The 265,000-nt window shown below is 41.8% G+C and overlaps 3 protein-coding genes and 1 pseudogene across 4 annotated transcripts; 2 read left to right on the top strand and 2 right to left on the bottom strand.

Annotated features, from left to right (window-relative positions):
• Positions 1 to 43,402: 43,402 nt before the first annotated feature.
• DUSP4 (dual specificity phosphatase 4) lies at positions 43,403 to 56,857 on the top strand. The gene is made up of 4 exons (XM_080928498.1): positions 43,403 to 44,092; positions 51,790 to 51,935; positions 52,427 to 52,646; positions 53,342 to 56,857. Exons 1-4 carry the CDS (start codon positions 43,660 to 43,662, stop codon positions 53,725 to 53,727), a joined length of 1,185 nt encoding a protein of 394 aa, XP_080784624.1. The 5' UTR covers positions 43,403 to 43,659; the 3' UTR covers positions 53,728 to 56,857.
• Positions 56,858 to 65,576: 8,719 nt separating this feature from the next.
• Positions 65,577 to 191,725, bottom strand: TNKS (tankyrase; the record flags this gene model as incomplete). The annotated part of the gene is made up of 27 exons (XM_080928761.1): positions 65,577 to 67,104; positions 70,401 to 70,557; positions 74,136 to 74,322; positions 74,622 to 74,727; positions 75,818 to 75,892; positions 77,256 to 77,353; positions 78,379 to 78,499; positions 84,182 to 84,264; positions 85,167 to 85,404; positions 85,766 to 85,954; positions 88,107 to 88,216; positions 88,597 to 88,816; positions 90,090 to 90,255; positions 91,841 to 91,986; positions 93,153 to 93,232; positions 97,074 to 97,245; positions 101,167 to 101,245; positions 101,556 to 101,647; positions 103,038 to 103,159; positions 106,259 to 106,445; positions 106,608 to 106,674; positions 108,115 to 108,209; positions 123,612 to 123,687; positions 124,428 to 124,464; positions 149,765 to 149,860; positions 170,325 to 170,549; positions 191,083 to 191,725. 27 exons carry the CDS (start codon positions 191,723 to 191,725, stop codon positions 67,018 to 67,020), a joined length of 3,954 nt encoding a protein of 1,317 aa, XP_080784887.1. The 3' UTR covers positions 65,577 to 67,017.
• On the bottom strand, positions 116,225 to 116,629 carry LOC308429821 (small ribosomal subunit protein eS17-like; the record flags this gene model as incomplete). Its single annotated transcript, XM_080928818.1, has 1 exon — positions 116,225 to 116,629. One exon carries the CDS (start codon positions 116,627 to 116,629, stop codon positions 116,225 to 116,227), a length of 405 nt encoding a protein of 134 aa, XP_080784944.1.
• Positions 191,726 to 201,604: 9,879 nt separating the features above from the next.
• On the top strand, positions 201,605 to 202,500 carry LOC308430026 (ADP/ATP translocase 2-like; annotated as a pseudogene). Its single transcript has one exon. The product of its transcript is annotated as an ADP/ATP translocase 2-like (transcript).
• Positions 202,501 to 265,000: the final 62,500 nt, after the last annotated feature.

Genomic DNA, 265,000 nt, shown 5'->3' with positions numbered 1-265,000 from the left:
CCATCTGTATAAGAGACCTCCAGCTGTTTATCTAGAATATTCCACCCACCATAAGGATGATCACCAGAGGGGGAGAAAAAAATCCAAGCTGGGTTTGTCCAGGTGCTACCTTTAATCACCCTAACACCCAAGGTTGTTAAGGTGTTTTGTTTTCTTTGGTTTGGTTTGGTTTTGGCTGATTACTTCATGACAGCCCATTTCCAGCAGGGAGAGAAAGAATGAAAAGTTTTGTCCATCTTCCATGATTCTGTGCCTCATTCGAGAGCTGGGACATCAGCAAAGGACCTTGTCATGGAGCAAAACAAATAGAAGCCAAAAGAAAGCACAGAAATAGCAAACCTAGGCTGTCTCGGAGGCTGTGTCATTAAGTGTAATCAGCCCTGGGCTCCAAGGGCGTGATATACACAAGTCAGTCAGCCTCCCTCATGGTGGGAAACTCATTTTTAATAAATGATAGCAAGGAGGTGCATTCAGACTTGTGACTCTGAGTCACCGTATTTGAAGCTGTATGACAAACACCACCAGAAACCAACAGATGACCTTGGCCATGGGACTTTTTTTTTCTTTCAGGAAAAACCATATTTCCTGACCATGATACTGAGGCCTGAAAGTCTGTGTCAGATTGGTGAGAGATGTGTGGGCCCATACATTGAGAGGACCAGCGTGAACCATCCTGGCCCTCCCTCCTCAACAAGCCTGTGATTCTGTGCCCAGGGAAATCAGGGAGTAGGAAGTATATTTGATTCAGACTAAAACTGAACATCAGTGGGAGAAGAGAGCAAATTACTTGTTGAAAAAAAAAAAAAAAAAAACCTAAAACCTGAAAACGTCATAGCTCTGTGATTCTTACTGCTGATAAAACTACTACAAATTAACAGGGTGAAAACTCCACAATGGATCTCCCATTCTGAGACCTTCACACCATGACAAAGCACCTTTTCCAACAGGGAAATGAGAATCCACAACGGCACAGGAAACACACTGAACCATAGACCAGAGAAATGACAGACTGAGTCTGCGCGTCTGGCTGAAGGTAGGAATGACCAGAATGTCATACCTTGTGAGGTCAAAAGTCACCCTCCTGAAGGGATATTCGCCTTCCATAGCCTGTGATCTTGGGAGGAGCTCAGGGTGTGTTTCTCAAGGTGGCGTCTGATTTCTGCCTCCTCCTTGGCTCTTGCAGACTGCTCTCCTCTCAGCTTCTTGCTGGAAAGCTCTGCCCTCCCTACCATCCAGTAGTAAATCAGGAGAGCAATCAGTGTTTGGGGAGCAGGAAATAAAAAAGGAATATCTGTTTCTGAACTGGAAGAGAAGAAAAAGAGCTCAGACTCTTAAATGACCAAGTAGAAATCTCAGCTTCGCTCCCAGCCCCCAACACACACCCACAACGGACATAAGAAAATCCATTTTAAGGATTTTCTTAGTTTATTCCTGGTCTTTGCTTTTGTTTTTAGTTTTAGTACCAAGTCAAATTGTGCCCCCTTTCTTTTGTCTCTCTCTCTCTCTCTCTCTTTCTCTCTCTCTCTCTCTCTCTCTCTCTCTCTGTGTGTGTGTGTGTGTGTGTGTGTGTGTGTGTGTAAACATGTACGCTTGGTTATTTATATACGTAAGAGAAACTCTGGGGGAAAGTCAGAGAGGCGGATAACTGCTTTTCAGGGAGAGGGCTTCTTGTGTTGAATGGTAGAGGTATTTATCACCTCCTGATCTATATTAAGCCTATATGTAATAAAATGTGTAGAAACGGAATGCATCTTAACTGATGTGTAAATGAACTGTCTTATAAATAGCATTGAATGTAATGTGACAGTAATTCCAGTTACCAGTGAGGGAATGTATGCGGTTTAGAAGGAAGTCACAGTGTACTGACTCATAACCAGCCCCCAACCCCATTTCCAATATGTGGTAAAAGGGCTAATTTGTTGTTTAGTCATGAGCCCAGCCCTTAAAAGCTGAACCATCTCTCCAACCCTAAAAGGGCTAATTTTGAGGCTCAGAACATACGCATCTTCCATACTATTCCCATGGTAATAGCAATGGTGTTGCGGATATTTCTGTTCTCTGAGTTCCTGTCTCTTGTGCTGGAGGAGAAATGAACCTTGGCGACACAGGAGAGTGAATGACCTAGTAAGGATTTGGCTAAGGGAAACATGGAAGAGTAAAAGGTTCCTACTGACTAGGAGAAGTCTCAAATGGGTGCTTTCCAGACCTGGGGGTAAAGTTTCAGAGATTAGATAGGTTTTGAAGTTAAAAAAAAAAAAAGATGTTCGGGGATGGGCTTGATTATATATGTTAATGAGGCAAAATTTTGGCAGTCTTGGAGGTTATTCATGGGATAAGAAAATCTGGCCAGTGTGCTAAGCCACTGAGAAGTCAGGCTATGTGAAGCCTGTTCTACATAGAGATAGAGATGTTCCACCTTAGGAAGTGGGTGTAGCATCATCTAACTTGGTCCATAATTCAATCCCTCTCTGTGATCAAATGGTGTATTTCAACAAGAGACATATTCACTCTCTCTAGCTGCCTATTTTTGAGATTCTAGCTGCCTATTATACTTTTTTTTTTTTTTTTACTTTGCTTTTGTTTTTTGAGGAAGGTATCTTTGGAACTCACTATGTAAACCAGATAGGCCTTGAACTCACAGAGATCTGCCTGCCTCTGCCCACTGAATGCTGGGATTAAAGAAGTACTTTCCCCACCACCCAATAGACTCTACATCTCAACTGTAGACAATACTTTAAAACATCTCCTACTCCCAAGGACGAAATGACCTGGGGTTCTATCAGAGTGAACCACTTGAAGACAGTCTTCCTCCAACTGAGTGAATATCACAGACAATATCTTAGTCACACATGACTAAGTCTCACAGATGAGTTCCTCTTGTGTCACAGTGACAGAATATGTGACAGAAATAATTCATGGGAAGAAAGACTTTATTGTTGCTTATAGTTTGAGAAAGTCTCAGTCTGACATTATAGAGAAGAGATGGTGGGGTTCACGGGGGTGCTGGTGTGTGGAAAATCTGTTCCCACAGGAGCAAGTCAGGAAGCATAGAGAACTAGATCAGAGTGGGAGCTGCTCTATAATCTCTTCGGCTTGTAGGCTCTGTCAACTAAAGGCTTCAAAACTTTTAAATCAGTGTCATCCCTGGGAAACAAGCACTGGAAACATGAATCTCTGAGCAACCAGAACATCTTAGTATAGAATTAGCTTAAAGAGAGAGAATCCTCTTCAAAACCCAGCCTGAATCCATCATCACCTGATGCTTATTTTCCACTTAAAGCCTTTCAACAAAAACAGTGCTGGAAATAAAAATAATTACACATTGGACAGACTACTGAAAGCGAAGCAGTTTTACAATGCCATTTCTGCAGAAAGGGACATCAGTATAGAGAAAAGACAAGTATGTCTGGCATGCTGATTTGGCCCAAGGCAATGGTGGTTTTTTTACATCCCTGATAACCAGAGATTCCTGTCTTCTCTCACAGGCTGGGAATCTCACATGTTTAGGGCACAGAGCCTCATCAAAGAAATCATTTGGATCTTGAGGATGCCCTCTTTTTTCTGATCGTGAGCTCAGTCATGTAGCTAACTACCTGTGACTTTCCTGCTTTTAGAGTTCTAAGAGGAGCAAGCACCAGCCACCAGCTAAGGAAGAGATACCACTCTGCTGACCCATGGCCCTGATAACTCTACTCATGTGTATTAAAGATGGGCCACGATAATTTTACATATAACAAATTTTGGGTTTATTGGGGTAATGAAAATGTGAATTCATGCAGAATGAGGAGTTCTCCAGGATTTCTTGAGAAAGTACACTTATTATTTCTAATCTAGACAGACTAGAGTTTCAATTTCCCAGAAAAGAGGAAGTGGTCACCGTTAACCACATCAATAAACTACATCAGTCATGAGATTCTTCACGTCCACTGCTGATGGAGAAGTTCTAGCCATGAACAATATCTTCTGTGCTCCTCTAAAATGGAAGTAGCATCCACACAATTTCTTTCAAAGAAATAACACTTCAGCAGAGTTGACTGAATTGTGTTTGTGACGGTGACCTCCTTCTGGAGAGTTGACGTCAAAACACACCCAAAACACACCAGATGTGCAAATAAGTCAAAGGTTTACCGTTCAGCTTGTGCTGTGGTCCCCCAGTGTGTCACACAAAATATTTACAGTGAAAAGGAGATGCGACCCTTTTCCTCATCGCCTGTAAGTCTGCAGTTGCCACCAGCTCTTGTAACAGAAGACATTGGTCAAAGCAAAGTTATTGAACAATGCACTCTTTTCTAAAAATGAATTAATTTATTTATTCACTTTATGTTCCAATCGTGCCCCCCACCCCATCCCTCCTCTCTTCCCAGGCCCACTCTTACAAATCCCTACCCCGTTAGCACCTCCCCTTCTCCTCACAGAAAGGGAAGTCCCACCCCCTTGAGTACCACCCGACCCTGGGTCATCCAGTCTAAGTAGGATTATGCACATATCCTCTCCAACTGTGGCCCAACCAGGGAGTCCAGCTAGGGAAAGGGGAATTTAATGTTAACAGAGTCAGAGACAGTCTCTGCTCCAACTGTCAGGGGACCCACAGGAAGACCTACCTGCACATCTGCTCCAAACTCACACACTACTCCTCACTCAGAAGGAACCTCAGTCCAGAATTAACTCTAAGCAGTGACTTAAGAGTCCAGTTCCTACGCCACCTTCACCAAGAAGAGATGAGATGAGAGAGACGCTGGCCTTGTCTTCTGAACGTGGGGACGCTGACAGAAGGCTAAAATCTCTGGGTTTTCATCTGTGAAACTAACTTCCTGTGGAGTTTTTGTGAAGTTTCAGAGAGAAGATATTAAAAAATATGAACCCGACCTAAGGACGTAGCTCCTGCCTAGCACTCACAAAACCCTGGCTCTGTGCCCCAACACAGTGAAAACTGAGAGCCCGAAATCCCAGAAATCAGGAGGTGGAGGCATCAGGGTCAGAACGTTATCCTTCCTTAGCTACATAGCAAGCTTGAGCCAGTCTGGGATCCATGAGACTATGGCTCGAAAATAAATATAATATAAAATAATTAACCCAACTCATACTACTTAGTACACACGTGTTCTGGCTCGTTTCATATTGGTTTGACACACGATAGAGTTGTCTGAAAGAAGGGAGCCTCAGCTGAGAAAAGGCCTCCATAGGATCCTGCTGTAGGGCATTTCCTCAATTTATGACCAATGGGGGAAGGCCCAGCCCTTTGTGGGTGGTGCCATTCCTAGGCTGGGTTCTATAAGAAAGCAGGCTGAGTGAGCCATGAGGAGAAGCCAGTAAGTAACACCCCTCCATGGTCTCTGCGTCAGCTCTTCCCCTGTTTGAGTTCCTGTCCTGACTCCCTTCAATGACCAACAGTGATAGGGAAATGTAAACCAAATCCACCCTTTCCTCCCTAAGCTGCTTTTGGCCGTGGTGTTTATCACAGCAATAGTAACCCTGACTACGGCACCACTAAACGCATCTTATCTATTAGCACATTTGTCCCTGCAATGTGGAAAGGTGAATGTCTAGGCTGTGGATAAGAAAAACCATTGTCCGGTCTCCTGTTTTCTATGCCCTTGGGCTCTGGAGTCCTTGTCTGTTTGACAGCCAGAAGAAAACATGCTATTCTCGCAGGCAAAGCACCGTCCAGAGTATACACCACCATAAAGGAGTGGATTTTTCCACTTAGGATTTGACTAAATTATTGATAAGCTGTCCCTAACTTGAGAAAACACAAAGTTACAGGGTTTAATTCCCCTCGCTAAAACTCCAGTTTGGGAAGCTTCGCAAAGAGAAGGCAATGATTTTAAAATCTCCGTGGTCAAGCCAGGTGTTGCTACCGCGCATGCCCGCGTTCACGGCCACTCAGAAGGCTGACTTGAGAAGGCTCTATACTAAGTCCATTAGTCAAAAACAAATCGGCGCAGCACAGTAAGACCATGCCTTTAAATTAAAAAGCAAAAAATCTATATAGACCCCAAACACAAGCCTCCAGCTTTCCCAGAAACAGAGCAAACATTCCAGTCACTGAAAAATGGAGCAAGGGACTGCAGGAGGCTTGAGAGTTCCCAGCCCTTCTACTTAAGGTCATTAAGGTCTCATGGTCAGAGAAACTCAGAGCTTTCTGAAATGACAGGCACAGCACATTTCCTATATCCCAGGGCAGTGGGAATGTCAGCATGTAAAGAGCTTGTGTTCAGAATGAGTACTTTCCCACCGATGGAGGGACAGAGCCGTGCGTTTGGCAATGTTCCAACCCGATCTCTTCTCCGAGCCCTTCCACTGTGCTCCTAGAGGGGACCTATGAGAATGTGCACCAGACTCCCACGCTTCTTCCCCTTTCCCCTACCCTCCTTCCCTTACCAAATAGTAACTGGAAAAAAACCAAAAAAACAACCTTAGATGCCTTGGATTGGACTGGCAAGATTTCCTAAAAGAAGGCTTTGTCCTGTTTATTTTATGAGAGAGAAATTAGAAGGAAGTGACTTGGGTCATTGATACATAGCTTTCTTTTACTGAACAAAACAAGAACTATATTTTATATAGACTACAAACACAAGAGCCTTGCTCCTCTTGCAGAGGACCCGAGTCCAGTCCCCAATGCTCAGATCCTTCACAACCACTTGTAACTCCAGCTTCAGGGGCTCCTATGCCCTCCTTTGGCCTCTGCATGTCCTGTGTACACATGTGCATACAGACACACAAGTATACACACATAAATCATGTTTAAATGTGCATACATATGCACAGACACACAGACACACACATACATAATTTTTAAAAAGTCTAAAACAAAGACTATATAGGTCCAAAGCTAATTTCTATCTTCAACATTTTTTCAAAAAAAAAAAAAAAAATGCCTTAAAAACAAAAAAAGAAGACCCAGTAACTGATGTTGACGAACTAACATCCACTCATAAACTCTAAGCAGCCACTTGCAGAAAACAGATTCAAAAGGCCAAGCAAACACACAGAAGGAGAGATGTGTTGGGTGAGTAAGGTCACTGTCCATCAGAGCCAGTGATATTGCCATTGATAATGGAGTCAGACATCCTCCTGGAAGAAGGGAGGACCCATAGCCTGGCATGTTGCCAGTCTCTCTGTCCTTGTAATAAAGACTTCGGAACAGCCTAGAAAGAGCAATTAAGTGTTCCAGCTAACATAACATGGCCTAGTTTTCCAGGGGTTCTCCTTGATTGATGGGGAAAGCACTCATTCAGGAAAGTAGGAGAGCTGGCCACCTTAGCGACAGCCAAGATATGACACAGAGCATCTCTGCTCACTCAGATTAGACTCTAAAGCCCACCTTGCTATTCTTTCTCACCAAAAGGGAAGCGGGAAAGTATAAACTGAAAATGTATCCCAAAGTGAAAAGATCCAGAAATATTTGGCCAGCAGTCCGAGCATTATTCCAACCACAGTTTGGCATCTAGTTGATAAGTCACTTTCTCATGTTTTCTCTCGTTGCTTTGTTGCTTTTGATTTGGGGTAAGTATCTCGGTTTGTTTGGGCCGCTGGAACAGAAACCACTAGATTATTGTTATGGTTTGAATGTGAGATATTTCTTACAGTCTCATTGCATTTGAGCACATGGGTCCCAGGTGATGGAATTGTTTTTGGAGGATATAGAACCCTCACAGACATGTGCATCCTGTTGACTGCAGAATGCTTGCATCCCAGGATAACTATGAATGTGGCCCGACACTTTGATAGAAGACAATAGCATTTCACAATATCAAAAGGTTGGACTACCTAAGCTAGAGGTGGGCCAGCTTGGTCAATTGTAAGCCTCCCTGGTTCCAGCCCAGTGAGATGACAAGAGCCTCAATGCCCCTGCTTTAGTGACCTGTGTCATGCCTTATCAGGTCAAGATGGACTATACCTTCAAACCCAAAGCTGAAACACATCCTTCCTCTTGAAGGTTGTCCCTACCAGGCATCTTGTCACAGTGATGAGAACATGAAGTGATGCAGCAATCTACACAGAACAGAGTATTGTTTAACAAATGGTTCTAGAGGCAGAGCTCAATGGTCATGGCGTCAGCACAGGCCTTCATGATACGTCACTCCACAGAAGACAGAAGAGCAGTGAGGACAAGACAGAGGTCTCCAAAGGAGACTAAACTTACTTGTATAACAAACCCACATCCACCATTATGACATTAACTGATTCGAGAGGGTAGAGCCCTCTTGAGCGAACTGCCTTGCATTTGACCCTACCTCCCCACAGAACTGCAAAGGGGACTTTGGAAGCCAAACCATAGCACTGAGGAGATTCAGAAAGAAGACCAGTGTGCTGAATTCTCATGCCTTTGTTGAATTCTGCAGGAGTTATAGGAACAAGCAGTTCTCACCCCCTCCTTCAAAGCACTTAAGAATAATAGGGGATATAAGATACTAACCTTTTACGGTAAAAGCAAAATACCTAAAAGGGGCCAAGAAATTATCACACTAACCTGAAAAGTCACTCGAGAGAGTAAACCCAGTGAGGTTAGCACTGCAGCATTTAGACAGGACCCCACCTCACTCACCCTTGCCAAATATCTGGAGCTAGAGAGACGACGGTTCAGCAGTTAGGAGCACTGGCTGCTCTTCCAGAGGTTCTGAGTTCAATTCCCAGCATCCACAAGGCTGTTCGCAACCATCTGTAACTCAAGTTCCAGGGGGATCCAACACCCTTTTCTAAATTCCTCCAGCATCAGGCACATATGGGGTTCACAGACATATGTAGGCTGTAGGCAAAACACTCATACACATAAAATAAAAGCAAACTTCTAAATGTAAAGGAAAAAAAAAACCTGTAATATTAGACATCCCAAAACAAGCTGTTCCAGGGATTAAACTATCAAGTGACCCTAGATCTATACAAAGGCCAGTCTCATCATATAAATGTCACTTTTCTAGACTTCTTGTTTTTCAAGCTTTTTTTGTAAAATAGAATATATTTTTCACATTTTGAGTAGTGAATTGTTACGCGATGCTATATTGTCTTTCTGGTGCTGCAGTCTCAATATTTTTAGAAAACCTTATGACATTCTAAATGTCTTAACTCCCTATAAAGGAAAATGACCAGTGCTGTTACCATGTGGGGATGTTCTGTCCTCCAAAAACAATTCTTTTCTTCTAAATACATTTTTTTTTAAGATTTATCTATTTTATGTATATGAGTGTCAGACACTCCAGAAGAGGGCATCAGATTCCATTACAGATGGTTGTAAGCAATCATGTGGTTCCTGGGAATTGAACTCAGGACCTCTGGAACAACAGTCAGTGCACTTAACCACTGAGCCATCTCTCCAGCCCCCCCAAAGCAATTCTTAATTAAAAGCGACCTGCCTCTGCCCAACTTACGTGCAATTAGCAGGGCAGACATCATGTGTGTTCTTGCAATTAGCCAACCAGACAGTCAGAAACTGACTTGAAGGAAGATGGCTGTGAAGAGGCATGGTTTTCCTGCACTCTCCACTGACCGTTTTACCAAGCCCTTTCCCAGCCAGATTTGGGGAAGCAGCCATAGGAACTGGTACCTGTGGTGGGATACGGCTGCCGTTCCTTTCTGTGGTTTGCCCCAGGTTGCTGCTGGAAGAAGTTAGTAGAGCTTCCTGAGCTCCCAGGCTGCAAACAGCTGTGGCCTGGGAATCTAATGCAGATGATGGGGGAACTGCCCAAGGTAGCCAGGTAAAGGGATGCATGTGTTCCTGATACCTTGGGTCCCTCAACAATTGGACAGCTGGTGCCACCTACTCCATTTTGTCGCTGTCTTTGGGTCTTATCTCTAGTGATCTGTCTCTGTCTCTCTGTCTGTCTGTCTGTCTCTCTGTGTCTGTCTGTCTCTGTCTCTCTCTTTCTCTCAGCATGTCTCTGCTCTGAAACCTGCTGCAGAGCTTCTCCCACTTTGCTCTGACCACCCACCTGTGCTTGATCAACACTTTGATACATGACTTTCTTTGTCCTCTAACAGACGCTCATGTAATCTTCCACGGTGGACCGCAGAGTTTGAGGAAACTTGAATCTATGTTTCTGGGCCACCCCAAGTTCTAGCTCCACAGATGCAAACAAGCTCAGCCTTCAGAAGCCCACCTTTCTTTAGATGTCAAAACTGATCCATGTGCTTCCTGAACTGAGCTCAGATGACCACACAAGACCGGAAGCTACAGTTTGAGTCCCTTTGCATGAAGGACACGTTGGGAGCTAATATTCTTTGTTACCTACTCCCTTACCTGTGTTCTAGAAGCTGCCTGGCTGATATCCTCTTTGTCATATCTGCCTTTCCTTTCTAGCTGGGACAGATGTTCCAGGAAAGCCTTCCCTCCATTCCTCTGGAATTCTTTCTTTCATTTCTTTCTTGCAAACACAAGGCAATGATGAGATCATGAAAGTTTGATCCCCTCCAGAATAGAATTCCCTCAAATTCAGGGTCAGCATATACAAATCTATTTTACTCAAAACTTTTTTTAGGGGTGGGGGGCATCTATTCACAAGTTTCTGTCCCTGCTAGGAAGCAGACATTTTGCTAAATCTGAGGTGCAAAATTAAGCCTTATTTACTTTTTCTCTTTAGACGTCCTTCCGGCTTGTAGCTTAGATAGGAAAGCAAAGCTAGATCATTGTGGAAAGGGATACCCAAGAGAGGAAAGGAATGCTGGGAAAACAAGGTAGCGTTTGAGCCTAGTCATGATAGTCAGAAGAGGAGCTGATATGGTCTTAACTCAGCATGTGTCATGCACATGTCTGAGGGTGACTGGTTTTTGTGTTTGGTTTTTTGTCTTGTGTTTGTTTGTTTGTTTTGAGATAGTGTCTCACTATGTAGTCCTGGCTGGTTAGGAGCTCACTGTTTAGACCAGGCTGGTCTTAAACTCTCAGAGACCCACCACCCTCCATCTTTCAAGTGCCACCATTCAAGGCAGGTACGCTGAGATAGACAGTATGCCGGTTTGGCATCACTGGTGATGGGGCGGGATGTACAAAGAAAAGAAAAGGCGTGCTCACTCACCCAGCTAACATCCATGAATGTGGGGAAGGACTTTCTGTTTGGACTTGGCGAAAACAATCCAGATAAGACTCAGGCGTTCCCAAGTTTACCTTCTAGCTCAGTGATTCTCACTCTTCCTGATGCTGCAGCCCTTTAATACGATTTCTCATATTGTGGTGACTCTCAACCATAACATTATTTTCGTTGCTACTTCATAACTGTAATTTTCCTACTGCTATGAATCACAGCATAAATATCTGATAGGCGGGTTATCTCCTATGTGACTCCTGTGAAGCGATCATTTGACCCACAAAATTGAGAAGCACTGTTTCAGATGAAAGACATCGGCAGGAAATGAGCAAACAGAATTCATGGAGATCAGGACTAAAGAGAGGGCAACACGGTATAATGTGATGTGGGGGGGGGGGCATCTTTAGATAAATGTGCACAGGCGTGAGCTAGAAGCCAATAACAACGAAGGTAGATGCAGAAGTGGCCAAGTGGAGGACAGAGCGAGCCCAGAGGTGAGGATATGAAATGAGTGATCCCTGAACAAAGGAACTAAGAAACTCAAGGCGAATCCTCAGTTGCTTCCCTATTAACCAGAGTGATCATTTTGTAGGTCTCCTCAGTTGGTGACTTTTATTTTACACACCTGAAATGTACACAAGCAATCTCAGACAGGAATTTACATCAATCTTCCACATGCATGTGCTTCTATGACATTTTTAAAAATGCCTTAGCGCTGGAGAGATGGCTCAGTGACTAAGTTCATTGGCTGTTCTTCCAGAGGTTCTGAGTTCAATTCCCAGCAACCACATGGTGGGTCACAACCTGTCTTTAATGAGATCGATGTCCTCTTCTGGTGTGTCTCAAGAGATCAACAGTGTACTCACATACATCAAATAAATAAATCATTAGAAAATGAGCTAAAAATGCCATAGCTATCCAGCCTCATTCAAAGGAAATCAGGGCTCATCAGATAAAGTCGAAAGAGGAGAATAAGAATTTTGCATCCAGAGGAGTCTTAACAGCTGTGTATAGTCTACACCCATTTCACAGCTGGACAAAGCAAGAATCACAGTGCTCGTGTGATAATCTAAATCCACGTCACAAGTGGGGCCGGAAAGAGCCCAGGTGCGCTGGCTTCCTGTCTCCATGCTCTTGGTGACAACCATTCCATTTGGAAAGACTGAGCCAAGCATGTGGACAGTATTTGTCTCCTCAACTGAACAATGCATCTCACAGAATCACAGATAATGAGATGCTTGACTCTCTGTGAACACAACCTTAGAACCTGCTGGATACCTGGTCTTTCCCCTGTTCCCAGTAGCCCAGGTTGACACAGAGACATCACTGGCTATCAGGAGTCTTGGTGAGTGAGCTTCAGTGGATGTAAAGTGTCAGACAAGAACAAACTAAGCATCAAACAATCGTTCTGTGGTTGAGCCATAGATGCTCCTATAGAAATACTTCTGACTTCTGGGGAAAAGAGTCTGTCCTTCCAGCAGATGGTGGTAGCCCATTGTAGTTGACAAAACTATTGGCCATCCCTCGAACTTTTCCACATGGGAAAAATATAGAACATGTTTGGCCTTGAGAAACTTTTGGCATTTTCCTGTTCCTCCTGAGATGCATGTAGCCTGAGAAAGTCAGTGCTGTATGAACTATTTTTGATCATCTAATCCCAAATGCTGAAGGGGGAGGGAACAACTGTACCAAGCAAGAAGAGTCAGACATAACTTATGCTCACATTGAGTTCATTTGGTCCCATCTCCTGTATCTCCTGTCTCTGGAACACACAAGCATCCTCCTCTCACCCTGGAAGACTCTGCTGCGTGATTCAAGTCACTGAGAAGTTTTCTAATTGAAAACTCCTGTTTGCTCGGGATTTATTTAGCTATTCCTTTGACATACTCCCTCTAACTCGGTAGCTCCTATGGGAATTGTACAGGGACATTTACTCATAAGCCTCCAAAGCACACTAAAATAACAAGTGAAGAAGAGCCATCTGGCAAAGTGTTGGTAAAGAACACTTTCCCTAGATTTGATTTCCTTGTAAGCCCCTTCACAGGGAGCCTAGGACACACAAGTTTCCAAAGCAAGCCCCACTCCCAGTGTGCGGGCGTGCGCTCGCGCGCGCGCACACACACACACACACACACACACACACACACACACACACACACACACACGTACGCACGCACGCACGCATGCAAGCTTCCTTGTTGAATTTTTGGGGAAGGCGAACATGCAAACGCCTTCTTCCAGGTTAAAAAAAAAAAAAGAAGGCTCAAGAAAACAGGCAGATTCCCCCCAGTGTTAGAGCAGAACCAGGGCTTCTGAAGAGGCTTCTGATGGGTTACCCTCAAAACAATCAGAGCAGAACTGAACCAATGGGAACATCTCTCCTGACAGTTATCACGGTACTTAGGATAGTCGTCTGAGGAAGGAGTCTGATGCCTTTGTCCCTCAGCACCCTGAATAGAGTTTCAGACCCTAACTGTCATCATGAATGGAGGTTTCCAGCTTAGTTCCAATTTCTGTGTGTTGCATCCCAAGGTGCGGTGCCTTCGGGACTAAGGCATTCTTGTGGCTGATGGCAAAAGCCTCTGCCGCTTTGGGAACCTCTTGCGGGCTCCCTGGCCAAACAGCTCATTAGGAGGCGTCTCAAAACCTGGCACTGGGGTTTTTGGTTAAAGAAGTATGACTTCTGGGACCAGTTATTATCCACCCATGCAGGATACTTCTGCACATTTAAAAAAATCAATTGAATCTCTTAGTCACTAATAACTATATGGGCCTTTCCTTAGTCCTAAGCTTTGACTCACCCTCCCCCACCCCCGCCCTTGCCCTCATCTGCTCTACTTTCACCTCATGTGAGTTTTACTATCCCTGCCCTCCCTCCCATCACTCCCAAAAAGCATGTCTCCTGTCTTTCTTTCTTTCTTTCTTTCTTTCTTTCTTTCTTTCTTTCTTTCTTTCTTTCTTTCTTTCTTTCTGTCTCTCTCTCTCTCTCTCTTTCTTCCTTCCTTCCTTTCTTTCTTTCTTTCTTTCTTCTTTTTTCTTTTGTTTTATTTTATTTTGTTTTGTTGTTGTTGTGTTTCTTTTGTTTTTCAAGACAGGGTTTCTCTGTGTAGCCTTGACTCTTCTGGAACTAGCTCTATAGACCGGGCTGGACTCAAACTCACGGAGCTCTACATGTTTCTGCTCCCCAAGCACTGCCCGGCTCATGGTTCCTTTCTTGCTTCTGGACCCTACAGACGCTCGTTCCAACCCAGAAATCTAAAAGTCCAAAGTTCCACTCCATATATGAGAGAGCATAAGAACTTCTTTCTGAGCAAGCCTGGGTTACTTCATGTAGTATCATTTTTTCCCGTCCATCCATTTTCCTGTGTGGTCTATAGTTCTTTATGGTGCTGAATAGAATCCTCTTATGTAAATGTTCTACATTTGCATCATCCATTCATCAGTGGATGGACATCTTAGGCTGTTTTGTGTTGCTAGGTATTAGGAACAGAGCAGCAATAAAGCATGGTGTGCAGATCAGTTGGGGTTCATCTTGTGTGTGTGCATTCAGAAGCTGAATACTGTGCCCCAGATCAGACTATAGCCTGATATTGAGATGCTGTATTAACCAATGCCCTATTAAAAATGTCCTTTATTAATTCCTAGTTGGCCAATAGACGGCTAGGGCTTATGACTGGGCAGAAAGGATAGGGGGCAGGACTTAGAATTTAGTGACGGGTCTCAAGGAAGACCACAGGGAGAAGGAAAGAGAAGGCAGAGAGAGGAAGTCACCATCAGATGGGATGGACCATTAGGAGCAGGTGGTTAAGAGCAGCTCAGCCTAAGGACAGGCTGTTGGAGCAGAAGTAGTCTGGGGAGATGCCAGATTGTCAAGTGACTAGCATTTGTGTGGATTTTAGCAGGTGGAAGGATTAGAATAACTCAGAATGTACCCAGCATAGTGCCTACATCTTACTAATAAATTACGGTGTCATTTACTCAGGAACTATACGAGGAAAAAGTGGGGTAGAAACCCCCTATGGTTATGAAGAATTAAAGGGGGTGTAGCAACCCTCCAGAAAAATACTTCCACTCAGTCCAGGTCTCTCTGGTATAGGATATGGAGTTGTTTTAGGTATGCCCTTGGAATGGTAAAGCTGGGTCATGTGTAATTCTATTTTTAGCATTTTAGAAAATCTTCATAGTGGTTGCATCAGGTTGCCTGATTTCCGACAGTGAACGAGGGTTCTCCTTCCCCACATTTTCTCTTGCGTTTCTGTCATGTATTGTGGGGAGCCGAATGCTGACGCCATTACAAGATGGCGCTGGCTCCCTCACGGCTTGAGGTAAACAACTCCATATATAGTAATGTTCTTGTCAGCTAAGGCGCTGCACCCTGTGCATACGCAGTACATAACCTATCTCCGGCCAATCCTGAGGCCTCTGGTGTCAGCAGACTGGTGACAACCAATCATGGCAAGCCCGTATGCGCTTCTCCCTATGTAAGCGGACAGCTAGGGTAGTTCGGGGCCCCTCGCTTCCTGCTCTCCCCTTCAATCAAGAGGCTCCCACAATAAAGCGTGATCTGAGAAGAATCCTCTGGTGGTGGTCGTCTTTCCTCGCTGGTCGAGGAGCGTGCCACAATGTATTCATCGATAGTAGTAGTAGTCATTCTGACCAAGAGAGGTAGCATCTTAGAGTAGCTTCGACTTGTACTTCACTCCTAGCTGTAGAAGTCGAACACGCATGAAGAGGCTTACTAGCTCTTGTTCTCTGTTCAGGTCCTTGGACAAGTTCTAGATTAGGTTGTTTCTTTTCTTGACGATTAGTTGTTTTAGTTTCCTTTTTTAAGTATTTCGTGTATTCTAGATATCATTGCTCTGCCTGATGGTCAATACGCTGGACTTTGTAACTTGTATAGCAGCTGTGGCTATGTGTCGGAGAGCTGCACAAGGAAATAAGGAATAGAAGTTGGGAGAAAGGTGGAAAAGAAGACAGCTTATAGGGGCTGCCGAGGATTAAAAGAGGGTATTGAACCAAGACTGGGCCAGCTAACCTAATGTGGCTTCTTTTCAGTTCATATATAAAAGACCCTCGACTACTTAACTGGGAGGCAGGGGTAGGGTAGGGGTGAGCATGCTCAGTGCCTTCCTGAAGTCGCACCACAGAGAGTAGGAGAGACATAGTTGGTTAGCTAGTCCCCATCTCCACATCACACCCTTTCCCTGGGAGAGATGATCACCACACTGTCTTCCATTACCCTCTCACGAACCTGCTTCTAAGTGGATGTAAAGATGGGGAAAAGGAACCAGGACCTTCACCCAGGCAACAGGAACCTGAGCACTGGTTGGATTGACCAAGGGTCAGGGAATGAAGCTGCTCTCCTCTGAATAATGACGGTTACTACACTGGTCTTCCATCCCTTTGCTCAAAGGAGGCTTAAATAACAAACAAATAAACAGAAGCAACATGCTCATGATACACTGCATTTATGTGTGAAATTGTAAAAGGTAATGAAAAGTAACTATTAAAAACAAAAGGAAGTTTCAGGGAGCCTCCAGAAACAGCCCTCAGTAGGTTTTAAGCCTGGTTCTGCTGCCTGTAGACTTCTCAGCAGACTCTGAGGAAGGGGACAGAGAAGAACATATGTATTCCATTGCTGCAGCTGTCAAAGGTGGTGAGCTCTCTAAGGAAACCAGACCAGACCTCACGGTTCAACCCTGGAGAAGACTGTGAACGCAAACAGCCTCCGGCTTCCAAGCCAGCAGATGCTGGGCAGGGAGCAGAAACCATCAGGTAAATCTAATCAAGCCCAGAGAGGCCTTTAATAAAGTGCCAAACACACTTCATTTTGAGGTAAAATGGCTTACTGTGTATCTCTCTAACTATGCCATTTGGCCCTGGAGCTATGAAATGTTAAAAAGCAAATTTCAGTATATCTTAGATTATTTTAGTAGCCAGCAATTGATGCTTTGCTTTACAATCTGTTAAAGCTGTGTGTGTCTGTGTGTTTGTGTGTGTGTGTCTGTCCGTGTGTGTGCCCTGCCAACTGCACATGTCCTGAAAGGACAACTTTCAGGAGTCAATTCTTTTCTTCCAGTATCTGAGCTCAAGTTTTAGGTTTAACCATCTGCCAGGGTACCTGCTGAGCCATCTTACCAGTTTTGGAGAGCACTGCTGACGGAATGTCCCACAAGATTTGTCTTTCTCTTATTGCTCTGTTTACACACTCAAACCTTAGAATATCATGCTAATGTCAAAGTTAAACAGACATCTCCTGAAGCAGGGATCAGTTGTTTGGGCAGAAATGCTGCTTCAGGGTTCCACTTGGGGATCTTCTCCATTGAGCACACTTTGGAAACTTGCTGGCTTGACCCATGTCATTCGTGAAATTCCATCAGCTGTGGCAGGCTGGGAGAATGTCATTGGTGGAGGTTCAGGAGGTCCAGGAGAGTGCAGGCCAACAGGTAGTACTGCTGTGCTTTTAGTGAGGATGCCACACAGAGTCTCACTCAAGTCCTCTCTCCAAAGGACATCAACACAGTGGTTAGGGAAGCCTAGAGAATGCAGCAGTGAGATCATAAAGACCATTCCCAAAGTTCCAGTTTTCACATAATCTCATAATTACTGTTACACTTGCTAGGCAGGGCATCTTGGATTATATTAGTGAAGACAGAGATCTGAGTATGTGTACTCATTGCTCTCTTCTTGTGACTGTGGACACCATATGATGGTCCTAAGCTCCAGCCACCCTGCTTCCCCCGGAACCATAGATTGTAAGCTGGAAGTATGAGCCAGATAAACCTTTTCTTCTTCAAGGTGCTTTCGTTGCAGTGTTTTATAACAGCAATAGGGAAAGAAGCAAAGACAAAGAATTTTCCCCTAACTTTCCCGCAGCAGATACTATTCTCCTAGAAATGCAGCAGACAGCCAAGCCTGGCCAGAATGTGGCAGACCCAGCTCGCCTGAGTGTGCATGCCATGGCATCAAGATTTTGGAATCAGTGAGGTGCTATTTAACACTTCGTGTCTCAGAGACATCCCAACAGGCTTCCAAGAGTGATGAATGGTGGCCTCACACATGGAATCCCAGAAGACAAGAGTATGAGCCATGAGGATTTCCAGAAGTTCAGGGGCAAACCTGGGCTACATAGTGACTTCTAAACCAGACTCACCTCAGACCTGTCTCAGAAAGAAAGGAAGGAAGGAAGGAAGGAAGGAAGGAAGGAAGGAAGGAAGGAATTTAAAAGGAAGAAGGAAGGAAGGAAAACCACAAGTAAACAAAGCACACAAGTCTTTATCTCTTCATGTCACTGGGAACAGAGGAAAGGGAAGCTGGCTCTGGAAGGAAATTCCCAGCTGCTGTTTGCTCCCAGTTTCCTTCCCTGCCACATCCACTTCCTGTTTCCTACACCATATTTTTTTTTAAAAAAATCACTACTTTCTTTTTAAGCAACTGAGACTAAGACCTGAGAATTTTTCCAGAGTTCAGTGCAGTGTGTGTCTACGTGTGGGTGTGTGTCTCTGTGTGTCTCCGTGTGTGTGTCTCTGTGTGTGTCTATGTCCATGTGCCTGTGTGTTTATGATATAATCTCAATCTTTTCCGATCAAACGTAAAACTGAAAATCAGTTTTAAAGGCTCTTTAACAAACATTGACTAATGGTTTTTGAGTGGCGTCATGTGCTACAAACAAGCGCAGAGGATTAGTTTTATCAACCTCTGTTTTTACAGGAAGCATCAGAGGCTGTCAGAATGGAAGCCTTTCACCCAAGCTCACAGTCTAGTGAGCCAAGGCTGAGCTGTGAACCCAAGTTTGTGTGCAATGTCCTCCCAAGCTTTCATGTCCTTGATGACAATCAGGGATATAAGAGCAGCTGTTCTTCATGTCCCCAATGAGGGGGACTTTGTACTCTGAGTGAAGAAGTGACCTAACACCTGGGCTCAACTGGTTGGGCAGAGCAGAGTCAACAATGGGTCATTCATAACCTAATAGAGATCTAGCCCTCTGAGGCTTTCCGGGGAGTGGCTACAGCCTGAGGTTTTTTAGTTTTTGAGTCTTCCTATGAATGTGGCTCACCAATAAAACATGTACATAGCAAATGATGCCCTGAGTTTAGTACACACACACACACACACACACACACACACTGCAGTGGAGAGGTAGCACTGAGGAAAATATTTTAAAAATATTCAGTGTAGTAGGGAGAAGCCCCAGTCAGTACCATGCTTGTTACAGAAACTTAAGGATCTGAATTCAGCCCCCCAGCATCCATTTAAAAGCCAGGGTTAGCACACATCTCTGGTGTCAGCACAGAGGGTATGGGGCGGGGGACGGGGGCGGGATAACAAACCGATCTCCAGAGCTCACTGGCCAGACTGTGGCATGGGTCCAGTTGAATTTGTTCACTCCAAAGTTGTTTGAGGGACCCTGACTCATTAAGTTAGATGGCAAACACATTATCAGACATTGGTTCCTGCCTCCTCAACACACACTCACACACACTCATTTTTAAAATGTTCCAGGTCTTTTCTTTTGCTGATTTTCCTTTTATTGTTTTTCTGCTAAGTTCTACAAGGGACCCCCTTCTAGAAGGTGTGACTCTTAGCTACCTTAGACTTCAGACCTTTCCTGGTTCCCAACAGCCTCCTTCATCCCATGGAGCAGCTTTCCTCAGCTGTGCCATTGTGTCACTCATCCTAAGAGAACAGTGCTCAGGGTCCAGTGTGTAAAGGTGTGTGTGCATGTGCGTGTCTGTCTGTCTGTCTGTATGCATGTATTTTCTCCTTAAATCTTCACAACAGACCTTTATGGAGTAATAGCACCATTTTACAGAAGAGAAACCAGAGCTGAAGTAATTTACCCTTTGTCACTGCTGCACAATTTCAGCAGTAATTTACTTTCACAATACTTCCTTAAAAGCATCGTGGGACAACATCACTCTAATCTATCTGCTGGGGGTGGTCAGGAGAAGTTGATTAGGGGATGAATCAGGATGCCACCCCTGGGGCAGTCAGGAGCACACCATTTAGCATTTAGATTATAGCGTGCAAATCCACCCTAAAGAGTTTATTCATTAGCAGAGAGATGCTAGAAATACTTCTTTCTGCTAGAGAAATGAATTGGTTAGAAATATGCAGTCTCTACTACCCTTCCACATACTAGGTTTTTAAACTGTCCACATCCAGTTGAATTTGTTCATCCCAAGGATACCACCAGGAGCCTCATGTCAAAGACTATCACCATTGCTCAGTCCTCGCCCCATCTCCCAGTGGGCCTTACATAAGGTATGCCATGTACATCCATGGAAACATTCTTTGCAAGGTACCTATCATACAAAACAGTCTGGCAAACAAGTGCCATGGCTGTTATATACCCCTTCCTTGCAGGTAAGAAGGAACTATTGGCAGAATCTAACAGATGCCTTGGTTATAGAATCACCAACTCTGGAAGCTGAGCTTTGGGGAAAAGAACCCCAGCATACTACTGTCACTGGATCCCCCTCCCCCCCATCCCCTCATGCCCCACCCCACCCCTGTCCACCCATCTACTCCGGAGAGACTGGATTAGGTTTATCAGCAAAGTCCCAGCTCCTGAATGTAAAGGCAGAATTTGGGGTCAGCTCCCCTCCTCTACTCAGTCCACAGCCCAATGGCCCCTTGAGAGAAGAGATTAAGCAAATCGAGAGGGGTGGGGGGGAGACACCAGGCCCCCTGTGGTGTCAGTCAACAAGAAGAAACCTTAATCTTAACAGTCTTCCAGGAAGTGAGTCCTTAAGAAGCTTCCTCCAGCCCTAAGCTCGGTAAAGGTCACGCTAAGTACATAACAGGAAAGAAACAGTGTTTGACTTGATGTGTGTACTTAGACATATGAAATTCGGCATAGGGCCATAGATGAAGGGAGGGGAGACCACAAACTTAGCTTTCTCAGTGTGTTGTGCTGGAAAAGGCCAGCTGTTCTTTGTGAGGGTGTCCTGGGCCTGGGAGCCCTTTCTTCCCTGTGCTGAGACTCTTAGCCGTATCTTTCTCAAGCCCCTGACCTGATAGGAGGCAAATACCCCATCTCCACTATCCTCGGAGGGCAACAGACCTTCCCTGGAGACATCATTAACCGGGAAATAGAACAAAAGGTTTCAAGAGTTTTTCCTATCCATCATGACAAGCTAACTACGAGAAGCATTTCTGAATTGGACCCGAAAGGAGAAACAGAAAATGCCTCAACAGAGAAGAACTTTGAGTTGTAGTCTTTAAAAACATGTCTGCATGTTTGAGACACAGGAGCCTAGAGTGAAGTCTTTACAGTGAGAACTGTGAGCTCTAGACAGTCATGCTTAGAACCGGCCAGCTTTAGAACATTAGTCACAGAGAACACTGGGTCCCGCCTTCTCCTTACAGAAACAGGGAAACAAGTTCACTGAGGCCCAATAAACACCAGGCAAGTGGAGGGGTTTGGGGTCTTAGTCTCCTTTCCCAGAGACCCGCTTCTTCTGAAACTGGCACTGCCTGGGAGCTCCAACCCCAGCTGGGGAACATATCTGGATACTACTCTGGGCACCCTTTGATCTGCAACTCACTGAGCTTTAAATACCCGGTCAGATGCTTCAGCTCTTACTCCTCTTGAATCTGTTGGTTCTTATCTAGAAGGACGGGGGTTTTTCAAACTTGTCATATAACGAAACATACCAGTTTTAGCATTGGAACAAACTTCGAAACAAAGCCACGTTTCCTTTCTCCCTCTCCCTTCCTCCCTCCCTTCCCTTCTTTCCTCCCCTTTCTTTCTTCCCTCCCTCCCTCCTTTTCTTCCTTCCTCCATCCTTTCTCACTTCCTTCCAGCCCACCCCCCATGCTGGAGACTTAATTCCACAGCCTTGCATATGCTAAGTACGTACTCAGCCAGTTGTAACACAAACTTCCTATCTGAAGCCCTAAACAGCTCAGAGACTAGAGCCCCCAGCTGCATTTAGCCTCTTTGCCTTGGTGTCTAAGATGCCTCTTGTCTCTCTCTTTGACTTTCCAGGAAGCAAGGCTGAGTCGGATGCAAGAGTCTCCAAAGATTTCAGTTCTGGGCAGCCTGCTGGCATCTTTACATTCATTCATTCACACAAATGTTGATGCTTACCATGTTCAGGACCATGGACTTACTGATGGGAGCTATGGACTGAACAAGTGCCTGCATTCTCCTTACCCACACCTTTCCTTATTCTTAGCCCTTTGACTAGAGTAGATTCCCACCGCCATCCCTTAAACTAGGCTTGAGGAATGCAGGATCCCCCTCCTTCTGACCTTCATCTGTTCAAAATGCGGATGACCTAGAAACATGGTAAAAGTATACCAGCCAGTCAAGCGGGCCTTAGGCCTCAGGGTTAGCAGAGAATGTGTTCCATAGAGTACTGTGCTGGCTAGTTTTTGTTAACTTGACGCAGGGAAGTGTCAATCTGAAAGGAGAAAACCCCAATGGTGAAACTATCATCATAAGATCCAGTTAATAGATTGTAGGGAATTCTCTTAATTAGTGATAAGTGGAGGAGGGCCCAGCCCATTGTGATTGGTGCCATCCCTGGTCTGGTGATCCTGGGTTTTGTAAGAAAGCAGGCTGAGCCAGCCATGGGGAGCAAGCCAGTAAGCAGCACTCTTCTGTGGCTCCTGCATCAGCTCCTGCCTCCAGGTTTTTGCCCTGGTTGAGTTCCTGCCCTGGTTGAGTTTCTGCCCTCTCTGCTTTTAATGATGAACTGTTCTATGGAGCTGAGAATGAAATAAACCATTTCCTCCCAAATTGCCTTTTTCATGGTATTTCAGTAACCCTGGCTGTGACTGTTTGAGCTGGGAACTACAATGAAAAGAACTGCTATTACTATGGTACTTTTTGTGAGCACATGATATCTTTTATCTTGGTAAAGTCCATTACCCAGAGACCAGGTGCTGGGTGAATAGATAACTTGTGGTATGTTCACTCAATGGAATACAATTCTGACATAAAGAAGAATGAATTACCATGATTTATAATGAAATTAGTCCATTCTATGTGGTTCTATATATGTGACGAACTAGAACAGGAAAAGCTAAACTTTAGTGTGAGGAGTCAGGGCAGTGGCTCTCTCTGGAGCAGTGTGAGGTATAGTTGCACAGATCCTGTGTTTTGTCAGGGATCCTAATTGCGTGGATGCAAACAGTTATCAAGCCTTATTACACTGTGTGCTTGAACTCTGCTGTAGTGGGAAGTCGAGCTGTACCACTTGGTGCTTCTTGTGGTCATTCTCCCAACCACCTGCCAGAGCCCTCTGGATTCACTAATGAAAGGTACACACACACACACACACACACACACACACACACACACACACACACAGGCCAGTTAATTTTAAATGTCTTGACTAGCTCAAAGGTTGGGCAGTTTCAATCTTCCCCAGGGCTAGCACGCATTTTCCTCCTATGATATTTGCTTAACACCCTCAGATTCTATATTTTATCTTTGTTCTTCTGGATCCTTCTGGGTGGCTCCTTAGTCTTTGCTGCCCAAGATGCTTCTGGGCAGCATGTCTGGGGGACTGCATTCTCCCTCACCTACCTTTCAGATGACTTTCCTTCTACAGCTCTAAATCTGATCCATCTCCCTCTGAATCACTGCGATACTTTCTTCCTTTCCCCAAGTTCCTAGTCCTCTCAAATCTAAAGGTTGTGATCTATCTGGCCAGCCATTGGCCCTTTATTGATCAATCAAAAACCAACTGGGGACAAGGACCTACAGTGTTTGGACAAGCAGACTCCTGATTTGGGGGGGCCAGATTAGTTCAAAGCATTAGAACCAACCCCCAACAATCTGTACTTTTTATTATATGTAAATTACACCTAAATGAATAATTTGAAACACAGATTTGTTCAGATTTCCATTTCCATTTGGAACTCAGGAAAAAACTAAGTACTGACAGTTTGGGGTATTTATTATTTCTGTACTTTTAAGTATCCTTTGAAATATTTCATATTCAAACCAAATTTCAAAAGTCGGGACTGGTGAAACCGAAGTAGAATGATGAAATCCTACATTCATGGGAAGTCAGAGGTCATGACCTCTGTCTCCACGTGAGCCCAGTGTGCTGGTTAGTTTTCATTAATTCGATACAAACCTCAACATATCTAGGTCAAGAGAAGCATGGCTGAGAAAATCCCTTCTTTGGATTGGTCTGGGGGCAAGTCTATTGGGCATTTTCTTGATAAATAGTTGGTTGGGGGAGAACCCAGCTCACCAGGATTTGTGCTCTCTGTGAGGAGGTGATCCTGGGTTCTAAGGAAGCATGCTGAAGGAGCCTGGAGGAGTAAGTCAGTAAGCAACATCCACCATGATTTCTGCTTCATTTCCTGCCTCCAGGTTTCTGCACTGACTTTCCTCAGTGATGGAGAGAGTGACCTGAGGCTTCTAAGATGAAGTAAATCCTTTCCTCGCCAAGTTGCTTTTGGTCTTGGGCTTTTTTTTTTTTTTAAATAGCAACAGAAACCCTAACTAAGATGCTAATGTTCCTTTAAGACATATGTGCTCCATGGTTGTTTTGACCAGACTTGAACCTATGGAAGGGAAATGCTTCCCCCCCCCCTGCAAATAATGACTACTGTAGCCAAAGAGGTAAAGCTAAAAGCAGATGAGGCAGGCAGGCCTCCTAGACTGTCTGCTGTCTTTGAGGAAGGATGTATCCCAGACCCAACTTGAGCGGCCATTAGAGAGATAAAAGGTAACTCCTTCCTTAAAGTGGCAGCTTCATTATGGAGGTCGGTTTGACTTAAAGGTCTGTTTTTCCCTCTGCTTCCTGACTCTTCTCTTGTCCTCCAGTGCTGCCTCCTTCTTGAAACTTCCATGGTCTCTAAAGAAGGGACACAATTGCACAGGTTGTCCTCATGCCCATAAAACGATTTTGGTAGTCTGGCCTGAGAGTTGCGTCTACTGAAGCCAGGTACCTTGATTGGCAATCCTACCAAGCCTGGGGGATTCCCTTGCTAGGGAACCACAGTACTATGGCCAGGCAGGTAAAAGTCTGATGAAGTTCAAGTGCCCACTAGCCCTTGTTTGTGTGACAGGTACCTATTCAGGTTGAAAAGACCCACAGACCTGGATCTGCTCTTGGCTGTCTCTGTAATCCATTGCTGCATCCCACAGGGATGAAGGGTCAGAGGCAGGTGAAGTAACATAGGCAGGAAAGGGTCTGGGAGGAAGCAGAGGGATATTCACAGAACACTGGGTAATTTATACCCCATCTTCCCATGACACAGAACTCTAACAATCTGGCTAAGATCATACATCCATCTGTTAGAACTTCCCCAGCCCAGGGCTTCTTGGTTCTTTTGTTTACAGTTATGCTTCCATTGCCCAAAGCAGTGCCTGACCCACTTGGGAGTCACAGAGATTGTGTGGCATGAATGGATAATACCACTGCTTTGTATTTTGTTGTTAAAAAAGAAAAAGAAAAAAAAAAAAAAAACAGCTTAGGATTCTCTCGGTGTTGTGTCTGGGCCTGTGTGTGCAAAGGGGCAGAAAGTCAGCTACTCTGCTGTGCTCAAGGCTGATGATGAATCAGGCACCCTCTACATGGATCTGATGAGGCTGGGGCATGACCGGTGGCCCCTCTAGGCAGCTGTTTGCAGCAGATACACGTGAGCCCTGGCTGAGGAGGGCTGGAGGAACTTATATAACAGACAGCGGTGGAGTAACGGTGGGGGGGGGGGCAGGGCAGCATGGGACTGACTGACTGGGATGTCTAAGACCTGAGGCTGCACAGCATCTTCTCCCACACCCGTTGCCAGCAGACCTCTTTTCTTCTTTTGACTCCAGAGAATATGATCAGAGGAGAGAGGTTATGGAAAGAAGTCTTCGTTGAGCTGAGGAAAACAAATTTCATTGTAACTCAGTGGTGGACAGGAACCTCACTTCTCCAGCCAGGCTAACCTCAGTCTGGAGTTGCTCTAATCCCCTCCCCTAGGAGTCTTATTCCACTGCCCCCCCAGGCCTCATTTCCCCCCCAGGCTTCCTTTGAAGGGTCTCCTTGGCTAAGTCCTATCACCTCCCTACAATCCTTATGGAGGCTGTGGAAGTTGCAGCCTAGCAACTTCCTTCCCCTTGGTTGCTCCCCACCCCAGGGCTTGTGTGGTTGGGAAGGAGTTTCCCTCAATAACAGCTTGTCTATTCATATAAATGGAGAAATGGCTATTAAGGTGGACCTTCCCACAGCTTGTCAAAGTTCACCTTCTGCTCTGTCCTGCACAACTTCTCCAGGCTGGTCATGGCAACTCACCATACCCAAGCATCAACCCATTGCGCCCGATATCTCAAGGTACCCTTGGCCTCTCACGCATGTCAGTGAGTTCCATGGGGGCTGGGGAGAGTCCCCAGAGCCGGTCCCCCCAAGTCACAATCCTTACCCTGCTACCAGTTCATACCAGGGAATCTGGAGAGGTGACTTAAGCTCAGGATACGTGCAAGAGCCGTGAGTGCTTTTAACCCGCGTCAGCTCCCCGGTTCTTACCATCATTCCCATCTGAAGCACACCTGGGGTCACTTGCTTCCGTGGTGGTTCTCTGCCCCTCGGTGTTGACTCTGGTTATGTTCGCTCCAGAGCAGTGTGGTCCAGCTCTATGTGAGTCCTCCCACATTGCCAGCCACACTGGTGAGACACCAGCTCTCAACCCCTGTCAACGTTTTCTATTTAAGTGCAACCAAGAGGCTTGTTGCATGTCAAGTGCTCTAGGGGTGAGAAGGTTTATCAACCCAACTCTTCTGTCCCAGTCGGAAACTTGAAGTCCTCCTTGCTTGCTTCTTCCTGGTCTTTGCACCAAGCAGAGTCCTGTGACACACTCACCCCAAACCTTTTCTCACCAGCCTCCCCTGCCCTATCTGTGTTCCTCTGTTTCTTGCTTACACAGTGGCAAGCTGCCTCCTATCCCTATGCCCCAAATCTTGGAAACAATTTCTGAAACACAATTAAATCTGCTGTTTCACAGTTAAAGACTGTTTCACAAAACTCATATGTGCAATGGAAAACTGTGGGTCCTCTGGAAGCAGAGAGCAGGTGTTGCCAGAGGCCAGGAGGGAGACGCAGCGAGGTTAGAGTAGAAGATCAAAGGGATTAATAATAATATAATATTAGTATATAAAATATGTGCATGTCACTAGAGTTGATGATGATGATGCATCCTTGGAATATTTTCTTTATTCACACATATGTGGCTGTGTAAGTATGTGGTGCATATGCGTGGGTACCCTCAGAGGTCGGAAATGGAGTGGGGGGGTCCCTGGAGTCGAAGGTATAGGACCTACTCATTACGGATGTTAGGAACCAAGCTTGGGTCCTTTGGAAGAGCAATACATCTTCTCTTAATTGTTGAGCCAGTCTCTCCACCCCTGAAACTGTCGAGCATAGATTTGAAAAGTTCTCACCACATATTAGAAATTGATGAGCTTTAAAGGTATTATGAACATTAATAGGATTTTTATAGCCATTTCATAATATATGTGTATTTCTAAGCACATTATACATTATAATTTATGGTATAATATGTATTATTGTATTTATATATTAGTGTATATAATGTCACATATAAATGTGTATATATACATACATTTTTTTACTTGATAGCTTTTGTTTTAGCACTGGATATTAAACTCGGGGTTTTGTGCTTATTAGGCATCTCTCTATTTATCAGTCTTAATAATAACTAATTATATATTCTAAAGATACCTAGTCTTTCTCATTTAACAATAAAAGTTAAATTCTGGGGCTGGAGAGATACCTCAGAGATTATGAGCACTGGCTGCTATTCCTGAGGTCCTGAGTTCAATTCCCAGCAGCCACATGGTGGCTCATACCATGTATAATGAGATTTGGCCTCCTTTTCTGGCGTGCAGGCATATATGCAGACAGAACACTGTATAAAAAGCTAAATTACACACAAAGCTATTACTACTGCCATCAGCATTGACAGACTCCGTCCTGACCATCCCTACACAGCCCTGGCATCCTACATCTGGTACATTGGCACTCTTGTCTGTCTGGAAAAACCTCCCTGACCACCAGGCTTCCACCCCCAGTCTTTCTCACAAACAAGTCATTGGCCGGCTTTCCTGGACTCCTTCAGATTCTGCCTCTGCCTCTTCATGCTCCCATAGAGCTTGGTCTTGTTCTTCCTTACAATGCTTGTAGCTTAGGATTGTTGTTTGTAGGAGGTTTTGTTTGTTTGCAACCCTTCGTGGGAGGAGTCGTGGCTCCAGCTTTGTCTCTGTGACACCCGTCCAGCACATTATTAGATTGCCACACAGTGATCTAATATAGTACAGTACCATATGATATAGTATAGATAGGGTGTGGGTGTAGAGACTAGAGTATATATAGTAAGTATATATAAGATTATATACAAATATACATATATAGTACAATGTGAAGTATAGTATAGTGAGTATAGTTCAATAATATAGACTTCACTTACTAAAATTGGTCACTCAAACTCAGAGACTCCCCCCCCCACCCTCTCTTGTTTCTTTCTTGCTCTTTCAGCAATACTGAGCTGAGTAGCTTATAATCCTTTATTAGCAATCTTGAACTCACTCCAACCTACATCCCACCACGGGCACCAGGACTTGGTATTAAACCCAGTAATCAGGCCTTTGCGCTGGCTGCGAGTCCTTGGGTCTCTCCTGGGCTTGTTCTTCCTCACCTCCCTGACCTTTGAAAGGCAGTCTGGGAACCAGACCTGGGCCTCTTCTTTCTCATGCACTCTGCTATCCTTGATTCCTCTTGCAGATGCAAGGCTCTTAGTACTTTCTTTCCTTTCTCAAGCTAAAGGCTCTGTGTGCAGCCGTAGGCTCCTCATTCCACTTCTCATGCCTGCTGAATGGATGCTCCTCACCCTCCACTTCTGCATCTGATGAGCAGTAATCAGCACTTGGAACTCAAGTCTCCCGGTTGCTTAGCCCAGACCTACTGGAACAACTCTCAGTTCTTCCTTTCTCTTGCTCCCTACCCAACCCACCATCCTGTTTCATTAAACCTGTGTGTCTACAGAATCCGGCCAACTTCACCTGAAATACTTTGATGGGTTTCTACATCCATCTACTGTGATGCTCAGCTTGACTGACTGTAAGGGGAGCCATTTCATATCCCTCTTCTTTGTAAAACTCTCTAATTGACTATTTCCTTTCTGCCACCTTATGTCACTATTGTCTTCCCCGGCTCTGACTGGTCTCTGCCCATGCCAGCTTCCTTGCTGTTTCTTTCAGTCAGGCCAGGCACACTCCCGCAGCCCTAACTGTGGCTCATAAAAGCTTCCTGCCCCTCTATAGCCAGCAAGTCTTTACAAGTGTGCTCCTTCCCAGCCACCTGCTACACTACTTGGTACCTTACTTAAAATGCCAGCACATACTGGCCCTGCTCATTTAAAGTTTCCTTTTAGAGATGGTCAGCCAGCAGGAAGACAGGAATGTGAAGGCCAGCTAGCATTTCACCAGAAGGGCCGCCCTCCAGAGGCTGCAGATCTGAAATTCTGTCATTCACATTTTAGGCAGCAATTGACAGTCTGCTAATTAACATGTGAAATAAAAGAGACCCACCTGGATTAGTAAAGCTAGCAACGTGCTAAAGGGAGGGGTAAAAAGTTGGCTCAGACATATGGCTTCGATCATTTAGGGACATGTCACAATCTCACATAAACAAAGAATAAGAGTTCAGCAAAGCTTATTAATGCACCCATTATGGAGGAATTGGCTCCTCATCTGTTTTATGTCCCACCAGTACTTTGGAAAGATTTGAGGCTACATGATCCTCAAAAGACATAGAATTTCAGAAACACAGTAAGGTTACCTGGAATTCAGAACAGGATGTACAATTTGGGAGCTTGGTTTATCATAATTACTTGGTTGAAAACCACCATCTGTAGAATGAAGCTTGGTGTGCAACACAAGTATTCTCTCCGTTTCTGTGATGTTTTATACATGCTCCTCCCAGAGAGTAGCATTATTAGAGGGTGTGGCCTTGTTGGAGTAGGCGTGACACTGAGGGTGTGGGCTTTAAGACCCTCATCCGAGCTGCCTAGAAGTCAGTCTTCCACTAGCAGCCTTCAGATGAAGATGTAGAACTCTCAGCTCCTCCTGCACCATGCCTGCCTGGATGCTGCCATGCTCCTGCCTTGATGATAGTGGACTGAACCTCTGAACCTGTAAGCCAGCCCCAATTAAATGTTGTTCTTATAAAAGTTGTTTTGGTCATGGTGTTTGTTCACAGCAGTAAAATCCTACCCAAGACAGTGACATTATGGGGAAGTGACTCTCTACCTCACTGACTTTATACTCTTTAGAGACTTCCTTTTTTTTTAAACCAAAAAAGCACATCCCAATGAGAGCTCAGTGAGGAAAGTGCTTGAGTGTATGTAGTGGACCTGAGCTCAGATCTCCAGGACCCACACAAAGCTGAGTGCAGAAGCAAGTGTTTGTAAACTATTGTAAGACCAAGAGGAGAGACAGGATCTCTGCAATCTCATAGGCCAGCTAGTCTAGTGTCATAAGTCATAAGTCACAAGAGACCCTCTCTCAAACAGGGTGGAGGGCAAAGATTAACTAACACCAGAGGGTGTCCTCTGACCATCACAAGGGCTATCTCTCTCTCTCTCTCTCTCTCTCTCTCTCTCTCTCTCTCTCTCTCTCACACACACACACACAGAGAGACACACACACATACACACACACATACACATGCACACACATGCACACACACACATGCACACACACATACACATGCACACACACATGCACATGCATACACACATGCACATACACATGCACACACACATGCACATGCACACACACACACATGCACATGCATACACACACATGTACATGCTCACTTGAAAAATAAAATCTCAAAATGATAATATTCAAACTGGCTTAGGTTGCCTTTACAAGACCTTCTCATCCCCATTCTTGTTTTAGATCCCTCCATAGCCTATCAATATCTGACACAGCAAGTGCATTGCTTTGTAGTAGGTTTCAGTTGTTCACTCTCTTTCTGGCTCTGCATGACATCATCTCCACGAGGTTAGGGGCCTTGTCCACACTTGTCAGTTCATTCACTATCATAACCAATCCGAATACAGTATCTGCACTAATAGCAAGGCCTACAAATAAACACCCCACAGAATCTGATCTGTTCACACAACAAAGATAATCAGTATTAGCTGTTATTATTAGTTATGGACGTGCTTGTGTCAATGGCCCAAGAAATGATTTTAAGAAAAGTCAGCAAGTCTCCTTGAACCAAGAGGGGAAGGATCTCAGACAGCACTGAGAAGTCTTCTGTACAATTCTAGTTAATTAAAAAGTGAAGTTGTTCTTCAGAGGGGTTGAGAGTCTGGTTCTGCATCACCAAGGCCTGGAGCATTTCTCAAACAGATCCCTGGATTTGCACAAGGCTGATTCAAGAGCTGGCTGGGAGTAACACAGAGGACAAGAAATAAAGAACACATTCAAGAAGACGCATGGCTCAAGGGAGCAGACCAAAGGGTGAGTCCAGGTCAGAGTAAGAGATGTCAGGAAGGCAAGGGTCAAAATGGTCGACCCTAGGGATGTCACAGCTATGGAGACATAGAATACTTGGACATTTAACAAGAGAATGTGTCTAGAGTTGTGACTGGGAGCATAGGCCCAGTGAGGAAGCTCATGTAGTATTTCAGCTACAACCTTAGACTTGGAGACAGTGAGGCAAGCAAGACAGTTGCTATGGTGGTGGTCAAAGAGCAGAGACCAAGTTGTCCCAAGCAAAGGCCACAGTCTGAAGTCAAAGACAGAGCTTCCATGTGTCATGAGGCTGGCAGGCTCAACCCTGAAGCTTGACAGCAGTAAGTCGGTGACCATGAAGATGAACTCTTAGAGTTAGCTAGCCACAGAGTGAAAGCTGGGGAGAAGGGTAGACGGGAAATGCAAATCTTAATGGTTGGGATACAGAGTACCTAGGTTCACCATGCCCTAGGGTGACTTAAAGCATTATTGTAGAGGCTTAGGAACTGAGGGTCCAGAGAGACCTACTCACTACATTCCCCATGTAGTGAATAGGGAGGAGTTCAAGGTATCACTCCATCCCCAATGGCAATGGAGGTGTTCAGGCTCCTCCTAGGACATAATGCTCATCAATATGCCCTTCGGAACCCCAGCACATCAGAGTGTGTTAGTTAACTGAGATCATTAGACTGGGTCCTGATCCCATTTGATTAGCATACTCATAGCAACAGGGAGGTGACCTTACAGCGACACTGGGTAAAACTGGTGGCTGGTCCTGTTGTGTCTTGAATTCGAATTTCTAGCTTGCTGACCCCGGTGCCAATCACTTTTGCTTATTGGTGTACTTTGGAAGAGCAAGCCAAGCAGATTCAAGCAAGCTCCCCTTCTTGTCATCCTAACCCTGTTCAGAGTGCGTACATGGAGTTATCTTCCAGAGTGTACCAGGTGGCATAAGAAGGGACACTGGCAATGGCAGGTGTGCAAAAGCCCTCTGTACTGGCTGGTTTTGTCTGTCAACTTGACACAAGCTTGAGTTATCACAGAGAAAGGAACCTCTCTTGAGGAAATGCCTCCATGAGATCCAGCTGTAAGGCATTTTCTCAACTAGTAATCAAGAGGGGAGGGCCCAGCCCATTGTGAGTGGTGCCGTCCCTGGGCTGGTAGACCTGGGTTCTATAAGAAAGAAAGCTGAGCAAGCCAGTAAGTAACATCCCTCCATGACCTCTGCATCAGCTCCTGCTTCCTGACCTGCTTGAGTTCCAGTCCTGACTTCCGTTGGTGATGAACAGCAATGTGGAAGTGTAAGCTGAATAAACCCTTTCCTCCCCAACTTGCTTCTTGTTCATGACGTTTGTGCAGAAATAGAAACCCTGACTAAGAGCTGAAGAGATAGCTCAGAGGTTAAGAGCACTGACTGCTGCTCTTCCAGAGGTCCTGAGTTCAATTACCAGCAACCACATGGTAGCTCACAACCATCTGTAATGAAATCTGATTACTTATATATAATAAATAAACAAATCTTAAAAAAAAAGAAACCCTGACTAAGACATTCCCCGAGTACTACTGTTATTCTTACAGAGTTCCTTTCCACTGCCCTTCCATTTTAACTCTTTTGGCAACAAGTACCCTCACACTCCTTCCAAGACAAGAATTGAAGAAAACCCAGGCCTGGGGATTCAGACGGTCACTGATCTTTTGTGACTACAGGTGCCACTGACCTTAAGAGCAGAGATAGGGGACATGCCAGGTCCTTCTCCTTGTGGGCTAATCATAGTCGCAGACATCAAGCCTAAATCACACCCATCAATCCCCACCCAGGGACTGCCAGTGACCCTCTGTCCGAATGGCGACTGAAAATACATGGGCAAGTGAGAGGCAAGCCTGAGTGTGAGAGGAGACCAGTCCCTGAGTTTTGTGAGCATTTAATTTGAGCACATCCTGTCATGAGTTGACGCCCACAGAAAGGGTGAAGAAGAAAGTCCCTTTGAATTGTAAGGGGTGGAGAAGGAACCAGGGCTTTTATAAGAATGAATCCACAGACAGAGAGGAGGGTCAGAAAGGAGTGTTTCCTGAAGGAAAAGTAGCCCTGTGGCTTGCTGTGTTCTCTGTGTGCACAGGGCCGGAATTCAGTTTCCAGCACACAGAAGAATGGGTGGGCAATAAGAGGAGGGTGTGGAAGAGGAGGAGGAGAAGGAGGAAGAGGACGAGGAAGAAGAAATCTATACACAAATTGCTTGTTTAGTAACACAAAATCCCAGGAAAAACCCCAGAACTGCCCTGTAGAGAAGGTTAGCTCATCTCTAACACTTTTCTTGACTCTTCTGTCAATTGTGCAAAAAGTACCGGTACAGGAATGATCACACACACACACACACACACCCCTTATACACACAGACACATACACATGTATACACACATACATGTGTCCATGCACGTACACCTATGTACACATAAACATATACACACACAAAATCACAGACATACACATACACATATATACATACATATACACACATACAGAGAAATATACACACATACACATACACACACTTAAAAATACACACAAATACTCATATACATACAAACACATATACCCACACATGCACACACACACACACACACACATATACACCATTATTCTTAACATTCTGCAGTTTGGCTTTTTTTTAAAAGACATTGCAACTTTCAGGATATCTCTATTCTCCTCAAATCTGTATTTTTCCTGATCCAAAGCTTGTGGAAACACCGCAGAAGGCTCAGGGGTTCTTCTTCTTTCACCTGAAACTGACAGGGAAGTTATATTGATACAATGTGAAACATTTACTATTATATTTAGTTTCTTTCATTTTTAGTCACATGTATAAGACAAAAAGGGGGGGGGGATCTCTCCCTGATCTTAGATTCTGGGGGAGAATGTGTTCTAACCATACTTTATGACAGGCAGCAGGGTATTATTCCCTTTTAAAGAGCCGGAAGAGGGGGATGGGGGAGGGTTAAGTCTTAGACCCGGAAGAGGACCCTTTGGTCAAGTAGGGCCACAGGCTTCCACTGAGGGTGCTATACGCAGTGTGCTAACTTGCTGGCTCCCAAGTCATGCTGATTTTTTTTTTTCAAATTGAAAAGAGAATACTTTGTTTTAAATTATGTGTATATGTGTATGTGGGAAGTGTGTGTGTGTAAGTTGCAGATGACTATGGAGTCCAGAAGAGGGTGTCTAATGAGCTAGCTGCTTGAGATGGATGCTGAGAACTCCCTATAAGAGTAGTATAGTAGCTCTTCAGTAGGAAGCCATCTCTCCAGCCCCTGGGTCATGTTATGTTTCAAAGTAAAAGCCAAGGTTACACAGAAGATGGGGTCTCCTAGAGAAAAGAGAATCACTCTGTGGAGGAGCTATGGCGTTCAGAATGCTAAGGCAGCCTTAGTGGATGGAAGTGGGGGCTCTACAGATTCATTTGAGGTTGGTCTGCCAGGAACAAGCTCGTGGTAATGTGGTAATGTGGGGTCCTTTTATATCTCCCCACCTCAATGTCTCCATTCAGCCTTTCCTATGCTGTTCATTGGAGTGTCCTATCCAGCTGCAGAAGGCTGTTGGTGATATGAGTTCAAAAGAACCACTATTTGGCCTCTGGTGATGTTAGACATCTTTAATCCCAGCTCTAGGGAGGCAGAGGCAGGCAGATCTCAGAGACTTCAATGCCAGCTTGGTTTACAGATTGAGTTCCAGAATAGCTAGGGCTACACAGAGAGGCCCTGACTTGAACAACCTAAAAACAACAACAAAGAAACTCACATACAAACAAAACACCACCACCAAACAAAAAAAAAAAAAAAAAAAAAAAAAAACAACAAACAAACAAAGCGGAATGATCTACTATTTGAAAGGGAAATGACAGCTCTCTTCAGCATTTACATCGACTAAGAGAGTTCACTCGAGGTAGATATTTTTCATTAGAAACTGTTTATTCTTAGCCTTTCATCTTTTGGTCTACCCGGAATTTCTGACAGGAGTACTATATTGCATTTGTGAAGGACTATGTGGCGTTTGAAAGCCACTGGTTGATGGGACCCTCTTATTACCGCAAGCTCTAACTCCTCTCCTGCAGTGTCCCAGGTCTCCTCAAAAAGTGATGTGCCCACAGTGAGCACCCATTGATCAGCACATAAATAAAAACTCTCCACAAGGCCATGATGTGCAAGCAGAGAGTAGCCAACACAGGAGAGTGGCTGGGAACACACTCCAATGGGCTGTGTCTAGCATCCTTTGTCCTGTGGATATCACAGATAATGCAATTTGGGGCTATAGAGTAAACAGTGTCAGGGGGCTTCTCTAGCCCCCTGCCCCCGTCCCCGCTTTACCATTGATGCCTTACAGTTGCACATTTTCTCAAGACCCTCCTTGGGATGGAGCACAGGGTCTTGTGTATGATAGACCTGTACTGTATGCTGACCTCCACCCCAGCTTTCCTGATTTCGAATCTCTTTATTGTTTTTAATAAAAAGAAGATCGAGAAAATAATACCTTAATTTGATTTTATGCATATTTCTTAGTAATAATCTTTAGACTTTTTTTTTTTTTTTTGAGAGAGAGGAGCTCACTGTGTAACTATGTAGCCCTGGCTAACCTGGAACTTGCTATGTCTCCAGGGAAGCCTCAGACCCTGTGCCTGCTTCCTGAGTATTGGGGTTAAAAGTGTTAACTAGCAAACTAGGACTTAGTAGGACTTTTCACATGAATTTCACAAGGCCCAAAGAAATTCTGTCTGTGCACTGCAGTATTTGGCCGGACACACCGGAGCTTTGCCAAATCCTTGGCAAAATAATTTAGATCCTTTTCTATCTTAAAAGAAAATGCGAAGAATAATTCCATTACTCTCTTGGGTTTTATAAAAACCAAGGTAGTAAAGCGACAGACTCCATCAGTATGGTAATGGAAGTAGAGTGAGACACAGGCCTGGGTCATCAGCATCTAACTTGGCACGCGGAGAGTGGGTTGATTTTCACACAGCTTTTGTACCGTCTTGCTTCCTTGTAGTTTCAGACAATTGCTTGTCTATTTTTAGCGGGCCAAATCCACTGGGGGAAGAGAGACACTAACAAATAAAAGGAAAAGAATACAAGACACAAGGGCAGAATGAATGTCAGAGGTGAGGTAGCAGGTTTTATTTTTATTTCTGGTAGACTCCCTGAAGTCAAGGGCAACATTCCAGGGGTAACATTTGAGTAGCCAAAGATATCTTATTTGGGTACTTTTCTTCCATATTCCTAATTTGGTAATACAGTTCAATTCCTTTCTCTTCTGACCCTCCCTGGAATTTTTATCTGCTCTTCTATAAGGATGTTTACTGGTTCCTGCTATAAAATAGCACATATTGGCAGATACACTAGTTTAACCTAATATATTGAAGATCTTTGGTGGTGGGAAGTGGCACTATTAGGCCATGTGGCCTTGTTGGAGGAAGTATGTCACCCTGTAGTGGGCTTTGAGGACTCGTGGTGCTTCCAGTGAGGAAGAGAATCTCTTCTGGCTGCTTTCAGATCAAGGGGTAGGACTCTTAGCTCTACTTTCTGGACAATGCCATATTTCTGCCATGATGATAATGGACTGGACCTCTGAAACTGTAAGCCAGCCCTAATTAAATGTCCCTATAGGAGTTGCTGAAGTGAAAATTTCTGGTTTCTTTGGAGACTCAGTTGTTTCATGTCTTTGTGGAAACTGTCTTATGAGAGGATGAGACGCTAAAGCAGACACATGCTGTTTTTCTGGAAGCTGCCTGGAAAAGAGGCATGTGATATTTTTGCTAGAATCGATGCTTGACAGGATTGTGGTATTGGTTTGCCTTGCCATTCTTTGATGGTCACTGTTTGTCATGACTTCATAGAAAGAGAGAAGCCCACCAAAGAACTTCTGATGGTGTTCCGATGGCTTCTTACTGCCTCCGCAAACTCGGGCCTATTGGCAGAGCCTCTCGGTTTTGTTTTGTTTTGATCAAACATCCATTGCTGATTCCTGGATGGTGCCTATGAGTGGATCAAGATATCACTGTTGAGTTGTGTGAACTAAACTGCTGATATGCTGACAATGCAGTTGGACTCACTCCAACAAACAAACAAAGAAAACGATTTCTAAACAGGTCCTCATCGTCCTCTGCCCTATTAACCTTTCCTTTCCACTACCTCTGGTGGGTGGTGGAGTAGAAGGGCTAGACAGATACCTTATTAAAAGTAGGTTTTGAAAAATCTAAGCTTACAAGTTGCCTTGGTCATGGTGTCTTTTCACAGCAATGGAACCCAAACTAAGGCAGTATCATAAGTGACTCGGACACATTTATTTTCAGGCAGAGTTTAGCATGCTTGTTGAGTGAATGAGTAACTGAAGAAAACATGCACAGTAGAATGACAGAGAAAAGACCAAGACCATCTATTTGTTTTCAAAACCTGATTCCCTGTCCCTTGAGACATGGTCTTCTATGTAGCCCAGGCTAGCTCCCCGACTCTCCAATCCTTCTGCATCTTGTGTTCAGTTATGACTGATTATGCACCATCCCACCTGGCAAAACAACCCTCCCTGAAGTTTTATAAGGATGTTTGGGATATTCTTGCCTCAAAGAAAATCTGTGAACTTCATTCTCAAAGAGTATGTTTTCTAAAGAGGGGACAGAGAAGAGCTAGAGATTGTCCTTCATGTGTGGCACTGTAGTGTGCTGGGCTTTGGGGGGGGGGATATGAAGGCAACAGTGGGTGAGTTTGGGATGGATAAGGGTTCACCTGCTCAGAATCACATCGTATAGCTTGCAACCACACTGACAGGAAACTCCTGCGCAAGCCTCTTTTTCAAGGTGAGGAAATTCTGGCTAAGGGAGAGCATCTTGCCCAAGGCCACTAAGCTGCACATGGATGGAGCAACATCTTGATGGAATAATTATCAAATAAAATAGTAAGTGAAGCAACAATGCACTGAAACTCTTGCTCAGTGTACCTGGCTGGGAACCTAGCGTTTTAAATTAGTATGTGGGACAGGGCCACCCATAGATAATGGAGGATGGGGGGGGCACGTGGAGGCCCACGCCTTTGATTCCAACACTGTTCCAAGACAGCTACCCCTACACAGAGGGACCCCATTTTATAAACAAACAAACAAAACCAACAAAATGGTAAACTATAAATGGATCTGGTAAAGTCATCACCAAAAAGACACTTCAGATGGCAGATGTTTGCAATCCCAGAACTTTGGAAACAGAGGTAATGTTATTGATTGAAAGGAAAAGATGACGGGGCACCAATGAAAGAAAAAGTCACTGAAAGGAAAAGTCACGAGGCACCAATGTTGTGAAAAGATGACGTCCTGGGGTTTCGGCTCCAATGTTAGGGGAAGGATAAAGAGAGTGGGGGGCATATGGCCCATGGAGGTGCGGTGAGGCCTGGGGGCAAGGGAGATGCCTCTGGGGGGGGCCCTGTTGGGAATCCCTCCCCTGAGGGACCAGCCACACAACGGTATAGTACGGAATAGAGTTTATTCAGGTCATGGGAGAGTTAAGAGTTAAGAGGGTGGTAGAGGCAGAGGGAGGGAGAGAGAGAAAGAGAGAGAGACAGACAGAGAGGAGTAGAGGCCATGGAGGGAGGGGGGAAGGAAAGGGAAGAGGAGGGGTAGAGGTGGGAGAGCAAGGCTGCAAGAGGCCAAGAGAGGCAAGAGAGACAAGAGAGAGGAGGGGGCAAGCAGCCCCTTTCATAGTGTCAGGTCATTGGGGCAGAGCATACCTGGCTACTGCTGGGTAATTGAGGGGTGGGGTTTAAAGAATCCCAACATTTATGTTTTCAGGCGCAAAGATTGGACCCTGGCAGGCTCTGATGCTAGGTCTCAAGCCCAAGACAAATGGCCAATGTGCCTATAGGCCCAGTTGCCCCACCCCTAATATACAAAGAAAGGGACCAGTAACAGGGAACAGCAGGGATAAATTTATTCACTGTGTCCCATTGGGAAGAACAAATAAAGATGCTAGTCTTCCAGGAACCAGCATACGGTTTATGGTTAAATAGAGAGCAAGGGGTATGCATAATTAATAGTCTCTATCACAGTCTCCGCTGTAAGTCTGTCCTAAAACCCGGTCTGATAAACCGGGAAATCTCTCCCACAGAGTCAGTTCTTCTGGAAGTAGGACTTCAGCTTTCCCCTCTCACCAGCATGTGATTCCCGGGGAAATTTTAATTCTTCGGAATCCAGTATTTCAATATAGTCTTTTAACACAGCGGTGGGATTAAGAGTTCAAGGCCAGCCTCATCTACAGGGCAAGTTTCAGGCCAGCCTGGGTTACAGGAAACTATCTCATAAACTCCACCCGAGCTCTGTTTAGATTGTGCTAATTCTTTCGTTGGTTTCCAGGTGTTGAAGATTTCCACTGCCTCCAAACCTTAGCTTGAGGGTCAGAGGTGGGCAGGAAGGAGAGATATGCTAAGAGCACATTGTGGAGATCTTTCCAGCTTGGAGGAGGAGTTGGCCTCCAAAGTCTTCCCAGTATTTACCATTGGAGCACAAATGGGTGCGGGTAAAAAGAATGTTTCTAGCACAGTTCAGAGTAAGAAGTAAGGCTCTGGAAACCAGGGAGCCTACCCAGTCTTTCTATGGCCACTTTGATTATTCACTTATCAATGACTTTTTTTTTCTAAGGTACCTTTTATTCAGTTACTTTGGGACAGGGCTATGAGTCAGAGGCTGGCATCAAAACCAGAATAGAAGCCACGGTTTTCTCTGGGGACTCTACTCTGGGCTTTGAATTCCCAGATCACAAAACTTTCTAATTGGAAAGAAAAGTTCTTAAACAAGCGCAGGGATTTGTTGGAGCCTGACAGTGAATAACAAGGTTGGTCTAAGGTCTGACTGTCTGATGAAAGAGAAGTTGAATTCACGTGCCACAGTGAAAATTTAAAAGCATTTCCACCTCGAGCTTAACTGCCGAGTGTAAATTAAGCATTCCCACCCCAATCCCTGCAGATAGTCCAAAGCTAAATAACTCTGAGACGAAATTCAAGCTTAGGCTTCCCTCAAATGCCTTTGTTTACTGCAGGATTTTATTGACAAATTGACTCACGGAGTTCCTGTGTAAATTGAGTGTTTCTCACCTTTCAGCCCGTGGACCAATGGAAGGAGGATTTTATATCTTCCCTATAGCCGGTGTTGGGTAGACCTTAAATCGTATTCACCTAACTGTGGACCAAATGGCTCACACGCTGCTATTAAGAAAATTATCTAGGGTGCTCTCCCAGTATCCGGGTAAACACAATGCTGTCATTTAAAGCTCATTGCTGACATTCACACTGCTGAAGGCAGTTCCTGAAGGGGGCGGGAGGGGTGTTGTTTTATTCAACATCATCTTCTCAACAAAAGCCGCTCTTGGCTTAAATGTACTAAGTCCGAAGTGGCTGTCCCTCTCCAGGAACAAGCGCGCAGGCGCGGGCACTCACACGTGGACACACACACTGACACGCGTCTGCCCACACCCCCTGCGCATGACTCGCCTATGGGATTTACGGGCTTCTCGGGCAAGGATTACTGTCAGGTGCAGAAAGCAGCCCTTTGTTCAGTGGGCACCCCCCCCCCCATTTGACTGTTACTTACAGGCCACGTGAGCCTTGGGCCGGGGCTTGACCGGCGGGGGGCAGGGGAGGCACCCCTGACGCAGAGAGGACAAAGGCTAGTGAGGACAGTGCTGCCCGGGGACAACCCCACCCTCACCCCCCTCTGTGACTCTGGTGAAATCGGCTGAGACTCGCATCCGGAGCTGAGGCCTGCTGGCCGCTGGGTTTGTAAGAGAGGCCCCGCGAGAGTGAATCTGAGGCTGTCGAGGCTCCGGGGAAGTCTAGCACCTATAGTGGGCCAGCGAGAGGACACAGCTCCCTCCGAGCCAAGAGAAACCACTTTGCCGTCCTCACTGGTGCAGGGCGCCCTTGCCGCTCTCCCAGCCAGAATGCCCGGTGCTCGAGACCTTACCCCAGGTCGCCGATGCCACTCCGCTGTTGTGGCTCCTTCCATAACCCGGATTAGAGTGATCGCGCACCCTGGGCACCAAGATACAAGGTGTGTTAGGGGGTCGCTTATATGTCAGCAACAAACGAATACGCATGCAATAGCTTATCTTTTTAATTGAAAAAAATCCATAAACAAACAAAAAAAAAAAAAAACAAAAAACGCAGTGCTATCTGGAACCCGAGGCAAAAAGGAAAGCTCTCCATAGATGACTCCCCCCCACCCCCTGCACAGCCCACTGGACCCAGAAAGGGGTACCGGGGACTTCAGAGTGCAGAGAGCCGGTAGAAGGCCGTGAAAATGGGAGCTGGAGGTGATCTCGGGAGAGCAGCTCCGCAGAGAACAAAGGGTAACAGCGGAGAGGGCTGAACAGGACCGGAAAGACCCTGAGGCTTCGGCTGCTCTCGCTGCCTTAGTCAGGCTCCATTCGCAACGTGAAATGGAATATTCGACCTGGCCGCCACCAAGGCCGGGAGCGAACCCCGTAATTCCCTAGTTCGGTGATTAATTCTTGCTAACAAGACTTGGCAAGATCTCGGCCGAATAATTTTTTGGCTTCTGTAAGGCCCCCACCACATGCGCGCATAACCTCCTTTCTTGCCAAAATCAAGCCCTTGGGAAATTAAATGCCCCCCCCGGGAAAGTAAAACCGGGGTGCAGATGCTACGTGACCTGAAAAGAGGGATGCAGAAACTCGAATTGTCTCGGAGCTTATTACATTTGCCTTTTAAAAGGTCATTCTTCACATGGATACTTTTCAACAGCTCCCTTCGCACCAAATGTAGACCTCAACAGTCATTTCCTTAGTGGACATCGCGTGTGAGCAAGAGGGAGGCGAGGGCTTCCACCAAAACGGAAAACCTCCGGGTAACCCCCCCCCCCCCATAGTTAAATAATCCGGTTTTAGGAAGCTTGGGCCGGAGTGCAGCACACCATTCGGCCAATTAACGCCCCCCCTCCCCGGTTGTAAAGTAACAAAACCCTACACCTCTCTTTTGTTACTGGGCTTTGGCGCGAGGGCCTTCCCTTTCATCTAAGTCGGGGTTTGCCCAGGTTCCACGGGAAGCTATAAAACCGATCTAATAGCTCGGGATGGAAATCGATCACACTAAGGTATAAACTAAGTGCGGGGAATCTCACTTAAAAAAAAAAAAAAAAAAAAAAAAAACACAACCGGCCGGACCCGAAGAACAAGCTTCAGTCTGGCCAGAAGAGGTCCCAAGCCCTGCGGGGTGGCAGCCGTACAGTGTCAGGTTCCACCGAGCTGCGGGAGCGTGACCTCGGGGACTTGGGGGGGGGAGAGGGCGGAGCGCAGGGGTGAAGACCTCCAAGCTGAGAGCCCAGGCCTTGGTTGGCCAGGCCCGTGTCGCCACCCGGTACTGCCGCCACGCCGAACGCCGCGCTCCTGGGGCTGAGGAAGGACAGGGAGCGGCGCCGCGGCTCCATTCACAAAGTCCGGGAGCTGCCGGCTCGCGGGCGGGTCGGAGGCTGCCTCCTTTTTCCTCTAGGTCTCAGTTTTATGAATGGGCCTGGCAGCGAGCACCGAGCACCCTGTTTACTCCTCTCTTTGTGACGTCGGGCTCCCGTGACTGGGTGCGAGGGGGCCGGCGCTCCATTCACGAGCCGGGGTGGGGGCGGGGCGGGGAAGCTTGCGTGGGGGGCGGGGCCTGGCGAGGTAGTAATGACTCTTCCCTCCCCCGGGAGAGCCGGCGAGCATTAATAAATCTCTAAGCCGGAGGAGGAAACTCTGGCTGGGGCAGTGCGTGCAGCTCCGGCGGAGGGTTGGGGGAACGGGGGCGCCCACGGCTGGAGCAGCCTAGCTAGCAAAACACAGCAGAGGCCACAAACGGAGAGGAGTCCTCTCTCGTAAACACACTCCCCTCCTCGGTCACTTGCCCCGGGTGCCGCGCGCCCGCCTGCTCTGGCGCCAGGGAAGGCTCGGACTGCTATGTAACGTCGAGGCTGCGGGAGGAGGAAGGGGTGTGGGGAAGAAGAGCTTGGGGCCAAGTTTGCGGGTCACTTCGGCAGGCGCCCTTTTAGCCCTCGCCTGTTCCTTCTTGTAGCCTAGCTGGCTTGGGTGCCCTTGGCCTTCTCCGGCTCCCCAGCTGCTGCGTTCTGCCGGCGACATGGTGACGATGGATGAACTGCGGGAGATGGACTGCAGCGTGCTCAAAAGGCTGATGAACCGAGAGGAGAACGGCGGCGGCGCGGGCAGCGGCGGCAGCCACGGCGCCCTGGGGCTGCTGAGCGGCGGCAAGTGCCTGCTGCTAGACTGCAGGCCGTTTCTGGCTCACAGCGCGGGCTACATCCGAGGCTCGGTAAACGTGCGCTGCAATACCATCGTGCGGCGGAGGGCCAAGGGCTCCGTGAGCCTGGAGCAGATTCTGCCCGCCGAGGAAGAGGTGCGCGCCCGCCTGCGCTCTGGCCTCTACTCGGCTGTCATCGTCTACGACGAGCGCAGCCCGCGCGCCGAGAGTCTCCGGGAGGACAGCACGGTGTCGCTGGTCGTGCAGGCGTTGCGCCGGAACGCGGAGCGCACAGACATCTGCCTGCTTAAAGGTAAAGGTGGGCGCTCGGGAGCGAGGTGGAGGGTAGATGGAAGGGACTTGGTGGCCTGAGCCCTGCTGGGCATCGGGAGGAAAGTACCCGAGTGACTTCGGGCTGCTTGGAGCCCCCTTCCTTGCGTATCTTTGTGCTTGCTAGTGTGCACGGTTTTGCTGTGATTTTTGAGCCTAAATCCTGGGGGTGGGGGGTGCTGGCGCGTTTTCCCCAGTCACCTGCAACCCGCACGCGCCCAAGAGTTTCCGTGTTTATTGACACGAGCGGTTCTGGCCTGGATGCTGGCAGCGATTCCTCTGCGCAGCCCAGCTTCAAGTGCTGAGAACGCGCTCTTAAGTCCCACAGGGACAAGAGAGGCCTGTTTCCGTATAACCCAGGGAACTAGAGAGGGGGTGAAGGAAGGTGGGATCTGTCTCGGGAGTTCGTACACAGTCGGTAAATGAAGGAAGGAAGAATTGGATTGCAGATCTGGGGAGCGATCTGTATCTTCTCCCGCTGCCTCAACTCAGAGCTTTCTTGGAAGTCGGCCAACTTCCCTTGCCCCGGTCTAAGTGCTCTGTTGGGGGGACAGGGACACCGGGCAGCACCGCGCCTGCTCCTGATAATCCCGGGAGCAGAGAATTACCACCTTTTGTTCACACCTCGTTCTCGACTCTGCTAGCGGCGCGTGCCTGGTTGAAGCGAACCCTGGCCTATGAAATAGGTGGCCGGAGAGAGGGTGGCTTGTTGTCAGATTTCAAAGTCAGACCCCCGCACCCCCAAAGGATCGCGTAGTATCCCAGACGCGGGAGAAAGGGACCGACCGCTCACCGCACCTGCCAGCTCTGCCGGTGTGCGGGCCTCCGGCTGGGCAGCACCGGAGGGGGGGGGTGTCGGGCGCCCCCTGCTGCGCTGCGCCCCTACCTCCGGCCACCGCATTCCGCGCATTCTTTCGCGCGGGTCGGGTCTCTGCTTCCTAAGCCGGGAGGATTGTTCGATCTCGGCTTTCTAAGAGCCGCCTATTTCCCTGCAGAGGCTCTCCGCCTCCTTCTAGACTTTTCCTCTTGGTATCTTGTCTACCTTAAGGAAGGGAGGCCGGGAACGAAACCCTTTCTCCTGTCCCCTCCGAACTGGGAAGCAGCCGGGTGCGGGCGAGCCGGGCTGGCCCTGCGGAACAGCGGGGGGCTTTGTTCTCCGCAGTTGTTTCCTGACCATTTGACCCGTCAGCTGCTGGGGAAACGCTGCTGTTGACCTGAGGCTGAACTGCCAGGGCCATTTTGCTGACTTTTCTTTCTTTTTCCGTGAGGGCCGCCTTTGGCTCTTCCAGCCGAGCCCCAGTCTCTCAGCCGGCCCCCCTAAAACGCTTTAGGAGCGACGGGCAGGAAGACAGGTTCCAGATCTCGCGACCACCCAGCGGTCGGAACCGGGCCCCACGTTGTACCCGGAGCCCTCGATCAGGCACAGGTCCCCGGTCCTCCCTTGGCCGGGTCCCGCTTGGGCTCCAGGGCGCGCGTCTGTGCTATTGTTCCAGCCCGCCCGCTCTCCCTGAATGGAGATCGCGCGGGTGGGAAAGGTGAAATTGTTTCGGGGTGAAAGCCCCAGTTGTCCTGGCTTGCCCCAGCCGTTGGATTGAGAGAGTCGGGGCCCATGCCTTCCAACCCTGGCTTCTGGAGTACTTCAGCCCCACGTGGAGTCAGGGATTGTTTTGTTTTCCTTCCTGGAAGAATTTCCGAATGGGACCGCCCTGGAGCGGCAGCTGCCTTGATCCTGAGCCCTTAGGCTTCCTTCCGGGGCGCAGGCTCCCGAGCCGGCCAGGCGCCTAGGGAGGGAGGCATATTTTTAAGGTTAAACCTTATGGCTCGCGGCGCTCTACCGGTCCTGATTCGGATCAGGAGACTGAGGCCAGACCAGTTCTGAGAAATGCTTCAGGGCGGACACTGACGTAAAACTGAACAGGACAGGTGGCCTCTGTCCGTAATGGGTGCCTGGCCCACAGGAAGGCAGCATTTCCGTCAAACCAAGCATTTCGCCTCGTCTTAATGGGCCTGGAGGATCAATTACCCCATACCCCTGCAAAGCCAAAAGCTTTCTTTCTTCCCAGTCCTCTGAGGTGACGCTCATCCTCTGAGGTGACTCTCATCTAGGCCTGGTCAGAGGCCTGGACTGTTTAATTTCATCTGTTCAGGAACAGCTGCTACTCACCCTCTTCTAGTTAGAGGTTCAGTAGCTCTTGGAAGCAAGAGCCTAAAGTGGTTGTGTGTGTGTGTGTGTGTGTGTGTGTGTGTGTTGGGGATGTTGCCCCTTTTCCTGTGGTGATATCAACGTTTGTCAGCCTTAGTTTCTGTGGATGTGCGGTGCGGGCTGAGGCACAACCTAGCCCTTCCTTCTTTCTCTCAGTCAGCTATTAAGAAGCCTTGGTAGAGAGGGCAGCAAAGAAATGTCTGATCTAGAAAGGAGGCAGTCATGGGAACTAAGCACCCCCACCCCCATCGCTGCTTGGGAACTGTGGCTTGGTGTGAGCGAATCAGTCCCAGGTCTTCTGCTGGTGGAATTGAGGGGTCAGACAGTAGGCAAGTGGAGGGAGACATAGTGGGTATCTGCGATCCCTGGAATGGGGGAGACAGAATTACCCCTTTTAGAAGTGATGTCCAGGCCACAGCGTGTGCGTCCCCCTCAAGCGTCCCCCACCCACGCGCCTTTAAAAGAATTTTTTTTTTTTTTGGTCTTAAAAGGATGATTGATTTTCTTTTTTATTTCACAAGCAAGGGTTTAAAAGCAGGAATTAAACTTAGCTAAACCATTGTTAATCTTATACATTGATCAAGTTTTGGTAAATTAACTAAAAGTCTTACATTTCCTTAAGAGTAAGTTACTTTGTGAGCAAAAATCATGGGAGTATTTAACTTAAAATCCTGTAAGGCATTTTAGGGATAGTTCTAAACATTGGTTTTTATTTAGTTTCTCAGGCCTTACCTTACTTTAGAGTTTTAGATTCTTAACCTCCACAGATGTTCGGGTTGGAATTTTAAATTTTTTGTGCCTTCTAAGAGGAAAAAAAATCTTATCCTAATGGAAATAACCCCGATCACAAGTTAATCTGTCACACACAAGTAATTTCAACCTTGTGTGGTGGATGCCTGTGATCTCCAGACCTCAGAGGCTGAGGCAACTGGATTACAAGTTCCTGACTGGCCTGCTCCACACACAGGACCTTCTTTGTACAATTATTATCTTCCCTTCTGTGCGGAATTTACCTTATGACCTAAGTTCTTATTCAAACCCGATTGCAGAATTATGCATGGGGCTGTTTTGAGCGTGTGGATATAGTCATCTAGACAGTCTACTTCCTCCTTGGGGAAAACCTGTCCAGGTCTTTGTCCTGTCCGTGAGTTGAGTGGAGGACTGGTCCTGCTCAGCCCAGACCTCTGCTGAAGCCTGCTTGTCCTGGCTTTCTCTCCAGCGTTTCCGCTGCATAGCTGGGGCTTCTCTAGGGCAACCTTTTATACCCAGATATAAAAGGATGACTTCTGGCCGTGACTTTCTATGTGTGAATAGAACCGAGTGCTCCAGAGAGGAAGAGTTGGGGTGTTAGAATTAAGCAAGAGGATCAAGCCTAATAGCATTAGCCACACAGTGGAGAAAGTATAGCATTGGCATTGAGTGGGTGTTTCCAGTCAATAGAGGTAACTGTAGACAGGGCCAGTGGTCTATGGCCTTTCCCCTTTATCTTTGAAGACCGGCAGTGCTTCTTGTAGGAAAAGGTGGGCATTAAAGAGCCAAGAAATCCCTTTAAATCCTCCAACCTGTAAAATGGATAGCTAATCTCCTTCCTGAGAGGCAGTTCCTGGCAGAGATAGGGAACAGGGCTGGAAGTCAAGTGACTCAGTGACAGAAGCCAGTCTAGGAGTTAGGGTAGGGGGCCTGGGAGGGAGTGCAAGAAAGATCTAGTCCCCAAACGAAGCCTTAGGGTAGTGGTCCCCAACTTTCTCATGTTGCTGCCCTTTAATACAGTGCTTCGTGTTGTGGTGACTTCCAAGTATAAAGTTGTTTCATTGCTACTTCATAACTAATTTTCTTGATTATGAATCATGATGTAAATATCTGATATACGGGATATCTGATATGCTACCCTGTGAAAGGGTCCTTCAACACCTCGGGACCCCACCCCAGCCCACCATCACCTCAAGGGTTAAAAACCCCCAGGTTGAGAATGGATTTCTTAGGAGGTTCAGCTGCTAGCTTGGAAGAATAGGCTCTTTGATTTGGAAATCCCAATGTCAGAAGTCCACTTAGGTCGGTCGCCCGAAGACTGTTTAAAGTGACTTCCAGAAGACAGCTATGACCTTCAGAAAACCTAGACTTCCTTTCTGGGCCAGAGCAAGGCTGAGGCTCAGCGGTGTTCTCAATACTGACTGATCGGGTATAGGAAACATGGTGCTTCATTAAGATCCATCACCACCCCAGCAACTCCCCTCTAGGAACCCTAGTTTGGTGGTTATCACCAGCACCAATCAGCGGGCTCCGAGGGTTTGGCAGCCAACTAGAGAAGAGGATTTATGGCTAGGAGGCCCTTCTGTCATGGTTTATACTCCCAGAGGAGAGCCACGGAGCCAACCAGAAATATAGTTCTTCAAGGCCTGTGAAAGCCATGCCTAAGTTTCCATTTCTGACTTACAAGTTGAATGAAAGGTAACAAGCATGGGAATTCAGTTCTTTATGTTTTGATTTTTAAAAAAATTATTTATTTTTAATTTTAATTTTCAAGACAGTGTTTCTTTGTGTAACAGCCCTGGCTGTCCTGGAACTCCATTTGTAGATCAGGTTGGCCTCAATCACAAAAGAGATTTGCCTGCCTCTGACTTCTGAATGCCTGGGATTAAAGAGTGCAGTAGCATACCCTCTGATTTTATTTTATCTTTTGTGCTAGGAATCAACCTGTTGTTTTACACGTGCTTAATAAAGCACTCTACCCCTGAGACACAGCACTAGCCTTAGGAAGTATACTTATTCCTTTTCTAAAGATTTATTTCATGCACGTGAGTACACTATCTCTGTCTTCAGACACACCAGAAGAGGGCATCAGATCCCATTACAGATGGTTGTGAGCCACCATGTGGCTGCTGGGAATTGAACTGAGGACCCCTGGAAGAACAGTCAGTGCTCTTAACCGCTGAGCTATCTCTCCAGCCTAGGAAGTGTATTCTTAAATAATACCTTTAAGGAATCTGATATGAAAATTCTTAACATCCAACAGGATTTAGGAAAAACAGGATGACATTCATTGGCCTAGGTTACAGAATTTTATTCAGGAGATGCCCAATGTCTTCGACTGAGCAGATGCAGGGGTCCTGTTCCAATTCCACTTTTGGACCGATCCAGGAGGTTCAAGGAAAGCCTGGCCCTTTCTTTTGTGTATGGTGGAGTAAGTTTTGGGAAACGGCAGCTCTTGGCTGGGGGTGGTGGTGGCGGTGGTTCATGGCCTCTAATGCTCACTGGAAGACCCAAGTCTGAACAGGAGCATCACTGCCTGCATAGTCTTTGGGAACCCACGGGCATGCGGCTGCCAGCAGTGTTCCCAAGTGTGGGTGGGCACCGGCTTCAACCTGCCTGGAGACCCCAGGTAGCTTCTGTGTATGCCGCATGCGTAACTCTGGTGCTCTTCGCTCTTTGTACAGAGCTGCTTGGCACATAGGAAGCGAGTACCCTCTGTTTGGGGTATCTGGTGTTGAGTAACTCGGGATTCATCCAGAAGGCTTAACAGTTGCATGGCCGCGTGAGACAAGGACTTCAGTTTCTGCCTCTGCGTGGGCGACAACTCACCTGTGTGTGTCCTTTCCTGCACAGCCCCCATAATAGAAACCAGCCCCAGCTTCCCAAAGCTAGCACGTTCAGATCTCTCCCAAGGTGCCTGTAAGGAGAACTCGCGCCAGGGGAGATTAATCACTTACTGAGTAGGAGCTGGGGGCTGTGAGAGGTCAGAGGAGGGCGGAAGTAGGGTGGGCACTCAGCTGATGACTCAGAAAGCTGGGATGGAAATCTGTCCGCGGAGTCTTTTCTGGACCTTCAGGCCAGCGGCTCCTTTTATTCTTTCCGTGATGGGAAAGGTGGGAACATTTCCTCCTGCCCGGAGTCTGTCTGGAGAGTCCGGCTTTGTCTTGAGAGACCTTGGGATCTGGGCTGCGGTGCCCCCTCCCCCCTTTATTTTTAAGTGAGGCAGGTTGTGCCTGTCAGGAACTATTGTTCATTTTTAAAAAAATGTTTTGATTGCTTAAATAGATGTTAATAGGCAAATGGATCGCTAAAAAATTGAAGTCTTACAGAAATACATAGAGGGGCAAATGACCTTTTTTAATGGAGGCGTTCAGCCAGTCTGCTAGCCCTAATGGGGGCCATGGACCGTAGGTGACAGACCGTTATTGTTCATTCATTCCCCAGATTCTCATCCCTACCTCTGGTCCTCTTTAAGAAGGATTTAGACTGGGAGGGAGAGGGTGTCCTGCCCCTCCGGTGCAATGGCCACCGAGACCACGAGTATCAATGCTCACAGCACCAGGTCTGCAGGCTTTTCCACCTCTGGGGACTGGTCACTGTGACTCAGCAGGAAGAACTTTGACCACAGAGATATCCTTTTGTATCCGGAGGGAGTGTGCCGAGGGCAAGCAAAACCTCCGGTCAGAGAGGAAAACATGGGTTCCCTGCTTCTGAAAGCCCTGTGATGTGGCTGAGAGTTCTCCTTTATCTCCAAAGCAGCAGGAAGCTGTTTTCTCGGCTTAGGATTTAGGGGCCCAGCACTTGACTAAACTGGTCACATGTCACCCTTTTGGTAGCTGAGGAGCTGGAAGGCACAGTGCCAGCCAGAGGTGCCTGCTTAGCAGGGCCGGGCACAGGGAAGGAACTAGCCACCTGCATAGGCACCTATGGGTCTCACCCATGTGAGAGTGCCTCTGTGACGGGCATGTAGGTTGTTTCGAATTGGTATTAGTTTTCTGGTCCCTGGGGTCACCAGAAAATGAGAACCACAGTTCCTACTCTTAACACACCTAGCCTCAGGTCCTTGTGGGATAGTGCCCAGCTGTACCCGATACCTGGCTCTATCTTTGTCATAAAATCTTTTCTTCCACAGAAGACACACTGATAGCCTTTGTAGGGCTCCTCACCCACACTCAGTCAGAAAAATCCCTCCTAGCCCCAACCTGTGTGGCACGGTTGGTTTGTGTGATGGAAGCCTGTTTCTTCTTGTTGGTTATCATGTTGGTAGACACAGTGCGCATGCTATCTGCTCTAGAGACAGAAGGCACAGGGCTCCTGCCAGGGTATTCCTAGTCCCCACCTCAGAAGAGGTGGCAAAAATCCTCACTAGGCCAATGGAGGGCACAACTGGTTAGCTAGCTGCCTAAGTGTTCGTGGGTCCTCATTGCACGTGGTACTCCAGAAAAAAACCCTCAGGCACATCCGTGTACATCTTTCGTGTATTTTCATCTTAAATTGAAGACTGTCCATAAAGCTTTCCCAGAGTCCCTAGCATTCACTCTTCCTTCCTAGGGTCCTTTGACCAAACAAACCTCTGAGAAAAATGCTCCGCCGCCATTATCTCTAGACCCACAGCGCCACCTAGTGGCGCAGAAGGAGCCAACAGCTCCCCTTAGCCTGGTGGGATTGGTCTTCCTCTTTCCTACTGGCTGTGTCTCCACTAACCTGACCACTTTTCTCCTTTACAGGTGGCTATGAGAGGTTCTCTTCTGAGTACCCAGAATTCTGCTCTAAAACCAAGGCCCTGGCCGCCATCCCACCCCCCGTACCCCCTAGCACCAATGACTCCTTGGACCTGGGCTGCAGCTCCTGTGGGACCCCACTGCACGACCAGGTATGGAGAACTCGAAAGACCTCTTGGGCCACTGTACCTTAAGACATGCTCACCCACCCTTCCCGTCAGATGGACCGGGGATGAAGTTAAGACTCCACCATCCCTATCCACAATCTTATGAATTTAAAGTAGCCCATCACGCCACCATCTCTCCCTGTCTGAGACATCTTCTCTCAGATGTGTTCATTACTCAACCATCATCAGTGTAAACTCCCAGCATGGCTGAGTGTGCCGCATGGTCAGTGTGCTGCCTCGGTTGCCACAGGAATATGGCCGGCGGCGCTCACAAGACCTGACCATGCCTTGGCTCTGCCCACTGGATTCCCGCTGAACTCAAGCCCGGAAGAGCCAGAAAAGCTCTGCCTGTCGCCCCACCCCCCGCCCTAGAAAGCCACCTTGGATTGTCTGACTTACCGTCCCCGGCTCCCGCACTTCAGCCCTGCGTGTCCTGGTTGCTGACACTCATGTTTTGCTGTTTCTTTTTGCTGCAGGGGGGTCCCGTGGAGATCCTTCCTTTCCTCTACCTCGGCAGTGCCTACCATGCTGCCCGCAGAGACATGCTCGATGCCCTGGGAATCACAGCTCTACTGAACGTCTCCTCAGACTGCCCCAACCACTTTGAGGGACATTACCAGTATAAATGCATCCCGGTGGAAGACAACCACAAGGCTGACATCAGCTCCTGGTTCATGGAAGCCATCGAGTATATCGGTAGGCTGCCCTCCGACTTGAGGGGGGGGGGGGGGACGGGACACACCCAGGGACTGCTGTAGGGATTCTAGGCCTTATGCACAAGGCTCTGACGCTCCCCAGGTATTTTGTCGTTGCTTTCACTAAATATATGGTAAAAAGCAGCCAAAGGGAGGGATTGACTCAGGCTTGCAGTTTCAAGAAGGATGTAGTCTGTCACGGTGGGGAAGCCCTGGTGACAGGTGCATCAAGAAGCCAGGGGTGGGGGGAGTAAAGGGGTGGGGGTGGGGGCTTGGGGGATGACGTGTGTGGTGGGAATTGGAAGTCATTATCCAGACCTAGCTGCAGAGCCAGTCCACTTCCTCGCATGGCTCCACGGCTCCACGTGTGTACAAAGTAAGGCTTTTTGTATGGAGAGGAAGTCAGGAAATTGGAGTCACTTTTCTCTTTGATCTGATGGCTCGGCTCTGCCATGTGACTTCCCTGGGTGGTGTGTGCTTTAAACATCTTTTTGTTTAAAAAAAAAATACACTGGGGTGAGCGGGATTCCACGTCTTCGTCCTCGGTCTAGGATGGCTGACCTTCCCCTAGGAGGGTCCCTCATCCCACTGTACGTCTCCCTCACTGACACGGCTTGGCTTTTGTCACATGCACCTGCTAGTGGTGATTCCCAAAGTCCACCAAGGTCCCTCATCATGTCGTACTTTCTGCCCCAGACGCGGTGAAGGACTGCCGAGGGCGAGTGCTGGTCCACTGCCAGGCGGGCATCTCTAGATCAGCCACCATCTGCCTGGCGTACCTGATGATGAAGAAGCGGGTGAGGCTGGAGGAAGCTTTCGAATTCGTCAAGCAGCGCCGGAGCATCATCTCGCCCAACTTCAGTTTTATGGGCCAGCTGCTGCAGTTCGAGTCCCAGGTGCTCACCACGTCCTGCGCGGCGGAGGCTGCCAGCCCTTCCGGGCCCCTGCGGGAGAGGGGAAAGGCCACGCCCACCCCCACCTCGCAGTTCGTCTTCAGCTTCCCGGTGTCCGTGGGTGTGCACGCGGCTCCCAGTAACCTGCCGTACCTGCACAGCCCCATCACCACCTCCCCCAGCTGTTAGGACTAGTCTCCGGACGCCGGCCCCCAGCCAGTGTGCAAAGCCACACGTGAGCAGCCAATAGGGACTGACCATGCTCCGTCCCTATCCATTTCTCCTTGGCTAGCCACAGGGCCAGCTAGAATGGCAATAACGACTTTGAATACGCATTTAAAACAAACACAACTAAACACTCCAACATAGAGCAATAATGGCAGCCCCCCCTGCTGCCAGAGAAGACTTGGTTTATGCGTCAGTTTTTACTTTGCAGGTAGAAATTTACCTCACTTTTTTTTTTTTTTTTTTTTTAAAGCAATCAGGCTTGAAAGTTATGAAACCCACAGATCCTGGCAAATGTGCCCAAGCAATTTTATGAAGTGGAGAGGGAAAGGAAAGAGGAGAAAACGAGTTTGCCAGAAAAGTGCCTGGTTCTGTGTGCTTGTTCTTCGGTTGCTGACGTCACGGGGATTTTGTTCTAGATCTTCTAGGCCACAGTATTCTGATTAGTCAACTGGATAATTAAGGAGTATTGAGAACCTTAGCGTGTGTGTTTGGGAGTCCGGTGACTTTGGGATATATTTCTGTTGAGGTCACCCAGTAGAGCATAGGAACACACTGGTGTGCTGTCAATGAGGCGATGGGAGGGTGGGTGGTCACCATGGTCACCATCTCACATTGTTGCCACTGAGAAGCAGGCAGGGCGGCGTGCAAAGAGAAAGGTCTATGGCTGGTCACTTTCGAAGCTGGCTCCGACCCAGCCATTGCAAGCTTTCCTCTCCAGTGGTTCGTTTGGCTGTGGCTAGAGCATTTTGCTTCAGATCTGGATATTGCCCGTGGCCCGTGCCATCTTTTCTAAGGTGCTCCTGGAAAAAAAAAAGAACTGGGTGCAATTCAGATTTTCCTACAGTGAATCATTTGGTAAGGCCAGGTCAGAACCAGGTCACTGAAGATGAACTAAAAATGAAAGTCCACCTACCATCTTCTCTCTCTCTCTCTCTCTCTCTCTCTCTCTCTCTCTCTCAGAGAAATTGGGTGTTTCAGTTTTAGGAGTTTACTTGAAGTATACATACCAAGAAATTCTTGTTACGAAATCCCTGTCAAGTGAATACTTTGAAAAGTCCTCTCTCCTTTGAATAAAAAGATAAGCCTATACCTGACTTGGCTCCGTAAAGTCTGAAAGGGTGTGGGAGGGGCTGCATGTCAGCTCCTATTTTACTGATACTGAGCGACTTTGGAGCCATGTTGGGTTCTGACTGGGCTGACACCCTTGAAAAGGAGCCTTTCCAAGTAGAGGGATAGATAGCTTTGGATAGTGTGTTCTAGGGGAAGGTGCAGGGCAGGGAGAGAGCCTGTCTTGTCTGTAGTATTGGGGGACAGTTTTGTGATGGCGGGCCAGATTAGAGGTCACTGCAGACTAGGCAGAAATGAACATGGTCCCATCCCCCCTCCCCCACCTTGAGCCTCCATGTCACAACGTGATGGGGTCACATAGTGATGGGATGCTCTCTCCTCCAGAATCCCACATAGCCCAGGGTTCACGGTTTGTTTGTTCATGAAATGTGAACCTGTGTTGGTATAACTTGTATTGGGTGGCCTGTGTCAAACCCTGCCTTTGGGTGAGAAGTGAGGGGTGCCCTGCTTTCCTGACACCACGTGGCTGAAGGCAGAAGAGAGGCCGAGCCCCTCAAGGGTGGACTGCCCACGCCTAGCTGGACGGCCCTTTGTCCCCTGCTTCCTGGCAGCTGTGTCATGTTTGAAGAATTAGATTAAATGAGTTTTTGTAACAAGTACTGGGTTCCAAGAATGCAAAGGGCATCTGGAGAGGAGATAGCCTCTAGACTACATTCACTTTCTAGCTGAGCATTTGCCAAATGTGTCCTAGTTCCCAGACTGGATCCCAAGTACACAGGCAGTGGGAGCTCCGAACATTCCTCTCCTGCTTCCTAAATTCAGACCTCCTATGACGGTGTCAGGGGGCTATTTATAAAGTCATTCTCTTTGTACTTGATAACAGCATGAGACCCAAAAACTCTTAGAAAGGAAATAGGACACTGGTTTGATTGAAAGGGGGGGCACACCTTAAAAATATTCTCCAGAAGCTTCTCTGATGGCTTGGAATAGCCCTAATGAAGACCCTGTCCCAGGGTCATTTCAAATGGTTAGTTTTAAAAGACTACCTGTCCGTGAGCAGATTTCTGGTGATGGGAAGTTTTGGAAAGTCAGAAAGCCATTGAATATTTGCCAGAGAATGAGAAACACTCAGGCCCCCCCCCCCAATCTTGGCTCCATTCAGTGCCTGTGGGACCCTAGGCTAAAGCACAGGTGAGCCAGTGACTAGCAGCTCTCCGCCCTGTGCTCCCTGAGACCCTGTGCTCTGGTTCTTGGCTTTCAGTAAGGTTGGGGAAGCCAAGGGAAGGGATTGAGGGTCCTTGGGAAAGAGGCAGGAAGAAGGAAGATGGATAGTTACTCCCAAGGGGAACGGACTGGTGATGGCCATGGAAGCCTGTGGTAGTGATAACAGTAGTTCATATGGGTTCATCATAATCACCTGGGCAGCCTTTAAAATCCTCATATCTAGGTGACCCTTGACCAAATAAACCAGGACTTGTGTGGGTGGGACCTAGACACCAGTATGTTACAGTGTTCCTACTCACTTTCACTGGTAGAGCCAAGTCCTGGAGACACCATTGCTTCGGGATGGTGAAAGCCAGGTCTTGTTAGCACACAGCTCACTTGTGAAACAGACTTTGCAGCAGAGCTTTGTAACAGGGTCAGTGTGGTCCCACTCTCCACAGCTGGCTGAGGGAGGGGTGAGGTGGTTTCTTTGCAGGGAGCCCCTGAATGGGAACCAATATGTGGAACATTGTGAGTGGGCTCAATATAGTGTCTGGGTGTTGATGTATTTCCTTAAACTTTGTCTGCAAGATAGAGAAAGTATGTGTCTGTTTTGAAGTCCTTCTAGTACCCCACCCTTAGAGCCCACGAATCATTCAAGGGACTTCAGAAAGATAACAATGCAATACTTGTAACTTGTGTAAATAGCCCCATCTTTCTGAGTGGTGTCATTTCTACATTTGATATGCTTGTATTTCTGTAGGATGTACATTGTTTTTTTAGAAGAGTCAAACATGTCTGTTTTTATTTATTGCTTGAAAAAGATCATTTGAAGAAAAATAAATACATTTTCAACCATTTCTGCTTTTGTGGATTCTCCCTGGCAGGCATCTTGCTGTTAGAACTGGGGAGGGGAGGAAGGACTGGGCTCTCAAGTAATCCTACCCACTTAGCACCTGCAGTGGAGACCAGCTGATGGAAGACAGGCGAGAAGGGCCTGGTACCTTTCAGAGTCAGAGTGAGCAATGGGCATCTTTCCCCGGAAAGGACCTTCTGTAAGAAGTATAGGAGATGAAGATGAGAAATCCAGAGGAAGAGGCCAGCATTTGCCAGTGTGAAAACACAAGCAAAGAGAGCTATAGAAGAGTGTGTATGGAATTACTCCACAGGATCTGAGGCTCAAAGAATCAGAAGCAACTACTGGTTTCCTAGTCAGTTAAGACTGGAAAATATCGATTATACTCCTAGGCTAGATAGAGAAAAGGAATGAATGCTTATGCACAACCTGGTTGTGGAAGACAGGTGGAACCACAGTTTTATCTGACTATTGGGATGGCTCTCCTAGACTAGTTAATACTACATCATAAATATCCTGGAGACACCAGTCTAATAAAATCCAGTAATTACAAAATTGTAAAAAGTAATGTCCCTTTCCTATACAGAAATGCCAGAAAACAAAATACTTTATGTGAGTACTCTTATGTACATCAGAAGTGAATCAGATTCCATTACAGGTGGCTGTGAGCCACTGCATGGTTGTAGGGAATTGAACTCAAAACCTCCGGAAGAGCAGCTGGTGTATTTAACTGCTGAGTCATCTCTCCAGCCCCAACAAAAATCTATTTTGAAATGAAAATTCAAAGATAAAATGCCTACAATAATCTTGTAGGGACAGGTAAGACGTATGGACAAGAGAGAACATACTGTGGGAAAACAGCATATTGTCTGTTTGTGGATAAGATTGACTAGTTATAAAGTAACATAACTCAGAAGATCTGGAGAACATTTCAGTCAGGAATAAATGTGGAGGGAAGAGATGGGGAGGAAATCAAGGTTAAGACTGTCTTTAAGTCTTTTGCTCCTCTAACAACAGAGCATTGGACAGCACATGCCTCTACCTCCCCGTTACAGGAACTGGTTGGATTACCCAACCTAGGCCTTTTAACAGTCTCCTGAACTCTCATAGTAGCAGGGTGCTGGGGAGAGATACCAACTTTGAGGTAGAAGAACAAGAGAAACATTTTAGTTTTTGAGGCAGAGGGACTTTTCAGAATGAAAGAAAATCTAATGGCTGTCCGGGAGCCGTCCGGTTGGAAAAGGGAGCTTGTGGGGAGATACGGTTGGTAGGAGGGGACAATCTGTTGAATAGATGGCTAGGTGGAGGCGCAGGCAGAGGGGGTATAGACAAGCACAGGGTCGGTGCACCGTACTGCCAGGAAGACAGCCTTCAGGGGCAGGCAAGCTATCACACCAAGGGCCTGATGACCCAAGTTAGGAGAAGGCAAGAGCCAACCCCACAGTTTTCTCTGAACTCCACTGGGGGAACACACACACACACACACACACACACACACGTTCACCTCTACACTGATAATTTCTAGAAACGAACTTCAGTGAGAAGCTGACTCAACCTTGAGTGGTCACATGGTGTCCCCACTAGTTCCAGAAACAGCACTCCAGTTTGATTCAAGGAGATACCCATTCCTGTTTCAAAGCAAGCTGATTTTACTTCGGCCATGGGCTCAGGCCTCCACATCTTAACCACCCAGCTGCACAGAGTCTGAGAGTATTGGAGAAGCTGGACCACACGAGCTGCTGAGATTTCTTTGGTGTCACTAAATTCCTAGAACTTACTACCTTACTGTATCCCTAAGGAGCCATCAGAATTTGAGGGGTGATTTCCTGTTGAGTCTGTTGTACCTTGGCAGCGCATGGGCTCCGGTCTGTGAGAACAGAGTGTGCTCTTGGGCAGTTATATGGATTTGCTTTCTTCTAGCCCCCTTTCTAGTTAACTGTGCGTTTTCTTGGAGACTAAGGATGGGAGCAAAGCCAGTTTTCAGATTAAATTAAAAAGGCCATTTAGTTGTGTCATAAACTCTGAGATAGTAAGAACACTGATTTTAAAGGTAAGAAATTGAGGCAACTCGGCAGAGGCAGATCCTCTGGTTGCCAAGCTGCAGAACCAGGCTGCAAATGCCAATGTATACATAAAATGAACAAAAGCTAAGACTACAAAAACAGCTAACTCGGCACACTTAGGGTAGACAAGTCTTCCATTTTCCTGACCTGAGAAACTTCACTAGCACTATTTGTTCGTCCATAAAACCGAAACACACCTCTTAAAAAACCTTATATTCTCATTTACAAAGGGCAATTCTTTCTTTAAGTGAAGTGCCTTGTTTTGAGCTTTTTTCTCACGTGAGTGCACCATTTGCATGTAGACCAGCATGCCAGAAGAGGGCATCAGATCCCTTTACGGTTGTGAGCCGTGGAAGATCAGCCAGCGCTCTTAACTGCAGAGCCTTCTCACGAGCCCCTTGAGCTTTTCTTAATTTTTATTCAGCTTGGGACGAAGACAACATCCTTGGAACGGTGTGCTTCAAAGCCACGATGGTCATCTGAGAGCTCACTAGACTTCAGTGTGCATCTTTTAATGCCTGCTCCCAGCCGTTTCTCTCTCTACCCTTTCCTGTCCTCCTATTCCCCCCTGGGAACTGCTGGGCCTACCAACGAGGAGCCGCTCGGATGCTGGCACTCCAACAGTATCCAGTTTGTACCACTGTATCCTACCATACAGCCTCTGGATAAGACTATGAAATACCTTTTGAAGACAAGTCTTCCCACTCAACAGAGAAATAGAGGCAAATGGTTCTCATATAACTAGTTTTGGAATCCTTAGTTTAGTGGTGCGTGGCACACCCTGCTTTTCTTCATGCCGTCCTCTCCACGATTCCCACTCCTCTTCCTGTACCCTCATATTTGATACTTCATTTATACACAGAATTGTGAAGCTGTTCGGCCCTACTGATAAACCAATTGTGCCAGGAAAAGGATGTCAAGAATCTTAATAAATCTAACTGAAATAAATTCATCATGTTCTAATACTAACTTAACTGGTTGTACCAGTTTTTAACTTTTGCTATGTCTAATAGGTTCGTGTGCTCCTTTGACATTCTGATTATAAAACTAAAGTGAACAAGGGTAATGTAAAGGATTATAAACATACTAAGGAGAACATGCTGGCGCTAACGTGACACATTGGGTCAAAATCACCAAAGCACTATAAGCAAGAGAAGTTTAAAAAGTTCACAAACGAATTTACTCTCAGCACTCAGGAGGCAGAGGCAGGCAGATCTCTGAGTTCAAGGCTAGCCTGGTTCATAAAGGGATCCAGGACTGCCAGGGTTACACAGAAACTGTCTTGGGAAACCAAAAATTGTTCACACTGGGAACAAAGTGTCTTTCTAGAATATAAGGTCAAGCCACAGTCTGCTGCTACCCCTTTTCAAAATCGGTGCCAAAGAAAATGTTTCTTCTCTTCTTTAGATCCATGGGATTTGTTTTGGTTGGATTTTCCTTTAAAAAAAAACAAAACACAAACAAACAAACAAACCAAATCCAGTTTAGCAAGTGACTTAGAAAACCGTGTGTACATACATATGCATGTGTACATTCATGTGTGTGAATGCCAGCATGTTATATGTGAAGATCAGGAGCCAACCTTAAGTGTTAGTGCTCCCCTTCTACCTTGAGGCAGGGTCTCTCGTTTTCTCCCACACAGCTGCCCTGTGTGCTTCTGGGGGATTTATGTGTCTCCGTTTTCTCTCCCCTCTTGGGAGCACCAGTATTACATACATTACTGCTTTTACATGGGTTCTGGGTGTTAAGAAACCAGGTTCAACCCATAGCCAGACAAGTGTTTCCCTCAGAGTTACCTCCTCAGGCCTAGGAAGTGTTTTATACTTTCTTTCCTTCTGTCAAGTCAGCACACACACACACACACACACACACACACACACACACACACACACACACACACACACACACACACACACAGAAGCTCAAGTTGTCAGCGCTTACATACTGAGCTGCTGAAATTCCAACTTGTTCACTTCATGGTGTACTTGCTGTTTGGTGCACAGGTCTGACCAACCCACTCACTATGTTCTAACAGAACCAAAAGAAAAGGTTCTTGGGGTGTTGTGAACACCCGTGCCTCACACAAGACAGTGATGACCTACGACAACGACAACTCAGCAGTACCAGGACACAGCAGCTGGTACTTTGTCTCTACAGTGGAAGGTAATCTGATATACAAATTATTTCGCCATTTTACCTTCACGAGATACAAAAACACCCCAACCAACCAACCAAAACCAAACAAACAACAAAAAACAAAAGCAAAATTTCTAGACATTAGGCCCTGACCATGGTTACATATGCAGTTTTCTGAAATTTCTCCTGAAGTTTCCACAGCTCCCATATAAGCCTACAAATGGTAAGGAACTTCAAGCTGGGAGCTCAGCAGGCCTTGACTACTCAGAGTCTGACCCCTAGTGGCCACGTAACATTACACAAATGGCCAGTCTCAAGAGAAAACAACTTCTTTAAAATTTACCACCCACTAAGATGTTCCCTTGTCTGCCTACCTGGACATGGGCCCCACAAAAATGGCCCAAAGACCTGGTTCACTTTCCTATTATAAAAACACCTCCATATTCCTGCGCCTTACAATTCCCTACTGCTTCTTTCTCACTGTCCGTCCAAGCCCTGGTACACTCTACCTACCTACCTACCAGCTACCTTTCATAAACCCAGTCTGCACATCTTATGGCTTCACAGAAACGGACAATCTTGGTACAGACGTTATAGATACACACTCAGCTTCAAGATCACTACATATGGAGAAAGCACTGGAGATACGGGAAAGTCCTTCGTTCTTGGGGACAAGGTGGTAGGTCTTACTATGTAAACCAGACTGGCGGAAACTCTTGATCCCTCTGCCTCAACATCCTAAGTGCTGGGACTGCAGGTTAATAAGCTGCACGTACAGAATCTTTCTCCTCCAACCATCCTGGCTGGCAGGGCCTATGAGCTAGTCTCAGGGAGTCTCTGAAGTTCCCCCTGCTATCCTGTGCTCCCAATGGGCTTACAGGTGGTAAGGAACTTCAAGCTGGGATCTCACTGGAAGAGGAAAGGACATCTGTTCCAGGGCTGACAGGAGAGGTCTGTGATGCAGATGCAGAGGGTCAATGTGACAGGAACAAAGCAGGACAGAAGCAGGAAACACTTAAGCAGAATGTTACACACACAGAGTGTACTTTAAAATGTCTTTATTGAGTATTAATCCGTTACAAGGATTGTAGACAGTAAGCCAAAGCACAATTACAGGTTAAATATAACCACAGACGTGTTTTAAATAGAAACCCACCAAGTAGGCTGGTTAAGTTCCTTGATGCCCTCTTTTAGAAATAAGTAGAAGGCAAGGGGAGAAAAAAAAAAGTCTTCCATTCCATTCTAGGTGAAAGTTTATAAAGACCAGAAAATTTACATGCTGTGAGCCTCCTTGTGATCAAACTGCTAAGACTATCAGGTTTAGAAAAACTACACAGGAAACAAAAACCTAGGAGATTCAGTCAAAATCTGAATTTCAGATAAGTTAATGAACATTTTAAAAATTGCACAGATATGTCAAATATGAAATATACTTGAGCTAGAAAACTGCCTGAAATTCAAATCTAACTGGGCATCTTGTATTTTGTCTGACAAGCCTACATGAACAAATGCAAATTAAAAATTAAAAAAAGGGTGGAGTTGGAACCCCTGCCACTGGTGGGTCACACAGTGATTGGAAACAAAAACACTAACAACAAACCAAAGGTCCACTACACTGGTTATTTACACACACTGACGTTACAGTAAGAAAGGTACAATTACAACTGCAAATTGTTGCCAGGAACAGTCTAGATTTTCTCAAAGCTGGTTTTGTAAGTTATTGAGAAACCTTGTCAATCAAAGTACCTTTTTAGTTTTGTAGGTATTAAGGACAAATATTACTACTACAAAGATGAGCTTAGAACACGGAGGGGGCAGAAGCAGGCATCACACACATGAGTTTCAGGGTTCTGTGTATGAATAGTTTACTATGCTGCATGGTCACCTTCTCAGTCTATGCTACTAACTTGAAAAACTTCAGTTTCTTCCTCTCTTTTACTGTGGTGTTTTCAGTTTTTCTTCCTGCATACTGGAAGAGTCAGGGGTGCTCCATCACCAAAGTGAGCTAACAAAAGACATTCAGGGCCACCTGAGGATAGCAAGAGAACTCTGAAAAATGAGGAAAAACTGAAAGAACAGTGGAGAGAAGACTGGAAGTGTGTGTGTGTTGGGGGGGTGAAGGGGGATAGCTGTCTCTGTGGAGCAAGTGTCTCTATGGGGTGAGTGTCACCTCAATTTTGCAGTACTCTGGCAGAAGTGTAAAACTGGCCACGCCCCTGAACATACTGGATTTTACAGAGGATATAAAATCTTCAGCTTGTTGTAGTATTATACTTTAAAATGATTAGAAAACAACTTCTACACAGTATCACATACTATGAATCCCACACACAAGATCACAGATTTGAAATTCCCACTAGTGTTACTCCAAATCAGATGATTTGGAGGCTGAAGAACTTTTTGTGAGAGAATGTCTACATCAACTCCACTAAATGGGCCAATATTACTTATAAAATATACCTCATAAAACACAATTACCAGGTATGAGATAAACAGACATGCCCACTCACCGATAAGTTTCAAATATTAAGTGGATTCAAGTTTCACTGCTAGAATAGAAAAGTTAAAAAGTTCCTGCCACAGATAAGGCTTTTCAAACAGGAGAAACATAATTGTCTATTAACTGCAGAATGCTTAAGTTGGCTGAAGAAGCTTCATATTTTTAGGGCTGTATTTTTTAAGTAATTTTTTCGTGTTTAGATGTAGCCAGCAATTGTTTGAATATCACTTTCACAACTACCCTATTTCTATGTCACTGCCTTAGCATCGAAGACCATGAAAACATCCACTTTAGTGCCTTTCTTGAATATTTGCTCGTAGCTCTATGCAAGGTGATCATCAGCCCAACATAAACACAGTGAGAAGGCTGGCACACGAGAGTCTGGTGCATGGGTACAGGGACAGGACAGAGAGATGTGCTTAAAATACACTTGTTTCCAAGGCCATGGATAAGAATTCAAAGAGCGAATGTTTAAAGGGGAGAGGGAACAATGGAAATCCACTGTAGAAGAGAGAAACCGAGACAATTTCCTGCATTCAAATGCGGTTTTCTAGCCTCAGCCAAATGCTAACCATATAGGACAGTAGGAAGTAGTGTGCACTCATTTGCTTGCCACACTCAAGTACTTCTCTATACTCCAAATGCCCTTCACTATCCCAACAGCAAAGAGCGTGGAGCCCAGAGGAGCCCAGGCTGTATCAGTGTTGTTACTTCACCTAGGCTGCTCAGAGTTCTAACGCTAGGACGGGAAAGCAGGGCTCGAGTCCAGAGCGTCCTGCCACGATGTGTTTGCACAGCACTGAAGCACTGGATTCCATGCTAGCATTTGTTAGCCAATTGGCAGAATCTTTTGAGCAGAAAGGACTAAATCCAGTTCCATTTGATATAAAATAAGGACCCCTGAATTCCTATATAAGACTTGGGATGGAGAGGAAAACGGTGACTGGGGCAAGCACAGGTCTTCTAAGATTAGGTTAGCAATTTGGGGAGAAGCAAAGGTATAGGCAGATGTGCCCAGAGTACTTAATTTATGCCTGAGTTAAGTATTCAATCTGGCCAAACCTGGTAAACTGGCACTGTCGGGTCCCTGGGAAAGAAGGGCAAGGAGGCACCTGCCTTCTCTCTGCAGCTCTGCCGGGAAGCCGAGGAGTCCCAAACCCGCCAGTACTTCTAGATACCGCACATACAAGAAATTAAAGATTCCAGCTGAGTTCAAGCTTTTCTATTCGATCTTGCTGTACAATCACCTTTCTGTCAACTCGAATACACTCACGATGCCTTTGGCTTTCAAGTTCTGAAAATATTTATTAGCTCTGTGGACCATTAAATTTTTTTTTTCTTCCAGGACTGATTCTTTTTAAACAGCTCATTTATGTGCATTTTGTCATAGGTGAGTCACTATGAGGCCACTAGCACTGCAGACGGCTTCCTTACACAGTGTCTTTACTCAGCTCACAACATGAGATACAAGCTCTGATGGTGTCTCCTCAAGGTAAGGTTTGTTTGTTTGATGGAGGTGATGAGAGGCTCCTGCTTTAGTCAGGTCTAAAGCTCTCCACATCTACACTACAGTAACTCCTTACTAAATCAAAGCCACAGCTCTGTTCAGCATTTTAAACTAATTCAGGTCAGGCCAAATCACATATACATTACAGCTACTGAAACTACACAGATGCCAATTTCTTCAACCCTTTGTTAACAGAAGGAAAAAAGAAGGAAGGAGAAGAGCTCCTGAGCCAACATCAAACGGAAGCTTTACATGGTTCTCTAGTTGCTATTAATACGCAGCCAAAACCACAAGCACCTAGCTCAGGTCACTGAAACTAACAGAAATAAAAACGGAGGCTAACTCTTGACTTCATATTGAAGAACCCATTCAAGATATAACTAAATTATTCACACTAGACCAAATGCCTAGTCATAGCACTGGGCTCGAGCTAACGAAAATTTAATAAATAAAAAAGAGAAATGTGTATTTCAAGAACCAGGGAAACGAAGGTGGTCACAGTTTAATATGCTTGTGTTAAAAAAAAAAAAAGAAAGTAAAAAATCGTTCTCAGCCTTCCAATTGAAATGGTTGTGTCATATCGTTCCCCTCTGTTTAAATGACTTCTGCTTCAGAGCTGAGAAGAACCTAAATAAAGTAATGCACTCAGTTCCGTACTCAGTTAAGGTCCACAGGGAGTGCTGTTGAACGCACTTGGTGAAGGCATCACAAGCAGCGCCTTTCACAACCGTTCCTCTCTCAGCGGCATCTACAAAATCGGTCAAACTGCCTTTGGTTTTAACTTTTGTTCTCTTTGTCTAACTATATTAACAACTTTGAAGAAATGGTTCAAAATTGAGAAAAGGGATCTTTCTAAACTATTGACACATACTACTCAAAATAAAGGCCAGATCAGGAGTAAACAGAACATCCTTGCATGTGTGCACATTTATTGTGTAGGGTTTGAATCCTGGCTTTCTAACCTAAGAGAGAGGAGAGAGAAATCTGGAACCCTGGCAAAGTGAACCAGTTCCCCGACTTTGGAAATAAAGGTAACATCAGGGAGACTCTGGTGGTCCAGAGAGTGAAGCGTTTGTTGACACATCCCTGGGTCCACGGCTGCCCCTCCCAGCTCTCTAGCCATTCTGCCACAGAAGCAAAGCTCTAACTGCCTCCATTAAAACTTTCCCAGATGCTCTTTTGACATCTGTAGCTTGGTCCTGAGAACCCTGCAGACTGCAAAGAGCAAATGGTCCACCAGGCTATGACTTTTAAGGTCAACGAAATATTTGTGCCCTTCCTTTTAAGATGGGGCAGTTTATAAAAGGAAACTACATAATGCTGCTTTTCCTTTATGTTCAGAAGAAGCAGAGAAACGGAATCTAACAGGGACATGGGAACAGTGTCTTGCTTGGCCAGAAGCTTCAGCTGCATCTCTAATGATTTTAGTCAGTGTGACTCTGTGCAAATATCCCAGGAAGACTCTGGCTCATTTTCAAAGTAACAATAATGACAACAAGAAGCATCAACAAATATGTTTGGCAACAATAAAAAATGAGCCCATCACATGTGTCTGTAATACATGTGCTAAACACAATGAAGAAAATGTAGTGTATGAACCAAGGACATGTAAGCCAGCATATTCTCTTTTCCCATCTCTACATCTTGAGCAAAGCATCTTGCTTCAGAAATGGGTAACTGCAATGAAAGCGGCCTGAGACATGTTCAAGGCCGCCTGGTAGCCATTTCCTCAAAGGGACAGGGACAGGCGAGTGTGCTCGGGACTCACTCGGCACCGTCACTCCAGCGATGCTTTATAAAAGACAAACAGCTTATTTCTTGGCTGTTGGGACTTAGAGAATATTGAGTTTTTGTCGGAAGCAATCCACTGTAGTCCAGTTGCAGGTCTGAATCACTCTGGCCTTTCCTGGGGCAATCACTAGGTCTTCTGCTCTGCCGCTGTTGCAGTCTGGGAAGGGGCTTCCGGCTTCATGATCTGGTAGGTGATGAGATATTCTGGATATGCCTGGAACAATCAAAAAAGCAAGCAACTCATTCCCTTGAAGGTGCAGGACTTAAGTCTTACTCAGGGTTCAGGCTAGACAGAGATAACATGTGGAAGCCCACCAGCTATAAAGCCATCTCTATAGTACTTCTGCTTTTGCTTACCTTCTGCTCTGTGGGGAAGGAAGCTAGCACCCTGCTCTCACGAACCACTGTCTACCAGCAGCACGACACAGCCTGAGCCTCAGCTCTGTCAATGCTCTCTGCTCCTTCTTTGCTAGAGAGCCATGAACCATTAAGAGGAAAACATCAGCCTCTTTCCTCTTCACCTTACATAGTAGTCAAGAAGCTTATCAACTCAAGTAATAGTTCTGCTGTGGAGAGCTCAAACTGAATCACAGGAAATGCTGTAACCCCACACTCTAGTGTCTAGAACAAAGTAGGATGTTTGTTTCTTTGCGACAGGATCTCATGTAGGCTAATTTGCTCTCAAACTTGCTCCATAGCTAAGGTTTGTCTTCCGGCTCCGCCTCCCAAGTGCTGAAAGCCACCACACCTGGCTAGAGGTGATCTTGCCAACCAACAACCACCTCTACTGAGAGATAATGGTGCAGATTTAGGCTTGCATTCGATGTCAGTCTTCATCACTGTCTCCACTCTCCTGCTGATGGTGAGACAGATTGGTTCTGGCATCATTACACTTCTTGATGGGGAGTGGCAAAGGGAAGTTGCTACCAGAGGAAGCTGACACAGAACTTAAAAGCAGGGTGTGAAAAAAGCCTTAAGTTTGTGGACTACACATGAATTCTTCAACCCCAAAGAATGACAAAGTAGACCCAGCATTTCAGAATGGGCATGGCTGAAGAATAATATTCCTTAATTGGGCAAAGGGTTTGGAGCCCCAAAGAATTTATGCACTATTCACAACAGATACAGAGATTATTAAAGGTATTATTAATAATAATAAAGGTGTTTGACATTTAAAGTGAATAAAAATGCAAGTGTTGGGTTTATCAATTTTTTTCTTTGTAAATTAGCACACCTCTATTATGTCATGGGTTTCCTCAGTTATAAATGGGAACAGCAATACTGGCAGTTGTTTTTGTTTTTCTTTCTTTGGTGAGAACTAAGTACGAAGGTTTTGGAATAGGACTGGTATAGTAAGAATAGTGTTGGGTACTATAACATTATTGTCATTATTGTTCATTAGACTAGTGCCTCTTAATAGGTATCAGGGCTTGAAAACCAAAATATATAAATATGCTTTAAAAAGTTCTGTCTACAGACATGTAAGCAGCATCACCATTCACCATAAACTTTTCATAGTCCAGCGCCCTCTGGTCTGAATCTAAAGCACCAGTGGTTTCCATCAGTAATCGACCAAACTGAAATGATCAGGGCCAACAATCTCTCTGGACTCCGTAATCTGAAGGCACAGTCAGCTGCTCTGTTAGCTCTCTGTAAATCACACTACTTAGCTAAATGGCTTGAAGGCAGCACTTTAATTCTTAATATTAAAATAAGCTGTTGCAGATACTTCTTTATTAGTGGAGAAATAAATACTGCTTAGATGGTTTAATTGTTGGGGAAGTTATTTATTCAGCAGTATAGGTTTACGGCCTCTACCATGTGTAAGATACTACGGTGTGAAGCAGAGCCCTTGTTATCAGGTTGCAGACCATCTGTCTGGGATCTGCACAAGACAAGAGACATTTAAGACTGTCCGGTGGCACATGCTACACATTAAAGCTGAGAGGGTTAGCTGCTGCTGCTGCCCCACTGAAGCTGCCGACCTCCATACTTAGTGTGACAGCTTGCTTTACTTACAAAGGGGTACCAGGAACCTGGATTTTTGGTAGCATGTTTATAAGGCTCCTGACACATGTCTATTTTAGTCACACAGATTCTCCTGACAGTTTAAAGCTAATCAGGTCACAATCAAAGCCAATTTTCCTCAGAAGATATCAGTTTCAGGGCATCTTTCAATCCTACGGTCTCTTGTATGCCTCCCGGAGTCTGCTCTCCAGCCTGTGATGCTCCTAGTGAGTGATGTAAACTGGGATTAGCTGGTCAAGGCATGCCCTTCTTCCCTCACTGCCTCTTGTCCTTGTAGCTTTGCAACAAGCCTGCAATTATTCCTATGGAAACTACCCTCTAAACTCACGGTGTATCTTCTCCAGCTAACCTTTACCATGATAGTTTGCAGGAGTTTTTCCAGCTGTAGCACCACCCCACTTCTATTTATGATATTCTACCAGGAAGTTCTCTTTGCCACTCATTCACCAGTAAAGAGTACCCACACTCCTCCCCTCCCCAAACTTAGTACTGCATTTATTTTGGTATGCAACTTTCTCAGACTGGCTAGAGAAGCTCCCTCAATGGCTCTTAGGTCTTCATGCTATATTTTCCTTCTTGAGCACACCATTATTTTCTGGTATAGCAAGCTATTTTCTTTTTCCTTCTTTCTTTTTTTAACCTCTTCTGTTCCAACGCTGGTTCCTTCTAGCCAGTAATGGTTTGAGGGATTGGTCTCTAGCTTTTCATTGCTACTGGGATGTTTTTGCTTTTAGCAGAATAACCTAACAAAACACATATATGTACATATAGGCATCTATATATCTATTGATATATTTGTTAGAAACTATGAATTCCTATGAATACAACTTCAGTACATTCACAGATTTAAAAAAAAAAAAAAAAACCTTTCTGCCATTCCATATGATATGCCCTTCCTCTATAGTAAGAACAATAGTTCCCAAGAGTTAATATATTTATGCATTTACATATCTGCTCAACTCCGTAATAAACTTAATGGAGCTTTGTTGCTTCACCCGCACTACCACAACATACAAACTACTGAAGAGGAGTTCAAGTTATCTGCACTTCTTTGCAACTATATATTCTTACTTTGCCCATGACAGTACACACACAAAAATTATTTTTATACATTATCTATTTGTAGTTACTTTCTCATTTTTCTTCTACTTCAGGTTAGCTATGACTTTCAGGTAAGGTTAGAAAATTAACTTTTGCATTCAGATAAAATGGGTGACATTTAGTGTTGGAGTTGTCTCTCTATATACACATTTCCATTACTATCCCCCCAATTTCATTTTGAATTCCCAAGAAGATGACAGAATTAAATAAGCTGTTGCCTTCTGACTCTCAAGGATGTAGAGCTATGATCAGAATAATAAGGATTCCACAGGTCCAGAGGCATGTTGTGCCTGCAACTGTAGATATTGTCTTAAAAATGGCTTTTGCTTTCCTATGAATGTGTTTAGTGACTTGTTCATGCTGATTTGATGAACAACATACCTGTTCCCCTCTGTAGATGACATACTCAGCATACGCCAGTCCATTGACGCTTGGTCTACCGATAACTGAGTGATGTCCTGGAGGTGCATGGGCCATTTTCATGGTGCTGAATTGCAGAAAAGACTTTCCAAGAGTCACTCTACAGAAAAGCATTTGTCTAAAGGGAGAATAAAGACAAGTAAGTTCAAAACATTTTAAATCATATTTTTTTTTTAAATTAATATTTATTTATTTACTTCCCAAATGCAGACCCTCTCCAGTTTCCCCTCACAGAATTCATCCCAACACTTTAAATTTTAAAATGTAACTGTTAGGTTTATTAGCTTTATAGAAAATTTCATAGAATGCAAGCTAATGAATATGCTACTTTCAAGTCTGTGTGTAGTAATGGGATAAAATATGATTACTATTTAGCAAGTATCAGGCTCAATATCAAGTCAGATCAACAGTTTAAGGCAGCTTTGGAGTAGCATAGGACTCTGGCATAGAAAATGCCTGCTGTGAACTGTGCCAAGCGCAAAAAGACACACTGCTGAAAACTGAGCTTTCCCAATGGACTCGGAAGGAAGGAAGGAAGGAAGGAAGGAAGGAAGGAAGGAAGGAAGGAAGGAAGGAAGGAATTAGATGGAACAGTATTTGAGATCAACACTGTGACTGTGTGTTTGTGTGAGTGTGGCATGCTCAGAGGGAAGAGCACAGCCTCACATGTTGGCTTTGCCTTCTACCTTGTTAGAGACATTTCTTTATGACTCTGCCCGTGTGTAACAGACTGGCTGGCCTGAGCGCTCCCAGGGACTCTGGGAGAGGTTTTGGCTCACAAACCACTCCCACTCATGCTATGCACCTGCTTTTACACTGATTAAGGGGATTCAAACTTAGGTCATCATGCTTGTGTGGCAAATGTGATTACCCTAAGCCATCTCTCCACATTACACTTGACTCATCATGGGTGAACAGTAAAAACTGGGTTGACAGTAATAAGAAAAGTGGACCAGAAAAAAAATATTTAAATATATGACTGAAAATCAAATACCTAGCTGAAACTGAGGCAGACATGCCTCTTTTGGTTTTGTTTTAGTTTTGATTTTCTGTGTGACCCTGGCTGTCCTGGAACTCACTCTGTAGATCACCCTGGCCTCAAAGTCACAGAGATTCACCTGCCTCTGCCTTCTGAGTGTTAGAATTAAAGGTGTGTGCCATCAAGTCTAGCTGACAGCTGGCTTTCTAAATATAATTTTACTAGATTAAAGCCACATATTCATTTACACAGCTGCTTCTGCACTCCAAGGGCAGAAGTCTCTAACAAGGATACATGGTTACAGAGCCCAAGGTAATTATTATCCAATCCTTTAAAAATGGCAACCCTTAAACACTACACATTTTAGCTATTTAGTACAATTAGTCATGGTGTTAAGTACAATTAGTCACATTGTTAAATATAAACAGTTTGTAGTAATGGAGTATGATCTTTGTGTTACTACTGAGTCCTGCCTAGCTGGCTTTTTTATTGGGACATCACTGGTGATCTTTTGGAATGAAGGCTTGTTACCTATTGTGTTTTCTTGGAGGTCTTATAGGAAAAAAAGGTGTCACTCTACATTATGAAGACACTTTATTTATTTTAAAGCTTTAATTTTATATTGTATGACTGTTCTGCCTACATGTATGTATGTGCCTGGTACCCAGAAAGGCCAGGAGGAAGAGTTAGATCCTGAATATGTACCTGAAGTTACAGATGGATGTATCCCACCATGGGAATGCTGGAACTAAACCCAGGCTGCTTGCAAGAGCAACAAGTGCTCTTACCTGCAGAGCCATCTCTGCAGCCCCCAAAGACCAGTAAGTAGATTTTGTCACTGTTCATCTGTTATACGATACTTGACCTGACAGGCCTGGGCCTCCTGTTTTCTGCTTTCAGGAGCAAACCTGGTCTGCAGGACTTACTGAATCAGCCCATGAGGAAGCAAGTGAGCAGGTGCTGATGCTGGCTGCTTCCTACTTTTGGTATTTTGCAGATGCAACAGCTAAGAAACACAGGGCTGAGTGCATGGGGAGCAAATGCTGGCAAATGCAGGTCGGAGCCAACAGAAATTCACTCCTTTCCTCCACTGGAACACCCCTGCTCTAACTCAGCATTTTCTACAGTTCCTCTGAAGGCACGTCATGCACCTGTTAATGGAGCCGTGGCCAGCTTGCTCCCCGTGCTCATCTCTGAGTGCTTTGCCTCCTTCCTCTTCCCAGGGACAACCCTTGCCAATGGCATGCCAGCTGCATGCTTTTGCTCAGGCTCCATTTTCTAGGAGATTCTGGCTAGGACATAAACTTGTGTTTAATTTTACTGAGCACCCATTAATCCTCAGTAGGTTCACTTTATTGTTCATCTTAGGTTTACTCTGTCTCCATGGGAGGCATGCTGATCCTTAGGAATTTCTCTGTTTGTAACCACAGAGCTCTAAGTGGAGAACAGTTTCCTTCTGAGCATATGGCATCCATCTTAGAATTATGGATGAGCAGTCTAAAGAATAATGCACCTGCAGATAAATTCACAGGCATTAGTTTTAAGAAATTTCAAGATTATGTTTTAAGGTATTACGGAACCGTCAGATACCTTACTCACATAACTTATGAAAGCACTTTAAGCTTGGTCAACGCCCATGGCTGGTGAGGGCTGCCCCCACCCCCACCCTGTGGAGGAGGTGTACTAATATTGCTTTGATAAATGGACATGGCAGTACTGCTCTCAATCTTAGAGAAGCTTTGTGTAGGAGGCAGCAATCAAGGCAGCATTAAGCTGGTCAGAGTCCTAAGAGTAAGCAACTGCGTGTGCTCCATCCTAAATGGACATTGCCATCAACCTTTCCCAAGGCTCAGGGAACACTATGGAGGATGGGATGGAAAGAACAAAAGAGCAGAAGGATGGGGGAGAGATGTGACATGCTGCCTGAGGGCAACATGGTCACTGCAGACATACAGTCACAGCAGTGATGGTGGCCTGCACTGGGTCAAGCCCATCTACCCAGCAAAGATGGGATCATGAGGCTGCACCTCAAGCGGAGGAGCTCCTAGCAACTGAGGGCTGTTGGGAGAGAAAGTTTATTCTTCTTTGGGGGTGCAGGTATGGAAAGTCAGCCACTTTCAGTTGGAACCCCACACTCATGCACATTCGAGTATCTCAAATGAGAGAATCACCAAAACTCACCAGGACATGAAGGGGGTGCACAGCACTGGCAGGGTTAGGGGTAAGCATGTAGGTTGGATGTGGGTTGGATACAGCGTGTACATGTATGACTGCCAAAGACTCAGTGCAAAGAACTGTACTACATCCCAATCTCCCCGTTCTCCAGTGGGGAAGGAGAAAAACACCACCTTCTTACTCGCTGCCATGTTATCTTCTCCAGCTCCTCAGTTACAAAGTCCTACTTTAAAAAGCTGTTATCAGTTTGCTACTAATTCCCAAGCTGATATTCTAAAGCTGGGCTTTCCAAGGGGAATGATTACACTTACAAAAACAAGGCACACCACTAGCTGCATCTGCAGTGAGACTTGAGCCTAGTCTCCTATCTTGACCTTGTACGCTCCGGAGTGATGGTGGCTGGAAGGGTTCTGTTCTCCAGTGAGCACTCAGAAGGGCACACATGTGCTGGTCTGGACCACTGGGACCAGCACCATAGTCACTGTTGTAGGGCAACAGTTAGTTGAGGGTGGCAACCATTCCAGTCAAGGCAGGACGCTCACCTGTGACATATATAACAAGAGCGGTCTTTGTGGGTGGGACAGCCTGTTCCTCCTCCAATTCCATAAACATACTGATTGCTTTTTGAAGAGTTTTCGGCAAAGTAAATTCCAGCTCCAAACATCCCTCCGATGTATGCATGTCGCTCATCAAACCCTTTATGAATAATTGCATTAATAAAAGGAGAACCTAAAAATATAAAGGTGGAAATGTTAGCTTTTCAACACTTAGCCATTTACTATTTTCACTAAATACAGTTATGTTCACAAAGAAAAACAAAAACCAAAAAAACCACAGGTGGCTCAACTTGAAACTTGAGTTCACAAGCAAGTTTAGAAAGTCATTTGCGTGGAGCATGCTCTGGGGAAGCCTGTGCTAACATGCAATGCATCAGGAAACTAAGCATTATTTCAAGTCATTCGAACACAACGTTACGAGCGGGTCCCACTGTTTTCCCCACTTGGAGCTGCCCACGAACACGCACTCACCATGGAACAGCATGCGCTCATTGTGATGGTTGTGGTTTTCCTCAGACACCTCCTTCTGTCTGTGACAGAATCGCTCCCTCAGCTTCTTGTTCACAACCTTCTGAATCTTCATAAAGGATGAAAAAATACTGTTATTAATTAAATGTACATTTCAATTTAAAATGACAAGCATTTTTTCCCTTTGGTGGTATCAATTTTGTTTGTTTTTTTTTTTTTTTTTTTTGATTGACACAGTATCTGAAGTCACCATATCAGAAGAATTTAGTTAATATACTAGTGATTGACTTATTTAGTATCTCCTTGCTGTTTTCTGTGTGCCCATTAATGTGAAGCCAGAACCAACACTGAGAATCTTGCTGTTATTCTCCACCTTGTGTGAGACCGGTTCCAGTTCCTCATGGAGCCCAGGTTTACCGCTGGCTAGCCTAACTGATGATCAGTGAGGCTTTAGGATCCCCCTACCTTCACGTCTCAGCGTTGAGATAATGGTGCACACCACTCCTGCCTGGGCTTTACATGAATGCTGGGGACTCTAACTCAGCTCCCTAGAGTTTGTGTAGCATGCACTTTATCCACTAAGCCCAACCAATCAACCAACCAACCAACCAACCAACCGTTCATAGCTTATTTTGATATACCAGTGTATGTGCTCACTTCAGCAGCACATATACGAAAAATTGTATAATTTTTATTATAATTCCTGTAAGGATTAAACCAGTTTTCAGCAGATGTAGTCAATCTTCATGATAACCTCTGAAAAATCAGGGAATGGCAACATAACTTTTTCCTGTGAGTTAAGAGATAAATGAATTCTGATCTCATCAATGACTAGTAGAATGACAATCTAGGCCTTTAATAAATGCTACTTTCAAATGATTTAAAATGAAGTTATTCCTGTTGAGGGTCCAAATCTGAGGATGCAATGTGTGGGACAACCGTGACGCCCACCCCAGCTGCCTTTATAAAGCAGCCTTCTGCTTGGGGCTTTGCTGTTTTCACAGTGTTGTAGTTTCTGGCCCAGGATGGTCTTGAGGGTTAGAGGTTGTAGTGAAGAGAACAGCATTTGATTTTAGAACAAGTATCGGCCACAATTTAATTTTTTTTCTTCCAAAATTCCTACAGTTCATTTAATTATCTAGATTATTTTTGTGTTAGCTTTGCAATCTGACTTTCACCAAAAAAATGTGCAAACTTACTCGAATGACATTGTATCTGTTGAAGATGCCACCAGCATTCCCACCATCTCTGTGCTCTCGAATAGTACTCTGCATCTGCAGAACAAAGGGAGACAGTTAACTCCATGAGAGTCAGCACCGAGTATTCCTTCTGCTATCTCTAGATAATAGTTCTCCCATCTGTCTCCCTGGTGAGTTTGAATCTCAATCAGGAGTTCACTACAAAATGATCAACAAATTTAATGAGTATTTGTGGTGAAAAAATAGTCATAAATATTAATGAAAGCACTTTCTGATACAAATTTTGGAGGATATTTTTTGTAAGCACAACAGGAAATCTGAAAAAAAATTAGTGTTTTAAAAATGTATAATTACTATTTTGTTATTAAGAATAAAAATAAATTGAACAAGTCAAACTAAAATGATATTCAACTGATACCACATTAGATAAATGCTAAAAATAAACATTTTAAAAATATCTTTGTTACATTTTATCTTAATAGTCTTTGGGATCTTGATACAACCAAACAGTAAGGTCCTGGAAGTCATGATAACCTAATACAAACTGAAACATCACTCCTCGGTCACAATCCCTAATGTGACTTCCTAGCATTGAACAGAGATAAGGGCACTAGTTTAAAAAACAAAAAACCAGAAAATCCTTTACAGTAAGCAAAGGGTACTTACAATAATAGAGTTAGGCATTGTATTAGTGGCAATAAATATAAGCCATCAGCCCAAGGGAAATTTCTTCCTTTCTAAGTTGTTGGTTTATTTATGTGAATGCACTGTCATTGTCTTCAGACACACCAAAAGAGGGGATTAGATTCCATTACAGATGGTTGTGAGCCACCATGTGGTTGCTGGGAATTGAACTCAGGACCTCTGGAAGAGTAGTCAGTGCTCCTAACTACTGACCTATTCCTCCAGCCTGCCCTCACAGGAGGAATTTCTATGCCATCTTTCTACAAGGAGGTTCAAAGTAGTCTTCTTATATTATGTTTGGAATGATTGTGTTTATGGAAATTAACTGATTCTTCTTTAATTGTGTCATCAACATCAGAAAAATGTGACAATCAGGCACATTACTAAAGAAACAATTACATAAACAAACAAACACCCCCAAAGCCTAAGAAAATGTATTCTATGAGACAAGATTCTTGCCCCATATAAATCTTAGGTGCATTTTACTGTATAAAGATGTTTTTTATAAGATTCTTACTTACATGATTTAAAACTGACAACATCTCTAGATAGAGCGAATGGACTCACAGGCTTGTGCTGTGAATGAAATGTGTATCACTCTAGTGTACAGTCACATTTAAATGTTAGCTGCTGACTGAGACTGAGTAACAGGCCACTTGACACCGTAACAAAGTAATATGAGTTCTTTCTTGCCCCTAGAAAAAAATGGTCTTAACACAACTTGGGCAAAGAAAAATGTTCTGATGTCTGTTACCTCTTCTTCTACGGATTGATATTCTTTATCTTCTGGAGCAAGATCTAGCAAAATAGTTCCTTGATTCACACAGTGAAAAGTCAAGTATGGGTTGGCTCCTGTAGATGAGAAAAGCAGAAACATAAAGCACATGTCTGCATCACTCAGGTTCCACTAAACCATCTTCAATGTCCACCTCTACATACAGTCTGTAAGCACATAGACCAGAGGCACAGAAGAAGGGAAGTGGTAAGGGACTTAGCCCCTCCCACAAACCCTTTTTACAAAGCAGGGCTCAATACCTGCTGAACTAAACTCCATCATGAACACAGCTGATGTCTACACAAAGGAGAAACATGTGCTGAATTACAATGGAAGAGTTCTACAATACAACAACTGTCCTCTAAAACTCTTTCAGGCTTGGAATGGTCACCAACATAACTTATCTCTGTTAATTTTATAGGGTTGACTAAAATACATGTTTTAAAAAAAGAGACAAATTCAAAACCTTTTAAAGTTTTGGTTGCCTATAATTTTATTACACAGATATATGTTCCTTCTCTTCTCTCCTCTATCAAAAGTGCATCTAACAAAGACATATACAAAAGACACAAAAGCAAGGGAAGAAGCATTGCGGCAGCGAAGAACAATAGGAATGGCTGAACCATGGTCCTGAGGGCAGGAGGAGAGCCCAAGATAAGACAAGACAGGCCAGGCTGTGAAAAATCATGGGGTAAGTGTCTGATTTTATCCAGAAAGCACTTAACCTGTTGAAGGGTTAAGGGCAGGATGAGAGGGTAACAGGCTTGTGCCCAAGTCCTCTGGTGGCTATGGAGAAGGCAGTGAAGAAGGTGAAGGTCCAGGCTGGAGATCAGATGCATAGTGACTCTGAAGCCCAGGAGAGGGAGGGACTGGTGGCTTGAGTTAGGTGAAAGCAGGGGACAGGACAAAGGACAAAGATTTGAGAAGTGTGGAGAAAGGGAAGATCGTGGACTTGTCCATCTAGTAAAAGTGATTAGCTGACCTGAGGAAGGCAGAGGCTGTACCAGTTACCTGTATATGCTCTGGGGTCAGACTACCCGAGCTCAAAACCAGCCTGATAGTTCTCCACATTCTCCACATAATTCTCCCCCAAACAGCTTACCTTGTTGTCCACCTAAAAGTCTTTCAACGCCCTTGATTAACTTGTGGCGGTGACCATATGCATTGATGCCTATTTCTTTCAATTCTTCATGACCCATATCAGCCAACACATCAAGCGTAATCTGAAAATGAAAGCAATTACATGCTGAATCTGTAACAGCTCTTTGGAGGATGAAAGCTCTTGCACCATCTACAGTGCTGCGATTACCACACATGTTTAAAGAACATGTTTCCTTTTAGAAACATGACCTTCAAGCTGCCTAAGAAGGCCAGCAGCCTCCTAGCTCAGTAGAAAGGCTCGGCATTTGCTTCGAGCAGATGGGATAGAGACATGAGACCTACTGTGATGGGAAGTCAGGTGATCGCTGCCACCCATGTCTTTCTGACTGTTACTCTGCTCTCTGTCTCCAGATACACAGAAAACCCTAAATTCTGTATTTTGTGGGTAGGAAAAAGGAATAGCAGCCGGGGGGAAGGATGGAGGGGAGGAGGGAGCATTTTAATTAGTCACAGTGTGGCAAAAATAAGCCAGCTTTAGATGAGAAAGTTCCCAGTGCCAGGAAATGAGTAAGCCAGGAGTCAGAGGCCTTAGGAGGTAGGCCAACTTAAGGTCTAAGTATCCGTTTAGGTCATAGGTCATTCTATAAGAGACATCAGAAATCCCAACTTGAATAAAAGGAGATGGATGGTCTTTAAGTTCATAAATTATCATGTTATCAATGCTTGCTAACTAACAGACATTTGATGTCTGCACAGAATGGAAGCCTTTGAGTCTTGGCGACTCATCTCAGCTTGCTGACTCCCTCACGCCTTGTGGACCACAGTAATTGTGACTCTGCCTCCACCCAGTGGCGGAGCTCTGAAATCGCCTGTGGCCACATGTCCAGAGGATGGCACTTCCCTAGGGAAGAAAATGGTCCTGGGATAAACACTTGTCTATTGCCACTGGTTATTTTCTTTCTTTGGAGAACTGAAATATCCTTTTACAGACATTCTTTTTCTAACTCATTCAAGATTTAAAAAAAAATCACTTTTTTAATCCTTACACTGAAAGTGACAATTTAGAGCAAGCTTTGATTTTTACTGTCAAAGTGGAACACTGCAGAGAGTGGGGCTCGTCCGTGCAGTGGACAGCGTTCTCATTCTCTGACGGAACTCAGCATGTTTAAGTGGCCACTGAAGAAATAATTGGGTCATGGTACAAAATCTGCAATTCACTTCCAATCACCTGAAGGAAGTTTTCAACAGAGCTTTCAAAAGACAGCAACAGGGAATAAGCATCTCCAATAGAACAGTTTACAAAACAGAAGTCTTTACATTCTAAGTCAGACCTGACTTCAATGTAATTGTGAGCCATGTTACCGATAACACCTTCTTCTAGATATTTTATATTTCAGTTTAAATATGGTTGACAATAAAAACACGGTCTCGTGCATATGCAGTAACTAGGTTATATACATCAAAAGGTTTTTAATTGCTATCCAATAATACATAGCTGGAGAGTGTCAAAGTCAGGCTAGAAGACAAAACAAAACAAAAAAACCCAAGGAATATCTCTAATCATGTCTAGAGAAAAAATAAAGCAAGTTTAATATATAGACTTCCAATCACAAGGTGAATGTAAAAACCCTTTCCTAAGCCCCCTGCAGCAGCAGAGGAACCCTGGAGTCTCTACACTTCAGGTAACAGAGCAGGCTAAGGGAGCCAGGCTCCTCCCTGGTGTGGAGAGCAGCCTCTAAAATGGCTGCAGGAGATCGTCACTCTCTAGCAGTTGTGTTCTCAAGTGGAATCTCTTCCCCTTGGGTGTGGGATACACTTAGTGAGTAGTTCCTAATACCATATAGTGGGGGTGACAGAATAGTACTTCCCCCTTATACTTAATTAAGTTATTTATTACTTCTAAGCCTCCACTGACTTATCTGGTGGGAACAGGTAGAGAATATGTTTGGTATTTAGAGGAAACCACAAGTTCGTTCTCCTAGTGCTTTTCTTTTGGATAAGGGAGTTACTCATATCTAACATATATCAATATAAAATTCTTATAATAAAGTCTATTCACCTATAAGCTAAAAATGGTCCTGCATATAAGGTAAATGCTATGTCTACAGGGTTACTTACTGCTCCTAAGATTTGCTCATTTTACCTGGGATGTGAAGAGAATAACTATTTTAAGTGAAAAGGCCTTTTCCCCTTGGGGTGGTAGTAACTTTACAGCCATATGTACAAGGATTCTGTTGTGTCCAAGCCTTTATTTTATTACAACTTGAAATAAAATGTATATGGTCACTTTCTGTGAAAATCCAAGCCATAGCAGTTGAGCTCCAGAAATTATAACATAAACCAAATTTTTCTTTTCCATAAACAAAGCCATTTTAGGTAGAAAGCTATGTTGTAAGCATGAGGAGATGTTATGCAATACTATAGTTAATTAGAAGGGATTTTGATGTTTCTTTATAAAGTATCTATGGAATCAGAGAACTCAGAGACTTCTGAGAAAGAATCGTGAAGGTGGAGCTGAGGATCTGAGGCACTCAAGTACTTCTAGAAGAAGAAATAAAGGAAGTCCTTCCCACCTCACTGGGGGAGAAGTATCCACAGGTAAGAAGAGAGGCAGCAGACTATAGTACAGCAGGAGCCAGCACAGCCACAGCAGGAATGAAGGAAACTCAGTGATGCATCATATGCTTGTTAATACACACTACCTGACTGCTTCAGAATATTCATGACAAAGAGAAAATTCTAAAGGCATGCAGTGGAAGAACTAAGCAGACAATATTTTATACCTAAAGACTAGACAGATGACATCTGTACTTGAAATAATAAATACAAAATTAATTGTCTGCCCAATGGTTCAAAAGACAGTTAAAATAGTTCAATACATAGAAAGGCACACCACTGTCTAGAGGAGAGGGAGAGGGGCTACACCAAGTAATACATGTTAAGTGCAAAAGTTAACATCTTGATTATAAAAAGAATACAGACATTATTTTTGGACAAAAAAAGTCAATGGGACATTAATTTACTCGGAAGAAAACTACAGTAAAAAGAAACAATAAAACTGGTGAAAAGGACAAGCTGACTGAAGGCTGAACCATGAAACTACTAAGTCAATAACATGAGAGCCCACCACAGGACCTCAGTGCCTGACCACGAGAACACAAGGCAGGAAGTAAGAACAAAGTAAGGACAAAGTAAGTTCAGAAACAGCAATTCTCAACAAGAGGTGGGTCCCTAGTTTGAAATAGAGGTTTTGGCCTATTAGAAATAAGCCAAAGGTGTGTGAAATTTCACAATTCCTGCGGACATGAAGGGGCACATATGTATTCAAACAACTACAAAGCCTCAGTTTACAGTCTTCTCACAGATGAGCAGATAACAGGCAGAGTTCTGATAGAGGTGTGTAACATATTTTCTACCAACGAAGATCCATGTGATGCCTTAACAAGGTAGAACTTAAAAACTGACAGAAACATGACAATTTGGCCAGACATTTTACTTAGCAGGCATGACTGGTGAGACAGTGACAGGCGAGGCCTCCTAATCCATCTCTACAGTCAGAGGAAAACAAGATCACAGCACTTCTTTAGGTCAATTCTATTTCAACTGCTTGACTGATTAAAAATATAAATGTGTAGGTTTATGTTAAGGCAATACATGATTGGGCAGTGGCAGTAGGCAGGAAAAGAGGCTGAAGGAGCAGAAGAGGAGGCAGTAGGTAGAGATTGAGGCAGATGTGCATGTTTCTCTCGGCGCATCTCTAGCTTGATGAGGTTTCTAAGGGTTTCTATAGGTCTAATTTATTTCATATAGATGGGCAGTTTATATCTTTGTCCACTGGTTGTAAGTTTATTGTGTAGAGGGTTTATGAATTGAGAACTTAACATATAAAGCTGTTTGATAAGTTGATGGTTGTGAGTCATGTTTTTACTGGGAAGAAAGTGATTAAAAACAACATGCTGAAGTGGCCGTATCTACCCAGGACCGAAACAACAGGGGCTGTGGAGTGAACCACACCTGAGTTTTAGAGGTGGCATAAAGCCACCAAGTTAGAGATCCCTGCAGTGTCAGATGGTCCTGTGGGAGCCGGCACTAGCACGGGATAAAAGGTTTACACTTTTTAATATTTACCACAACATAAATGTAAAGAATTTATTTAGCTAAAGAAATAAAAGCTTAAAAACACTAATAATATAAGTCATTTAAGAATGTAAAAACCCAGTGCTTTGCAGCTGTATTTCTGGAGTTCAGGTTTCACTGGAGCCCACATTGTGCTCTAGCTTGTTACTCAGCTCGGCCCAGCACCACAGCCGCGCTCCTGCGTCAGCCTCCCAGCTGCTTGCTGTGGAGTATGCCACCTACCTGGACTGACCCAAGACTGACTACTAACTTACAGAGTAAACAGGGCAAAGACCCGCAGAAAAAAATTATAGCTCTGCCAAGGGGGAAAAAAGGGCTGGAGAGATGGCTCACTGGTTGAGAGCACTAGCTGCTCTTTCAAAGGTCCTGAGTTCAATTCCCAGCAACCACAAGGTGGCTCATAATCATCTCTAATGGGATCCGATGCCCTCTTCTGATGTGTCTGAAGACAGCTACAGTGTGCTCATAAATAAAGTAAGTCTGGGGGTTGGGGGGTTATACATGCACGCTGCTGTGGACTGAACAAAGTCTAGCCCTCAAAGAGATAGGCGAGCATCCCTAGAAGAGCTATGTTCCAAAAATGTTAACATTTTTAACTTGCTTAAGGTAAGAATCTTGAAACCAGCAATCACCTAGGAGTACCCAAGTTTAAAGAAAGTGTCCCAGTAAGAAACACGTCAGAAGGCAGACAAGGGCAGCAGAGACTGCAGTAAGGTGGCCTGTGTATGACCTAAGTCAGGGAAGCTGGAGGGACAAGGAGAGGACTATTCTAGAACTGCTGCAGGGAGTGCACCCTCACAATCTGATTTCAGTCTTTCGAGGGAAAAATTTAGTTAGGCTGCCAAGTCTCTGGTCATTTGCTATGCAGCTCTAAACTCAGTGCATACACTGACTAATAATAACTATTATAATAATAACTGACTTTTGTGCAAAACAAGGTAAAAACAAACCTGGAACAACAGGTTGAGGATAGGGCAGACTGTGGAACATAAGTCACAAAATAAAGATCTGAAGAGGGCCATAAAGCTGACTAGACTTTAAAGAGACATCAACAGCTATCTTCATTACACAAGCTATCTTCCCTGCCAGAAAGACTGACAGGGCTATCGGGAGGGACCCCCACCTGGGGAATGGTGCACTGGATCCAAGTTCCACATCGACCAAGAATACTAAAGTCAGTTTCATTTTAGTGTTTATCATGGAGCATGGGAGTAAGAACTCACAACCCTTGACAACAGTCTGGCTAACAGAAGAGCTCGCACAGTCAACGCAAGTAGATGAGCTCATAAATGCCAATTTCTTTCAGAAACACAAAAACCGAAAACAAAGCATTCTTGAGATAGTTTCTTGATCTAAGTTCACTAAGTGCTCTCCCAGCAAGCTGTACCCCTCCCCCCCCCTTCATACATCTAAACTGACAGACTGCACTGAGAAGCACTGGTCACACGGAGGAAGGCCAGCTCTCAGAACTGTCAGACTTGTGGAGATGAGTATCAGGTGCTGGGCTCCCTGGCTTCTCCACAAGTATTTCAGGTAGCTAACAAACAAGATAAAAGCATACTCAATAAAGAGTATACACAATACAGAAAATAAACAGCTGCAAAGTTTAAAAAAAATGTGTGAATAACTCAGTAATTAAACAGCTGAAAAAGTACATGAGCGTTTACCTGCTCTGTTTCAAAGATATCCCGAAGGTGCTCAAGGCCAAGGCTTTTAAGGAATTGGCTGATATTCATGTCAAGGCCTGCAACTAAAACAAAAACATTAAAATCTTTTAGAATTTCCTAATTCTGTAGAAGGTCAGTACTTATGCATAACCCTATTTTTTGATTTTGACACTTGCCTGTATGGATGATTTCAATGACATAAACTAATACCAGATATATCAATTCCAAGTCATTCTGAACGTTATCTCTGGCATAGCTACAGTACTTACATTAATTCTAATATACATAGAATAAAGAGTTAAAATACAGATGTACATAATATACAGTAAATACAACTTCCAACACATTATTTTATATAATTTAAAACATTTTTTTTAGTTTTGTGTATGTTTTTATGCATGAGTATATGCATGTCGAGTGCTTCTCTGGAAGAAGAGTATATTGGGTTGTCTGAAGCTGGAGTGAAGTGGGTTGTGAGCTAACCTGTGTGGGTGCTGAGAACTAAGCCAGGTCCTCCGCAAGAGCAGCACCTAGGCTCCAGACCATATTTTAGAATTAGTACTTTTAATGAATCAAAAGAAAAGAGAAAAAAGGGCACCAGTTATTGTTTTGATTTATTCTAAGAACTATTTTTATTTCTGTGTGTACAGTGTAGGTGAAGGCCAGAGGTCAATTTCGAGTATCTTCCTCATTATCCATCTATCTGTCTGTCCATCTATCTATCCATCCATTCATCTACCCACTTATCTTTGAGAGAGAGCATCTTGTGAACTTGGAGCTCACTTAGCAAGTCCTAGAAATCCTTCTTCTTCCCCTTTGCCTTCACATCCCCCAGCCCTGTCTTTGACAGGGCCTCACCATACAGTCATAGATGTCTTTGGACTCAAAAGTTTAGAGAAGAGACTGTCTCTAGCTTCCAATTATAAAAAGAAAAAAGTAATTGGTCCACTAAAGTAAGTCTAAACATTCACAGGGATACACCTACCTTCTCCTTCCTTCCTCTCGGCACCGGCAGCACCATCCCCTGCATTGGAGGCTCCTCCCACAGCCAGCTCAGCCAATGGGCCAGTGAGGTTATCTATGCTGCTGGCAGCAGAGAGGCAGGAGGGGGTGGATGCTGGTGAGATCAGAGAGGCACTAACTACAGTTGCCTGAGGTTTAAAACAGGTAGGTAAGGCCTCAGGGGGCATGGCATCTATCAGCAATGCTCGGATGTCGTCAGCCTAAAAACAATGATCAAAGAAAACACAAAGAACATTATTAATGAAGGTTTTCACTAAGTACTAAATGTTTTGTACATTTTTTCCCTAATGGACTACCAGGCATAGACAATGACAGTGATTTTGGGATCCTATGTTGAGTGATGGCTGTAAGAGTCAGACAACAGTAGTGAAAGCTAAAGGAAGCTGGTTACACATGGGATACCATGGAGGTACAAAGGGAACTGAGACTATGTGGTTTTGGCTAACAAGGTTTCCAGGAAGAATGTCAACTCAGTCAAACAAACTGCCTGTTGAGCCCTGGAAGGTGACGTCCTGCCTGAATAAGTAATAAGTAATATCTACCCCTGCAACAAGAACTTACCGTTGCCAGATCTAAAGGTGTCTGACCTTCCTGGTTCTTCATGGTTGGGTCTGCGCCATGTGCTAGCAGTAGGGCACATAACTGTGTCCTTCCTTTCTGGGCTGCTTCATGGAGGGGAGTAAAGGCCCACTTATCCGTTGCGTTTACACATGTGTTGTATTTTATCAGTAACGCTGCTATATCAACATGCTGAGAAAATCAAGAGAACACAGACACTTAAGAAGAAAGCCACCCAGCAGAATTTAACCAACTATTATTTCTACTATTTAACTTTTCTAGGGCCATGTTCTCATCCTTAATCAAACACAACCCCTCTACTGTGTTTTGGACTTGTCTCCTCCACAATTATTCTTTTGCCCCTCTAGGTTGGGTCTCGTATAGCTCATTGAACTGGCCTCAAACTACTTATTTCCAAAGTAAAGATCATTCATTCCTAAGACAGGCTTCCACCCCCGAGAACATGATGACAAAGATGGGAGGAAGGCTGCACAGTACAACCAAGATTCTTCTGAGAACAGGCTGTTTATTGTGTTTGAAGAGTCTTTGGGATTATGAGAATATTATAAAACTAATTTTGCAGTTTCTATTTAACTTCTAACATGAAAGTTATCTATACGATTACATTAAAATTGCTTCCAAAACCAATCAACCAACCAACAAACAAAAAAACCAATTAGTCTTCTTTATTCAAAGGATGTTTCAGAAAAAGCAACTTCTGTTCAGTCAGTCCAAAAGCATGGGATAATTTCAAACTATTTCTCAGATGGTATTACAAGTTAACTTAAACTGTGTCTCCTGCATTTTATTAAGAAGAACACAATTTGGTAGACTAATTTGCATAGACTTCCAAAATTAGTCCAAAAAAGTTAGTTTGTATCTATGTAGGTGCATGGATGAGCTGTGTGTTCAGTATACATTGTTAAACTTTCTTTATATTGAATTTACAGTATCTTTAGTGAAACCCATCACATGCTTGCTAAATTGGCTGGCCAATGTCTAAAGGACAATGAAGAGGAAAGAGTATTACTGAAACAGAGGCAAACACAGTTCTTAAGCTTTCCATTTTTTTAAGTAGCTACAGCTCTGGAGCGAACAGCAGTGACTGAGATGCACCAGTGAGCTGCAGCGTAGCTCTCGTCACCAGAACCAGAGACCAAGTGAGAAGGCTGCAACCAGGAGCTGACAGTCTTGGAGAAAGGCACTAAACGCTCCACTGTGACAAACCCTTGAATAAAAAGGTGAGCAAGGGAATGTGGGCCACAGCTAACACCATCTAATGGTATGTGCTGTCTATTACAGCAATGGTGTGAAACCTTCAGATACAATCTATATTTTAGGGAAAACGCTACATAATGAGAAAGTGAAGAAAGAATACCAACCTGCCAAATGATGTATTCTTATAAAATCACATGCTTTGGTAAGGAATAAATATCAATACTTTTTTATGTATTAAAATCACAGAAATTAACTGTCCTTTGTATGCATAGATTAAGAAATAATACCTAAACATACTACAATACAAAGGATACTAAACAGAATAAGTTACTTTAATCATAAAGAAAATTTCTCATGAAACTTGTAACTTTTATTTAAGCTTTTTAAATAGCCTAATTGTTTCTCCATTTGAAAAAAAAAAAAGGTGGCTTTTAATTGTTTTTAAAGTTACTGATCTAAAGAGCAGGCTAAGTCAAACTTGTGGTTGGATAACAGTATAACCACAGAAGACAGTAGGAAAATGCTCTCTGCAGTCTGGGGATTTTATGTACAAAAGCAGAAGGCAGAGACACCCTTCATGTCTGACTCATTTCTATTGTGAAGCATCGGGCCTGAGGACCTCATTCCTGCCAGTTCTGACAAATGGCATCAAGGCACTGCAGTGCACTACTGTTGAACACAGTTTAGTGCCTGGAAAGACTTTGCACTTTTACTTGGCAGTTTACTCCCTCAGCTGAATGCTATTAAATTGTGTGCAAACTGCTTAACCACTTGACCTGACACTTTTAAGATTCTAGAGATAAATGTAAGCAGCTATAATTCCATACTTACTTAGGAACCTCCTGCTTTAACAGTTTCTAAAATCTATCCAATGCAGAGGTAAGATTTATATATGACCCCTACACACTGATTATTGTATTAGATAATATGCAAAGACACAGAAAGCTTTTAAAAGCTCACCAAAAGGAACTATAAGGCAAAGTATGACAAAGCTTGTACAGATAATTACGTTGTACTCAATCAACCATGCTGCAGGTTAGCAATCTGTTCCCTAACATATAGTCCATGATTAGTAAAGTACTAAATGTCAGAAAAGGCTTCTAGATGTTCATTGTGACATGCTTACCCCATAAGATGCTGCATTGTGAAGTGGAATCAAACCACCTTTGTCCTGGGCATTAACATCAGCTCCATGCTCTAGAAGGTACTCAGCTACTTCCAGGTTATTGTAGCCCGCTGTTAAAGTAAAAAGGGACACATCAGGTCAGGAGAAATAAATACAACTCACACATATACAAGTAAAGAAAAATTAAGGCTTTAATTCTTTTCTTCAAAAGCGAACACTAACTTCACATAATTCTGTCTCTATGTAACATGCCAGTTTCTTGCACAGGCAGTGCAGGCACCAAGTGTGAGTTTGGAGGTCTTGGACAATCTGGAGGGGCTGATCCTCTTGGCTGACCATGTGAGTTCTGGAACTTGTTGGCAAGCACTGTTCCCTGTTGGGCTAACTCACCAACCTCTTTCACCTTTCAAGCCAAGTGGCTAAGCAGCTGGTGCACAGTTTACTGGTGTCTAACTGAAGGGACAGCGGGAGGTGACGCAGTAACACTAACCTGCCAGGTGGAGAGGAGTTGAATTTCTGCCCTGGGTATCTCGGCAGTTGATATTCTCTGGAGTACAAAGCTTCTGCACTCTGGCCAAGCAGCCCTTCTTGGCAGCATCCAACAGAGCAGCATCCCCCCTCAGTAGGTCCTGAATATCTGTGTCTCCTTCTTTGACCAGATCTAGGGGTGTATTTCCATCTCTGTTCTTCTTAGTTGGATCTGCTCCATGCTGTAAAGACAAAAATGAATGGTGCACGTGTGCTTGCAAATGGGTGAGTAGTACATCCAAAATTCACTTTATTCACTTTCCATGTCTTCATTCAGCTGGAAAGAAATCTATTCTATATCCACTTTGAAAACAGGAATCTAAATTCTTCTGTATTTTGCAATTGGAAGGATATTGAGCATCTTTTGCTTTTATGTGACAACGTTTCCCAATACATGAAGTTGTCTCTGAAACTCTTATTTCTTATAATCATCTACATGTTAATTTGGCCAGACTTTAGTTGTACTATACACTCACACCCCCCAGATCCCCCATGCCCTCCCACACACACAGAAAAGGGGAGGGGGAAGGAAGTTTTAATGATAAAACTAGGACCTCACATTTGGTAGCTAATCACTCCACCACTGAATTATGGTTCCAAATCAAATTGACCAAAGATTTTTACTTAAGCAGCATCATGAGAAGGAAAAAAAATACTGAATTCTAAATGGCATCAGTTAAAAAGTCTGAAAGTTTAAAAGTGTATTTATTTCATGGTGTGTAAATGTACTTTTAAAAACTACCTTGGTTTAAAATTAGCTACACCTATAAACCGAGAAGTTTTACTACAGACCTGATACAGAAAGCTGTTGACCTACTATGGAAATTAGGAGTAATCTAAACTGGCCAGGTGTGGTGGTGCACACCTTTAATCCCAGCATTTCTGGAGGCAGAGTCAGGCAGATCTCTGTGAGCTTCAGGACAGCCAGGGCTACACAGTGAGACTTTCTTAAAAGATGAATGAAGACACAGATAAACAAAGCACAATATTCAAATTAGACGATGGATTCATAATGACCTACAAAAGAAAACTTATCTAGTGGTAATACTGGCTATATGTATTTATGGTATTAATAACATATAAACTGGACTTACGTATAACAATACTTTTGCTCTGGTTAAGAAAAGATGAGAATCCATACATATGTCTTAAGAAGTGAGTTAGAAGTACTGTTAGTTATCACAGCAGCACTATCACTGTACATCAAAGAGCAACCTGATGGAAAAGTTCCTGTGGCCATTTTCTCTACTACTACTGTTACATTAGATAAACCCTGCAAATTAAACCAAGTCTCCCCAAACCCTTCTTTGGGGAAATGACCTCACTGAGTCAATTCTGAAGGACCTGTCAGGAACTAAGCAGACAGCCATCTTAACACTTGTTTCCAATAGACTACAATAGATTAGCTTTCAAAAGCAGCAACTAAACCCAGGAAGCTGCTGCATATCCACATACTTTTAGAAGGAGTTTGCAGATTTCATATTTCCCCTTGGCTGCTGCTTCATGGAGAGGAGTAAATTTCCACAGGTCGGCCACATTGACAGAAGCCCCATGCCTCACCAAGAGCTCAGCTACCTCGTAGTGTCCATAGGAGCAGGCGTTATGAAGGGGAACCAAGCCACTAAACAAAAGAAAAATAGTCACAAAACAAGTATTTCAGCTAAAGTAATTTTTATAATGGTGGTACGTGCTTACAGTCTTAGTACTTGGGAGGTAAAGGCAGGAGCTCAAGATCCTCCTCAGCTAGAAAGGGAATTTCAACCCATCACAGGCTATGTGAGACTGCCTCAAACCTTCCTCCTATTCACACGCTTCTATGGCTCTGAGGATACTGAGCATTCACTCACAAAGAAATACTTCCTCTAATAAAATCCATAAAATATAGAATACATTCTATTTATTCAAGTGGCATCTGTCACCATTTGTTTTGGTTATTTTTAAGTTCATAATGATTCAACAGTTTCTCTGTATAACTTAAATACTGAGGTACAAAGTGATTTCAGAAGAGACTTCTCTAAGTTTGTAGTCATTCTGGTCTACACAGAAAGTTTCAGGCCAGCCAGAGGTACAGAGGGAGACCTGTCTCAAGCCACATTCCATCCCTGTTCCTCCTAAAAAAGAAAAGAATCATCAAGAAAAATACAATTATAAATTCTACACAGCTAAGAAAATCTAGATCCCTCATCTTCTGAGCAAACTCTTTCAGGTGACTCGTTTTTAAAGACAGCAGGTGATATTCTAAAAGGGAGCACAAAAAGACACCCTCTCAAGAGCCATGCACTGAAGGGTCAGTGTAGGCTGACTTAGGACACGTAAAAACAATCAGATGTGCATTTGTTATTTAGAGATTAGTGTCCTCTCAATCAGAGGCTTTTTGATGAAAGCTGCTGGCACTAAGCTAGGTCACTGGCTGCTCTCCAGTGACTTACAGTGCTGGGTAAGAGCACAGAATGGAGAGCCGCCTTATCTGAGCAGGCGTTAAACTGACTCAGGATATAGACACTGATTCTGGTTAAAATACTCTTCTTAGATATGTAAGTAGCTGCTTTAAAAGTTTTACCTGGTTTGTCAAGTAATCCATCTAATATAAAAATACAGAGAATTTAAACTATTAGCAGAAACAAAATTATATTTCTGTTGATATTGATTGTGATTCTGGAATGGACTGATTTTCTTCTTGGAAGAATTTTTTTAATTGCAAAAAATGTAGCGAGAGGATGAACAGTAAATCACAAATTACATGAAAATATTCATAAATGAAATAAAATTCTAGACACAGGCATGAAAAGGATGCACCAAACTGGAAGACATACTGCGAGAACAGGTGAAATCCACAGCAGAGGGGAATGGCACCCTCACCTAGGCACAGTGCAGTGCAAATTCAGAGGTGCCAAGTGACTGACAGTTGCTATACACAACCCAAGATAGAGCTGGATAATTATAGTTCATGTTGCATCTTTAGGGGGTGGGATGAGAGAATCTTTAATTCCAGTATGTATGTTTATTTAAGTTACAACTTAAATGAATTATGTATATTATTTTAAAGAGAAAAGCATCTACAACACTAATGTTTAAAAAAGCAGTATATCATTTATAAATTCTTTGTTCTAAAGAAGTTATATTCTGTAACTAGAAATTATGTAATTTTATGTCAAAAATCAGTAGATTTAAGTACATATTTGAACACATATGATTTGAACACATACCCTTTGTCTTTGGCATGGACATCAGCTCCATGATGTAGCAGGTACTCCACAACAGACACGCGGTTATAGCCAGCAGCAAAGTGTAAAGGTGTAGAGTGCCGGCCCTCCAGATCTCTGCAGTTCACATTCTGCGGGCTGCAGAGTTGCTTTTGTAGTGTACACACAGACACAGAGACAAAGACAACACCATTAACAATCATTCACAGACACAGAGTACTAGAATGATATAGTAAATACTCTCCACAGATGAGATGTATAAAAATCGGCACCATAGCCAGACACGGTGAGGCACACCTAAAATCCCTGAGCTGGAGAAGGAGAGGGAGGACGGCTTCCATTTGGGGGCTGCTGTGGGTTATACAGTGGGTCTGATGACAGTCGGGGCCATGTGATGTTTCAGGAGCACCCACATCATGTTTGACATTACTGTGACAACATGAGTGCGCAGAGGAACTTAGTCTTTGTTGGACACCCTAGTCCAGTCCCTCATCTAGCCGAAATCCAAGGGCAGCAAAAGGAGCCTCCCATCTCTTCTGTGTCTACCTCCCTCCCTAAAACTCCTCACAGACGCATCTTGTGGTACACTTAGCTTGTCTTTGCTCAAATCAGACCAACTTGAGTTGACTATAAGAAACTAAAGAACCTAAAAAGAGAGTTCCTGTCTCCTGGAATGTGGGTCAAGAGACAGTTGCTCTCTGGGTCTCACAATTTCCTGATTCTATTCATTCCTTGCTGAATGTCAGAAGTTTTATATCCTGTCTTTCAAATTTTAAAATACTGTATATAGAGAAGGGGAGGAAGTGAGAGGAGGAGGAGAAAGAGGAGGAGGAGAGTTTCACTCTCATACTACAGGATACCCCAGAACTCACAGCAATCCTCATGCCTCAGCTTTCCACACCCAGCTAACTTCTAATTCTTAGCCTTTGAGAAAAAATATACCAGACCTAATTCTTAATTTGTATGTCTTCTTTGGATACTTAACACTCCACTGTCAAAAATAAAATTTTCTTTTATTTTGAATGCACTGTTTAGCAACTTGAAAGCACATTTGCATACTTGCATACAAACAGATGAAATTGAAATTTGCATTCTGGCCAGTAACATGGCTCACAGGAGTAAAGGCACTTGCTGCCAAGCCCGACAGCTTGATTTCAATCCCCAGGTTCCACATAGTGGAAGGAGAAAATTAATTCCAGAGTTGTCCTCTGACTTTACATACACCACAGCACATGTGCACACATGCACAAACACACATGCACAGAGCATATTTCATTACATTCTATGTAATATAACGGTAAAGGCACTAACTTACCTTCACAGTTTCCAAGTCACCAGCCTTCGATGCCTCTAAGAGTCGATAGTCCACGTCAGAAGTACGCATAGGAGTACTCTCTGTATCAAGGGAAGGAAAGATCACAGTTGGCCTCAGGATATAGAAGGGGGTTATGGAAGAAGAACTGCTTAATGAGGGAAAGGAAATGAAGAAGTCAGACATTACCATGATATACGGTTATTTCCTCCATTTTCCTCAGCTAAGAAGTACTTTTTATTTCAATTTACATTTGATCTAAGTTAATTTAAATGTATTATAACACAGAGGAACCTTTTATACCCCACCACTCTAGGTACCACATGCTTGGGTTAAAGACCACTTCAGAGGAGAGCTAGGAAACGGAAACCAGGACACCGAAAATAGCTCCAGACCTTCCAATGCCTGTAAGTGGGAGAAATGCTAACAAGCTATACATTTGATCACTCAGCACTGATCTTTTAAGGAAAAAGATCCAATGTGCTCGTGTTAAGTGTGGCTGACAGAAGGCACGGAGCAGTACAAGAGTGCGGCAGGACATCAGGACCACAGGCATGGGCTCCGAGTGGACTTGGGAGGACTCTGGATATTTTTATTTACTATTAGTGGCCTGGATACATGTGCCAGGACATGCTGATGGAGACCAGAGAACAGCTCTCGGGAGTCAGGCCTCTCCTTCCATCATGGCGCTGGAGACTGAACTCAGGTTGTCAGGCTTGCTCAGCAAGTGCCTTAACCATGGAGCCATCTTACCAGCCAGGTTTAAGATGACATTACTTTATGATCAGAGACACTGAGTTCACAGTCTAAGCGAGAATGATCAAGTGATCCATAAAAGGCTTTCGATTTTAAAAGAAATACTTTATTTTTCTACAGTGCTTTATTCAGTAAGGTTGACTTTTATAGATAGGTTTAAGAATTCTTCTGTAGAAGACAAACTATTTGATCTTATTAATAATTCTTAGCAGATAAAACATTAAGATTAAATCAGATAAAATACTAAGACTAAAGAGGAAAAGAGATTATCTCAAACAATGAAGTCTATTTTAAAATCCTTCCTCTTTAAACAAAGTGTTATACTGCATTTATTAGTCTGTGGAGTTGCTGAGGACTGAAATCCTTTCTCCTCTTTAGACTGCCTTTTCACAAAAACAACATCAAAGTATTTGCCAAGTTGATTTTTGGGCTACTTAGCATGACAGTCAATGTGTTGAGCCCTAATTCTTCTGATGCCTGTACTGACTGGTTTCCATCTAACTGCACATGCACACTACTGTCCTTATAGGTGAGGCTGTTTTGTAACACACTCTACATGTCTCTATGAGAGACCCAGCAACGGAGAAAACTCAGGAAGCATCCTTTGTGTCTCTAGGTTATCATCACACCATGCTGATGGGGAATGACTAGGAAAGTGTCATTTTCTAGTTAAGCAAATATATCTAGTGTTCATACAAAGTATGTAAATAATAAAACATGCTGATTTATTATGACAGCAACTGTGGAGTTCTGCATCTGTATAAATATAAAACAGGTTCAGAACAAAGTTATTTTTAGAAATAATATAGCAGGACTTGGTAGGCAACTCCCAGGTACCAAAGTAGATGAGGCAGGAATATTACAAATCCAAGGCCTGTCTAGGTTACAGAGTGTATTCAAGACTAGCATAGGCAACTTAGTCAGACTGTCTCAAGATTAAAAAGTAAAAAGAGAATGTAAAAACATCTATCAAAGAATACTCCGTATCCTCTTTCAAGCATGGAGTAATTCCAATAAAAATACTTTTTCATGTTTTTTTGTTAAAAGGCCCTATATCTCAGATAGCTCTATTATTTGTATTCTCTTTCTAGATCAACAATGAATATGGAAAACTGATTCCTAACATTTGCTAAATTAAGCATATATAATTAACTATATGCATCACAAAATCAATTTTAGAGTATAAAAGTAATTTTTTAGTTATGATTCAGTATTCAACCCCATTCCCAGAAATCATGGTTTTGAGATGCGTTTACTTAGAAGGCATCTTAAAAGTATTAAATGGATCCAATTTATTGAATTTGATACTTCATCTCCATTTTGTTAACCACTGTTAAAATTATGAATAGTACTGTGAGTAACGAATACAGTAGCTGTATGTTTATTTATGGCTATAACTCACAGAAGTAAAATTCAGTAGTGAATTATTTCCAGTAAAAAAGTATGAAAGAATATTTCATAAAAATCCCAATTTACAAAATGATTGCAATGTCTGAAAGAGCTACTCCATAGTGGGGAGCAGTATCTTATCTTCTGCAGCAGATACCCCATGGCTCTGTTCAAGGCAGGGCCTTAACAGTCAAGCTTAAAACCCTGGCCACATTCTGGCAGTGAAGACTAGAGGAAAAGCCAGGGGTGAGAAAGAAGAGAAATTTTTGAAATTATTGGAGGAAGTTGCCTCTAGAGAAGAAGAAGGTACAGGAGAGGAGGAAGGAGAAGCTGCCATGGGTTAAGGTCAATAGAGATTGTCCCTGAGCTGTCCAATTGGAGCTAAGAGCAGCCCAGATGATGTAAATAGTAATACCTTGGGCTTATTGATAGCAAAGTAGATTTTAACAGCATGGAGGGTGGGCAGCTGCCCACCTATTGTGGTGATTAGGGCTTATTGTAAACATAAAGGCTGTGAGATTGTCTTTCATCTGGGAACTCAATAACCAAAGGCGGGCTGGGATTACTATACTCATTTCTGTAAGTAACCTCACTGCAATTCTTTCACATCTGGTTCCTGAGGTTTCAGTAGGTTGCTACTTCTAATTTGGGAGTCAGGGAGTCGGGGCCTGTTTTCTATCAGTTTCCATTCTCATCTCTGTCAACAAGCCCACAGCCTGAAGCAGAGTGGCTGGCATGCAGGAGTGAGCTGAGGTGGGAAGCATCCTCACAGTGCTCAGGGCACGGCATGATTTCCTGAGACTGGCTTCCCTCGCAGTGCTAGCACACCTCTAACTACCACAAACCTGGAGAGATGCTGCGCATCTAAACGAGGGCGTGTTGAGCGCCTCCCAAAATTTGTAGGGTCAACTGTGGTTTTCTAGCTTTGTCATCTCCAAGCCATCACACAACAACTCTTAAGATCATTGCAATACACTGTCACTTAGATATTTGAATATGGATGTTTAGGACCTTCGGATGTAGATTTCTGAACAGTTATATCATGTATCAGATAATCTTAAGAATTTTATTTCTGGGAAGAAGAAATCGTAAGATATCTGCTATAAAAGGGGGCACTGCGCCTACAGAACTTGGGCATACGGTTTACAGGCAGCAAAGAGGAGCTAGGATTCTGACTGCTGTCTATAGGTGTCTTTATGTTGCTCTTTCAGTTCCTTCTGGCTACAGTGATGGAACCCAAACAAAGGGTGAGGGGAGGGAAAGAACAGTAATTATATGGAAATTCTTTCATGTCTAATTCCACAGTTTTCAGAGGCTGTTACTTCTTCCTTGGGAGTTAGGAAGTCAGTGTCTGTTCTATCAGACTCTGTTGACAGACTCTTTGTCAACAAAGTAAGCATCTTACACTAGAGTGGGCAGCATTCACTGTGACACTCATCCAAAGTTGATAAATACATTTAAATCAGAAAACTCTAAGATACTTTCAGAATAGTTAAGAACAACAAGTAGGTCAGACATGTAAGAACAATTATAGGTCATTACTATAGAAATTTAACTTTTTCTCCATTGGACAGACTGTATAGCTACCATAATTCTGGCTTGTGTTCAATTCCAACCAACCAACTAACTTAAAAAAGGTATAGATCTCCTCCTGAGAGCTCCTCATCCTACAACAAATCAGAGATGGGGTGACTATGTAGGAAAGGTGTGAAAAAGAAACATTCAGGGTCTGTTCTCTGGGAGGGGCACGAGCAAAGGAAGACAGGCCGTGTGACTCACCGCTCAGAATCTGCTGCACGGCTTCATTCCCCATCTGCGCTGCTGTGAAGCCTTGCAGGGAGATGATGGAAGGATCAGAGCCATAACTCAGCAGGAGGCGGCAGGTCTGCAGGTGGCCAGCTAAGGCAGCTCTATGCAAAGCGGTCTGACCAAGACTATCCAGTGCATTCATCTGAAAAAGCATTGGATGTCCATGTGAAACTGGGCATTCTTTCACATTGTAGCAAGTAGGCTCCCAGGAGAACAGTCAACTGTGAAACTTTTTTGAAAACCAACATTGATTAACTTTTGCTCACTAGTGCTATAGTATTAGAAGAATAGACTGAAAACATCCTAATTATTCACACTTTCTGGAAATTAGATGAGACATACTCAATTATATAGCTGTAAAAACGAATGGTAATGATGTATTCCAATTTAGTTTATTAAATCATGTAAGTATAGTTTGAGCGTTATTCTTCTAAAATACTGATCTTACTAACTTAAGATTTCAAATGGATGACTCTAGTGTTTTAAATATAGCTCAGTCCTTGAGCAAACAAATGTACTAAGCAGAAGAAGAATTATAAAGGTTTTCTGTTTATTGAGGACTAGTTAGCCAGCTTCACCTCCAGTGTTGCAGCAGATCTGCAGAACACTGTGGTGGTCTCAATAGGAACGGCCCCCATAGATTCATGTTTGGCTGCTTGGTGGGGAGTGGCACTATTAGAAAGTGTGGCCTTGCTGGAGGAAGTGTATCACTGTGGAGGCAGGCTTTGAGATCTCCTATGTTCAAGTCACACCAGTACAGCACACCATCTCCTGCTGCTTCACATCAGCACACAGACCTCCTGGCTCCTTCTGTAGCACCATGTCATCCTGAGTGTAACCGTGTTTGCTGCCTGCTATGATGATAATGAATTAAACCTCTGAACCTGTAAGCCAGTCCCAATTAAATGTTGTCCTTTCTAAGAGTTGCACTGGCTATGGTGTCTGTTCATAGCAGTAAACCCCTAAGACAAACACACTTAACCTTCTGTAAGTAAGTATGGTAGAACTGAGTGCTGTGGAAAATGGTCCATTCACATTCCCATCACTTACTCTGGGGAATTTTGTATTTTAACAAGGAATAAAAATTTATAATGTATCAATGGTTCTTGGAATAAGTTTGTAAAAAGAATTAAGATTTAGTTTTAAAAGTTCCATTTGATGAGGATTGACTTATAACGGAAACTGGTAAGTTGGTTATATAATGATGTTATACATTCTATGCATATGAGATATTTACTCATTCCTTTAAGTTGGTCTTTTAGTATCTTAAAAACTTTCATATCCATAAAGTATAAGACATTAATGCAATGCAAGATCATTTCTTTTAACAAGTATATATTTTTAAATCATGAATGAAGATTATAATTCTTCCCTCAAAGTCTAAGTATTATCTACTAAAGACTATAGAGTACTTTATCCAGCAACCAAGTTGAAGTAAATAAAGTTACCAATGAGTAAAGCACTCAGTGGAGATAAATAGAAGAGCTTCTAATGATTTATTGACAGTCTATCTCTATAGCTCACTTAGAGCACTAAATGTGTAACAGGGGAATAGTAAACAGGCTTTCTGCAGGGACTGGTGAGGAAGAGATTACACTTTACTAGAAGGCAACATCACAAATCTCTCAGGAAGGCTTGCACAGAAGAACCCCACCAGTCTGAAGTCCGCCTTGCGGCACAGTGGTTTCTACGCTTACTAGGACTACATAGTAGACTCTTCCCCACAAACAAATGAAAAACAAAACTCCAACCAAACAAGTCAGCAAATCTGCCACCACCTTCTGTCTTTCCCTGAAGCCACTGGTCTTACCCCCCAGACCCTTTAAAATGGTTTGAGACCAAGCCTTAAGTCTGAATCCCCTGATCCACTACAAATACTTAAGATTCAGTGCTAAACAGATTATTTTTATTAAAATGTGAAACTACCACCAAAAAAAAAAAAAAAAAAAAAAAAAAAAAAGAAGAAGAAGAAAAAAAGAAGAGGCTTGATTTAATGTTACATACTCAATAGTGCTAACAATAGTTAAGACATTCATAAGCCATACATTTAGAGGTCATGCTAGACAATTTTGATTATGAACTTGATTGGACCAAGAAAGTGACTAAGGAATTAATAATTAGTAAAGCAAATGTGTGGATATGTCTGCGAGGGCTTTCTAGAGATGACTAGACTCTCAGGGTTCAGATTAAATGAATGTGCTAATCCCCTGACAGATTTAGAATCTGGAGGTTAGCAGGAGATTGAACTGTGGATGGCCATAGTAACTCGGAGCAGGTCACTACGGTTGTGTCCTCTGTGCTTGAATCTTCCTGTTAGTACTCCACTCTGATTCCTGTCTGCTATGATGTGGTTACTTCAGCACACTCTTCCACTACAGACTATACCTCTGAACCATGTGCAAAATACACTTTTCCTCCCTTTTTGTGGCTGTTAGGTATTTGATCATGTGAACATGTTCAGAAAGTGCTGTTAGATTCAAATGGAAACTGTGGGCCACTTAAGTCAAATAGAAATCACATAAAGAAAATACTATGCAAGGAAAACATGGCCCAACAGTAGCCAAGAAAAATTTGTACTAATGTATGATTGAATCAATGCAGCAACCCTGTGGGACTGGCAGCCTGCCTTGGAATCCAGGAATGAGTAGTAGGGAGTTGATACAGTGGCCACTGCTGCCACTGCCTTTTCTTCTTTCCTTCCTTCCTCTCCTCTGGATTTAGCTCACCTACAGATTACTGTGTAGACCAGGTTGGACGCAAACAGCAGAGATCTACCTGCCTCTGCCTCACAAGTGCTAGGACTGAAGGCAGTTATCACTACATCCATCATGATGTTGCATTTGAGATCTATTGATGGCAGCTTATTAATGAAAATTCATTATGCACATGAACAGCCAGTAAGGACTGAGAACCTTGCATCTACCCAATGCTACTGGGAGAGACTATCAAAAAATTTATTTTTCATTTAACTTTTCTGGGAAAAAAATGCCTTGTACGTGATAACAAGTAAATATTTTTAAGAACTAAGAGCATTATTCATGGTTTATATGAGTATTATTAGTTTAATTGTCAAAAATTACTTGTAAAGTCAGACCTAGGGCAAAAGTAATTCACATGAGTGTAACAGAAAGCCCCCTTAACTTACTATTTCTGACTTAACATGTTGTTTATATAACAATGCCATGGTTGTAGCTACAAAGTAGGTGATAAACCTGTAAAACTGTTCTTTTTAACTTATCATGATTTCAATTAAGAATGCTAAATGTCCTCTTAAAGCAGAATTGTAGATCACATGCACTGTGAATGAAAACATTTAATATACATAACGTTGTTCATTTGTAAAGTATAATCAAGTAGTGCAATACTTTATAAAACAATACACACAAATCTGAAGCTTATGTAAGGGGAAATGCAAGAGTCAGGAAGAAAAGAAAGACTCAACATGGGTGCTAAGAATGAACTCGGATGCTTTGCAAAAGATAAGCCATCTCTCCAGCCTCCCAAACCTTTTAATCTTACAAAGAATTATCATGTAAGGATCTGGGATCACTGCTTGGTTATAAAACTTAGTTCAACAGCTATTATCAGTTACAGAGATTTCATGTAGAGCTTATCAAATAAATATATTATTAACCATGCTTAGCAAACAGTAATATGTTTACTTTTAATGTGGTTATAATGTTAAAATTTTCACTGAAAAATCTGGTATTCAAATTTCATCTTTCCTATGTTCTTGCAGAGACTACACAAAACAGGAGTTGTGTAAGTAGGTCAGAAGATTGTATTTTAGTATTTAGTATTTAGCTGATGGGTGGGCATGCTGATTAGTCTTTTTTGTTTGTTTGTTTGTTAACCTAAAAGTTAAATGTTTAGGAAGAAGGAACCTTATTTAAGAAAAAAGGACAGAGACAATTTATTAAAAAAACAATTAAATCAACTTCAAAGGACAACCTATGACTTGAAACACAAAAGCCCATGCCAACTGCCTTTCCTGAAAAGGATGAGTGTACTGGGACTCAAGCCCTGGAAGCTGCTTGCTGCCTGGTGCTGACTTAAGGCTTACCTTTGCTCCGTGCTTATGCAGAACTTCCATGACGTCATTATGAGCTCTTTCAGCTGCAACATGCAAAGGAGTCATGAAACTATGGAGAGAAGAAAAAGGAAAGGGAATGTTGTGACTTTTACTGTAAGAACTCTTGGCAGCTGCCGGCTGCTGACAGAAGGCTCCTTTCCTTCAGTGCTGTGGTGTGGTTATGCACCACTGTGTATGTTCATCACACCACCTTAACTAACTTAGCAACTCAAAGACCACCAAGAAGAAGCAAATATGGCAACAAGAAGACGTAAAACCAGGACGGGCTTGTTGAGAGAAAGGAATGAACGTGTGGGGGAGGGTAGGCAATGATGGGGTTGTATGACCAAGTTATGTCACTCTTCTGTAACTGTACTTACTCCTTGTTTTTCTCATTGACATTGGCTCCCTTCCTAAGTAACAGCTCCGCCACCTGCTTTCGTTTGGGATGCAAGGAGGCCACAGCACAGTGCTGTAAATCAAACAAAATTCAGTTTAAGACAAACTTCTACGTAAACATTAACTCCCGAATGAGACAGCACTGGAGTTATTTGGCACACTGCAATCTCAGAGAACATCAGGACATAATGATGCATTTTACTCTGTGGTCAGTATTCCTTTTACACACATGGGAGTGCACAGCAAGTGAAATTATCTTCTCAATTAGGCGTTAAGAGACTTCATTTTTTTCCGTCAGTAAATACTACTAAGCAAATATTCCACGGAAGGCACTGGAACACTAGTTTTTCAAAGCCACGAAATCTATATACACTCAAGCTTTCATTGGTTTGTCAGCCAGAGGCCAGTGTTTCTTGATTACGTCACTGACAGATGCACATAACTCGAGGGTAAGCAGGTTTGCTTAGGCACTGGTGAGAACATATGCCCTTGAAGCAATGTAAGGGAACCAATACTCTTAGAAATATTTACCCTACTGATGTAACATTTATATTCTGCTCCATTTCACATCAATGATTGGATTAACAGTTGAAAAACAAAACTACTCACAACTGAATAAAGCAAATGCCCCAAAGCAGAGGGTCAAGTTTCTTTAGTGCTGGGGATTATACTGACTGTGGACTCCCGGCATAGCACTGTGTAGATAGACTGAAGCTATCTGTCTTGGTGGTTTTAAATTTAACTTGGCCCTTTTCAATTTGGTTCATCTTTTAATAGTGTTTTCAGCAAAATGGACTAAATGACCTTTCCAAGCCATGACGGTTTAAGAAAGTTAAATGAAGCGTATTTAACAGTCTGTAACAGAAGAAACACATATGCTTAGGTTCTAAAGTTAGGGGCAGACACTAGCCAGCCCAACATTTGTGCCTTAATGTGCTTAATGACAAAATTCGGCAATCTTCCTGAGTACTAGGAGGAAAGATAGCTTTAAAGGTGATGGATACAGTCAGGAACAGAAAGCCCGGTTTTAACATTTCCTCACTTGAACATAATCTATTACTTGAATGCAATTACTCCAAAGGATGATGCAAATACCTATGAAACCCTATTTTCTACAGAAAACAAATACAATATTTATCTGGTAAGCACACCCCAAAGAGAAAATTCTATCAGATCACACTTTGCATTATAATGAAAGCACTGAGCACAAAAATAATTTGTCAATAAGCTTGGGTGAATACAGAGATAAAACAAGTCTAAATCACAGCTGAGCAAATATCCAGTCCCTCACTCACAAAGAACCATGACCAAACCCAACTAACAACCAGTGCAGCCAACATTAAAATGCAAATTGCGGGCATTTCAGAGAGCAATGTGACTTCAAGGCTTCTGAAATGAAAAGAATGATTTAATCTTGCACCACTATTACAGACCCAAGGGACCTATGGGTATCATCATCTTACCAATGCAGTTTCATGAGACTGTGGCTGCTTGAAGTTAATGATTTCCAAAGCAAGCGTTTTTTTAACCTTGGCCAGGTCTGCTTCTCTGGCAGCTTGTAGCAAAGAATGGCCTTTAAATTCATCTGCCAAAGAAACAATAGTTGACATGTAGTTTTGAAGTTATAACCTACTCTGGAAGGTACTGTATGCAATCCTGTAGTCCCAGCACCGGGAAGACTGAGGCAGGATGATTCCAGAGTAGAGGCTAGACTGACCTGCAAAGTGAGCCTGAGACCAGCTCAAAAACACCCAATACACACACAAATACAGAAAAAGGTAAGCAGAAAGATTAATTTTACATACAGACAGATAGATAGAGGTCAGAGGGCAACTCTTAAAAAACTTTTTTGGTTTTCTGTCTACAGTAGCTTCTGAGGAAGCAAACTCAGTCCATCAGGTTTCTGTGGTGAATGCTTTTACTGGCTGAGCCATCTTGTAGCCAAATCTCTGTTTATTCTTTTAACAGTTACATTTAAAATGTGAGATTTTAAAACTTGTGGAACAAGACACAGGGGTAACTGAGATACTAAGGTAAGCAGGAAATAGCAATGACAACATTTGATACTTTGATTTAATGTTGCACATAGGAGCTAATGAGGTCAGATTTATAGGCAGGCACATACACAGCAGGATCCTGACATCTACAAAAGGGCAGGTGTATTCACAAGTAGGAGTAAGCAGACTGTAGAGTTTTGCTGGAGTGAGAGAGCAGTTGAGAGACATTTAAGGTGAAGACAAACAAACCCCACAGTTGTGAACAGTAGCACATGGGTGTTGGGAACCAGGTCGTCTGTATGAGCCAGAAGCATTCTAAATTGCTAGACCACCTCCCAGTCCTATGACTTTGTTTTTAGAAACTCAAAGACACTGGGCAGTTTAAAAGATGTTAAAAGTACAAATGACACTAACCCTAAAACCTAATAATTTCATATTTATGAAATGTCTAAAAGTTTGCTTTTCTAATGTATCTTAAAATAAGAATAAAATTTAGATAACCTCATTATTTAGCTTTATACAGAGAATAAATGAAATGAAGAAAGGGGATAAGTGTGCAGAATATTGTAGTTGTTAATAATGGCACAGTGTATTATTTTTGTTTCTTGTATGTGTCTGTACCTATGCATGTATGGAGGCCAGATGAAGTGTCATGACCCTCTGGGGTAGGATCCTCTCTTAACTCTGAGCTGGGGCTCAGAACAGCCCTTTGCGCAACTAGGCTGGCAGCCAGTAAACTGCAGAGACTGCGCTGTCTCCTTCTCTCCCAGCCTGGGCATTACAAGCACATGAAGAACATGCCTAGCTGGTCACATGAGGGCTGGGACCAAAATTCAGTTCCTTGTGAATATACAACAAGCACTCTTAACCACTGATCCATTTCTCAAGCCTCCTATATAATTTTCTTCAAAAATCTTCTGAGATTGAACAGCAGCTACAAAGAGGTATCGTGACAGTGAACGCTGCAGTTGGATTAGAGCTGGAAGTCCTCCCTTCCTTGGAACTCTTGGCAGATCTGATTTTTAAAGAAGCCCCACTGAGAAGGTTAACAACATTAGGAACTGCTCCCCTGTGTAAAGCTACACACATTTATGTGAACATTAAGGTCTACAAGAGACTAAGACAACCTAATAAAACAGAATGCTAAGACTTCTGGTAAGACACTAATTTGTAAAACCGTTGAGAGCAGAGTTAGGGATAAATATGAGTGGGCCATTACATAAACTGAAGAGGACGTGAGAAAACAGTACTGTACCCCTGAGGAGAGTCACATTCAGCTGGCTGAAGCTGCTGGGCACACAGCTTACGTAAGCACAACACTAGGTTGGGGTTAGATGGAGACATGATGCAGAGACCTCACAGATCTCAGGATAGCAACAGGCCTCCCTACAAACGTGCATGTCTCTAAGAGGCTTGAATCCATAGAAAATAAACTACATAATCCAATACAGCATGTCAAGATACACGGGAGGTTCTCCAAAGACAGTAGTACAAAGGATGTCCCCAGTTACAACTGCACTGACACTTGACGAAGATCTAATTTAATCCCACTACCTGACTACAATAAACGTCAGTCTCCAAATGTGACTACAAGTTTTAGGAAATTGCTCTTTTCATAAAAATTAGCTTAAAAGGTGTTACAATATAAATGCTGTGAGCATCATTTTGAGCATTCTTTTCCTTGAGGAATTATAAAGATTTTCTCATTCTTAAGACTCTCATATTAGGTTGAATGCAGAGCGCAGGTAAGGAAAAGCTGCAATGACCACATGGAGAGCTGTATGCACATACTGTGATAACCCAAGTGAGACCCAAACAAAAAAAAGGGACTTCTGGTCCAAACTAAGGAAACCTAGTTAGTGTGCCTTCCATCAACAATGTGCCGATCGATCCTGGGTTAACTGTGATACGTGTGCAGCACTAGTGTAAAATGTCAGTAACACAGAAACTAAGACACACTGTGGATGAGACTTCTCTATATAAGCTTTCTGTATATCTAAGCCTATGTGCAGTTTCCTTAAATATATGTATAGACACACATATATACATATAATATTAATAGTTAAGAAGTTATGCCCATCAAACCTCACTTAAATTTGAGAAATAAGACTCACAATGTCAATATGACTGTCAACTTTTTGGAGACAGACAGTTAATGCTCAGCATCAATGTTTATTACCAGTGGTACAAGAACAGAAGTTCTATAAGTCGAGAGACTTTTGTTTTGATCTGCACACTGCTGTATTTCTATTGTTTGTCACACGGGAAAATACTCCGTAAATGGTTGTTCATGGACCTTGTCCTTAGCTGTCACAAAAACAAAACACAATATAGGAAAAGAAACCAAACCACACAAAAACAAAACCAGAAACAAACAAACAAACAAACAAAAAAAATCAAGAAACCAAGTAGCTTTGATAAATTAGAATTGGACTTAAAAAATGTGTGTGTGTGTGTGTGTGTGTGTGTGTGTGTGTGTGTGTATGCATGCACGTATGTATGTGTGTATGTATGTATGTATTAAAGGCTCTTGTAAAACACATGAAGCAAGCATGTGATTAGAATATGATAAATTGGCATGCATGTAAGAGAATATGATCTAGTTAGAAAACAGCCTAAGTAACAAAGCAGAACCGAGATGCTCTCCCTGATGGCTAGCTACACTCGGTTCTGGATACAATACTTACATGTCAGTCTTTCCCGGAGCTCAGGAGTTGGAGCCATATCGACGGCACTTTTGCCATGACAATTGACCAAGGTGGGATCGGCACCATGACTAAGTAACAAAGAACAGACTTCTACACGGTTCTTGGAAGCAGCTTCATGCAGTGGTGTGAACTGCCACAGATCCATAGCGTTAACACAAGCTCCATGCTGAATTAGGGAAAATCTGACATTAGCCATTGTTTCCATGAGGGAAAAGCAAACTCAGAAAACGTAGTCTTCAGCTATAATTTTTGGAATTGTTTTAAACTCAGCTTAAAAAAAAACAGTTTAAGCTGAATGTTACTATTCAGTATTTTAGATTTCTCTTACCTTTAACAGCAGTTCTGTGACCTCATAGTGTCCGTATGAGCATGCATTATGAAGAGGTACAAGTCCACTGGACAAAGAGAGAAAAATTAAAACACTGAAATTTCAAACACAGCCATCTGGCTGTGCATTGCTTTAAAAAATTTCATTAAGTCCTAGTTTTTAAAGGCATTTTAAGAATTTATGGAAAGAAATCAAAGTGCAGCTTATATTCACACATTTAGCACTCATCTTGTGGTCTTTAAATAGGATCCATAAAGATAATAAGATACTATCAGGCAACACACTAATAATCAAGTTATCCATATGTAGCAAGTGCACTAGCTGGCAGGGAACGGAAACAGTGATATTTTAATCCACTTTCACCATACTCAGAGTGAATATTAAATGCCCAAGATTATTGTAACCACCCGATCAGAGTGCCCTAAGTGAAGTTAAAAGCCGCCCTTTTCTGCTGTGCGTGTCTTGATAAGGACGAGGACACTGGGCACCTGCGCTCTATGCCATCAGGACACAGCATTCACAGGAGGCACAACACATGACACACAAGACAGGCAGCATGGAAAAGAGCAGATCTGAAATGGATGGATTCTCTTTCTTGTAATTGTCAAGTAGAGTTCATTTCTGTGCTTCCTGACATGAATGTGAGCTGAATGAAAAATCTCCCTCTGGGGCGTTGCTCCTTTATGCTGTCAATCACAGAAGTCCAAGATAATCTGCTTCACCTGGGCAGGGTCAATTATTCTTGAGATCTTAAGGCAGATAACGAGCAACGTTAGCCTTTCAGATGGACCGAGAACAAATGTCCATAGATCACTGGAAACTAGAGAAAAACTGGCAAGTTTCCAATATTTATTAATTCATAACGACTCACTTTTTTGTTTCCTACTCATTCTTTTCTGTATTAATGTTTATAAAGATGATCTATATTGAATTAGCTTAAGTGAATTAAGCTAATAACTAAATTTAAAAATTGTTTACTCATTACTAGTTTATAAATGAGGTTCTCTTAATAGCCACTATACTAGATTATCACATTTCTATTTTTAAATCTTTCTAAAATGTAATTTAAGAGATGGAAATTATTATAATTTAGAAAATAATTTCAAATAGAATTGCAATAAAATTAAATCGGTGCAATAGATGATTGTGAGACGTCTATAGTAGGTATATGAAATAAGACCTGAGATCAAACCTGAGAACGTCTTAGATTACTATTACTATTTTATGTGTATGGGTGTTATGCTTACATGTATGTCTGTACTGCACGTTTCTGTACCTGGTGCCCACAAGGCCAGAAGAGGGCACTGAATTCTGGGAAATGAGAGCTGCCATGCGTGCTGCTTGGAATCAAACCCAGCCTTCTGGACTCTTGACTACTAGGGCCTTTCTCCAGCCTATGTGAACATTCTTAATGAATGGGTAATAAGACTTCAGGCTATCAAATGATGAAAACTGCACAATTATCTTGCCATGAGACCTCTAAAAAGGAACAAATAGCTGCACCTACCCTTTGTCTTTTGCGTGGACATCAGCACCATGCTGTAGAAGCAGCTGAACTATCCGAACTCTGTTGTAGCCTGCTGCCAGGTGTAATGGAGTAGACTGAAAAGACAAGGAAAACTCAGCATCAGTTCAGGTTTGTTTTTTTTTGTTTTTTTTTTTAGGTTTCTGGGGGACAAGGACAATTTTTTTTTCCTGGAGAGAGAAGTCTATCTCCAGCGTCATTGCAATGGCTTAATTCTGGCTTGTCCACATCAAACAAAACTCATGACACCTATGTAACAATGTCCAGGTATTAGGGCTTGCTTTTCTCCAAGAAGAGTTAGGGGTCTAGAAACCCTGGTTGGACATCATAAGAAGGAGCTTTGTAAAGCAAGTCTGCTTTCACCCACTCTCCTGCTTCTCTCCCTGGGTGATCCTTCCTCCTGGCCTTCTCTCAGCTGTGATGTAGCAAGAGGCCCTTGCCAGATGCTGGCCTCAAGCCATTTGGACTTTCCGGTCACAGAATTATAAACCAAGCACATTTTTCTTTATTCTTTCCTCAGCATCAGTTTATAGCACCATAGAATAGACTAAGAAACCTCTTCTGTGTCCCTTATTGGTCTTCAAGGCCTTCAGTAATCAAGACTTGAGCTGTTTTCCTCTTCCTTTCCGCATGAGCCATTCTTATTATGCATACTTAAAATCATGTCAGAGCCACCCATACTCAATAACAGGAAACATAATAATCTAACATTCAAACTTTAATGGAAAAGACTGACAAGCATCCCTGAAGAACTATGTGAAGATGCTTTAGTGAAAACCAAAAGAACAATGCACTTTATCCATTCCCTAAGGCGAAACCAGATCACTCTACTGGACGCCCTACCATACACAGCTTCTGAGTGGGGAAGCTCCCAAGACACAGCACTGCCATACATCATAAGCCACTAAGCTGTTACCTGGCAACCCTGACATTTACTATTTTGTGGTGAAGGTGATAATTTAATTGACTATGAGTAAAAAAGATTTTCCTTTTTTATAATGCCCAACTTTATGAACTATGTTCACAGTTGATTCAGTTTTTTCCATTTCCAAAAATGAACAAATCTCGAAATGAATACAATAATGTAAGAAGTCAAATGTAAGAAAGACCAACTTCCTGGTTTTCAGATTTTAAGAATTCTTAGAAAAACTATTTATAATGCCTCAGCATGGTAATATGCTGAGTTTATGAACTGCTGAAATACTTATATACCTCAGATAAATACTGCTGTTCTGTGATTGCCTGTGAGAAAAGATGGCATTAAGGACTTTGAAAGCTTCCGAGAATTGGTGGCACTGGTAAGGTGACTGGCCGACAGTGAAGGATACACCAGTGTCAGGTTGGAAAGCACAATGACAGCAGGAAGCAGAGCCATGGTGGTGACTGGGGGCCGAGAGAGGCAGTGTACAGGACGCACACATGCCCTTGAATACAGATGGCATCACGTCATCAGCCAGGACCTGGACTGATGGAATGCAAAGAGCAGGCGAGCACTGGCATGCATTCATTCTGTCGGAGCTGAGGAAGGGACCAGCTGCTCCACTCTGTCGCCAGCCTGACTTCAGAACGATGAACTGTACCTTAAACCGTGAGCTAAATTAAGTCCTTGCTCACCTCTGTTGTATCTGTCTTACCAGTGCAATGAGAAATGAAACTAAGATGGTGACTCTGCCTGTAGTTTTGTGTAAAAGATTTAAACTGACATTTCAGTATGAGTATAAAACCACAACTGCAAAGCTATAATGTAACTCATCAGAGAACTGGCTATAATACACATATACTGCTTTCATTTTCTTTAAGATGAAGACTCTGTACAGCCTATATCAAATCCTCTGGAATTTTCAAAGCATTGGTGACCAACTTCTTGAGCTCTGTCTAGAACTTTCCTGACTCCAGGAAACTCAGTGGTATACGGGTGCCAGGCAGACTTAACACTGGAGGTGGATGGGTGGAAGTGTCAAATGACTTTCTCAGGGGTCACATATACTATATAACAGATGTTTACATTACACTTCATAGCAACAGCAAAATTATAGTTATGAAATAGTAACAAAAATAATTTTATAGTTGGAGGCCACAGCATGAAAACTGTATTAAATGGCGGCAGGATTAAGGTTGAAAACCCAAAGCCACAATGTGTGTGTGTGTGTGTGTGTGTGTGTGTGTGTGCGCGCGCTCGTGAACATGCTTGCGTATATCCTTAAATGCACTTGTGTTCCACATAAGATCTATTACTTTAGTACATTAAGGACACTACTTAAGTTATTTTAAAAAAATGAAGGCTGCCTATTTTGTCATCTACTGTGTTATTTCTTCCAAAGACTCAAGCATGGTCTTTCTTACCTCCATACATTCCACAATATGAGCTATTGCTTGAATTCTTACTCTAGATTCTTTCTCTATAGTTTCAACTACAAAATGATTTTGCAAAATAAAAGTTTCATAATTTTTCAACATATACTTTGTTTTTTTTGAACATTTTGCTTCACTAAAAACAAGTTTAAAGAAATATAAAGTAACCATGCATTTGTTTTCCACTTTTTAATAATCATCTGAGACATTGTTCAACGAGTTTCTGTCATCTCTTTTGACCCCTTCAACCCTGAATATTCTCCAGCAAATTCAAGACACTGACAGTTTACCTCCACAATTCGACAGACACCTCTAACCTTACAGCATCTTTTCTTTCAGACTTCCAAGTTATTATGAAACCTAACAAAAAGGATCTTATCATCTAATGTTGATAGCAATCAGTATTTTATAGTTGTTTATGTAAAACTGGCTTGCAAGAATCAAGATTTATATAATTGGTTACTGTGTCTTGTAAATTTCTCAAATGAAAAACAGTTTTCATGCACTCTGGTTTCTGCTGCTGTTAAAACACTGTCCCATTGAAGAAGACGCCTTTTGTCTGTCTCCTTCCTGAAGTAGCTTGTGGCTACATCAGTGTTGCTCATAAACTAGAACTTTCCTCCTTCAAACAAACTTTTTCACACCATCTCTCACCTATTCCTACACAGTTTACAGAAGCCCAAGCAGTTTTTTTTCTTAAGGCTTAGTATTTGCTATCAGTTTGCAAAATACTTCTTTCAATCTATGAGTGAATACAAATATTATCTTACCTTTAAACTCTGTCTTAGAAAATCTATAAATACATGTAAACAAATACAAAGCCTAAAAACCCAACTTTTTTGACCTATAAATAAAATCCAGCCTTTAAGGTGTACCTTCAAAAAATTCACAAACATATTTCCTCAATTTTAGCTGGCCTCAAAATATCAATTTCTTTGTACCGATCATTTTCTCCAGAATAGAATCCCTTTTAAATGTGTAAATTAATATGTTCTGTCCAAAAATTCAAGCAGTACAGAAACAAAGCACAGTTGTGCTGTTCTGCCACCAAGCCCCTTCCCAGAGGCAGTCACAACGCAGCTGCTCAAAGATCCTTGGAAAGTGTGTGTCTGTGAGAGTGTGTCTGCTTTTCCTCAAGTCTGTGTTGTAACCCCAATAGGACTGGGTCATATTCTTCTGTGACTTACTGGTTTTCTTCCTTCCTCTGTTATTACACAGGAGCCTGTCTTACTCTTTGAACTGGCTGTACAGCATGTCTAGTGTGTAGATGTCCCGTAATTATTTACTCACTGCCTGTGAACGAGTGTTCAAATATTTCAGTTCTTGCTCTATTTTATTGAAGCATATCTCATTTGGATCTATTATTTGGTTAAAACAGATCAGTGTTTTTTTCTGATACAAATAAAAGATTACATCAGCCATTAAATCAAAATTCCTAGGCAAACACAACAAACAGAATCAGACCTTTATTAAATTTCTATCAACAGAGACGTTTAATCTGCTATGATGGAAAGCTCTAAGAAGCTCTTTGAGACACTGATATTTAGATGAGAATACAAACAAATTAAAAGCCAGAAAATCAATATGGGCACGCATCCCTGGAAATAAGTATCTCTCTTTGCCGAGCCCTGTCTTTTAGGTAGCATAATAATGAAGATCAGCATCTTTGAAGTTGCTTAATGCTTACAGACAACCACAAAGAATATTACAAAGCATGTGTGTATTAACAGGCTAGCACAGGAAGTATCTGGGTTTGAAACTATGATTAGCATCACAGGACAGAAGCAGCCAGGAAATAGGAAGGGCGACATTACTCTCTGCATTCCTTTCCTTCCACAGTCTAGCAGCTCGGATTCATAAAGGATCTTCAGAAATGGACAGGTATGACTAGTGGCTAGTCAGTCAGTATTTGGAGCTCATTGGTTCTACGCATGTCAGCACTGTCAGGTCTCTGCAATGAACTACAGCTACAGTGAGGCCATACCATTGCAATGAGCACTTCAGAACTGATGGTCTTCTTACTAATAGAAGCTGCCTGGAGGTACGTGACAAGGAGGAAAAATGAAACTACTCATGGAGAGCAACTTTTACTCTACTTCCTTCCCTTCAGAGGATTTTCTCCAGAATCCTCAGAAAGACGGACAGTTGCTTTCTTCTTGCTTTCTCCTCCAATTGTGTCAACTATTTACAGACCGTCATGGTGGATACTCCTTAGCTGGTCAGTATCTCTTCTTAGATACCCCAAACAGATGCTAAATCCAGATCAAACAGTTTTCAGCCAGGAACAGCTCTTTTCAAAGAATTCACTTAAGCGCAACCTGTTGGTTTCATTCCTTGAGATGGTCCCAACTACACTGAGAGATCAGCTGTCACTAAAGGCCTCTTCTAGTAAGCATCTGTGAATTCTGATGGGTTTCATGACAGGGTGACTGATAGTTTACAACCTCAGAGAGCACATTCTTCCAAAGTAACACAGACTCATCTTTAGGAAAGAATTCGAATATCTGAATTCAAAGTCATAGGACTATGCGACACTTTATTTTTTTTTTATTTTAAAAAACAAAGATAAATGTACAGATTTTAAGCATTTTTGCATAAAAGTATACGAATACATTTTTGTCAATACTTGAGTTTTTTAAAGGTTTAATAGTGTGCATTAAAATCGTACTAGTTACAATGAGCATAAAGTACATGTAAAACAAGATGTAACCTGGAATTAGTCAAAATTTTCTTGGTGTGTAAAGATTAAGCATAATGGTTTTCCATTTTCTTTTTTTTTGGCCTTTGTTATTTTCTTGAACTTCATATCATCTGTGAGTTGTTTCTGGGGTGTTCAGAGTTTTCTGGGGTTAGTATCCAATTATCAGTGACTGCATATTATGTCTGTTCTTTTGTGACTGGGTTATCTCACTTAGGATGATATTCTCTAGATGCATCCATTTTCTTAAGAATTTCATAAAGTCATTGTTTCTGCTAGCTGAGCAGTACTCCATTGTGTAAATATACCACAATGTTTGTATCTATTCATCTACTGAAGGACATCTGGGTTCTTTCCAGCTTCTGGCTATTATAAATAGGGCTGCTATGAACATTGTGGTGCATGTGTCTTTGTTGTATATTGGAGCTTCTCTGGGACATATGCCCAGAAGTGGAATAACTGGGTCTTCAGGTAGTACTATGTCCAATTTTCTGAGGAATTATGCGACACTTTATAAAACATGTATTCTACATTTCAACTACCTTAGATTCAGAGTGTGTTCTGGAAGTATGAGGCCTGTAAGTTCAAGGCCAGCCTAAGTAACTTAGCAGGACTCCCATCTCAAATTAAAGAGAGGGCTGCAGCTATGTCTCTGAGCTGAAGCACCTGCATGAGGAAGGCACTAGACTCAAACTCCAGTAATGCTGGAAAGGTAATTTTAAACGTATTTTTTAAATGAAGATATAAAAACTATTTTACATGTATGAATTATGAAGATGAAGACAAAAGAGTAAAGAAGAACAAGAATTTGCAGGGTAACTTGTGGGACAACGGAGCTCTAAATGCCAACTTAATGCTACCTTAACTTAAAACATCATTCCAAGGAGACTAATCAGCAATCAGTTTGAGTTTCTCTTTTTAACCTTAGAGCCCAGAGTCAGCCATAGAGGTCAAATATTAGAATGAAAATGTTGTTTCTAGCACCCTCATTAATGGGGGAGAGATCAGAAACGCTCAAGTCTTCTCAAGGTACAGTTCTAGTTTCTCGGTGTTAGTGAGAGACAGCTGGGAAAGGAGGCTTACCACTCTGAGGGTACACTGACACTGTGTATTAAGGAGAAAATCATCACAGCCCCGAACTCACATGACTCCCTTTCTACTCATGTTCTTAATGGATGGCTATTGTGTTAGGCTGATCTTTCCCCTTCCCATGTGGTGCTAGAAACTCAACTCTCGGTGTTACACATGCTAGACAAGTGCTGCCCCAGTGAGCTACAGACTCGGCCGTGCATTTTTGAGTAATATTTGCAATCTTAGGTATCCATACCTAAGCATTAAAGTTCTGAGAGAGAGACACACACACAGAGACAGGGAGAGACAGAGAGACAGAGAGCACGCACACATGTGCACATTCAGCAGTGAAGAGTGCTTGCTTTTCTTCCAGAACTCCAGCTCAGTTCCTAGCACATCAGATGGCTCAGAGCCTCCTCTAACTCCAGCCCCTGGGAATCCATTGCCCTCTTCTGGTCTCCAAGGTACCTCACACACATGGCAAAAGTATATACATACATAAGACTAAAAATAAATCTTACAAAAAGTTCAAAATCATTTACACTAGACAGGTAACTTGGTTTTTCAAAGACAATTTTAAATTGCAATGGTGGTTGGTGACGTGTGAGGACACGGGGACTTCTCTCATACTAGCTGTGTAGGTAGTCATTACTGGTGATCTGTGAGGACATAGCCAATTTTTTCCTTTTACACTGTCTATGCAGGTAGTTGTTGTAAGTAGATGCCAGGAAACTAGGCACTTCTTTGAGCTGCTGTGAAGGTGTGAAGACCTAGACCTCTAGCATAATGGAGACATGCTGTCACCTCAAGGTTCCTTCAGTTGTGACATCCTTGCTAGTCTGGGATCTGACATGATGAATGCAGCAGCTTAACAGTGTCAGAGGTAGAGGCCTCCAGCTATTCTCCCCACAGCCTCCCCACCCACTGCTAACAGGCACTCAACTGCCATAAGGCAGTTTATTTTCTCCAGTGGTTTTGTGGTATGCAAGAATAGTGTATTGTATTGCAATATAAAAATTAAGTCAGAGATACAAAAGGGAAATGATAGATTTAGAATTAATGTGCTTCTAAACTTTCTAGTCTGCATATTGAACTAAGCATTTTAACTGTTTGCATATGTTATATATAGTTTAGAGCCTTACTACCAATGTCATTCTTAAAACAAACACATTTTTAATTAGTTACTAAAAACACCCTTTTTAAAGGTGCAATATAGACATTTTCTATACTTTCAGAAACTTGGTGTTATAATTTCAATTTAATTGAATCATTGAAATTATGAATATTCATGCAAAACATTAGAAGGCTTTTTCAAAGCTTAAATTCTTTGAGTAAAATAGGCACAGATGTTATGCTGACTACTTGCAACCCCTTCAATTCCTGTGTTGCAGCCCACTCCTGAAGTGGCAGGAGGTAATAAGGCGCATGGCTCCCGTGAAGGAATGTATGTCCTAAAAGAGACAAGTGCAGCCTATGAGCACCCGGTAAGAGAGCCGGTGGAAGCAGACTCTCACCAGCCATCAAATACAGTGGCACCCGGACCTTGCACTTGACAGCATCTCAAACAGTGAGATATGTCTGCTCCTACTCTGCTGTCACTAATGGCAGTCAAAGATGACCACCTGCTAAGTGTGTATTCTTGAACTAAGAAACCAGCAGTTTACATTGTAACTAACCAAGCAACTGCTTTAAGAATGCCAATTCAGCCAGAAGTGGTGTCAAGCACCTTTAATCCAGCACTAGGTAAGTGGAGATAGAAGGATTCCCGTGAGTTGGGGGAAGCCTGGTCCACATAGCTAGGTCTAAGTCAGCCAGGGTTGTACAGTAAGTCCCTGTTTCTAAAATAAAGGTTAGGGGCTAGAGAGATGGCTCAGTAGTTTAGAGAGCACTGGCTCAATTAACCCAAGTTCAATTCTTTTTTTTTTTTTTTTTTTTTTGTTTTCAGGTTTATTGAAAATATGGCATCACAGATTAAACAGCTCCACGTGATGTTTTGAAATTCATCCCAGCTGTAGGCTGAGTGACCTGGAGGTTAGAGAGACTGCCGAAGTCCAGAAGCTTCAGCATTTCCTTGGTGTCAGGATCTACCTCAATGATCTCCTGATGTAGGGCCGAGACCTCAGGAATGTAGTTATCTCTCCTCTCTCTCTCCTCTTCCTGCAGCTTGATAGAGATTCCTCTCACAGGACCTCTCTGAATGCGCTTTATCAGATGCGTCACATAGCCGGCTATCTTGTTCCCAAGTTTTTTGCTGGGGATGATGGCGATTTCCTCGCACACGCGCTTGTTGGTGTGGAAGTCATTGCCCAGGCGTGTGTAGTACTTCTCGATGACCCGGGCCGCCTTCTTCACAGTCTTGGTGCGAACGCGGCCCATGTTGACGGGTCTCGATAAAAGAGCCCCAAGTTCAATTCTTAGCACCTGTATGGAAGCTCACAACCATCTGGAATTCTGGTTCCAGGGGACAGATATACATGTTGGCAAAACACCCATCCATGCACACAACATTTAAAAATATTAAAGTAAAAGCTAGTTCATCCCGAAGCCTGTAGGGGCAGGAAAATTAAAACAAGTAGCCAGCTCATCTAGCAGAACAAGCTCCAGGTTCACCAAGACCCTGTGCACACACAGCCTCAGATAAATTCAAAATTCTTAAGTTCACCTTAGCTCTTCATTGTGTTCTTATTGCTTCTCAGACACAAGTTCATCCTGGAAGAAATTTCTGCGGAAGGCTGAATGAGTGTTACTAACTGCCCATTCTGTTCAAGCCACATTTGTGCCTAGTCATAATCCTTGCAGGGTGTTTTAGACTATCTTTATCATGTAATGTTGAATAATCTGTGAAGGCAGGAGAAAAAAGCCCTTAAACTTAGATTCTGACGATCTGGAAGGCAGATGCTGAAGCAGCATGTCGGAGCACAGCTTCTAAATAAAACTGTGATAATGACTCTCACAGGCAAGTGACTTGGCACTCACTCCCCTCTCATCACACCAGGATGTGGATGTGGACGGCGCTGGAGGCTGAGTACAGGACACAAAGCTTTACCAGCTTCCTTCAACACTCCGTCCCCTTCCACTAAAAATGACGTTCTTAGTGAGAGAACTAGCATAGCTGACAGTTACTAATACCACCATGGACAAGCTACATGTGACAAAACAGGTCATTTCAGTAAAAGTAATTCTCTAAAGAAAAATTTTTAAAAAAGCATGTTCAAGGCCTTATTGTTGCAGAAATGAATACAGATAAGCATAAAGGTTTTATATACTGTATCCCAACAGAAAAATGCAAGGAAAATTGCTCTAAGGGATTTCTACAATATGGTGAGAGTACACAGCTCAGCAAGAGCTGCCCCACAGAAGTGCTTTGATTAGATTCACAATTAACCTTCAGGACTTGAATCGTTCCCTGAAGTAGACTTAATGAGTTCTGACCTTCCATGATCCCAAATGACATCTCAACCATGAGCCATAGAGCTGGAGATATGGAAAGATGGTACAACCTTTATCTACTAAGATGTGGCAAAAATGAGGATGACAACAGAGGGCAGTAAGGGCCAGAGAAGCCACCTTCATGTCCCTAAACAATGCTCACACCTTCAGACAGTGGAAGAGGGCTGACATAAACCACGCATCTTACATACCATGACCAAAAGTTAGTGAGGAAATGTTTACACTTTGGAACCCTTCCCAGAAGACTTCACCTCAGTGATGCTGTGTTTTTCTTAATCACTGCTAATTTCTTAGCTCCAGCTGACCAGCAAAGCTCAGTCTTGCATTAGTAGTTCTGGTATCTTGTTAATCACAGCTGATTCTTCAGCTCCAGCTAACCAGAACCACAGAATTTTAATTCAAAATAACAAACGGCCCTGACAGTCTTTAAACTTGCCCCTGAAATTTCACCAGCCAGGCCTCCATCATCTGCATTGCTCTCAACAACTTATCTTCCAAGATCCCACAAAACATCCCACAGAGCTCTTAACACTCAATGGCTCTTCCAGCTCAAAGTTCAAAAGTCCTTTTATACTCCTCTCCAAAACATGGTCCAGGTCTGTCACAGCAATACCCCACTACACTGGTATCAATTTGTCTTAGGGCATCTATTGCTGCAGTGAAAACACCACGACCAAAAAGCAAGTCAGGAGGAAAGGGTTTATTTGGCTCACACTTCCACATTGCAGTTCATCATTGGAAAAAAGTCAGGACAGGAACTCAAGCAGGGCTGGAACCTGGGGGGCAAGGAACTGATGGAAAGGACAGGGAGGAGTGCTGCTAACTGGCTTGCTTCCCACTGCTTGCTCAACCTGCTTTCTTACAGAACCCAGGACCACCAGCCTAGGCATAGGCCCTCCCCCCTTGAGCACTAGTTGAGAAAACACCATACAGCTGGATCCCATGGAGACATTCCTCAACTGAGGCTCCTTCCTCACTGATGACTCAAGCTAGTGCCACGGTGACACACAAACCAGCCAGTACACCACATATGTTCTACCCACTGTGAAACTACAGATTCTTAAGCAATCCAACTCAGTATTACTGGTAACAGTTAACCTCTAAATAACAAAATATATTTAGCTTTATATATATAACGTTTGGGATGTTAAAACAGAAAGTATACATGGCTCAAATCCTTTACTGTTTAAACTGAAAAAAAAATTGGGACATCAACAATATATTAAACCTTGATGTGACCATAAAACTGGTAACAGCATCTGGTCACCTAGCTTTAGGTCCTTATTTTCTCCATAACACCACCACCTCAAAAATGTACATGAAGTTGGTCTTGTTTTTGCCAAGAGGAGAAAAATACTGTAATTCAAAACAGATGAACATATCTTAAGAAGTGAGTATATCTTGGTGATATTTTTAAATCCTCAAGTCTTCCAGGTGGCTGTGAACAGGTAATTCTCAGCAGCCATCTGAAAGAAGTTATGCCTAAATATAGAAGAAAAACAAAAACAATACCAGTTTTCTTCCAGTTAGGCATTCCAGTTATCTACTACTTTGAAATGAAGCAGCCAACAGCAGTACTCGGTACCCTGTGCTCTGCAGCACAAACAAGGGCACTGGGGTGGTGATGGGATCTGGAGATGGGACAGTAACATCTGTGAGGCATGGTCAATTCCAATTGCTTCCAAACTTGTCTGAGAACTCAAGTGTTTTGCTTGGATCTCTTCTTGTGACTGTTATCATTCCCCATGGCAGCTGAATTTCAATAAAGAGAATTCCAGAAACCAGCAGCCAGGCTATACCAGAGCTTGTCTACTTGTCTAGAATAGACCCCACTTCCTCTTTATTGTATTGATCAAAGTAGTCCCCAGCTGAGATCAAAGTCAATGTGGAAAACAAAGGCCTGGGTAAGAGAGATAGATCACTGATGGGCTTCAAAGTCATAAATATGCCAAGCAATAAGTACATAAAATCCTGCTAAAATGTGTTGTGTGTGTGTGTGGGGGGGTGACTATTGATGGAGAATTCGAGATTCCACTTATAGCAGGACAAATGCATACAACCCCAAACTTAAATCAGATTTTAAAAAATGTAATTACACAAAATCTTTCTTCTGCTTTACTGAACATACTTTATGGAAATCGGTACTGACATAATGGCATTATTTTCAGCCATGTATTAATTTTTAATCTCCAAGTATATTCATTCAAAAATACATCCAAGGAGTAGAGATTTGATGTGTGTGGTTACAGGGTGTGCTCAAACTGTCCCATGTAATTGGTCCACACTTAACCCTTTTGAAAGTCTTGTGTATTGAATATAACATTTATGAAAAATAAATGGGAAATTCCAGTCACACTGTGGAAATGGAGGATCCAAAGACATAAACCAGTCTCTTCAAGTCTTATAGTCTATTCCCTCTTTCAAGTTTATCATACGCTTTCTTCCTGGTGTTTTCAAGGCATAATATTAAATTCTACATTGGGAGCTCAGTGGTTAAGAGCACCAGGTACTCTTCCAGAGGACCTAGATTCAATTCCCAGCACCCACACTGTAGCTTACAACTTCCTGTGGTTCCAGTTACAAGGGATCTGACACCCTCACACAGATATACATGCAGGCAAAACATCAATGCACATAAAACAAAAATAAAAATTTTTAAATTCTAAATTGTTTCGCATTGATCTACATATAAAATTATTTTTCAAAGGGTTATTTCATTTTTATCTGTGTGCATGTTAGTCTGTATGAGCATATGTAAGTAACATCTATGTGGTATTTGTGGAGACCAGAAGAGGGCATTAGATTCCCTAGAATTCAAGTTATGGGTGCTTGTGAGTTGCCATGTAGGTGTTGGGAACTAAACCCAGGTGGTGTGTGTGTGTGTGTGTGTGTGTGTGTGTGTGTGTGTGTGTGTGTGTGTGTTGGGGGGAGGGGAGGAAGGGCATTAGATCCTTTAGAGCTGCAGGTATGGGCAGTGAGCAACTCAGTGTGGGTGCTAGAAAGCACTCTGGTCCTCTGTATGAAAGTATATGTTCAAGCTGGAGAGATGGCTCAGCGGATAAGAGCACCAGCTGATCTTCAGAGGTCCTGAGTTCAACTACATAGTGGGCTCACAACCATCTGTAATGAGACACACTAGAAGAGGGCAGTGACAGTGAGGCCTTGTCTTTCTTTGCTGTGGCAGCTGGCCTGCTGTGCGCTCATGCTGTCCCCTTGCTCTTTCCATCCACAATGCAATCCTCCATGCTCAGCTCGGCGGAATACTTAACGTTTCTTTCTTTCTTTTCAGGATAGGATTTTATTATGTAAACCAGGCTGGCCCTGCAAATTTTTGATCCTCCTGCCTCAGCTTCCCCAAGTTGCTGGGAATACAGGTATATACTACTGTATAACTTTAAATTTCTGGTGATTTTGCCTTTTGATAGAAATGAATGCAAAATACAACAAGATAGAGCAGGCAGAGTCTTACTGATGGATCACGATTTTCAGGACATCTGTGGGAAATCAAAATATTAACCACTTACACATTACCTAACTAAACCATCAAGTCACAGTGATCAATGCAAACCAATGAAAGCGTTCGTTCATATACAACCCCACATACAACAGTAAGAAGAATAGCAATCTTACCCCTACACATCTCTAAGCAAGTTTTCCACCCAATAATCACTGTATAAGAAACACTTCTTTCTAAAACTATCCATGAATTTACATTTCTATGGTCTTTGAAATTTATGAACCAAGAACTATAGTAAAACTATGGATGAAACTCAGTTCAGCATTAGTATTTTGGGGGTTGGGGGAAAAGCCTCAAAAAGTAGGATTTGATTTGATTGTATAACCTGTTCTATAAAAACAGAGAAATAAAATGTTAAATATTTCACTAACACTGCAATGCAACATTTATTTATTTATAACATTTATGTATGCAAACATACATTTATTCTTTTATAATGTAAAACCAGCTTCCCTAACTCTAGTAAACACTTGACAAAGTCCTAAAAAATATGTATCAAATATTTGAGAAACTTGTAATTTTGCAGCTTGGATTAGCTCAAGTGCTTTCTTGATACCTACACCAAGAAAACAAACACTGTCATAACCAGAGGGTTGAACACAAATCTCCACTAGCACCGAGAATAGCGACTGTGGCTTTACACAATTGGTGCAGTTAAAAAGAATCACTCCACGTACAAAATACCAACATTAATGCACACAATTTTGTGTTCTGCATGCAGATGACAACTGTGAATGATTCCTTATGCACTGCAATAAGCCCAATAAATGCCTCTTTAATTTTCTTTTGTTACTTGATTTAATTTGAAAGAAAAACCCATGGTAATGTATAGGTGTATATTTAGAATACCATTGTATTATTTCAGCAGAAATCCTTCAGCGTGGTTTCTCAGGTCTGTTACTACAGAGGTCTTCCACACGAAAATAAGATCACTCTTTCTCACATTACAATTATCCAGAAATGAACTCAGAACATAAAGTTAGAATAATAGAAAAGATACAATCTCTCATTCACATACTACAGATTTAATTTTCTAAATAGTAAGAGACTAGTAGAGATGATTTTCTCACTTGCAGAATAAAATCATTATTTGTCAGTGAACCAGACTAAGCTGCTACTAGATGCTTGAGTCTGTGCAAAATACAAACACCAAATAGAACAGCAGAAGATAGACATGTAAGCATAAATGCAGTGTAATGAAATCTATGGCAAAGGCCATGTGGTTGATGCAGAAAAAGAGCCATGGAATTTGGTAAGGACATTGGTTCCAGCTATAAGGAGGGTATCTCCTTAGGAGAGAAGAATGGGGCTGTCCAGCATAAGGGTGAGAACTGGGGATGGAGCAAGGATGGTATTTCATCTCCTGCCACAGTAACCGCCCATCATCTTCCCAGCACTAAAGTGGTTAGAGAACCTGAGGAAGCTGGGCTCTTGATACTTCTACAACCAACAGCCGCACTTTACTGCAGATGAGATGGCCTCTTACCACAGTGACAGAAGAGACTCTACTGACTGAGATGATCCAAATAAAACATGGAGCTCAAACATTCATGGGGGTTAAAGTCCCTTCAGCAACTCCAAAACCCCAGAAAAACAAAACAAAACAAAAAAAAAAACCCAAAAAAACAAAACAAAACAAAACAAAACCCCAAAAAACGAGCAGCTACCCTTTAAAATCACTTCCCCAGAGTGAGGAAGAGTCCTCTTGTGAATTTGCTAGCTTAGCACAGTAAAGGATGTTTTGGGCTCTTCCAGTTTACTAGGTAAGTCACTGTAAAACTTTGCAGTCAATGACCACAGTCTAAAACACATTCCATTTCCTTGTACATCAGCACAAATACCGCAGACAATGAGGCTGCTAGCTGCACATTTTATACATTACCTTACAGCTATGACATATATCTTATGCAGAGTATTTCTCTCTTCATCTATTTTCTTACCATATGGCACAATTAAGTTTTTTTTTTTTTTTTTTAAAAAGCAGAACTGTTACAGAAATCTAAAAAAATCATTAACCATTTTTCATCTTTAATAAACAAAGTGCTGATACCTAGCTGATAAATCTACCAAATAAATTAAGAATGTGTGTGTCCTAACAAAGACACAGATTTCCATCATGGTACACAGAAAGCATGCTGTTGATTTTCCTCACTGAAAACAGTGTATGCAGCTCATGTAACAAACAACTTTCAGCGTCTGACAGTTAGAGGGACGCTTCCTCAGGACCCGTGCTTCCCTGGCTCCATGAGTCTGTCACAACCAGGAAGAGAGAGGGCATTTCATCTCACAGTGCAAAGATGCAATTATCAACATGTACTCAGGCCATACTGAACAAAATTTCATGGTAAAGCAGGAGGAACTTACTGGAAGGTGACAATTTAAATAACGTACCTTTCGCCCGTCACTTGCATGGCAATTCACATTTAGAGGAGTCAGTAAAGCCATTAGTTTTTCTTCATTACCACTCCTATAAAAAGGCAGCACATTAATTTCTGTAAAATCATAGAGCTTCTTAGGAGCATTTATAGCTGTTTTATAATGGAAAAACAACAAGGATTTTGCTTTAATTTTGAAATATGGATCACAATGCATGTCTACAACATTTAACTCAGTAACACAATTCCTGTTAATTGTGTGGTAGTACGGTATCATGAGTAATGCAGCTTTTAAATACAGATATTATCTATACAGTCACTTTAATTACAAACAAGCCTTATTCAGAAAAAATGATCTAAAATATTGGAGTCTAAAAATACAAATTCGATATAGAGGTAATCAATTACACCATAAATGCCATTACTACCACTGCCACCACCAACAAAACAGCTGAGAATTTTAACGTTCACTTTATGTCTCTCCTTCAAGCTTGGCTAGGAAAAGAAAACCTTCAAAGCAAAATACAGATACAGGCATATAAACACTCGGAGAATAAGAATCTTTGGAAAGGTTTGCAGGTAGTACCTCAAGATACGTTACAAACAAAATAAGCCTTAAAATGCTCAGTATAGTAAAGGATTCTGTCATTATGTCCACTAACAACATAAAATAAAGTACACAAAGACTTAAAAGATCTTGTCCACACTATCTCTTAAAGCCCAAGCAAGAGAAGAACACATTCTAAATCTTTACACTCCTCTACCTGCCCCCCCCACACCCGTTTCTCCCTTAAATACATTATACTTACTTAAAATGAATGGAGTCACTTACCTAGCAGCTTCTAGGAGTTCGTCCTTTTTGTATTCACCTAGATGATTGCAAAATATCATGCTGTTAGCATTTGGCAGGAGACAGATTAAGAAATGCAGTAGGCAGCAAATAGAGAATTAAATAGAAAAGAACAGAAAAGAGAGTCCACACCCCGCTGGGTGATGGAGCCGTGACGTTAGCCAGCTTGTGAAGGCAGCATCACCAGTGCCTTGGAGACGGGCAGCAAATTGACGCAGCTTCTTGTCCAATCCTCAGATGAAATAGCTTTCTTCAGACAACCAATGAATGCTAAACCTCGGGTCCAGGAACACATTCCCTCTGATAACAGCACGCCAGCTCAAGACAATGTCCCTTCCCCCGATTTGTATTCAGGCTGTCACAGTATACTTGTGAAGCATACTACATTCTGAGACAAAAGCAAAATAACGTGGCTCCTAAACGGTACAAATTACTAGCCTTCAAAAAAAAAACCCGTTTTATTTGTAATGCCATGGAGGAAAGTTTTTTTTTTTTTAATTAATTACCATCACTGAGCTTTATAGCAGGGGGAAAACCGGTAAATATTGTAACCATGAATCCTTTTTTGCCTTGATAGGGAAGGTCTGTAGACTAGAAGTACGTACCAAATGCTAGGCGCCTCTTGGAGGCAGTGCTCCAAAACCAAAACAGAGGGCACATTCTTAACTGGCAACAATAACCTAACCTGCGTTAACCTTTATGCTTGGTATACTAAATTTTACCAACAGTAAATCTTATTAAGTAGGTTCTCCCGAAATAAGCCGGCAACTAATTGTTATGGCATGGGTAATTTTACTCTTTTTCACAACAGATGAGAGTAAAATCAGAACTTACAAGTCTCCCATAGCAGATTTCTTAGAGCACTCAAGTTTCTTTTGCTAGCTCAAATGAAGAATGAGGAACCTTAATAATAACAACACTGTGTTTGTTCCTTCAATAAATAAAAAGAACAGCCAAGACTGTGACTCAGCTTTAATGCAGTAACTCTGCTAGTAGTATCATTAAAGGAGTAATTATACAAATTGTCTTAATATGTCCTTCTGTTAAAAAATAGAAGGTATATATTAGAAAAAGACTTTAGATTAAATAAAAGTTATGCCATAACTATAAATTATTTTAAAATACTTTAAAATTTGCATTTATACCTTTCTTTACATATTCTTTGTATTTTGATGTAAAAATTGAGCTATTGCAGTACAAACACTACAAAGATACCAAGGACCACTGAGCAGCTGTTTAAATCCTATAATCTGCTATTAATAAATATTATATTATTTGTCTCTGGAATTGGAACTAGGCTAAAATCTAGAAACTATAAGTGTATATTTTCAAATGGAGAAGTTATTAAGGGAATCTTATACCAATAAAGTCAGTTCTATGCACCCACAATCACACAGTGACTGAACAATTTCAGAATCACAGAATTAGTCTTTCCAATTTTCTATAAACTGTAGTTCAAATAGTTTAATCATTAACTACACAAAAGTAAAATTTTATCTTCAGGCCAAAAAGGATTAAGAGTTAAGAACTTACCTTTATTAAACACTTTTTAAACAGCAGTATGGAAGTTAAATCGACTATGAATGGGATGTTATATAGTCAAATTTAAAACTTAAAAAGCCTGAATAATTACAATCTAAGAAATGCAAATTATGGAATACATCTAAAAAAAGCCACCAAGCATTCAAAAGTATATATGCCATGTTCAAAGACAACACTGCCATCTAACTTCAAGAAAGATTATCCTATTAAAGCAGAAAAAGAGAAGTAAGCAACTGATTACAGTAGATTTCAGAGAAATCCTATGAAATACTATTATGGGCTTATTGGCTAGTCTAAATGGGATTACTAACAGGCTAACTGTGGGCTAAGGAACTCTGGGAGAGAGAAACTAAAGCAGCTTTTAAAGAAGTTTTCAAGAAGGAAACAAGAAGCTTTCAGGTAAAGAATGTGAAAGAAGGAAAGGCCTGAGGGAAGAAAGGAAGTGCTGGCTCTTTCTGAACAATCCAATGACACCCGCAGGACAGTGAGGCAGACTACATGCAAGGACTAAGTTTGAATGTGCTGAGCAAATGGTGGATGTTTTAAAGGAGGGGTGCGAAATCACTGTGTTTAAGTATCTTTCAGTTTACTGACTACATCAATATTCCCATCCAATACTTCATTCCGGTAGCTTTTATTGGGAGGCAAGGCACCCAGGGCATAGGGCAGGCTCTGACAGTTGGCATTTTGCATTGTGTGCACATGCACTGTGAACTCCAAGTACCTACTCCTGACATCCAAGTCATGATGAAATATAATTCCAATAAGCTAAGTTACAAAGCTACAAAGGACTCAGGCTTCTCAAAGTTCCAATCAGTCTACCTGTACAAAGTCCTAATCATGCACAGCATGCTATTTTCACCAAAACGCATCTTTGCAAAAATATTACTTCTGCATAGCCTGATAATAAGGCAATGCTTCAAAAGAAATATGTTAAGTACGCATTACAAATGTCTCTACTCTTCCTGTTAGAGATCCAGGGCTTTAATCAGCTTTTCTGCAATACATTCCAGCATCCACTATCTGGTGCCCAAGGACCACAATCAGTCAACAGCTGAAGCCATTTCTCACACTCTGCCTTGCAGGAACTGGTACACAATGAATTTAGAATCCTTTGTACACCGACAGCAAAGCCGAGCTGCTTACTAGCAGCCACACCGTCGGTATCGCTTTAGCTGTGAGTCCATGGTGTTCTCTGGAACACTGGTGTTCTTTAACACACAGCTGAAGAGTAGTAAGAGGTGAGCTGGGAAGCAAACAAAGAGCAGGCTGGAGTGAAGAGTCTTATGGTAGAGTGGGGTGAAAACAAATAGGAACAATGTTTTGTTTTGAATAGTCATTATTACCAAATATTGATACATGTAAAAAAGATGTATGCCCACACAGATACACAAATTAATGTTTTAAAAATGATGTTAGGATGAAGGTTAAAAATAAAACTCCCCTTCTCTGAGGTAGTCAGAAATAAGCTCCCTTTCTCTTAGGATAAAGGAAAATTTTTCTTTTGAAGAACCTTACATATAGAAGTCATGATTTACCCCAGTATCGACACTATGAGGGGTCTTTACTTTCAGCAACTTGCAGGATCAAAGCAGACTGCTTTGTATAAATGAGCTATTTTGTTTTTCAGAGATGGAATAATATGGAAAGTTTATGAACATGGAAATCACAGATGTTTAAAGTAATAAGAGACTGAAAAGGGAATTTGACCTGTTTTTACACCACACTGTGTGTGCCCAGCAGTGACTGCTCGCATTATGCATGAAGTATAAGAAATGTAACTGAAAAGTTAGCTGTCTCCACTTCACCCATCTTATAGTTCCAGAGCAGATCTAACAAGTCATTTTCCCCTAGTCATATGGTCTTACTGGCCAGCCTGGCTTGCTCCTTGCTATGCAGCCTAGGCTGGGCCTGAACTCAGCAATCCCTTTGCCTCAGTCTTCCAAGTGCTGGGATTACACAGGCATGCCCAGTGGTCGTCATACTCATTAATGAACTGGTGCTGAAGCAGTCAAATGAGTGTCTAGTTTCACTAGTATCCAACCATCAGGCTCCGTAACTAGGCTAATGTCTAGACAAAGAATCACCAAACTTGAGCCTTGGAAGACAAGATATATGTACGCTAAAGGAAAGAAACTAAATTGTGAGGTATAAGAACATTTTATAAAGCAAAGAATTAGTAGCTTTAAATAATATAATCAACCAAGAATTTCCCATCAGAACTACTCTGAAGCACTGAGCTTCTTATAAACATGGACCACTAGACCACAGGAAGAGGAATGAAGGAAGTTCTTCTGGGTCTATTTAAGTGATTGATGCATTTCACGTCTCCATAGCATGCTTTAATTCCTGGACTTATTAGGTGTTTTGAGGAAGAGCTTTGTAAGGACTTCAGTCAAGAGCCTCTATTACCAAGGTGATGCAGCAACTTTCACATTGCTGAGTGTGTGGCAGGACCAGGAACGGACAATTCTGATACTCCTGGGGAGTGCTGAACAGTACCATGAACTGATAAGACAATACAGAAATCTTTCAACTGAGGTGCCAGCATCAACAAGAAATGGACTTTTTAAGCCAAACCCACAGCCTATCTGGGGGAAGAAATATTAGTTTAGGTGACGTATTTCATTGTGGTTTGGTTTGAAGACTCAGAACTCCTTACATGGTTGTGGAGAGAACTTAGCTGCATGACCAGGAAAGAATCTACTCTCAAACCAAGAAAGCTAGATTCTCCTGCACAGCAACCTTCCAATGCTACTCTACTGCATAGAAACAAGGGTCCGAGAGATAATTAGCCTACTGTTCTCATTCTAATATCTTTCACAAATTTTTCCAAGACAAGGCATAATGTACAAAGTTCTTTGAGTTTTGAATGCCTTGTTCCTACCCTTGAATCCCATCAAATCTTTCCATCTGCTCTGACGTGGCTTCAAAGTCCAGCAGTTAAATCTAAAGTTACAAACAAATGAAACATGCCACAATTCTCCAAAACAAAAATATTTTGAGGTTGTGAAGAGTATTATTCTGGTGGAGATCCTTCATTCAATCAATCATCTCCTAAAAGCTTAAGAAGCTAACATTAGCAAACCAATAACTAGCTAAAGCTAGCATTCACTAGCTTACATTAGTCAGCATTAAACACAAATTACACTTAATATAACCCAGCTAGGCTAACCAATATAGTAACCAATACACTCAAGTGGTCACTTACATTTAAATAAGTTAAAATTATACAAAGTAAACCCTTTTGTTGCTCAGTCACACCACCTTCCTTCAGCAGTGGGCAGGTGCAGGTATCACATGCCTATCACACAATGTAGATAACACACAAGAGCTGAAAAGGACAATTGTAACTGATCATTGAGAAGTACCCCTCCCACCTTTAGCCCACATTCTTCTCTTAGAATTCTTGCAACAAAAACTCTTAAGTTTTTCTTTCTCTTTGTTGACTATCAAACAACTGCCTCATCACCAAAAAATACTGGGGACCACTGAGCTGGAACCAATCCTTCAGACACTCAAGAGGACAACTATATAAAAATTGGAACTATGAATGTGAACACACGCAGATAAAAAGGGAGACTGTATTGTGAGACACATATTCTCTGAAGTTGGAAACTAATGGTCAGAGATGTGTTTCTCTAGTAAGCTGTTAGCCAGTGAGCCATCTACAAAGTTCAGAGTAATTAAAAAAAAAAAAAAAAAGACCTTTTAGAACACAATGCAGAGGAAAACCCCTTAGATACATTAAAGAGTTCTGAACAGGGCATAGTGCAAGGCTTCATAGGACCTGAGAGCTCAGAATGCCCACTATTTACAAGTCATCAAATACCAATCCAATGGCAAGTAAAGGACTCTGCAATTAAATTTAAAAAAAATTATAATGTTTGCTCTGAAAAAAAAAAAAGGAAGTTGTTTAGAAAAGTAAACTGCACCATTTGATCCACTTAACAATAGTTTTGTGCTATACTGATGATCCTTTATTCTTTCTTTCCTTTCTCCTTTCATTCTTTCCTTTCCCTCCCTGGAGCTCAGTATTTTGACACAGGCTGGTCCTGAATTTGTGCAGATGATCCCCAGTCTGACCCCCAAAATGGGTTTGCAGGTGTACCCCAGCAGGTGGGGATATAGTGCCTTTTTGGTGGGGTCCTTTTGTTTATTGGGAACAGTGTCTCACTATGGAGCCCTAGCTGACCTGGAACTCACTTTATAGAACAGGATAGTCTTGAAGTAACAAGATCCACTTGCTTCTGCTTCCCAGGTGCTGGGATTAAAGGCCTGTGCCACTATGCTGTGTATTTATGCTTTTTCTAAGACCTAATAATAACACTCCCTTAATTTCAAAGTCTGAAATGAGTGCACATAATTACCAAGTTTCACTGAAAACTATGAATGCTCTAGAGAATGTTTTCAGACTACAAGGGATGCTCTGTAATATGTTACAAGTATCTTTTCATATAATGTATTGATGTGTATTTTACATAGTTACATTCATATTTTTTTCAGAGTGAGGAGACCTTACTATGTAGCCACAACAATCCAACCTGCTTCTGTCTCCTGAATGCTGAGATTTAAAAGTGTGTACCACTATTTACTGGTACATTCACACTTGCAAAACAGTTAAAGTTTTTGAGAGAGGGAGAGAGGGAGAGAGGGAGAGAGAGAGAGAGAGAGAGAGAGAGAGAGAGAGAGAAAGAGAGAGAGAGAGAGAGAGAAAGAAAGAGAGAGAATATGCATGCAGGCATGTTCATGCATGTATAAAAATGTACTGGTGGAAGCCAGAAAGGGGTGTTGAGATTTTCTGGTTCTAGAGTTACAGGCAGCTCCTAGTCTCCAGCTTGGATACTGGGAATCTAACGCTAGTCCTTTTGCAAGTGCAGCAAATATTCTTAAACACTTGAGTCATCTCTAAGATACTACTAAAAACAGAATATTTTTACCGCACCCCAGAATTTCTCAGGCTTTTGTGAAGCCTCATTTCATGCCAACACAACTGTCTAATTTCTGTCCGTAAAGTTTGTTTGCTTGATATTTCTCCTTTTTATTCCCCCACTGCTGGGGACTGAGCCCAGTGACTTTCACGTTAGAAGACTGACCCTGACCCTGACCCTGACCCAGCCCCACCATGTCCTGACACTTCTAGTTCATACAAAGTCATCTAAATCTTATCACAAGAAGCAAGAGTCTAACAATACCCAAATAGGCACATCAGAAAACTCTGGGGCCTCTGCAGGCTGATGCATTCAAAGGGCAACACATCCTAACAAAGGAAAGGACTAGAGGGAAGCAATTTTCTTTTCAAAGATAACAATATGGTTCCTATAAATCACAACGTGCTGAATTCCTATAGTTTCACAGCTCTGAAATAGCAGATACTACACATCAGTTTCTTATATAAAGAGATCAATTTTGCCTACAGGTTTAATCTAAAAACATTTTTGAAATAAGCATTGTAATATAGCTCACAAAACAATATGAAAATTAAGAGACAGTGTTGAGTATCTTGATATTTCTAATTCTTTGGTGGATGTACTTTTCTCTCATAAATGTGTCCACTATGTTTATGTAAAATTACTTACGTAAGTAATTTAACATTGTCCCTTTTGACTTTCCCGATTTAATGCAGTTACTTCAAGCCATAGATTCACACCTGAAGACTTGGAGAAGGAACTGTCTTTCTGGGTCTGGACTACTGAGACATGGTTTCTCCATGTAGCCTTGGCTCTCCTGGAACTTGCTGTGTAGATCATACTGACCTTGAATTCACAGAGATTCACCTGCTTCTGCCTCTCAAGTGCTAAGACTAAAGGTGTGTGCTGCCACCACTACCTGGCTCAATATGACCTTTTCTAATGCCATCCATTTATCTGCAAAATTCATGATTTCATTTTTCTTTGCTGTTAAATGGTCTTGCAAGTGTATACATACTGGATTTCCACCATCCATTCAGTCGAAGGGCATGTAAGGCTGTTTCCATTCCTAGTTACTGAGGTTGGAGAAGCAATGAACACAGCTAAGTATGGAGCAGGATGTTGAATCCTGTGGGTGTATGCAGAGGAGTGGTAAACATGGGTCACACAGATTGGTTTTTCTTGTTTTGAGGATTCCCTGTGCTGATTTCAAGAGTGGCTACAGCAGTCCTCAATCATACCAACAGTGAATGCTGGGTCTCTTTGACCCACATCCTCTCCAGCATTCGTATGTTATTCTGTAGATCTTTGCCATTCTGACAACTGTAAGATGAAAGAAACTTCAAAGTCAGTATTTCCTAATTGCTAAAAATGCTGAACATTTTTATATACTTTGTAGCTAGTTTTATTCTTTTGTGAACTCACTGGTCAGATCCTAAGTCCATTTTTTAAAATGGGTTGTTTGGTTTTCCGATGCTTTATTTTTTTTAATTATTTATATACTACGGCTATTAAGCCCCTGTCACGTATACAGTTGGCAAAGACTCCCTCACATTCTGTGGCATTCCTCTTCAACTAGAGGGTTGATTTTTGTTGTTGTTGTTTTGCTTTGGTTTGGCTTTTTGCTGTGTAGAAGCTTTTTAGTTTTACAAAATTCCCCTTGTCAATTGCTGGCCTTAATTCTTGGAAAAACTGAGTTTTAGTAGAAAGTCCTTCCCTATATCCATATCATGTCCAGTTTCCTAATTTTTTTTTCTTTTAAACAGTGACAAATTATACAGCCAGATAATATTCATAAGGTACAATATTCTGGTTCATCCTGTACCATTTCAAAGTGTTTGTCTCTAGCCCAAATAAATTTAGACACAAAATTTGAATTGGATATATATAGAAAACTAATGTGACAAAGATAGAAAACTATTTCAAATAAATTTACATTTTAAACAGCCATACATTTTAGAGAATGCACTAAGCCAGAGGCTGAAGGTGATTCTCACACAATCTCTCATTCCGTTCGCAATAGATATTATCCATTCATTTGAGTAAATGTAACTCAATTGATAGAAGCAGTCATTTGTATAATGGCTTCTGCATAGAATTATCTAAGAATGGTGACAAAGTCTACCTACCTAAGAGCTCTGTAATTGGTATAAAATCCCAGCAGGCTATTTTGGGATCCTTGGTAGCCTCATGTTTTATCATCTTGATGACTTTAATAGATTTAAGTAAAAAAATTTTTTTTGAAAGAGTGAAAAATTTAAACTCAAGATCAAATTATTTCCTTGGCATCTTTAGTGTATCTCCCTGCTTTGTAGAAATCTATAGTTTCTGATGATGGAGACTAAACCGAGAGACCATGAGATTTTACAGAAAATGACTGTGGAGACAAGTCTATCCGAGGGCAGATGATGGAACCAACTAACTCAGAAGTTCTTTCAGGACAGGCATACAACTTATCATCCCAACTGGCCACCAGAGGAAAGGGAAGGATGGTGTGTGTGTGTGTGTGTGTGTGTGTGTGTGTGTGTGTTTTAAAATCTTACAACTTAGTTGCAAAACAAAGTCTTTTTTTTTTTCCTTTAAAAATAATAGCAGAAAAAAGAAGAAGAAATAAAGCACTCTTGGGGGGGAAAGATTTTAAAACTGCATATGTAGTGTTAAGAATACTCCATGGCACTAAAGTTCTTGTGACTATATTCCAAGAATTCAGCTTTTTGTTGAAGCAAGTAGAATTCCATACTCCATGAAAAATAAAGTTCCCAGAATCCACATGCCTTTTCTTATAATATGGTATTAAGGGAAGAGACTGAAGAATAGAGCAGACTTGCTTTTGTTAGTCCATGGAAACAGCCTAGCGGGCAGCACAATCAGGGTGTCTCCATCCTTGGACTGCACCAACCCAATCCCCCACATGCTGAACTGAAGAAAGACAGTTGTTTTGCATCTATCCAACAAACCCCACAAACAAAATCAACAAAACATTCAACAGCTAAATGCTGAAGGAAAAATGTGCATCATGAGAAGTAACTCATAGTGTCCGACCACCAAATACCACTGAGGCTGTATCAGATGTTGAACAAATCAGGCTGATTATTGCAGTGAGAAAAAACATGGCCTGTGAGGAAGCAGTCCTATACCTGGTGTGAAAGAGTCAGTCTGAGTACTTGGATGTTGGCTGGGGAGTTGAGGACAGAGTGTAAGGTTTGTTCTAAATTGGCTGTAATTATAAAAGAGACATGCCAATGAACAGGTACAAAACACAGCTGTCATACACATAAACTGGCTGAGGAAGGTATGGGGAATATTGTGAACTACATAGAGACTCTGCTCACTTCTATGTTAGCAATGGTGTTCTCTTATTTTCTTGTTTTAGTCATTTTATAATTTTTTCCCATATGGCCCAACTTGAAGCTGATGCTACATGAAACTGTTTAGGTCTGAAAGGAGAAAAATATAACCTGCCTATATCAATACCTATGGTACATATATACCCATTAGTGTATGTGGACATCCCACCACCACCACACACAAACATCTAATGAATGAAAATTGAAATTTAAAACCTTATTTCTCAAAGATTATTTTTGCCAATTGGTTGGACACAACTGGATGGCCAGTTTAGTTGTATCACTGCTAATTCTAGCACACTGCTGAACAATAGCCCCCATGGGAAAGCCAGTCTAAGAATCTTTGGTGACTTTCTCTGGTCCATGGGAAGGACATTCATTACGGTGGTGGATAAATGTGAGTTTAGAAAGCTTCCAAAGAGCCTCACTAACCTCGTCTGAGTAAGGGTCTCAGAACATTACCATCCTCACCTCTATATTTCCTGAGCAAAACTTTCTATGTCAAGAGTACCTAACATGCCTGTGGCACATTTGCACCTGTTCGTGTGAGTGGGCACACCCTCAGACTTAAACTTATGATAACAATAAATTTTAAAAGATGCTATCTAAAAAAACATGGAACATTTTCTTACCTATACCCTGGATACTGATTTTTGCTATGTGGGTATAGCCAATTTTTGGTAAGGTATTTTGTAAATCCTTTAAAAATTTCTTTTACTTTTCATTATGTACAATATCATTGTCCTTATAAATCTTAATATTTTTATTTTTAATATATTTAAGTTTTTCTACTTTACATTTTTAAACCAAATTTTCAAAAAACATCCTTATTTTCATATTTGTTTAAGTAATAGAGTAGTTTTAAGTTTTTTTCTAAAAAAAATATCATAAAGATCTGAAGCAAAAAAAAAAAAAAATTGAGACTAATCCTTCACTCCTTCAGAAACCGTATAAACTTAACAACATTATTTCCCTCGTTCCAGAGGAAAGTCCCATTAAATGTACATGGATACGACTTATTCAGGAGGCTTCTTGGCTCCAAAACTTGTTCATTCAAGTTATATACAGCACTACTATTTGATTCCCTGACACTTATAGTGCCCGAGGGTGGCAGTGACGTGGGTGCCATGGTTAAACAACTACAAGAGAATACAACAGGATCCAGAACTTTCTATGAAACTATAGGCTGAGCTGTAAATGACTTCAAGGATCCAGACAATTGTATAGACAGCCTTATGACCAGCAAGCGGCACCAGACATATCCAAGATGGTGGCACTCAAGAGGTTTGCATGTCTCTTCCACTTTTATCTGGACTTCTTCCCTCTATCACTTTTCTTTTGTAAGAATTATAGGTAAGAAGTTATTAGGTTCTAAAATAAAAAGAGGACTGACTAATTTTGCACGCAGGTGCACAAAGACACTGTTCTGTTGATGCCTACATCTGCCTGTTATTGCCCCTGGCATTCTAATAACTTCTTTTTTAAAAAGTCATTTTTGGTCTTGTCAGAAGCAATGTATCATTCACTCTCAGTGCAATGGAGGATAGTAGAATAATAGAAAAACAACATTTGAAAAGATTGAACATCAACAGAGAAAAAGATTCCTTTTCATTTACCTGGGGCCCATTTCCAAACATTGAAGCCAAATACATGTAACTAGAATTGTAAAGAGCAATAAATTTTTCCTCACAAATAGGAAAAAGAAAGAAATCTCAAGGGAAAGAAGATAAACCTAAAAACTGGTAGCCAGAATGCCCCTTCTCACTAAGAAGAAGGGCAGTGTGCTTGGCTAGGAGGGTGATCCCCCTAGCTACAGATCCACAGACAGTCTTTCCACTGTATAAGCTCCTCTTATCTGGGCTGATTTTCTATCCAATTAAGCTTGTAAGTACTACTTCCTTTAAAAGACATTTCCATATATAAAATGATACCGTCACTTCAGATAATTACACATTTTCTTCATTCTCTCAAAGGGAATGAATTAAAGTACATCATTCCCTGTATTTCTCTCCATTCCCTGTCAGCCCAACAATTCTGAAAACTTTCAATGTCCACAGTTTCAAAAGATGTGCAGGTTCCAATGCTGTCAGAGAGTTATGATTAAATGTATAAAACCAAGACACTCCTGAACTTGTAAGTAGGCTTGGTCCATTCCTCAACAAAGTACTGCTTAGCACATACTGTAGTCATACCCACAAAGCTGAGATGGCTAATTTGGTCACAAAGCTTCCCAAGAACTAGTTAGTATAGCTAGTATGCAAGCAGGTAAGGCTTCCTTCAGGAACATAAGAGTCTACTGAGGTCTCGTAGAAAACATAAGGCAAAAGTGGTCAGATAGCACTTGCTTCCACACAAAGTCAAGGAACTAAATGCCCAGTACTTACTTTCAAAACAAGATAAAAGATCAAGAATTAATAACTGTGACAACGCTCATAAAATGTTCTGGCCTAAAATGACAAGAGAAGTTTAAATTTCATTCATATTTGAAAAGAAACACCTAATCTTGAGACAATAATACAAAAGACCACTGTGGTTGGAAGGTAAATGTAACGCGGAGGGAGGAGGCTGCATTTTGCAGACACAGCAATGTAAGTAAGAAGGCTGGAGCACAAAACAGAGAAACCAGGACAAACACCCACTGCTGAGTATCCCTCAGCTAAACAGCAACCTCTCTCTCTTTTACCTAGTGATGCTTGAGAACTTTCCAATGGAAATAACAGACCCACCGATTTGTCCAATCTGTCTATGAGCTTCCTATGTTCTCTACATGAATGTGTTTGTCTTTAACCCTTCAGTGTCCATACCCTGAACTGTCTTGGTATCTTCTCAGGTACAATCCTGCTTACACACAAGACTCTCTTATTGCTGATGACACACTGAAGTGTAACTGTGACTATGTGACATACAGATAGCTTGTCTGCATTTAGGACCTGGGATTGCCTCTTCATCCCTGGCTTTCTCAGCAAGCATGACAGACTTCCTGGTTAAGCTTGCACCACAACAGTACTCTCTAGGAAATACCCCTGGATTCTCATGATTTCTCTCTGTGTTCCTGTCCCACTCTCCCAGGCTTCCTTTAGAATATTCCACCTTTCTTGAATATTACCAATTTTAATGTTTTTCGGTTTATTAGTCCTGTATTTAATTTTACAAAAGAAAAAAGTTTAAAATGATTAAGTAAAAACACTTCACTATATACTAAGAATCTATTTCTGCTGAAACAATTAATTCACCTCAATAGCTAGTAGCTACAAGAATAAAGATCATCTCATTCAGTCTGTGGGACTGGGAGTGGTTAGCTGAATGACTGTGACTCAGCATCTCAGGCAGGGCTGCATCCAAGCTATAGGACAAGCTATCTCAAGACTTAACTGACACTGAAAATCTACTTTGGCCTTCACAGGATGCAGCTGGCAGCTTATCTGATGGGGCAAATACTCCAGTGACACATTACTGGCCTCCCTACAGTTGCTCACAATACAGCATCGTGCTATCTCTAGAGCAGAATAATCCAAGAGACTGAGGAAAGACAGTGTCCAAGACAAAGCCACACAGAAGTGACATACCATTAACTCTGGTACATGGTGAGCCTAAGAGACAACATAAAGATGTCAAAACCAAGACACAGGAGCTAACTACTACATAGTGTTGCTTCCAGAAAAAAATGTCAGCTAATAAATACCTTTTCATACTTACAACTTAAAAGTCTACCTTGAGAATAACCCATCAACAGCTCACTGAGAACTTTATTTATATATGTGAAATACTTTATCGGACATACATAATACTGGTTGCTAGCCATTTAGGTAGCCTACAATATTTTGTAATTACAAATAGATAACCCATTGCTTATACATTTTGTGACTGAAAAACAAAGTATTAAAAAAATCTAGTCTGAATTCCCAAAACATTAAAATTGTTTCTGAAGAGTACTGGTTGGCATGTTTTTGAAAGGAAGAGTTAAAGTCTTACTGCACCTTTTTCTTGTCATTTAAAACAGCTTTATGATGTAGTTTTCAAGCACTTGATATAAGTAATAGACAATAGTCCATAACTGTTGTTACCTGCATCCCTGCAAATCTAAGGAACAGAGACAGCAGTAACAACATTAAGCAAACAGCAGAAAGTGTTAAAAGGGGGTGAAGGAGACAAGTGGTGTAAGCAAGGCAAATGTGATAGCAGAATCTGTTAAAAAAAAAAAAAAAAAAGAGGTAACCACTAGATAAAGATATAGCAAATGATAGGCCACTTTTTAAATGTTTATAAAAAGGTTCAGAGTTCAAAAACTACTTAAAGAAATTCAGTTACCAGGCATTACTGGAAAAGGTCATAAGCCAAGAACCATTTCCATAAAACAGTAGAAAGATGAACTGTATTATACTTGAGATAATACTGCATTAACGCTTTATTTCCCAATTGTGATCGCTACATTTTGCCTAGTATCTTTGTTCTAAAGGGGAGAATATATTCCAAAGTGTTGAGCCATGAAGCGCCACATATCTGAAACTGACTCTAATTACAGTAAAGGCAAGTGTAAGGGTGTGTTCATGAAAGACAGTGAGATCTGATTATGTAAGCCTGGTAAATCTACATAAAAATTATTGTAAAACTTGATTTTATCAACCTGATGGGATTTAGAATCACCTGGGAGACTCGTCTGCCAGTGAGAGTGTTTCCAGAGATTTACCTGGGAGGGATGATCCCTCCAGATGTGGGCAGCACCAGTACAAGGGTCTAGGCCCAGGTTCTATAAAACAAGGAGGACGACGACGAAATGGACTGCCCACCAGCATTGATCTCTGATTCCTGACTCACACAGACTGTGACCAATCCAACTCACACTTAGTCATGCCTTTTCTCCCATAGAAAATTGTTATGCTGTTAATAGTAAGTCTGTTCTAGATTATCAATAACTATCCATCTACTGTCTAATCATTTATTTTACAGGTATTTCCCTGAAGTTTGGGATTATAACAATACGCAAAAATAATTCCACTTCTCAAGAATCTAATACTAGGAGGGATGAGAATCAGACAATACATAATGAAATCACTGAATACAGGAACAGGTGGGAGATGGGAAGAGTAATGAACTGTGTCAGGCATGCACAAATTTCCCTTCTAATTAACTATGCATCCTTTATCCACTTAACGTCCTACCCCATTTAAATATAAGTGTGTTGCCAGGGTTAAGGTCTCTTTAGCAGAAGGTTTAAGTCAAGAGTACTATGTCCCCTGGGGTTCCAGTAATCCACTTCCTTAGTCTAAGGTTGTCAGGGACTGATGATCCAATGACTTGTTAAGTAAATGAGGGTAACTGAGTTAGCCTTTTATTAGCAGCTGACATTCTCTTCACTGGTACCTAAACATGCTGGGAGATGTTATTACACAACAGCTATCCCTAAACATTTTAAACACAAAAGTAGAGATCTGAAAGTGGTTTTGGAAGGGGATAACATTTCAAATGTAAATACAGAGAGTATCTAATTTAAAAAAAAAGTTTTTAAAAAAGTGGTTTTGGTTTTCAGGATAATGTAACATTTTACATCATATCCTACTCCAGATTCCAGAGCCTCAGGATAACATTATACAGCAACACTGGCACTGTGCACAGCAAGGCTGAAACCAGCAGGAAAGATGGCATTCTGCAAAGGTCCACTAGCAAACTCTCCAACAACGAACTACGAATCAATGATATTACTATATAATTAGAAGTGCTTCCTCAAACCTAAGTGATCTTTCCCATGCGTTTATTATTCGGTAACATCGAAATCTTTTTTAATGATAAAATTTTCATGCCATATGTTCAGTGACTCTATAAGGTCTTTGAAATTTAATTCTTCAAAATTATATATATGTGTGTGTGTGTGTGTGTGTGTGTGTGTGTGTGCGCGCGCGCACGCATGCTGTTGGCCTATTCTAAACTTAAAGATGAGCCGAAGAATAAATGGAATTAATTACAGCACAGGAAGAGGAAGAGGATAACAGAGGGATGGCTATGGGATTGTGCTCTCAACCCCAACAGCATCAGGCTATTGACAATTTTTATTTTTGGTCACAATTAGTAAATAGAATAGTAAATACAAATCTATTTACTAAAAAAGAAAAAATCACAATTTTATTTTTATTCCATTTTAAATGCTAAAACATTCAACAATTTTCTATATTACCTGTTTGTCAATATCACAATACTATTGACCCAATATTATTTCATTGTATTTTATAATTGCTTACATCTTGAATCCTAATTGGGAGAGATTTAGAAAATCAGGAACATCACAAAAATTCATGTTGTTCAGTCTCATAGATCTTCAGAGTATCAAGAGTAACAAGCAGAAAGAACTGATTCAAATACTTTCAGGAGACTAGAGAGATGGCTCACCTATTAAAAGCACAAGCTGTTCTAGAAGACCCAGGTTTCATTCCCAGCACCTATGTGAGGTTCTCACAACTACAAGTAACACCAATTCATGGGTCCAACACTTCCCCAGGCTTCCTCCTTCAGCACTGGCATGCTCATGGCATAGACTTATACAGACATGCACATATACACATAAATAAAAGTAAATATTTAGGTGAGTATAAAGGAGTTGGTAGGTGTGAGAGGAACTAGGATAAATATGATTATAATACATTATATAAAGTTCTCAATTCTCTTTAATCCCAGTACTCGGGAGGCAGAGGCAGACAGATCTCTGAGTTCTAGGTGAGCCTGGTCTACAAACGAGCTCTAGGACAGTACAACCAGGTCTGTTACACAGAAAAACCCTGCCTTTAAAAAAAAATCAAAACAAAGCAAATAAACAAACAAAAAACCTCTCAATTCTCAAGGAACACAAATATTTGAAAAAAAAATATGGTCATGTTGAGACTCAAAATGATGCAGATATATGAACTATGTCAGAGGAGATTTAAAAGTGATTTTTATTTGTGTCTGTGGGAATTTTTTGACTGCATGTGTGTTTGTGCAAGTGCCTGTAAAATGCCAGACATGAGCATCAGATGCCCTGGCCTTTAGGTGGCTGGGAGCTGTCATCTACATGGGTGCTAAGAACAAAATCTAAGTCTCTTGGAAAAGCAGCAAGTTCTCCTAACCAATGAGTCATCCTTCTGGTTCCTAAAACAAATGTTTTGTTGTTGTTGTTGTTGTTTAAATTATGGGAATAGAGAGATAGCTCAGTGGTTAAGAACACTATCTGGTCTGCTAGAGATCCAAGTTTCAATTCCCAGGATCCATATGGTAGTTTACTGTACGTGATCCGATTCTCTCTCTGGGTGTGTACCTATACATGGAAACAAAACATTCATATTCATAAAGTCTTTTAGGATCTCTGGGGAAATAGAGTAAATATTATTTTCCCTATTACTATTAGTAAACACACCTAGGAAACTTACATGTGATGTATCAAACAATAATAAGAGAACCTTAAGAGGTAGACAGAAGCTCAACCAACTAGGACTTTAGTGTAAGGAATGACATGGTATTCAGTTCCCAAGGTCCTAACTCCATAGATGCAAAACCTTATGAACTAAAAAGGTTGGCAACTTGGAAATATCAACTGCCATAGTTAAAATGACCCCCCCATGTTTCTCTAAGAAACCAAGGAGAACCTATCAAGACAGGCAACCTGTGCAAAGCGACCAGCGTTCTCCAGTGAAATACAACCCGTATCTAAGTACCCTCCAAATATGTAGCCTATCCTACCTACGCCAACTAAAAGTCAATAACAACCACAGATGTGCAATCTCCCCAGGCTTTAATTAGAAAGCCCAGAGTCTGAACTTTCATGTCTGCCAAATAATGTCTCCTGGGATCACACTAAGGATTACTACAGAGCTCCACCCCCACCCAGCAACAGTAACATGCTCCTACATCTTCTCATTGGTGTGAAGTCAGCAGAGGCCCTGTAGAGAATCATCAACAGCATGATATTAGTGGAGATCACATAAATAAATGTAATGAGAAACAATACTATCCAGCCCCCAAAATTAGCAAGAGCAGTCTGGAAAGGAGGCGAATATCTACTCATTCCACTTTGGGTGACTGACCTGAGAAGAACCTACACACAGCTCATGGTAGGAGTTGGTGCCTCTACATCTTGCAGTTCTCTTGCCAGAGTAAAGAAAAATTAAGATACAGTCTCATACCACAAACAAAATGTACAGTGTCAATAGAAAAACATTTGCTACAGGAAGACCATTACAAATCAAATCAAAGGGACAATCAATAGTCTATGGTTTCTTATTGCTACCATAAAAAATTATAACACAGATATATTACACCAAAGTTCTAGGTGACAAAAATCTACCTCAAGCCTTGGGGAAATCTACACATACCAATTAAAACAATAGAATCTGGCAGAAAAAAGAAAGAATACTACACAATTTTGTGTGAAAGAAATTAATTCTAATCTAATGAATAATATTGGCAGGTAAGGACTGGAGAGATGGCTGAGTGGTTAAGAGCACTGACTGCTCTTCCAAAGGTCGTGAGTTCAATTCCAGTAACCACATGGTGGCTCAGAACCACCTGTAATGGGATCCAACGCCCTCTTCTGGTGTTTCTTAAGACAGTGGACAGTAGTGTACTTACATAAAACAAATAAATCTAAAAAAAAAAAAAAATACTGGCAGATAAGTAGGTAGACAAATGCCTTGCAAGTATGTTCTTAAAGCATGAGGGACTGTATCAGTGTCAGTTAAGTAGAACTAGAGTAAAAAAAGATCAGAGACAGTCCTGACATAATGAAAACAGGGCCGATTCACCATGAAACATGCTGTCTTAAATATGCATACACCAGACAACAAAAATACAGGACATTTGAAGTAAACACAGAGAGAACTTAAAAGGAGGTACAAATTTACAATTTTAGTTAAAATATTACTGCTATTCTCTTAATTGATCAAACTAGAGAGAAAAATCAATCAGGACACAGAGCAAGCACATCTAGGATACATTTATCAGCCTTACGTTCTTTTATCATACCTACAGAACTTACACCAATACAGAATATGCTATGGACAATAACATGAACAAAATAAAAACCAAATACCTCAAAAGAATTTAAAATGAAACAACATTTTCCCAAAACTCAACTCCACACAAAAGCAAAATAAAAAAGGTAACCGTGAACCTTCAAGTATTGAAGATCAAGCATCAGTAAGTAGTCTGTGGATCATGGGGGAATTCTCAGTTAACTCTAAAAGAGTATTAAACTGAATAACTATAAAAACAGATCAACATTTATGAGACTCAGTAAAGGAGTGTTTAGAACAAGCTTCCTAACAGTGAAGGCATGCTAGAGGAAAAAGCCACACCTGGTCAAGTTCTACTTTCTTTCTTCAAACACCAAGAAAAGCAAAGCAGGCTCAATGTAGAAAGAAATGATGTTAACATGAGAAAACATTTAAAAATATAAGTTCTTTGTAAAATATCAATGAAATTGATAAAGAAAAATACAAATGACAAATATCAAGAAGAAACAGAGTATCACTACTGAGTCTAGAAAGGACAGGAGCCTGTAAGACCACAGGAAAACTATAAAGACTCTATAAACAAATTGAGAGTTTACTTAACCAAAACTCAGCAATTCTTTGAAAGACTTACCAGGAGCCACACAAGGTGAAATAAACAACCTGACTGTCCTATCTATACTAAACAATTAAGGTAACAAAGTACCAGGCCCAAAGGTTTAGAAGTTTATTCTAACAAAAAGAGGAAAAGTTAAAGGGGGGGGCAATGTTTTGCAATCTCCTTAAAGAAAAAAATAGGGGTAGGAAGAGGGTGGGGTTGGGGGTGGGAGGAGAGCAAAGGGAATGTTTCCTGTTTCAGACTACCCCAGTTAACAGTACATAACTAGAACACAGCAAACACCCCTACGATGTATTCTATACCAACAGATGGTTATCAAACTCTTCTTAGAACAGTCTTACAAAATATGACAAAATACCACTAGGGAGGGTAGTAAAGACTATGGGGGGGGAGGGTTGGGGAGGTCATCTCCTTGTACTATTTGTTATACATGTACATGAATCTATAATGGTATCAACATCAAAATTTCAAGGAAAGAGCTAGTAGTAACCCTACAACAGCAAAACATTAATAAATTCTAGCACCATCTATACCACATAAACAAATGTGGGAGCTGAACATATAATATAGTAAATCACTAACATGATGAGACCCCTAAGTTCTAATGTCCAATATCACAATGCCCCCCACAAAGCAAAAATTAACACATTTACCACAATAAAAGTTAAAAGAACCATTTAAAATGGCGATTTGGTCAAAGTTCTAATGAGAAATGCTACAGAACTGCTAACCTAGTACCAAAAACTTCCCAGCTACTCTCAAAGTACACTAGGCTTTCCTTTATGCTTTTATGACAAGGGTTTCATGCTAAGGGTAGAGAACATAGTAGGCAAGTATCCAATCTGATCACCCAGCTCCATCCTCTGCCCTGGAGCTCTCTGACATAGGATACTGGATGTCTTTGAGCTTGTTATCCCTGCTTTCACCCCCACAAAGCTCAAGGCTGGTATTACAAGCATGCACCATCATTCAGTTTTGAGGACATAAGTTTGATGACTTTAGTGACACATAAAAACAGCTGATTATGAATATCCTGAAATACTAGAGCACTGCGGTCATCCAACATTGTTAGAAAGTACAAAGTAATATGTGTGTTCTTGGCAAGAACTCTTAAAAGGCCTACTTATATTATTTTACCTGTCTTTTATTTATCAATAACTCAAACATTTAAAATATCATATGCACTTATGCTTCAGAAGGTAGTACATCAACTGTAAACAACCCAAAACAATTTTTGATAAAGAAGAAAATGTATTAAGATTATGAGCTAGAGAGATGGCTCAGTTGTTAGAACTTGCTGCCCTTCCAAAGGACCCATGTTTAATTCCCAGCACCTACAAAGCAGTTCACAATAGACTGTAACACCACTTCCTAAGAACCCAATGCTCTCTTCTGACATCCATAGGCACAGATACACATGTGGTACAAAAACATGCATTTAAGCAAAGCATCCATACATGTATTTTTTAATTAAGATTATGATGTCAATTAATGATCATCTTTTTGTCATTACTATCTGCTCAGTTATCAAAAGTAAAATCCCGGACAATACACTTTTAATCTAATCACTTAATACACTATAAGTCCTGAGTTCAATCTTCATCCTATTAGTACAAGCAAATGAAGGCCACAAAAAATGATGTCAAGTATCAACAAATTCATGAAGAAACCAAGATTAATTAATGGAACGGGACAAGATGGTAAAACATTTGAACAGATATCTAACTCATGAGTCACAACGTTCTAGAGCCAGGTTTAGTTCAGGCAAAGAAAACAGCATGTGTGTCTGAGAAACAACAAATGTCCAACTGTATGAAAATATGGAGAGAGAATAAAACACTGAAATATGCAAGACATAAGTAAGATATAAGCAAGGTCATGACAGGCCATAGCTGAAGATTATGTTAAAGAGCAGGATCCTGATCTGTGCTGTATAAATCATATTCTGGCTACAGTGAGGAGAACTGGCATTCCGAGCCCCATGGTGACTGTTGTCACGGAAGAAGGCATAAGGTGGTAAGAAACAGGAGGAACAGCAATCTGAAAGCACAGTATGTAGACATAATACCAACAAGGTGGATGAAAAGTGTAGGAAAAGAATGAGAGACCTTTCCTTGAGTGAACTCCTAGTGATCAAAGCTAAGCAGGCAGAGCACAGACCCTTAAAGTCCTCATTAATTGTTCTGCTTACCCAAAGAAGCAGTGGAAAGCAGTGGAGTAGGGTTCCAGATATCTACTGCTGAACTACCAAGCCAGCCTCTAGAGGGTATTTACTCCATAATACAGAGAAACCTGGAACTCTCTAAGTAGCTCAGCTCATCTCAAACTTGCAGTGAGTGCCCTGCCTCAGTCTACCAAGTGCTGGGGTTACAAGAGTGAGCAAGGATTATTTAATTTCAGGCTCCTCTGTGTAGAACATCCTTCTTCCTCATTTTTGTTTCTCAGTATCAACTAGGAAGGTACTAGGGCCAATTTTCAGGCCTACCCTGTGACCATAGAAACACACATAGTTCATAGTCCAATTATCATTGATCTTGCCAAAGATGAATATTTCCTGGGCCATCTACTCTTCACTAAACTCTCAATCTTAACCAGTCTGCCCCGTGCCAGAATCACACCCCTGCCACCCTCCACAGTGCCCCCAGAGACTTTTACTTTACATGGGGGACAAAAATCTTCCTTAGTCCTGCTGAGAAACAATGTCTTTTCTTTTTATGACTTTTCCAGACAGGGTTTGTGCAGCCCTGGCTGTCTTGGAACTTGCTCTGTAGACCAGGCTAGCCTAGAACTCACAAAGATCCGCTGAGTGCTAAGATTTAAAGGCGTGCACCACAACTACCTGGGTAACACTGCCTTTTAAACACATTTAGGCGTTCCCATAATTATGCCAACATGCAATACAAACAAACCTTCAAATACAACCAAGTCAAGAACAGAAACACCATTTCTATGTGCTAATAAGCCTGAATATGGTAAAAAGGGACAATTTTGGCAAAACTGATGGTCTCAAAGTCACAAATATGAATAAAAGCACAAAATAGGGTCTGTGGAGTGCTTGTCTATAATGCACAAAGCCCTGGGCACAGAGGCATATGTCCACACCACTAAATCAAATATTGCATATTATGTATGAATATCAATTATGAGCAAATCACAAACATGTATGAGTACATATTTTATTCAGTACTATAACATGTTGCTATATACTAGTAAAAAAGGAAAGACCATATATATATACAAAGTACATCAATGCCATCTCTAAGGAAAAGTTATGATCTTTCTTTTATGTTTTTATTTCCCTCTATTTCCAAAAGCATTTTTATAAACAAACAAAAAAAAAAAATCCAAACTGTTACTCTTAAAAATCCAAAATTATAGCACACCAAATGTCTTGTTCAATAATATATACATAAACCTTAACATTTTATATTCTTGTTCTAAAAACCAACACAAAAACCAAACAAACAAATCCACACTATTTCCAAGTCCCCCAGCTGATTACCTAAAACACAGGTAATTAACAAAAGCTAAAACCTTTTAGACTTCTATAAACTTTATCATTCACTCAGAAAGTTCAGCAAATATTTGAACCAGTCTTCCCAATTAGCCTCCTCTTTCAAATGTCTAATGGCTCTATCCAAAGCAAAGGCTATGTGGTAATGGTCAACTGTCACACTGACAGTCTATGTTTGCTTTTTATAGCAGTCTTTATATAAAAAACAGAATCAATCAAGCACATACTTTTAATGTTCTATAAAACATTTACTCTTTGTTAATGTGCTTTAAGGTAAACCTGCACATTGTTTGGGTAATGTAGCAAGCCTGTAACAAACAAGAGACTATCAGATTTTCAGCATCTAAATATCAACAGAGAAATTAGAGAAAGAAAATCACTCTCAAGTTATATAATAATACTGCAACTCATCTGGAATGAAAATGAAACTCAGAATAAGTCTAATACGTCTAAGATTCCTTTCAAAAGCCTCCCTCTCCTTCAGGAAGATTGATAAAGCCCAGACATGGGCTTTCTGTTTACTGGACAAGACTGCACTGTGCTCTGAGCCCACTTCCCTTTGTAAAATCAATGCTTAATCTTCTAAAATTTAGTTTGGGAAATATTTCCATCATAATTCCATCAGAAAGAATTCCTTAGTAACAAGGCTATATGGGCAGAAAAGCTCGCCTGAGCGTTTCCTTAATGTATGTTATACAGCATGAATGTGCAGTAAAATAGTTTATATTTCCAAAGAAACTAATACTCTAAACTTTTTGCCTTAAACCACAACTGAAAGAAAAGTTGCCTCAAAAATAGCAGTTAAACAATACTATTAGTAGTTTTGTTACTAAGAAAAATGAAGAATCTCTCCATCTAAGTAAAGTGGAATGGTAGACAGTGTCCAATCCACTTCAGATATGCTACCTGTCTTTGAGAGTGCTCCAGCCTCTTCTAGCGAGTATGCCAGAGCTCTACCCTAAAATGATGTTCTCTGACCTGCAGTCAAAATTAGGAGACGGATTCTTATGGTTAATAGCTTATATCTAAACTTATGTCTGTCAAAAAGGAGAAGTCCTAAAGGCAGTGGTGCACTAAATGTACCTAACAAATGAACAGGCAGGCAGAGAGATGGAGAAGAGGAAAGGTCAGGGGGAGGACACTCAGAAAGACAGTCTTGCTTGTCACTTGTCACATGCTGTAGCAGTACTCTGAAAGGAGCTGTTTCCATACTGTATTTCTCCTCAGCCGGAGACCTGAAAGCTGCTATACTGTTGTGCAGGACTGTTTTATAAGAAACTCAAGGTTTCAGGATGTAGGCAGGTGGGAACCAAATCGGGCAGGCCTGATCTTATCATTTAAACTGTGCATTAACTTTATCATCACTGATTTAAACAGCTTTATTCCTCTGGTATATGATCTCCTCATGCAGCAACTCAGTCAATCTTTAATTAATTGAGAAATATCAGATTACTCTGATTTAGCAGTGATTAGATTAATTTTAGCACAGTGGGAAGTTGTCTTTCCATGTAGAGTAATTAAGCAAAATTCCATATATTTTTAAAGCTTTCTGTACATAAATGCCCTCTATTCACCTCACAATCTCTATTAGAACTGCACAGCACAGATTGATAACTTAAACACAGATCTCTCTCGTAGTTAAGAGTCACTCACTTCCACACAGTCTACAACAGCACCGTTAGCACCGCAGTGACAAAGAGGATCCAAATTACAAAGTAAAAGAGGGCAAAGGCAGCAAGGCTGGGATGGAGAACAAAAACAAACAGAGCCAGTGCAGCACCGAGACTGAAGACCAATGAAAGCAGCTCCAGATCCAGCGCTGACATAATCTCTAGACCGGGATGAGGGGTGCTTTCTACCCTCAGGGTCTCCTCTGTGACGGCTCTTGGCATTTAGTTTAATAAAATTAATAAGCCCCAAATCTGCCTTGTCAGAAGTAAAAAGACAATATATTACCTCAGTCCAAACAAACTTAGCTGTTAGGGTAAAAAGTGCAAAGATAAGATAAAATATATCAAAGAGGGCAAGGAGAGCACCAGAATGTTTAACTGTTGACCCCAGGATAAGGCAGCAAGCTGTCTGTCCAGCAAAAACTACTTTTACAATAACACTAATGCCCTTGTCTGCTCAACAGTGAAGGGCTTTCAAAAACCAGCTGAGAGGAGGAGGCAGAAGGAAACTGATATAAGCCATAAAACCGACAAAATATGAGAAACACTATGATTTAATGCTGTAATTCTCAGTGCTGTAAACGGTAAAATTAATATATATCATATATAGGTATATATCTCAACACAATTAATAAGATACATATCCAATCAATAAGGTATTTAGTATTTTCTTAGCTTCCTTAGTAGGAAAATATTCAGTGCATGAAAATCTTATAAAATCAGTCTCCTAGCTCTGGTTCCTTACCTGTGAGGACAGCTTTTGCTGAAGGGTCTGCCAGGTCCAGAGCTGATTTCCCATCGGTGTTCCGGATGTTTGGATCGGCTCCGTGCTGCAGCAGCACTGTGCAGGGAAAGCAGAAACAGTATCTTACCTCGGGGATACAGAGATTATTTATTGGGAAGTGTCGCCTCGGCATGGTGTAGGCATAAACATACATTGCACAATTTTTTTCTCTTTCAAGAAAAGGAAAATTGAAAGAAAAAGGGGAAAAAGCACTGCAGCAAAGGATCTTCTCTAGAGTAAAGGGAAGTTGGCAACTTATGGTACAGTGTTATCACATGACTTGACATCATAACCATGAAACTAAAAGCTTGTCCTGGACAGTTGTGCTCTGCCTCCGAGGCAGCGGTGTGGGAGCTGTGTGCTGTTCACTGACTCGCTCTGTGAGCTGTGCTCGCTGAAGCTGCCCTATCTTTACTACCACTGTGCCTGCTTGTTGCTGCTGCTTCACTGCTGAATTTCCAAAAGCTTCCTCTCTCAGAAGAGTTGGAATCCTGTGCAAGGCTTTTAGTGGCTCAGGGCTTGCGTATGAAACTCACCATAGACATACTGGCTTGCTTCCAGAAGTTTAACAGTCACAGTAATGCATGCAACTCCAGCTCTTACAGCCATGCTACAAAAAGACCTATCTCCTGTATTATGATCCTCCATCAAATTTCTAGAACTAGAAATCCAATCACTGAAATGCATGTAACAAAAGTATTTCATAAAAAACTACAGAGAATCCTTAAGATTCAGAACCTCTTATAAATGAATGGGTAGGTAAATAAAATTTGGCATTTCGGTAAGTATCTAATGCCAACTAAATCACCTTTGCTGTGTAAGAGCAGAGCCCCAGAGACTACTGAAGTGCTACTACCCATCTGGTATTTAAGCAGTGAACAGGTTAGGCTTCTTTAGTCAAAAACCTGAAATCCAAAGAGGTGGGGAGAGCGATTCCTCTGAGCACCTACATAACCACATCTGAGCCCATGACAGAGGAGCACTTCAGTGTAGTGTAGTTTTTTACTACATTTACTGGGGGTGAGACTAAGAGGACAATCGCTTCTACATGTGGAGCCCAGGTCACGGGGCCTGGTGACAAGTGTCTTTACCCACTGAGCCGTCCCGGGCCACTGTTGTTTGTTTCCTAAGCAACAAAATATTTCACTCTAGCAAAATATACACTAAAGAACCAAACAAACTAATACTCTTCAATTTTAGAACTCTTATTAACACACATGAGATTTAAGCAATGAGACCTGAATTCCAGACTCAATCTCATATATATATATATATGTGTGTGTGTAAATATTCCAAAATCTTGGGGTGGGGTGAGTCTGACTCCAAAGTACTTTGGTCTCACACATTTTATTTAGGTAAGGGATGCTTATACCTTACATAAGATCTTTAGGGCTGAAATGGTGGCTCAACCTGTGAAATGCTTGTTACATAAGCATGAGGAGCCAGGTTCTGATTCTTAGCATACATGTAAAATGTGGACATAGCAGCATGCATCTGTCATACAGAGCTGGGGAAGTGGAACAGAAAGGTCCCTGGAGCTGGCTGGTCAGAGTCTAGCCAAACTAGTGTATCCCAGGCTCAATGAGAGACTGTCTCAAAACATACAGAGGAGAGTGATGAACACTCAATGTAGGCTCTCTGGAATCCACAACCATTGATACTTTCATGCACTCAAGCAGCCCTAACAAGCAACTATGGATACATACCCTGCTGACCCCACCCAACACCAAAGCTGTTTAACACATTCAGTTATGGGCTTGGAGCCACTACTAGTAATTCTCAAATTTTCATTCATTCAGAATTCTACACTGAAACCCATACATTCTTTTGAAATTTAGAAGGTGATCTTCGTATGAGTGAAATTTGGAAGGTGATCTTAGCATTACTAAATATTGAGTCTTGTTTGTAAAGCCATTCATTCTGTGATGCATAAGCCACCAAGGCTATGGCTTTGCTACAATGGATAGCTGTCTGAAGGTTCACACCTCTCACCATAGATCTGGGGTAATTCACACTTGCAGTATTAAAACAAGCCAAGCTTGGGAAGACAGAGATCTGCAGACCGTCTCTAGGGACCCTCCCACCAGCTGCGGTTCTCCATGGTTTCTGCTGTCTTCATCCAATTGTAGTCTAAAGCATAGACTGTGTGTTTCAAACCATGCAGCAGTCTGAGCACCCTGCTCCAGCCACCCACGAGGTGAACCAGCACTGCGCAGTGGATGCATACTGCACTGCTGTCCCCCAGTCACTTAACAGGCAGGGTCACAGAGCTGATGGTGAGCAGCTCTTAGCCTTAAAGAGTAAAAGCATCATGGTGCTGGATGATGGTGATTCAAGTATGTCAAAGAACAGCTTAGCATAGCATGTTTTCTTTAAACGAGAAGACAAAAGTTCTCAATTTAAAAAGAAAACGGTGAGTTCAGATCTCTGAAAGGACAAACCTGTCACTGAAACTATGAGGACGGGGGAAGTAGTCCATGCCAGTGGTGCTGCTGCACATCTAGGTAAGGAAACCCGAGAGCTGCTTAGAGTATTCACTACAGTGTAAGAATTCCTGATTAGACTCTACTGCTAATCTGTGACACTATGCACAGAGTAAACTCAGCATCAATCACAGATAGTGTCCTCTATGTGCACATAAGTACAGGAGAGGACAGATACAGGACTCAGCACTACACAAGGTTTCAGACATCCACTATGATGCCTACCATGTGTCCTGTGTACACTGTGGGAAGGGGACTGCTGCGTATCATTTAATTCCTGAACGTAGCAATGAACACAATCATTTTTTAAATGTTTCTAAAGTGACTTGAGAGTTAAAGGATAAAACAGTAACACAATATCAAACTATTGTTATTTTATCATCCTGAGGGCTATTACTGGTGGTTAATTTGAATACATCTGGAATTAACTAAAAAAATAAATTTAAATTAAAAAAAAAACAAAAAACAAAAAACAACCAAACAAGCAGTTGAGCACACTTGTGAGGGATTTTTAGTTAACTGGATCCTTTGAGGTAGGATCAGAACACCCACCCTAAATCTGGGCCAACCTTCTTGTAGCAGCCCACTCAAAGGGCATGAGATCAAAGGCTTTTCTCAAGGAGGACAAGTACAATTCTCACTGGCAAGTTCATATATCCTCTGCTCAGACATTCAGCGTCACAAACTGAATAATTCTTGGGACTTTCCATTGAGAGACAGCCATTGTTGGACTAGTTGGACCTAAGTATGTAAACCACTCTAATAAATCTCCCATATATATGTAAATTCCTCTTCAGACCCTGACTATACAATCAAAATGATCAGCTTTTGCAGAATTTTTTTTTTAATTCCAGAAGAAAATTTCAGATTGGTTCATCCTGGAAATTTCCAATTGTTTGAAAAGACATCTCAATCATAAGGCAGACTCAAGAATCAAAGAAAGGTGGCAAATACGTGTGGCTGAGTTGCCGAGTGCTCATGTGCAGAGCGTAGAGAACAAAGAAACAGCTACTATGCAAAGCCCTGCCTGGTATTCATACTTGGAACTCAACACCAGATCCTGCTTTAAATGGAGGTGAAAACAGCTTTACTGAGCAGGATATGACAATTACATAATGGGAACTTTGATTCAGCAATTTTTAATAAGTGGTAGAGGTAAAGTATTGAAAGCCTGACTGCTCCCCCCCAAAAAAACTTAAACCCCCAATCCTTCTAACAGGATTTTACTTTTATAAAGTTCTTACTTTGAAAGAGAAACTGACCGTTTACTCCCAGTTTTATTCTGGTTTAAGTGGTTTCAAAAGTGTCCTGCCTGAAATGTATGGATTTAAACACTTTGTGGTCACTCCTAGCCCTTTCTTGGACCTGAACACAGGCACATCTATGGCAGAACAATGTTGCAACTGGAAAGACCGGTTGAATTTCTTGAACCAACCACTAACAAAATCCATATTAGAAAACATTTAACCATTACAAGTTTATTAGAAATAGATCAAAAAATTAACTCTAAAATGTTTAGGTGTAAAGGTATCTGCATTAAAGTAACAGGGGTCTAAATCTGTCTTTCCCACTGCAGAGAGGAGTAAATAAAGAGAAAAAAAGTGTGCATAGGCCACACTTCATGTCTGACAATATCCATTGGCTATTAGCTACTCAGACTATCTAAAGCACACTTTGAAATGCAGACCCTTCAGGATGCAATGAAAGTTTCTCCGAAAGCTAAAGATCAGCCTTACCACACACGGTTGCTATAGCACTACTGGGTGTGTCCCCCAAGATTCCATCTAAGCTCCATATCAGACGCTTGCACATTAGCATTCACTGCAGTGCTTCTCAAAGCAGCTGAGTTATGAACAACCTGAATGGCCTTCAAAAAGGAAATGGGTAAAGACTTTCTACATACAGTGGAGACAGCAGAGCAGGTTGTGACTATAAAAGTCATGTAGGTGTCTCATTGTACCCTTGGCAGCAGCTTCTTTAGGACTACATTCTAATAAGAGAAGAATGACATATATAACAAGCAAAGGTGACAGTGGCAGATCTCAGGAATGCCACATGGTACTTCAGAGGTGTGCCAACTTGGATGCCTCAAAATGTACATTCCAAGTTCAGAGCCATCAAAGGGTAATTTAACTATTGGCACAAAATGTAATTGGGAATTCATGTTGTATGGTCAACACAAACACCACTAGACTCTCAGAATATGCAAACAAAATACAAGAACAGTATAAGGGAAAAAAGGAACGTAGGGATACCCCAGAATGTAAATGAGTGAGTATCATGGCTGTTCAAACTCCCATACTTTATTTCACTCATTTATTGAGACATGGCCTAGCTAGACAGCCCAGCTGGCCTCCAACTCATGATCCTCTTGCCTCAACCTCAAGAATCACAAATAACTTGTACGATCTCTAACCAACTGAGATGTGATCCAACCTTAAACCACCGCATCTCAACTCTTCCCAGGTTTCCTACTGATGGACACGTATCTCTCTATCTCTGTTCCAAGTAGGCAGGCTAGAGAAACTACAGCAGCTGACGCAAAAGAGTTGTAACTCAATCGCATTCCAAACGAGCTATGGAATGTGGTTTTCCTTCTCATTTTCTATTTATTTAGCCAGAATCTGTTTAGATTTAGAAAACACAGCTTTAGTCATGTTGTCTCATTTCATTTTTAACTATTAAATTTAAGCACCTACATTGTTCTTATAAATTAAAAAGAAAGTTAAACTTAATGCAAAGCCTCAGTATGACAAATACTAGAAAAATGCAAAGTACTTCAGAATATATTAACCACAGGCAATACTACACTATAAATAAATCTCTGAGGAGAAGACAAGGGGGCAAACAGGAACATGAGGATGGGGGGGGGCCTTCGGTCAGGATGTAAAGTGAATAAATAAATTAATGGGGAAAAGGTGTTTACAGTATTAAGAACACTAACAATTATGTAAATGTAGAGTCTTGAAGTGTTCACTGTGGTAACACTGAAAGGAAAACTGAGGCTCTGTGCTCCATGTTCCCAAATCTTTGTAAATAGCTCATTTCTCAGAGTGCAAATATTCACTTGCTAGACTGGGCTTCAAAAACTGCATCACCCTTTAGATTTTTATGTTATCTTTATTTTATGTGTCTTAGCTAGGATTTTCTTGCTCTGAAGAGACACCATAACCAAGGTAACTGTAACAAAGGAAAACATTTTATTGGAACTGGCTTACAGTTTCAGAGGTTCAGTCCATTATCATCATGGTGGGAAGCATGGCAGCATCTAAGCAAACATGATTCAGTAGAAGGAGCTGAGAGTTCTCCATCTTGATCCCCAGGTAACAGAAAGAACTTGTGCCACACTGGCATGCTACCTTGAGCACAGATGACCTCCAAGCCTGGCCACAGTGACACACTTCCTCCAACAAGGCCACACCTCCTAACAGTGCCACTCCCTATGGGCCAAGAATTAAAGCACATGAATCCATAGAGGCCATAACTACTCAAACCACAATATGTACAAATATTCTGCCTGCACGTAAGTTTAGGCACCATGTGTATTCAGTGCTCCACAGAGGCTAGAAGGTAAGATCACCTAAGAGACTGCAGATGGCCGTGAGCTGCCATGTGGGTGCTGGAAACTAAACCCCAGTCCTCTGAGCCATCTTTCCAACCCAAGGAACATTATTTTTAAGTTTTTTTTTTTTTTTTTTTTAACACATCACAACAGTCCTTAGCTTTTTTACTACATTTACTGGGGGTAGGGACACAATGTGGAGGTTAAGAGGACAATCACTTCTACATGTGGATCCCAGGGATTAATTCAGGTGACAAGTGTCTTTACCCACTGAGCTGTCTCAGGCTCATTTTTTTTTTCCTAAGCAACAAAATATTTCATTCTTTAGCAAAATATACACTAAAGAATCAAATTTAAACTAATACTTTTCAATTTTAGAACTCTCATTAACATACATGATATTCAAGCAATGAGGGGGCTAAGAAAGTAGCTCACTTGATAGAGTGCATACCTACCATGCACAGTACCCTGGGTTTGGTTCCCAGCATTATACCTAAACAGTGGAGACATTCCTGTAATCCCAGCACTCTGGAGGCAGAGGCTCAAGGTCCTTGTCTACAGTCAGCTTAAGGCCAACTTGAGTGATGTAAGACTGTCTCAAAACAAACAAACAAAAAAAGATTGCTAAGTGACAGAAGTCCTGTTTTGTTTTTGTATTTTAACTGGAATATACAATGCTCCCTTGATTATATAGTGATAGTTTCTTCAACATAAGTACATATATAATAGCATAATATTACATAATGGCATAAGTTATACCATTAAAAACTACAAAAACATAAAAGTGTCTCCATTTTTTCATTCAAGATATGCTTTACTTACCAAGGCATAAAACCGTCACGCTAAAGGGGAGATTGTTACAATCATGGTAGGTTTTTTAAGCTATCAAGAGTTGATTTACCACTAGCAGTAAACATAAAATTTCAAGTAACCACCACCAATGTATATAATAATTTGGTTTGTTGAATTTAAATTAGAATTAAGGAACAAGCATTTTCAATTTTAGGTGCTAAACTAACTCATTTAGGCGCTAACAATGAAAAGTAATGAGATTTAAAACAAAACGAAAACTAAATGTGGTAGCCACTGAGGCGGCTCAAAACTTGATGGACAGAACTGGAGGGCAGAGGGAAGGCGAAGCAGGATGCAAGGAAGACACCAGTATTCTGAGGCCAGCTACGGATGCAGGACAGAGCGTCCTTCCTATGTCTCCTGGAGCAAAACAGCCACGAGGAAAGCCCAGAACCCACCCCAAATTAATAAGTTTAAGTAACACTCCTCCCACATCATGAGAGGCTTGTACCCAGGATGAGGAAATGTGGGTATGGACTAGTCCTCGGGAACCTGAGGACACAAGAGGCTGAAAAGCATGTGTAGTTGCTCCAGGTTAGAGGGCTTCAGAGGAGTGCTGAGAGAATAGACCTCTCACTAACACCTGCCACAGCTAGTGAAGCAAAATGCCTCCTAGGCCACTAAGAGCAACTAGTGCTCTTAACCACTGAGCCATCCCTCCAAAAAGGATAAATACACACAAAGCCAACCCATTTTTCAACAGAGGACCAAATGATTGTGGTGGTTTAAATGAGAATAGCCCCATAAGCTCATAGACCAGCTCAGTCACCAGGGAGTAGAACTGTTTAGAAAGGATTAGGAGGTAAGGCCTTGGAGTGTGGGTGTCACTAGCAACAGGCTTTAAGGTTACAAAAGCCCACTGCCAGGCTCTGTCTCTCCTCACCCTCTTCCTTCCCCTTCTCTCCATCTGTGTCTCTGTCTTGGTCTCTCTGCCTGAAGATGAGAGGGTAGCTCTAAGTTACAGCTCCCAGTCATTTGCACTTGTGTCCCTGCCGGCCAGCCTTCACACTCCCTGCTGTGATGCTAATGCACTAACCTTCTGAAGCTCCAATTGAATACTTGCTTCTGTAAGTTGTCTTGGTTATGGTATCTCTTCACAGCAATAGAACAGTAACTAAGACAGTGATTTATTTGCGGAAAAATAGTCTATTCCAACAAATTATGCAGAAAAGTAATTTATAATTTCGAGGGAAAATAGATCAATTATTGACTAGAGTTGGCGGGAAGCAAGGGGACGGAACCAAAACTTCCTGGAGTGGTGCAAATGTTCATTTTGATCATGGTGGTAGTTCCAGCGGTGAGCAGGTGTTCCAATAAGAAAAAAGAAAAACTGTTACAGACCCCAGAACAACACCTACACGTGGCTAACAACACCAGAAACCATGCAAAGTTAACAAACTAGCATAATTAAACTATGTTTAAGTAGTTTTTGTAAATAGATTTACTCTTCCTTATCACTGTTCCAACTTCTAAATAAATCATTCACTTTTATTAGTTTTTAACATTTCTCTTTGTATATTTTTTGTGAACATGAACATGCCGTGGTGTGTACCTGTGTAGGTCCAAGGACAACTCCTTCTATCATGTGGGTTTTGGAGATCAAATTTGTGTTGTCAGGCTTGGTAGCAAGGGCCTTTAGCCACTAAGCCATTTTGATGGGACCCCCCTCATTTCATTTCCTTAGTCACAGGAGAGAAATGCTGTGTATTTTGAGGACCAAAAAGAGTAATCAGCTCTGTTCTCTCAACATACTCATGTTCATTAATACCCAAGCTTCTCTGGAGAACATGAGATAAACATTTCTTTGATGCTCAATGGTGTCTTCGGCACCAAGTGATTATCGACATTCACTGAGTAAAGTAAGCTGTTTTCATCTTAATTAACATCCTTTGGAAGAACCTGAGAACATCACTGCACAATGCAGAACCTAATGTGACCCACTTATAAAGCTCTTCCAAAATGGAGATGAAAAGACAAATATTCTAATATAATAAATAGGGAACTAGGAAGGGATTCCGGAGAAGAGTTTTAAAGTAAAGGCTGTGTTTTAGCTTGGTCTTTTTACTCATACAACAGTTTCTTAATATTCCTGAGATATGCTATCCCATATGGCGGTCTCAAACAAAGGTAACCAGAGTTTGTGAAATGTATTTGTTAGGGGGACTAGTGATCCAAACTGTTACACTTAATTTTCGTCAATTTAGATTTAAAGATCTGTTAGTTGATACAGTTACTAACAAGCATTTCATGTGCTCAACATACTTTAGGTATGTAAAATTACTTCATGAATAGCAAATTTTATGAACTCCAAATATAGGTTAAGTATTACTCCCAAAGCTGGGTGTGGTGGTACAGAATAATCATCCCATCATCTTTGAGGCTGAGGCTGAAGTGTGGGTTTGTTATCACTGAGTTTGAGGCCAGCCTAGTGTGGGTTTGTTAAGGTGATGCATGATTAGACTGTGGATAGGTGGGCGGGGAAAGAGGCTAGAGGAGCAGAAGAGGAGGCAGGGACCAGATTTCCAGAAGCAACATGAAAGCCGATGTGTATGTCTCTCTCAGTGCATCTCTAGCTTGATGAGGTTATTTCTAAGGGTTTCTATAGGTCTAATTTATCTTTTCTGGTTGTGAGTTTATTGTGTAGAGGGTTTGTGGATTGAGAATTTAACATAAAAACCTGTTTGGTAAGTTACCAGGTGGTGGAGGACAGGAGCAAGCTGGGGGACAAAAGCAGCAGGAGCATGAACTTGCAGTAGAATGAGCCTTGCCTGAGTTCTTAGAGGAGGCATGGAGTGCCAAGATAGAGATCCGGTTGTGCCAGATGGCCCTTCGGGAGCCAACAACGAGGGATAAAAGGTTAAGCCACCTTTTTAATAATTACCACTACAACCTAGGGCTACACAATGATAATCAAGTCAGCCAAAATTACACAGTAATGTCCTTATCTTAAATAGAACAAAATGTGTATATATGTATATGTGATATATACATGCACACACAAACTCATGAAAATTTTGTTTAACTGAGATATACTTTAAGGATAAACATATTTCAGAACTCTAGTTGAAAAAAGTGTTAAGAAGTACCAATAATGTTTTATAAACATCACATACAGAAGCAGTACTTTGTATAAGTTGTATTTAATGGAAAGTATCAGCGAACTGATGTCACCTATCCTTACTTTCATGTGTGCAGCATTACATACCTATTGACAAGTGGGACTCAGAACAGAGACTTGGCTCCTCCTGGCTACTGCTAGCCTGGGGCAGACACTGTCTGCCTCTAAGGTAATGGCTCCATTATGCTGCTTACTTTGCGAGTATCTTACGCTCACAGAAAAATACAAGAACTGCAGTTAAGCTGAGTGTCAACCACACTTTTTCTGATCCCTCCAGAACGACAAAAAGGAAGCTGTCATCTCTTGCACTTCAAGGGAGACAGGAGCCTTCTGCCTTCCTCTCTTCTGGTTCTTCAGGCTCCCTCAACTCTTGATGCAGTCTTCTGGCCCTTTCTTTCAGAGTCATCCTTCTTGGTGAGTAGACAGGGGACAGGAGGGGTTGACAATTTGGATTTATCTTTTCCCTTGCTGTCTTCAGCTTCCTGGATCTTTGCTGAAGTAGTCAGGTCTTACTTTCAACTTAATTGGTCTGTGGGCTGCGGGCACTTAGAAGTGGGGTGGTATCCCGAACCTTCAAAGATTTGTAACAATAACCCTGACATAGGCCCACTGGGAATCAGTAGCAATTCCCATCTGTGACAACTAAAACTATCCCCATACTCGGCTACAAGAAAGAACTGGCCCTGGCTGAAAGGCTCTCTTCTCTTAGGTTCTTAGGCCCCACACCCCTCTAACACTCAGATACATCTCCAAACAGTTTCATATGCCAACTACTGTAATATTCTCAGGTTTACAACATAAAAACACAAGTAAATGGTAAAAAAGTAAAGTAAAATAATTAACAATCTATTATTTTGTCTTTGAGTGCCAACTTTATTAAAGCTATTTTAGTACAGGGAATACAAGTGATTTGAATAAGACTTCTTAAAGAACAGAGACTTCCTCAGAAGGGCGCCAGTGTGCCTGTCCTAGTGGAGCTGCTGCTGCAGTGATGACCTGCCATGGTCAGAGCAAGCTGGGGTGAAAGGGTTTGTTTCAGCTTCCACTTCCAGGTAACAGTGGAGCACTGACAGAGGCCAGGGCAGGAACTCACAGAAGGCACAGTCTTGCAGGCCTGTTGCTCACTGGCTTGCTCCCGATGGCTCTCTGACTTATTGCAGGTTCTATGATAGAAAAAACCAGGACCACCTGCCCAAGGTTACCCCACTCACAGTGGGCTGGGCCTCCCACAATATTCACTAATTAAGAAAATGCTCTACAGACTGTATGCCTCGGTATGGAGGCATTTTCTCAATTTGGGTTCCTTTCTCTAAAAGGACTCTAGCTTAAAATTAGCCATCACATTGCCTAAAGCTGTAGTACATTGCTATCTCCTCTCCTTTCCCAAAAACGATAAATATATTCGATGACATCACCAAACTCTTAATTCCAAATTCCTACTAAAGAGAATTTAATCCATTTTGGTAGTGTCTGTTTCTAAAAGGTTTGTCCAGGAAAGCAGAAGGCAATACCGACAGTGGTGATGGGAAGGCTTAGTTCTGAGGGAAGATCTACCGAGGCAGGCATCTCAATGGTACTCACCGTGAGAACACATCTCAAGGTCAAAACTGTTGTCAGCAGGTTCATAAAATGGGGGCTTCTACTTTATACACCAGCCCATTATTTGTGTTTATGACAAATATTTGTTGTATATTACAGAGCAGTGCTATTTCTCCTCAAACAGAAGTTACCTTCATCCATGCTGCTTTAGTATGCTTGCAAAAAAACCACATAACAATGAAAGAGTTCTTCCCATCAGGTGTCTAACATTACAGGTAAAATATTAAATAAATAAGGACAATGTAAAATAAGTCAAATTTACATTCCAGAATAAATAATGCCAAGACTCTAGAAATAAGCCTTAAATTGTGAAACAGTTGTAAAACAACTATTGTGCAAAGGTCTGGAGCTTCAATTATACCTCTAAAAAAGTCTTTAATAAAAAAAATGAGCAAAACTTCAAGATTCTGCTAATATCTACCATACATGCAATAAACAATTTCACCTTAGTGAACTATTTACCTTTGTTTTATTACACGATATCGATATATAACATTTCCCTTGTACCTCAATGCTCAAAAGTTGAGTTCAACTGGGGAAAACCCCTAACTTCACATAGAAGCATTCTCTTGTGTGAGCTGATGAATTAAGTGCATCTCTTTCTGTGTTATTGCCAGACATTGGCATGAAACTGTATGATTAAAAAGGTGTCTCTATGTGTCCCAGGCTTTACCAACTTAGGTTAAGCTATAAAGTAGGTTTCATACTTAATATTAAAGTCAGTACCCTAAATTTCTTACCTACCTTACTTACCATTCTATAAGACCATAAGCTAAGATTGCCCTAGAATTGCAACCCAAGCTTTCTTCCCCATGTGAGTTCTAAAGGCCAGTTTTCACATCTGTCCTAAATACCTTGTCTGCTCCTATTATTATAGCTAATGCTCTCCTCCTCAGAATTCCATTAACAAACAAATGCTCAAAATCATAATTCTGAAAAACATCATGGTTCCTTCCTTCCGATGTGCCATGTCCCATACTTACAAATATTCTTTCAAAAGACCACAGTCAAAACTTAGCGCCAAATATGCATAGGAAGTATGTATCCTCAGTCTCTAAGACTCCATGGGGTAGCAGAGAAATTAAGAAAACATCAGCCTTGATACAAAATAAATATAGGTTTTGACAGACAGTACAATCTTTTGTAGAAAATCTTATTGATACTAGCATATCTGGAAACAAACTGTTAAACAACTCACACTGAGGCTTACATCCTTAAGTCTGAACCTTGTTTAGAGGTAAAGGCTAGACCTGTCCAACCTGAAAAGGGCTGGTAGACTTAAATGAGCCAAGTGCTACAGAGAGCCCATATTTCTGTAAGTCTATAAAACAAAGATTATACTTGGCTTTCTAGTTTAGTGAGGACTAAAATCTTTGCCTGAGACCCCAAGCAATGAGGAAACAGCTAATGTCTAGAGCTTCAGGTAACATAACAGTATGAATTGTCACAAAGCCTAAGCAAATAAGCCCCTTGTCTCAAATGCCATTTCCATACACCACCATCTTAAGCCACGCAGCTCACCGGCACGCTATTGTGAACTATCATAGCCAGCCTATTCTAAAGTAGCAGAAATGTGTAATTCAAAATTAGGTGAAGACCAACATCACTTTAAAAACATGTTTTATTTCTTATAATACTGAATTGAGTTCAAACTAGTGCTTCTCTATAAATCCTAATAACAATGAACAAAATATATATACACAAATGTGTGTGTGTGTGTGTGTGTGTAAGCAAAAGACAATATAATCATCACCATTATCTAGAAGCCCTACTACAATAGAACCAAACTAATCAGGTCAATAAATAAACATCTTCAAAGCATCTGAACACCAGCAGGCAAGATGTTCACAGTCACGTTCTTCTGTCTCAAGAGAAAATAATGGCAGCACTCCTTACTGGTCTCTTTCTTAAAGATACTGTACCAAATTCTGCCAATTAGGGTGTTGTCCAAAAATGCTACACTACAATCTAAAAGACTTGAGTTCACTGTTTATGTGAAAAATTGCTGCTAAAACAAAAATCAAGACGAGAGTTGTTCTGAAGGAAAAGGAAGAAAATAATTAAACAAAATGAATGCAATCAAATTCCCAAAGCTGGGCTGGAAATGGCTCTGTGGTGAACTCAGTGCTCTACCAGGTCCCAGCTCCCAACTGCCTGTCACTATCTCCAGGAAATCCAATGCCCTCTTCTGGCCTCCATGGGTATCAACAGTGATAGGGTGGACAGCTGTTTGCTTGGTTTTTCACAGTTTATAGGGATGTAGATAACATGGCATTGTATTAGAGCCATACTGCTGTATACACACTTTGTATACATCCTTTAAATGTATTCTCAAGATAAAACATGTTTTCAATGTAAAGTAGTTCTTAAATGAGCAGCGTTCACATGTAGGTCTATGAGGGTGCATTACCTTACCAGGAGACCTGAATTTCAAATTACATTTTTCACTGATATTCCTATAAAGTGTAGTGCCACTAGACTTTGTATATTGTATTCTTTAAATGAGAATTTTCGTTATTGAAAACCTTAAGTGAAAAATTAAGCATAAGGCTAAGATCAGGGGTGTGGAATGGGCCTACACCAGAGAATCTGAGGCGAGAGGACTACCACAGCTTGAGGCCAGCCTGGCCTACACAGTGAGTACCAAGGCAGCCTGATTTAAATACTGAGACTCCCTCTCAAAACTCCAAGGCCAAGACAAGACAAAAACAGGATTAAATAAATGATGGCCTAGGCCTTGTCAATGTGTTTTTAGAAATGACACCTAACAGCACTAAATGCAACTAAACAGACTTTAAATGAGCAGCCACCGTCTATAACCTTAACCCATCTGCCAGGTAAAGTGGCATACATTCCCAGGTTGCACAAACTAACATATGGACATTCCTAAGTCACCATACTGTCTTTAGTCCCACTAGTATCTGCAAGGGTTTGTTCCAATACTTCCTTAAAAAGCAAAATTCACAGATATGAGAGTTCCTTATGAAAAGTATTATATTTGCATATAATCTATATTCTATATATTATTTAAGTTATCCATAAGTTACTTGTACCTAATACAATGTAAATGCTACAAACTGTTGTTATGAGTTAGGAAATAAGATAAAGTTATGGTTTAGGAAATAACAAGGTAAAATTTTTATATTTTCAGCAAGAAAAAAAAGACTCCAAAATGCCCAATCTTCAGTTAAATAAATCTACGAATAAGAAATTTCTAGATACAGAAAGCCTACTGTTTAAAGTATATCACTTCCTATGTGCAGAAACATCTAGAAATAATTTTAACACATTTAACATTCCAACAGCCAATATACTGTTTCTACAAGACACTAGCAAAGTAAAAATAAATACAAGAGTCTCACTATTTTCATTTGACAAAGCAACTATGCATAGAAAGTAATCCATTCCAAACACAAGGGCTTCCCGGTGGGTGGTGTGGGAGTGATCTCCGGATCCACTGACTCCTATTTCTGTCCTGTCCAGCAGATCACAACAGTCCTCAATTACCCTGTGACAGAAATCTTCTCAATTGCCAACAATTCCATATATTATCAACTGACAACAGATCCGGTAGTTAGGTTATGTGGGCTCATTTCATGAATATATATGTACACACATGTGAAAGAACAAACTATATATAAACCAGGCTGTAAATTGTAATGGTTTTAACTTCTCTCCTGAATAAAGGATCCTACTGCAGTTGGTAGTGTATTTGGCTGAATAAATCTGACCTTATCTGGTGGAATGATCAAAGCTAAAGCATGCCAGTTATTTTCTATACAGAAAAAAGGAGGAAGAAGAGAGAAAACAAATACTAAAACTTTAATGGAAAAAAATACAAAAAATTCTATTACCATATTAAAGAATTAACTGAAGATCTGATTTGGGTTAGGAAATTACAGTTAATTGTTTTTACTAGTTCATTTAAATAACTAAATTTTATGTTATTAAGTGATATTATCTTCATAGAATTTGCCTAATCTCTTCCTAGACAGCATGGATTTTTGAGTAAATATAAACACATCTGAAACAAATCATATAATGCAACAGGAAAATTACATCAGAGTATGTTATTTTCAAATAAGTAGAGAGAGCTGTAAACTATGGAATCTGCCCCATCCAGATATTACATACTAATCCACACACATCATACAAAAGGCTTTACTTGCTTTGTTTCATTCTACCTTCGAAATTGTGCGATGTTCTTTCCTCTAATTCAACCCTGAAATAGGTAACTCACAAAAAGACCTGCACCATGACAAAATGCTCCTGAACCTGGAAAACAAGCCTGTTGCAGCTTGAAATTGGGACTCTACACACACAACAACAACAACAACAACAACAAAACCCAAGAACTGTTTGAATGAACAAAGAAAGCAAAGCAAATAACAAAAGCCTTGTCCCAAAAAAGAATCCTGTCCCAGCCGGGAGAGGCAGCACATGTCTTTAATCCCAGTATTTGGGATTAAAGTTTGAGGCCAAACTCGTCTACATGAGTTTCAGGACAGCCAAAGATACATTTTTTGAGACACTAGCTAACAAATGGAAGCATTCCATCACACACACTGGGTAGTCTTTCTAACTCGCCAATAGCTAAGGGGCTGCTTTTTATCAAGAGAATTACAGGTTACTCCATTTCTGCCAAAAAAAAGTCTTCATGAAGTACTCCACTGTCTTTGGGGCTTCAATGTTGTAATAAAAAAATCCTTTGCCTATTTTTTTTCTCTGTGTAGGCAATTTATCCTTGGTGGGTCTTAATCTGGCCTGGTGTTCAATAGGCTTTTTCACATTAAGATGCATTGTCTTATCATTTATTACTGACTTCTTTATCAGTTCTTAATATCTTTTCCATATGGAACTACTATAATGTATACGTTTTTTAAAATAATGTTGACACTCCTTGATTTACCTTATTCTTCTGGATTTCCACATCTTAACATGGTCGTATTCTGTTCTGCAATTGGGGATATTTCTTACAGATCATCTAAACTACTAGCATGTTTTTCATCTAGTGTGTATGTGTATGTGTGTATGTGTGTTTATGTGTGTGTGTCTGCCCCTAACAGTAGGATTAGAGGCATGATACCACGCCCAGTTCTACACAGGTGCTGGGGATCCCAATTCAGGCCCTAATGCTTACACAGCAAGCCATCTCCCCAGCCTTTGAATGCTTTACTTTGAAACAAATTAGGGTCTTTGGCCCTCAAGTCTCCTAAATTTAATTTTCTGAGAACAGGAGGTGTATGTGTGCAGGCTTGTGTTTATCTGATTTTGTTTAAAGCTTCCTGGATACACACACACACACACACACACACAAATTATTCTCTAGATCTTCTGCTATAGTTAAAACAGGGTGTTATTTTTCATTTTGCTTACAAAACTTCTGGTCTAGATGCTGAAATATCAAAACAGTAAGAATCCTGTATGTGTTAGAAAACCATGCACTCCTACATTCTTAGAATTCTTTCATTTCAGGATAGCAAGATGACCTAGTAGGTAAAAGCACTTGTTTTGTAAGCCTGGTGACTTGGGTTTGATTGAGAAAACACACACACACACACACACACACACACACACACACATATACTCGAGTGTGCGCATGAAAATTGAGCTTTAAAAATGCACCATTTGCTATGAAACCAGCAAGCTAACCGTCCCCAGATTACTCAAGACTTTAAAGAGGAATCTTAAGACTCTCAGAGTACACGATCAGACAGCACATATAAAAAACATAAAGAAAGTAATAGAGACCAAAGTTTGCCTCAAATTGAAATGACGGGAAAGTATAGGATCAACCTCAAAATCCAAACCACCATACAGTAGAAGGGATTAACTGTTCTCTAGCAGAAACATCCTAGCCAGGCCGCTACTAGCACTGAAGTACAACTGGATTGCCACAACCGATTCTTTAATATCTGCACAACTATGTGGACAGAATTCTACCAGTGGAGAGTGGAGCACCTGGTTGACAGAAGTCACTCCTAGCCAGCAACAGAACAAAGCAGATCTGACCCCAACCAGCTTCTGTATTCACATGGCATGTGTTCAGTAAATACTTTCATTTTCTGAGGATTATAGTCTGAGGACAGGAAGAAATGAACAAGCTTTAAAAAGAGAAAGTAAGCTGATTTCTAAAGTATATTTGGGTTGTTATATACCATAAAAGAATGTCATAAACAGATAAAGAGCAGCAATGAAAGAAACACTGTTCACATGACTTCTTTATCAAAAAAGAAACCAAAGTACCCCATTCAGAAGTTAAAGTTTAGATTTTAACAATGGTAGAACTAGAAATTAATAACAGGCATTAATATTATTGAATGTGTACTATACCTATTACTCTTACAAGTTATCATGTATTAATAATGTGGTCAAGAACAGGGAGAATTTTGTAGACTATTCCTTTCTACATATCGCTGAAAGATGGTGATTGTAGTCCCTGGTATCAGTGGGAAACTGAGCCTGTGCCCTAGCATCTGCCCCAGTGCTTTAGTGGGTAGTAGTCACAGGATTTGGCTCTACCCTTATGGCTATCAATTGTCTTAGCCGTTGTACTCACCAACAAAGACATAATACACTTTAAATCAGGGTAGTACTCTATCAACTGGGTGACTGCATTTTAAAATCAACTTTATACACCAGCTTCAAAACTACCAGACAGACAAAAAAAAAAAAAAAAAAAAAAAAAAAAGAAAGAAAGAAAGAAAGAAAGAAAGAAAAAGAAAAGGACAGGTTTCCTATTTTGTCCAGCTATGCGTCACAAAAATATTTCAGAATTTCTTAGCTATACTTGAGTTCATGAAGTATAGCATATGCTATCAGAGCTTTTTCAAAGGCACACTAAAAGGCTCCCAAAAGTTAGAAAGTTAAATAAAGAGAAGAGTCTACAGTTGTTTTTTTTTTTTTTTTTTTTTTTTTTTTTGAGACAAAGTCTGACTATGTAGACCAGACTGGCTTAAACTTGGAGATTTTCCTGCCTCCACCTCCAAAATGCTAAGATCAAAGGTGGGCACCACCATGCCAGGCTACAGTCCACGTTAATTCCAGTAGATACTCTAGAATAGCCATGCCTTGGCCACAGTTTGCTAAGAGTTTCAAAAGTACCCTTCCCCTCCTTCCTACGTTTACAATTCACAGAACTTAAACAGCAGGCGGGCAATATGCGCACAGCCTGCTGCGGACTATAGAACGTGCTGGTTGCAGTAAGTTCTCCATTTAAATTATTGTTCATAAGCCAACATTAAAGAAAACATTTTTATTACCTGATTTTTGGTACAGAGATTAAGATGGAGAAAGTATTCTACCTTAGGGGGGAAAAAATTCAAGTACAGACAAAATGAAAATTCCAGAAAGATATAAATAGAAAAATATTTAAGTGGAGACTAAAACTGATGTTTTTATGAACTGAAAAGAACATGAAATTCTGTGACCAATGACTAAGAAAAACCCAGTGGACACACATGTCAGGTGCGGTAACCAAAGAGAAGCTAAAAGGCTACATAGCCAAAAACAATTATGGGGGTTCAACAACAGCTATCACAAAAGAAAAGCCAAGCCAGAACCTCTGGTCACACTGGGTTCAGGTTCATCAGGTAGATGTACAAATGGGTTGATAGGACATGACTGTATCAGTGCAAGACCCAGAGGAAAAGAGGCATTAAAATGTAATAGATGGCAAGGCACTAAAACGATAGTCAATGCACCGCACCGAAAGATACTATCATGACTAAGGAACTTGACAGTATAAAACCTGAAATTATACTGGAAACCAGAACAAATGGCTATGAGGGAATAGTTGTAATCACTAGGGAAATTTTAACCAGAACATGTTAAAAATGGTCTATATACTTTAGCATAAAGAAAACGTTGAAATAAAATGTTGATACCCACAGAGACAGAGCCACCATTCTGCCATGCAGAAAGAATACAAAGTCTGCCATGAGCTAAACACATTTCAACCAACTGAAGGATCAAGAAATAGATGAGACCCACAGGAGACTAAACATTTGTCTTTTAAGAGGTTTAATTAGCTTACAACATAGAAATGTTAATGCAATAAAGCACAGTCTTAAAATGGTTAGAAAGTTGAATTCTCTCTGTAATTGTTTTCTCTCAGTCCTAGTTTGTTTTCTATTGTTATAAACATCAAGAGCCACCTGGGAAGGGAAGGGGCAATTTCATCACCAAGTCCATCACCAAGGGGACTCAGGGCAGGAATTCAAGGTAGGAACTGAAGCAGAGACCACAGAGGAGTGCTGCTACTTACTGGCCTGTTCTCCATTGCTTGCTAAGCCTGTTTTGTCATACAACCCAGGACCACCTGCCCAGGGATGGCATTATCCATAGGGGACTGGGCCTATAGGCCAGTCTGATAGAGGCATTTCTCAACAGAGGTTCCCTCTTTCTATATGATCCTAGCTTGTGTCAAGTTGAACAATGCAAAACAAACTACTGGATTTGAAACACATACCTAATGCTTTTAAGTAATTAGAAACTGATCAGTGTTCAATTTTAGCAAATTAAAGAATTTGTCAAAATATTTGATAAATTTTCTCTGAATCAACCTACAATAACCAAATATGCCATCCTATTCAGTAATTTATACGTGTATGGCTCTCGCTGATGCAAGGTTAAATGCGGCTGTAAGCTAACTGCATGTGAAGAGAATATATCAGAATTTACTTCTACACGGCTGACACCAAGCTGCCTCACTGAGGGAGCCAATTCAAATCTTATTCTTAACCACCTTTGGCTTCAGCTCGATACTTCCCTTCAAGGGAACAGAATTCCTCTAGAAGCCATAAATCTGTACATATGCTGAGATAGCACTCGTTGTACGACAGTAAAAACACAAAAGTAACCTTAAGTTAAAATAGATCGCAGCAGCAATATAGCACTAATACTCACCAATACAGACATCAATTTTCCCTTTAATGGCAGCTTCATGCAGAGGTGTATAGTTCCAGTTATCTCTGGCATTCGGATCTGCTCCTTGACACAGTAACAGACTCACAACCTCAGCATGGCCGAAGGAGCAGGCATTATGAAGTGGGATGAGACCCCCATCATCACGGGCATGGACATTAGCACCCATCTGCAGCAAGTGTTCTACAACATCCTTCCTTCCAAAACCTGCAGAAAAGAAGCAGAAATGTTTCATACATTAAGTTAAATAAATCCTTAACAAGATCCACACCTATATACTGAGGTACTGTACCCTACCATTTAATATACAGATCCTACTATAGTAAAAAGGCTAAATAAAAGCACAAACATTAGCTTTGTTCAAACTACCTTCCTGTTTCCAGAAGGGAAATGTTACTTGTTACTGAGTGGCTGACTCAGAAACCATCTCTTAACCACTTGCTACGGCAGGCGAGTGTCAGAAATGCAAGTGAACGAGATGACTTCTGCCCAACAATGTTATGACATGTATGACAAAATCACATACATAAGCTCCCATGTACCTCATACTTTAAAACTGCTGACAAAAATGTATATTTAAGTATTTTAAAGGCATTTGAAGGTATCCGAATACTACTAGGATCAGTAGTCAAACTGAGAGTAACTGGTACTTCAATAAAGCTATTTGTGACAGAATTACAAATCTGAGAAAACACGGTGGAAATGAGACTAGAAGCAGTAAAGATATAGGAGCAGACACTGTGACACTTGTTCTCAAGTGTCAAAGGAGAAGAGCCGGCTAGGATCCAAAGCAGTCCTACTTCTTGATCAACTTAGAAGCTGGCATGTTAAATAAAACTAAATTAAAGGGTAACAAAATAGTCGTAACTTCCTCCATTTTATGCACACATTAAAGAAATAAGAACCACATGGAAAACAGAACCAAAATAAGTGTTTTCCATGCTAGCTATAGAAATCCAAGCAAGTACTAAGGAAGTCTCCCAAAATTAAAAAAAAAAAAAAAAAAAAAAAAATCCCATAGACATGTATCACAAAGTGAATTATACTTCTACTGGACAATGCCTTAAGGTAAACTGAGATGGGGGGAGGGTTAGCTCAATTTTATATCTGAATTGTAAAATTAGAGGGAGTGCTGGCCATGTGTTCAGTCTGCTGTTCTTAATCCTGGCACAACAGTACCTGGTAGTGATAGTTAGAGGTCCTATGGTCTGCTTCTACCTGTCCCTCCCTCTACCATCATAACCCCACCATTCCTGATGTGAAAAGCAAGGCTCCAGGGGAAAGTTAAGGGTTGCTCTGTTCCTATTGGAATAGAAAAGACAATGATGGAGTAAGTGACATCAGGAAAATGAGGTCACTCACATTCTGAGAGCCCAGGTAAGGAGCTTTCATTTGAGGAAGGGTCTATCAGGAGGCCAAATCTGTATGCTAGCTAATGCTAATAGCAGACATAAGAAGATGAGGCCCAGGAGACAGGTGAGGTCTTTTTATCAGGAAGAAACAGGTAGCTCCAAGTGATACCACCAAACTACTACAGAAATTCACTTGGCTCACACTTGTCACTTAGCAATGGCGTCAAAAAACCCCTGAAAAGCCTGTCCACTTTGGTGTTCTATGCTCCGTGTTCACGTGCTTACAAGTTTGTGCTTGTAGGAGTGCTACAACTGAGTTGGACACATGATCTCCAGACACAGGAGAGGGCAGAGGAAGAGACCATCTTGGACACACTCTTTAGTGAAGTACAAAGTGTCTTCACGTAAGTGTGCATACCTATGCTTTCCTAACCAAAAGTGTCACCTGCCACTTACAAAAACAGGCTGAAAAACAAGTCTTTTATAGCTGAGCACACAGCTGTCTCAAGAAAATCAAGTTATCTACTGGTAAAGAATTAGAAGATGAATTCAGGTAGAATAAACAACAGCATCACATCACTTCTGTAAGTCATGGGGAGAAATGTGCTTCAAAGATCCAAGAACTTATTCGTAAGAAAAATCACTTTATGCTATTTGAGTCTTTAAAAGGTTTTCAGATAGCTGAATGAGATGTTCACTTTAATGTAAACTCCACACAAAAAGAAACACCTGGCAAGGAAGCTGCACCTGACTGACTGACTTAACTGAGCTGGAAACACCCTGTGTGGACAGTACATTCAGGTAGCAGCCCAGATGAAAGGAACATGGGGAAGAAGGCTGTCCAGCTGGCTTGGCCTTCCCTCCTGCTGCTGCTTCCTTACAGCTTCAGTTCCTCCTTACAGCTGCAGCTTATTCCTGCACTGACAGGACACCCGAAGTCTCCGGATCCGGCCAGGATTTGGGCAGCAGATTGGGACAAGCTTAAGCGCCCAACCTCAAGGCCTGAGCAAACAGCAACACTCAGCATCTCAGGTGAGAAAACTGTTCTATTTCAATGTTAGCTGATATAACAATGATAATAACAACATAAGTAAGAAGGAGCAAATTAGAGCCAATATGGTAGTCTATCCCTCTAATACCAAAATGTTGGCGGTAGAGACTGAACAGACTACATAAGGAGATCCTCTTTTAACACTAAGGAGCTGGGAAAATGGTCAGTCTGTACAAGAGCTCAGTATGCAAACATAAGGATCTCAATCTAATCTCCCACACCCAAGCTAGGAAAAAAAGAAAAAAGAAAAAAGCTGGGCACTTGGTGTGGGACAGAAGGATCCCTGGGGCTCCGTGGCCAGTCAGTCTAGAACTAGAGAGCCCCAGGCTCAACAAAGAGTCCCAGCCTCAAAATCTAAGATGGTGGTCCTGAGTTCAATTCCCGACAACAACATGGTGACTCATAACCATCCACATTGGGATCCAATGCCCTCTTCTGGTGTGTCTGAAGACAGCTACAGTGTACTCACATAAATAAATAAAATCTAAAAACACAACAACAAAAAACTAAGATTCTAAGAACACTTAGAATGGACCTCTGCCCTCCGTATGAACACACAAACACACACACACACACATCACAACAAAAAGTAAAGAATCAAGAACAAAGCAAGAGGCAGCTAGCTAAGAAAACTTCTGCTCTACTGCCTAACAATAAAGATCTGGCATAGATTTAGAAGGCAAGGATGGCTGGGTCCCAAATTCTCGTTGCGCACCTTGGTCTGTAGAGGGTAAAGTGGGAAAGAAGTAAGCCAGCAGCTGCAAAAGCTCATCCAACAACTGTTCCTGCTTAAGTAATAAGATTTGTAAATTTAAGCACGTTTGCTGGGAAATGTCATTATTTCACAAGTTCAAAGAAAATGTAAAATGCACTTTAAGAAAAATCTAAATTCAAAACACAAGGCCTAATTGAATACACTTAGCAACATACTTTATTGATCTTAAAGTATTACATTAAGGCCCTTTGAACTGTTTCAGTACTAGATGTAAGGCCAGAAGTGTTTATTCCTCAGGTTTGAGCTAAAAAAAAAAAAAAAAAAAAAAAAAAAGTCATTGCACTTAACATTTAACATTTAAGCTTGCCTACAATTAAAACCTGCAAGAAACAACCTTAAACCTTAATGATGACATGCACAATGTAATCAAAAGAGAAAAACCTAAGGTGTTTGGAGTATTATGAACTGGAGTTTATAAATGGTAGCAAACTACAGACTAAGAAGGCCTGATTTGACTACCAACAAAGATGCAAGCACTGCTCCACAATAACAAAGTTCTTATTACACGTCACTCTAATTTTTCCGTAAGTATTGTAAGATCCAAGAACACCCACAAGACACTCAAAGTGAGAATAAAGTAAGCCTGAGATGGTCAAGAACACTGACATGGTGGAAAGATAAGCAGGCTCTTAGCGGCAGAAGACAATACTACAGTGATCTGGTGTTTAACATAATTCCAACCACAGACTGGCTTTGTTTGCTTCCTATTGCTGGCCTAAAACAGGACCAAAAGCAGCTTGGGGATCAAAGGGTTTAGGCTTACACTTCCCACTTCACAGTCCAGTATGAACGGAAGCAGTCAGGAAACAAGAACTCAAACAGCCGCATGGACAAACCTTCCATACTAGTGTCCTCTATGCATGGCTTGCTCGGCCTGTTTTCTTATACAACTCACCATCAACTACCCAGGACTGGCTCCACCCACCATAGGCTGTGCTCTCCCTCATCCATCAGTAATCAAAAACTGCCTCAGACTTTCCCACAGGCCAATCTGATGAAGAAAATTCCTAAACTGAAAGTCCCTCTTCCCAGATATACCTGTGTCAAGTTGAGAAAAACTAACCAACACAGAGGCCTTTGAACAATAACTGTAGAGCTTTTGAACACTTTTCTATCCCGTGTATTCACCCAACATCCCTGGCTACTCCAGAGGTCCATACTTGGAGGAATTTCTAACCCTACTAAGTTTATTCTGGGTCATGTTCATCCTGGCTGACTTGTGGAAGGCGGCTGTAGGAGAGGATGTTTATCACACAACAGCTCCACCATGCCTTTAATTCCGTCCACTTCCTTTTTCTGACATGCTTTTAGGTTTTCTGGTTTACTGTATTTTATGGAGGAAATTTGCATACTGGGAATTGTGGAAAGAACCTGCATCTTACTTGTCTTCTATGTACCAAGTGAAGTTTACCTATCTAATATACACTAAAGCACACCTAGTAATAAGTTTCTGATTACTTTGTAATATACATCCGATGACAAATATTTCTATTAACACTCAGCCATTATTGCTTCCTCTCCGAACTTTGACTGTGGTAACTATAGTAGCTTTTAATCATTAGAAGATATAGTAGCTTCTGAGCCTTTGATCAAAAGTCAGAAAGGAGTGTATTTCCCTATTGATTTCTCATTTGTCAAAAGTAGACCCTCAATGAAAATTATTCTATCTTATAGAACCTGATTTAGGAGAAAAAAGAAAGAGAAAGGAAGTAAATAAATAAGTAGGTTTATGATAAAGTCCAGAGAAATAAAAGAGTTCATTCCCTAAACCCAATGGAGAAACCACCAGAAACAAAAAAGGTGAGAGAGACAGAAAGTAAAAACAAAAGAAACAAAAAAGGATGGTTAGATTCCAATGCAAAAAGATTAGCTCAGTAGCAGAAGATACTTATCCTGCCTAGGCAGGTGAAGGGGCAGAGAAGGCTTAACATTCCTCACATGGGCACCGTGTCCCCTTCACTGCTGTGAAATATGAAGGCAGAATTTCCAGTGCAGCTCCAGCCAAAAGTAGAAGCATAAATCAAGGGGAAATACTGCAAGCAGACCAGAGGGCCAAGCGCACAGTTACATCTAAGAGGTCAGCATTTAGAGACAAGGCAAAAGTGAGGAAAATGCCTAGAACACAGATAAAGGAAGTCACACTGGGGTGCTCTGTCCTAGCATGCCTATTGACATTTTCCACAACCAAGAATGCATATTTCTATCACCCCAAAACCCAAACTCCTGAAGAACCCTTCCGGAACGCTCTGAAACAGGTACAGAAGGCAAGAATTCAGGAAGAGACGGCGTAATGAGGATAGGAAAAGAGCAAAGTTGCCATGCTTCTCACGCTGAAGGAAGATCTGACTTCCAGACTAAGCTCACAGGCTGCAGTGAGAGCAGACACTACAGCACAGTCTAACAGCTTCAATGGCTAAAACCTCCCAAGTTCCCCAGAAAGAAAAGTCTAACTACTGAGAACTAGAAACAAAGTGTAGAACAGAAACAGTGGCATCAGAAGGCAGAAAAGCTGCCAAGCCCTGGAATTCCGTTACTGGTTTTCAGTCCACCCTCCTTTATCTCATCAGAGCTCCTCAGAAAATGGTGGTATTCTTAGAGGAAGAAAAAGCTAAATGCAATACAATGAATGAATCATAACTAGAAGCCCAGAGAAAAACACACAAACAGTAATACAATTTTTAAAACCCTCAAGCTTCATTTTATCTTAATTCTAAGCAACTGAACCATTTTTAGAATAGTTAGAAAAACCATTTCTTTAAATCCCTACCTCTCGGTGCATAGCAAAGCAAACTCTACAGAAACAACAGAAAATAATGAAACTACGATAGAATGTAGGTGGTCACAGCATCTCAGGATGGGAGAAAAGGAGACAAAAGGAAAAACTTTAAGGCAGTAAATCTAGGGAGTTGATAGATGGAATGAAAACAGCAATAGGTATTTAGATTGACACAAAAATGCACAGACCAAAATTTCACAACCAACTGGCAAAAGGCAGAAAAAAAGGATTAGTCACAACCAATGATTCACTAGAAATATAAACTAAACAAAAATTGTTTGCTTTATTACAACACTGGGCCTGCAAGATGGCTCAGGGGGTAAAAACTCTTGTCACCAAAGTCCCATGGCAGAAGGAGAAAAGTAACTAACTGTCACAACTTGTCCCCTAACCTCCACACATGTGCATGGCACAAGCAACTCACCTCCAAAAACAAATATAATAATGTAAAAGCTAAGAAATGTAAATTAAATGATGACATTTTGCAATACACAGTCCTAAGAGCATTGTTCACAACAGCCAAAGACACCCAGATGCAGCAGTCATAGGAGATTGTACACAACAGTATAAAAACCCACAAACTACTGCCCCGTGACAGCCAAACCACACACAAGTACCAAAACAGAATCCTCTCGCCAAGTTCAAAAGCTGACTGCACTAACCTATGTGCAGTTAAGCTAGATTGAGACAGACTTGTGGCTGCAGACCTATTGATTCTTAATCTGGGTACCCGATGCACCCAGGTGTAAACACTGAAAATTCACCTTATACTTAGGATTTGTGCTTGTTTATCTGTGTTTCCTGCATTTCAAAAACAAGCTAAGGAAGTACTGCTGAAGGTGTAAGGAGTAGTAGACTACTGAGAAAGCCAATCTAGCAGCACAAATTTACAAGCCAACCTCTGGGATTCTACATACAGCACTTTATGGCACTGTCATGAGAATCCAGTAACTACAACTACTTCATTCCACAGACTCATCACCCAGGGCTCCTTCATGTACAATCTAAGGAACACAGGACTGTTTCACCTCAAATATAAAACCACCTGAAAGGTTCACACAAATACCAACTGTCACAACATCTCACTAAACGCGGAGTCTTAACTGAATTTCACAAATCCTCCAACAATGAAAACAACGAGGAGGAATTTTTAAAAACCAAGCTTACCCTACACCAGTGATACAATCAATCCAGGATTGGGAATCTGCTCCCCCAAACTATGGACATCTCCTGGGGCTTGGTAAAAAGGCAAATTGTCAAGCTCTGCTACAGACTAACCAGAAGAGAAACTCTGGCCCAGCAACAAACCTTCCAGTTTGAGAACTATGATTATACAGCTGCAGGAGTGTATAATTCTCCTGAAAATTACATATAAATGGTGGTGTATACGAGACTATCCATATCCATCAGCAGATTCTTAAACCCATGTTAAAATTATGAGCTACTTGTATTAATCAGCACATCTCACACTCCTCACTATGGCACTATGGGTTCCTAGTGATCTCGGTGATCCTTTCTGGGAATCTGAGAAGTTCAAACTGTTTGTGAAACAATACTAAGGTGATCTTGCCTTCCTCGATGCAAATGGTGACGGTGCTTGATTTCATAGTATCATGCCTTGGTCATTTGGAAAATACATCCATAGTGCTCTCAACACAAAACCTTAACACTACATTACCCAAGGGGAGACATCAAACTGTATCCTCTTTATCACCAGGTCTTTGTGGTATTTTCATGGTGGTTTTTCAGAGCCAATTTCACGTGGGAATATTTTTCATGCAAATGATATTAACTTGATTAAATCCCAGCCTCTGAAGTACATATTTGAGTAAGACTGCCACAATGAGAATCACATAAGCACCTCTGTGATGGCAACACTGTGATGACACCATGCAGCTGTTTAAGAAAACAGTCTGGGCCTCTGCATTTGGCCTACATTTTCTCCAGAACGAACACGGAAACCTGTCACTTAAAAGAAAACAGCAATCTTTGCTCCCAAAAATAAAACTTTAAGCTTTTACACAAATACTTGAATTTTACAGTATTACAGAAGCTTTTATAATATTAGCAGTTTCCCAATAACCATTACTTTTCTAAAACACTAATAAATGTGCTTGCTTGTTCTTATAAAGTTATAAGATGTTAATACTTTAAAGATCTGCATGGCATACTGAAGTAACACTTCCCAAAAGATCAAACCATATAATAGTAAGATCCATTTTTATAAAATAAAGTCAGTGGCTTTTAACATATCAGAAATATGAAAAATTTTCTGATAAGGCTGAAAATTCTCCTTATAAGAACTAATTAACCAAAGTCTGTATTATAAGGAAAAAAATCTATTATTTGAAAAGACTATTGAAATAGTACTTTCTTCTTCGTTCATTATCTGTTTCATGAATTCAATCTATATACCACACACAATGGCTAGGGAAAGGCAAGAACTAGACTGTCTTCTATAAAATCTGGCATCAAACTGACTCAAAACACAGAACACCTTTTTTCAGTAATCTTAGTTTCAGTACGTGTCTAACTACAGGTGGTATTTACTCTCAGACAATGGAGTTGATGTATTTTACTCCTACATTTTAACTTATGCCATAAGTCTCAACAGATGAAAGCCATATGAACAAACACACTCGAAACAGTCATTTCCTCTCTCCATGGCGCTGCTTTCTGCACTGGTGGTCTGCAGGCAGCTACTGACTGGAGTATTGCATGGAAAAGACCAGAAACAAATACTGTGTGAAGCCTACCCATGCGCCGTGGTGGTGGTGAAGTGTACTTCTCTCTGTGTTCTGCCCAGGGTACCCGATCTACATGCCCACTGTCATCGCTTCACCTCACTCTCCTGGCATTTCAGTTCTTTTCCTGATGTCGCTCTTATCTAAGCTGACAATTTAGATACAACAGAACGAGCTAACCGTGCTTCCCTTAGAAGAAAAGATGGGAGTTCTTGAATTAGAGACTTCTGGAGAAGATCAAGATTACATGCATATACTTTACCACCATTTCTTCTGTTTCTGTATTATTGCCGCTAATCCCTTACTAATTTTTAAACCAAACCTTACACTAGGTGTATGTTTGACAAAACAATTTATATGGAACTTGATATGATCCAGTTTCAGGCATCTTGGAACCCTGAGGGGTAAGGGAGCATTACTACACCTTTGAGTATTAAGAGACCCGAGATAAAAACATCTGAGAAAACATTTTTGACTCTAAATGTTCTCTACATATTTCCTCCTAATTAAACAATCCCTTCTGGAAGGAAGGGAGAAGATTCATTTCACAAGAAAGTTTCTCAAACTCAAGATGCTCCTCCCCAAGGATAGATAAGCAGTAAACTATTGGAGGAAGAGATGCTTCTATAGGGCTACCAGCAACTTGTGCAGCAAACTCAAGTGGGGCGGTGGTTTTTATGATGTGAGTTGACATAGGCTTCTAGTGATAAAGTTCCAAGTCATTGACGCTCCTCAAAATAACCTTAACAAACTCACTGTTTCACCAAGAAAACTTGAATGCAGTAATCATTTCCTTGATTTGCCACTGGTGTCATACTTGGGAGTGGGGGCTGTATGTTCATAGATTCCCAGGAAAAGTGACACAATTCAATCAGCATCCAAACAGGAGAGACAAAGCCCAAAAAGTCGAGGATATGCAACTGAAGCTGATCTATTTGAAGGTGGAGCATCCACACAAGCAATCCCAATATGGCTACACACTGCTATTTCTTACAGCTTGTGGGTGCAAAAGAATAGAGAACAAAGCAAAGAAAGAGTACATTTGACTGTTGTTTCTTACAACTTGTGGGGTGCGAAGGAATAGAGTACATAAGAGATGCCACCTTAGGTAGTGGTAGTTGTATACCCCAATATGGGTGATAAGATGTGCAACTGAGTCTCAACTATTTGGGCATGGAGCATCTTTGAGAAAATCCCAGAGGCATGGTTTCCTCTGTGGTATGGGGAGTGTTATTCTTCTTGATGAATGGGGTACCGATCGAGTAAGAGGATGCTCCCAAACTGCTAATGGCCTAGAAACTATACTCAGTCCCTCAAAGCAGCACATACTGCCTAGGACAGTAAGCAGGCTGTGGCTGCTGGCACAGATTTCTGCTGTGAGTGATGAGGCATACAACAGAAGCCGGCTGTCTTCTCAGAATGAACACGCCAGCATAAAAGAGAGGGGCAACAGTAAAAAGATACATGAATGCTATCCTCCATATAAACCCTGGTTTGGCAGGAAGTGGGGGGCTAAGATGGATTTCAAGGAATAAAGTACAAATTAGATCTGTGGTAAATAGCCCCTACTAACATCCAAAGACTCAGAATGCATAGGAAGACTCAACCAGTGAAAAGGAAGATGGCAAAGAAGAATTAGCACAAGATACCCCTTACATACGCATTTAATACAGAGAACCCTCCATGATTCAACAAGCAGAGGGCAGCCTCAGTAGTGGGCCGGTACAGGGACTAATACACTGCATCCGAAAAACAAAGCAAGAGTCCCTCACAACTTGCTGGAACATGTGGACAGATGAGATCAGTCTGACTGCCCTAGAAACAGAGAAAATGATTAATATAATGATTCACCCCTACTTGAAACTAAAGCTGCATAATCTGAAGCAACATGAGGAAAATTAGTCCCTGAGGGACTATAATGGCTCACATACAGATACTTGGTTATGACCAGTTGAGTTCCTGTATCAAAGGATATATGCATAATAGTAAAGACAGAACTGAGAGTAAGAAAGACAGTGTGTGCGTACCCCTGACAGGTGTCATCTCCTTCCTCCAAGGTTGAAACATTTCATCCTGCAGGAAGATCCTTAAATAGTAAGGTAAACAACTCAAAATAGCTTCCTGTGGTCCTGAAACTGATCAGATCCTGTCATTAGGCCCCTCCCTACCAGAGTAAGCAATAAAAGCTCAGAGTCTCTTTAAAAAGAGCAAAACTGAGCTATAAAGAAGACTCAGAAAGGGAAGCAGGAGGGGGAAGGGGAATAACATTTGAAATGTAAATACATAAAATATCCAATTAAAAAATACCAAAAAAAAAAAAAGGAACAAAATTGAAATTAAAAAAAAAAAAAAAGGCTCTGAAAGCAGACCAGTTGCTTGGAAGAGTCCTTAAAAGGACTCTCCAACCTGTTGAGCTGCCTGCAGGCTGTGTAATGTGCTCTAGGTGTCCCAGTGGTGGTGAGCTGTCACTCACGCTGGGGTGGGCTTGGTGATATAGCAGCCTTGGAGTCATTTTTGCTCCCAATAAAACTCATTGGTTCAGCAAGCTGTACTTTGCTGGTATCCATTCTTTGGTCTGTCATAGGATCCCTATCTCCCCCGGGAAAGTTTTGTCCGACAAAACCAAGCCAGACAAGATTTTATTCACAGGAGAGTTAAGATGGGGATAGGGCTTTGATGTCCACGGTAAAATATGATCTTTATGAAGTGGATTCTCAATGACTTATTTGTGCATGTTGTTCATAAAGTGTTTAAGTGAGGGGCATAAGAGAAAGGCAGGGCAGACAAAGAGTCTGTGCAGGTCTCCAGACAGCAGGATTTCTACCAAGCCAGAATTTCCAAGCAAAGGCTGACAAAAAGCTATGCACCGTGCTTGTCAGCCCCTGAAGGCTTCGAAGCCTGAAACTTCTGGGTCAATGAGAAAGAACAGTGCAGGTGGAAAAAAAAACTAAGTTTCTCCTGGGTCAGGCAGTTAGTCCATTAGAGTATGCTGTGTACACTTCTCCCTAGAAGGAAGCACACTGGGGATAAAGATTTTTGCCCAGCCTGGAACCCGTTAGCAGCCAGGTATGACTCGTGGAAAGGCAAAACCACAGTGCTTATCAAAGCCTGTGAGGACCAGGAAGCTGGATCCCAGCAAGCACAGAATGCTGGACCCCAAGAAAACCTATTGTTGGCGGCAAGATGTACAGCAGCCCCAGATGAAGTGATTTGTGAAGAACCGTGTATTTAGGCATTTGTAATCTATATCTAATAAGATGCCCAATAAGGAAGCTCCCTCCCTCCCTTCATGCTGCCATACCTTACTGTTCTCCTGATAGATGACTGATGCAAGTGAGATCTTTTGGGGCTGCATTAGACCCTGCTAACTCTTTGAAATCTCAATTCAAATGAAATAGCAAAAAAAAAAAAAAAAAAAAAAAAAAGTTGTTCTCTTTTTCCCACTCTTAAAAGACAAGATGCTCTCCCTTAGGATATTTCACAGGGGTCAACAATTGCTGGAGAGAGCAAACTGGTCGTGCTGCCTGCAAGTTGGGTAGGGTTCTGTTTCCTCTGCTTTTGTGAGGGGTTAACTATACAGCCCTGGTCATTTCAGTTCAACAACCCCAATAGGCTCAATGGCCATCAAGCCAGACTTAGGAGAATTCTTTCTATTCTAAGCAGGTACCTGATCTGGGGTGACAGATGACTATCCCACCTACCCAAAAGACATTATACAGCAAGGACAGGGATCACAACACTGTCGTCTTGCAGAAGACTTGAAAACTATTTGGTGAGCTTCTGATAAAGGACCATACAATTTTAGTAGAGCCCTACTATCTCGGTCCCTGAGAATTGAGATCAAGACAGTGTAAGAGTGAGAAATACACTGTGAAATTGTCTCAATAACTGTTAACCAATCCGAGTTTCACTAAGCTTATGTGGATTTCCACTAACACTTCTTTAATGGTGAGTTTCACACTGCCAGAACCATAGTCATTCAGACACAACAATAACTGACAGAAAAGCTGAAAAGGGCATTATTAACATAACTGCTGAAATCCACGCTACTGAATACCAGTATTTCCATATTCCACATTGGCAATATTAAAGAATGAGTTTGCAGGCTGAGAGATGGCTCAGCCAGTAAAGTGATCATCATACATCCATGAGGACTTGAGTTTGGCTCCCCAGTACCCTTGTAAAGCAGCAGTTACTAGGTAACTAGGGTTACCATTTGTAACCTTGGTGCTCAGGTAGAGATGACAGGAGGATCCCTAGAGTTCAGTGGTTCAACCAGCCTAGCCAAACTGTAAACTCCAGCTTTGACCTGCACACATGAATGCATATACATATGCACACACACGCAGACCTACACAAGCATGTACACACCACACACACACACACACACACACACACACACACACACACACACACACAGAGTTCTCTGTGAGATAACAAAGGCCAAAATATCTACTAGAATATTTGTTGTTTCATTTGAATTATGGCAAAATGTACATTATATAAAATTTACCATCTGAGCTTTTAAAATATTTATTATTAGTTATGTGTGTCAACATATGATATGTATGTGAGTGAGAACAAGCACAAGCTATATAGCACACTTGAAGAAATTAGAGGAAAATTAGAACTGGTACTTTCCTTCTGCCATCAGCTGTGGGACCACTTGAGACATGAAGCTTGCACAGCGAGCACTCATACCTGCTGAGCCATCTCACCAGCCCCAATCTGAAACGTTTTTAACTCTACAGCTCACTGTGACTTCCTCATTTTATTTACTATTAATTTTTGTTTGCTTCAATGAATCAAAATATTTAACAGATTTTTATCAGGAATGCCTTAAAACTCTTTAGACTTAACAGAATTGCTGAAATACCCTTTGATTTAATGAGGCCTTTGTTGATCACTCAGTCAAACACTATACATATTTACCACCAAATAAACAAAGGTTAAGACAGTCCAACACCCTGGGAACAGCTCCACAGTTAACAGTGCTCCAGCTCCAGGGGATCTAACCCTCTTCTGGCCTCCATGGGTTCCAACACTCACATGCTGTACATGAACACATGCAAATACACACATACTTAAGTGTAAAAACCCAATCTTTAAAACAAGCATTCTAATAACAATAAATATCCTAACATCCTACTTACTGAAGAGTTTTACTTTAAATGCCAAGGAAAAGAGTTGGAGGGATCCATGCACCACAAAGTCTACGACTTGCCTTGGAGTAGTAAGATGAAGGACGAGTTTTTTCTTTACTTTCAAATTTAGAAGATTGTTTTTACCATCAGGAAACCAATTTGAAAAAGTCATGACAATTGTCAAATTATAAAGTACTCAAACCTTAATTTTAATTTCTTATTACTATGAAGTTTTTCATTAAGCAGCTAGACCTAATGATTACGAGCTAGACCAGATATACAAGTTTAGTTTACTGTGTTACTTAGTAACTATGTAACTTCTGACTTTGACAATAAAAAGTAGATTAGTACATTAAAAATTATTTCCATATATAAGAAAGTCAGACCTGAGATTAGAAATATTAACCTAAAAAGCCCCCTCTCCCAAAGTGCACCAAATACCAATATTAAGGTTCTCCCTGTTTTCAAAATTTTCTAATAAGATAACAATTATTTCATTGCTGCATTATGGATACTGCCTTGTGGGGAACAGTGGGTAAGCCAAGTTCTTAATACCTTGCTCTATAAATTAGTTCATAAGAATTTTTTTCCAAATGAGATTTTTTCTACACAAATGAACAACTTAGTATCTGTATTCCAGACATTATTTACAAAACAGTTATCATGAACTTATTAACTGTACTCCTGTATCATCTTTCTTTTTTTTAAGGCAAATTTCTATAGTCAGTTCAAGTCAGTATAAGGTAAGCATATGAAAGAGAAAAGCACAATGTATAAACAGGATGGGTAAGACCACCAAAATGGCCCCCTAGCCATCTCAGAATGAGGACATCCAATCATGTTGGATCTACTTGAACTTATCCAGCCTTTTCAAAAGCACTGTAATTAGCTACATATTGGGAAGTATCATTAATTTTCAAAACTATAACTAGTGCTATAAAGTCTGTGGCTTTTAGGACTTGTGGGTCAGTCAGTACACTCTTTTTAAAGGCTGTTTGACCCTGAGGTTAACAAAAGTCTTCCATATCAACTATCAAATGTTTACTCCATTCTTTAAGACGAAAAAAGTTACAAGTCCAAACAAATAAAAACTTGTCCCTAGCCATTTAGTTACAACAAAAAGAACCTTCATACTTTATTTCTCCATTTCCTGCAGTTTAAAAGAAAAAGACTCATTTGTTTAACCTGAACTGGAAGCTGCCATTCCACAAGGAACTGAAAAGAACAGTTTAAGGGTCTGCTGCTTTAATTCTACAGACAGCCTGAGCAAGCAGGCAAAGCAAATTTCCACAAAGCAGGTAACAATCCCAGAACCTGATGGAGCCCCTACAGCACAGGACCCCAAGACATACCGCTATGGCTTTCTCCTCTATTACTTAAAATCAAAATGATTAAAAAAAAAAAATTAGGCTCAAAATCCATCATCCCAAGTGCCTAGGCTTTAATAAAATCCCAAGAAACTCATCCTAGTCCATAAATACATACATACAAACAAGATATTAAGGATCACAATGTTTTTCAAACAATAAGCCAAAAGTCCATTTCTGGGTATTTGCTTCTTGCATTATGGCCCATTTGATAGAAAACAAAGGATTTTTTCTTTCACCTCATCCTCACATTATAGCCTATTTATGGTGACTATTCCTGCTCAATTCTGATCAAGAAATTACATGAATGACACAAGTAGTTCAGCTCATTTTCTATCATAAGAGACAATTATAAAAAACAAAAATGTAAATGATAGATTCATCTGGCAAATCTAACATCAAGGAGTCTCCACCAGCAGACACCCTCTCTCTCCCTGTGTACAAAGCCAGCTGGTTAAATGGCATAGCAGCATACACATGCACTAGGTGAAGAACTAGCCCAAACCATCCTTTTTATGAGGAATCATTCCTAAAACAGCTACTGTATTCCACTGTACTGACACTACTCACATGAACACATGCACAATATCACACACTCAAAAGGAAGACATACACATGGGCTCAACATTTGCTCATGCCATGCCCTCCTAAAACTCTATGCACTGAAACCTACCAGTGTAGCAGGACTAGGAGGCGAGGACTTTGAAGTGAGACTCAGAACCTCTGTAAGGAAAGACAGGAGTGCTTGTATCCATGTGATCTTTCTTTGTACAACTCTCTGCTCACAACATGAGAATATACTCAAAAGTTGCCAGTCAGCAACGCCGAAGACAGCTCTTACCAGAAGCCACCCTTCTGGAACCCTGATCTCAGATTTCCAGCAATGTGAGAATTTTTTATTACTTATAAGCCACCCAACTATTACACCTGAATAATGAAAGTCCAACTGACTAGCAAATAGTCATAAATACTTATGAATCTACTAGATGCTTTTAACTGAATGAAGTTGAGCTAGGGTAGGAGTATGACTATTGGTAGAGTCCATTTATACATATATGAACACTGGAGTCAACCCCTACACACCACACCACAGCACACCACGGCACACCAAACCACACACACCACACCACACACACCACACACACCACACCGCACCACAACAAAACTAATCTATTAAAGAGAAAAACAGATAATCTCACAGATGTGCTTAGAAATGCATTTGCAAACCTTAGCTATTGGCTCTCAGCAACTGTTACATTAGTAAGAGCCACAAGACTCACATTAAAACACGGTTAAAGAAACATTTATTCTCCAGCTTCTTAGAAAAGTCAAACCTAAAATTGAATATTCTGTTGTACCTGATGCTGGAAAACAAAGCAGGTTGCTGGCAAGGAAGCTTCTAGGATGACACCAGTGATCTAGTACAGTCACAAGATGAATACAGTTTCCAGTCAAGGAGAGACCAAGTCACAGGATAGACAGGATCATAATAGCACTAAAAAAACTATCGTGAAGTGATTGCCACTGTGATGTCACAATGCATTACTTGTGTGTTTTGTGATGATTTTGGTGTAAACAAACCCAATGTGGTATACCTGTACAGTTCCTGTCCTACAAAACCATAGCTCATACAACTACATACGGTACATAGACTTGGTAATGCCAAGTTACTAGCTTGATGTATTAATTAATTACATTATGCTTTTCATTGTTACACTTAAAATATACATGGAAAGCAGCTTCCCGCGGGCCCTTCCTGAAGAAGGCACTGTTATCATAGGAGATGGTCCAATGCTGTCCTAGGAAGGAAAGGACAGTGTTGACAATTAGTCTGACCTGGTGTTGACTTCTGCTACTTTAATATATCTGCAGTACTTCTTAACAACAATGTACACAAAGTACAATGAAAATAAAATTATTTAAAATAAAAATTGTTAAGATGAGGATTCAAAAGACAAAAATACTTTGTTCAACTGCATACAGAATGTTTATGTTTTAAGTATTACAAAAGAATCAAAAGTTTAAAAACTTTTAAAGATTCTAAAGTGGGAAAGCCTTGACCCAGGCATGATAGTCCAGGCCCACGGCTACTCAGGATTGCCAACTTGGGGTTATCTGGGAAACCCTGAGAGACCCAGACTTCCCAAACAAAAGGGAATCAAGTTACACTTAACACATCACTGAAGAAAAACACTTTTTATCAATTAGGATGGCTATAAGTGTACAATGTTTAAAGAAAAAAAATCTACAGTATTTCAGGCTAATACTTTGACCTTCCTATTATTCTCCAACACACCATAGCCAGACCAACTTCCAATTCTGCAAACTCCACTCATGCTGTCTTTAAGGGTGTACTTTATATATTCTATGCTTGTATACAAATTTCTATCACTGTGTTACTACTATCAGAATTCACACAGCTGTGCCACTGGACACGTGTGAAGCCTAAAAGCAATACCACAGAGCTCACATGTGTATTAGCCTGTGCCGTCCAGGTTTCTGTAGACACACTGGGATGGTCACACACAACAAAATCACCTAGTGATGTAGTTCTCCAACTGTATCCCTACCGTTAATCAACAAGGACCTGTAAGTGTGTGTAGCTTGTGTAATCACCTCCTCCTGACATGGGGTGAGCCCACGTTCTTTCGAAGTATCAAACTCAGCAAATATAGAAAGAGAGCATTGTAAAGTCTAAAATCTATTTTATTCACCTATCCTGCTGCTAGCTGGCTTTCTCTGAAATCAACTGTCATGTTGTAAGCTGCTCTATGAAACTCATCTCAGTCCTACAACTTTCAAGGAACTCTTGGCTACCAATCTAGACTTTTACCTAACCCAACATCCCATAATTCTAGTATATTTTTGTCCAAGAAGAACACTACACCCACAAAACAATGTTTTAAATTTTCCATCTAAAACATTTGCCTATTTTTTATCCTTAAAAAAGCTTTTCCAGGACAATGACTATACTAACAGTCTAATAGTCAACTAACAAGAACTTTTTGCTACTCAGCCTAAGCTAATGAAAACTAGACTTAAGCTTTAATGTTATGTAAACAAATGTGAAAGTGTAGGTTAACTAGAGAATGTTTCTTATGGAGACGTTTTATCTATTTTCCACAAAAGAACTGAGAAAAAAAAGACAAAGCAAAGCTGATCAAGGTTAGGTCCTCCTAACTCCAAAGTAACTACATAGGCTGTTTCCTGCCTGCAGTCTAATGTGTGTGAGTTCACATAAACTCTTGAAAGACTCAGTCTGCAGCAAAGAAAGCCATGACAGGAAGCCAGCCCCCTTCTGTGTAGAGCGATGCTAGCTGAGTCAGTGACAGAGAGGTAAGCAGCATGTTGGTAGTAAGATACTCCCGAGACAACGCATCACTCAGATTTGGAAAGTGAACAGTCTTAGATGATTTATTACATCACACAGATTTAGCCTAAAGAAAAAGAACTTGTGTAGTGGCACATGCCTGAAATCCCGGGGTTTGGGAGGCTGAGGCAGAACCTTGAGCCTGGCCAGACCTGGCCTCTAGAGACAGAGACAATAACAACTAGGAAAGAAAGGAAAGCAAGACAAGAAAAAGAGATCCTATTTATACAAGCAAGAGCCTTGACTTTTCATCTACTTAGATGGAAGCAGACTTATAAGTCAGTTCATCACACTTAATAGTTACTGTCTAAATATCAGCATAGATCCAGTAATCTGACCACTCCCAATGGGTATCACACCACTGATCATTGTCCATTAATGAATCACAAAGTTTGCTAAAAGTGGAAGACTATACAAACACACATACAAGAGGGGGTGCAGTTTCCATCTGCTCAAAGTTCTGATTAAATTGCAACAATATAAACTCTAAGCAATAGCTAAAATTACATTTTAAAAAAAAAAAAGACTAATAGCTATTCTTTTCCTTGAGCCCCAGACTACTTTCTCCCCCAAACAAACACCAAGTAACTTGGGAACTGTGCACTGTAATTATAAACCCACCTATCGATTATGGCTTAAGCTCTAAATCAAACTGCTGACTTAACATCAATGTTTCACTACTTTACTTGTGAACTAAACTCACTTAAACTCGTGTGCCTCACTTTACCATCTGTAAAATGAGAATCTCAGTACCTGCCAAGTTACAGGGGAAAAAATACAAAGTTCTAAGCTTAAGTTTACAGAACTGAAGAAGCAACACCCACTGAAATGTACAGCAAGCAGAGCTGGAGGTCTATGTAGCCAGTGGCAGAGTGCTTACGCAGCAAAAGCAAAGTCCTGCTGTTCATCAGCATCTCAAGACTGAAAAGGCGCTGGAGAGATGCTCTGAAGTTAATTAAGCACTGCTTACTCTTCCAGAGTAGCCGAGCACCCATGCTGGGTGATCCACAACTATCTGTATCTCCAGCTCCAGGAAATTACCCTCTTGTCCCTACACAGACACACAAACACACAGACACACAACACAAATATACACCTGGCAAACACACACATGTACTCATAAAAACAAACAAATTTTAAAGAAGAACTAACATTAAAAGTGTTTCTTTTAATTTTGTATCTTTGTCATATTTGTATTTATAATAAATGTGTAACGTACACACTTCAAAGGTACTGGTTTAAAGTACATAACCTAGTTATCTTTATTTTAAAAAAAATAATCAACCAGAAGTATCAAGGCAGTGAGATTAGGGTCCTTTTTGGTTTTGTCCTACATTTCTGTGTCTTATAAAAATAACTCTGTTTCTAAAAGAAAACAACTACCAACTCAGAAGGGGGAGGGGCAAAAAAGTAAAGTTCAGCATTTAGAAATCTGTTCTGTGCCTATGTGGAGAGTTTCTCCGCCACAGACTCCTTCCTAAATCCTCACTCAAACACCCTATCATCTTTGTCTCCGAGAAAATGAGCTAGCAGAGACAAGGTAAATACACAACGGACCTCAAAGCAGCTCTCTCGGTCCTTTATCATAAGGCACACAATACCCTTATCACTACTGTCTCCGACTGGCCGACAGGCCTGTGGTAGTCTCTCCAAACAGATTGTCGACTTCTTAGAAAAGGTGGAGTTTCACAAACCCCCATTGTCTTTCCTTGTGTTACTTAAGAATATGAGAGATTCTTAATCACTTGTTGAGTTACCATACACTTCTTTCGCCCGGGATTGTCCGTACTCAAGGGACAAAACCATGTCGTAAAAACAAAACGAACTAGCACAGGAACGACAAAGCTGTTCCTAAAGTTACTCAAATCCAACTTGACTCAGACTCACTCCGAACTGAAAAAGTTTTAAGTTTGCCCACATCCAGAATTGACCACTATACAGAGTTTGCATAAGTTGAAGTACCACTGTTGCAAACGCTAAGGAGTGAATTCACACCTCGCCCCGCTTCCAAGCCTTCACCACACTTCAGTTCTCATGGTGAGGTGTAAAAGAACCACCACCAAGCCCCTACTTGTCCCACTACAACCTGAAACTTTTTTCCTAGTCCGATCACTCTCCCTCCGCTCCAAAACCTGTAAAACACAATTCCAAAGTCTCAGACCTGCTGCGAAGTGCAGGGGAGAAGACTTTCGGCCGGCCATGTCCTTTGCATTCACATTCGCCGCGTCCACCAATCTCTTCACCCGGGACACGTCCCCATTTCGACAGGCCTCCAGCAGCTCCCGCAGGGCCCCACTCACGGCTGGGACCCCCGGGCCGAGGCCCGCCGCCCCGGGTCCCAAAGTTGCTGTGGAGCCAACTCCGGCCGCCTCGGGACTCTCCGCTAAGCTCGAGCCAGGGGAGGACGGGGAGGAAGACGAAGAAGTAGTCGGGGAAGAAGTAGACGACGCGGAGTTGTTACCGCCGCCGCCGGCTGGGCTGGGAGCGACCACGACGGCAGCGGAAGCTGCCGGGACAGCGGCCGTAGCAGCCACCGTGCAGACGGCACCGTCCACCGGGTCCGGAGATCGCGGCCTGTCGGGCGGGTCCCGGCTGCCATCCCCCTCCGGCAGCGCCAGGCCGTGCCGCGGGGAGGCGAAGGGCGCCAGGCCGCCGGCCGTGGGCGAGGCCGGGGTGGGTCCCGGGGCCAAGCCTGGGCTGAGCGGCGGGGGAGGTGGTGGTGGCGGAGCCGAAGCCCCTGGGGCGGGCTGGAGCTGTTGCTGATGATGGTGGTGATGATGCTGAGAGCGACGCGACGCCGCCATCTTCCCACTCCCCCGTACTGTCACTGCGGCAACGGTGACACCGCCCGCCCTCACTTCCGGATTTTGGACCAATCAGAAGCCAACATACCCGGAAATGATTCTTGCCGAAGTGGGTGGAGTTCGAGAGAACAGGGGAAGTATTGGAAGTTCAGAGAACAACCAGCCTGGGGGCGTGGCTTAGTAGTAGAGAGACTGGCGTTTGTGACGCCCTGGCGGGCTGGCTAGGCAGATTTGAAAGTTTTGACCAGCCACTACTTGTCCTAGAAACTTCTGCCTTCCTTCACTTTCTGCGAGATTGCTTTGGACTGCTTCAGTCTTTCATCAGATGGCCGTCAGTCTGCGGTGTCTCATTTCGGAAGAAGCTATTAATAGCGTTAAAGTGTAACTTTAAAGTGTAACTTGGTGCAAACATTTATCAAATGTCCTCGCCCGAAAATGGATAGTACCCACCTCACAAAATTGTTTTCAGGGATGACGTAAGCTAATGCATACAAAACGCCCTGAAGAATACATAACTACAATTAGCACTTTAGGAGTATTTTTAAATGCAGTGTTGGATCTCTCTGTACCTTACAGGACAGGAAGGAATGGACTTAATACAGGAGAAAGGAATCCATACACATACACACTGTCGATAGGTCAGTGTTGGGGTCTGAGAATCGAATTATTGAATGTACACCCTAATACTGATTGGATCAATGTCATAGCTCAGAATTGTCTGAACTACAACTTTTCTTATGTCTGCATATTAAGGAAATAGCCACAATGGGCTCATACGCAGGCGCAGGAAGTTCTGCCTGGTGATCAGATCTGACTTAAGCCATTTTTTGACATAGAAGTTCATACTGACCTTTAATTTGATGGGCCCTATGTAAAGCTTTGTGGAATTCCATAAAATTAACAAACCTCAGGGCATAACAACAACAGGAGATGTGGTCAGCATTGACCCTGCTCTGAGTCAAACTATTTTTCTGTGTCAAAGGCTGGTAGGCATATTACAATATGAAATAGCTGGCAGGCCTGAAACAAAATGACTACAACGGGAGGGGGGGGAGGCCGGGTCAGACCACAAGCCTCAGTTTGTTTCTTCAGAGTTAAATCTGACTTAGGGTACCTTGAGAAGCATGCAAGTCTCAGTGGTGTTGGGGGTATGCAAACCTAACAAAGCTAACTAGAGACTAAGAAGGGACAGGCACAAGCAATGGGGAAGGGGGGGAGCACCAGACAAGAACCCCAGAGAGCAGGCAGACCACCTAACCTGAAGATAACAGCAAGCTCTGCAATGACTGACTCCTTTGTTCTGCTTTGCTGGGAGGTGACAGGTAAAACAGGTCTCTAAACTGTTAATCCTGTGCTCTCATATTACAGGCACTCTGAATAGAGCAGTTCGAAATTCTTCCTGTCTCTGCCACTTGGAGGTTGTGGCAACTAGATATACAAACTCTCATAGTCTGATGAGACTTTTTCCTGTAAGTCTTCTCACTCTGTATTAGTTGGGGTTCTCTGGAGTCATGGAACTTATAGGATGTCTTTATATAAGGGAATTTATTGGAATGACTTACATTCAGTCTGCAGTTCACCTAACCCAACAATGGGCAGTTGTGAATGGGAAGTCCAAGAATCAAGTAGTTGCTCAGTCCCAGGAGGCTAGTTGTTTCACCTGATCTTCTGTATAAGCTGGGATCTTAAAGAAGTAGGTTCCAACTGATGTGCTAGCAAGTAAGTACAAGCTGGCAAGGAGAGCAAGTTTTCTTTCTTCCAATGTCTTTACGTAGACCTTCGGCAGAAGGTGTGGCCCAGAAGGTGTGTACCACCACAGCTGGATTTGGAACTCACAGTCCCAAACTAGTTTGAACTCAGGTCGGCCTGCCTTAGTTTCCTGGGCATCCCTGAAATGGGCCTAAGCTTTTCATGGCCACTGTGCCTCAAGATCCTGGATCAAAAGTATGTGTCATCCCATGTCAGAACCTGTGTCTTCCACCTTCAAGAACTGGATCACAGGTATGCCCTCCATTTCTGGATTGTAGTTCATTCCAAATGTACTCAGGTTGACAACCAGGAATAGCCATCCCTCACAGCACTCAGACTTTGCTAGATGCCAGTTTTAAATGGTGATTCAGACTGTTGGGATTGAAATTCAAGCTCTGCCAGGTTTGGCTGTGTACATTTAAGCAGGCTGTTTAACCCAACATTCTGCCAGCTTCCTTTCTGCAAAACCAACACATTTGATTAAGTGTCAATTAAAATTAATAGTTTTTTCTTATTCTAACTTTGTACTTTTATTTCTCATCTTAATTTTAACTGTGATTTTTTTTTTTCTTTTAAGTTTGGCTCTTTCCCCCTTCATTCCTCTCCACTTCCCTCCCCTTCCAAACAAAGATGAAAATTCGATTTCTATCTTCAATAAACCATCAAAATGCCATTTTCTACAGCTATTTTTGTCTATACTTCCTATTACTAGTTTTTGTGTGACATCAGGATATGTGCCCAAGAATGGGATAATCTCAGCGAGGTCTCCACTTCATACCAATTGTTCATTACCCAAGTAGGCATTGTTAAAGCAACTATTAACAGCATTATTCCAACAGAGAGTCTTTCTTAAGAAAAAAACAATGTGCATCGAGTAGAATATTAAGCCAATGTTTGCTTTAAGTGCTCATTATTAAATATAGTTAGCATGATAGTGATATTCCTATTTTAACAAATTGTGGCCTATCAGCTTAATGCCATAAGATCAGGAACATGAGTGGCATTTGGTTTTCATTGAATTTAGGAGTACAGGTTATAAGTCTAACATTATCCTATGTCTTTATATTTGTGCCCTTTTCCACGGTGACATTTGACAATGGGTAAGAAAACATTAAAGAACACAGTGAAACTAAAATCAGGCCACAACATATGTTCTCATAGTTTTGACTCTTTTGTGTAAACAAATGGTATTATTTATGACCATTTATAAATATATAAATCCTTCTACACTTTAGGGAATACATTAAAGTACCTTAAACAAAAATGTCTATGAGCAAAACTTAAATTTACAATGAACCCAAAAAATGTGTTTTTGTGGACTATGAAGGTGGTTATTACTTGTCTGCCTTAAATTCCTCATCTTATCCAGATAAGATCCAAAAATTTCAGGCAACTTTCCACCAAAATCCATTGTGAGTTTATTACTATCAACCTCAAGGTATACCAAGCCCCAATTGCGAAAGATTATGTATTCATTTTCTAATCAATGACCACACATGTTTCTCATAAGGAAAACAGCACAAAAGATAGAACTCCCCCCAAAATTATACTCAAAGAATTTCTGAACAGTGAAATTTATAATCCACGTTGTAAAAGGGTATGTCTACTGTTTTCAAAGTGCTGTTTGGATGAATGAAGCAAGAGCTGGTAATTTGAATACCTCTTTGGATGTTCTAGAATTCTGCAACAGAAATCTATTATGTATTGATTACTGTCACCCTCAAGGTATATCAAGCCCCAGTTACTGAAGGTTCTGTATTTATTTTCCAATCAATGACTACACAGGTTTCTCATAAGGAAAACAGAGCAAAACATAGAACTCTGTTGGCTATATAATCATCAACACCAATGAAATAGGTTTTCTTTTCATCATCAACATTTGGGAAATTCTTATGGTGACGACAGAGCAGAAATGATAAGTCAGCACTGTTGACATCTTCTTAATGTGGAGCAGAGGCTAGCATTCTGGAGTGGAGTTGAATCACCACAAAATTTCAGATACAGCTTGCCTTCTGCCTGTTGAGTGTTCTCTGAAAGGGAACATTAAGAATGTCTCATCTAGTCCCCTGATGGCCATTTACCCATATATTTCAGAAAGAAGTAATGGCCAAACTATTTTAAAATGCATCTATTTTGTCTGCTTATCAGAACAAAATAAGAGAATCTCCTGGAGAGAGTAAAAAGACTGAATTGCCTGAAACTGATCGCAATACATTCTGAAAATGTACTCAATCAATTGAAAATCGCTTTTTTCATCCTCAGTGGAGAACAGTGAAGGTGCTTAACATTAAGTATTTATAAAGTTTATGGGCTCAGAAGGACTAATGTTGAGCTCTAGACTCAAAGGGCAGTTATCACTACATAATCTGTGGTTACACACAGTTCCCTGAAGGTATGATCCAGCTTGCTGTACAAAAGCAAAGCCTAGAGTCAAACAATTTTTAGTCAGCTACCCTTGGTAGATATGTTTCAGCCTAAGAATCTGACTTTACAGGAGTTTTGGCATGAGGATTAGAAGGCCTAATGATTTTTTTTAAGTACCCCTTGAATGTTCGCGCTGTTCCCTCTGCCGGCACACATAGAATGCTAACAGAAAGTTCGGCCACTGTTTCATGACAAGAAAGACAACTGGAAGCAAACAGCTACCATGTAGCATGTAACAGAACTCTTAAGAACCGTTTGTTTCCTCGTTTGATTAATTCAGGATTCCTGAAAGTCCCTTCAATCTCCAAAAACTAAGTCAAATAGCATCTTATCATTTTCAAAATTACTTACACAAAAAAATCATGTCTAACTGACTTAGAAGTATATACAACAATCTCCTGGGCCATACTATTGTCACAAGAGGACAAAAATCTGTTAACTGGGGGCGGGGACTTTGTTTCTGGAATATGTTCTAATATTTGAGTTTTCTCCCCAGTAATTATCTAAACTCTCTCTTTGAGTGTAACCATTTGGCATGGGTTCCATATTTCAGTCTGAGTCAAACTTGGTTTGACTATGTATTCTGTCGATGAATTTCCAATTGATGTGATCAAGATTCGAGTTTCAGATCTGTCAAGTCCAGTTACTCTTTGGAGCTCTGTCTAACTCTTCCTTGCCAAATCCACCAGTACCGGCTACAGCTACAGTTTAATGAGGGCAGTAGCATTTTCTCACCTTAGTCTTAGAGAAGGTTCTTAGGCCAGAAGTGCCCATGATAACATTGGCTCAGGTTTCTCTATGAAAGTGTTACTACATTCTCTTAGCTAAAGTTCCAACCAGGAATCGATGAGTCATAACAACAAAGGGGTCAAGAGTTACCATGGCAGCCATCACACTAAATGTATTGTATCAGATGAGGGTTTGTTTAAAACAGGTTTATTTTGAGGCAGGAAAATGACAGTAATTCAAGGCTTCTTTAGCAATATCTCAGGTACTTTATAAGATGATCTCTTACATACCAGGGTCAGTTGGATGCTATAGAGGTTAAGACTATGGATTCCATATGTCAAACACTTGGCTATGAATCCAGACTTTGTCACTATTTAAGATTAATGCATTTGCTACCCCATATTTTTGGAGGAGTATATATGCATGTATGGAGACCAGGGGACAACATCAGGTGTCATTCCCCAAGTGCCATCCATCTAGTCTTTGATTGAAAGGGGCCAGTGTAAAGACAAACTGCAGTCATCAGCATATCAAGAGCTTCTAAAACCAGAAGCTTAATAAGATCATCAAATAAACAACTCTATAGCTAGAGAAGATACCCAAAGTCTGAGCTTGAGACATTCTAGTACACTGCTGGGAAGCAGCCAGAGCAATGTAGATTAAAATAGTAGAGAACAATGATCTGGAAACCAGTGAAGAAAAGTATTCAACGCCTATTATTATTCAAGGGTTATTATTGACCTGTGTTTTATACTGTTCACTATTCACCCTGTGACCTCACAGTTTTGTCCTCTGGAGAACAGTATATTCACCCACCCTTTAACTTTAGACTCAAAGACATGATTTTCTGTTGGTGGGTGCAGAGAACCATGGAATTGGCCTGGCCTGCCTGCCTAGAGAGGCGTGTGTCATGGGTTTTTCAGGTTAGACTCCATGACTCCTGGGGCACAATGTGCCTTCCTGAGAGATTGCTACAGTCCCGCAAGCAGTGAATGTTCGGGTAGATTTGTGTTTCTGTGTTCCCTCAGAAGTCAAGGAAACATGGAAGTTTAGCAGAACAATTGGTCTTAAACACTATTCTTGTGTAACCCTGGCAACTACAACTGTATCAGTCCTGGCCATTGTCATTGTATTCTGTTTCTGATAAAAGTACAAAATGTCTGATTGCTCTCAGTAAAATTGTCAGAGCCTCTCGGTCATGCTCCCAACTGGCCTGGATAAATTCTTCATGATAATATCAGGTAACCTTTGCCAGTAAGTGCAACTACCTCCAGCTGGACTTTCATCTGATCAGAGCCAGTTATGAGTCTGGACTTAAGAGGAATCCTATGTTCCTTTTTTGCCCTTTGGCATTTTATCAAGTAATAAATGAAACAGGCCCCAGTCAATAGACTCACTCAAGAAAATCTAGACACTTGTGGGGCAGACATGAGTCAGTTTGCTGACTACAAGTCAACCTGGACTTGTAGTCATACCTCACCTGCAACCGACCTACAGACAAACAAACATCTTACACTACTAGGTTTGCCATTCATTTCCTACATAGGACTATCATGGCAATAGCTGAGCAATTAGAATCACAAGGATGTGGTAAAGCCATGTCAGATATGCCTAAGTAGGAGAAAGAAGGAAGACTGATGCAGAGAACTGCTGGAACCTAAATCTCCATAGAGGATGGGAGGTGGCTAGAACACCATTTGAACTGAGTAGAAGCAATACCAGCTAGCAAAAAAGAGACCAAATAAAAGCAATAGCTATTATTTTTTTTTTCAGTAAATGTTCTACAAAGGGAAAAGGGTTACAGTAACAACAAAAAGGGTTGACAAAGTTTTTATTTTATGGATATACATTTATATTATCCATTTATTTTATAGTGTATGTTTTTAATTAACAAATAGATCCTGATTGTGCTATTTTGCATAGAAGGAGATTTGAACTGTAGTCAGACATTCCATTAAGGTGGTTGGAATAGCATAGTGATTCATTAGATTCAATTTTTGGGCATTTAAAATATCATATTTTATCTGTTAATCTATTAATTTCTATAAATACAGGTTACCCATATTTCTACTTTGGAGCCTACAGTGGTGGCACATGCCTTTAATCTCAGTACTCAAGAAGCAAAGGCAGGTGGATCTCTGTGAGTTCAAAGCTAGCCTGGTCTACATAGCTATGTAATTGAGACCCTGTCTCAAAAATAGATAGATAGATAGATAGATAGATAGATACATACATACATACATACATACATACATACATACATACATACATAGAGTATATGTGCTTTGGGAGATAGCTTCATGTTTAAAATACTTGCTGTCCAAACATTAGGATGGGAGTGAGATATAAAAAATAAAGTTTTTAGGGGCTCTGAGACTTTTCCAAAACACCCATTTTTGAGAAAGTAGGCAAAGACAGAATTTACTAGAATGTGAGACCCTAAAGACACAGAAATGGCTAAAGTCAGACTCAGAGACTTACCAGTTATCCCAAGGCTATGATAGCCCACCTGTGCCTGGCAAATAAAAACAATGGCCCAGAGTAATTATTAGAAAAAGCACAGAATATACTGACTGATAGCCACCTGGCCCTCTAGAAAGCCCTAGATAGGGTCCTGATGCATGTCATAATTAGCTCATGCTCTAATCACCCAATTCTGAGAAACAAAACGAGGACAAAACCCCAGAGAATTTGCTGGCTAACAGCCACAAGGTCTAGTCCAAATATATGTTGTCATCAGCCTAAACTCCTCAAAGTTTTGAAATATATAAACAAGGTTCTGAAAATGTAGAAACAATGTTTTAATGGGCAGGGCAGGCTATGCTGACTAAGATGAGTTAAGACAAAACAAAAATGACTGCTTTAAGAACAGCTCCCCTACCCCTCCCTGTACTGAATTCCAAGGAAAACTACAAATTGCCAACAACCTTACTGCCAAAGTTCCTGCCCCCTTCCCTCCCCCTTCCTTTCCTCTTTCTGAAAATTATACTGCTGACCAATGGTAAATAGTAGTTCACCCCCTCACAAAAAAAGTGTAAAAAACATGTGCTTTTTGAGTTTATGGTTGACTCTGCCTGCAAGGATGAGCAACGCCATGTACATGGAATAAAAACCTCTTGTTATTACAGTGGTTTATCATCTATTTGTGTTCTGTGGGTCAGGCTCCTGAGCTAAGACTCCTCGGGGTCTTACAGTGGGAGTTCAGATCTTCAGAACCCAGGGAATGGAGAGTGGGTGTAGTGGCCCACGGGGCGATGAGATGTTTAGCCAGTGTAGCCATACTAGGCAACTTTGGGTTCAATCGGGAGGCTCTTCCTCAGTCAATAAGACAGAACACAATGGAGGAAGACTCTCAGTGCCAACTTTGAGCTTTCACATGTGCATCCACACACATATGAGTGTATGTACACAGCCACACAACTCCACACATGCATACAAGTGACATACATACTTCAAAGACTTCAGCACATTCAGAGTTCTGCAACAGTTGCAATAACCAATAATAAAACCTTGAGGCACACCAAGAGGAAAATTCCTGACAATTACAAGCACACATTAAAAGGTTTTTAAGATGGAAAAAGAGCAAGCATGTCTTTACAGTGATGAGAAATATCTAGACACATAGAGGAAGTTCATAACATAGGAGTAAGTCACAGAGGGAGTCATAAGATTAGTGTGTCCTTGCTAGTACTGTGCTACCATGGCTTCCAAAATGCAAGCTTAAGTAACTGCCCTGAAAAGAATTGTAAGCTGCTGAGATGTAAGGACGTGTAGAAGGAATATTGGGAGGCCCTTAGATGTACCAGGTACAAATACTGGACCCTAGTCAGACATTAGGATTAAGTGCTGTATTCTTCCTATTCTTTTATAAATAATGACTTATAGTCATCTTTGTTTCCTTCCCTTTCTTATCAATGTCCTCTCTGAAAAGGGTGGACTAGTGGTAGTTACCTTGGAATACTGTTGAGGCCATAGGATGTGAAAGGAAGACCTCCAGAAATGCCCACTGAATTTCTTGTGGAACCTAAAGTTCATTTACACTCAATGTTGTTAGAAGAAGAGCATCTAGCCTCGGCAGCAAGTGACACATATATTGAATTAAGGCAGCATTTGTATAACTAATTGTTTCCTTAGAATACTTGACCAAGGAAGATTGAGGAGAAAACTCATTAGAAACTCTTTTAAAATTCAGAGTTATTTCCCCTTTTTCAAGGCACAGGCAATCACAAAGGAAGAGTGTGAACCTGCCATTCATCTCTGACAGGAAACCTGGAAACTTACTCTAAAAAAGGATAACTGTGAGGGAAAACAAACACACAAACAAAAGAAAACCAAACCAAAATGCTGTTGCAACAGTGTATTTATAGGGGTGGTGAGCCTGACACAATATAAAAGGCAGGTCCTCATTATTCAATTGAAGACATTCCCTTTGTTAGAAATCATAAAGTCCTACTCAAATAACAAATTGGAGTGTATGTAAAGATGTGGGAAAGCATTTAGAAAAGAATTTCAAGGGCGTAATGGAAGATACATTGTTCACCTTGAGGCACCGAAGGGAAAAGGGATGTCAAGGCTTTGGCCTCTCATCTTTGCTGACTCCTCATGCTTCTCTTGCATACCATGTGACTTTGGCTGATTACCCGAGACTCACTTTCTCCATCTACCAGTATGTCTAATAATTGTTGTGAAGACTTGTGAGCTAACCTGCACTAGAAGGTCAAGCTTAGAGGCTATACTTCTCCTGTTTATGCCTTCACTAATAAAATAATACAGAATATAGAATAATGCATAGTACTGTAGCTTCATAAGTCACAACCCTTGTCTCTGTTTAAAAGAGCAGAGGGAAGAAACAGTAATGATAAAAAGGAAACTCAACAGTACATAAGGACTGAGTTAAGCCTTTAAAAGGCCCAAATTTTGTGAAATTGAAAAGCCAGGATCCCCGCACTCACCTGCCTCTTCTTTTTTGCTTTCAACATGACAGATGCCACTGTGTCCTTCGCCAGGGACTTCTTGGCCAGTGGAGTGGCCGCAGCCATCTCCAACACGGTGGTAGCGCCCATCGAGCGGGTCAAGCTACTGTTGCCGGTGCAGCATGCCAGCAAGGAAATCATGGCGGATAAGCAATACAAGGGCATTCTAGACTGCGTGGTTCGTATCCCCAAAAAACTGGGGTTCCTGTCCTTCTGGCATGGCAACCTGGCCAAGTCACCAGATACTTCCCCACGCAGGATCTCAACTTTGCCTTCAAAGATAAATACAAGCAGATTTTTCTGGGTGGTGTGGACAAGAGGACTCAGTTTTGGTGATTCTTTGCAGGGAACCTGGCATCAGGTGGTGCCGCTGGGGCCACATCCTTGTGCTTTGTGGACCCGCTTGATTTTGCTCGTACCCATCTAGCAGCTGATGTGGGCAAAGCTGGCACTGAAAGAGAATTCAAAGGCCTTGGTGACTGCCTAGTTAAGATCTACAAATCTGATGGGATTAAGGGCCTGTACCAAGGCTTTAATGAGTCAGTACAGGGCATTATCATCTACCGAGCTGCCTACTTCGGTATCTATGACACTGCAAAGGGAATGCTCCCGGATGCCAAGAATACCCACATCTCCATCATCTGGATGTCTGCACAGACTGTCACTGCTGTTGCTGGCCTGACTTCCTATCCTTTTGACATGGCTCACTGTCATATAATGATGCAGTCTGGACGCAAAGGAACAGCTATCATATACACAGGCACGCTTGACTGCTGGTGAAGATCGCTCGCGATGAAGGAAGCAAGGCTTTTTTCAAGGGTGCATGGTCGAACGTTCTCAGAGGCATGGGTGGTGCCTTTGTGCTTGTCTTTGTATGATGAGATCAAGAAGTGCACATAACTATGTCCTAGGTGTTCTCCTTGAGAACAGGCATGTTGTATAATATACCATATTCTTGAACATTCTGGAAAGATTCTCTGAGCTTGTCTGTTTTATCAATGGTAACTATTTACCAATTGAAAAGTGGGAAGCAATAATGCTCATCTGACCAGTTTTCCCTTAAAGCTATTTCCATTAATGACAATAAATGGGACTCAAATATATTTTTTTATTTCAGCCACTCTTGATAATAAAATATTGAAGAAAAAATTCAAAATTAAAAAAAAAAGAAAGAAAAGAAAAGCCAGGATCAAACCACAGAGTAGAGAGTGACCTGTCGGTCTAAATTGCATTGTGTGCTAAGTTATGCTTTTATTGCTGTGAGAGGACAATATTACCATGGCAACTCTTACAAAGGAGAACATTTCATTGGGGCTGGCTTACATTGCAGGTTTAGTCCATCACCATCATGACAAGAGGCACAGTGGCATTTGGGCAGACATGGTGCTGCAGAAGGAGCTGAGAGTGCTATATCTCCATCCCAAGGCAGCCAGGAGGAGACTGTCACTGGGCATGGCTTGAGCATATAAGACCTCAAAGCCCACCTCCACCATGACATTCCTCCAAAAAGGCCACACCTACCCCACAAGGTCACACCTCCTAATAGTGTCACTCCCCATGAGCCAAGCATTCAAACACATGAGACTTTGGGAGCCATACCTATTCAAACTACCACATGTGCCCTAAACTTCATATGTGGAATCCATCCTTGTTTGCACATAGGTCTTTGGAAGTAACCACCATAGCCTAGCTACTCTAAGACAGACTGTGTTCAGCAAGGCTATGATTCACGGAGACCATGCCCATAGGTAGTTGTTGGTCAACTAATACAAATCAGCCAACAGGGAAGAGTTAACAAGGTACTAATGGGAGATACATGCATTGCCAGAGGTGATAATGGGGAAATAAGCTGGCTGTCAGCAAGGGTCCACAGTGCTCAATGCTCTGTGTGGTCTCCTTTTCCAAATTATCCTTTCCACCATGCTTCCAGAGCCCAATGGTGATTCGTTGGACAGGAAACTCACCCGGGCTTGAGTAGTGACAGGCTGGACTCACTTAGCTTGGCCACAGTGCTCATCAGAAGGTGCCAAGCAGCCTACTGGACCAAGAGCACCTATCCTCTTCTGCTCCTTTACCATAGTGCTTACAGGGAGAGGTTTTATTGCTTAGGTGATGTAAACACTGGCATCCCTAACGGACTTTTGTTTCTCGTGGGACCGGCATTCCGAAGAACAGCTGGCGTGTCCCTGAGGTGGAAGCAGGTTCCCTTAGCAGACTGTAGCACGTGTAGCTCCCAAAGTCCATTAGACACTCTGTTCTGGGCCTACACAGCCCTTTTCCATGGCTCCCTTGGCTTAACTGAAGCCTTGTGAACATGAAATCCTATTTGTGAGCTCATTGGATAAAGATGAAGTCATAAGGGCAGGGCCTTCATGACATTAGTGCTCTGAAGCAAAGACTCACCAGGGAGAGCCCCCCTGACTCCCCTGCCCTCATGTTATCTTTGCCGTATCGTATTAACACACATTCTGAAAGCCAGGACAAGGCCCTCCCCGCAATCTGACTATGCCGTCACACAGACACTAGATTTCCATCCTAGTCAGATGTGGTAACACACACGCAGAATTTCAATCATAGAAATTAGGAAGCTGAGGCATAAAATAAATGATGTGATGTGAGCCTGCAGTCAGTGGCATGTGGTTCCGGCCACTCAAGGAGGACCACGAGTAAAGACACAGTATTTTCAATAATATTTACCTTCTACAAGGAGGTGAGAATAAAGCAAGGAAAACAACCAATACATTCAGAACTGATAAGAAATCCAACCTGGAGATCCAGCCCATATACAGCCACCAAACCTTTTCTGGTTTTCCCTTTATAAACCCCCATTCCTTCCCCTCACCCCCTGCTTCTATGAGGGTGCCCCACCCACCTACCCCCTCTCACCTCCCCTCCCTGACATTTCCTTACACTGGGGCATTGAGCCTTGGCATGACCAAGGGCCTTTCCTCCCATTGAAGCCTAACAAGGCCATTCTCTTCTACATATGCAGCTGAAGCCATGGGTCCATTCATTTGTACTCCTTGGATAGTTGTTTACTCCTGGGAAGCTCCGGTTGGTTAGTATTGTTGTTCTTGTGGGGTTGCAAACCCCTTCAGCTCCTTCAATTCTTTCTCTCACTCCTCCATTTGGGACCCTGTGCTCAGTTCAATGGTTGGCTGTGAGCATGAGCCTCTGTATTTGTCATGATCTGACAGAGCCTCTTGAGAGACAGCTATATCAGGCTCCTGTCAGCATGCACTTCTTGGTATCAACAATATTGTCTGGGTTTGGTGGCTGTATATGGGCTGGATCTCCAGGTGGGGCAGTCTCTGGATGGCCTTTCCTTCAATCTCTGCTTCAAACTTTGTCTCCATATTTCCTTCTGTGAATATTTCTGTTCCCCCTTCTAAGAAGGGCTAAAGCATCTGCACATTGGTCTTCCTTCTTTTTTAGCTTCATGTGGTCTGTGAATTGTATCTTGGGTAATCTGAGATTGGAGGCCAATATCCATTTATCAGTGAGTGCATACCATGTGTGGTTTGTGTGTGTGTGTGTGTGTGTGTGTGTGTGTGCTATGCTCACAGAGAGATCCAAAAGAGAATAGTTTTCATCCCTTACATCTCCTTTTTCCCTGCATTCATCTTGGAGACATCAGAATCTAAGGCTACTGTGTCAGAGATCTTCAGAGGAACAGAACATATACCCACACCTATGTATGGGTATGTGTGCATCAGTACATTTTGCACATATACACATATATACATTATGAAGAGAAAGTTTGAAGCTTCTCAATCTACCACCTACAAAATCAGAGAACTAAGAAAATGATGGTGTTATTCAGGTCAAGTTCAAGCCTTAAAAGCTGGGTCAGTGGCAAAAATCTTGGTCTGAATTCAAAAGTCTGAGTCCCAGGATCTCTTATATCTATGAAACTTATAGGCAGAAACATACACACACACACACATATATATATACATACACACATACACATATACATACGTATATATACACACATACATATATACATATACATATATACACAATACTTATATACACACATACATACACATATATACACACATACATATATATACACATACATGTAATATACACACATACATACACGTCTATACACACATACTTATATACACACATACACACACATATATACACATACATGTAATATATGCAGACACACACATACATATATATATAATTTCTGATATCTATGTGTATATCTCTGATAACTATGGTCCCAACTCAAGCAGAGAGAATAAATATATCTTTTTGTTCTATTCAACAGGTTGAATGGCAGAAACACCCTCATAGACTTACCTTGCTAGGTATTTTAGTATCCCCTTGCTAAGTCATGTGGACACATGAAATTAACTTTTGAGGCATCTAGGCATGGCAGAAAGAAAAAAGAGAGGGCTTAAATATGTACAGTTTTGCTAATTTGAAAGCTTCATGAAGCCACATATCCAACCATAACAATACTTGCATACTATTGAAAACATCAGCGACAATCTACAGCCATGAGACAGGTAGACATATCATGAAATGTCACCATTAATGTCACCTGTTCCAACTCATTTCACACAGGGAAGTCATGACACTTCAAACACTGAAAAAGTTGCTTCTGGTTGCTTCTGGGCACAGACAGTACCCATGGGTTGGATATTCTACAGAGACAGAGTGCCCAGAATCCTACAACCCCTTGAGAGAGTTCCATGTCAAGTCAAGAGCACCCAAACACAAGGTTATCAATAGCAGTAATTGGTACCTTTTGAAGGTATTATCTCAGGCCTTACCTCACATAGCACATTTGAACATCTGCCAAACTGTTTCAACAGTGTTGATTGGATTTACACTTCAAGTATACTTACACTTCATGAAGGGTCTCTACCATTATCACAGAATGTTATATTGGATTCCCTTTCTAGTTATTTAGGAAAAAAATAAAGAAAATGGCTAAAAAGTAACTAATGTGGGTGATAACCTTTACAGTCCTCACTAGATACAGTGCTCTCAAATTCTTTTTCTATCCCTTTTCTTTTGGCCCTCTGAGAAATCCCTTGGGAAATTTTAACTTGTTGAAAATCTACAGACTTCAGCCAACCATTCCTAAAGAGCAAGAGAATCATTATGGCTTTTCTGAGGCACAAAGGAAAGAGGTGCTTAACTTTAATTATACTGAGCTTTTATTGATTCGGCTGGCTTAATATCTTAAGCCTCAATTAACATCGGAGAACTTATAATCATCATCATTCAGGCTTGAAGAGGTGGAGGAGTTCAGGAGGAGGAGTTACTAAGAATGGGGAGCACGGTAGTGACAGAGCTGTGAATAAGAACAGGGAGCCCAATGGCTCTAGCTGCAGAGTGCACTCAGGGCCATATTGATCAAATGACTAAAAAGCAGACATTAAACATCCAAAGATAAGTGTGCTAAAGAACTTCTTCCAAGGCCATATTATAACAACAATATGAATCCTGGAAACATCCATTTGCTGAGTTCATACCACATGGTTTCTATTAAGTCTCAAACCCTGGCACAAATGGCTGAGGTGCCTATTGAACTTATCCGATTAGGCCTGGTCACCAGGTCCTCCCAGCATCCCTCAGTCCCTACATGTTACAGGATCTTCCTGTAACATGCACCCTGCCCTAAACATCGCCAGCTCAGAGATCACTGCCCTTCCTCCAGCTATTCTTCCCTAAATAACCCAGCCATTTTGGTTACTCCCTCGTTTTTTGGGGCCTTCTGGCTGCTGCACCTGGTTCCTCTCTCTCTCTACCTCTTTCTTCCCCTCCCCCTTCTCCTCCCATGGCTCAGGGTCTTATACAGTGGACTCTCCCAAATCTCCCTGCCTGTGACTATGCTCTCCCTTTTATTGGCAATGAACCTTCTCCTCGAGTGTACCTATGAGTAACCATGTCCCTGACTTGTTTTAAAAATTCATTCATCTGGTCCTGAAACCCAGGAACCAGTCACCTCCTTTCCTTTTCTTCTCCTCCTCTTCCTCCTCTTCTTTCATTCTGTTTCCCCCTTACTTTGTGACTTGAAAGTCCATGTCGTTACTGTTCTTTGGATGCTTGGCTTCTAGATTGTCAGTGACATTCTGTGTCACTGAATCCTCTGCAGGGATCTTTCCTCACTGTGAGCTAGTGTTACAGAAAACAGATCTGTACAGAGGAAAGCAGTTGGAGTGTTTGTGACCACATACCTATTACTTCCCTTTGCAGCCCAGGGGCAGTGACCTGTGACAGTGAGTTAGAGCCATATGCTTACCCCAAGTTGTGACTCCATTCTTCCATTTGCTAAATGCGTAAGAAGCACGTTTTCCTAGGTTCCTTCTTTTTAAGTTAGTTCCAGGACTCCTGTGGTACCTCCTGTCAGGGAATTGTCAAGGAATTCACCTTTCCTCACAGCTGTTGTCTGGAGCAAAGGTGAACGGTCAGATCCCACTGTGTTCTGACGATAAGAGGGCCCAATCTGCTTATCTTTGTTCCCACCAACTTTGTGTGAAGTTTGCACATGGTCTCTGACTGGGAATCACCTAATGGGTCCACTTTAGTGTCATTGTCTAATTGAGAAGGTAAAGTGGGAGCATATTTGAAGTTAGAGAAACTATGTCAGCTACCCCTCCTCTTGATTGTCTCTGTGCATTCTAAACATTCTCCAAAGTAGTTACTAGCCTATTTAAAGAGACAAACGCCAAAACTGGTGCTTTTGCTTCCCTTATGGTAGAGCTTTTCTAAATCAAATAAAAATTACAAGGGATCTTAGAAACCATGTTGCCTTAATTATTTTATAACTGACAAAGCTATTTTATAGAACTGTCCATCTGTCATATACTAGTGATCCGTGATACAAGAATGGCAGTTCAGAAATAACCTAACGTTTCTCATCAATTCTTTTATTATTTATTTAGGTTCATTACTATTTTAGAATAGTTTTTTTTTAATGAGATTTATTTTACTCATATACATGCTTTGCCCGCATGTATGTCTGTGTGCCACATGCATACCTGGTGCCCGAAGATGTGGTGAGACTGTGTGGGTGCAGGAAATCAAACCTGGGGGCCTTTGCAAGAACAAGTGCTCTTGAGCACTGAGCCAACTTTCCAACCCTATTTTCCGACATAAATAATCAATGTCTTCTTAATACTACACACGTACCTACGATTTTTTAAAACTACAACAACAAAAAACTGTTATGCATTATTATACAAGTGTCTTGGCTCCAAGTTTTTTATAAGTTTGAGAGAAAAATCTCTTAAAGGTTTTTACATGCCAATTGAAAAATATTTAACATTATGAAACAAGGAAGTCTTCTACCGTCTCATGGAAGACTGCTGGGGTTGGGGAAGAGATCATAACAATTAGAAAAGAAACTGTCTCGAAGGCATTTTACAGCAGTTCGTCACAGTAAAGTAATATTATGAAATAATCCAACCCTTTTATAAAATGGCCTCGATACCTGCTCTGGGATTCTCTACCACCTCACTGTGTTAGAGTCGTAGTAAAGACCCCCTCAGGGAAACCTAGTCTGGTCAAGAGAATAGAATCTCTGGCATGGATGGAGACAACATCCCAGCCGGACCAGGCCAATCACCTGGAGATGGAATGGTTGTCTTTTCTTTAATGAGATACTGTGGTTTTTTTTTTAAATTCCTACCCTCTAGTACAGTCTCTACCAGCCACCATGAGGTTCGGCTGGGGCTACCCATCTTTCTGAGGTCTGGGACAAAACAAACAAACAAACAAACAAACAAAAAGCAAACCCACATTTTATCCTATTTTCCTTTTTTTCCTCCCGCCTCCTTTTTTTCATGTTTTTCCTAGAACCCAGATACAGTTTTTTTTCTGATGCTCTGGGCTTCCTTACATTTTTTTCTAAAGCTCTACTCTCAGCCCTGTGGCTGCTTGTCCAGCCTGTGTCCAGTTTCCCATGCCTGTGTAAATGGCTTTCTCCCCTTCCTTCCTCAGTCTCCTCCAGCAACTGCAGAGATTACTGCTTGCCTGCCCTGGGGGTTTTCATTTAATGGCTAATAAAATTGTCCTTGAGCTTCTGTTTGAGTCAATTCTTCAATTCTTTTATGATTGAGACTAAGAATCCCACAAGGAGACCCCACTGTTCCCAGGATCAACAAGTTTTATGTATGATTGAGCCAAGGATTTTTTTTTTTCTAAGAGTTGCCATTTTTGATGACCTAAAGCGATTCACCTCTGAACAAGGAAGAATTTCCTTGAACTGCTTTTGGTCATTATTGTCATGAGGCCACTGTTTTGTCTGCACAGTGAAACCTGTGTTCTTCCCACCACAGCCCCCATGTCCTTCACTGCTTCCCAGACCACATTTCCCTCGTCGTTACTGCTAGCACCAAAGCTTCCCCTCTGCTTCCAGCCAATTCTTTTGTGAATATGGAACCCAAGGTGGCTTTCCATGGGGAGTTCTATCATTAAAAATTTAGGTTTTGAATTTATATGGAGTAACATTAGGGGGAAAAGAGAAGAGAGGGAAAGAGGGTGTCACAGTTACGGTTTTTGTTGCTGTGACAAGCATCAAAGGACACTTGAAGTAAGGGCTTCTTTCAACTCTCAGGTCACACTTTGTCACTGAGGGAAGTCAGGGAAGGAACTCAAGGCAGAAAACCTTACAGGAGCTCAACAAATGGCGTGGAAGAACTCTGCTTAATGGCTTGCTTCTCATGGCTTGCTCGGCCTGCTTTAATATACATATCTCAGGACACCCCTGGCCCTCTTGGATTCTCCCACACTGATCACAAATCGAGACAATACACTATAGACTTGCCTACTGGCAAGTGGAAACTTTTCCTCAATTGAGGTTCCTCTTCCCAAACAACTCTACCTTGTGTTGACAAAATCTAATCAGCATAGTAGGGGAGGAAGTGGGGAGGGAGGATGGGGGGAAGATAGAGGGGAGAAAGAGAGGAGGACAGGAAGGGAAAAGAAAGAAAGGAGAAGATGGGAAGTGAGAAAAGAGAGGGAGAAGAGAAAAGAGAGGCATTCCGAGTCTTCACTGGGAAGCTGTTACTGGTATCTTAATTATGTTTCTCGGAACAAGGGTGGATTTCTTTCAACTGTTTTTGGCCCTTACTGCCATGAGACCACTTATGGTGGTTTACAGCCAAAAGTCTTTTTGTTCATTTGATAATAACAAACATTCTGAAAGGTCCCTAATATGTGTGAAAAAAAAATCAGGGTGAGGAATGTCATCTGACTTACTCAAGCTGCTGTTAGAGGTCAGATTCAAATGCCTTAGCTCCAAAGAGGGTATCTTTCCAACAGAATAAGGGCATCTTCCCTGTTGGAGCCACATGTGCCTGTAAAATGCCATCTTAATTTCAGGTGACAGCTCATATCATTCCCCACTCCTCCTTGGTTAACATCATACCACTGGGGACTGTTCCTTTCCTTTTGCTTTCTGGACCAATGAATGGGAAACAAGGCCAACTAGGGACAGGAGAAGGGATGCGCAAAGGTAAATTCTTCATCTTCCTCAGCTTCTTCTGGTATCACAGGCAGTGGGTGATCTCTGACCCATTTCTGCCAGACCAATAAAGACCTCGTTTGAGCTCCATGAGGTGGTCAGGACGTCTGCTTTAGGAGAGTCAACTGGTTGTCTGGTGTCCTACTCTCTGGGATGCCTCATTATTCCTTTCTTGTTTACTCTGCCTTTCCATAATCCTTAAGCTCCATCCCGGGTATTAGCTGAGAGACTTAGAGTGGCTTTTCTTTTCTTGAATGGAGCCAGACTGATAAAAGATATAAGCTAACCTGAGCCTCTTAGGAAAACAATAGCAACACAACTCCTCCAAAGGGGATTACTACCCTTGAGGGGAAGACTTGGCCATTGGAGGAAATTTGTCAAACATTACATGGGTGTGTGCTTCTTTTTGACTTTTAAAGAAACTTCTGAAGAAATTTCACTAATGCAGCTTTTCACATTGATACTCCTTAATATTTGTAATTTGCCCAAACAAAACTTACCGTGGTCTTCTCTTCTCACACACATATTGGCAACAGTACTGTATACTGAAGCACTCTAAGTAGTTATCAATAAGGGAATAAAGCCAATCTATATTGTTTCATAGAGACGTGATTTCTGACTAGTTTTTTTTTCCTCTGACATGACCTTTATATCTCTTTGACATTGCCCCTGAGTTTTAGAATTTATCTGAATTACTTGGAGGTCTAATTCTCAGAGGGGTGGGGTCTTATCTCCAGCTTCTCATCAATAGATCTGTGACAAAGAGACAGACTTTGTCTCTATAAAACTGTGATTCATTCCACAAATAGACTTACAGATTAAATGAGATCAGTTGAAATCTGAGTAGGTTTATCTTTGTGAGTACTGACAGGCTATTGTCAGTTATGTGAAAAAAAACCAGAGATTTCTGTCGAGATAATCTTGAGAAATTGCTGGCCAACTAACACTATCAAATGCCAAGACTTCCTACACAGCTGTAATAATGAAGACCGTGCGTCAGCAGGACAGAATAGAAGAAAAGCATGATGGTGGGAATATAGACCATCTTAGCTCAATTCAGGAAAATTGAGAATTGTGTCCAGTACGAATGACATTATTCAACAGGTGAAAGCACTTACCTTACACACCTAGTGGCCAGGTGTGATCCATGGCACCCGCACAAGGAAAAGAGAGCATGAGCCACTTCAGAGAGATGCCTTCTCACCTCCACACACTCATCGTGAGCATGAGTTCCCCCACTCTACCAACAGGAAATGAGATAAATGTAATACATTTTTAAAGAATCATGTTCATTAAAAATAACATGGACGAGTAAAAGGGAAGATGTGGGATTTGAGAGATGGATGAACGCATTTTCCTAAATTTAGGCCATACAAATATTACTAAAATCAGTCATTACTAAAATTAATAGGAATAAAAAGAGCAAGAGACGATAATAAGCTCTTCACAAAAGACCAAAGTCAAGATGGCCAGTAAATGAAAAGGTGTCCAGCCAGTTGTAACCAGTTATTAACTGGGAATACGAATCAAACCCACAAAGGCTGTATAATTGGATTTTCTCCAAAATAGCCAATAAGAAGTAGGTTGGAAGCCGGGGAGATGGTTCAGTGGTTAAGAGCACTGACTGCTCCTCCAGAGGACCTCACTTCAATTCCCAGCAACCACATGATGGCTCACAACCATCTATATGGGGATCTGATGCCCTCCTCTGGTGTGTCTGAAGATAGTGACAGTGTACTTATATACATATACAGAAAATACATAATTTTTTTTTAAAGAAGTAATTCAGGAGTGGTGGTACATGCCTTTAATACTTGGTAGGCAAAGGTAGGTAGACAGATTTCTGAGAGTTTGAGGGAAGCCTGGTCTCAATGAAGAATCCGAGGCCAGCCAGGGATACACAGTGAGATCCTGTCTCAACAAAACAAAAACCAATCAAACAAAAATGGAAACAAACCCACCCCACCCATCCATCGTTACTAAGGCTTTGAAAAGAATGAAGCCAGAACTGATGGCTGATGAGTGGAAAAATGGGTGTAACCCCTTTAGCAGAGTTGTTTAATATTGACTGAACCTCCAGGATACAGATCTTATAGCCAGAACGCTTAGCAGGTGTACATCAACAGTGATGCTATCTACATTAGCTAACGCAGACATGGGAGGCTCGTTATAGTGGTACTTCCCCAATAGGCAAAAAGATAGAAACCACCCAGCATCCATTAAATGCAACACACTGGAATGCAGGACAACACTGGACTCAAACTAAGCAACCGTTGTCACACCAGCTAATGCAGAAACACTTCCTAAGCCTGATGCTGAGAAAATGTATTCAGACAGTACGAAATAAGACGAGAGTTCAGCTGTATAACTGATTCCGTTTGAATGAAGTTCGCAACCAAGAAGTCATCATAGGTAAAGAAGGCAGGGGGACAGGGAGTGTCCGGGGTGGCAGTGATGCTTCATTCGTTGATTGACATATGGGCACACAAGTACACTTATTTGCACACTAAGCTGTGCAGTCGTGGCTTGTGTGCTTCTCTATATTTCAAGATTAAGTTACATGAAAAATGTAATGACCGAGGGTCTCAGAATCCCACAGAGCTTTAGAATCTGACACACTCAAATTTCCCATCAGAGGGGAATGATGGCTGGCTTACCTTGATAGGCAGTTAGGTAAATGTATTTGGAAAGATAAATTCAAACTACTCTGTGAAATTCTCTCAGTGCAGCGCCAAAGACTTGAGAATCTATTATTCATCAGGCCATGGAGAGAGCTGATGAATTTAATGAAGCAATATGACCGGATCCACGTTTCTAGAAAGAACCTTATAGCAGTAAGTTGGAACAGAGGAAGAGGAGACTAGGAAGGCTAATTAAAATACTGCTGAAGTTTGGAGGGGAAAGAAAGAGAAAGTATTTTATGTCAAAAACAAAATTTGTCTCCCATGCCCACCCCTGTCTGCCTCTTATTTAGAGCCATTGAGTAAAGTGCAGATTCTGAGAGTACTGGCTACTGCTGGAAAATTCCATTTTTCCTTCCCCGGAGCATCTACATGGTTGATGGCTTCCAGGCACATAGCACAGTCCTGCAGGAACTGCTCTCAGGCTATTTTTATTCTGCCCAATACTTGGGTGCAAGCTCTTGCCATACCTCAGCTCTCGGGGCCTGTTCATGCACGGTGTCGCCTGTGAAGTTAAGAGGAAAAGATACGTTGTCTGATGAAAAGTCACAGGGTAAAACCTGTGCAACAAGGTTTCTGCCGATGAGAATAGATTGGCATATTTTGACATTAACTTCTTTATTTGGGTAATAAGACAGATTATAAAGATGGTTTAAGGTATAGATTAGCTCGTCTGTGGTTTCAAAAGTAACAAGAACATCTCTCTGACTCACTGGGCACCAAGAATAATCCAGGTGCTAGTGGACAGGGATCTACCAGAGATGAGAAAACTTCCCCTCTCTTCATCACTTTCTCTTTCTTTCTTTCTTTCTTTCTTTCTTTCTTTCTTTCTTTTTTCCTTCTTTTTTTTCTTTTTGCAATTACGTGAGCTTTATTGATGAACCAGTGCACTGGGGTCAAGACTCATATCCTGTCACGTGCCCCACGTCCTGCCGGCAAGAACGGCATGCGACAACAGAATTCTTCTGTGAACAACCTTTATTGTATTGTACTCTTGAGCAGGGGACCACGTGGAAGAAAAATGCACTGCTTATAAATGCCCAGGAGACTCGTGTTGCTACCTGATTGGTATGCCCTCCAGTATCTCTCTCCATCCCTTTCTAAAGTGGGTTACTTCCTGTGGTTAACAAAGTATATGAGAAGAGAGTACGGGGGAAAAGAATGAATATAGCAAGCCTGAACTGCAGTTATCCTTGGAAAATTGTACTTGCAAAGTTGACCTTTGACTTACATCTGGGAATTTAGATACCAGGGATTTCTCCATCATCAATTGATCAGAGGAGCTAGGTGCACCTAAATTTGTACAGACAATATGGCTGCAAGTATTCTTGACAGTGTGGGTGTGGGGTGGAAGAAGGGGAAGGGCAGCCATGATGATGGTCTGGCACGTTCAGGATCTTGAAGATGACCCAGCAGGTTGGAAACATGAGCAGAGACAATGCTGGTATTCGAGTGCAAACACCATCTGCTAGCTCCTAACCAGAGGCCAGTCTTAAAAGTTTTTCAAATGATTGCATGAGGCCTACTACCCACACTAGAAAGACAATCTGCTTCTCTCAAAAGTCTATAGGATTACATATAAATCTCACTGAAAAACACCCTCACTGAAGCATCCAGAGTAATGTTTGACCAACTACCTGGGCACTGTAGGCAGCCAAACAAGGAAAATCAACTAGCAAAGTGTTGGATAACTTTCCTCCAGGAAGTCTGGAATCTGGTACATAGCAGACAGAGGCTGTGTATTTAGCAAGTCTCTGATGAAAAGACTTGGCCTGGGATCTTTCTAATCAGAGCTTGACTTGCAGATAACCCTTACCAGTATTGTCTCAGCTCTAGCGTCGGGTGGAAGGGGGCGGACTCAGCACGTTCTGTGTCGCTCTGCTGGGAAAAGACCCTGGGAAAGCTTGCATTGTTGGCCCATGTGACTTTTGCCTTAGCTGTTTTTAGTTCTTATCTTTTGGCTCAAATGAACAGAGTCATGACTGTGACTGGGTAATGAGTTCCATGAGTTCCAGTGACTCCAGGGAGAGTCGTGGGACACCAAGCACCAGCTATGACAAGAGTCCACTGAAACATGTGAAAAAGCACACCAAAAAATAAGCCACGTGCTGAACACTGTAAGAACAGATCAAAAGCAGCCAGTAGAGAGGGAAGACTAGAAATACGAGGTGTTACATAAATTCCAAGTAATAATGATCAGTCAAATTGTACTTCTCTATTAATCCCAAAAGACGTTTCCACAGACTTTCACAGAAAACACGTTTAATTATGTACACCCAGCAGGAATGGTCATGAGACATCTCAATACACGTCGAACCTTTACTGTTCAAGGTAAGTCCAATGATTGGGAACTATTGAATGGAATTTATAGCCCAATAGGTTTTGAAATTGGTTTATTTGAATTATAAGGAAATACTTCATGTATAATGTTCTTTGAGTTTTGCTTAATAGGCACACTAATTAACTTCTCAAACTCAATAAAAATGTAGGAAATTTACCTATGTTCAGCACTTGACAAATAAATCATGTTAATTACATATTCACATGGCCAATAATGGTTCTTTTAAATCAGGCTGAACAGTGAGAGCGTCTTAAGATAATTATTCTCTTTAAATGAATCACATGTATAAAATGATTCCTGCTGGTCAGGACCTTCAAAGCTCCATGATGACTGAGAAGCAGGAGCTTCCCAATCCGATTCAGTACTTACAGCCTTTCATGACGAGCTATGGAAGGAGTAACACCCCCAGCACACTGTAATACATGTAGATAAGGATATACACACTTTAAGGATGCTGGGGAGTTCATCCTGGGTCTTGCTTGTTTGTTTGATTGATTTTGCTCTGTTTTCAGGGCATCTTTTGTTCCCCTGTTGCTCTTCACAGGAAGAAAGGCAATATATGAAAATCCCAGAAAACCCAAACAGTGATTCTTACAGTGCCATCTCAAGACCAATAATAGTCTACTATGTCACCCAGGACCTTGATAAAAACACAGATTCTGGGCAGCCAGCAGGCTCCGAGGGTAAAGGTACTCACTGTGCAAATCTGGAGACCCGAGTTCAACTCCCAGGACTCATATAATAAAAAGAATCAATGCAACTAACTTTTTTTTCACACATCCATCACAGGGACACACACACACACACACACACACACACACATACACACACATATGGAGTGGGGGTGAATATAGATGCTTTGAAACAAAGAACCCTATTAGAAAAGTAACAATAGACTGAACAGAATGTTTTTCAAAGAAGCTGTATGAATGTCTAATAAATGAATAAAAGATGTTTCATGTCACTAGCCATTTGGGAACTAGAAATCAAAACCACAGTGAGATACTACATTAAGACCATTGGGAGGTGGATCTTTGGAGGTTAGTATAGTCTATATATGAGTTGTTCCAGGACAGCCAGGACTGTGTAAAGAGACTGTCTAAGAGAGAAACTGGGGTGGTTGGGGAGAGGTGGGCAGAGAGACACACACAGAAAGAATTCTGATACATACTATAACATGGAAGGAAGTTGAATCTGTTTTACTAGGTGAAATAAGCCAATTGGGAAAAGGTAAATTTTGTTGATTCTACGTATACAAGGCAACTAGTATAGGTGTTTTCATGAGGCAGAAGGTCAACTAGAGGCTCTCAAAGACTGGTGATGGGCACAGCAGAAAATTAAAAAATTATGTTTTAATGGTACAAGTTTTCTATGGAAAAGGTTTTGGAAATCAGTAACAGTTCACAGAACATTGTGACTATACTTTAAATTTTTTATTTATTACTTGTTTACTTACTTTGAGACAGTTTCTCTGTGTAGCCTTGGCTGACCTGGAACTTGCTTTGTAGACCAGGCTGGCCTCAAACTCAGATATCTGCCTGCCTCTGCCTTCCAAGTACAGGGATTAAAGGCATGTGCCACCACTGGCTGGCTGGCAGCATTGTGACTATATTTAATGCCACCAAGAAGTAGTCTAAGAAGGATTGACAAATTTTATGTTATCTATTTTACCACAATAAGAAAATTAAACTTAATAATTTGATATTACTGTCCTTTTTTCTTTAGGGGTTGGCCATTAGTAGGTTGCCCATGCTGTTGTGGATGACCCACATGTTCATGTGTGCAGGACTAATTGACGGTTGGTGGGTTATTTTAGAGAGAGAGAGAGAGAGAGAGAGAGAGAGAGAGAGGGAGGGAGGGAGGGAGGGAGGGAGGGAGGGAGGGAGAGAGAGAGAGAGAGAGAGAGAGAGAGAGAGAGAGAGAGAGAGAGTAAGGAAATGAAATATATGATATTCTCAAAGGTAATTACCATTTTTTACACTAAAGGGGTTGTTGTTTTGGGTACGGAGACTGAAGTGGCCACCTCCTCCTGTAGCCATGAGAGAGTTCTAGTGGAGGGAGGGGACATCAACTCACCCACAAAACCTACAACGGAAATTTTGTCCTGTGTACAAGATGCACAGGGATAAAGAGGGAGCAGAACTTGAGAGAGGACCAACCAAGGACTAACCCAATGTGAGATACACCCCATTTGAGATCCAATCCCTGACACTATTTACAAAACTCTGTTATGCTTGCAGACAGAAGCTTGGCATAACTGTCTCCCAAGAGGCTTCATTTAGCAGCTGATGGAGACAGATGCAGAGAGACCCACAGTCAAACATCCGGCAGAGCTTGGGAAGTCTTGGGGAAGAGTAGGGGATAGGATTAAAGGAGCAGAAGGCATCAAGGACACCACAAGAAGACCTACAGAGTCAACTAACTTGGGCACATGGGTACTCAGAGATTGAAGCACCAACCAAGGAACATGCAGGAGCTGTATATAGGTCCCCTACACATTTTAATGTGCAGCTTTGTCTTCATGAGGGTCCCCTAACAATTGGATCAGGGGCTATCTCTGACTCTGTTGCCTGCCATTGGATCCCTTTCCCCTAACTGGACTACCGGGTTGGGCCTCATTGGGAGAGGATGAGCTTAGGTCTACTGTAACTGGATGTCCCAGTGTGAGGAGGTATCCAAGTGGGGGCTTTTCCTCAGAGAAAGGGAATGGGTAATGGGAGGAGGGATTTGTAAAGGACTGGGAAGAGAGGAGTGACATTAAGCTGCAATCAGAATGTAAAGTGAATAAATAATAAATAAATATCTATCTTCAGATAAAAACATTGATGTTTCCTATGTGACCAAAGCGTGTATATCCAAATGTGGACCCCTTAAGCAACTAGGATATAGTGATACTATGGCCATTTACTTTTTAGGAGCCACTTTTATACTGTTAAACTATGTCCAGGATTGTAGTTGACAATGCAACGATTTAAAATGTTTCCTAATGGCCTGGTTAATGAAGATGATCTCCTATGCAGTTACAGCCAGTGGTTATTACACAACAGGAGCGATCAGTGCTGGGGAGAATGGATACTGTGGCCGTGGATTGTGCTGTCTGTCATTTCTTAACTAATTTTGATATTAAGACATCAAGAGGCCCGTGTTCATGTCTCCAGGGTGCCATAAAGAACAGCCCCGCGGAGACATACTCCTTTTTTAAAAAAATATTTTATTTTTATTAATTTTATGTACTCGAGTACACTGTCACTGTCTCCACACACACACAAGAACAGGGCATTGGACCCCATTACAGATGGTTGTGAGCCACCATGTGGTTGCTGGGAATTGAACTCAGGACCTCTGGAAGAACAGTCAGTGCTCTTCACCGCTGAGCCAGCCCTGACATATTCCTTTTGAAGCCAAGAGAAGGGCTATTTCTTTCCTTTCCTTAGCATCTGGTAGCTACCTGTCCTTTGAAGTTCCTTGGCTTTTAGTTGCTTTAATCTTCTATTTTCACACGAGCACCTTTGTTTTGACATATCTGTCTCCATGTTATAGTTTCTAAGAAGTTATTGACAGTTGCTGAATCCTGGCGAGACTGTAATTTAAAAAAATTTTTTTTTATGTTTTTGAGTGTGGTTCCTAGTAAGTTAACCATGCTCTGGTAGATGGCCTTATACCCATTAGTTTGAGCACAAATTGAACTCTGCAGGTCATTCGACAACAAAGAGAAAAGAAGCCCATAGAGTTTGGAAGGCGGATCTGTGAAGAATGGGGTAAATATGATCCAACTATATTATACGAAATATTCAGAGAATTAATGAACTATTGCATTTAGAAATTCCCCCCTTTTCTAAAGACACAAGTCACATTGGATCACTTACTGAACCAATGATCCATTAGCTCTGCAAAGACCCATCTCCAAGCCATATCATATTCTGAATTAGTGGATTTGTCTTTTGTAGAAGCACACACTGAGGACACCTGTTTAGAAGTCTCTGCCAGTTGATGAATAGAAAGTCCCATAACAGAAATCCCAAGGAACAGCTTCCCACTAGCAGGCAGCTAAAATGTCATCCTTAAATATGAGAAGCTGTTTCGATAATTAAAGGCTATTCTATGGATTTACCAACCTTTGGGGACAACAGTACCCTCAGTACATGATTATAATAGGCTGGATCCTCAGAGTGAACATACATCAACATATATAACTCCTACACAAACAAATGTATTTGGTCCTGGAAGTCAGAATCACCACTGACAGAAAACTTGCTTTAGCATCCTGAGACCAAGTTACATAAGCTTTTTACAGATCCATGCATATTAGACAAAATCTACATTTCCAAGGTGGCAGCAACCTTAGCAGAAATGCCATGTTTTGGCAAATGGTAGGAAGCAAATGCGCGTGCCTTTGGAACACACTGAGCCGGCCTAATGGCACCTCTTTCCTTTCAGAAATTTAGTACCCACTCGGTTCCTGCGATTCTCTCAGCTGTCTGCAATGTTTCTTTCTAAACTGCTCTTTAGCAGCAACACCCTCCAGGCAGCATCCATGGATTTTTAAGACCAGAAAGCAGAGGGCCAAATGCCCTACTAAGAATAGCTACATTCCTGGGTCAATTAAATCCAACATGACATCTTTGGTGCATACGTAATGTGATAATAATAATGGTCTATTTCTTAGGCTGCGGTGAGGAATAACACATTAGTGACTGTAAAGCACTCCGAAAATAGAAAGAGCTCAATAAAAGCTGGTAATTATTAATGGTAACCATTCGAGACTGACCTAGAAATTACCGTTAAGTTACAGCATGCATCTTGTAATCTATTCTTTTTCTTGTAATTTTTGGTCTTCTAGCTCCAAGTTCTGAGCAAAGAGGGATTTTATGAGGCTGTAGTCCTCAGGAGACTTCTATGTCAGAAGCTTAGAAAAAATACTTAAAAAATACTTTTATATTTTATTTATTCATTGAGAAAGAGAGAGATATACACAAACACACAGACACAGACACACACACACACACAGAGAGAAAGAGAGACAGAGATGGAGAGACAGAGATACAGAGAGATAAAGAGAGAGAGACAGAGAAATAGAAAGACAGAGAAATAGCAAGACATAGTTTGTTTATGCTTGACCTAGGGAGTGGCACTATTAGGTGTGGCCCTGTTGGAGTAGGTGTGTCACTGGGGGTATGGGCTATAAAACCCTCATCCTAGCTTCCTGGAAGTCACTATTCTGCTAGCAGCCTTTAGATGAAGATGTAGAACTCTCAGTTTCTCCTGCACCATGCCCACCTGGACACTGTCATGCTCCTACCTTGATGATAATGAATTGAATCTCTGAACCTGTAAACCAGCCCTAACTAAATGTTAGTTTTTTAAGAGTTGCTTTGGTCATGGTGTCTGTTCACAGTAGTTAAACCCTAACTAAAGCAGAGAGTATACACACATGTAGAGGTCAGATGATAACTTTCTTCCTACCATGTAGATAACAGGGTTTGAACTCAGGTTGCTAGGTTTGGCAGCAAGCATCCTACTTAATTACTTATATCATGACAGCCTAACACCTTTTAGTCTCTTGCTCACAAAATGTGGTTTTTATCTATGGTCAAAATTGGAGATAAAGTCTTTCTCTCCCTTCCTCTCTCTACTTCTTTTTCTTTCTTCTTCTCTTTCACCCTTCCTTCCTTCTTTTCATTCCTCTTCCCCTTCATTCAACAATTAGTTGCTGAGTATTGAAAGTGTAGACCCCTCCCCCATAGTTCTAAAAGACTAAACCACCAATCAAAGAGCACACATGGAGGGGCCCATGGCTCCAGCTGCATGTGTAGCAGAGGATGGCCTTGTGCGGCATCAATGGGAGGGGAGGCCCTTGGTCCTGTGAAGGCTTGATGTCTCAGTGTAGGGGAATGTCAGGGTGGGGAGGCAGGAGTGGGTGGATGGGGAGCACCCTCATAGAAGCAGGTGGGAGGAAGAGATGAGATAGGGGTTTTTATGAAGGGTAAACCGGGAAGGGGGATAACATTTGAAATTTGAAATGTAAATACATTAAATAACCAATAAAATATTAAAAATAAATATAGGAAAGTATAGGCTTTGGTTTGGGGGACACAAAGGCAAAAATGAAGACACAGACATGGTACTATTTCAGAGTCAGCAGGCTAACCAGAGGGAAAGATAACCAGACACTTATTGAAACGATGTACTAAGTCTAGCAAGACAAGAAAACAGGAGCTGTATAAAGCCACCTTAGACATAGGACTGCCCTGCCAGGGCTGGAGCCGGGTAAGACAGGGTAGGTTCGCTGAGCCTCTGCAAGGACACTCTTGCTCTCTTACATTTCCTTCTCCAGAAATGACTGTCCTGGGAATAAACTATGTCACTTCCTTATTTCCGCAGGGAGTGGCTCAAGTGACGCTTCTTTACTTTTTCTTTCTTTCTAAGAATGGGAGAAAAGGGTCTTTTACCAGACCAACAAAGTCTTGCTCTGCTTCCTCTATTATCTAAGGCACTGAACAAATTATTGACCAGCCACTAGGAAGATGTGCAATAATGTTAGGCTTCTCTTGACCAGTACACAGATCTCTGGTCGGTTGAGCTCTGGTGTAGGGACTTACACTGGTGCCAGTGAAGAATGGTGGCAGCCAGGGCTCACCTTGAGGCTTCTGTACTGTGGCCCTTGCTATCTCTGTCTTCCTGTGTCTTGGTGATTGAAAGGCTGATTGTTTTCTAGTTTCTCCACGCAAGGTTCAGGCCTTTCTTTTTTCGAGCTTGTCGAAGACTGGACTTTTCATTTTTGTACCCCATCCTTTCTTTATGACTGAGAAACTCCTCGGTTCTCATCTCCACGCAGGTAGGACCTTGGTCACAAGCACTTTTCTGATGTTTCCTATCCCACAGCTGAAAGAGCTCAGTGCTGGCTCTACTGACTCCGTTGTTGACTTGTTTCAATTTGTTTGTTATGGCCATTGGCTCTCCCTTCTCTTCTTTGCTGGCTTTGCAAATGTGTATTGAATTCCTCCTCTGATCTCAAACCATACTCTTCCCTTTCTTTATAGTTTTCTATAGAATTATATATATCCAAGTATACACTGGATCCATGCAAAGACTCAAGTAGCTTAGTTGGCTAAGAAGACATGTGTTTAAAATAAAGTCAAATTAAGACCAGGGTTTGAAGGTAACATGTATGTATGTATGTATGTATGTATGTACGTACCTTTTTGATATGAGTGATCGCTATATAGCCCTGGCTATCCTGGAATTTACTATATAGACCAGGCTGGCCTAGAAATTAGATCTGTCTGCCTTTGCCTCCCTATTGCTAGGATTAAAGGCATGTATCACAATGCCTAACCAAAGGTAACTTAGAAAGTGAGTCCCCAGGGCTCTTACCAAAACAGCTGTCTACTAACCTGCACCAGCCTGGGTCTTGGACTCTGTCTAATTCAGCTCTTCTCTGCTTTGCTTAGCCTTGTCTTTGCCCCAAAATCACAGCCTGAGCCAACAAACAGCTATTCTTTCTGCTCAACACACCCTGTGTTTGTTCTGGGACTCTAATAGTCATTGGTTGTAATCACACACATTTCTTTTGAGTTTAGCTTTCTGGAGGCTGCATAAAGAAGTACTGTGTTCTATAATGTATTAGATTGGCCCATTAGGTCGAAGTCTGAGGAGTCTGTCCTAGCTATTTTCCTCATTGCTCTTACAAAATGCTGGACAAAAGCAACTGGGGGAAGGAACGGTTTGTTTTGGTTTACAGTCCAAGGGCACTGTCATGGTGGGAAGGTGATAGCAGTGGGTCCTAGAGGAGTCAGGAGAGAAATCAACGTGAAGAACAGGAGGCTGTCTTGTTCCTTCTTTACCCAGGAATCAGCCTCATGGGCCAGTTTGTTGTTTGTCCTTCACGGTTTATATTTTCAACCTTCAGGTTTTAGAGAGAACCGTAATAGTGTTTTGTGCTTGTTTAGGTTTTAAGCGATGACCGCTAAGGAAGGCCTGTTAGTAGTTTGGACAATTAGGAGGTTAGAGTCTAAGGCTGCTAATCTGGCAGAACCTCGAACCACCCCCAAGGACAAATTAATTTAAACTGGGCAAAGAAGAACAGCAATTATTACCTTGTGTAGGGCCAAGGAGTGCTTGTTAGAGACGGAGTGTGCTGCGGAATGCTAATAATGGTTTTGCAGCTGGTTCTGAGTGCCGTAGGTACACAGATTGCTTTTGGTTGATGGAACTCTTGTTTCTTGTGAAATTTGCTCCTCAGGGGAAGTGTAAAAGGAAAATGTAAGTCTTTCTTAGATCCACAGTACAGAGGGGGAAAAATGGCATTGCTTCACGGAATGAGCAATAAGGTTCAGGGGCACAACTACACGGAAACTTCATCATGGGGTGTTAGACACAGCAGAGAACAGGCGTACCCAAGCCTATGGTGGGATTGTTGTTAATCAGGTACATTAGTCTGATTACATTTGAAATATAAGTCTTCAGGTACCTTGCAAAGGAGTGAAAAGTCCCTTTTGAAATGTTAGCAAAAAAAAAAAAAAAAAAAAAAAAAAAGATGGATTTGTTCTCAGGCTTTTAGCTAAGATTCTGCGCCATCTGAAATTCCTTGAGGTTAGGCAGTCCTATATTGCCAAAAGATGCAAGTGACCAGATGCTTTCCAAGACAATTGCACTCTTGTATTTATGAAATATCTTACTTTAAAATAGTTAAAGATGCTTTCCTGAATTTCCCCATCTGAGCCCTGGATATTTCCAAATATGCTTCTACATGTTGGAGTAAAAGTGGCTTGCCTTTTAAATTTCCTCACACTATGAAATGCTAGTCTAAAGCCTGTGTCTCACTGCACTCAGGGAGAGAAAGCCCTGTGGGGTGACTAGCCAGGGGTTTAGAGTCTATAAGACATGGATATTAATAAATTCTTAAACTATTAACTAATCTTTAATCCTTTTTTTAAAGGAAATGATTTCATAAATGCAGAGTCTTGTGAGAACATGGTCTTGTTTCACGGAGCTTTAAATAACTGCCTATGCCTCCCTGGTTATGCCTCCCTGGTCCCATGCTGGTGTCATGAGAAAAGGAGTATAACAAAGCATGAAAACAGCCATCCCATTGGCTATTCCTGTAGTCTCTATGAAATCATATCTAGTGCCAGAAAGCACCAATTGGATTTCCTCTGAGGCTATGAAGTGTGCACTGAAGATTGCAAAGATGGTTAAGGATATCACACAAAGCATTTGCCCATCCTTGTCACCTCTCAGTACACACAGAGAACCCCAACCTTTTCCATAACTCTGGGATCTGTGACAGAGCAGAGGCTGGGGCTTCCTAGTTGCTTTGGTACTACAGGGGGACCTCTTTAGATGCAGAAGGCCACCTCTAAGACTTGCAGATTTATGTGGTGACTCCTTTTTCTGCCAAAAGTCCCTTCCCAGTCTTTTGACTCATTCTTCATTCTACTGAAAGTAAACTTCAACAAAATGCTCACCTCAGAAGAAAATCAATGAACAGAGCTAATGAAGCCACAACTTTATTCTCTAAAGGACATTCATTTGTATGTAGTTTTGAAAGTTCAATCTTATTTGCATATAGAAAAAAGACCAAAAGTGCAGAATAGAATCCCTGCTATTTCTCAACTACTACAATTTTGAGAAGTCAGTTTAAAGTTGGGGAGGAGAAAAAAAAGAATTTTTTGTTCTCCCCCTCTTTTCCCTTCCTTCCTTCCTTTCTCTCTTTCTCCCACCCTCCCTCTCTCCCTGCCTTTCTTCTTTCTTTTTTTGTTGTTTTATTTTCAAAATAAGGCCTGATTATGTAGTTTTGGTTGGCCTGAACTCACTATATAGACCAGACTGGCCTCGAACTCACAGAGATCCTCCATGACTCGACCTTCTGGGAGCTTGGACGTTTTCAATGCTGTCAATAATGAACAACATCAACGTGCATCATGAACAATCATTTTCTTCTCTAGGAAAACTCAGTCTTCTGTTTACACCCACTATGTTGCAGGTTCTGGGATATCTTATTGGCAGAGCAACATGACAGATATAACTGTAAGGCCACCAAAATTGTCCTTGAACCGATTCATAGGACTCAAGGAAAGTGGGTTTGTTGGTGAGCGGCTTCCAATGATGGCTCTAAAAACCAGAAGTTAGCAGCTGCTCCTATTTAAAAAAAAAAAATCAAACAAGATTATTTGTCACTCACATCCTCCCAAAAACAGGTCAAGAAAATGTGCTACATATATGCAATAAAGTTTTATTCATCTACAAAGAAGCAAATGATATCATCTCCTGGGAAATGTATGGAACTACAGATTATTAAGCAGAAAATGCCAGACTCAGAAAGACTTGGTTTCTCTCCATTGTAGACTTTAGAATATGTTGGAGACTGTGCATGGCACAAGCCCAGGCTTGCTCTGGGGTTAAATGGAACAAGCCCTCCTGACTCTTCGTGATCTGGAGTTAAAGCTCCATTTTCAGCACCAACTCTACTTTTCTGTCTTCTTCCTCCTCACCCGTGTTTTGCTTCCTTTTCACCCCCCACTCACCTTAATTACCGTCTGCATCCTTTTACGTTGTGAGGCTATGTAAGTCACCCTGGACCTTGATCCATTTACCATGTTCATGAATTAAAACTATGCCCTTCTGGTTTTTATAGTTTCTATCTATGAGTTCTCTAGAATATAGAAACATCTGTATGTGGGGGAAAAAAGACATGGTTTTGGGAAGAAGAGGACAACCAACAGGAATGAGGAGAGGGAAGACAGGGGAGAGGGCTGGAAGTATAAAACCCAAGTACATTATATGCATGTATGAGAACATCATAATGAAACTCATTGCTTTGAACAATGAAAATACACTGTGATGGTTTGAATATACTTGGTCCAGAGAGTGGCACTGTTATGAGGTGTGGCCTTGTTGGAGTAGGTGTGGCCTTGTTAGAGTAGGTATAGCCTTCCTAGAGGAAGTAAGTCACTGTGGGGATAGGCTTAGAGACCCTCCTCCTAGCTCCCTGGAAGATAGTAGTCTGCTCCTGGCTTTCTTTGGATAAAAACATAGAACTCTCAGCTTCTCTAACACCATGTCTGCCTGGACACTGTCATGCTCCTACCTTGATGATAATGGACCAAACCTCTGAGCCTGTAAGCCATCCCTAATTAAATGTTGTCCCAATGTAAGAGTTGCCTTGGTCATGGTGTCTGTTCAAGGTAATGAAACCCTAACTGAGACATACACTTAAAAAAAAAAGCCAAAACAGAGTTTTTGGCAGTGTATATATTATGACTTTTACATATTATTCCAAACACAAAAATCCCAGGAACATAGCACATGGAATACAATAAATCTCTGAGTGAGGTAACCCAATCACATGGTATGCACTCACTGATAAGTGGATATTAACCCAAAAGCTCAGATTACCCAAGATACAATTCACAGACCATATGAAGCTCAAGAAGAAGGAAGACCAAAGTGTGAATGCTTCAGTCCTTAAAAGAGGGAACAAAAATATTCACAGGAGGAAATACAGAGACAAAACTTGGAACAGAGACTAAAGGAAAGGCCATCCACAGACTGTCCCACTTGGGGCACAAACCCAGACAATATTGTGGATTCTAAGAAGTGCATGCTGACAGGAGCCTGATACAGCTATCTCCTAAGAGGCTCTGCCAGAGCCTGAAAAATATAGAGGCGGATGCTTGCAGCCAACCATTGAACTGAGAATGGGGACCCCAGTGAAGGAGTTAGAGAAAGGACTGAAGGAGGTGAAGGGGTTTGACACCCCATAGGAAGAACAGCAATATCAACCAACCAGACACCTCAGAGCTCCCAAGGACTAAACCAAAGAGTACACGTGGATGGACTCATGGCTCCAGCTACATATGTATCAGAGGATGGCTTGTTGGAAGCCCTTGGAACTGTGAAGACTTGATGCCCCAGTGTAGGGGAATGCCAGGGTGGGGAGGTGGAGGGTGTGTATGTGGAGGGGGAGGGAAACACCCTCGTAGAAGCAAGGGTACAAGGGGAGGGATAGGAGGTTTCTGGAGGTAAAACTGGGAAAGAGGATAACATTTGAAATGTAAACTGAAAAAATATCCAATTAAAAAAAAGAGAATGGATGGGAACATTTCTAGGAAAGAAATAAATGCTCAAAAAGCAATAATCCTAATGAAGGAAGTGAGAAATTCTCTACCCCACACCCGTGCAGAAACAATGGCCCAGTGGCCCACCCTGCCTTGGCCTAAGGGACTTCCTTGAGTAAACTATGTGCTGACTGATAGTCACCTGACCCTCTGTTCCCAGATGAAGTTCCAACACCTGTCACATGTTTGCTAGCCAATAGATTCAAAGTCCAACACTCTTAACCAATAAGTTTAAACTATAACCTTGCTGATGTAACCTGTTTTTGCATTGATCCCTGATCTCTTGTCTCATTCATGGGAAACTCAAATAGATAAGACTCAATTGGGGTCTTACACTAATCAGAAAGACAGGTGGCTCCCTCTTTCTTGGGAATGGACTTTGGAAATTTCAAGTCAGATCTCTTCCTGTAGCATAATACTGGCCATTCATGGAAGCAGCAGGTATATATTCCTTTGTCCTCAAAACAGAACTTTAACTGTAAGAGGCCTCTGTGTCTCCCACTAGGCACACAGAGGAAATATATGATAAAAGACATATGGGGAGGTGAAAGAAATGAGGAATTCTCAACCCCCCACCCACGAGGAAACAATGGCCCAACGCAGCCCACCCTGCCTTGGCCTAAGGAACTTCCTTGAGTAAACAATTCTCAGGAGAATTGTAAAATGTGCTGACTGATAGCCACCTGACCCTCTGAAGAGTCCCAGCTAGGGTCCTGACACATATGCGCACTAACCAATAGGTTTAAAGGTCAATATGCTTAGCCAATGAATTTAAATTATAACCTTCCTGATGTAACCTGTACCCCTAAGAAGTATAACTGCTTGTAACAGCCTTTCGGGGTCGCCTCTCCTCTGGATGCAGGCAACCCCAGTGCACTGGACGAATAAACCTCTTGCTTTTGCATCGATTCCCGATCTCTTGTCTCATTCATGGGAGCCTCAAATAGATAAGACTCAGTTTGGGTCTTACAGAGGAAATCAAGAGAGCTGAGTTTTAATTGTTCAACAGAGTAACTAGATCAGGGCAAGGGTGGCTTGCAAAGCCGAGTAGTGGACAATGGTGTAGACAGAGGAAGTCAACAGTGATAGACGAAGGAGAGGGAACCAGCGACAGGAGGAAGATAACAAGAAATAGAGCTGGTCCTGAAGATGCAGTTATAGGGCCAAAGAAGCGAAAGAAGCAATAAGGCTTGTGCCACTCCAGAGCAGGCCTGGGCTTGCGCCACGCAGACACCTCCCATTGCTCACAGGAAAGAAATTCTCTCATAGATCTTACTTCCAATAATAGCAGTCTCAGATAGACAGCAAACATGGCCATGATGGTTTTTGTTGGTTTGGTTGTTTTTTGTGGTGAGTCAAATAATTCCTACAGTGTGGGCAGAAGAGCCATCTGGTCTTTAGATAGAAGCAACAGAACAAAGGCTAGTTCCTGAACCTCGCAGCAGGCGATCTTGTATTCTCACCCCCTTCTTGTTTTCCCGACTCTGCTCTGGAGGGAGGATGAAAAAAAGGAGCTATAAACACTTTTCTAGTCTAATGTTTAGTGGTGGGCTAGGAGACTAGCATTAGTGATTTCACCGAGTCCAAAGAATAACCCTGTGAAGGTACCTGCTTCTGCTGTTCCACTTTCAAGAAAGCCCAGGGGTTGACAAATTGACCCAGTGTGATTTGTATCAGAAGTGGAGTTTGGACCTGTCCAGACTTTCATGGTAAATCATTATGGCTTTGCCTGAGCCAGTCTGCAAAATGTTTATCATGTGCCCTATTATAAGATGGTCCCTAATTTACCAAACGCTGCTTCTAGTTGCTAACCCTCAGCATAGGCGAAAAGATGGGGGAGGGGTGTACGTGTGAATGAAAGAGAAATAAAAAAGATTTGAACTTTGTTATACTCTATGTTTCCTTTATCTACTTTATTGTCATACCCCCTCCCCCAGCCCCCCCATCATGCCCCCTCCTCCAGCCCCTCCTCATATACCCTCCCCCAGCACCCGATCATTGTCCCTTAAGCAATAGATACTGGTCAGGATATTAAAAATGAGGAGAATAGTGTTTTTCCCCTAGCTGTTTTTTGTCTAAGTGAGACATAGATAGCTGGAAGTAATTTCAATCCATTTCAGAGAAAAAAGACTGTCCACAATACTGTCAGGCCGGAGATGAATCCAGGACAAAGCTTTCTCATTGTATTATGTGCTAGAGAAATAGAGTCAAAGTCATCTTAACTTCGTAATGAATAGCCTTTCGTCAGAGTGAATATTTGGCTCATGGGAGGTTAAAGGAGAAACAGGACTGAAATGCTTTAATAGCCCAGAGACTTGCACACTGAAATGATTTTATTGCTTTTTAGTTGAGTCCCCAGTGGACAGCACACAATAAAACTCACTATCTGATAAGGCTGCCTTGTTGAGGAATCTCACTGGGAAACAGGCACAGCATACTGAGTACAGGGGTTGGCAGCAAACCTAAGGTGACCCATGCAGCTGCTCCCCAGGTGGCAGACAGGCTCGGCCCCATCACCCCATTCCCCTCCCCCCCACATCTGGGTGAACCAATATTCGGAGTACACATGCAAATTCTTTTGGAGCAGGTTGTGAGGAGTGGTCATGTCTATCAGGAAGGATGCATGAGGCATTTTCTGGTGGTCTCATAAATAATCTACTGAGTGTGAATGGGAGGCCCATAGCTGGACTACACTCACATTAGCTATCAAGAATCAAAATTGTTTGTTTCTTGTAGGGAGCATTTTTCTGCAGATCTCAGAGACCCAGCTGAGACATCTGAATCCTAAATATCAGAAATCAATGGCATCCTTGAGATCTTACCACCAGGCTGCTTGAATAACCGAAAATTCTGAGGCAGGGAAGGACAAACAACCTTTTGGAAGTAGTATGGACAGGCAGATGCACTTTGTCCAGATAAGTAAAGGAACTGCCTTGAGAAGGAAACATTGGTTTTGCTTGGGAATGAAAAGGTTAAAGCATTTCTCAGTCTCTCTGACTAAGAGGAACTGAGAAGCATCACAAAGCAAACAGTGTCAAATCTAAGAACTTAAGGTTGGAAGCAAAGACTCATAAAATATAGATCAGTGGTTCTCTACCTTCCCAATGCTGTGACTCTTTAATATAATTTCTCGTGATGTGGTGACCCTTCCATCATAAAATTATTTTTATTTCTGCCTCATAACTGTAATTTTGCCACTGTTATGATTGTGATGAAAATACCTGCTATGCAGGATAACAGATATGTGGCCCCTGGGAAAGGGTCGTTTGGCTCCCCAAAGGGGTTACCACCCATGGGTTGAGGAGCACCAATCTAGCTAGACAGAACACTGATGAATATCAGCAAAGAGGAAAAAGGAATTCAGCTTAGCATTTTCTCATTCTTAGGAGGCATATCTCTAAGTTTCCCCTCTACTTGCAACTCACCCTGTTTATGTCTATGTGGCAACAAGCAACATCATTTGTCTACTTAATATTTGTTTCTGGAGTGAATGCTGCCTAAGGATAGTGAGACATTTCTGGTGGGAGTAGAAACAGAATAACCATTTTGCAAAGCAAATTGGCACTATCTCCCATTGTTCAGAACATCCTCTCAGTTTCATTTCTTGGTATATGTGCACAGGAAATTCTAGCACATTCATAATATTAAACATTCATAATAGTAAAACATAGAGGCAGATAGTCACCGCTCAAGAATAAAGAAAGCCCAGTTCATATGGTTGAACCGAGTTAATAGTTGCCAAGTGAACCACATCATTTCAACAACAGTGCGGATCTATCTATGCAATGCAATAGTAAGTGGCAAAGCCTAACATCACTGTCTTAGTCTGTTTTGAATTGCTATAGCCAAATAACTGAGGGTGGCTAGTTTCATAAAGAGGTTATAGTTCAGATGGCTGGTTACAATCCAAACGGGATGGTGCCAGCATCCTTGGCAAAGGTCTACTGGCTATATTAGAACATGACAGTGGAAAGAGAACCAGCCACGAGAAGACAGGCCAAGCACATAGAACAACCCTGCTCTAAAACAACACCCTCTAAGACCCATTTTAGAATGAGACTCCTATGAGCCTCAAGTGTAGGGGTTTCCTTGTAGATGTCCAGGTTGGGAACCCCACAGCTAGATTTTCTCTGCATGTTTGCCAGTTGTAGATTTCTGTAATGGACTCTATCTGAACATAAAACTCTATTGATGGGAGATGCGAGCTACACTTATTTGTGGGTATAAGGATGAGCAGTTAGAATGCAGTTAGAATTTATAGTGCCTTAGGAATGTGGCAGTAGTGGGTTTTCTTCTAGGGTCCATGACCTCACCTAACCCAGTTAGCTAGGTGTCTTAGGGTTTCATTGCTGTGAAGGGACAAAATGACCAAGGAAACTCTTAAAGACAACATTTGATTGGTGCTGGCTTACAATTTCAGTTGTTCATTCTTTTATCATCAAGGCAGGAATCATGGCAGTTTGCAGGCAGGCATGGTGCTGGAGAAGCTGAGAGTTCTACATCTTGATCTGAAGACAGCCAGGAGGATACTATGTCTTCTGGAGGCAGCCGGATGAGGCTTTCTTCCACACTGGACAGAGCTTGACCATTAGGAGACCTCAGAGCTCACCTACACAATGATGTACTTTCTCCAACAAAGCCATACCTATTCCAACAAGGCCACAACTCCTAAGAGTGTTGCTTCTCACGGGCCAAGCATAGTCAAGCCACCGCACTACGTTTACTGTGCCAGAAGTAATCACACCTACATCTAACTAGGCAACTATTGGTTACCTTCAGGGTATGGGTACTTATGTGACACCACTGCATTCTAGGGTCAGCTTGCCCGATTGATCATTGTGGTGGTTCCTAGGCATCACGCCTGAGTAGAACTGCTGATTGCTTTTCGTTTTTGATTTATAGGTGGATATAGGTTTAAAAAATCAAAACATTTCTTGAATGAGAAAAATTGAGTGTCAAGTAGATTTAAAAGGAATAGAAAGAGCATGATGAGAATATTGTCTTAAATCAGTAGTTCTCGGCCTTCTGGATGCTGCGACCCTTTAACACAGTTCTTCAAGTTGTGGTGACCCCCAACCATAAACGTATTCTGTTGCCACTTCGTAACTGTAAATTTGCTACTGTTACAAATTGTAATGGAGATATCTGTGTTTTCTAATGGTTTTAGATGGCCTCTGTGAAAGGGTACTTTGATTCCCCATCCTAAAGGGTGTTGTGATCCACAGGTTGAGAACCACCTTAAATAAATGGGGTCCACTATCTTCTGAGAAGAGCATGGCAAAGGGACAGAGTATTGTTATGTCAGTGGAGAAGAACAATGGCTCCTGAGTCTGTCCTGGAGACACCCCAGCCTGAGCTGGCAGCATTGCATTATCCTCAGGCCAGTTCATATGGACTTAGAAGGAATCCTTTAGTGGGATCCTTCAACCAGTATGAACTGATGCATTGAACAATCGAGGCTGGGGGTATTTGAAAATGTTAGTGATAAATCTTAGGTATATGGATGTTTGTTGTAAAATTCTCTCAATTTTGTTGCACATTTGATACTTGCAGTATAAGATGTTGGGGGAAAACCCATTGGCATATTCTAAAAAAATAAAGACAGACTTTTTTTATTCAAATTATGTCAGTGTTTGATTTGAGACTAGTAAGCTCACACTAGCAGGTGAGAGCTACACTGCTGGGAATCCTAATTTTGAATTTCATTGTTACCATGGGGCCTGATTAGATTCCAGCATTTCAGTCTGTCATCATAACTCTAGAATTCTGCTCAATACCAAAGACTAAATGAAGTGTTCTGGAGACAGTGCAACTCTCTTCTTTCTTCTCTTTTTGGACTTTAAGGGGGCCAACAGGATCCTTCAATCTCTTAAAGGCCAAACAGGAGCAGACTTCAGGCAATTTTTACCCCAACACAAGATCAAGGAGACTATAACCACCACTCCTCCACATCAACACTCTCTAGGGGGTTGACGGAATACCCAAGAGGCAAAGCCTGTGCCAAGCACACACCCAGGCTGCACCCTAGTTTTGTAAGAAACCAAGAGATAAATCAGCATCTTGTTCACTTACAAGAGGTTGGAGAGACTTCAGTTCTGCACTTGCTCATCTCTAAAAAGGCAACAGATTGAGTTGCTTCTACACAGGTTAGCCTATTGCTTAACCTTTCTGTGCACAGTTAAATTATTTTTATTCACCCTGCCAAAGTGATACAAGAAATCCAGTTCTTGATATGTGGGCTGTCATCATGAGGCTCAATACACGTGTTGCAATACACAACCTGGGTGGAGGTAAAGAATGAGTATATTTGGTTTGTAAGAACATCCATAATTTGCCTAGAAACCCGTTGCTTTAAAGTAGAAAACTGTGGTTGGCAGATTAAGCTTAGCCCATAGATTGTTTTGTCAATAAAGTTTTATTGGGGCACAACTATGCCAATCCATTTATGTACAGCTGCATTTATACTCAACAAAAGTGGTAGTAACTAGTTGTAATAGTGACTACACGGCTCACAGAGTCTAAAACACTCACTAGGGCTTTACAGAAAAATTGTCAAACACTGGTTTAGCTTTAACTGCATTAGGGCAACTTACATCTTAATGGAGTGGAAAGAAAAGAACATTGATTTTTAAACAATTCTTGAGTTGTGTAAAGACTCCATGAATATGCTACCTCCACACATACACGACTCATCAACCAACCAAAACATTTCCACTCTCATTTCTTCAGTTCATGTGAAGACAGAATTTTAAATATTTATTTACTTATTTTTTAATATTTATTTATTATTGATTGATTGATTGGCAGGTTTCTCTCTGTAGCCATGGCTGTTCTGGAACTCACTCTGTAGACCATACTGGCCTTGAACTCAGAGATCTGTCTGCTTCTGCCTCCCAAGTGCAGGGATTAAAGGCATGTGCTACCATGGCCCAGTTTAAAGACTTATTATTTTTAGTTGTGTATGTGTGCCCTTTACATTGGTGTGTGCATATGTGTGCAGGTGTCCACAGAAGCTAGAGGTATTGGTGCCCTTGGAGCCAATGTTACAGGTATTGTGAGCTGCTGCTAATTCGAGTCCTGAGAACCAAACAAGTCATCTACAAGAGTACTTTGCACTACTGGCTACTGAGCCATCATCTCCTCAGTCCTTGAACAAAGGGTTTTTAGAACTGCTAAACATACTTAATATTCTCTAGGCCACTAATTCTAACTATGGGCCAATACTAGAAATTTCTAGAAGCTTCTAATACACCCTGATCACAGGCCTAATATTTTGATTCATTTGTCTTCAGCCTTGACATTGTAATAGAAACACATCAAGCATTGTAATAGAAGCACATCAAGCAGAAGAAAGCAAAAGCAAACATCTGTGATGGTTTTACTGTCCAATTAAGCTCAGAAAACCACTAGCCTAGATGGGAAAGAGTCTGGATTAGGGAAGGGGCCTTTGAGGAGGACTTGATCACTTAAGGGGTCCAATAAAAGTGCTAGAAAACCATCAGAGTTGAGAAGAGGGAGCCCAAGGCACAAGAGAAACACAAAATACAGGGGTTGAATCAGGCTTTCTTAGATCAGTGTCTCTTAAAGTTGATGTACGGCTAACTGTTGTATCTTAGATCTTAGTCACTGATGCAAGTCAGCTTAATGTATTCCTCCCAGGCCACTTAAACCAGGGCCAGCAGAGTTAATAGGAAGAATTGAGAAGCGTATTTAAGGTTAGCCTTGATTTAAAAGAACAACCTAATCAGAATTTTTGAAGAGTGTGTTGTTTCTACACTATCGATCTATACTCGGTTCAGTCTTCAGGGCCTGTGGGAAGTCATTTTATGTCCCGAGCGGGTGATGAAGTGGTGGCAAAAATAGAAGACACCACCTTGTTTTCTGTTGGTGAAGGAGTGTACTCCCGTTCCTGTGGGGTGCTCTCTAGCCAGTTTTCCAGCTGTACTCTGAAACTTTTGTCTGGGAGAGGGTGGGTAAGAAAGGAGGTGGGAAAAGTGGGTGAGGGCATGTGGAGGGGAGGGGGTTGGGTGGGGAATAGTGTGTGTGTGTGTCTGTGTTTGTGTGTGTGTGTGTGTGTGTGTGTGTGTGTGTGTGTGATGTGAGGGTAGGGGGAGGTTCTGGACCTCAGCAGGCTGACTATATACAATGTAGAGAGAAGCATGCAAAGGCTGTACTAGAAAGATCCTTTGAGTGTAGATGTGGTACCTTGTAGGCCTTTTTCTGTGAAAATGAACCAATCAACAAATGTCGAAGCACCCTTTAGACTCCTTAAGTATCCATCAAGGAGATGAAGTCACCAGGGACCCCACTGGTAGCTGTAGAAGACTAAACTTTTTTTGAGGGTGGTAGCTGAAGTCATGGTCACTCTATAATCTAGAGTCTATATAGTTCTTATGCTTAGGGAGATCTATGGTTTTCAAATACAGGGAAGGAAAGACACATAGGACTCTAATATAGTTGTGAGATTCCTTTGGAAGCTTACCCTCGGCTGGCCCTTAGGAGCAAATAGATCCTAAGCAGTGCATCATGTCTCTTTGCTGCCATCTGACACTTGAAATGTTTTATTTTCAGCAGTTGTTCCTTTTCTTGAGAATGTCTGTGGCTCAACAGTAAACAGCAGTTGTTGCTCTTACAGGGGACCTGGGCTAGGTTTCCAGCACCCACATGGTAGTTCACAACCATTTCCAATTCCACTTACAGGGAATCTGATACCTTCTTCTGGCCTCTATGGATATTGCATGCATTTAGTTCACAGCCATGCATTTATTTGCATAGATAAAATAAAGAAATCTAAAAATAAAATCCTGACCATTTTCTGATACTTGGAGAATGAAGAATCGACCCACGTTTCAACACCTCAGGCCTCTGCCACAGAGTCTTCCCAGCTTAGACAGAATTGGTTGTCTTTATGCATTTGCTTTGTATCGCTATATCTCATTCTTATTATCTGTCCAGAGTTATTTCCCCCTGGGCTGTGAGCTATTCCAAACACAGGCAGCCCCTCAGTCTTCTGTGAACTCTGGCAGCTCAGACTAGTAACAAGATCATCTTACACAATAAATCTGCCTCTAAGCTTCTTTGTCTCTTTTTGTAAACAAACAAACAAAAAAACTTGTTTCTATTTTTTTAACTTTGGTTTTTGTTTATTTGTTTGTTTGTTTTTTTTTTCAGATAGGATCTTGCTATGTAACTAGGGTGGCCTAGAACTTGATATATATAGCCAAAGCTAGAATTAAATTCTTGATCTTGTTACTTTAGCCTACTGAGTAAAGCTACACTTGAGCTGTGACTTATAAAAACATAGTAAATTATGACTTAGAAATACATTCATTTTGTTAGGTATGGTAGTAAATATCTATAATTCCAGCCAACACTTGAAAGGCAGAGGCAGACAGATCTTTGTGAGTTTATGACCAGCTTGGTCTATGTAATAAATTCTAGCAAAAAGTGAGATCCTCTCTCAAATATGTGTGTGTATGTTTCATTTATAAACATTTATTAAGAACCAGATGTTTTCCAGGTCTTGAGATCTGGAGACTGCAAAGGTAATTGAAACAGATTCTGAGTTGGATATGGTGACACACACCTTTAATCCCAATACTTGGGAGTAAGGTAGAGGCAGTTGGAACTCTGAGTTTGAGGATAGCCTGGTCTACAGAGCAAGTCAAGGCTATTCAGAGAAACCCTGGCTCGAAAATCAAAACAAACAAACAAAGCGTGGCTTCTGAGGTGCATGGTTTGGTAAGGGGGGCACAGTTACAGGTGAGTAAGCTGAGTTTACACCAAAGCTTGAACTACGTGAATGTTCATCTTTCCTGGGTAGCACAGGAAAAGCTGCCTGGGGAAGGTGTGTAGATTCAGGTGGGTCTTCAGAAGTGGTGGAAGCAGGTGGAGATTTCAGAAGGTATAGATCCCACGGCAGTGTAAAAGAGTGGAAAACTGTGTCCAGCTCACACTGTGAGGGGAAACTATTCTGCTTCTTTTTTTTTTTTTTTAAGAGAAAGATTTATTTATTTATTATATGTGAGTACGCTGTAGCTGTCTTCAGACACAGCAGAAGAGGGCATCAGATCCCATTTACAGATGGTTGTGAGCCACCATGTGGTTGCTGGGATTTGAACTCAGGACCTCTGGAACAGTAGACAGTGCTCTTAACCGCTGAGCCATCTCTCCAGCCCACTATTCTGCTTCTTATGCCCTGATACCTCAGACAATGGCTCTGCCTAAACAAAGAAAAGGAGAGAGAAGAAGCAAGATAGACAGACAGACAGACACATACACACATAGACATAAATACACAAGCCAAAGTGAAAATTTCTGGTTTCTTTGGAGACTTAGTTGTGTCATGTGATGCTTTTCTGGAAGCTGTCTTATGAGAAGCTGCTTTTGCTGAAGTAGATACATGATGTTTTTCGGGAAGCTGCTTAGAAAAAGGGCCTTCGATGTTTTGCTAAAACAGACATTTGAGAGAACATGTGATGTTTGGAAAGGGTTTAAACATAATCCAATAGGCAGTGGACAGCAGTGTGACATTGGTTCACCTTGACACTCTTTGCTGATCTTCAATGAAAATGCTGTGGCATTAGTTCGCCTTGCCTTTCTCGATGATAATCATTTGTTGCAATGTCGCAGAGAGAATCGCACAAGAGAACTTCTCATTCCAGTGGCTTCTTGCAGCTTCTGTGGACTTGATCTGATTGGAAGAGCCTTGTGATTTCTTCTAGATTGAACTGTGTTGCTGATTCATGAACGATTTGTGAATGGGTCAAGCTACCACTGCTGACTCATGTGAACGGAATTCTTGATATTCTCTCAATGAAGATTGGAATTACCCCCAAAGAACTATTTCTAAACCGGTCCACATCCTCCTTAACTCTATTAACCTTTCTTTTTCATTGCCTCCCGTGGGTGGTGGACTTGAAGGAAGGTTAAAAGGTTATAAGGACTCTTATTAAACTAGGTTTTGAAAATATAAACCTATAAAACACACACACACACACACACACAGACTCACAGACAGACATACAGAGAGATACACAGACACACATGGAGATATACACACAGACATACAGGCATAAAGACACAGGCACAAGCATATGCAGATAATGCATATAAACACACACACACACACACACAATGGGTAGGGTGGAGAATGTGGCCAGTCTTCTGTCTCATTGGTTTGACCTGGACATAGCAACTTCCATTTTGAAAAACTATAAATAAAAGTCTTTTTAAAACGAGTTTGATTTTATACATCCCAGCAGGCATAGCAAGGCTCCAATTTCATTTTGTTAGGGAGAGGCCAATAATTTCAGGGTAGAAACTGATCCATTTGCACAATGGGAGAATTTCCCTCATGCACAGTGTTCCTTAGCAATTTGGGGCCTCACCAAACACTGCTTATAGTTCCTACAGTGACAGGGAAATTAGGGGGCAGAGTGATTATTACTCTAATCACAAACCTGGTCCTGGTTCCCTTTCACACCAGCAAAGCCAGCACTGCTTGGCTTCAGCATGGAAGGAATCAAGCTGAAGGGGCAATTTTTTCTCCTCTTGGATATTATCTTTCAGTCTGAAAATCCCCACCATCTGTTAACTGTAGCCTAGGGCCTGAGAGTCTTGCTCAGGATAATGCTTCATTTCCATTAAAAACAAGTTCTGAAGACAACTTAGGTTAGTCCACCAGGACCAGAGAGCTGGGTCTCAGTGCAGAAAGGTCTCCAAAGAGGTCCTAAGTCTGCTGACTCCTCCTCATGCCCAGGCATCTCATGTAAATGTTCTACTGTATTCTAGCTAAACACCTTGGGTGGTTCCCAGTTTTCACCTTGAAAAGAAGGACTAAATGCTGTCTGGGTCTGGATTGCGTGTGGAGGTAGTCATAGCAGGCTGTCCCTTTGTTGTGCTCAGCTAATTGCTAATTATGCAGTGATGGGTGTAAATTGCGCAGTTGGCATTTCAGGTTTCCTACTCAGTCCTTTTATTTAAAGGAGAAAGGCCAAAATATTAAGACAATATAGGTATTTTTATCCAGGAAAAATAAAGCCCAAAGGGGCAAAGTAATTGCAGAAGAGGACACTAGAGGCAGGTCCCAGCTGACCCCGCCTGGATTTTGTCTGGATGGTGGAGATTCTCTGAGAGCCTCACTCAGAGGTGAATGAAGAACGGATGACCTCCCTGCAAGAGCAGCAGTGTCTCTGGCCTCTAAATGTTTTCTTCAGAGCCTAATAAAAGACACAGTAATAAAGGACAGGATTACTTTACCTGTGACAGGCAAATTGTAATCATTCGGTTTCTTGAATTGTCCCATAAGATTAAGGAGTCATATTAACTCCAACAGAAATGAAGGGAAATGAAATGAAAAGAAAAAGGCTGAGAGACCTAACCGATTATATATATATATATATATATATATACACACACATATAGGCAGCTGCAGGTCTCCAATGCAGGAGAGAACAGAAGGACTGAAGGAGCTGAAGGGATTTGCAACTCCACAGGAAGAACAACAATATAAATCAACCAGACCGCCCCCAGAGCTCCCAGTGACTAAACCACCAACCAAAGTGTACACATGGAGGGATCGATGGCTCCAGCCATGTATGTAACAGAGGATGGCTTTGTCACACATCGATGGGAGGGGAGGCCCTTGGTCCTGTGAAGGCTCAGATGCCCCACCATAGGGGAATGCTAGGGTGGTGAGGTGGGTGTTGGGGGAGGGGAAGTGGTGGGAAGCACCTTCATAGAAGCAGAGGGAGGGGGACAGAATAGGGGCTCTGGGAAGGGGACAACAACTGAAATGTAAATAAATAGAATAACCAATAAAAAGTTAAAAAAAAAAAAAAAGAATGAAAGGAAAAGGCCAATGACTGTTTCCCAAGCTACTTGCTGGCTGAGGAAGCAGATAGACCCCAATTTTACACTTGCCATTTGTCTTATGCCTGTGTGGCCCCTGTCTGTACATCTTATGTGATTTGTACTTTAGTTGGTGGGTTCCTGTTAAGTAGGAAAGTTTTCAGTTGTGACTTTCCTCGCTGTATTCGTCTCTGCTCTTTGTCTTTGATGCTGAGCAAGGGAAAGTATCTTAGAGCTGGCAAAGTACCTGTCACACTGGGATAGGCTACAGATGCAGCCAGCCTCTTGGATAGCAGCAGTCAGTATTCCTCCCAAGGATGCTGTAAAGGATCCCCCTTCCCCTCCCTTTGTAGGAGGTTTTCTTTTACTTATTCACGGAGAAACCGTGCTTTCTTAAATTACGGGCAGGACTGCCCTCGTTTGAAATTGTATTGGTCTGAACACAGATCTCCATTGCCAGGAGACTGAGGGGCTGCAGAGAAGCAACCTCTGTTTTCAAGCCAGGCAGGGAGCTGCAGGAAAGAGATTCCTCAGCACAGCATTTCCCATTAACTCAGCTTTGCAGTTTCTAAGGAATAAGCCCTGGAGTCCTCCTCGCAGTCCTGTTTCACGGTGCGCCTATCAAAACACTCCTCATTCCTCAACACGATACCACTTCACACCCAGTAGGACGGCTGTGATGAAAAACATGTGGAACTTACAAGTGTTGACAAAGATGTGGAGGGACTGGAATCCTTACAAGTTAATGGTAGGAAGGTAATATGCTACAGCTACTGTGGAAAGGGCTTTGACCATTCTTCTAGAATGTACGGAGGGAATTACCATATTATCCTCTCGAATTGCACTTTGGGTATAGAACCAAACTACTAGAAAGTGGGAGCCCATATAGATATTTGTCCACTGGGATTCACAGCAGCATTTATTCTTAGTGGCCCCAAAGTGGAGCTAATCAGAGTGTCTGTCCTCGGTGGATAAATAAAATGCATACTCACAGAATACTGTTTTACCTTAAAAGGAGGAAAAAAATCTAAAGCAGGTCACAATGTCAGCCTGGAGGACATTCTGCTCAGAGAAACAAAAGCCAGCCATGTTGGGATTCTGTAAACCCCACCCCTCAGTTACTTTGTAATAGCCAGGTATGCTCCTCCCTAGTGACCTGACACTATAAAAGGGGCTGTTGCCCCCTCCTCTCTTTCTTGCTTTCTCTTACACTCTCTTACTTTCTCTTGCCCCCTTTCTCTCCCCACTTGTCCCTCCTCTTTCCCTTCCCTCCTTCATCTCTCTCCATGTGCTCACGGCCGGCCTCTACTCCTCTATTCCTTTCTCCTCTCTCTCTCTCTCTCTCTCTCTCTCTCTCTCTGCCTCTACTACCCTCTTAACTTCCCCCATGACCTGAATAAACTCTATTCTGTACTATACCATCGTGTGGCTGGTCCCTCAGGGGGAAGGGATTCCCAACACAGGTCCCCCAAGGCACCCCCTTGCCCTCGGGCCTCCTCACACCTCCATGGGCCACATCCTCCCTTTCCCCATCTTTTTTCCAACAAGCTGCAGGACGGAGTGTATGATTCTGTTTTCATGAGCTATTTGGAGTAGTGAGATTCAGACAGACGAGTGCCACGGCTGCTGGAGTTTGGTTTGGGCGGGGATATAGAGGCTGGAGGTGTTGGGTAATGTGCTCAGGGTTGCCCTGGATAAGGAGCAACAAGTTTGGAAGGGTGATAACGGTTGTAGGACAGTGTGAATAAGCTACCACCACCAAGTGCTCACTTAAATGTAAAGACAACCAAAGACAACTCCCCAACCGCTTCATTTACATTTTACCTAGGCAACAATACTCTTTCAATCCCACACCGATTCCTTTCCCCCTATGTTTTGGTGAGATGCCTACAAATCCCCAGGGGCGCTGTTTCCCCACACAGCACTGCGCTGAAAAGCTTTCAATTTGTTGCCATAGCTTTGTCCCCAGTGATTTCGATTGAATGGGCTCAGAAAGTGTTCGCTCTTGTCTGTCTAGCAACCCAGATCTTATTATAATGGAATTTTGGGCCTTCTGGCTTCTGTTGGGCTTCAGGGATGCTTCAGATTCGCTTACTGCTCACTATGCTTAGGTGCCTACCTCAGTTGGGGACTGGTTCATTCTTCCCTAGGCCAAGGCCCAGTATTTGCACAAAGCCAGGGCTCCAGTACACAGTGGGGAGTTCACCAGCCCTCTGCTGACTTCTGGACTCTGATCTCAGCCAGCTCACGGCTTCTGTCTCTCTTATAGTCTGAGGTCATCCTATTTCTGGTATATATATATAATTTCTCTTCACTTTGCCCATACCTATAAGACTGTTTGTCATTGTTGCTAGTTTTGATTAGGGGACAGGGAAGGAAGAAAGCATGTAGGTACAGTATCCTCTTAACCAGAGTTTCTGGGTTAAAAACTTTGGGTGACAGAGTTCCAGAGCAAGGTCTAAAGACTATAAGGCCCTTGAGCTGTATGAATTTAGAAGAAAAATATCACTGAACTGTACACTAGGAGGTACAAAGCCATCTAACAGCATCCTGATTCTCAAAGAGGGCAGTGACTTTGATTTTTAAATTTTTATTGTGTGTGTGTGTGTGTGTGTGTGTGTGTGTTTGTGCAAATGAGTGCAGTACCTACATAGATTAGAAGAGGGCATGAGTTGTCCTGAAGCTTAAGTTACAAGGGGATGCTAGAAGCCTGGTGTGGGTCCTGGGAATGGAACTTGGGTCCTCTGCAGAAAGTAAGTGCTCTTAACCACTGAGCCATCTCTCAAACCTCACTCCTTTGACTTTTACAGTTTACTTTTAAATATTTTTTTTAATCATTTTTACTTTTAATAATTAATACACAACTGCTCGAAAAAATCTTTGGAGTACAGTGTAGTAAGAATTTTGGTTTCTTTTAAAACTCAGTTATGTTATGCAACTATGTTTTTGTTTTAACCCTAGGTGTGGGATACGGAGCTGCTTCGGGCTGCCCACAGCGGATGACTGATTGTCTTGTGCTATATGAGGAACATCATTTTTGCCAACTGTGGATAGCTTATGTTTTGGAAGTCCAGGAAATCTTGAGATGGTATAAATGCAAGAGCCTCAAGAGGGCCTGTGGAGCCTGCTGCTCCCCCCATACCCCACCCCCAGCCCAGCAGCTGGTCCCTGCTGCTTTTTCTCTTGCTATATTGCTGGTTGATAGTTGGAGATACGATGATGGAGATTGGACCCATTCCAAAGAACCCGACACCCCTAGTCAACAGGAAGTAATAATCTAAAGTTTATGCCTTCTTTTCCCCTTTAACCTTCTTTCTCTTCTACCTAGTGTTGGGGAGTTCAAAAAAATTGGGGTGGAATAAGGGTTGGAAGGTTAGTAGATAACAGAAGTACAGGAAAGAACACCAAAAACTATACTAACAGTACAGTGTGATGTTTTAGATAGATAGATAGATAGATAGATAGATAGATAGATAGATAGATAGATTCCTGGGCATTAGCCCACCCTATTGGGCAGATTTCCTGCAGAATCAACATGAAGTTGTACTTTTATATAGTAATGCTGTGTAGATGAATTGATGATTCATAATTCCTGATAATGATTTTATGGAATTCCTAAATTTATACAAGTAATTCAAGCCCTCTATAAAATAAAAGCTTAAAATAGAGGTTTGTAGACCTTCATGTGTCATGGGTTAATTGCACTAGAAAAAGAAACCAGGCTTGAAACAAATTTACGAGCAAGAAAAACATCCCTTCAAGGTTAGGTATAAGACCATTATCTGGTAACTAAAGGTCATAAACTGGGAATGGACAATTTATTGTAGAGACAAGGACAGAAAATAAAATATTGACTAATTTATCTATACAAAACTTCAAAACTAATAAGGTACAATGTAGATGATTTGTTTCATGACAAAATCATGCTAACCTGTGACATAAAAATTATTGCTTTAAACTTTTAGTGAAATAATGGGGCTGGTAACAGACACTGGTGAGATATTAGTCCTAATGGAAGGACATGTAAACAATTTTACTGTGATTCCTTAAGTCTTCCTATCTGCTATGAACTTATTGGAACATGAGAGTATTTATAAAAATCATCTAGTCAACTATCCTGTTGTAAGAGTTCTACCTGTTAGCAGTGCAGTAGTTAATTTAAAGGCGCTATAAATACTGAGAACAGAAATGAAGTAGAAGACTTTTCTCATCAATAAGGGTCTTTTTCTGCTTCATCCAGAGTGAATGAGTGTTTTTTCCCCTTTCACTCTGGCTCATCAAGAGTTAATGAACTGGGAGCCTTAGCCTGATTAGCCAGGGGACCTCAAATTGATGAACAAAGAGCCCAAGTAATTAACTTCTTTTCTTAATCCCTTGCTGCTAACAGCAGGAGTCAAATCAGGAGAAGCCTGTGGGTTTTGGCTATAGAATGGCAGAGTTAAGGAAAGAAGTGATTTGTGGAAAGTAAGCTACTTTTGTGCTTGCAAATGCTAGCTTTGCCCCTGTAACCATAGATACCGCCCATCAGTGCCTGCCTCTGTCTACCTGGATGTTGGGCTAGTCACTGTCAATATCCAAACTTTAGGGAGCAGTTTCTTTCTTAGACATTTCTTTATTTTTATCTTTTATGTCTGATGTCTACAATGGTGCACCATGTGCATACCTGGTGCCTGTGGAGGCCAGAAGAGGGTCTGAGATCACCTGGAACTGCAGTTATAGATGACGGCCAGGAGCCATCAGGTGGGAGCTAAGAAGAGAACCCTGCTCTTCTTTCTGCAAGAGCAGCAAGTGCTTAAAACCTTTGAGCTGCCTTCCCAGCCCTCAGAGAGTGATTTTATGAATAAATAATACATAATTATTATATTAAAGTGTGTGTGTGACACAGACGCATGAGAGAGTATGTCTACTATATCATGGTGTGCATGTGGAGACCCGAGAACAACTTTTGGGGAATTGGATCTCTCTTTCTACTATGAGTTAACGGGATTGGACTCAGATCACCAGGCCAGTGTGGCAACCTTTACCCATTGAGGCATGCCATGGACCATTGGTTCTGTGATCTTGGAGCACTTTTGGATCTCAATTTTCCCATCTATCAGTCTGGAAAGGAAGGCGTGTCTATTTTATTCACATCTCTTCCTTCTACCGACTTCCATAGTTTTAGGACACCTGCTTACCATGATGTGTTAGCTGACAAAAAGTCATCCTTCTCTGGGATTTATTCATTTTAATGGTGAAAGAGGTCTTGGGCACAAGAAGATGCTCAAATCAGTAAATTGTGAGACTGTCGGGTACCATGGCAGGTTGAAATACTTCCTTACAGAAATCTTTTAAGAGACTTTAAATCATAAAGCAAACTGAATGAACCCATGTAGTTGTAAATCTGGTGTGGGGAAAGAGGCTGAAACAGGACTTTTAAATCCCCCTTCTTAATTACACTAACCAATCTGAAACGCCCTCCGTGCACTCAGCAGTTGTGTGGTGCTCCCATGCCCCCTTTCTTTTTAACCAAGCATGGTCCCTGCAGTCCCTCACCCTCCACTTCCCACCCCGTTTTTCCTCATAGCTGCTTGTGGTTAAATAACAGCATTGTAAATTGGGTGCCGCTAGTCCCTGGCTTGTTTAGATCTCATCAGCAGTGCACTGTTAACACGGAGATATTTTCAGTCACAGATAAATGGGCTCTGTTCAATTTGCATTTCAGTAATTTTTCTGATTTCGACATGGGGTTGATAATGGGCATACTAACTCAGGAAAGGGTGAGGGGAGGGAGTCTCCCTAAATGCTTGCATCTTTAGCAAGCTCCCAAAATAGTCCCTGCTTTCCATTATGTCCTATCTTCCTATATCTGAATACATAAGAGTTAATTACCTCCAGAAAGCCAGGTTGGAAACGGGTCTTGCATTTATTTTGTTCTCTGTATCCTTTTGCTATGGACTTGAATTCAAATAGGTTTCATGAGGAGTTTTGCCCCAGGGGTCCATTTTAATAGCAGCATTTCTGATTTGTCATAATTTACTGAGATACGTGGACTAATAAAACCTTACTTTCAAAAGCCAACTCTTGGAAAAAGCATTAGTTATTGGTTTTGCAACTTGAATTCTGATCATGGCCTCGGCTTCTTCATTTTTTTTCCCATTAAGCCTTTTGTGGCTGTGGCTTTTGTGTTTATAAGGTTCATCCCATCATCTCAAACCTGAACTTCTTGAGAGAGGGTCTCTGCCTGTTTTTTTCTAAGACCTCACCCAGCGCTAAACCATAAGTAGGTACATAGCTGAATAAATAGAATTACTTATCTAAATCCCCAAACACAATGCTTGTCTAAAAAGAAGACGCACAAAGCCGAGAAGTGGTTTATTGATTGGTTGCTTTGTCTTCGAAATGCCAAACAAATGCCTGGGTGATTTTTTTTTTCCTATTATTGAATTTATGTATTTGTATGTAGGAAGTAGAGAGCACTTAATCAACCACTATGACAGGTTGCTTTTGCCTTCTGAAAACAAAGCTTTTAAATGATAAACCTGGATCCATTAAATAATATGAAATTGCTTTAACCCTGTGTTCTACAGACTGCAGGATGCATGCATGTGCTTGTGGGTTCCCATGTGCATGCAGTATAGGCATTAAGTCCATCCCTCTTCAAAAAAAAAAAAAAAAAAAAAAAAAAAAAAAACAAAGAGATCTTTCAGGTAAAGAAGATATTACAGAAAAATAAAATAAATTAAAATTAGACCTGATGGTAGAACTGGGTATTGAGAGTATTTGCTTAGCATTTATCAATCCTTAGCTCTGCAAAAATGAATAAAGATATACTTTAAAACGATGACCAAAACTCTCCCCAAACTAAGGAACTATACTAGAGAAATGGTCATTTTAGCAGCTTGTTCAACCCCTAAAGAGGTTGTGAGACACAGGTTGAGAAATTCTGTCTTAATGTGTTGCACTAAGTATTCATTTTCAATGTGTGTTTTGTAGGGAAGGCAATTTTTCAAACCACAGTGAAACATTTTTATTTTCAACAAAAAAAACATTTAAATTACAAAAAAATCCATATCATCTGCTGTATAAAATTTGTTTACAATTGCATTTCTTTAATTATAAACAATGTTAAATGCATTGTGTGTTTTTGTTATCTATATAGTTCATTGGTTTATGAATGATGCTCAGGTTTTTGATAACTTTGATTAAGCTGTGTGGGGACCCCTCACCACAGGACTATGCTTTGACATCACTGTTGTCATTTCAACTTCATCTGTCATTTCTGAAGCTACTAACAAAGTCTGCTTTAGTTTCTCTTCTTGTGTAAGTTCTCACTTATGTAAGTTCTCACTTATGTAGGTTCTCACTTATGCAGGTTCTCACTTGTGCAGGTTCTCACTTGTGTGGGTTCTCACTTATGCGGGTTCTCACTTGTGCAGGTTCTCACTTGTGCGGGTTCTCACTTGTGCGGGTTCTCACTTGTGCGGGTTCTCACTTGTGCGGGTTCTCACTTGTGCGGGTTCTCACTTGTGCGGGTTCTCACTTGTGCGGGTTCTCACTTGTGCGGGTTCTCACTTGTGCGGGTTCTCACTTGTGCGGGTTCTCACTTGTGCGGGTTCTCACTTGTGCGGGTTCTCATTTGTGCAGGTTCTCACTTATGCAAGTTCTCACGTATGCAGGTTCTCACTTGTGCAGGTTCTCACTTATGTGGGTTCTCACTTGCATAAGTTCTCACTTTAGTTTCTCTTTTTGCATAAGTTTCCATTTATTGTATCTAGAGCAGGTTCAGTTAGGTACTTTCTGCCTGTGGCCAGTTACCATGGCAACATCTACGTGAGACTTCCTGTTGCCCCGGTTTCTCTCCAGTATATAACCTGTAACTTTTTGCAATAAAATTTGAAATTGATCAGAAAATCCTGTGTTCTCCTATTCCTTTGTGTCTCCTGTTCCTTTCTCTTCACCCCTTCTCCCAGGTCTACCATTGACTGACCTGCAGGACAGGTCAGAGTTGATCTTTCATTTATTGATTTGTAAGAGTTTTTTTTCTGTAATAAAAAAGTATTTATCTACTATATTAACTTGTTCATTATTGGAAAGACTATTTACTGAGTGGATATTAGGTTGTAGGTCATGCAGTTAGTACAAAATAGACTAAATCCCATTCTAATGTGATTTAAATTTATTAAGTAGGAAATAAATGTGGTGAATAAGCAAAACAGAGAGTTTGTGATAGCTGGGGAGATGTGCTGAGAGCCTGAGCAAAGTCACTCCTGAAGCTTCTCTCCCACCATCATGGAGGTAGTACTGACCAACTGTGAGGCTGTTTGTACTGCGGACGACCTCTCCTTCTTATGCTCATTCCTGCTGCTGCAATGTTGCTTACCATGATGTGATGTAGTGGTAAGGGCTCTGTCCAGAGACAGTGCCATGATGCTTCAACTTTCACCTTCTAATAAGAGAAACCAAATAAACTTCTTCATATATTATCCAGCCTCTGGTCTGCAGTGGTTTAAATAAGAAAGGCCCCCATGGGCTCATATATTTGAGAGCTTAGTCACCGAGGAGTGACATTATTTGGAAGAATTAGAAGGACTAGAGGGCATGGCCTTTTGAAGGGTGTGTGTCACTGATAGTAAACTTTGAGGTTTCAAAAGCCCATGCCAGGCCCAGGAGACTCCCTTGCTTCCTGCCTACAGATGAGGATGTTGCTCCCAGCTACTGCTCCAGCACCAAGCATGACTCTAATTAAATGCTTTCATTTATAAGAATTGCTGTGGTCATGGTCTCTTCACAGCAATAGAACAGTGACTAACACACAACTCTACAACTGGGAATGTAGAACCATTGCCCAAAAACATCACCTCTCTCTAGGTTAGTAGTTATAAGACCAGTCTTCTGGTGTGAGGGGATTTTGTTGTCCTCTCTTTCTTCTGTGTCTCTTTTCTCTCTCCTTTTCTTCTTCTTTGCCAAATTCAATGAGTTGTACAGATATTGTCAGAACAATGGAGTTAACTAAGCTTTGGATTTTGTCACCTTTGTCATTATAGCCCTTGGTGGTGTCCTTTCCTTGTGGTTCTCTAGGTTAGAATTCCAAACAGCAGGTTTGGTTTCTCCTGCAACTTCTTTCTGAAGCTTGCAGATGATTGCTGTACCCTCACATGGCTTTCTCTGTGTACATCTCTTCTGTATTTTTTTCTTAGGACACTAATTATATCATCTGGGCCTTATTTTATGACTTCTATTAACCTTAGCTTTTCTACTGAAGACTCTAGAAGCTTCCCAAACAGTCACATAGGAAGCTCAACACATGAATTTTGAAGGTACTAGATTTGAACATGGTTTGATTGTGTCCCTATAATGGTTACTGAGGTAGGAATTTGGTCTGCAGTGTTGTGGTATCAGGAAGGAGTGCAGCCTTTAATAAGATGAAGCTTGCTGGAATGTGGTTAGATCATCGAGCTACCTGCTCCTAGAAGGCATTAGTATAGCTCTTGAATCTGTCTCTGACTTTATACTTCTCCATATGGTCTATTCTGCATGCTCTCCCACCATTGAGATGGCATTTTTCATGAGACTATCATTGGAACCAAGCATATAAATGCTTTGGCCATTTTGTTGAACATCTAGAACTGTGAGCTAAATAAAACTTTTTTTAAAAAAACGTAATGCACACATCTTCAAGTGTTTTATTATTGCAACAGATAACAGACTTAATAAAACTTAATTTTTAACATCAGAAGAATTTGAAGAGACAAGAGGGGCAGGTAAGTTAGTTACATGATTATATTATCTTAGGCGGGACTTAAGGGCAGTAAAAATCGAATTATAAAAATTCTAGGTTATCTGGGTGGTGGTGGTGGACACCTTTAATCTCAGCAGTTGGGAGGTAGAGGCAGGCAAATCTTTGAGTTTGAGGCCAGTCTGGTCTACAGAGTGAGTTCCAGGACAACCAGGGCTACAAAGAGAAACCCTGACTCATAAAACAAACAAACAAAAGATTCCAGGTTATTGAGTGACAGCAGATTTAATATTCTTTCTTATCTGTGATGCATCAAAGGATTGTTACCGGTGGTACACTAGAAAGAACTGGAGCTAGAAGAACAGGTGGTCAGAGGACAGGATGAATGAAAAAAATCTGAATGGAAGATAACGACATGTCTGACAGGGGGAGGGGGTCATTAGCTGAGATAATGTAGGGACAAGATTACTAGCAGAAATGGGGATGTCAGAGAAAATAGATTCCAGAGTGCTAAAATGTCATCTTTGAATACATAGACGTCATGAGGAATTGTGACACAGTAGTTGTGAAGAGTAATGGTGGTGTCGTCATGGTGAAAAAGGTGGAAAAGAAAGGAAAGCAAAGAGATGCTCCTGTGAGGTGAGATGTGGCAAAATATCACCTTGGGGAGCTAGGATGCAGCTAAAGCTGGTTGAAAGGTCACCCCCATGTTCATTGCTGTATGATTCACTGTAACCAACAAATGGAAACAACCTAAGTGCCCGTTAGCTGATGGACAGATACAGAACAAGGGTTGTATTTACACAACGGGATACAATAAAGCTATAAAAAAATGGAGTCCTGTCATCTGTGATGAAATGGACAAGGCAGAAGAAGATCATGATGTTGAACAAAATATGCGAGGCACAAAAGACAAATGCTACATAATTGCCACCATACAGAAATAAAGCCCATTTTGTAGGTGAGCCTAGAATGGAGGTTTTGAAAGGGGGGAGAGTGGAGGGCAAAGATGAAGAAAGGTTGGTGGGTGGGAACGGAGTTGCAGTTATACAGGAGAAAGACATCCAGAGTGCAGCTGTCCAGCTGTGTGGCCACGGATGACAATAACATATCGAGCGTTTCACAGTGCACGGTGTATTGTGTGGGAAGGTTCTCAGAGTTCTTCCAACCACAAGGAAAAGATGAATGTGTAGGGAAATAATCTATTTAGCCTAATCTAAGCATTTCTCAGTGGATATTGAAACACTACCTTACCCTGTTAAAACATGAAGCATTTTGCATTAAATAGGTTTAATAAAATTAGCTTGGAAACATGCACACACAAAAGACTTAGTTGGAATGTTCACAGAAATGACGGTGTGGAGTTTTATATGTGACAGCACAGTAGGGACAGTTTTAGGTACCAGGGATGGGTGAATGAAGAGTCAAAAAGAAGTATAAATAGCATGCTTTAAGGTCCAGGGAATAGGGAGAATCTTAGGCTTCTTTGAGTTATTTATGTATTTATTTACGGAGGCACACTATATAGCTCCGTTTGACTTCCAACTTGAGAATCTCTTGCCTCTCAAGTACTGGAATTAAGTTCTACACACCGATTCTTGGACTTTCTCTGAATGACGTGATATAAATAGAGATGTTGCAATTTGTATATGAAATGTCTCCTGAAGTCTTGTGTCTTGAAGACTTGGTCATCAATACAACAATATTCTAAGGTACAGCTTTCCGAGATCACGAAGGCTCCAATTTTATCAGTGGATTGTTTACCCCATTGAGAAATGGACATCTAGGAGCAGTCAGTGCTTAACCACTAAGCCATCTCTCCAGCCCCCAGGTTTCTGTTTTTATATGAATGCTACTAGCAGTTTTTCTTACAACTTTTTATATTTTATGTTAAGAAATACCTTGCCATTTCTGAAATCACAATTCTTAAAAAAAAGCAATAACAATTAAAAATATTTCAGGATTTAGTTTTACTGTAGTCCATTTTAGATTGATGGATATATAGGAATTTGAATTTTTATTTATTTTTGCACGGCCAGATTCAAGCTCCAGGACTGCATCTTGAGATATTCCCAGATGTGCTTTGAATGTTTATTTATTATATCTTTACATCTCTTCCTCTCCACATTAAATGACTCTCTCAGTAAAGTTTTTACATAAGCACCACGTCCTGGCCACTTGAGCCACTGGAGCTCCTAAAATTTTCTTTTTTTTCTTTTTTTTTTTTTTTGTCTTCAAAACAAGATTTATTATTATTTTTTTTTAACATGAAAATACATGGAAAATACATTGGTCTCTTATCTGTTACAAATAAGACTCAAATTATTAATCATAACAAGAAGTGTTACTTGAGATATTTCCATCTACACAAAAGACTAACAGCTTATTATTTTTTTAAAGATTTTAAACATTTTTTGCTTAAAATTATACATTTTTGTCAGTACTGTTTTTTCAGACATTAAAATAAATTTTACATAAGACCATGTGAATATGTTTTTTAGTCAGTACTTGATTTTTTTCAAGGGCTTGACAGTATGCATTGAAAACGTACTAGTTGCAATAAGCGTAAAGTACATGCAAAACAAAACGCAACATGGAAATAGTCAAAGTCTTCTTGTTTTGTGAATATAGGTATAGTTTTTGTAAATTCCCGTGTTGTTAGCCTCCTGCCTCTCAGCTTCTAGTAAAAATCTGAAAGCAATGCCATCTTTGAAATATAGATGTATTTTTGAATATAAGCATCTTAGCAATTTTGATCGTACCTGATTCTGGGTCATCTTGAAATGGAAGAAAGCTCAGCCTGTATTTTCTTTTTTATGTAATTTTGCTCAGCATCCCTTGTCCAGAAGAAAGGGAAAATGCAGAGCTATGGGACAATGGGACAACGGGACAATGGCAGACAACAGCCCACACAGTGCACAGCGCCTTCACACAAGGAGCAGGTAGAAGTAACGGAGAGACTATTCAGGCGGGCAGCACTGCATTGCCACCAAGTACAGAACACCTATTTTCTATCTATCTCTTAATGTTTAGGATCACCTTCTTCTCTAATTCTCTTTTTTATTGGATATTTTTTATTTACATTTCAAATGTTATCTCCTTCCCTGGTTTCCCCTCCACAAACACCTTATTCCATCCCTCCTCTCCCGGCTTCTGTGAGGGTGGCCACCAACCCACCCACTCCTACGTCCATGTCTTGGCATTTCCCTTCACTGGGGCATCAAGCCTTGGCAAGACCAAGGGCCTCTCCTCTCATTGATGCCAAACAAGGCCATCCTCTGCTACATATGCGGGTGGAGTCATGTGTAAATATGGAGCTCCATGTTTACTCTTTGGATGGTGGCTTAGTTCTTGGAAGCTCTGGGGGTCTGGTTGGTTAATATTGTAGTTCTTATGAGGTTGCAAACACCTTCAGATCCCTCATTTCTTTCTCTAACTCCTCTATTGGGGACCACATTTCCAGTTCAATGGTTGACTGCAAGCATCTGCCTCTATATTTGTCATGATCTGGCAGAGCCTCAGCAGACAGCTATATCAGGCTCCTGTCAGCATGCACTTCTTGGCATCAGCAATATTGTCTGGGTTTGGTGACTGTATATGGGATAAATCCTTAGGTGGGACAGTCTCTGGATGGCCTTTCCTTTGGCCTCTGCTCCAAACTGTTTCCATATATCCTTCTGTGAATATTTTTGTTCCCTCTTTTAAGAAGGAACTGCACTTTAGTCTTTCATTTTTTGAACTTCATGTGGTCTGGGAATTGTACCTTGAGTAATCTGAGCTTTTGGGCAAATATCTATTTATCAGTGAGTGCATACCATGTGTGTTCTTTTGTGACTGGGTTACATCACTCAGGATGTTATTTTCTAGTTCCATCCATTGCCTGAGAACTTCATAGTCATTGTTTTTAATAGCCACGTAATACTTCATTGTATAAATGTACCACATTTTCTGTATTCATTCCTCTGTTGAAGGACAACTGGGTTGTTTCCAGCTTCTGGCTATTATAAATAAGGCTGCTATGAACATGGTAGAGCATGTGTCCTTGTTATATGTGGAGCATCTTTTGTGTATATACCCAGGAGTGGTATAGCTAGATCCTCTGGTAGTACTATGTCCAATTTCCCGAGGAACCTCCAGACTGATTTCCAGAGTGGTTGTACCAGCTTGCAATCCCACCAACAATGGAGAAGTGTTCCTCTTTCTCCATATCTTTGCTAACATCTGCTATCACCTAACCTCTCTAATTTTTAAATACTGCCTTAAACATGTAAGGCTTTTTGTTCCAGAGAGGAATGGAAGCAGCAATGCTCTGGAGAAATGATGGGCAGGCTTGTGTCACTGACACTAGCCATTCATCTTGAAGGATGGGAGCTGATTTACCACCCTTTCCTACATTTGCTTATTTCTTGTGTGCTGCTGTTCTATCTAATGTCTTCTTGGTCCCAGCTCTCTCCCCTTTAATCCAGGGTCCAGATGACATTTGGTATGTTCATTCCAACATGAAAATAAGGGTGTGTGGTTCCCTTGTTTGGGAAGTTCTCATGTTTCTCTGCTACCTACAGAACATGAACTTAGAGTTGGATGTTCTAGATTCTTCCTACACTTTAATGTGAATCTTCTTCCCTCTTTGTTCATGTGCAGCTCTCTTTCCCTCCCTTATTCCTCTGCCATCTGCATCCTGTCTGACTACATACTCTCTTATTCTGCATCCCTTATCTGCCATCCCTGCCATTCAACCCCCGGCTCTTCCTCTCCCCTACCCTTTGCTTATTGTGGGGTAAAATGTCTGAGCTAACTTCCAGGTTTGGAAAACCCACCAATCTCTGAGCTCAAAAATCTTTCTCATTAAGATTCCCAAAGTGTAGGGTTGATTTGTATAACCATTGAACAGGGAGGTATTTCCCAGGCTCAGGGAAGGCAGGCTCTGGAGAGTGTCTGCTTGGTATCACCTGGTGAGGCATTCTGTGAGAGCTACCTGGTGCTGGGTATTTTATGGGCATTGTTTTACTCTGTCTTCTAGATGATCCTACAGGTAGACATTTTTATTACCTTCATAAGGAAACTGAGCCTTGAGAACATGAAGAAACTAACTCATCTACAATCGGTGTATTTACTCAGCATGCTCAGTTCTTGGGACTCATTTCCATTGTCTGACTCCAGAATGAATGAATGAGCCCCTACACAAGCAGAGCCTTGTGCTTGGGATCAAGCTCTCTGCAGCTGCGGTATGTTCCTGGCTCCTGATCGTGTCTCAAACTGTTTACCGCACTGGGCTTTGAGAAATGCTACGTGCAATAATGGAAGAAGACACATGTGCTAAGGGAATGTGTTAGGGACAGATTCTTTAACTTTATTCCTTATTTCATGAAGGCAACAGCCTGCCTGTGTAGATGCTATGACCAGAGAGGAAACTGAGCAGAAATCAAAACCCAAAAGGATGACATCATTACCCAGAGCTCTTGGGTCACTCCCAAGAGGGTCTTAAATGAATCTTAAATATATCATGTCAATATTTTTGACTCCTGTATCTAATCAGAGGAAGGTATGATCTCATGGAGTGCTATAAAAAGGGATGGGTAACTAAAAAGTATGTATTTCTTGCTTGTCCTAAAGCAATTACCACACTTTGCTATACAGTCTCAGAGTTTAGACACTGGCTTTCAGAATGAAGAGAAAAACACCCCTCTAGAGATTCTTGCATTTGCTTTTGGCCTCATTCACACTATCATTAAGAACTTCAAGGTTCTTGGCTTCAGTGGTAAGACTGTTGATCATAGGTTGGGAAGAAAGGGGGAGAGGAAACTTGTGAAACAAACCAACAAACTTCTGAGGCATGTCCTCAGAGAGCTTGGTGTGTGTCTTCAGCATCTGCCATGAGGAAGAATTGTGTGCATATGAGGATGGATGGGAGGGGCATGTGAGGATGGATGGGAGGAGCATGTCAGGATAAGAACCAACTCTGGGCTTTTCTGTTTAGGTGAAAATGTACAGAGACAAAGCATGCTAAACTTTGAAAGACTCCTTCTGTCCAGGGGAGTGTGACATTCCTATGAGTCTATCTTAGTTGGGGATACTATTGGTGTGATGAAATACTATGACCAAAGCAACTTGGAGAGGAAAGAGCTGTGATGGTTTATAAATGCTCAACCCAGATAGTGACACTATTAGAAGGTGTGGCCCTGTTGGAGTAGGTGTGTCACTGTCAGTATGGACTTTAAGACTGTCCTTTTAGCTGCCTGGGAGCAAGTATACTACTAGCAGCCTTCAGATGAAGATGTTGAATTTCAACCCTGCCTGGATGCTGCCATGCTACTGCCTTGATGATAAAGGACTGAACCTCTGGACCTGTAAGGCAGCCCTGATTAAGTGTTGTCTTTATAAGAGTTGTCTGGGTCATGGTGTCTGTTCACACCAAGTCAACCCCAATTAAGACAAGGGCTTATTTGGCTTCTACTTTCACATTGCAGTTCATCAAAGGAACTCAGAACAGAAAGTGAAGCAGGACAGAAACCTGAAGGTAGGAGCTGACACAGTGGCCATGGTAGGCAGGTGCTGCTTCCTGGCTCTTTCCTATGGCTTGCTCAGTCTACTTCTTATAGAACCCAGGACCACCCACTCCAGGGCTGGCCTCACCTACAGTGGGCTGGACCCTCCCTTACCACTAATTAAGAAAATACCCTTCAGGTTTGTCTACAGCCCAATCTTATGGCTCCCTCATCTCTAATGACTCTAGCTTGTGTTAAGTTGATATAAAACTAGCCAGCTTAGACTCCATCCAGGGGTCAGCAGATGGGTAGCTTGTGGTCAGGAGCTGCCCAGGGGAAGTATCTTAAAGTTAAAGGCTTGGAAAACAAGTGGGAATTATCCAGAAGAAGGAAGAAGTCCCTTTTCTTTTCCAGAGCGAACTTATTCCTGCTATGTGTTTTACCGAATCACTCCTCCTATCAACACTGTGGTATGAGTCTTTTAGAAATGAAGAAATACAGAGATATTGAATAGCCAGTTAGGAGCTTCACTGATGATCAGTGGAGAGTGTGTAGGTTGGTTTTTTTAATTGGCTTAACACAGTCTCAACTGAGAAAATGCTCCCATTAGATTTACCTTTAAACAAATCTATGGGAACACTTCTTGAAGAATGCTTGATGTAGAAGCCCAGCCTGCTGAGGGTGGTACCATTTCTGGCAGGTAGTCCAGGGTTACATAAGAAATTAGACTGAGTAAGTTATGAGGAGTAAGCTAAAAAGCAGCATTCTTGACTTCAGCTTCAGTTCCTGCCTCCAGGTTCCTGCCTTGAGTTCCTGCTCTGACTCCCTTTCATGGTGAACTGTGAACTAGAAGGTGAAACACATCCTTTTGCTTTTGGTCATGATGTTTATCACAGGAATAGAAAGCAAACTAGGACAGAACAGTTGAGAGCTGAGTCCAGGACAGTCTTGGGATTTCTCATCGTGCCACACTAATTCTGCACAGATGCAGGCAGATATGCATTGACCACACAGCAAAGATTATTGTCTGTACTGTTACAAGGTCATAGAATGGGACTGAGACATGCACAGGCTCATTTTAGGTTTACAGTGTTTTTATATTCACTCACTCATTTATTCATTCATTTTTTCATTAATTTGTTCACTTTATTTTGGAATATGTGCATTCATGTATATATGCACGTATGCATGCCATGGTACACATGTGGAAGGCAGAGGACTTGCCCTCCACCTTGTTTGAGACAGGCTCTTTCTTGATTACTGCGCGTGTGTGTGCGTACACCCCCACACACACACAGAGTGCAGAACCAGAGTTGACACTGAATTACTCTGAACTTTTTCTTTTTTTTAATCTAACTCCACTTCCTGACTGCACAGGCAATGGGATCTGCCACCTCACAACCCTGCTGCCATGCCTTCCCAACTATAATGGGCTATAAACCTCACACTGTAAGTCAAAATAAACTCTTTCTCTAAGTTGCTTCTCATTGTGTATCTTACTCTAGCAGTGAGAAAAGTAACTACCTCACCTGGTATCTTCTTTTTACAGTATTAAGCACAGCACCTGCCACACTGTGGGCCCTCATCAAATCTCTGGAATGTCAAAGTATAATAAATAGGAAGAGTCCATTGGTGACTAGCAAGGAGAGCCCGAAGAAGCAGATTTGACACATTCCAGTCTCCCAAGGAGCTAGACTTTGCTGGGGAAGTGCATGACCTTCTGCTTTCTTTTCTGTTTAGTGGAGGACTGTTGTCTCATTGATGGTGGAAGAAGGCTCAGCCACGGGAGTGAAACACTACCTGTCTCAGTTACAGTTTCATTGTTGTGGACCGACGCCATGACCAAGACAACTCTTATAAGGACACCATTTAATAAGGGCAGGCTTACAGGTTCAGAGGTTCGGTTTATTATCATCAAGGCAGAAACATGGCAGCATCCAGTCAGGCATGGTGCTGTAGGAGGTGCTGAAAGTTCTGCATCTTCATCCAACTGCAGCCAGGAGAGACTGACTTTAGCCAGACTTGAACATATATATGAGGTCCCAAAGCACACCCCACAACAACACACTTCCTCCAATAAGGCCACACCTCCTAACAGTACCACTCCCTATGGGCCAAGCATATTCAAACCACCGTACTACCAAAGAAAGTCTTATTTGATAAAAGAAAATGGAAATAAACCTGAAAGCATGTCTGATTCCTTTCTTGGAACTCAAGCCAATGTACAAAGGCTTCTATTGTTCCCCAGCCACTTTGGTCATCAGACTGACCTCTGTGCTCTGGCACCATGCATCCTTATCCAGAAGGCTCATCCTTTGCCTCACCTGGGTTAAATACATGGCACCTCCAGCTAATAGCTTCTGCTGTGGCCCAGTGCAAAATTCATTCCTTCTTTATTATGATTGATAATTGCCATAGATGACTATCTACTTACACAGAACATAGACTTTAATTCAATTGGAGTCTTATTTGTCCTGTTAACACAGATGTGAACTTGTACACACACACACACACACACACACACACACACACACACAAAGACACACAGTTTTTTGAGACAGTCTTTCACAGTGGCTCAGACTGGCATGACATTTGCTGTGTATCCTGGGCTGACCCTGAAATTTCAATCCTCCTGACTCAGCGTCCCTAAAGCTGAGATTAAAGGTATGCCTAATACCTTTCTCATGAGGAATGCCTCATACCTAATCTCATAACATGCCTGTTTTTTTTTTCTGAAAATACTGATTAAAATCGCTGTTGTGCACAAGGACGACATAACTTTCTGTTAGATGGAAACCCATCATCATGAGAAGCTCGATGAACTGAGTTTTGCTTCTATCATTGGTGATCATGCTTGCAGGCTACAGTGCATCTGAAAATTTACTGATGGCCATGATATGTTGGTCCAACTGCTGTGAGGGAGTCCAAGATCTGTGAGGGAACATGGAGTCATTAAGATTATTGAGGAGTGCTGTTGGCATTTAGTGCCTGGGAACTGGAGATGACAGATTCCCTATAAAGTGGGGGTCTGCTCCTCACCACAAGGATTTATTATGAATAAGGTAACCACGTCTCTAGTTTTGTCCAAAATTGTCCCTTAATTTTGTCTTCTAAAATCAAGACAGTGACAGAGGCCAGTAGCAATTCTTTGACAAAGTCAGTTTACACATATTTAGGCAAGGCATTGGCAACTGTTTCAAGAAGCAGACTCTTTCAGGAAAGGGAGAAATGTACTAAGTACTGGTGGCTTTTTCAATGCAGGCTGTCGAGGAAGTTACTGAAATGCCATTCATTATTGCAACACACTTCCTATTAATTATCCGAGGCAATTTGTAAAGCAATAGCTCGAAGGCCACATGGAACGTTAATTTCTCTAATGAACCCAGTGAGTAACTTTTCCCTGGCCACTCTCTGTAAGCTAATCCATATCACTGTGGTGCATGGGAAAGGGCCTGGAGGTGCTAAGCTTGCCTTCGAATCACTGCACGTTATTTTATTATTATTATTATTACAGAAAAAGCCACATGCTTCAGAGTTACTGTTGCCTGACTATTTTGTTTTGTCATTAAAGTTAATTGTCAATAAAGATAATGGAAACAACTCCCAGGCATGTCGGCAATTCCAATCACTGTAAGCATCCTGGTGGCTTGACGCCAGCCAACAAGTGCCATCCTAGGACAACTCTCCAGCAATTCAGAACGCACCCATCTGGGACGGGTCCATTCACAACATTCTCTGCCCCAGTGACATTACAGGGTCCAATGTCTAAGGAGAGAGAAGCTGTTTTTCAAATGTGGGCTACGGAAACACACCATTATTGATGACGCTTTCAAAAGTTTCAGAGTACTTCTGGGTCACTCAGTCAAGTTTAGATAAAAGAACATGTTCATTCTGCATATGGGAGTAAGGCTGGGAGGGAAGCTATGGGAAATTTAAAAAAAAATTTTGGGCTCTGTTCTCCATTTTCTTTGCCCTTGAATATCCATTTATGTAGTAATAACATCACTACATAAGATCTGGCCCAAGGGGAGCAGATTTTATCATCATACCTGGGCTGAGGCTATATTAGTCACATGTCTAGAGTCAGGTGACAGATATTGATTTATGACAATTTGGGTATGACAAACCTGCTCCCCCACCTCCCAGTCTCCCATGCAAGGAAAGTTTATTATGTCAAACAGTTGCACAGACCTCGGGAAAACACTTTTGCAGAGACTTCTAGAAAACTTCCTTTTATTAAGGAATGGTTGAGGGAGCCTGAGTAAAAGAATGGGCTAGGTGAGTTTTTTCCACTCTGCTGGCATGATGCCTGGAAATGCCATGGCCATCGTGAGACAGCAGAAGAACAGAAGGCTGTAACTTCCTCCTTCCTCCTCGGACCTGCTAAGACTGTCAGCCTAAATCAAGACTTCTTGAAATGATAGAAACAAACATGGCAACAAAACCCAATCTTTATTGATTAAGTCAGAAGGATACATTTCCCATTAATTATAAGTACAAACCTTGTTGATTTAGTAGGCCTTAGGTCTTCAAAGGGAGAAGAATGACAAGTCTTGGAAATTTTGACATGAGGATAATGTTGACAGCAGAACCATGAGTGGAACTTGAGTACTTAAACTCTTTCTCTGGCTGCTGGAGTTTGGGGTGTTTAGAATGTTTGGGTAATGTCAGATCTACCACTGCCCATAAGAAGCAAAACCAGGTGCCATGTGTTGAGAATGTCAGAACTGAACATCTCCAAAATGTCACTTTGTGTTGTGGTATAATTGTGTGGCCTTGTTGGAGGACGTGTGTCTGTGTTGGTCAGGGTTCTCTAGATTCACAGAACTTACGGAATGTCTCTTTATATTGGGGGAATTTATTATGATGAATTACAGTCTTCAGTTCACCTAACCCAACAATGGGCATCTGTGAAGGGGAAGTCCAAGAATTGAGTAGTTGCTCAGTCCCATAGGCTAGTTGTTTCAGCTGGTCTTCTGTAGAAGTGGGTTCCAACAGGTGTGCTGGCAAGTAAGTGCAAGCAGGCAAAGAAGAGCGAATCCTCCCTCTTCCAAAGTCCTTATGTAGGTGTCCAGCAGAAGGTGTGGCCCAGATTAAAGGTATGTACCTCTGTCCCTGGATCTGGGACTTGCTTTGTCCCCTGCTGACTTTGAACTCAGAGATCTCCTTGCCTTAGTCTCCTGGGATTAAAGGCATGTATTACCTTTAATCCTTGCCTAGGCCTAAGCGTTTCATGACCACTATGTCTCAAGATTTCCATGCCAAGATTCAGGTCAGAAACTTGTGTCTTCCAGCTTTAAGATCTGGATCACAGGTGCCCCTTCCAATTCCGGATTGTAGTTCATTCCAGATATAGTCAAACTGACAACCAGGAATGGCCATTACATTGTCCCTGGAGGGATGGGATTTTGGGACCTTCATCCTTAGTCATGTGGAAGACAGTCTGCTTCTGGCTTCCTTTGGATGAAGATGTAGAACTCTCAGCAACTCCAGTGCCATGTCTGCCTTGGTGCTTCCATGCCTACCTTGGTGATAATGGACTAAATGTACTGAATGGATTGAAACTGTACTCAGCCCCAATTAAATGTTGTCCTCTATAACAGTTGCTTTGTTCATAGTGTCCCTTTACAGCAGTAAAACTCAAACTAAGACATCTTTCTTTCTAGTATGTCATTCTGAGGACTCTTAATCCACCCCTGGTCCAGTCAGCCCAGAAAACCTAGATTTGATCTCCATTTATATTTCTAACCCAGTATAGATTTTTGTTGTTATTGTGTGCTTATTTGTTTGGTATTTTAAATGAGAGCATCTATTTATCTTGTTTGATAATTTCTCCCCCCTTACATATATCATCAATATTACATTATTTTGCTAAACATATTTTAGGACCGAGGTCTAGCTCAATGGAAAAGTGCTTGCCTAGCATGGGTAAAGGGTTAAATTTGATTCCCAGAGCCATTGATCAACAACCAATCAAACGGCACTGCTCTGTTTGTTAGTCGTGGCTTGAATATTTGCAGAAATTCTTCCTCTCCACCTCAGCTGTAGAGAGACGTATTAGATAAGGTAATAAAAGCACAAGAAGGCTGTCAAGCTGTGCTCAAGAATAAGAAAGAGTCATGGTGCCCAGATACCAAGAGGACACAGAACACTGAGGGAAAGGTCAGGGGAGGCTGGAGCTTTGTGGTTCAGTGGGAGCTGCAAATGTAGCCATTTGTCAAGGGAAGCCATCTCTAAGAAAGCAGTGAGGAGTTAAAAGGTGAGAATGTTCTTTAGGCTGGGGAGCTGAGGCTGAAAAATAGCTTGGCATCACAACTTGAAGTGGACTGGTTGCCAGGGACCTGGAGAAGAAGCAGGCTTTTGCTCAGGCTAGAGACCAGGGTCTGGGACTTTCAGCCTGGGCCTTAGAAACACATCATCCTGAGAAGAGCCTCCTTGTGCAGTTAGCAATCTGAGCATTATCCGGCGCCTTTGTTTTGTAGGGACATGGGGAAGCTAATTCTGGAATTTTAGAAGTTTCAGTAGCAAATAATAAACAGGAAGGCAGGTAGAAAGTTGCCTCCCAGAGACAACATACAGGTACAGAACCTCGGCAATTGAGGTGGGGTCCATTGACCTGGAAAAGAGATCACAGATAAGGATAGGTACACAGTCCCCAGGCACTGGAACATGATATATGGCAGTTTTATGTGTGTGGTGAAAAGAACGTGTAGTCTGATAAATGGTTGGGGCAACTATTGACGGACGCTCAGCATTTCAATACACAAGCACTTATTCCACCATTATTCTGTGCACACACGACATTCTGAATAAAATAAGGTTAAAAACATAAAGAAAATAAGATCACTGAAAGAAATTAATTGATGAATATTTAATGGTAATTAATGCAAGGACCACTTTGATAAAAGCACGCAAAGTTTACATTTGATTTAAAACTGTAAAAAATTCAAAACAAGCTCAGTAAAACAAGGCAGAAGGCAAGATACAAGTTTGAGTAAAATGTTTGTGGGCAACCAAAATATTAATGTCCAGAGGGTCACTGGTATAGAACTAATGCGAACTCATGCATTGCCTTTACTGTGGCAAACCCACATACAGCATGAGCTCTGCCTCCAGAATTCTAAAGAAAAAAAATTTCTTTTCTTGCTCAATGCCATGTTTCTTATGGTCTATATTTTATTTATTTATTTTGTGTATAGGAGGACAACTTGCAGGAATTAGTTTTCTCTGTCTACACTACTGCGTGTCTGGAGGATTGAACTCAGGTTATTAGGCTTGGCATCCAGCACTTTTACTTGCTGAGTGTCTTAAAAACCCAACATCACATGCCTGACATCCATAAGGGGTTTATGTACTGGATCCTATAGAACCCTAGTAATCTTTTTAAAAAAATTATGTATTTATTTTATGTATATGAGTACACTGTCACTGTCTTCAGACACAGAGGAGGGCATCAGATCCCATTACAGATGATTGTGAGCCACCATGTGGTTTCTGGGATTCAAGCTCAGGACTTTTGGAAGAGCAGTCAGTGCTCTTAACCGCTGAGCCATCTCTCCAGCCCAGATCCCTAGTAACTTAACTCAGTTCAGACACTACAGTCAAAGTTCACGTCAGGCCCCCAGGTTGAGGACTCCGTCCTGTAATGCTGCTTTCATTTCAGTTGCCAATCCCCACAACTAATAGGTTGCAACCTACATTGCTAGCC

The sequence above is a fragment of the Micromys minutus genome (assembly GCF_963924665.1).
Source record: "Micromys minutus genome assembly, chromosome: 14".
Classification (NCBI taxonomy): Eukaryota; Metazoa; Chordata; class Mammalia; order Rodentia; family Muridae; genus Micromys; species Micromys minutus.
The sequence above is the reverse complement of the archived record's forward strand: the minus strand, read 5'-3'. Positions and strand labels throughout refer to the sequence as shown.

Coding starts and splice junctions, on each gene's coding strand:
- DUSP4 (XM_080928498.1), top strand. CDS start 43,660: ATGGTGACGATGGATGAACTGCGGGAGATGGACTGCAGCGTGCTCAAA. Junction 44,093..51,789: donor AGACATCTGCCTGCTTAAAG/GTAAAGGTGGGC, acceptor TCTCCTTTACAG/GTGGCTATGAGAGGTTCTCT. Junction 52,647..53,341: donor GGAAGCCATCGAGTATATCG/GTAGGCTGCCCT, acceptor TTTCTGCCCCAG/ACGCGGTGAAGGACTGCCGA.